Genomic DNA, 288,358 nt, shown 5'->3' with positions numbered 1-288,358 from the left:
GATTCCCCACATGGGCACAACGTTTGAAGCCCAATTCTGGTGTTCCTCGCTGTGATATTGCTGGAATATTGCTAAAGGTGGTGTAAAACCATACCCACTCGCTTACTCTAGTAATAACAGTGATGTAAAGCTACATTCGGTAACTCTTCCAAACTCTGTGCTGTCCTTCCCCACGAGGTCGCAATGTCAAACTGATTTGTTGTCTGCTTGTGAAAGTATGGACCGGTGTTAAAACGTAGGGACCCGTTTCGCAAAGCTATCGTAGCCCTACGACTGTCGTGAGTCTATGTTGCAGTGCGCAATATAGCTGTAATATTGCAGAGTGCGGCGTAAAACTAAACACACTCACTATGTTGCAGTACAGGAGGTACGACAGTCGCAGCGCTTCGATAGCTTTGTGAAACGGGGCCCAGGTCCAATGAGACAACATTAATACCCCACTCAGTAGACTGACTACGAGCCCACCAATCCACTTAATGCCTAGCTCCAGGCAGGGTAACAAAAAATGTTCATCCTTTAACCTCTTTTGGTAGGATGCGGCCGGGGATTGAACCTCCGACCTTTCATTCCCAGGCAGACGATATATCCACTAGATCCTGGAGACGATCTGAGCAGCAAATGCGATTGTTGAAGCTCATCCGCCCCGCCTTGTAACGCATACCTTAAATTTCGAGGTAACGCAACCGCATTTTCCACATGATATATCACAGCTGAGGGTTAGATTTCACACTGTTTACATACGAACATCCACTCAAGGGTCAAGAAAGACATTCGTGTTATTCAGATTCACAGCATCTCTTTGTCCTGTTTGTTGTCGTCTGCGTTTGTCAGGCGCGGCAGACGACATGAAGTACTGGGACAAGAGACAAAGACGTGACAGGTTGATGTAGCAGTATGAATTATACTACGCTTGGAACTTAAACGTAGCTGTCGACGTGAATACACGCAGGCGATAGGCAAAGACGACTGCGCACACGGCTGCGAATACGCCCGCGACTGTGACTACGAGAACGACTGTGACCACGACCTGGTTGTTTTAGCAACTGTCCAACAAACCTTGAGAATCAAGTTCGTGAACACCATAGTATTGTCCCACAGTGAACCGATATTCGTGACAGGTTTTTCTTTGTTACCTGCTAACATCTAAGTCCCGCAAGTTGCTGAGACAGAAAGTTGACCTGGCTCCTGACAGAAAGTTGACCATTTATTCCCTGCTAGCGGATCTGTGAAGGCCATGGTACTTAGAAACAGCCAAAATGGAGTCGCGTGTGTTATGTTTTATCACGTTATTAAATTTCAAATGCCCTGCGTCCTTGGATCCGTCTTCTACGTGATCTTAGAGGAACATCTGTAACGTCGTCACCAAGATCATTTCTGTTTGTATAACCGTAAACAGCATATTGATCTTCAGCCTCTCGAGTATGTCAGGAGGCTACAAAAGGGATCGGGCGGTCAGGCTGAAACATGTCATCGTGCCCCCAAAGGATGGATGGATGCTGTCTCGGGTTTGTCTGGTCCAGACTTGACTATTTACAGATTACCATTACTACAGGTGAGTTACCTGAACAAACTGAATCTGGCGGGTTGTATACTGGCGGGTTGTATACCTGAGTGATGAGTGAGAGAGTGAGTGAGCTCAGTTTTACGCCGCCATTAGCTATATTCCAGCAATACCACGGCAGGGGACACCAGAAAAGGGCTTCACACATTGTACCCATGTAGGGAATCAAACCCGGGTCTTCGGCGTGACGAGCGAACGCTGTAACCACTAGGCTACTCCCCGCCCCTTGTACATTTAGTGAGTTATGAAACTGTGTGGTGTATAAGCATGACAGTTTGATGTCAAGCTGTAGGAACGCGTAAGTCATATTCCACCACTTTGATGAAAGTCGTGACCATGGGTATGGTACAGAGGAACCTAAAACCACATTGTGACAAGGCTAGGAAATCGAACCCGTGTCTTCGGCGTTACGAGCGAACGCTTCAACCACTAGGCTACCCCACCGCCCGAATCTAACGAGCGAACACAGACACGGCTACAATAATCTCTATGTACTCCTAATTTGGTTCATTAAGGTTCATGCCAATGAACCGAAGAAATATTCAGCCAATAAACGGACGTACAAGCTACGCCATCTTCTTATTCATGTTAAAGCAAACAACATAAACTCCAACATCATAACAACAACTTTAATAAACATCAACAGCAATACTCTGAAAGACAAGGGCAACTTCAGTTGATCCTGGGAATCTAGGCACACCATCCGCCATCAATACACACAGTAGCACACTATATAAAATACGGAAGGCGATGGCTGATGCAGCAAATATTCTTAATGAGCTATATTCAGTGAGCGACAGTCGTCGTGGAAAGACATAATGCATGACAATGGAATGAAATCTACAAACTACATCACATACATTTTGAAATAAACCTGGACAGGGAAAAGAAAACCAATACAAGTTTGCCTTGCCCGGCAGAGGCGTAAAACCAGTTTAATCATCCATCCGGGCACTACCTCGGTATAATGGCGGAGCCGGTTCTGTCTGCTAGCATTTCATTCGAGGAGTGAGTGAGTAAGTCTTACGCCGCTTCTAGCAATATTCCAGCAATATCACGGCGGGGAACACCAGAAATGGGCTTCACACATTGCACCCATGGGGGGAATCGAACCCGGGTCTTCGGCGTGACGAACGAACGCTTTAAACCACTAGGCTACCCCGCCGCCCTCATTCGAGGAAGGCGATTTAGAATTTTGTGGAAAAGTAACGGATATACATAATTGACGTTATATTGTGAATTGACACAATAAGACAATCTTTCAATATCTAATAGGACATTCATTTCTATAACTGGAAATCATGTCTAAGAATGCACATAGCTCGACTCTGTTCAGATCGTTTGGAATTAATACATAAAAAAGACATAATATCATGTTATTGTAACACGTCGTCAATACATTGTAGTTTCTAACAATACGTGGTTTCTGTCCATGTGTTAACTGATAAATGAGAGGCAGTCAAGAACCACACCAAGGAATGACAAGCCGACACACACCTTCAATCTCTCCAGCCATCAATAAGTAAAACAAGAATATTCACATACAAAACACACATTAATTGAGCAAGACATACACTCTAAAACAGATATACATTACAGGACTCGCTGTAGATCTAAACAATTGCGAAGTGCATTTGGCATACTAGTATTACACACTGACTCTCCTGCAGCAAAACAAGAATTCAGACAGGATATATCAGTACCTGAAACAGGTGATACACCATTTCAGACAGGATATATCAGTACCTGAAACAGGTGATACACCATTTCAGACAGGATATATCAGTACCTGAAACAGGTGATACACCATTTCAGACAGGATATATCAGGGATATATCAGTACCTGAAACAGGTGATACACCATTTCAGACAGGATATATCAGTACCTGAAACAGGTGATACACCATTTCAACCAGGAATTACCCTGATCTCAAACAGGTAATACAACGATCTCTGACACCCAGGGAGTACCGTGACCTCAGTATTGTGATACCCAAATCTCTGACAGTTGATACCGTGATCTCTGACAGGTGATAGATTGAGACCTACTCTTGCCATCATGATATAAACCTGTACAATCCGTCACCACTGACCGTCACATCTTCCGAAAGGAGGTATATCTTCTGTGCTGACTTCGTTCATCTGGATCCGTCGTTTCCGAGGTCGTTGCAAAAGTCAGTTGACGTTTTCTTGACGTTGTAAGTGGCTCAAGTGTCGTAGCATCACTCGCAAGCATAAGTTTCATTCAGAGCAAATCTTCACATGTTTTGGCAGACTCCTCGAACTCGGATATGAAACCACAGCCCCGTTCTGTCGCACTTCCTAAAGGGGGATAACTGGACGGTCATCTAATGCACTGCTCAGTCGTATAAGGGTATATTAAAATAACTAATCTGAGAAGAGTTGGCTACACTGTCCGTATCAATAGACAGGTCATTCACTGTATGACACTGACCCAAATACCGACTGTCCGTTGTAGTTGGAATGTTGATGTGGCTGGACACGTCAGGTGCGTGGTAAAACTGTACGTGGTGGTGCCCCTTGGCGGGAGATAACACAGTGTCTGTTTGGAAGACAGGGGAGGAGTTACATACCCTGAATGGAACTCTTTGGTGAGAGAGGGTATGAACTGGAGACCCTGGAATACTCATGTCAGGTTCCTGGCCTCCACAGCGAACTGAAATAAATCATACGGGATATTTATTTTGTGTCATCGAATGAGTCGGGTGGAAATGAGTTTACTAAACAAAGAAGTGACAGGAAAAGAAGTCATTCGTAGGGTGTGCTCAGGAATATCCGTATGGGCGGACCGAACAAGTCTGTTACACAGTCCCTAGACCGCATGATCTTCCGTACAGCGTTGTCCTTTCCACAGTGCAAAGACTTAGTCGAAGCAAGTGAATCGAAGTCCTGAATCTCCCATTTGATTCAATTGGAATTATTTGTGTCTATCAACATTATATATATTTAGAGACTAAGCGTTATTTGGGACTATTGTTTTGTATAACATGGACACTGTATTTTCTTTCATCAAAGGGCTGGTAGGGGTAGCCTAGTGTTAGCTCGTCACACCGAAGGCCCGGTTTCGATTCCCCGTATAGGTACAATGTGCGAAGCCCCGTGCCCCCCGCCGTGATATTGCTGGAATATGGCTGAAAGTGACAAGCGAACGCTTTAACCACTGGGCTACCCCACTGCCCCTCAGACCAAATGGATGTCAGGATATCAACTTACAGGTGCCAGAGACCGCTGTCAAATACTCCACAATCTCGAAATGGCCATTAGCCTCGGCCTCGTCCACAGGCCGATGACACTTCCGGTTGCGCGAGTTCAGATTTGCACCCTCCTCAACCAGCACCTGCACAGCATGGCTATTTCCGCGGTAGGCCGCTAGGTGGCAGGGCGTGTCTCCGCTTTGAGTTAACGAGTTCACATCCGCTCCATACTTTACCAGCAACCTGCCGAAAATACAAATTACAAACAGTTAATAAAATACACTTATATTGTTTACCTGACCACAATCAACATGTGGTAGGTTTTTTTGCGTTACATGTCCCTATGGTCTAGTTCTAACTAGTTCTAGTTACAGGCGACTAACGGGATCCCACCACCCCTCCAATTAGCCTTCGCCTCATCACAAAGTCAAGAACATGTTTGAGAAATCAAGTCCGAGATAATTTTGCCCGACAACTGCAAGATCTGGGTTAGAATTGGTCTTCAGCAACCCATGCTTGTCATAAGAGGCGACTAACGGGATCGGGTGGTGAAGCTCGCTGACTTGGCTGACACATGTCATCGTATCCCAGTTGCGAATACGTAGATCCATTATCATGATGTTGATCACTGGATTGTCTGGTCCAGGCTTGATTATTTACAAATTACCGCCATATAGCTGGAATATTGCTGAGTGCGGCGTAAAACAACAAACAAACACTCATTCACTGTCTACATGTGACTGCCAACTCAAGGTGAAGTTAAGTTATTACATGACAATTGTATTTGAAAATATGTTTACACCAGTGAAGAGGAACAGCTGGGGTTATTTCTCAAGTATATTTCGCCCTTGCTTTGGTCATGTGTGTCCCACGCCGTGATGTTGCTGGAATATTGCTAAAAGCGGCGTAAAACCAAACTCAGTCAGTCAGTCATGTGAATTGTCTTCATGTTTCAATGTGCATCAGTAGTGTGTGAAAATCTACTGAACAAAATATATTAGAAAATCAAAATTGTCTCAGAAAGACAGCTCAGTTGCTATAAACAAATACATGCAAACAACATTGTCCTAACTCCTTATTACAACCTGTCTCCGGTGTGGCGTGTGTTTCACAACTACCAAAGGGATGAACATGAATATAGCGAGTGAGTGAATGAGTTGGGTTTTACGCCGCTTTTAGCAATATTCCAGCAATATCACGGCGGGGGGACAGCAGAAATGGGCTTCATACATTGTACCCATGTGGGGAATCGAACCCGAGCCTTCGGCGTGACGAGCGAACGCTTTAACCACTAGGCAACCCCACCGCTCCATCATCTGCAAGAGTATTTTGTATACATATGAATGTGTTTGTGTGTGTGCGTGCGTGTGTGCGTGCGTGTGTGTGTTCGTTTACCTAACTGCTAAAAGTACAGACAGCAATATTACACAGCAATGGATATCATCCGGTAACAGCCACTTTTCTCAAGGTGACATGCGACCGTTTCCTTGACACTATACTTGGCATGTAATATATCACATCTCCCCGGGCTGTATCCTGACATCTGTCAATCAACAGCCTCATGATATAGACATCACATGAAGTCCGTGAGGGGAGACGAGAGCACGTGTGCTTACTGCATGACATGTCGCTATACACCTATATACACGGGTCACAACACACAAGCGTTATGGTCAAATAGAGGACCAAGCGAGCAACTATTTAACACTAGGTCGGATTTTTATTAGGGGCTAAATTTGACTTCTGAAGAAAAGGCACCAAACCATAATTTTGGGAAACCACGCCGGCCTTCAGGCTGACCGGTGAATAAACTTTGGCTACATTATATACATATGGGTATTTACTTGCACAAACAGACGTTATAAAACAAAACACCACCAACAAATTCGAAAATATATTTTATATTCACATGTACACAGTGCTATCCATCTATAAGTGAGGCAGTCTGTAATTTTTTCAATACTAAATCTTGAACGATTTATTTCATCAACAGAAGGATGTCAATGGATGTAAGGTGAGTGTGTGTGTGTGTGTGTGTGTGTGTGTGTGTGTGTGTGTGTGTGTGTGACGCCTCTTTTTAATGTAAACCTACCTTTATCCCTTCCTTTAAAAATATATTATTCCCCATGCTCCCCTGTCAAGTTTTCCAATTCTGAACGCTTTATACTCCTGTGATTTTATTAACCTTGCACTGTCATCTGATCAATAATAATATCAGTTCGTTTGAAATAAAAAATTCGAAACCTACGTGAAAAACAATTAATGGTAAAAACTGGATTGTTAGTTGCACACAATGCCGATATCAACATGGACACTGAAGAATCTGTTCTTATCGACCCCCCGCCTCCGTGGTGTAGTGCTTAGAGCGTCCATCCGGAGAGGTAGTGGTCGCGGGTTCGATCCCCGGTCGCGTCATACCAAAAGACGTTAAAATATGGTACTTGTTGGTCCCTGCTTGCGCTCGGCATTGATGGGTACAACAAGGACTGGTCGGCTCTGAGTCAGTATGATGTATCTGAGTGAGGTATTCCTGCTTCACTGCGGCGTGGTATCTCAGTGGGCTAGCGGTAGCACTATAATACCAGATTAAGTCTGGGCTAGTACGAGCAGCCACACATACACACGCATGCACGTCGTCATATGAACGAAACATTCTTAGGGACCATTCATAATTTTTGGCTAGGGGAGTGATGATGATTTTAAGGGGATGGGGCGGGGGGTCACGCATTTTGTTCTGGGGAGGTAGGAGGGGGGTCATAAATTTTGTACACATGTACTAGAGAGGGTCATCAATTTTGTACGAAAAGATATTTTAAAATTATGCTTAAAATTATGGGAGGGGGGGGGGGTCATTGATTTTGTACATGGCATGCAGAGGGGGTCACTTACTTTGGACATAACTTTTAGGGGGGTCATTCACATTGTACATGCTCTCCATAAAAACCATCATCACCCCCCTAACCATAAATTATGAACAGTCCCTAAGTATGACGTTAACCCCCATTTCACCTCACATCTTATCGATCCACCTGCTCACCTGATCACTTGTACTCGGCCAGCATCAGCAGCAGCGTGGAGGGGAGTCGCGCCGTATCCAGTTGACGCATTCACGCTCGCGTTCCTCGTCAGAAGCAACTCCACCAGTTCTATTACACCTCGACACGCAGCCCAGAATAATGCAGTTCCATCTCTTCGAGATGTTTGGCAATCTAAGCATCCTTGTTTCTGTGAATGTAACAACTTTTTCGCCAGAGCAACATCCCCTGAGCGAATAGCTTCTATGATCGGCCGGGCCATCGCTAGTCTGTTTCCGCGTTGACGACTAAACTACTTATACTAAACCTAAGCTCGCTGATTGGTCCAATTCTAAACCAATCGTGGTGGTGAACAGGGGCTGTAAACAACGGAACGTTTGTAACATGTAACTGCGTTCAATGTGCAATATTTTGGCTATTTAAGTTATGATTCCTCAAGATATCAAGGTAAGTCGATTTCATATTGGTTTGAGTACATGTTATGTATATACACCGTTGACAATGTTACTTCCGCGTCGGTTGATAGTCGGCCTTGTCAATAGCAGCACATGTTGACACGCCACGCTCACAGTGGCGATGTTTAGCCTAGTTTCTGTGATATATATTGAGGTATTTGACGGCGACGATCTGAAATATATTGAGGTATTTGATGGTAACGATTCACAAGTTTACGGTTTTACACAAAACGCAGACTTTAAACCCCAAGTAATACGTTTGTTTAATAACTATACTCCCATTCCTTGAACTAACATCATATGACACATAACACCTGTAGGTGCAGCGATAATACTCTTTATCTCATATCTCATGTGGAACCGCATTTTTGAATTAGGATATGATTTTAACGATAGGTACATGTCATGTTAACATAGTCAGGGGCGGTTCCAGCATTTTTGAGGAGTGGGGGTGCACATAAATTATAAAGACCAAAGGATAGGGGGAAATATGCTTCTCATGGAATGTTTTTCGGGGGAGAGGGGGCGGGGTGCCGCAACCCCCTCCTTTGGATCCGCTCCGATAGTGCATTTTCAAAGTCTCTCTCTCTCTCTCTCTCTCTCTCTCTCTCTCTCTCTCTCTCTCTCTCTCTCTCTCTCTCTCTCTCTCTCTCTCTCCACACCCCACACCCCCCCCCACACACATATATATATATATATATATATATATATATATGATATCGTGATATGAAGGAGTTTTGGCAAGAATAAATATCTGGACTCATCTTTTATATATTTATGGCTTATACACCTGCAGAAATCACTTATTTACACACACACGCACGCACGCACGCACGCACGCACGCACACACACGGCATCTCTATATAATCAATATCCGCGTGTGTGCGTCGAAAACTTAAGTTATGTAGATAAAACTACGTTTATTTTACTAAGGTCTCTCTGTCCTTCACTCTTTCCCCTTCTCTCCCAATCATTCCTTTACTCTTCGGGTCGGGCGAGTAAAATCGCCATTCAAGTTAACCGTTCCCAGGCCCATCGTCCGTGGTATATGAGTCAATAGTCCCTCCACGGTAGTACATGCTTGACTATGCTTTCAGTATACGTATGTCTATAATGTACACACGTATGTGACAATACATTCTAACGTATGTCCATGTTCCGTGTTGTACGGGAGGGCACAGACAACCGGAACGACCATTCCTGAGAAGATTTACGCCGAGTGGGATCCAGCGGTGATGTGTGAGAGCGCACGTCACACAGTATATCATGGGTCGCAATTCTGATACTCTAGCATAACTTAAGATCGCTTTGTGAAAGTGGCCTAGTCAGTCTCACAGTCCCTGAACCACATTATTTTTCCGACAGCCTAGCCCTCCCTGCAATGCTACAGCCCTACATGAAGCAAGTCTAGATTTCCTCAGCTTCTGAATCTCTGGTCTCCCGGGGGCTCCTTTTCAATAAACATGGGTTTGTTTGTTACAATCAAATTATATATATATATATATATATTCAGAGACTAAGCGTTAGTTTACAAGTGGCCCAGTAGGCTAACGCTTAGTCTCTGAATATATATATATAATTTTGATAGAAACAAATAAATCCATTTAAATTGAACAGGAGCCCCAGTCAGATGGGAATCTATACTTGCTTTATTTAGGCTTTAGCATGACAAGAATGGCTAGGTAGTAGGGGAAATAATGTGGTTCAGGGAGTGTGAGACAGACTGGTGACCCAGGTGCGGTTAGGCATAACCAAGTGGTCAAAGCATTCGCTCACATCGCTTGCAAACTTATTTTTTATTCACCCAATTTAATGTATATTGTAAGATTGTTTTTGTGAAAGAACGGATATGACAATTAGGAGAGTGGATGGTGTAATATGACGCTATGTTCCAGTCTTTTCACTTTTGTTGTTCTTACATGCAATATGAAAATATCTCTGCTCTGCGCAAATAATCTCAGTTCAATTTTCCGACCACTATTTAACTAATGACATCACATTTATCAACTTACGTATGGTTCCACAATGCACAATCCCATAGGCCGCCATGTTAAAGTTCACGGCATTGTACACATGTTGATTAATAAACTGTTGCCATTCGATAAGTAAGCAACGGAAAATTAAACAGAAATTATGTGATTGTAGGTAAGATGATTCCTCACAAATGTGCAAAAATTTGACTTGGATCTTACGAAAATTAAATTCATGAAAATTATTTGTGCTACACTAAATTGACATGTAAGTCTATGGAAATTACGTCAAGTGTCCGAATACTTTTTTGCACGACTCTGTGCTCTCTGCCTCATATCATTCATTCACTTGATGAAGGAGTAAGGATATAAACCAACCGTTGTGTTCCTCATAATAAAGAAGTTGACATCATAAAACTCTCTTCCTTATTTTCATTTCCATGTATATTACATTCTCAGATCACTGCATACATTCTCTCTTGTTTACAAAGATTAGCGGAACTCCACTAAGCGAGATTTCAGAGTTGATTCACGAATCTATACATACTTTACAACTGCGTGTAATTAACGAGACATTGTTTGTACCATGAAAAAGGGCGGTGGGGTAGCCTAGTGGTTGAAGCGTTCTCTTGTCTCGCTGAAGGCTCGGGTTCGATTCCCCAAATCGGTATACTGAGTGAAGGCCATTTATGTTGTCCCCCGCCGTGATATTACTGGAATATTACTAAAACAGCCTAAAACTAACTCGCCCACTACCTTGAAAAACGAGGTTATTTTTTTAAAAAGTTTTAATTTCCTCAACAAATTTGAAAGAAAGACATTACATCTGATTTAAGATTCTTTTTGAGGACATTGCTTATAATTATCATATAATTTGCCAGCAAAACACGACAAGACTCGCATATTGTGAGGGTCTCGTTCATTAATTCAGAAATCATGTCCCGTATGCCTTGCTTCCTGGTCATCTGTCAATATCCATATTAATAAATATTGTAACGCGAGTTAAATATCTATGTCCATTATTTGCTTATCCAGACAATTGATAATCTGTACAATATCACTGGAGGCAATGCCAGTGGATAAACGGGGAGTCATTTGATACACGTGTATATATCTTATCAGTTATGGTATGCAATATCTTAAACGATTGGGCAAATTTGCTGACTCATCAAAATATCCGGCCCAGTGCAAATTATGAGGATCACGAGAACCTTAAATTACTACCGCAGAGTTGGTTGGTTGGTTCATTGTTTTACGCCGCACTCAGCAATATTCCAGCTATATGGCGACAGTCCGTAAATAATCGAGTCTGGACCAGACAATCCAGTGATCAACAGCATGAGCATCGATCTGCGCAGTTGGGATAGGATGACATGTGTCAACCAAGTCAGCGAGCATGACCACCCGATCCCGTTAGTCGTCTCTTACTACAAGCATGGGTTGCTGAAGACCAATTCTAACCCGGGTCTTCACTGGTCACTGCCGCACGGTACAACATGACGTTATCAATGTCCAGTACGCACTACCTACCGGGTTTTCGTTGTGTGAGTGTGTTATGTCATGAAGTTCAACCCGCTTGATCATAGATACGCATAATTACGCATGTCTTACGCTTTTTTCCGTGATATGTTATATCGTGGAATTCAACCCGCTTGTTCATAGATACACATAATTCTCCCTGACTTGGGCCTATTTCCGGGATATGAATAAATTATTGAGAAATTCAACATAGATCAAGGTACACACTAACTACTGGCTTTGGTTATATCGTGAAGTTCAACCCGCTTGATCATAGACACGCATAATTCTCCCTGACTTGGGCCTATTTCCGGGATATGAATAAATTATTGTGAAATTCAACATAGATCAAGGTACACACTAACTACTGGCTTTGGTTATATCGTGAAGTTCAACCCGCTTGATCATAGACACGCATAATTCTCCCTGACTTGGGCCTATTTCCGGGATATGAATAAATTATTGTGAAGTTCAACATAGATCAAGGTACACACTAACTACTGGCTTTGGTTATATCGTGAAGTTCAACCCGCTTGATCATAGACACGCATAATTCTCCCTGACTTGGGCCTATTTCCGGGATATGAATAAATTATTGTGAAATTCAACATAGATCAAGGTACACACTAACTACTGGCTTTGGTTATATCGTGAAGTTCAACCCGCTTGATCATAGACACGCATAATTCTCCCTGACTTGGGCCTATTTCCGGGATATGAATAAATTATTGTGAAGTTCAACATAGATCAAGGTACACACTAACTACTGGCTTTGGTTATATCGTGAAGTTCAACCCGCTTGATCATAGACACGCATAATTCTCCCTGACTTGGGCCAGTTTCCGGGATATGAATATTGTGAAATTCAACATAGATCAAGGTACACACTAACTACTGGCTTTGGTTATATCTTGAAGTTCAACCCGCTTGATCATAGACACGCATAATTCTCCCTGACTTGGGCCTATTTCCGGGATATGAATAAATTATTGTGAAGTTCAACATAGATCAAGGTACACACTAACTACTGGCTTTGGTTATATCGTGAAGTTCAACCCGCTTGATCATAGACACGCATAATTCTCTCCCTGACTTGGGCCAGTTTCCGGGATATGAATATTGTGAAATTCAACATAGATCAAGGTACACACTAACTACTGGCTTTGGTTATATCTTGAAGTTCAACCCGCTTGATCATAGACACGCATAATTCTCCCTGACTTGGGCCTATTTCCGGGATATGTATAAATTATTGTGAAATTCAACATAGATCAAGGTACACACTAACTACTGGCTTTGGTTATATCGTGAAGTTCAACCCGCTTGATCATAGACACGCATAATTCTCCCTGACTTGGGCCTATTTCCGGGATATGAATAAATTATTGTGAAGTTCAACATAGATCAAGGTACACACTAACTACTGGCTTTGGTTCTATCGTGAAGTTCAACCCGCTTGATCATAAATACGCATAATTCTCCCTGACTTGGGCCTATTTCCGGGATATGAATATTGTGAAATTCAACATACATCAAGGTACACACTAACTACTGGCTTTGGTTCTATCGTGAAGTTCAACCTGCTTGATCATAGACACGCATAATTATAGCTGTCTGACGCCTGTTTCCGCGATCACTTCCTGGTCTTGTTCCATCGCCTGCAGGTTCATTCCACTGAAGATGATGAAGTGTGATGTATTCGTATCCATGGAGGCCTATAACATGATGCCTTCCTCGTCCGTCTCCCAGCAGCCAATGCAATACCAGGCCCTGTGACGTCAGACACTCATCGATTTCTCACTGATCAATGCCGTGCAAGGAATGTCTTGATATGTACACAAATGTCAGGGTTTGTTTCATGTTGATGAATGCGTGCCAAGATTGACGAACATTGCTTGTGTACTGACGTGTTCTTGTTCTTGAAACGAACATGGTGAAGGCGAGAAAGACGACAAAGGAATACGGAATGTATGTATAGGTTGCTGTACTCATTAATTGGTAATTAATTGCTTTTAGCAATATTCCAGCAATATCACGGGACACCAGAAATGGGCTTCACACATTGTACCCATGTGGGGAGTCGAACCCGGATCTTCGGCGTGACGAGCGAACGTTTTAACCACTAGGCTACCCCACCGCCCCTAATTCGCAATTAATTCATCGTAATTCTTTTGTCAGGTTTATATTAGATTCGTGGTTGTTTTACCTAGGGGTCATTGCTTACGTGGCCTTGGAGTAGTTCAGTAATTAAAGCTTTCACTCTCCGCGATAAAGGTCCGGGGCCGAGTCACCTCAGTGATGCTATGTAAAGCCCATCCCCCTGTGTCCCCGGCCGTGATAATTCTGGCAGAAGTGGCGCAAATTCAGACTCGCTCACTCACAGACACAGTGTACATGGACATTTGAATAGTAAAGGCAAGGCAAGCACTGGGGAGCTACGGGTCAAGTCTGAGCAGAATCCCCACAGGGAGACTAAGATAGGGAGGGGCCTATTCTAGCGATGAATCCCCACATGCAGACAAAGATAGTGAATGGAATCTCTTTTGGCAATGATACTGACACAATAATAGCTTCTGGAATCTCATTTGGACATTAATCCCCACAGGGAGACAAAGATGGCGACTGGGATCTGTTTGGGCCATGAATCCCAAGATGGAGACAAAGATTGCCACTGGGATTTGTTTGAGACATGAATCCCGGCAGGGAGTGAAAGATAGCGACAGGGATCTGTTTGGGCCATGAATCCCGGCAGGGAGACAAAATTAGCGACAGGGATCTGTTTGGGCCATGAATCCCAAGATGGAGACAAAGATAGCGACAGGGATCTGTTTGGGCCATGAATCCCAAGATGGAGAAAAACATAGCGACAGGGATTTGTTTGGGCCATGAATCCCAAAATGGAGACAGAGATAGCGACAGGGATCTGTTTGGGCCATGAATCCCAAGATGGAGACAGAGATAGCGACAGGGGTCTGTTTGGGCCATGAATCCCAAGATGGAGACAAACATAGCGATAGGGATTTGTTTGAGCCATGAATCCCAAAATGGAGTCAGAGATAGCGACAGGGATCTGTTTGGGCCATGAATCCCAAGATGGAGACAGAGATAGCGACAGGGATCTGTTTGGGCCATGAATCCCAAGATGGAGACAGAGATAGCGACAGGGATCTGTTTGGGCCATGAATCCCAAGATGGAGACAAATATAGCAACAGGGATTTGTTTGGGCAATGAATCCCAAAATGGAGACAGAGATAGCGACAGGGATCTGTTTGGGCCATGAATCCCAAGATGGAGATAAACATAGCGACATGATTCCCAAGATGGAGACAAAGATAGCGACAGGGATCTATCTGTTTGGGCCATGAATCCCGGCAGGGAGACAAAGATAGCTACAGGGATCTGTTTGGGCCATGAATCCCAAGATGGAGACAAAGATAGCGACAGGGATCTGTTTTGGCCATGAATCCCAAGATGGAGACAAATATAGCAACAGGGATTTGTTTGGGCAATGAATCCCAAGATGGAGACAGAGATAGCGACAGGGATCTGTTTTGGCCATGAATCCCAAGATGGAGATAAACATAGCGACATGATTCCCAAGATGGAGACAAAGATAGCGACAGGGATCTATCTGTTTGGGCCATGAATCCCGGCAGGGAGACAAAGATAGCTACAGGGATCTGTTTTTGCCATGAATCCCAAGATGGAGACAAAGATAGCGACAGGGATCTGTTTTGGCCATGAATCCCAAGATGGAGACAAATATAGCAACAGGGATTTGTTTGGGCCATGAATCCCAAGATTGAGACAAATATAGCGACAGGGATTTGTTTGGGCCATGAATCCCAAAATGGAGACAGAGATAGCGACAGGGATCTGTTTGGGCCATGAGTCCCAAGATGGAGAAAAAGATAGCGATAGGGATCTGTATGAGGGAGGGAGACATGCTGCGGAAATGAGGGTCGATGCTGACCCCGACCCCGACCCCCCGGATGATTTGTTACTATCAAACTTAAATATATAAGAGACTAAGCATTAGTCTACACATGTCATCGTATCCCAGTTGCATAGGTCGATGCTCTTGCTGTTGAACACTGGATTGTCTGCTCCGGACATATACAGACCGCCGCCATATAGCTGGAATGTTGCTGAGTGCGGCGTAAAACAATGAACCAAACCAAACGTGGTCAAGCCTTGGTATATATACTATTCACACTTTGCTAAGGATCAAATCATTGATTCAACAGAAAAACTATGATGTAGGGTCAGATTTGGTTTGAACATCTTAGCCTATTGTGAGCATGGGTCAAAGTTTTCAGTATGTCATTTCATCGGGTGGATCCCACACCTGCTATTGACAGGTGTTGTGTACTTATCAAAATGGTTGGATTCGAGCCATGAAACCATTTTTATGGTTACTCGTGTATCAAGTGCATAGGGTTAGCTTAAAGTGGCTGTTTCCTAACTACGTGTTACTATTATTTATCCAGTTTTAAATGGATACAATTTCAAATTATATATCTACGTTTAAGTAAAGTTGCGAATTTTTGTGATCCTTAGCAAAGTGTGAGTAGTATATACATGCTACTGTGATACACCTGGAATATATCTGACTCCAACAGTTAATATTTGTTTGCTAATTGCGTAGAACGATGCTCATGATGTTGATCACTGGATTGTCTGGTCCGGACTCGATTATTTACAGACCGCCCCCATATAGCTGGAATATTGTTGACTGCGGCGTAAAACTAAACTCACTCACTCACGTTAGCCTACAGATGTAACTACAGTGGTCATTGTTCCAGGATACAGCACCATCCGTTTCCGCTTCCTATAAATATCCGTTTCCACTTCCAGGAATCGCAGTAGGAAATCAAGGATATGTGCATCAGGTGTATCACCTCACCATCCTCTCATGGGGTGATCTCGACACATGCGCATGTATGCACGCCCACGTGTAATCTAACTATAGCACGGCAGCAGTTAATCTAAGCACATCCGCGTTGTTTTAAGGTACGGGGCATCTTAGTCTGTCCAGAAATTATACACTCTATTATATGGTCTCTGGTCTGTCGCACTGTCCCTGAATCACAGTATTGTCCCTCCTGTCCGGCCCTTTATGCAGTGCCAAAGCCATTCCTAACGACACAAGTCTTGAATTTCCTCAATCTCCTAGTCTGCCTAGTCTGTTTCACAGTCCCTGAACCACATTATTTCCCCTACAGCCTCGCCCTCCCTGCAATGTAGTCTGTCTCACAGTCCCTGAACCACACTATTTTCCCTACAGCCTAGCCCTCCCTGCAATGTAGTCTGTCTCACAGTCCCTGAACCACATTATTTTCCCTACAGCCTAGCCCTCCCTGCAATGTAGTCTGTCTCACAGTCCCTGAACCACACAATTTTCCCTACAGCCTAGCCCTCCCTGCAATGTAGTCTGTCTCACAGTCCCTGAACCACATTATTTTCCCTACAGCCTAGCCCTCCCTGCAATGTAGTCTGTCTCACAGTCCCTGAACCACACTATTTTCCCTACAGCCTAGCCCTCCCTGCAATGTAGTCTGTCTCACAGTCCCTGAACCACACTATTTTCCCTACAGCCTAGCCCTCCCTGCAATGTAGTCTGTCTCACAGTCCCTGAACCACACTATTTTCCCTACAGCCTAGCCCTCCCTGCAATGAAGTCTGTCTCACAGTCCCTGAACCACACTATATCCCCTACAGCCTAGCCCTCCCTGCAATGAAGTCTGTCTCACAGTCCCTGAACCACATTATTTTCCCTACAGCCTAGCCCTCCCTGCAATGTAGTCTGTCTCACAGTCCCTGAACCACACTATTTTCCCTACAACCTAGCCCTCCCTGCAATGTAGTCTGTCTCACAGTCCCTGAAACACACTATTTTCCCTACTGCCTAGCCCTCCCTGCAATGTAGTCTGTCTCACAGTCTCTGAACCACATTATTTCCCCTACAGCCTAGCCCTCCCTGCAATGTAGTCTGTCTCACAGTCCCTGAACCACACTATTTTCCCTACTGCCTAGCCCTCCCTGCAATGTAGTCTGTCTCACAGTCCCTGAACCACACTATTTTCCCTACAGCCTAGCCCTCCCTGCAATGTAGTCTGTCTCACAGTCCCTGAACCACATTATTTCCCCTACAGCCTAGCCCTCCCTACAATGTAATCTGTCTCACAGTCCCTGAACCACACTATTTTCCCTACAGCCTAGCCCTCCCTGCAATGAAGTTTGTCTCACAGTCCCTGAACCACATTATTTCCCCTACAGCCTAGCCCTCCCTGCAATGAAGTCTGTCTCACAGTCCCTGAAACACACTATTTTCCCTACAGCCTAGCCCTCCCTGCAATGAAGTCTGTCTCACAGTCCCTGAAACACACTATTTTCCCTACTGCCTAGCCCTCCCTGCAATGTAGTCTGTCTCACAGTCTCTGAACCACATTATTTCCCCTACAGCCTAGCCCTCCCTGCAATGTAGTCTGTCTCACAGTCCCTGAACCACACTTTTTTCCCTACAGCCTAGCCCTCCCTGCAATGTAGTCTGTCTCACAGTCCCTGAACCACATTATTTTCCCTACAGCCTAGCCCTCCCTGCAATGTAGTCTGTCTCACAGTCCCTGAACCACACTATTTTCCCTACTGCCTAGCCCTCCCTGCAATGTAGTCTGTCTCACAGTCCCTGAACCACATTATTTTCCCTACAGCCTAGCCCTCCCTGCAATGTAGTCTGTCTCACAGTCCCTGAACCACACTATTTTCCCTACAGCCTAGCCCTCCCTGCAATGTAGTCTGTCTCACAGTCCCTGAACCACATTATTGTCCCTACTGCCTAGCCCTCCCTGCAATGTAGTCTGTCTCACAGTCCCTGAACCACATTATTTTCCCTACTGCCTAGCCCTCCCTGCAATGTAGTCTGTCTCACAGTCCCTGAACCACACTATTTTCCCTACAGCCAAGCCCTCCCTGCAAAGCTAAAGCCTTAAATGAATCAAGTCTAGATTTCCTCAGGTTCTGAATCTCTGGTCTCCCTGGGGCTCCTTTTCAATATAAAAAGTGTTTATTTGGTACAATCAAAATTATATATATATTCAGAGACTAAGAGTTAGTCTACTAGTCTGCCATACAGACCCTGAAACAAATATACCTAATTCAGTCCATTGCAAGTCTAGAATGCGTGGCAAATCTAGATTTCCACAGTTTCAGGAAAATGAAGAAAGTCTGTGGGCGCCTTTTTTTTCTTGTATCTTGTTTTATTTTGTTTTCTGTAGAATATGTTCATTTCAGAGACTAGCTGTTAGTCTATCAATCTCCCATCTCACCATGGCTCCTTTTCAGTTGAAATTTGATTATTTGTTACAACCAAAATATATATACCCAGAGACTTTAAGCGTTAGTCTAGGTGCATCTGTACGCTGGGGAGAGACGTATATATAGTAGACTAGATAAATGTTGCATCCAAAGGAGGTTTTCATTACTTCGTTTCCGGGTAGGAAATGTCACAAAAGTGGATCAAATTTAGTGTTTAGTTTTTCTTTTCTTTTTTTCCAGTTCTACAGAACAGAACAGATTTTTATGTCAGTAACAGGCCTCCGGCCCAAAATACATATACATAAATTGATGGTTAATTAGAGCACATGGTATTTCATATAGATTTTTGTTTCTTGTCAACAAAGTATAAAAATAGACATACATCCTTGATGATATTAACATTTGTACTCTGTAATATAGATATAAAATTAATAATTGATGGACATTTACTAAAATATTTTGATATGTACTTATTTCTGATATGAGAATATGCATCGCAGATATAAAACACATGCCATTCATCTTCAACAACGAAGATACCATTTAATTTACAAAACAGGCAATGCCTTTCATTATGTACAACATTAATGTATCTACCAGTTTCAACTGCTAGTTTAAAATTACAACACCGAAATCGGGCATATAGAATTTTTAAATATTGAGGGATATCATTATTTATCAATGAAATGAAGGTAGATGTGTTGTGAGACGATTCGAAATTGGGTTGAAAAAATTGCTTTTTTACAGCGACGCGAGTGGGTTCGTGCCTGTGTATGTACGTAGTGTAGTTATACAAACCTGTAAACAAGATAATTTACCCTCTGAAATGTAGCTGAATTCTGCATCGGCCCTCATATCTATTCCTCATATGACGTCACAGAGACGCCCCGCTGTGATTGGTTGAAATTTCGTTCGCGTGTGAGAATTGTGCACTGTTGTCAAAAAAGGTCGATTTAAGTTGATTAAAGATCGAAGTGAGTAGTTTTAATGACGGGGTTTCATTTATAGCGATGCCAGTTAGTGATTTATGTATTGGTACCCCCCTAGAGTATATGTGATCTTTAATGGAACAGGCAGGGCAACGAGTAGACTAACTCTTAGTCTCTGAATATATATAATTTTGATAGTAACAAGCAAGCCCATTTATATTGAAAAGGAGCCCTAGGTAGACCAGAGATTCCTGAACCTGAGGAAATCTAGACTTGCTTTATTTAGGGCTTTAGCACTGCAGAGAGGGCTTGGCAGTAGGGAAAATAATGTGGTTCAGGGACTGTGAGACAGACTAGGCAACGAGAGGTACCGTCTCTTAACGTGATTTGCTGTGACGTGGCCAGGGATCGGACCGCTCTTGGGGCAAGCACGCTCTTCACTGTCCACTCTGTGTCTTGCTACAGCACGGAGCGGTGCGGTAGCCTCATGGTTACTTCATTAAAATAGGTAGTTTAAACAAATATTAAACTAACTGTGTTTTCCCAACTAGGCCTTTTAGTTTGGTCCTCTGCAGCACTGTTTAGACGAGAAGATGCATTTGCACGTGCGTTGCCATAGCGATTGTGCAACTGACAATCAAAGCTATGAATGAATTCGTAAAATAATAAACTTTCATCAAGGGCAGTCGCATGAAAAATGTACTGAGAGATCTATAAATCAATTATGTTGTATATCAATTAGGATAAAAAATAAAGGATGACTGGTATATGACGTTTTTCATAAAATATATTATGTACGCGAACCTATGGAGAGTACATATCATTTGCATACTATAGCTTGCATCAGAAACGTACATTGTTACTTTGATGAAGTTTCAAGGGGTACAAATGACACGATATGCTTTCCTGTAAACTTATCTATTTCGGATGATTTTACCACAAGTGTTAAAAACAAAAGTTGGGAAAAACGATAGTTATAGAATATTTAACAATAATTAATTAACAACTTTAGTTGTGTTCAAAACTACGAAATAAACGCCCGAAACCATTGTGTTTCTATTTCCAATAAGCTTTATCATTTCTCAATGGAATCTCACTCTGTAATCCAACCCTAAAGTGAGTAAGTTTTCTTGCAAATGATAATAGACCTTGGACCTGAGGAATCTAGACTCGCTTCGTCTAGGGATATAGCAATGCAGAAAAGGTCTGACGGTGGGGAATATAATGTGGAGTCTGTAATAGCTTTGCTCCAAGGCTGTACTGATATGCTAATCCCATGGATGTATAGTACTTCTATCATTTAAAGAAGCAAGTGTAGATAAGCGTACAGTACAGGACGCCAATCTGTTAAAGGAATATTTATATTTTTTAGAAATCATCATTTAAACTATTAATTATTACTTTAGAGACTTATGCAAGTCTAGGACATTGAGACCGACACCGTTCCCACAGATCAAGCGACGTCACCTACAGCCAAGAGGTCAAACACACTCTCAAACCGTGAATGAATATGACGTTTATAGGGCGGGGCTGTATGACCCAATTACATCACTCAATATTTGTTCGAGTGAGAGCTAGTGCGAAGGTCGCGAGGCTGTTACTGTAAGCGTTTGTTACAACGGGAACTGACGGCAGTGTTGTGTGTTACATCAGAGCACTTACGCTGTTGACGGTATTGAAAGTTGTTGACAACGCGCTTAAAGTTCATACACTTGTGGATTGTCGTCACCCTATCGTTAGGCTGTGGAAATGTTGACTGAAAACATCCACATACCCGAAACGTAAAATCTGTATGATTATTAAAACTCAACTCTTCCGCTCAGCATTTCACTAGACTTAGAGCACAGTGTGTCTATAATTATATGCACTGATTTTTAATTTAATTTAAGTTTAATTTTTAACAAAATCAATTTTACCTAATTTTGTTATCATGTATAATAGCTGATTCAGCCAGGCTTGATTCATAATCTCTTAATTTTCCTGTGTTGAAAGAAGATCGCAGATTTTATATATGATAACTAGGTTGAAATAAGTAAGAATATATTGAAAACATCAACATTTATAACAGATCGCAGTTATTCATTGTCAACAGGAAAAGCAAACATATGTATGCTATATATAATAAGTTTGTCGTTTAACGCCGAACTCAGCAATATTGCAGCTATATGGCGTCCGTCAGTAAATAATTGGAGTATGGACCAGACAATCCAATGATCAATAGCAGGAGCATCGATCTACGCAATAGGGATACGATGATATTTGTCAATCAAGTCAGCGCGTCTGATCACCCGATACTGTTAGTCGTCTTTTACGACTTGGGTGGGACATTCTCGTTAACCCAGCAGCATTTGCTCTGGAGCTCCCGCTCAGTTGAGCGAGGTAATCCAAAAGAACAAATGGTGCGCTATTTATTTTGTTCCCTGTGACTGACTGACTGACTGAATTTGGCTTTACGCCGCTTTAAGCAATATTCCAGCTACATCACGGCGGGGGACACCAGAAATGGGCTTCACAAATTGTACCCATGTGGGGATTCGAACCCGGGTCTTCGGCGTGACGAGCCAACGCTTTAACCACTAGGCTACCCCACCGCCCTTGTTCCCTGTGAAATTTGGTCACATGCACTCTTGTCTCAGCGCAAACTGGTCACTGTGTTGTATTGGTTACTGTGTTATTACTGTGTTATTTGGTCTTGTAAGCTTTGGACTTCAAGAAATGACTTGGGTTGCTGAAGACCAATTCTATTCCGGCACTTCCCGGGTCATTATATGATAAGTCATTCACCAGCACAAGTACTGTTGGAACAAGAAAAGCCTGAATGTATCACACCTGCGACTTATATTCACTTTGAAACTCACACATTTCTTTGTCTGTCACGTCCATATACCAACACAGCTGCTTCCAGCACATGCCCAGCATGGAGTGAATTCCTGCTAAACAGTGAGTGAGTGAGTTCAGTTTTACGCCTCACTCAGCACTATTCCAGCTGTTAGACGCCAGTCTGTAAATAATCGAGTCTGGACCAGACAATCCAGTGACCAACATCATGATCATCGATCTACACAATTGGGAACCGATGATATGTGTCAGCCAAGTCAGCGAGCCTGGCCACCCGATCCTGTTAGTCGCCTCTTATGACAATAATGGGTTACAGAAGATCAATTCTAACCCGGATCTTCTCGGGTTCCTGCTAAACGGCTGTCCAGAGTGAAATCACAGTTTCAGTGGATAGGCCACCCATAGTGTAGAGGGAGGTAGCACACTCGTCTGTCTGGTTGCGTGAATACTTGTTCAAAAAGTACAAAACACAAGTCTATACTGCAATGATGCGTGCATGTCATTGTCGTTTATGTCTGTTTTTTTTATGAACAATCATGTGATTATCACTATGAACAATCATGTGATTATCACCATGAACAATCACTTGATTATCACCATGAACGATCATGTCATCATCACCATGAACAATCATTTGATTATCATTGTGAACAATCATGTGATTGTCATATGAACAATCATGTGATCATCATTATGAACAATCATGTGATTATCACCATGGACAATCACTTGATTTTCACCATGAACAATCACTTGATTCTTACCATGAACAATCACTTGATTATCACCATGGACAATCACTTGATTATCACCATGGACAATCATGTGATTATTACCTGAACAATCATGTGATTATCACCATGAACAATCACTTATCACACTGAACAATCACTTAATTATCACCATGGACAATCATGTGATTATCACCATGAACACAATCATATAAATGTAGCATTGAAGCCAAGTTTCATTTTCAATAACAATCTAACCACCACACATGTACGTGATACCGCGACACGCCTTCAATCTTTGGGTTTTATTTCAATTCTATAACTTAATTATCTAAAATATGTGATTAAAATGTTAAAGTCAAATTCATTTCCAATTACAATCTAACTATCACATGTTTCGCAAATCGAAACGACTTTCATCTTTGTTGTTTTTATCAGACCTGTAACTCACTCATGCCAATCATGTGATTAACAGTCAATTTCATCGATAATAGTCAATTTCATTGATAATAGTCAACTTCGTTTTAATAACGATCTAGCAGCACTATATGTGACTAAAGCTAGGAGCCAGTTATCTTTGTTTTCTATCAATCCAGTAACTCCCTCCCTCTGAATATTATAATTATACTATGTCTATTTCATTTTTGTTTCATATATGCAATTTATCATCATTGATTGCTATGCTATTCTATTTCATGTTGTTATGCATGAACATATTATTGTGTATAAAATATAAAAGGTGTTATGCATGATATGAACATATTTTTGGTCTCCATTATACATATCAACGGATTGCACTTTTAACGGTAACAAATACAGATTTATAAAGAATTGGATGTTTATTTTATAGAATATACATGACTTTCGAACAGCCACATCCAAGCATTCCTACATGATATTGCTCTGTTACCTTTTCTAGTCCGTCTCAGAGACGCTTGGGAATAGATTTTAAAATGAGTCTAATTCAAGCTGGGGCAAATCTGGGTTTCCTGAACCTTAATCTGAAATGGCTCCTCATTCATTCATTCATTCATTCATTCATATACGGGTCAGAATATCGGTCTTCAGTAACCCACGCCTCTCGTGAGAGTCGACTTAACGGATCGGGTGGTCAGGCTCGCTGGCTTGGTGGACACATGTCATCGTATCCTAATATGCGTAGGTCGATGTTCGTGCTGTTAATCACTGGATTGTCTGGTCCAGACTCGAGTATTTACAGACTGCCGCCATATAGCTGGAATAGTGTTGAGTGCGGCGTAACACTAAACTCACTCACTCACTCGATTATATACATTTTAGAAGTCTACTTTAGGGACTATTTTAAAGTCAATCTACCTTTACGCAAGTATTGCTAAATAATTAGAACCTGATGAACGATGTAATATATCTCACTGCCCCTGGACTGCATTACTTTCCGACCAGCTCTTTCTGCACTGGAAATCTAGATTTCCTCCCATTTCACTGGGGCTCCTTTTCAATTTAGAATAATGTTTTTGTTTCTCTTAAAATAACATATATTCAGCGTGTGTCTAGTTGCTCCTCATCAATTCCTTTGTTGCACTGATCACGAAGTCGACCTGTTAATGGTTAGTCGCAGTGTGGCTGTCACACCCGCTCTTGTTAATAACACATTTCACAGCAAACACATGTGAGTCACTGTGACACACGGGCCTGTGTACTGTGTGACACGTGGGTAGAGGCACGAATTGTTACACCCTCCCGATCGTCACAACAAAGCATATCTATGTAAGGGTGGAGGCGGTATCGATGTGAATGCTGTTAGTACACACTCGACGTCATGTGTCATGCAACAGAGAATGTGTTTGTTGGACGGGTGTGTTCCACTTTTGATGACAAACGGGGTAGATATTTCGATATAGGGGTGGAAGAAAGGCGTGGCTGAATGGGCTTCGATGAATGCAAATACGCCGCGCTTTTAGCAATATTCCAGCAATATCACGGCGGGGGGACACCAGAAATCGGATTCACACATTGTACCCATGTGGGGAATCGAACCCGGATCTTCGGCGTGACGAGCGAACGCTTTAGCTATTGGGCGATCCCCCATAATGATGATGATGATGATGAGTTTGTGGTGATTTTTATTCGTTGATAGATATTTACTGCTGTGTTTGAACGGTTGCGCCATCACTACCACGCGAATAGGTCTCGATGTGCAACCTTTATACAATTGTCTATTATAATTATATCACAACACCCATTAGTAAATGGTAATTGTATAAACTCTAATATCCTTCATGTATATATTCTCCTTGTCCATATTATTGTGTATCACTTGCTTGATAACGGTGTTAGCATCTACACCAACCGCCGCATCCATTGCAATAAGGAAGTTGTCTATTCATAATTTCTTTTCAAAATACCAGCTTCTAAATGCCAATCAAAGAAACTTTATATCATTGATTTGAAAACATGTACATTTTTGGTATTGATTTTATCTTTACAATCTACATGAATAAACAGCTGTTTTATTTTTATCCGGTACATTGCATCACCCAATATAGACAGATACTCCCCGTACGGGCGTTTACACATTCGGTGTTTATTCTAGCGAGAAGCTTAAATACCACAGTCAACCGACCAGAACCGGAATGTCATGCATAAACACAACTTACAGACTGAACATGCAGCCAATGAAATTGTCCCTAGCGTTCCCTGACCTTAACGTGATTGGCTAATGGAGATGTGACGTCACAACTCAAAAGCTGTGTGTCAGTCAAGGGTCCATCTTAACTGCGTTCCTCTTGTTCAGATTCGGAGAAGTTTTGTGTGTACGTGACAGCGCGGTTCATTTGTGTTCGGGTGTACGTGACATGTGCGACCAGCCTGTGACATTCGTGGCCTCACTACTTCCTCAAACGACGTTGGATTATCCGTTTGATGTGAAACTGCGAGGGTGCAATCTCCACCCTCCAGGCATCCGGCATACCAATTCACTTGTATTGGACTCCAGTTAAAGAACTCCTCGCGAGACATCAGTGTACACAGCTGGTGTAGCTGAATTAGGCTGTCATATTCACACAGAATACGTGACCATGGGCGTATATTAACTGAGAGCTAAATATTTTATGTTTTATATTTTATTAAAATCCCACTCTTGGAAAAAGGACGAAAAATGTTTTTCATCATTGAAACATTGTCATCCACTAACACGAATAACCAGTTTCTCTCTCTCACAGACACACAGACAGACACAGACAGACAGACACACACACACACACACACACACACACACACACTCAGTGAGTATTGTTGAATTCGCCCTGAAACGAACCTGGTGTGTTGACCTCGTTACATTCTTTCCTTTTATATAGTACTAAGACCCCGTTAGTGACAGTATGTACCTTTATGGCAGTTTTTAGCGTTACAAGCCCCTGTGACCTTGCCGTATCTGTTTGTAAATACTGTCATTAAATATAAATACCATGTTTTCATGGCTTATATATATATATATATCCACATTCTTTTGTTATTCATATCTATGAAGATATTTACTAAAAATTCATATAATCGAAAGCAATGTAGTTCTTAGATGTGAGCTCAAAGCACATGCACGATACTGACAAACTAAGAAACACGAACTCAGAGCGAATCTCGGATCCGAACTCACAAGTATAATAAGTAACAAAAGTGGTGATAACATGATTTTACACAATTGCTCAAGTCAAAAATGGACTTAACCTAAAAATGTTGATTTTGATGAGATTTCTTACAAGGATTAAAAAGGCATCACCACAACACAACAGAAATCACCTTCCAGTTGAAATTGTGCAGCAAAGAGCATGCACTGTCTGGCTATAACATTCCAGATTACTTTCGGAAATCGGCATTCGTTTTAAAGGAGTTTCAAGATCAAATCACTACGCCACGTCTTGACGCTGCAACACCGAACATCGCCATTGAAAGGCGCCTGAATGTTATTCTGAGTACGATATCACTGCTTGCAGCTCGTTACAACCAAACAGGTATAACAAATGACCGTCCCCGTACAGGCAGACCTCGAGTCATCACTGCAGCCCAAGATCGGTACATCCGGGTACAACATTTGTGTGATCGTACTGCCATGGGTGAGAGCACAGCAGCCAGGGTGCCTGGATTTCGGAGGATATCCGGTCAAACTGTACGGAACCGGTTGAGAGAAATTGGACTGAGAGCCAGGAGATCGGATGTCGGGCCCGTGCTACGTCGTCACCATCGCGCTCAACGTCTCCGTTATCTAAAATTATCCACTTGGTTGTATAGACAATTCTTGCTTCAAAACTGATGCAAAAATTCATGTACTAAAGTCTATTTGTGGACGAATTATACATGCTTGAAAATACAATATTTTCGCAACAGATTTCTTAGTTATGCGTTTCTTTTTTGGAATAGTATATGTAACTTTTCAAATTCACAGATCAATCAGCGTTTTAAAAGTACGCTGCTAAATACACTGTGTCGAAATCCAACTTTTTAGCAACAATCATGTGTAAGCCCGGGTGTTTTTTTATAATGGTAGCTACGCCCCTACTAGTCTTGCTTCATTTAGGGCTTGAACATTGAAGGGAGGGCTAGGCTGTAGAAAAAATGTAGTTCATGGACTGTGAGACAGACTACATGTATATGTTTAACGCTGCACGGCCAGATAAGCTAGGTTTACTGGGGACAAAATAGTCGTATATATCCGGCCCCGCTGTGTTCAAAGTACGGCTTGCGTTAAGTAATGTATATGTTCTTATTCATGTATACAGTCTACTAAGCCAATAGCACTTTACCTCTGTAAACTATGTCAAGTCAATACGTTATATCAGCCGAACCCACAACTACACTCCGTTCATACGATCAACAGTCTATAGTGTGTTGATATCAATTTGATCTGTGATTGGTCAGTTCCATATCTTGAACGAATGTGCGCGGTTCCTCTTCCTGTTCCAGATTCTAGTGAACCAACCTCCGTCCAGGACCTACGTTGTTATGGAACTAAACGACCGGTTTCAAATTCCTTCTCGTACTTGATGACCCCAAATGGGTGCACCCACGGACGACGGAGTTGAGTTTGCCAACTGCACAGCACGTACAGCATGTCGCGAATCTCGCCATGGCAACGAGATGATAACAGTTGTGCAGCGCTAGGATTGCGCTGACCGAGTTAAGAATAAAGGGACATAACTCGAAAGAAGCACTCACCAATATTCCAGCTATATGACGGCGGTCTGTAAATAATCGAGTCTGGACCAGACAATCCATTGATCAAGGGGAGCGCACTTCACGATTTATGTGTGCGCACGCACTTCACCAAAATCCTGGATCAGCCCCTGGAATATATATCATTTTGATAGAAACAAATAATTCCTTTTAAATTGAAAAGGAGCCCCAGCAAGAAGGACTTGCTTCATTACGGTTTTAGTATTGCTGGGCGAATGGGAAAAAAGCGATCCAGGGAGTCAGACTTATAAATTGGAACAGACACTCTGTTGTTTTAAGTCACCTGTATCGAATTTGAACTTTTGTAGAACCTATCAGTATTTGGTGTCACCTAAGACCAAAGCCGATCGGGTAGTCTGGCTCAGTGAGTGAGTGAGTTTAGTTTTACGCCGCTTTTGGCAATATTCCAGTAATATCACGGGGCTCGCCAGAATCCTGTGTTCTGTTTCTTTTTATTGGCAAGTGAAGAAGCCTCGATTATACATTGACCCGTACCTGATCACGTGGTTAAGGAATCTAGGGTCACGTTGAGATATTAAACGCTATACAAAATACACTAAACGTCAAAAGAAACGTTACCGTCTTCCTTAATGACGGAGGTACCTATCTTCAGCTGGCGTTGTGATGCGTGGACTGGTACTATGTGTGTAGCCCATTTCTGGTATCCTCCGCCGTGATATTGCTGGATTATTGCTAAAAGCGGCGTAAAACCATACTCACTCACTCTTTGTTATTGAATATTAATGATTTAAAAGATTGCTTTGATTAGAATTAGTGATTTCAATCTTGAAATTCCATTCCTGTTCATACCACAATTTGAATGTTTCTATGCGAGATTTAATTTCAGTGTACTGAAAAATATATTCTTAAGAGTTTCGTTTTCGTTTTCTTCTTAGGATGAGTGACCGTGAAGGTCCGGGTTAGAATATTGATCTTCAGTAACCCATGCTTGTCGTAAGGGGCGACTAACGGGATCGGGTGGTCAGGCTCGCTGACAAGGTAGACACATGTCATCGGTTCCCAGTTCGCAGATCGATGCTCATGCTGTTGATCACTGGATTATCTGGTCCAGACTCGATTATTTACAGACCGCCGTCATATAGCTGGAATATTGCTGAGTGCGCCGTAAAACTAAACTCACTCACTATAAGGATGAGTCGTGAGCTTTACACTGTCCCAATTTGATGCTGGAAAGAATTCAGTATAGTAATACGGTGAAATAATGTATTATTGATATTTTCTTGTTGTCCATCGTAGAGTGAAAACATTTTGACAAATACTCCTGATTAAGAACAACATTTAATTGAATTTGTTACATTTTTTTATTTAATTAACCTGTTACATATTTGTTCGAGAGACATCTGCTTTGTTTTACATTGCAAACAATACATAAATGTGCTCTCTTCTCATGTCAAGAGACGAGTTGGTAGCATTTTGCAACTTTCCATTTCCGCATAATAATTACACCCAATTATTTCTCAGTATAGCTTGGCAATTGCTATGCTATTTTAAAGCAGAGCACATATACGTGAGTATGGTTGAAGTCTGTTCTAACAAAAATAAAATCTGTCGCATTTCCTGTTTAATAAATAAATCAATTACGTACTTAAGACCCACATTGTGTCCCATAAGGATTCTGTTACAAGACGTTGAAACAGGTCCCCTAACTAAAGCCCTGTTTCTTGTCTCTGTCTTGACCCTCCCTCACCAGACTGTACCACAACCGTAATTCACCGTCAACATCTTAGAATGTGGAGTGAGTGAATTTTGTTTTACGGCGCCTTTAGCAATATTCCAGCAACATCACGGAGGGGGACACCAGAAATGGGCTTAGAATGTGGAAGCACTCAAATAAAGAAATAAATTTAGTGAGCGAGTGAGTATGGTTTTACGCCGCTTTCAGCACTTTCTAAAGCAATGTCATGGCGAGGGACACCAGAAATTTGCTTCACACATTGTACCCATGTGGGGAATCGAACCCGGGTCTTCGGCGTGACGACCGAACGCTTTAACCACTCGACTACCCCACCGCCCCCACGGAGAAAGTGCACTCATGTAGTTCTTCAAAGACTATAGACCATTATACTGTGCCAATGTCCAACTGTTATCGTGTGCGTGTTCCGTTACTAAGCTCTATGTTATAAATGTGTTTCATCATGCTAATGGTATATGATGTATATATCTGTATCATTCGAGGGATTCTATGAGAATCGCTCCTAGGCCTGTTTAGGTTTGTTTGTTTGATAAACGTTCACTTGCGCACGTCTCTATATAAGGTAATAATTATAGTCTAACTGATAGTTTATAAAAAACTATAAATACAAAGAACATATTGTCCCTCTAACATACTGGCGTCCTTGCAATTCTGTCCGCTTATCTAGACTTGCCTCATTAAAGGATAGTTACTATACATTCATTGGCTTAGCATTCAGTATAGCCTTGGAGCTATTGTTACGTCAACTCCAGAAGCATGAAGTCCGGTAACGTCAAGCTTCAGGTTTATTTACCGGTTTCATTTACCACTATTTATAAGCCCGGTGTTGGAGTGACCTTTTATGGATTACAGGATTAAGGGATATGCGTTGTCTATTCCACAAACGGAAATAAATCGTTTAAACAACATCAAACGTGTTTCATCATTTCTACGAAAAGGACCGGGAATTTCCGTCTGTGCATTTAATTTATGTCCAGGATAATGTCCAGACATAAATCTCTCGACTGACGGATCCGTATCCCGTAGCATCGGATCCCGTGGTGACAGCTGAGTCACTGACATGGGACCTCCATGGCTGTGTTCGGATCGCGCGAATCCGCCCTGAATAAATACACTTTTTTGTTTCTTGTGTAATGCTGCGCTCAGAATTATTCCAGCTATATGGCTGCAGTCTGTAAATACTCGATGTGGATCAAACAAGTCGGTGATTGACATGGACATCGATCTACGCACTTGGGATACGATGACATGTGTCAAAGTCAGCGAGCATGACCACTCGACCCCGTTAGTCGCAGCTTACGACAAGCATATAAAGACTGCTAAAGAACAAATTCTAACCCGGATCTTCACAGGTACTGAATGTATCTATCTGGTAGCAGAATTACTCCCCACAACAATGTAAGCGTGAACACAGAGGGCAATATATACTAGGTCACCTTTATGTTACATTTACTTACATCATCGGTTTGAAAATAAAACAAATTATAAAAGTCGGGGAACTTGTGCTTGAACCTTTTCGCGCATCGGTGTATCTTATCTGTACAAACGTCGCTCAAACGTGAGACAAACTCATGGCTTTGTAGTTATTTCCTATTCCTAAGAAACAGATCTGTTTGTATTTGTGACGTAAATACGTCACTAAGTAACATACAAATAACAGATTCGAAGATACACAAAAGTCAGAAGATGACAAATCCCCTCGATCCACACAAATTCGAAAGAACAGATCATCTGATTTGTCACTGCAAGTCGTACACGAGCGATCTGTTCAGCATGACAAGAGCTTATCTATGTACACACAGGGGGTTGTTCAGTTAGTCTGTCATACAGACCCTGAAACAGACTAACATCTAGTCTTTGAAAGGAACATATTTTACAGAACAAAACTGTTCATACAAAATAATCATAAAATATAATGAAAAGGAGCCTTGAGACTTTCCTCATTTACAGCCTGAAACTGTGGAAATCTAGACTTGCCACATATTCTAGACTTGCATGGTCTTTCTTGGATATATTTGTGTCAGGGTCTGTGCAGACCATGCGAGTCTACAATATGTGGCCGGTCAAGGTTACCATATATTGTTGCAGCTATCAACATGAAGAAAGTCTATGGCCTCCTTTTTATTATATTATGAATATAATTTTAAAACCGTTTTTTTCTGTGTTCATGTCAGATTCTAGATATTAGTAAATTATCAGCTATGAAAATACCATAACTCGGATCATTTTTTTGCTAATATAGTTCATGTCCCACAATATGCTGCAATACACTGTATCCTGTTTGAATTACAATAATAATCATGTAAACGTATACACTTATGCAAAACATATAAAATATAATGATTACACAATTCCATTTATAAAGTGGTCAAATGTAACATATGTTATATTTGGGATTACGCTTTCTTAGTAAAGTACAGATTCTAGTACTTGAAGTCACGGTGGCTGAGCGGGTTAGGCGTCTGACTTTGTGTGCTGGTGATTAGGTGCCTGACTCTGAGGGCCTGGGTTCGAATCCCCAATGGGACTCAACCCCAAAAAAGTACTAGAATCTGTACTTTACTAAGAAAGTGTAATCCCAAATATAACATATGTTACATATAAAATATAGATAACTGATATTCTATGAAGATTATTTTCTACAGTCGTACAAATTGCACGTGCAGTCAGTGTTAACCGACCGCCTCCGTGGTGTAGTGCTTAGAGCGTCCGCCCGGAGAGCGGAAGGTCGCGGGTTCGATCCCCGACCGCGTCATACAAAAAGACGTTCAAATATGGTACTTTTTGGTACGTCGTCATATGAGCGAAATATTCTCAAGCACGACGTTAAACCCAATTTCACCTCACCTCACCTCAGTGTTAGCCCTAAACCCTGAAAAGCTGCAGGCCCTAAAGACCCAGAACTATAAAACGTTGTGGGTCCTGATCAGAATGTGTAGACCCTATATATGCTAGCAACAATGTAAGTAATTCCCAGCAACACAAAATGTGACAACTAAAAAAACTGGCCGCCACCATATATCGATATCAAGTGACCAGTGACAAGTTTATTCTTGGTTAAGGCCTCATGGCCAAAAGCACAAGAAAGAACATTTCAATATTGTACGCATGGCAGCTCACGTTGGTAGATTTCTTTTCAAGTATATGGACTGATTTTTTATGTTCTGGATTGTTAGACGTTAACAGCTGATACAGTTTTTTACCCTTGTAGGACATGTGAAGTAATACAGAGAGATTAGTTGCTCTCTTAGATGCTTATAATATGGACAAACTAATACAAAGTGATGCTCATCTTCTACAACACTCATAGTACAATTAGAGCATAAAAGTTGGTCGGTATCAATATTATTATCGCTCCTTAATTTACAAATCCTTACTTTGTGTGACTGGAATCTAAATTTACAAAATATTCGCAATAAATCTTTATGACTAAACAATTTTCTGACATATCGCTCTGTGTCTAACAAAGATTTATCGATACCGCCTACCATTGTAAATGAACTGAAAGCGATACCTTGTCAGTGTATGGAGTTTGAAATGCATTCGGATAAGTTGTTCAAGGTTAAAAGATCATATCTCAGTAATCTGAATTGCTTCCTCGAAAATGCTTGTTTCACTTACAGACAACAGATGCTGATGGAGATATAAAGCTAGAAATTACTGAATGATATTTTCTGAAAATCAACAACAATACTGTTAGTTATTGGGGATGAATAAGCTGTCGGCCATAAGGACCTGCAGAAAACAAATGCATTTTTCTGAAGGGAAGCTCATGTTGATAATTTCGATTGAGTTTCATTGAGGACACGCTGATTTTCAGTGCCTCTTTCACATAATTTTCACATGTTTTTGCCCTTTACACAAATATATAAATTTGTTTTTGAGGATTGTAAAGAATGGGTATTGTTTTACACTGTCGGTCTATATTCTAACGGGTAGCTCATAATGGTTGGGAAATAATGAGTAATTAAGAAATTATTATTCTGGCATGTTTGTTGTTTAACGCTGCACTCAAATATTCCAGTAACATTTTGTACTTTTTAGCAATATTCCAGCAATGTCCCATCGGGAGGCACCCGAAATAGGCTTCACACATGTGGGGAATCGAACCCGGGTCTTGGGCGTCACGAGCGAACGCCTTAGCCACTATAGTCTGTTTGCAGTGAAAAGTTTGCACAAAAAAGTAAATGAAATAAAGTGAAATTAATATTGCGAATTGAACATTTAAATCTCAGAATTTTATTCAACTAAAGACAGAAGTTATTTAACAAACGATCAGAGTTTGAAAACACTATTATTGGTTTGTTTCACTGCAAACAGAATATAAGCTACCCCACCGCCTCTATCATATGCGGAGTGCAGATTGTTGTGTGAAATGAGACATTTTCCTGTTGTGTGTAATTTGTCAGATCGTCCATGTACTTTTGATGTAATATAGTTTGACTGCACTGCCAATATCACAATCTCCTTAACACACTCACCCCCTGGAACCTCTGTCCTGCAGAGTGCAGTGATAGGGTGACTGTCAGCTTGCGTTTGCAGTGATCGCGTGCTTGTTTTGGCGGTGAGTGTTCGGTGTTAAAGTTCTAGTCACCATTTGTGAAAGACGGAAAATATCGTTTAAATATAACATTACACGAATACAATGGTTGTGATGGTTATTTATAGAAAGTTTCAAGTTGCTAGGTTAAACATGAAGAATGCAATCAGCGATTATCGGCAGAACATATCTTTTCACATAGACAAATACTAAGTTTATTTGAAATATAATTAATTTTTTCTATGAATGACATACAGAGTTAAACATATCACAAGAAGTAACTTCTATTAAAAGGGGAAGTCATTCAGATGAAAATTGAAGGAGGTATTGTACAAAATGTAAAATTGATGTTCAGTGAAGTGATCGTGGGAGTACAGTGATCACAGAATTCAGTGATGGGAAATTTGGAACATGCAGTGATCGGAATTTTCTGTACACCTTTTCTTAAAGTTTATCAGAAATATGAAAATATATTTACGATCAATTTTAGACTAAGCAACATGGATGAGACGGTTAGCTGTGGATTTTCCCTTATATGGATGACTTTTCTGCAATTGTGAATTACTGTGTGCAGAAACACGGAGATTTGAAAATAAAGACAATGACCATAACTTTTAATATTAAAAACAAAGGCAAGAATCAGTATTTACCAAGCGTGTACGTGTAATGCATTGTACCAAGCGAACTTGAGGGTACAAAAAAGACATTACATATCTGCAAAAACACAAAATCTATTGTACCTTCAGACACAGCTACTAGTATAGCCCAGCGGATGAGTGCAGTTTTTTTTAATGAATTGTGCACTTTGTGTTACAAGCATGAAATTTGGTATGATTGTCGCTTATACCCTTCTTATTAAAAAAAGATCGAGAGGCCTCGCAGATTTTTTATATTTTCCATAATCTTGGGGGAAAAAGTGAGAAAAAAACCCCCTTTTTTCTACTATTTTCGTCATAACTTCTTTTAAAATTCTCCAATTCTCATAAGTCATATATCAAATTGTAGGAAATTCATAAGTGATCATTTTCCATCTATACATGTCTTTATCTTTAACGGTTAGGTCTCCGGAAGTCAGTTTATACCATGACTACCCGAAGACTACATCAGTAAAATAAGTATGAGATCATCCTATGATCTAACATATTTCTATCATTTCTTTGCAAATTCAATATGAGAAGCCTCGCAGATTTTGGTCATTTTCCATTTTTGGAGGGAAAAAGTGGGAAAAAATTGAATTAAAAAAAAAAGGGTTATTTTAACTCAGTTTTAAATCCTCGTAAATTATGTATATAGAATATTGTGAGAACAGATGAAAGTTTATTTGAAGGAATATATCATTAGATTTACTTACATGTATAATGTATGAGCTTGGTTGGCTATAGGTCATCTATAAAAAAAGCATATCAAAATCAACGCAAACATATTTCATTTCAACATCAATCTCAAAGTAGCAGTCTCATCAATCTGTGGAAGGTTACTCAATCATGTGAAATTGTATCTAGCTTGACTGAATCAGAAAAGGGCAGTGCACTTAAGCGCTGCTTTTAAGCACTTGGACCAGTTTGAACATTTTTTACACATGCATTTCAACAATTCCTGGCAGCCTTTTCATGCCACCAGAAGAGTTGTCCGTATAGGTCCAAGCTCTCCCCTAGAGAGTTATTGCCAGCCCCCTATCTTGAGGGCTTGGTAACTCCTGTGGTTTCATCAGGGATAGACTAACAACTAGTCTCTGAAATGAACATATTTTACTGAAAAAAACGTTCATAGTAAAAAAATATATATATAATGAAAAGGAGCCCTGAGACTTTCTTCATTTCCTGAAGCTGAGGAAATCTAGACTTGCCACATTTTCTAGACTTGCATGGGCTTTCTTGGATATATTTGCTTCAGGGTCTGTACGAGAGACTACATCAGGGATTGCTCCCAAACATAACTCCCCTGATTTACAACGCTCTTGATATGTTGGATCAAAGCTGATTCTGTTGGGGGGAATATTGTCCAGTGTTCTCCCCTTCGTGGCAAACAAATGCTTTCTTGCTTCATTCACTTTCATGAGGTTGCTTGCTCTGTCATACAGCAGTACAACAAATGTCTCAAGCTGATGAATCAGCATTAGTGATTAGCGATTTAAAGTGGTGGACAGGTGAAGGAAATAGAGGTGCCTGTAAGTTCAGGAAAAGCGTTCCATGCATTGTATGAGGTCTTCTTTTCAATTCTATCAAAGGCTGACATATTGTCACAGCCTGTGAAGCTGTGAAACAGTGGAAGGGATCTACTTTTCTCACGCCCCAGACCTGATGCAAGTTCATGAATTACACTATAGCGGAAGTGTTTTCCGGTACCAAACCCCACCCATACTTCTTCAACATCGAGCATGCTTGTTGCAGCTATGGCCAACACAACCACATCAGTGTCAACAGTACGGATGTAAAACTTCTTCCATCCTTTATGTGAAGCATCAGACAAGTGAAGCAACTTTCTGTTATCTGCCTCTTCATAGTTACAGGGTGCCAATTCCAAAAAGTCTTCTGGTTGATTGGGCACCACATAATCGCCAATTGGGCTGATGATTTGTTTGTTTGTATCAAGGCTATTTTCTGTGCAAGGAAAGCAAAAAGTTATTTCTTGCTGGCATCACACCTTTCCATAAAATGTAGGGATATTTGGAGTTCTAAATGGAATTACACCTCATTAGGGGGGTGGGGATTGGGGTCGGTCATAATAATCACAATTTGCGCTTGAGGTGAGGTGAGGTTAGGTGAATTTGGGTTTAACGTCGTGCTTGAGAATATTTCGCTCATATGACGACGTGCATGCGTGTGTATGTGTATGTGCGGCTGCTTGTACTAGCCAAGACTTAAGCTGGTTTTACAGATACCATTCTGCAGTGAAGCATGAATACCCCACTCAGACACATTATACTGGCTCCGAGCCGACCAGTCCTTGTTGTACCCATTAATCAAGAGCGCCAGGCAGGGTCCAACAAGTACCATATTTTAACGTCTTTTGGTATGACGCGGTCGGGGATCGAACCCGCGACCTTCCGCTCTCCGGGTGGACGCTCTAACCACTACACCACGGAGGCGGTCACAATTTGCGCTTGAAGTGCTTGGTGTGGGGTTAGTTGACTTCAACAGAGCAATAGCTGGGACTTCAAATTCTGATCCTATGGTAATAAAGCCTAGGTCCAAACGATCTATTTCAGTCATCTTCTCCTCTATAGGGCCCATGTTCATGTTTGAAAGAAGAAATACTATCACTGCAAGCATGCACAGTGTGTGTACCGTTATTGCACTCCGATCACTTCACGATTACATTTGGACAGATTAAATGAATATCATGCATTCAACTGAGCAAAGACTCCACATATATGTGGAAAAGGGTATCATTAACAATATCTGCACATAGAAATACTGTAAAATCAAACCATTAGGAAATTAACTTTTGACTACGTGAAAAGATGTTCTGCCGATAATCGCTGATTGCTTTCTTCATGTTTAACCTAGCAACTTAATACTTTCTATAAATAACCATCAGAACTCTCGCATTCGTGTAATGTTAATATATTAGATATAGTTCGTCTTTCACAAATGGTGACTAGATTTGTAACACCGAACACTCACCGCCAAAACAAGCACGCGATCACTGCAAACGCAAGCGGACAGTAACCCTATCACTGCACTCTGCAGGACAGTGGTTCCAGGGGGTGACACTGTTTACGTCATATCTGTAACTACAGCATACTCCTCCTCTTCCTCCGTGACCACTGCCCCATCATAAACGTGACGGAAAGAGGCACATTCGGGATTAACCAAGAGTATCCATGTGGATCCTAAACCAGTTCATTATATCCTTCATTTAACGACCCGTGAAGGTCCGTGTTAGAATTGGTCTTCAGCAACCCATGCTCGTCGTAAGAGGCGACTAAGGGGATCGGGTGGTCAGCCTCGCTGACTTGGTTGACACATGTCATCGGTTCCCAATTGCGTAGACAGATTGATGTTCAATCTGTTGATCACTGGAATGTCTGGTCCAGACTCGATTATTTACAGACTGCCGCCATCTAGCTGGAATATTGCTGAGTGCGGCGTTCAACAACCAACCAACTTTCATTTAACGAGCCGACAATTTGTTTAATACTCCCCCCGAAAATAGTGAAAAGTACTTTAACCCTAAGTTTAATATATATGTAAAGATACTATGATAATAAACTGTTAGTCTGATTGTCAATACCTTACATTTAAAGTAAGAAGTTGGTTCCTATGTCCGAGTGTGTGTTTTAACCGACAACAATTCATCCACAGGTGATTGCTCAGGTTCATTCTGTATCCTTCATAGTACCTATGTTTCATCAGTAGTGTCGTGTTACATTGTATCGGGTCACTCTGCAACCCCAAAAAGTTTGATTCCAGTTATTTTAATATTAAATTTCAAATTTTATCTCCCAACAATTACTGATAATAAAAATATGATAAAACCGTGTCTGAAACTAACACAGTTTTCTAAATACAACATGTATAAGCAGATTTGATCTTGAATTGGACGCAACTGAACCAACTAAAATTTGGATTATATACTGGTGGAAACAAATAAAGGAAAGCACAAGTGTTCCTTAACTTTTTCCAGGTATCGTCGCTAGCTTTGTATTGCACTGGGCGACAATCTGAGAATACATACAGGAACCGTTTAATTACGTGGTGTTACCTTATTTGTTTTTCTCAGTATATTTGTAGATAGATAATTTCTGTGACATCTCATTATTCATCACGGAGGCGTTTGTTTGCATCATGAGTATCTGTTCCACGGTGTTTATCTAGGAAATATATTGTATTTAGCCTTAATTCCTTCGTTGTTGTCCTGTATGCATCAAGCAGTATTATGTTCCCTTTTGAGTTCCGAGTTACACCCTCGGAGCCATGCCAATTAACACTTATCAGAGGGGTACACAAAGTCCGCAGTCTAGACTACCAGTTTTGGGAAGCCGCGGTGGCTGAGCGGTCTAGGCGTCTGAGTTTCTGTGCTGGCGATTAGGTGCCTGACTCTGAGGGTGTGGGTACGAATCCCGGATGGAACTCAACCCAACAAAAGTACTAGAATCTGTATTTACTGAGAAAGTGTAATCCCAAATATAACATATGTTACATTTGACCACTTTCTAAAACAATGGCATTGTGTATTTCATAATAACAATAATTAGCTAGGAATATTTTACTGTCTGATGTAAGAAGTGGTTTGGAGGTTAGTTTATATTTTGTTCTGAAAATCATGTGAAGTCTGGTGCTTTATAGAAAGCTGGAGATTAATTCAGCATGGTATGGGACCTACTAGAAGGCATTAGACTATGTAAGTGGGTAAGCGCATTCCTCTATCATCTCACATTGTATCGTAAAAAATATGTTTTCGGACTGGATATCCAGCCCCGGCCTATTTTGGAAGCTTGACCACTCTTCTTTGCTAGGTGAATATACTTACTTTCCACGACCTGTGCTATTGTATTCTGTAATGCTGTTGATCCCCCCACGTAGATACAGTGTGTGAAGCCGATATCTGGTGTCCCCCGCAGTGATATTGCTGGAATATTGCTGAAAGCGGTGTAAAACTGAACTCACTCACTCACTGTAATGCTGATCCTCCACGTGGATACAGTGTGTGAAGGCGATATCTGGTGTCCCCCGCAGTGATATTGCTGGAATATTGCTGAAAGCGGCGTAAAACTGAACTCACTCACTCATTGTAATGCTGTTGATCCCCCCACGTGGATACAGTGTGTGAAGCCGATATCTGGTGTCCCCCGCAGTGATATTGCTGGAATATTGCTGAAAGCGGCGTAAAACTGAACTCACTCACTCACTGTAATGCTGATCCTCCACGTGGATACAGTGTGTGAAGGCGATATCTCGTCCCCCGCAGTGATATTGCTGGAATATTGCTGAAAGTGGCGTAAAACTGAACTCACTCACTCACTCACTGTAATGCTGTTGATGTGAAGCCGATACACCCCACACCCCATCCCTGACACACACACTCACGTGGATACATTGTGTGGCCCAGATATCTGGTGTTCCCCGCAGTGATATTGCTGGATTATTGCTGAAAGCGGTGTAAAACTGAACTCACTCACTCACTGTAATGCTGTTCCTCCGCGTGGATACAGTATGTGAAGCACTACGGAAAGCGGCGTAAAACTGAACTCACTCACTCACTGTAATGCTATTATGACTGGACTGTGTTTAATATTCTACTGCCAATCAGTTGTGTCGTGACGTTATTTCTTTTCAGTAATATGTATCGATTTCTTCACCTTCAAATGTTTTAAATATAATTGTTAATTGTAAAGCCTTCCATTGTAATTGTTGGTATCTTACTGAATTAGTTTTTTTTATTCTGAGTTAACGTATTCTTTCAATTTTTAGTCGACGCATCACAATAAAAATGTTTACAATTACAGCTGTGATTCAGACTATAGTGAGTGAGTATGGTTTTACGCCGCTTTTAGCAATATTCCAGCAATCTCACAGCAGGGGACACCAGAAACGGTGAGGTGGTGAGGTGAAATTAGGTTTAACGTCGTGCTTGAGAATATTTCGCTCATATGACGACGTGCATGCTTGTGTACCTGTATGTGCGGCTGCTTGTACTAGCCCAGACTTAATATGGTTTTATAGTGCTAGCCCCTAGATACCATGCCGCAGGGGAAGCATGAATACCCCACTCAGACACATTATACTGACTCCGAGCCGACCAGACCTTGTTGTACCCATTAATCACGAGCGCCAGGCAGGGACCAACAAGTACCATATTTTAACGTCTTTTGGTATGACGCGGTCGGGGATCGAACCCGCGACCTTCCGCTCTCCGGGCGGACGCTCTAACCACTACACCACAGAGGCGGTCACCAGAAACGGGCTTCACACATTGTACCCATGCATCGAATCGAACCTGGGTCATCTGGGCTACCCCAACGCCCCTATTCCGACGATAAAGTACCGTAGCTCACAACATGTGACGACAGTAAACCCTGACAGAGCGCGAACACGAAAACACAACACAAATCCGCTTCAGATTTCTCCCAGTCTTTGCCGGGGTCACGGCAGAACAAACAACGCATCAACATGTACTTTCTGAAAAGTGACACATTCTTTTTGACACACTTATTTTAAATGATGGATGAGTTTCGTAAATACTATAATCCTCATCAAGCCCATATATAATGACCCCTTGGGAGAGGGATCGGTTCATATTCTCATCGTGATAAAGTCGTTAAACGGAATTTAGAAGGGATACGTACACATAAACGTGAGAATTTATGGAAGTCAACGTCTATATTTTGAGGAACACCAGTTGGACAGAAGGTCCGAACAAACCCAAACATTCGCACGAACGCACCACTTCAAAAGAGGTGGATAACCCATTCGTAACTATTCGCCGGAATGACACGAGTAGTTACGAATGGTGGATAACCGTGCGTGAACCACGTGCAGAATTGCGCAATAGCTTGCGACAGTGTACATTGTCACTGAACTAAGCAGGAGTTTGTTTTGTATTTCGATAGAGCAGCCACGCTGTCGGCGACTGTCTCTTATAGTGCCAAATCAGGGCATAATTGTAAGAAGTCAAATAAGGACTTCAATTGGACCATATGGTGGTTTCGGTGGTCACATAAGGAGCGTGTCGTGTTATGTCAAATTAGGACATATTGTTGTATATAGTACCGTTGAAATATTTCGTTGGTTAATGTTTCTGTAAGTAAAACTATAATGAATTGTTGAGTTATTTTTAAGTCTTACACTGCTGCGTAACACCAGTATAGTCTTCATCTTTCATCAGGTGAATGAACAAAACCAGGAAGGAGATAGCTATATATGTACGTGTGAAACAACACTTTGATAACAAGGAAGAAGGTAATAAGCGTTGATCAGTGATGTCAGTAGACAGATGGAAGCCAGGCATAAAGATCCAGGCATCAGTGATGAGGTAGTGAGTGAGTTCAGTTTTACGCCGCACTCAGCAATATTCCAGCTATATGGCGACGGTCTGTAAATAATAGAGTCTTGACCAGACAATCCAGTGATCAACAGTATGAGCATCGATCTCTGCATTTGGGAACCGATGACATGTGTCAACCAAGTCAGCGAGCCTGATCACCCGATCCCTTTAGTCGCCTCTTACGACAAGCATGGGTTAAATGAAGACCAATTCTAACCCCGATCCTCACAGGTCAGTGATGAGGTAACCAATGGTAGGACCTAACAAGGGAAGCCAGTGGTTAATGGCACTGATTGGTAATGGTGATAAACAAATGGAAACAAGAATTAATCCAGGCATAAATAGTTCTCAAAATAAAGCGGTTGACATCCATAAAGTCTCGCCTTGATATTGTAATTACTAATAACAGGATCGGAGTATGATATGGTGAGATATTCTGTCATGGACGTGGACCGCCCATATGACGTCATCAACTGTTCAGTCTGACCCGGATGTGGTCCTTTACAGGTCACTGTGACCTTGTGGATATTCCGTCTCCCACAGCCGCTGATTGTTGTTCCAGACCGAAACATGATATACAAGTGATTAGATGTATCAAATAATACTGATTAACATTTATATATCCAGTTGAATGAGCTGGTCTCGAAATTCTGGACTGGTCATTGTACTAAGTTGTGCAACAGGACGGAACCCAGTCAGCAGGAAACTAATATAGATTAATATTTATATATCCAGTTGAATGAGCAGGTCTCGGAATTCTGGACTGGTTATTGTACTTAGTTGCGCAACAGGACGGAACCCAGTCAGCTGGAGACTGTTGTGTAATCAATGTTTTGACTTGTGGCGATTTAATGACCTAGTTGATGGCGTGTGTAACACAAGATGGCGTGGACACTCGTCAGAGATATCGTCAAAATATGACCAGTTAACAGATCAGCCAATTCAGCCATCTGCTGCCGAAGTATGAACCTGATTTCGCAGCCTCCCCTGGTAGCCTCTCCCGGACTCTACGTAAACTGTCTCCCTGCCTCACATAACTGACTGACTGACTGAATTTGGTTTTACGCAGCTTTTAGCAATATTCCAGCAACATCACGGCGGGGGACACCAGAAATGGGTCACATAACTGTACTGCTAGAATAAAAACACCCATTCTACGACACTACGACTCGCGTGAATAGAAGTGAGTGAGCGAGTCAATGAGTATGGTTTTACGCCGCTTCTAGCAATATTCCAGCAATATCACGGCTTGGGACACCAGAAACAGGCTTTACACACTGTACCCATGTGGGGAATCGAACCGGTTGTCTTCGGCACGACGAGCGAGCGCTTTAACCACTAGGCTACCCCACCGCCCGTGATGTTAGAACGGTGCCAGAGGTGTTACTCGTGTCAAATTAGGAATACCGACGATGGCGATCAATGGTTTCTGTGGTCTTGGCTTGACCATTTACCGGCCCCTTTTGTAGCTGAAGACCGAGCAATGATATAGGTGAGCTGTTACTATTTCTGACAATGACGGAAACAAGCTAACAATCATTACCTACCATTACATATCAGTCAGTCGACTGACTGACTGACTTTAGTTTTCGCCGATTTTAGCAATATTCCAGCAACATCACGGCGGGAGACACCAGAAATGGGCTTCACACATTGTACCCATGTGGGGAATAGACCCGGGTCTTCGGCGTGACGAACCAACGCTTTAAACCACTAGGCTACCCCACCGCCCCCAGTCATATCTAAAAGTATAAGTCCCAGTGTGTATCAAGTCTGTAACATTACGCCATGGTGTAGCTGGAATATTACCGACAATGATGGAAAACAGCAAGCAAACAGTCATTGCCTGTCAGAGTCAATCACATCTGTATTCCCCAGTGTAAATCACTGAAATAAACAAACACACAAACACACAGATCATCGTCAATGATATCTATAGGTGAGGTCTTCAACAAGCACTCATTCACCTTGGTATATCACTACTATTGCTGACCCGTGAAGATCCGGGGTAGAATAGGTCTTCAGCAACCCATTCTTGTCATAAAAGGCGACTATGCTTGTCGTAAAAGGCGACTAACGGGATCGGGTGGTGAGGCTCGCTGACTTGGTTGACACATGTCATCGGTTCCCAATAGCGCAGATCGAATCTCATGCTGTTGATCACTGGATTGTCTGGTCCAGACTCGATTATTTACAGACCGTCGCCATATAGCTTGAATATTGCTGAGTGCGGCGTAAAACTAAACTCACTCACTCACTCACTACTATTGCTGACAATCACAGAAAAACCACAGAACAACCATTGATGCAGATCTCCAAGTCCATAATATACTGAGAGACAAAAATAAGGGTTCGCATAAAATTTCAGATTTTAATCACGTCAAACATAACAGACTTGATATATTGTTTTCAGTTTAAATTTTTTTTCAAAAAATGTCAGCATCGAGTATCCCCACGTGCTCTCTCAACTGTCTGGTAACGTCTGGGCATACTGCCAATCAAGTTAAGTTATTTAGATATCATTCTCAAAGATAGATGCGATCTTTCTTTTTTTATTGAGTATATCTGTAGGCGGGTTCCTCAGAGTGCGGTGATCATACAGAACTTACATTCAGTGAGTGAGTTTAGTTTTACGTTGCTTTTAACGATATTCCAACAAGATCACATCGGGAGGCACAATGTAGCCACATGGGGCGTCGAACCTGATCTTCGGCGTGACGAGCGAACGCTTTACACCCATTCTCACTAATGAGGTGCAATTGATGTCGCCAACCATTTGTTCATAATCCAACAAATCTTGTGCCCAGTATTTGCATTATTCACAAAGTCTTATACTCGCCCTAGCCAATAAACACTGTTTCGGGTCTTCTGTCCTTATATTGGCAATGCAGGAAAAGTCAAAGTTGGCAAAACGATACGTACGTTACTGTCGCCATGTCGGAGACGATTCACTTAAGTTAATACTGTCATTTTGATTTTGCAGTTTGGGTTTCAGATTGAATATTTAAAGAACAATGTACTTATTACGCTGCATTCAAATGAGAATAAGAAGGCAAACCATCCAAATCGGAATAGTTATAGAGTGTTGAAATGTTGTCGCCAAACTTTGGATACATACGTTGTGTTTTTCTGGATGACAGCGTAGCAGCGTACCTTTCTGGCTTAAGTGAAGTACAGTATCAATTATTTATACTCAAAACATTTACCAATTCAATTACGACAGGTTTTAAATATAAGTTTAGTTCAGTATTGGAAAAACTACTTTTCAACACCACAAACAAGATGCGTAGAAATCAAGCAATACATACGTTATCATGCCAATAATAACTTCAATTTCTATAACACTTCACGCAAAACATTATACCAACAACACACATTTCTAGCATTGTGAAACAGCTCATATCACGATCAGTTGTGTGTATAAATTTGCAAAAATGAAAATGAAAACCATTGAAAATATACATACGTAACCGTTACATACGTTACTAGAAAGTACGGAATTAAGTGTTCGAAACAATATGATTAGGTTTTGGCTATACCTACTTCATGTGGCGACAGTCATCGAACAGCAGACACATTTTGAGAGAGAAACCACATCAGTTTTATGAGGTAATGTTGTTTAAAATTCAGGTGATACCATGCATACTTAATGACGTCATGTTAAACATGTTACAAAGTGTAATTCTTTCAAATTGTCATTGTGTGTTTTAACTACCATCATAACAAACAGGAAAGCAATGCTAAGGGCATCATTTGGTGGTCCAGTTTTCGATCAAGGCATGCTAAAGTAACTGATACATACGTTATCAACGGTAACGTAGGTAACAACATTTGTTGAAGGTTTCAAACGTAAATGTCATATCATTTGAAGCCAGAAACTTTGGGTTTTTTAAAAACATTCAGACTTAAACTGGCAATCAGTGTTATTTAATGTCCTTTTATTTTCACATAATGAGCTATGTGTTGGGAAAGAGATGGTCACCTCTCTGAATGATATGAATATTGATATGAATATTTGATTGTTTAATGGGATGGAAGGATTGATGTACAAATGAAAGGTACTTTAGTAGTTTATCAGACAGAGTTTATATATGTGTAATAACATTTGGATTAGTCCTGGGTCTTTGTTATGTGAAAGAGCATAAATATAGGGTAACGTATGTATCGAAATGTATTATACATACGTTACTCATTTGTTTCTTATTTCAAGTGGGAAAACGTAGAGCAGAAATTCAGACAGAATATCGGTAAATTCAGAAAGCAAAAGGACCCGCGTTCCTTGAGAAAGAATGATCGAGGATACAGTCTTGTTATGTTCCTTTGCCAAATTTATGATGATTAATATTGATCACCCTGATATTGTCTTTATGTAGTACTAAAAACTGTAATGGAAAAAACGATAGAATCTTGTAATCCTGAAGAAAACGATGCTGATGTGTTTTAATCGATGTTTTAGGTAAGAAAAAGTATTATTCTTCATAATAAAAAGCTTATTTGAAACAATTGAAAGTTGGGCTACATACGTTACTGTTTGTACTGCAAAAAGTGACTGGTAATTTTCATGAGTTTTATGTTGTTGCAACTGGCTATCGATCAAATATTTTGCTACTCATTTTTTGGACTACTACGCCCTCAGATTGTCGGCTAATCTAGTTATCAGGTTTGATTTTAGAATGTTTTTGCAATTTGTTGGTATTTTTGAAAAAACAATCTGAGTAATAATGATTTACAATGTGTATGTCAAAGTACTTCTAAAGTTTTTGAGCAGACGTGTGTTACTAAAACGCCAAACTCATGCGGAATATTTGATAGGTTACTCAAATAATTTATCACATTGTCACTTAATTCTCTAGTCAGAACAACTAGTCACGTACGTATCAGGTGATAATATTTTATAATTCAAGGTGCCACACTTAGATAACAGCTGTATGGTTATTTGTAAAATGGTGTGGCTGAAAAAGTGATATGTAATAGACCATATACCAAACTGTCTAAATAAAATGTTTTTGCAGAGATTTTGTGTAGTTCATTTTTGACTTACGACGCTTACCCATTTGCACCTCATTACTGAGAACGGGCGTTTAACCACTAGGCCACCCAATCGCCCCCGCCTTCATTTCGTGACTCCAGACACCGTCCATGAAGTGGGAGATTGATCATACATGTGTTCTGTCCGGGTCTGCCTACACTTCCTGGTTGATGATTGATGTTCTGTAGCTGATACACATGTACAGTCCGGGCTCCATCAACCACATGTATTGTAATACATCTGTCATTTCTTGCAGGGATATATGTACTTTTTATTTTTATTTTATTTTTACAAAATGCGCTTTTCTATCGTGTCTTGTAGTGTTATTTGTTGAAAATATAGCACATATACATATATGATGTTAATCACTACTCTCGAATTTCGTACAAAACAGATTAAACAAAACAGCGGCGAGAATCATATAAATGTATAAATTTATTTATAAATTTATTTATAAATACGTAAATCTATATCTGAATTTTTTTTCAAATTAACACGGTCGAAGTTCTGTTGGATTACCATAGGGATGGTTATATTAAGTTTTACAATTACAATCTGCTCAGTAAAGTGAAAGTGATCATGATCATGGAGCTTGAGAGACAGGTGGTACTTTTCGTACTTTTCGTCATTGCTTCAACACACGCAACAATTTTCTGTGTAAGGGAGGAGGGTGAGTGCCGTGTTTAAAAAAGACCAGGGGCTCCGTTCACGAAACAAACTTAACTAAGGTTAACCTTAACTCCCATTCTTTAACATTGCACTAAGGTTACCTTAGTGACTTACGATCACGTTAGTGCTTTGTGAAAGGAGGCCCAGGTCCTTCCAGCAATGTTAGCATGCTGTTGATTTAGTGATTGAGTGAGTTTTACGTTTTACGCCGCTTTTAGCAATATTCTCATCTTGTGAAACGAACAGTGGTCTTAGGAGTGACTAGCGAACGCTTCAGGGGCGGATGCAGCTTTTTGAGAAAAGGGGGTGCACACTTCATTTTCACGAGAGTTTCAATGGTCATTTAATAAACATTCAGGCCATAAGGGGGTGGGGGTGCCACCCCTGCTGCCCCCCTCTGGAACCGCCTATTTGACCACTGGGCTACCCCTTCGCTCCCATTCGTCAAGCTACACATATAAGGCGTTCTATGCTGGCACGTCTATTCATTTGAGGTCAGCGTCGCTCCAATGATCTTAATCATTGAATTAGGAGATAAACATCATGTGTTGGCCAATTTCCGGGTGTTATTGAGTATTTGAAGCACGGGAATATTTCATTTGACGCCGTCGGTTCCAAATGAATTCCCGAGCTTCAAATACTCAATAACACCCGGAAATTGGCCAACACATGATGTTTATCGACATTGTAATTATAAACACAAAAGTAAACCAAAAGGTCCACACACATTTTTGTGTCTGCACTCATTGACATCGAGTATGGGTACAGCAGTGAAATGTCATCAGCCGGCCGTTTCGGCTGTCTCCCATGGTACCATCTGGAACTGCTCATTTGTAACGTCATTCCGACTTTACGTCACAATATGATTTGAATGACGTCATCACAGCTGACGACGTAACAATACAATGGTGTGAGCGATGTTTGAATGTATTAATACGCAGCAAATTTCCGGGAATCGAATACCATTTGATCATGTTTTTCAACCAATCAGATTAAAGAACACAGTGACTTTTGGTTTACAATTTGTAATGACAGATTTCAACACAGATTACTCGAGCCTTAAAAAGTCTTTTCAAGTTGAGTAATTGAGTGAGTAATTTGGGTGTAGCGCCGCGTTGAACCGTATTCTACGTTCTGAGTGACACCATGTACAGAAACAGCTGATGTCAATGCACGTTTACAAGTGGCGCTACTGACGTTTCTGACCGAAAATAGCAACAAAAATTAACGAAATCACCGGATCAGAGTCTGGGTTGTGTTCCGTTCATCTGCTTCCTGTTCGCGCGTCCGAAAGCTGTGGCTTCTCACAGACTGTGTAATTAAGTTTGTCACAAACTGTTTTTTATATATCACAATACAATGTACCTGTTTCCCATATTAGTTTTTTGGTCGTGGGTTGATTAAAGCTTTAAACGCCAATACATTTACGTCGCTATTTTGGTCTTAATTGTTTTCTATTTTCCTTCCACAGTTTGGACTTTCCTTCCACGTCTTGTTAAGATGGGGCGAACAGGTTTCAGTCAGAATAGCCGAATAATTCTGTCACTTGTTGAAAGTCAGAAAAGTCGAATATTTCCAAATCACGTTGAAAGTCTGAATAACAGAATATTAATCACGCGCTGACTCACGGAATGTTTCTCAAAATGTTGCTGAAAACATTGACTGCATACTGTATTTGTATTCTGTATAATGCCGATAGGCCCGTAAACATAAATTCAACAAGATTAATTTTACAGTGACAGGTGGGTTTGTTAATTTACACATTGACATTTCACTCCGAAAGCTTCGTACTTGCGCAGATCATTAAGATATTCTTCCTACTACAAATTTATAACAGATCGAATTTAATCACGGCACGTTTATATTATTGTTATGTGGCAGCGATATTCATTGTGTAACAATGTTAAAAATGTAATACATTGTACATGTGATATTCCTTGTGTCACAGTGGTCCAAATGTAATACATTGTACATATGATATTCGTTGTGTAACAATGTTAAAAATGTAATACATTGTACATGTGATATTCCTTGTGTCACAGTGGTCCAAATGTAATACATTGTACATATGATATTCATTGTGTCACAGTGGTCCAAATGTAATACATTGTACATGTGATATTCCTTGTGTCACAGTGTTCCAAATGTAATACATTGTACATGTGATATTCCTTGTGTCACAGTGGTCCAAATGTAATACATTGTACATATGATATTCGTTGTGTCACAGTGTTCCAAATGTAATACATTGTACATGTGATATTCCTTGTGTCACAGTGTTCCAAATGTAATACATTGTACATGTGATATTCGTTGTGTCACAGTGGTCCAAATGTAATACATTGTACATGTGATATTCCTTGTGTCACAGTGTTCCAAATGTAATACATTGTACATGTGATATTCCTTGTGTCACAGTGTTCCAAATGTAATACATTGTACATATGATATTCGTTGTGTCACAGTGGTCCAAATGTAATACATTGTACATATGATATTCGTTGTGTCACAGTGTTCCAAATGTAATACATTGTACATAAGATATTCGTTGTGTCACAGTGGTCCAAATGTAATACATTGTACATATGATATTCCTTGTGTCACAGTGTTCCAAATGTAATACATTGTACATAAGATATTCGTTGTGTCACAGTGGTCCAAATGTAATACATTGTACATGTGATATTCCTTGTGTCACAGTGTTCCAAATGTAATACATTGTACATGTAATATTCGTTGTGTCACAGTGTTCCAAATGTAATACATTGTACATATGATATTCGTTGTGTCACAGTGGTCCAAATGTAATACATTGTACATATGATATTCGTTGTGTCACAGTGGTCCAAATGTAATACATTGTACATATGATATTCGTTGTGTCACAGTGTTCCAAATGTAATACATTGTACATATGATATTCGTTGTGTCACAGTGTTCCAAATGTAATACATTGTACATATGATATTCCTTGTGTCACAGTGTTCCAAATGTAATACATTGTACATGTGATATTCGTTGTGTCACAGTGTTCCAAATGTTATACATTGTACATGTGATATTCGTTGTGTCACAGTGGTCCAAATGTAATACATTGTACATGTGATATTCCTCGTGTCACAGTGTTCCAAATGTAATACATTGTACATGTGATATTCCTTGTGTCACAGTGGTCCAAATGTAATACATTGTACATATGATATTCGTTGTGTCACAGTGGTCCAAATGTAATACATTGTACATATGATATTCGTTGTGTCACAGTGGTCCAAATGTAATACATTGTACATGTGATATTCCTCGTGTCACAGTGTTCCAAATGTAATACATTGTACATGTGATATTCCTTGTGTCACAGTGGTCCAAATGTAATACATTGTACATATGATATTCGTTGTGTCACAGTGGTCCAAATGTAATACATTGTACATATGATATTCGTTGTGTCACAGTGTTCCAAATGTAATACATTGTACATATGATATTCGTTGTGTCACAGTGGTCCAAATGTAATACATTGTACATGTGATATTCCTTGTGTCACAGTGTTCCAAATGTAATACATTGTACATATGATATTCCTTGTGTCACAGTGGTCCAAATGTAATACATTGTACATATGATATTCGTTGTGTCACAGTGTTCCAAATGTTATACATTGTACATATGATATTCGTTGTGTCACAGTGTTCCAAATGTAATACATTGTACATGTGATATTCCTCGTGTCACAGTGGTCCAAATGTAATACATTGTACATGTGAAATTCCTTGTGTCACAGTGTTCCAAATGTAATACATTGTACATGTGATATTCCTTGTGTCACAGTGTCCCAAATGTAATACATTGTACATGTGATATTCCTCGTGTCACAGTGTTCCAAATGTAATACATTGTACATGTGAAATTCCTTATGTCGAAGTGTTCCAAATGTAATACATTGTACATATGATATTCGTTGTGTCACAGTGGTCCAAATGTAATACATTGTACGTGTGATATTCAGTGAGGAGCAGTGGTGTGCTAAATGTATACGGAGTTCTGGAAAGTACCAGAGAGTACTTCAACCAGATGGACTATTCTCATCCAGGGATGTGGAGAATCTTCTGAAGTCTTTTGCTTAGGTATATAAGGGGAGCCAACTCTTGCCTCTCATCTCACATCACATCTCAAGTTACAGTTATACCCCGGATACTCTGCCTAATTGCAAGTTGGATTACGTTAAATTTGCTGAGAGGTTACCATCTGTCTTTGTTTCTGTGACCACTGTTTTGTGGATCAAACAACCTTTTGATTTGTTTTGTCGCTCTATTTTGTACTTTGTTTTGTCACTCTATTTTGTACTGCTGCCTTTACAGTGATTGTATTATTTTTAAACTATTTTATTTTTTAAATACAATTGTTAATTACATCATTTTGCGTTGATATTTCTTTGTTTCTTTTACGTACTGATCCCAATTAACTTAACAGTTTATATGTTATTCTTTAGGCAGTGAAATATAAATCAAAATGATTGTCGTAAGAGGCGACTAACGATATCTGATGGTCAGACTCGTAGACTTGGTTGATGCATGTCATCGTATTCCAGTTGCAAAGATCGATGCTAATGCTGTCAGTCACTGGATTGTCTGGTCCAGACTATTTAAAGACTGCCATATAGTGGAACATTGCTGAGTTCGGCGGTAAACAACAAACGAACATAAACAAACTCTGGCGTTGCTGGAGGACGCCACCCTGAACAACCAGCAGACTGTAAACGCAAAGATTATAGATGCTAGTTAAACACAGATATACTACTGAAAGTTTTCGTTTACATTAGCTGAAGAGGACATGCGCAAACAGTTCATCGGTCGCAACCCGATTCTGATTTGACACATGCTTGTTGGTCGATTTGCTTCGCGAATACACAGCTGAAACGTGCATCTCAAGTGAGTGAAGAAACATATCGCCACTGTTTGATGAGGTCTTGAAAGATTTGCGCAATAACCAGCTCCATAAAACGCCGGGAGGCAGTATAATGTTTATCCTGACTACCTAAACAACCAACCTGTGAAGATCCGGGTAAGAATGTATTTTCAGTGACCCATGCTTGCCAAACCCTCGTGTCCATTGTTACGTGTTTCATAACGCATTCAACAGTATTCCTGCGTTGTTGGTTATTTTTAGCAGTGCGTGTATCACGACAACGTCAATAGCTGTTTAAATACGACATCTACATGATTTTCCCCATTTAAGATCGAGCTGGCGACGCACTCACTCCGAGCACACTGCTATAAATAGCAGCTCGTACTCCCGATTACGGACACAAACTTCGTGATCAAAACTCAATGCTGATGTTTCTCGCAGGAATAAAGAAAAACACCCCATACATTTTCTGTCATTCCTGGAAGTCATTAGGTTTAATAAAGATATTTGATTCTTAGATTAAAGCAATATTACTGTTAGGGACGAGGGGGCAGTTTCAGATTGAACATACTTTGACATAAAATTTTGTAGATGTTCACTGTTTTGATTGTCATGTTTCAAAAGGGGCTTTACTTTATGAATGACTGACTGACTGACTGAGTTGGTTTTACGCCACTTTTAGCAATATTCCAGCAACATCACGGCGGCTTTTGAATGAGCTAGATACTGTTGATTTATGGATTATCACAAGAGATGTCTTTCCTCCTTATCAACCCTAATGACAGATATTCAAAGGAATATATGTCAATCTTTAGATCAATGAAATCGAGCCAAATCGTCTTCTAATGTAGATAGATAATTGTCAAATTACCCGGTTTTCGTCCTTAATGGATCATGCAGAAAATTGTCGATAATAGTTTAGTTGCAAGTACGTATGTACATGTACAGGAATAAACAGATTGTAATCAAAAAGATTGTTTTCTGAACAGAGTACATTGTATGTGTATGGAGAATATTTATATTGTCTACCAGTTAAGTATTATTTAGGTATATGCATTGTTCGTGAATATAGAAAAAAATATTTAGAATTGGGAACTGCCTTCAGTAATAATGTTGGAAGACGTTAGTTAGTATTGCTCGATTTCATTGACTCAAATGTGTATGGGAACAGCTAAGATGAGTATCACTTGATATTGATTTATATTTCATTGCCTAAAGAATAGCATGTAAACTATTACATGTGGAAACTACGAAGTTAACTTGGAATCAGTACGTAAAAGAACTGGATGTGAAACAAAGAAAGGACAAAGCAGCATGATGCAATTAACAATTGTATTTAAAAAATTAAACAGTTATAAAATAATACAATCACTGTAAAGGCAGCAGTACAAAATAGAGTGACAAAACAAAGTACAAAATAGAGCGACAAAACAAATTAAAAGGTTGTTGGATCCACAAAACAGTGGTCATAGCAATAAAGACAGATGGTAACCTCTCAGGAAAAGTAATCTAACTTGCAACGAGGCAGAGTATCCGGGGTATAACTGTAACTTGAGATGTGATGTGAGATGAGAGGCAAGAGTTGGCTCCTCTTATATGCCTAAGCAAAAGACTTCAGAAGATTCTCCACATCCCTGGATGAGAATAATCCATCTGGTTGTAGTACTCTCTGGTACTTTCCAGAACTCTGTATACATATAGCACACCACTGCTCCTCACTGAATATCAGATGTGCAATGTATTACATTTGGAACATTGATACACAATGAATATCACTGCAACATAACAATATCCAGTTTTGGAATACTGTAAACGCACCGTGATAAAGTTCAAGTTGTTATTAACTTGTAATAGACAGACTAATTCAATGATCTGTGTAATGAAGTTTATGAGAGAAGCTGTCGGAATGAAACGTCAATATGTCGCATTGAAATGTCAATATGTCGGATTGAAATGTCAATATGTACATAAATGAACCCACCTGTCACTGTAAAATGAATCTTGTTAAATGTATGTTTATGGGCCTATCTTCATTATACAGAATACATACACAGTATCCAGTCAATGTTTTCAGCAACATTTTGAAAAACATTCTGCTATTCAGCGCGTGACTGTGAAATAGTCCGTTATTGCACCTGCAACGTGTGCCTCGGAATTTCAAACATTCCGATATTCAGAGTTTCAACGTGTGACTGGAAACATTCCGATTGTCACACTTTCAACGTGTGACTGGGAAACATCCTGATTTCCAGACTTTCAACGTGTGACTGGGAAACATTCTGGTAGTCAGACTTTCAACGTGTGACTGGGAAACATTCCGATTTCAAGACTTTCAAGGTGTGACTGGAAAACATTCCGATTGTCACACTTTCAACGTGTGACTGGGAAACATCCTGATTTCCAGACTTTCAACGTGTGACTGGGAAACATTCTGATAGTCAGACTTTCAACGTGTGACTGGGAAACATTCCGACAGTCAGACTTTCAACGTGTGACTGGGAAACATTCTGATAGTCAGACTTTCAACGTGTGACTGGGAAACATTCTGATAGTCAGACTTTCAACGTGTGACTGGGAAACATCCTGATAGTCAGACTTTCAACGTGTGACTGGGAAACATTCCGATTTCCAGACTTTCAACGTGTGACTGGGAAACATCCTGATAGTCAGACTTTCAACGTGTGACTGGGAAACATTCTGATAGTCAGACTTTCAACGTGTGACTGGGAAACATTCTGATAGTCAGACTTTCAACGTGTGACTGGGAAACATTCTGAAAGTCAGACTTTCAACGTGTGACTGGGAAACATCCTGATAGTCAGACTTTCAACGTGTGACTGGGAAACGTTCTGGTAGTCAGACCTTCAACGTGTGACTGGGAAACATTCTGATAGTCAGACTTTCAACGTGTGACTGGGAAACATTCTGATTTCCAGACTTTCAACGTGCGACAGGGAAACATTCTGATAGTCAGACTTTCAACGTGTGACTGGGAAACATTCTGATTGTCACACTTTCAACGTGTGACTGGGAAACATCCTGATTTCCAGACTTTCAACGTGTGACTGGGAAACATTCTGATAGTCAGACTTTCAACGTGTGACTGGGAAACATTCCGACAGTCAGACTTTCAACGTGTGACTGGGAACATTCCTGATAGTCAGACTTTCAACGTGTGACTGGGAAACATTCTGATAGTCAGACTTTCAACGTGTGACTGGGAAACATTCCGATTTCCAGACTTTCAACGTGTGACTGGGAAACATCCTGATAGTCAGACTTTCAACGTGTGACTGGGAAACATTCCGATTTCCAGACTTTCAACGTGTGACTGGGAAACATCCTGTGGTCAGACTTTCAACGTGTGACTGGGAAACATTCTGGTAGTCAGACTTTCAACGTGTGACTGGGAATCATTCTGAAAGTCAGACTTTCAACGTGTGACTGGGAAACATTCTGAAAGTCAGACTTTCAACGTGTGACTGGGAAACATCCTGATAGTCAGACTTTCAACGTGTGAAACGTTCTAGAAAACACTGGGAAACATTCTGATAGTCAGACTTTCAACGTGTGACTGGGAAACATTCTGATTTCCAGACTTTCAACGTGTGACTGGGAAACATTCTGATAGTCAGACTTTCAACGTGTGACTGGGAAACATTCTGATTTCCAGACTTTCAACCTGCGACAGGGAAACATTCTGGTAGTCAGACTTTCAACGTGTGACTGGGAAACATTCTGATTTCCAGACTTTCAACGTGCGACAGGGAATCATTCTGGTAGTCAGACTTTCAACATGTGACTGGGAAACATTCTGATTTCCAGACTTTCAACGTGCGACAGGGAATCATTCTGGTAGTCAGACTTTCAACGTGTGACTGGGAAACATTCCGATAGTCAGACTTTCAACGTGTGACTGGGAAACATTCCGACAGTCAGACTTTCAACGTGTGACTGGGAAACATTCCGACAGTCAGACTTTCAACGTGTGACTGGGAAACATTCCGACAGTCAGACTTTCAACGTGTGACTAGGAAGTATTCGACTTTTCTCGCTTTCAACAAGTGACAGAATTATTCGGCTATTCAGACTGAAACCTGTTCGCTCGGTCTTAACAAGATGTGGAAGGAAAGTCCAAACTGATTTACGTTGTGGACGTTACTGCCATTGTGGAAGTCGAGGACGCTGATATGTTGCCAAACAGGGTGCTGTCGCACAAAGCGATCTTGGCGCTAAGGTGACCGTAACTCCCATACCTTAACATAGACTTAAGGTAATCGTAGCGCTACAGCACCCATGGCGTTATCGTGAATCCGAACCCATGATCACCGTATCCTTCCACGACAAAGGGACGCAATTCTTGCCATCTATTTCCCGTTGCCATTGAATACTGGGTAGTTTGTATTTCTTGAATACATTAACATTGCTGCTCCTTATTATTTTATGTTTTTATTTATTTATTTATATATATCTAAGTTAGAAAATGAGTGAGTGAGTGAGTTTAGTTTTACGCCGCACTCAGCAATATTCTAGCTATATGGCGGTGGTCTGTAAATAATCGAGTCTGGACCAGACAATCCAGTGATCAATTATGAAGAAAATGACCCAAAACAACGTTTTTATTCATCTGATGGAAATTATTGTGGACCCAATACATGTTTCAGTTTCAGTCACTGCGATGATTTCTGCAATGATCGAGACATCTGAAAAATAGAGAAAAACAATTATAACCAAAATAGTGACGAAAGTGTATGGGCGTTTAAAGCTTTAATCCACCCATGACCGAAACACTAAAATGTGAAACAGGTATTCTGATATACAAAAAACAAAACAAAACAATTTATATAAAGCAATCTTAATGACAGTCTATGAGAGGCCACAGTTTTCGGACTCGCGATCTGGAACCGGATGTGTGGAATCACTGATCCGGTGATTTCGTCAGTTTTTGTTGTCATGTTCAGCCAGAAACGTCAGTAGCGCCACGTGTGTACGTGCATTAACGCCAGCTGTTTCTGTACATGGCGTCAATGAAGGTGCATGTTACCAGACCATGACAATGGCGTCAATGAAGGAGGACGAGAAGGACTTGGGCTATGTTCCAGGTATTGTCATGCAATGCCTGGAGGACGAGGAGGACTTGGGCTATGTTCCAGGTATTGTCATGCAATGCCAGGAGGACGAGGAGGACTTGGGCTATGTTCCAGGTATTGTCATGCAATGCTAGGAGAACGATAGGGACTTGGGCTACGTTCCAGGGATTGCCATGCAATACCAGGGGACGAGAAGGACTTGGGCTATGTTCCAGGTATTGTCGCAATGCTAGGATGAGAAAGCTGTTGTTCCAGGTATTGTCATGCAATACCAGGGGACGAGAAGGACTTGGGCTATGTTCCAGGGATTGCCATGCAATGCCTGGAGGACGAGGAGGACTTGGGCTATGTTCCAGGTATTGTCATGCAATGCTAGGAGGACGAGAAGGACTTGGGCTATGTTCCAGGTATTGTCATGCAATACCAGGAGGACGATAAGGACTTGGGCTATGTTCCAGGTATTGCCATGCAATACCAGGAGGACGAAAAGGACTTGGGCTATGTTCCAGGTATTGTCATGCAATGCTAGGAGGACGAGAAGGACTTGGGCTATGTTCCAGGTATTGTCAGGTTTATTTTTCAGATGTCTCGATGAATCGTTGCAGAAACCCTCGCAGTGATAGGCAGTAACTGAACATATTTCGTTCGACAAACAATCCTAAATGTAACATACGTTGCTTTTTGACCCCTTTCTGAATGGCAATGTGTATTCATAGGTTTCGGCATATTTACATTTATTAAAGTGGTACACAAAGCATGTGACCTAGACTACCAGTTGTTAGACTTTGTGTTTTTGTGGAAGCTGCGTTGGCTGAGTGGGTTAGATCGCTGACCTTCTGTGCAGGCCATTAGGTGACTGACTCTGAGAGTGTAGGAGTGAAGAAACTCAACCCTCAAATGCCGAGAAAGTGTAATCCCAAATACATCATATATATATATATATATATAACATACGAACTATTTAATTGGAACTGTGTGTATTGTTTTGAACCCTCTGGTTACGTCATTCACAGAGATGTTAGAACCAATGGCCGTATTTCTTTAAAGTGGTGCGTATAAACATAAACAAGGCCCCATAGGGAATCCGACACTAGCCTGTGAGCTGACCAAAATGTGGATTTGGTGGTTTTATCATGAAACACTGCCGCTGTGTGTATTGAAATGCGACTGATTTCGTCGGAAGACAAAACAACCACGACTATAGGCGACAAACCAATTTCCAAAGATAATAAATCTCTGCTAAAACTCCATTGAACAATTACATGGCACCTTAAAATGATAAATACACAATGTCATTTAGACAGTTGTCAAATGTAACATTTGTTTCTCAGTAAAGTACAGATTCTAGTACTTTTGTTGGATTGAGTCCCATCCGGGATTCGAACCCACACCCTCAGAGACTTCATCACTATCGCTGTCAATAACCGACCCAATAATTCTGGTAATATAAGAGAAGAGAACGTAACTAGGCCAAAGTTCGCTTACTACGATGTTTATACATATAAGGATGTTTACTCGCGTGATATCTTCTACCCGTTTATAGTCCAGTGAGCCTTTTCACAAAGCTCTCGTAAGCTCTCGTCTGGACCAGACAATCCAGTGATCAACAGCATGAGCATCAATCCACGCAATTGGGATACGATGACATGTGTCAACCAAGTCAGCAAGCCAGACCACCCAATCCCGTTAGTCGCCTCCTACGACAAGCATGGGTTGCTGAAGATCAATTCTAACCCAGATCTTCACGGGTTCATTATAAGAATTGATATAGTAGTGAGCGAATTTTGGTTTAGTTAAATGTAATTGAACTGGATTTTAGATTTTTGGTATCTGTGACGACTTTTTAAACACTGAAAGTAGTAAGTGACTCACCTTTTTGTTCGCCTACGTATCCGTTTCTCACAAGAAGATATACCAATTTAAGGCGATCCATATTTTTATGTGTTTCTCATCTTCGACAACAACCAGTCAGACAGCTGGCGGGAGTAAAAAAAAATAAATGTGATAAATAAATAAGTGATTCACGGATCACTGATCTTGTTCACTGAAAATTTGGTCTTCGGACATAGGAAAATGCAGGCATTTAAAATTATGTTTAACTGCGTTCATTTTCCCATGCTAATATATAAAAGCAATAATGTAGTATTTACTCATACTAATACTGAATAGACGGAAATAAACACGTCATGGAAATTGTAAATAACAAGCACAATAGTTATATTTTAATAAAGATAATTGGGAAACCATATTGTTTCCATAGTAACCGGATGTGCTAATTTTAAGGTGCCAAGGCTAAGAGATGGTATACGTATGTGTTAATGGTATAGTCATAACATGGAATTGTACAATGGACTTTTAGCAGATAGTTCTTTATATTTGTTCGCTTATGTTTGTGAGTGAGCGATTTTAGTTTTACGCTGCTTTTAGCAATATTCCAGCAATATTACACCAGAAATAGGGAAAACCCATTGTACTAATTTTGGGAATCGAACCCGGGTCTTCAGCGTATCGAGCGAACGCTTTATCTACTAGGCGACCCGCATATATATATATTTGTGGTTGTTTTGACACGCGACGAAGAGCAATCAATACACACAACGGCAATGTTTCACGATGAAACCACCCAATCCACATTTTGGTCAGCTCATGTGACTGACTGAGTTTTGGCTTTACGCCGCTTTAAGCAATATTCCAGCAACATCACGGCGGGGGACACCAGAAATGGGCTTCACACGTTGTACCCATGTGGGGATTCGAACCCGGGTCTTCGGCGAGCCAACGCTTTAACCACTAGACTACCCCACCGCCCCCAGCTCATGTGACAAGCGTAGGGTAGCTCTTCGGAGTTCTTGCTATGACCGTTGGTTCTAACCTCTGTGTGGATAACTTAACCAGAATATTGAAAACAATGAATGCACAATGCCATTTAATAAGTTGTCTGTTGTACATATTATATATTTGGAATCACACTTTCTCAGATAAGTACTAGATTCCAGTGCATTTTGGGCTTAAGTTCAATCTAGCATTCGAACCCACACTCTGAGGGGTAGACATCTGAAAGTCAGCGATCTAACCCCAGTCATCGCGGCTTCCACAAACATTTCTGACATCTGGTTGTCCAGATCACGGATATTGTGTACCACTTCAGTAAATGTAAAGTTAGGATGACACTTTCTCTCAACCCCCAAAAGTAATCAGAATCTGTGCTTTACTGAGAAAGTGTTATCCCAAATATAACAAATGTTGGATTTAAAACAAGACGTGTACAATTATCTACTAAATGTGAACATTTCTGGCATATACTTGCTGAAATTATATTGGCATTATGTGCACACATACAAGTAAATTTATCTTACCTTCATGTAAAATACTTAAATTTCATTGGTCAATGACGCTTTAACAAGTTTCCGTGTCACCCCTCCCAGGAAGGTGACAACTGTAAAAAAATATCACCCGCTGCCACGGTAACCGCCAAACTCTCCGCCGAGAAGCTGTATCGATAAAATCGTATGACGTCATAATATGACGCATGCAGTGCACGGAGTTCGAAAACTGCTCGATTAGCTTTTTTTGAGTTCACTATGTACACATTTATTTACCGATTTTAACTGCTTTATTTAAAATATCGTATACGTTGCATCGTTTGCACACTTAACTTAAGCATAATTAACAATTTTTATAGCAGTTTTAAGCTTGTCAGAATATGTTTCACTGATTTTAAAAATCCAGTCGAGATCCATTTTGTTTACATGTCATATAGTCGGTAGCGAGCTTATCGATCTTCAAAATGAAATAAAACAATATTTTGTACATTAAACATGGCGGTAAGATAAATACGCTGTAAACTTCTCCCTCGGATAATACGGTCTGATGTACGCCTTATTGAAGCAGTGTTATCTCTCGCTTACCGGATCGGGTGACACTGCTACACAGAGGCGTGCATCACACCTTATTACCCTCGAGAGAAGCATACAACTTACAGTGATACAGCTCTGATTATGTTTATGAATAAACATATTTTGTGTACCAGTTAACCCACGTACCTTGTTATAAGCGTATGGTTTGTATGACGTCATACATGTGTGATAAGTAAGAATGCGTGACAGTGAGTTTGAGTGATATACTGGGGCGGTGGGGTAGCCTAGTGGTTAAAGCGTTCGCTCGTCACGCAGAAGATCGGGTTCCATTCCCTACATGGGTACAATGTGTGAAGCCCATTCTGGTTTCCCCACCGTCATATTGCTAGAATATTTCTAAAAGCGGAGAAAAACTCACTCACTCACTCATTCAGTTATACTACCTCTCGTAAAATATGCCAGTTTGTTGTAAGAGGCGACTAACGGGATCGGGTGGCCATGCTCGATGACTTGGTTGACACATGTCATGGTATCCCAATTGCGTACATCCACTCTCATGTTGTCTGTCACTGGATTGTGTGACTCGACCATTCACAGGCCGCGGACCTATACTAGAATATTCCACTTGAAGCCTTGATACAGAATGAAGAGTACAATATTTTACCGCAGTCGTCAGACCCAATGTCATGGATCATGTAATTATAGAGTCTGGGTCTTCCAAACCAGTGGTTGAAAGCATGAACAACGTTCCATGACATCGAGGCACGATAACGATCAGTTAACAAGCCTGGGCCTAGATTTTCGAAGCTCTAGCGCTAAGATAGTCGTAAGTGCCATGCATTAACATTAACTTACGACTATCTTAGTGCTAAGAGAGCTCCGAATATCTAGGCCCTGGTCCCCTAACCCAAAGGTCGACTCTTACCACAAGCATAAGCAGGTAGGATCCTTCTACTCGGCAGTGGATTAGCCGAGTGCTTAAAACGTTCGCCCGTCAAGATGCAGGTCTGGGTTCGATTCCCCGTATGGGTACAACATGCAAAGCTGTGTTTTTTGGTGCCCTTTGCCATGATACTCCTGTAATATTGCGGCGTTAAATCAGACAGTGGTTGAAAGTGTTTGCCCGGGCCCGTCAAAGCACATGCCTGAGTTCGATTCCCCATATAGGTACAATGTCCTTCCTTAGCTCGTTTTGGTGCCCCCTGCCGTGATATTGTTAAAATAATATACAAGCTACATTAAATCAGACACACTCTCTCTACAACGTGAAGCTCGTGTATTATTAATCAGCTTCATGCATATTTCAGCTGTCACTGTCATAAAACTCATCAGCTGTCACAGGCGTGATTGACTAGGCGTATTGTAGATTTCATCACCCACCCACGTCGTCAATACGATGTTTACAAGTGCATACCGACAGCCTGTGGGCATGTTCCGACCAATCAAATTGAAGCAATAATATTCTCTCGGCCAATCAAGGAATTCTGATAAGAAACAGCCAATTCGTTGTACATTCACGCCATATGAAGGGATAGTCAGCCTTTGAAAGTTATTTTATTAGGGCAACTCGATTGTTGATTTGTGTGTGTGCCATTTCCTGGTATATTAATGCGCCATCCTGTTTGAATGGACTTGCGTCGTTAATCAAAAGTGAAAAGAGGTTCATTATGTTAAACCTTTAAACGTTTTCATGTAACGTCGATAACGATCCTGCCAACGTGGTTGAAGCCACTAACTGCAATGTGGTGTCAGTACGTGACCGATTAACATATCATGATGTGCATGTCGTGACATGTAGACAGATGTCCAATCGAAAAAAATAGAAAAATAATGTGTCAACTATCTTTATATTCTACGAAGACAAAAATGATGACTGTGTGTCTGGGTTGTATTTTAAGCAACATAAACATCAATCTGGCACACTCTGATGTGATACAAGAGCTAGTCTTTGAAATGAACACATTTTACTGATAGAACATTTAATCATAACAAAATAGAATATAATGAAAAGGAGCCGTGAGACTTTCTTCATTTTCATAAGCTGAAACTGTGGAAATCTAGACTTGCCACATATTCTAGATTTGCATGGGCTTTTTAGGATATATTTTGACAGACTACTACAAGAGCTTCAGAGTGGCGTTAAACTCGACTCACCCACTCACTCACTCACTCACACGACCACAAGAGCTTCAATCAGGGTGGCTTAAACTCGACTCACTCACTCACGCGAACTCACTCACTCACACGAACTCCCTTACAACTCAATTCCAACTTCATTGGAAACGGAATGTAAGGAACGGCATGCGCTATATATCACTAAAAAAAGTTAAAAACACACGATTTCTCATATAACAATAGTTTCTCAGTCACGAGATTTTTCAGGGAATTGACAAACAATTTTGTATTGCCCAGCAGAATAAATGTGGCCACATGACCGAATATACGTACTGTAACAACTAGCATTAAAGCGCACTCACTAGATTTTGATTTTTAAAAATGTTCTCGAAAAAAGCGTACAATATCACATATAAAAGTGTTTTCACATCCATGTTGTATAAATGAATGCTATTCAGTCGCCAATAAAGGTAGTTTACAATCAGGAAGTGGGTCCACATTGTGCTTCCGTTGTAGTCTTCACAATACACTGCCTTTCATAGATGCAGCAGCGGTCTTCCGGGTTGTTCATGATTGGTCAACAGCAGGTCTATGGACATGACGCGTGGTCAGATTTCTCGAAAAATGCAACGAAATAAGTGCGGAGAGAATGTGCTTGCGTTTCCGTACTGACTAACAGCAGTTTCGATGTAATGAGCATCAGTCGTGTCTCTAATCATTACTCTGCAAATTGTCCCGTAAACGTCATAAACACAATGACAATTGCAAATATTAATCTTTTCGAACAACTTTACATAAAAGACTTGTTGTTTTTCGAATTTACGATTCAAGTATAACCTACAACCACGTGTTAGCCGCTAATGATATATGGGATTTTTCTTGTTTGTTGACCTTAAATGGCTTCTATCTTCTTAAGAATATATTGAAATGGGCACCCACACCCACACCCACACCAACACCAACACACACACACCCACACACACCCACACCCACACCCACGCCAACACCAACACACACACACACCCCGCACACACCCACACCAACACCCACACACACCCACACCCACACCACCCCACACCAACACCAACATACCCACACACACACACACCACACACACACACACACACACACACACACACACACACACACACACACACACACACACACACCAAGACACCAACACACACACACACACACACACACCAAGACACACAAAAAACACACAACACACACAACACACAACACACCCACCCACACACCAACACACACACACACGCACACTTTCATCGATCGCTGTTGAGTAGAAATCAAAATCGCCATGGACATATTAAGTGATACTGCATGATTTACTGTTATAGTGAGTCCAGTAAGATTGTAATTCGTGCCTTAACGTTACAATGGGTAAAGAAAGATTTGTTTATAGACTGGGTGGCATGAATTCGCAATAACTGCTACTGCGTTACGATGAATAAAGTAAAGTCGCAGTGTTGCAAAGTTTAACATCACATTAAACAAAGTAACCAGCAAGCAAAACAGCGTACGTGTATAAGAGTGTACACATGGATAGGCTATCTACCAGTTTCTCCACGGACAATTGTATTTGGTGTAGACATTCGCTAACCAAGGAATCGTTTACGTGCATAAAGTGATACCCTTTCCAAACAATCATGTTTGTGAAAGACCCATAATTCTGACCCATATAATAATATAGTTAGTATCTTACTGGTTAAAGCTCCTCACCATGCCCCCCGCTACCCATTTAAAGCTTACAAACTGTTATGCAATCTAGATTTAAACGCAAGCGCCGAGCGTAATAGGTTTAATTACACATGTACAACCAGTTCTATCTAGATTTGGACTTGGCTCTGCGTGGATATGGCTGGAAGTTAGAAATAAACAACAATTCTTAAAATTTACTTGTAAGAAGAAGCAAAGATTGCTTTATACAGGACTGGCATGCAAAACTCCAAAATAATCATTGTACATTTACTTATTCCCTTTTTAAAGAAAATTTCATGTGTGAACCATATGTACGTTATATCAATATTAAGAAAGTAAGAATAGCCTTGTCACAGTTTCGTTCCGTTTATTATGATTTAAGTTGTTATAAGGGAAAATTTCATAAGAAATCTACTGTGTGCAGATACTGTAAACTGAATGTCCAGGAAGATGAATACTATGTTCTGCTAATTTGTTATTATTATAGAAACATTAGAAGCAAAATTAATATATACTCAGTTATTTTACGAAACAACCGTCAAAACATAAATTTAGCCAACTATTGTCAATTTCTAACCGTATATCAATTGAAAATATTGCTTTGTTTATCTATATGCTATTTTGAAGAGAAATCTATTCTGCTTTTGAACTTTGTATATACGTGTGGTACGTAAGTCCCAAAACTTTGAAAGTCAATGTAAACTTACCAGGATTTTAAAACGTAGTATTCTTGTTATTTTAATTTTAGCTAACATTTCTTATAATCACCAACGGCTGAAGGGATGGTGTAAATCCACCTAGGGTCCATGCAGGGAGCAAAGGTACTGTAAGTCCCCATGGTCCCTAGTATGGTGATCTACCTTCTGTTGTTGGCGATCTCTAGCCTGTTTTTTATATTGTATTGTCCCAATAGTGCTATTAGTTTTAAACTTTCCACGCTAGTTTTAATTGTAATTGTGATATTCTAGTTGTTTTACTGTCCTTCGTCGGCAGGTTTTTTATAATATACATATATTTCATTTCAATATTAAATGTTCTCGTCACGATATGGCTGAAATATTGCCGATGTGACGTTATATTTTAACTCACTCACTCACTTGTATATACGTGTACTATGGGCCTGTGGACTTCAGTTCTGAATAAAGATTGATTGATGTGGTAATAAACAAAGTGGAATCGTAATAATACTTGAATTAACATAAAAACGAAGAACATGTGAGGTGAGGTGAAATTGGGTTTAACGTCGTGCTTGAGAATATTTCGCTCATATGACGACGTGCATGCGTGTGTATGTGTATGTGCGGATGCTTGTACTAGCCCAGGTAGACTAAGGCTTAGTCTCTGAATATATACAATTTTGATAGTAACAAACAAGCCCATTTATATTGAAAAGGAGCCCTAGGGAGACCAGAGATTCAGAACCTGAACCTGAGGAAATCTAGACTTGCTTTATTTAGGGCTTCAGCACCGCAGAGAGGGCTTGGGAGTAGGGATATTAATGTGGTTCAGGGATTGTGAGGCAGACTATAGCCCAGGCTGAAGCTGGTTTTATAGTGCTAGCCCACTGAGATACCATGCCGCAGTGAAGCATGAATACCCCACTCAGACAAATTATACTGACTCCGGTTTATAAGACATATTCAGGGCTTCAGACTGTGGTCACCGTTGACGGACCAAGAAGTGGATGTCCACGCATCATAAGAGGCGACTAACGGGATTGGGTGGTCAGGCTCGCTGACTTGGTTGACACATGTCACCGTGTCCCAATTGTGTAGATCGATGCTCATGCTGTTGATCACTGGATTCTCTGGTCCAACTTCGATTATTTACAGACTGCCGCCATATTGCTGGAATAATGCTGAGTGCGGCGTAAAACTGAACTCACTCACTCACTTTTTACCAGGAATTCAATCCATGCCGAGCATGGGCTTGTGAGAAGCAGAAGTGTTGGTACATGGACGTGACAGACAAAGAAATGTGTGTGTTTCAAGTGAATACATGACGCAGGGGTGATACATTTAAGCATTTCTTGTTCCAACAGTACTTGTGCTGGTGAATGACTTGTCATATAATGACCCGGGAAGTGCCGGATTAGAATTGGTCTTCAGCAACCCAAGTCCTTTCTTGAAGTCCAAAGCTTACAAGACCAAATAACACAGTAACCAATACAACACAGTGACCAATTTGCTCGGGGACAAGAGTGCATGTGACCAAATTTCACAGGGAACAAAATAAATAACGCACCATTTGTTCTTGTGGATTACCTCGCTCAACTGAGCTGGAGCCCCAGAGCAAAAGCTGCTGGTGAACGAGAATGTCCCACCCAAGTCGTAAGAGTCGACTAACAAGATCGGGTGATCAGACTCGCTGACTTGATTGACAAATATAATCGTATCCCAATTGCGTAGATCGATGCTCCTGCTGTTGATCATTGGATTGCCTGGTCCATACTCCAATGATTTACTGACGGACGCCATACATACGGCGTTAAACAACAAACTTATTATATATAGCATACATATGTTTGCTTATCCTGTTGACTATGAATAACTGCGATCTCTTATAACTGTTGATGTTTTCAATGTACACTAAACGCCAAAAAGAAACGTTACCCTCCTGCCTTAGTGACGGAGGTACCTATCTTCAGCTGGCGTTGTGATGCGTGGACGTCCACTTCATGGTCTGTCTACGGTGACCCCAGTCTGACTGACGCCCTGAATAAGTCTTATAACCGTGATACGGTGGCATCCGAGGGCGTTGGCAACCCCACTGTACGTCGACCCCATCTGCACCATCCAAATGGCTCTTTCTCTCTCTCCAGCTGTTAATCATGGCATATTTCTCGTACTTGTGTATCATATCATGTATTCTAGGCTCTCTTCCTACCCTGTAGAATCATTCCATATGTGAAATGGATGCAAAATTGCTGCGTTTTGGCGATTGATATTGCTATGTGTACACAGAAAATGGAAAATGTTCCTTTGCAAGCAAAGATGTTTACAAAGATAATTTTAGATGTTCCTAAACACTTTTCACAATACCAAAGACACGTTTTACTTGTTTTCACTAATGCAAATCAGCAGAAAATGTTTTAGAAGACTGGAATCATAGGAATGATTATTTTACAATTTTACACACTCTACAACAGTTGTTTCTTGTATTTATTGTTGAAAAATGGTGACTTTAAATGGTTTATCTTTGTCTCAAAGCAGAATTATATTTCAACCTTTCTTTTGGACATCTAAATCACTGTTGTTGGTTATTTCGGCATAGACGAAAATAGGACAATTTAACTCTTCTGAAAAAGAAGCATTTCACCTAAATATGAATGCATGTGAGAATTTGTTTTCGTGAATTGCATAAAGCTTTGTTGTTAAGCTTTCTTGTAAACTAATACCTTCTAACATATCTTTGATAGTTTTTAAGTAATTCATAAAGGTAGGAGGGTAACGTTTCTTTTGGCGTGTAGTGTACATGCTATAACACTGAATGGTATTCTCACAGTGTCGTTAAACACGGGGGCCGAGATCAAAATCGATTATATCAGTTTTTAGATTGACCCCAACACATAATGAGATATTAGACCCCACAGCTGACGCACCTGTTCGTAATGTTATAACTAAGTCTTGAATCACACAATCAGCATGAAAGCAGATCTTAATACTATGTGCATGTAGGGACAGTGACACGTGAATCTCATGAGTACGCCACTTTATGTGTATTTAACTATCCTGAATGAATGTTACACGCGTTGATTTCAACAACAGTCCTGCCATGACACAGTCAGGGACACCAATAATACAATCATAAACTTAACAGTATTCAATTCGCTCAAACACATGCAAAGGCAAGTCAATAGCAACTTTTGCTTCCCTCCGGTACCCGTGAAGATCCGGATTAGAATCGATCTTCAGTAAACCATGTTTGTCGTAAGAGGGGACTAAGATTAACGGGATCGGGTGCTGAGGCACTTCCTTCTCCTACTCACAATCAGCTGGCGCGCTAAAACAAAACTGATACTGAAGATCTGGGTTACAACTGGTCTTCAGCAAACCATACTTGTTGTAAGAGCCGACAAACGGGGCCGGGAGATCACAGTGGCTGACCTGGTTGACACATGTCATCGTATCCCAATTGCGTAGATCGATGCTCATACTGTTGATCACTGGATTGTCTGGTCCAGACTTGATTATTTACAGATCGCCGCCATTCAGCTGGAATATTGCTGAGTGCGGCTTAAAATTAAACTCACTCACTCCTTCCTTGCAGGTCTGAGTCACGTCGCCATAGACGATCATATATCGACCCCCCCACGTCGCTGTTCCTTGAGTCGAAGTTTCCACCTATGAGGTGATTTGACCCACCTCAGAGTTCAGATCGAACGGGCGGGCAATTCACAGAGCCTATCTGACGCCAAGACAGGGTGTTCACAATACAGTGATTTCACTCGCTGCCATGTCGTGAAACGTTAAGACCACAATCTGCTCGACAAAAGGCAATTATATGACCACAACTGAAGCATATGTAGCAGCTGCCACCAGTCAGACGTTGACATGCCACTGCAGCCCCTGTCACTTCCGGGTTGTCACGTGCAAACAGCAGCTGGATCCACGAGGAGACGTGTCACGTGTTGGAGTCTGAAAAATGTTTTTAATTTACCTTGGCATCAATCCGAAATGTCAGGCTGTATTTGCCAGTCTCGGCAGTAGCAGGGAGCTACATTGTAATATGAATATTCGTACTGCATCATCCACGTCTATGTGAGTGAGTGATTGATTGCGCGAGTGAGTGCGTGCGTGCGTGAGTGAGTATGATTTTACGCCGCATTTAGTGGGGGACACCAGAAAAGGGCTTCACAAATTGTACTCATGTGGAAATCCAACCTGGTCTTCATCGTGACGAGCTGGGGCTTGAACCACTAGGCTTCCCCACGGCCAATACTGTTTATCTAAAATATACGGAAAATGGATAAGGTAAAAAAGTTTTCTTTCTATTCAAGTCAGGAGGTTTAACACAATCACCATATTCCTTTACGTTGACGAGTGAATGAGTAAGTTGTGTTTGGACAATATTTGAAGTATATCTATCACGGCGTGATGTGGAGTAGAATGGAGTGGTGGAGCGGAGTGGTGTGGAGCGGAGTGGAGTGGAGTGGAGTGGAGTGGAGTGGAGTGGAGCGGAGTGAGTTTAGTCTTCCCCCGTTTAAGCAGTATCCCAGCAATATCACGGCCGGGGACACCAGAAATGAACTTCATACCTTGTACCCATGTGGAGGGAAGGCTGTGCATGACATCAACGTGAGACGTGTCTCCATGTTTGTTTGTTGCTGAGTCCCAAGTTTCCAGGCCTCGAAATTATGAAACAATATCATCCTCAAATCGAGTTTCGTCCTCAATTTTACAGTCGAACAAACCATTCAGTGTCCACTGTGTAAATACATGTTATAATATACGTTTACTAATCCATGAACGCTATTTAAAATAATAGTTTAGTCTGTTCTCAAAAGGGCTATGATTTACATTATGATCACATGCCTTTCCGTCGAGGGCCGAGGACGAGTGATCAACCAGGGGCTCCTTTCACGAAGCAACCTTTACTAAGGTTAACCTTAACTCCCATTCTTTAACATTGCACTAGGGTTACCTTAGTGACTTACGATCACCTTAGTGTCTTGTGATAGGAAGCCCAGGACCACTGATCACTCCATCAAGAAATCGTCCACGACAGGTATGGGTTGCTGGGGGACATTTTCTGCCCTGGAATCCCCTCATCCAATATTAATCCAAATAGGTATTGTCTAAAAAAGGTTCCCCGGCTTCAAGATAAGGAAGTCCCATTGTTCACAGATTACACCCGCCACAAGAGGATCTTGACGTTAAGCTATATGTAATGCTTTCAGGAAGTTGCGTACAAAAACATTTTCTAGAAGCTGAATGGACAACAAAAGGGTTTTCAAACCATTTCCGTCAAAGGGATCTAATATAAATATCAGACCAAAAAACATTCAAACGTATCAGTTATAATCATATTTCTGGGATATTGGCCTGCAGTAGTCTAGGAGATCACAGATTGGCCAGATTAACCAGCCAATCGTAAACGTCGACATGGAATGCACATTCCAGTTGCGGATGTAGTAGCCGAGAGCCGCGATGCAGTCCTAAGCAGTCAAGACATGCCCGATGCAGGGTCATGTTTTGACTGTATAGAACCGCATCGCGGCTATTGGATAACTTTCGCTGTACTCAATATGGCCTCAGGACAGCTGTTTTTCCGTGTTTATGAAACGTTCAGTATTTTTTTAAACTTTCAGCTGTACATTTCGAGCCAGCTGTTGTATCAGGTGTACAATGACACTGTCAAACTAGTTTCACGGGTACTCGCCGATGACACTCCTCCTTTCGCAAACGATGCTAATAGATGACAGAAACTTATAAATATTCGTCAACACGGTGTATGTGTGCTTATAAACGCAACAGTATGTGCATACGTGGTTCTGGTGAGTGAGTGAGTGAGTTCAGATTGACAGCCACATCGGTAATATTTCAGCATATCGTGACTAAAACAAGCTATAAATTCACGATAAATACATAAAGTTAAGAAAAACTGTCAATGTGGTTATAGACTTTCAAAACAAGAACAAGCGTACAAATAAGTCACACACTTGAACCACTTTTCGTAATATGGTATCGTGTAGCGTTAACACTAACTGTTATAAGCTGTAGTACAATAGTTACACACTGGTGCCAGGTACTATTTTTATCTGTTTCAAATCATTAATCTTGACAAGCATCTGAAAATATTTTATTCTTGTCAAGTGGAGTGGAGTGAGTTTAGTCTTACGCCGCTTTAAGCAGTATCCCAGCAATTACAAGGCGGGGGACACCAGAAATGAACTTCATACCTTGTACCCATGTGGGGAAGCAAAACCCGGATCTTCGGCGTGACGAGCGAACGCCTTGTTCACTACCCCACCGCCCCTGATGTGGAGGGAAGGCTGTGCATGACATCAACGTGAGACGTGTCTCCATGTTTGTTTGTTGCTGAGTCCCAAGTTTCCAGGCCTCGAAATTATGAAACAATATCATCCTCTAATCGAGTTTCGTCCTCAATTTTACAGTCGAACAAACCATTCAGTGTCCACTGTATAAATACATGTTATAATATACGTTTACTAATCCATGAACGCTATTAAAAAAAAAACAGTTTTGTCTGCTCTCAAAAGGGCCATGATTTTCATTACGATCCCATGCCTTTCCGTCGAGGGCCGAGGACGAGTGATCAACCAGGGACTCCTTTCACGAAGCAACCTTTACTAAGGTTAACCTTAACTCCCATTCTTTAACATTGCACTAAGGTTACCTTAGTGACTTACGATCACCTTAGTGCTTTGTGAAAGGAAGCCCAGGACCACTGATCACTCCATCAAGAAATCGCCCACGACAGGTATGAGTTGCTGGGGGGACAATTTCTGCCCTGGAATCCCCTCATCCAATATCAATCCCAATAGGTATTGTCTAAAAAAGGTTCCCAGGCTTCAAGATAAGGAAGTACCATTGTTCACGGGTTACACCCGCCATAAGAGGATCTTGACGTCAAGCTATATGTAATGCATTCAGGAAGTTGCGTCCAAACACATTTTCTAGAAGCTGTGACACCACTTCTTATCCCATACTCTGATTATAAAGCCAGCATTAGAACATACATCCGCGATCTAACGCAAAAGAAGTGGGACACCCAAGTAGGTATTAATAAATTACATGCAATAAAACCCTACATTGGTTACACCTACTTGGGTTGTCAGTCCAGATTTGAGGAGGTCATTATGCGACGATGTCGCATTGGCCATACCAGATATACTCATGAATATTTATTGAAATGCGAAGATCCTCCGTTTTGTATCCCTTGTGATGAAAGGATCACAGTCAAGCATGTCTTGCTTGACTGCATTGAATATTCCATCACAAGGGATATCTATTTCAAATCCAAAACTCTGAAGGATCTTTTTAATAATGTCAGTTCTCATTTAATTATTGCATTTTTAAAGAAATTAGATTTGTTGACTGATTTGTAAATAGTTAAATATTTTATTGTTGGTAGTTTATATTAGTAACTGAGATTGTTAGTGGCTGTACCCTCAAAAGGGGTTGACGTAGCGTAAAATTATTGTCCTCCTGAGGGGGTACGTAAATCCCAAAACTTTCAAAGTCAATTTAAGTGTACCAGGTTTTTAATCGTAGAATATGTGTGCTTTTAATTTATGGCTAGATTTTCTTCTGTCGCCAATGGCTGAAGGGATGGTGTAAACCAACTAGGGTCCATGCAGGTAGCAAAAGTAATGTAAGTCCCCATGGTTCCTAGTATGGTGATCTACCTTCAGTTGTTGGCGATCTATATCCCATTTTTACATTGTATTGTCTTCTTTAATTGGAATATTTTAGCTTTGTTCGCTAGTTTTATATTGATATCTGTGATTGTCTAGTATTTTTACTGTCCTTCGTCGGCAGGTTTTTATAATAACTATATATATTCTATTACAATGTCCAATGTTCTCGTCACGATATGGCTGAAATATTGCCGATGTGACGTTAGATAATAACTCACTCATTCACATTCTAGAAGCTGAATGGACAACAAAAGGGTTTTCAAAACATGTCCGTCAAAGGGATTTAATATAAATATCAGATCATTAAAAAACATTCAAACGGATCAGTTATAATATAGAACAAACTTTATGGCTAACAACTTCTTTTTATTCGTGAGTGCGACGTTTCGATACAGATTCTTGTACCGTTGTCAAGCATAATGGAACATGAAGAAGGGGGAAGTGTATATATACTGGATGTAACAATGTAACAAAGAAAACAACATAATTAACATAATAGGCTGGGCAGAAAGCTGATGAAGCCAGAGAGTAGACAAAGGACAGGCGTGGAAGCCAACGATGTACAAATAATAATGAGATGTTTATACAGCAGAGTTTATACAGTAGATTGGGCTTGGTGGATGAGTGCATCATAAGCGGATGGAATGAAGTATCCTTGGTCTCGGTTGATGGTGGGCTTTTGGCGTTTGATGTGGATGGCTTCGGTGAGCTTGCGTTTAGTAAAGTCCGTTTGTTAGAGAGAATGGTGATGTCAGACCACTCTACATGTATTTGATGATTAGGGCTTGCTTTGATGTGGTCGGAAATGGCTGATTTGCTGTCGTATCAGTTATAATCATATTTCTGGGATATTGGCCTGCAGTAGTCTTGGAGATCACAGATTGGCCAGATTAACCAGCCAATCGTAAACGTCGACATGGAATGCACATTCCAGTTGCGGATGTAGTAGACCTCCTTGAGATATCGCTTGTCAATCAACTGTAACTGCGAGATGTTTGATGCATTTCAGTTTGATTGGTAATCTCTGAGGTCACGTGTACTTATCGCTGAGATGTCTGTGAAAGTATACTTTCGCTTAGCTGAGAGCCGCGATGCGGTCCTATACAGTCAAGCAAGGTCATGTTTTGACTGTATAGGACCACATCGCGGCTCTCGGCTAACTATCGCTGTACTCACCATGGCCTCAGGACAGCTGTTTTTCCGTGTTTATGAAACGTTCAGTATTTTTTAAACTTTCAGCTGTACATTTTGAGCCAGCTGTTGTATCAGGTGTACGATGACACTGTCAAACTAGTTTCACGGGTACTCGCCGATGACACTCCTCCTTTCGCAAACGATGCTAATAGATGACAGAAACTTATAAATATTCGTCAACACGGTGTATGTGTGCTTATAAACGCAACAGTATGTGCATACGTGGTTCTGGTGAGTGAGTGAGTTCAGATTGACAGCCACATCGGCAATATTTCAGCATATCGTGACTAAAACAAGCTATAAATTCACGATAAATACATAAAGTTAAGAAAAACTGTCAATGTGGTTATAGACTTTCAAAACAAGAACAAGCGTACACATAAGTCACACACTTGAACCACTTTTCGTAATATGGTATCGTGTAGCGTTAACACTAACTGTTATAAGTTGTAGTACAATAGTTACACACTGGTGCCAGGTACTATTTTTATCTGCCTCAAACCATTAATCTTGACAAGCATCTGAAAATATTTTATTCTTGTCATAAGTAGGCGCGATTTGGTTATGTGTTTCTGAAGTATTGGGTGGAGATATATAGAGATATGGAAACTGTTTGATTGTTTGACAATAAAGTTTTTATGCGTGAAAGAATTATGTTCCACATGCGTGAGTGAGTAAGTTAAATCATCCGTATCGCCTCATCGGCAGTATTTCAGCCATATCGTGACGAGAAAAATGTATACATCAATGACAAATATATTTCAACATTATAAAATCTTGACATCGGAGGACAGTATAAGAACCAGCTTATCACAAAAAAATTAAAACTAATTTGAGTTCCACATGCAATCATGTAGATGAAGGTGCATAATACTGGCCTCAAGTGTTTAGAATTGCATTCACAGATATCAAGAAGTATAGGTGTAAAATGATTAAATTGCCCACAACTGCTTCGTAAAACAAACCTATGAGCTTTCATTTTGGGATGATTAAATAATTTGAATGGACTTTACAATTTAGAAACGATCTGTCCGAAACCGGATCAGCTACAGTTTAGATCCACACAGTGTAAAATGAAGTATTATCGTTAGATAGGAAATAAATGTATGGTTAAAAACAATATACAGTAACGAGCAGAAAAAATGCGACTTTTCACAGATGTAGTTTCAAAATTTATTGACTGATAAATTCAGTTATATTTTTCATACATCCACTCTGGATACTGAAGTTTACATTTATGCAAGTCAATAGTCTGTTAGTCCACCCTTTCTCTCGATGCACTGCTGAATACGGCGTCCCATGCTGTCAATCAAATTGTCTATGTAGTCCTGGGGTAGGTCCACCCATATTTGACTGATGAGATTAGACCACTCAACGACACTCTTTGGTTCCAACTTTTCTAATTTGTCCTTCATAATCTGCCACACATTTTCAATTGGGTTCAGGTCTGGTGATGCCGCTGGAAATTTCTGTAAGGTCACGTGACTCGTTTCAAACCAGTTACAGGTGTGTCTTGACTTGTGTACAGATGCATTGTCCTGTAAAAGTTTGAAAGGTATTCCACTCTGTCCTATATGGGATTCCACTATGCCTTATTGTATAAGTTGACAGTACTTGCGTGAATCCATCCTTCCTGTAATAGTTAGCAGCGGCGTTACCCCGAGTTTGCCTATACCACCCCAAACCATGACACTGAGTGAGAACTTCGGAACTATTATGCACGTCCACCTCTTGACCACCTCTTTCTTGTGATCCTATAAAACTGAAACTTTGATTCTATAAAAATTTGAAATGTCTGTACCCTGCATTTCCCTGAGCCTTTCGTCCCTGTTGTCATCAATGGAACTTTCTTACACTTTGACATATCCAGATTCTTTAAAGTGATTGTCCATGCATTTAGGGGCTCCTTGACGCCTTCACAGCAAGCTGTTTTGCAGACCAGTTTGGGTACGCCGCCGCGAGACGCGCGATACGTCGTCTGTCCATATGATCCAGCCTGTCGCTCTGTCCCAAACCCTGTGTCAAATTTCTTCAAATTTCGGTAAACAGAGGCCCGATGCAGTCCCGTCAGTTTCACAAGTCTAGTTACGGATGTAATACCTGCTTCATAATATGCCAAGAGTCGATTTCTGTTGTTTTGTAACGTCATGGCAAAGCTTCGGTATCGTCTGCTAGCAACGAGGTCACGTGATCAAGCCATCCCTGAACCCAAGGGAGATAATTCCATACCAACGAGGCAAGCTACTGGCAGCTAGAAACAATGTATTTCGGCTTTTTTGATAGTAGGATCGAGTCTACAGAATAAAGTTTTTTCTCGCATTTTTTCTGCTCGTTACTAAATATAGAAATACAACGTTGTATCGACGTTGACAGGACCTACGTAAATACTTCGAGTTATCCAAGGTTTCGATCAAAACTGTTACCAAATTAGACACAAGCATTGATCAAGCATTTACTTCGAGGCAATAGTAGGAAGATAACAAAGTTCCACACAACGGTGTTTGAATGAACATGATAGCTCCAAATTATGCCGTATGGCTCATTAAAGGCACAATGTCACACATTGTCGACACTATTTTGGCCTATACATGTATTTTATATATTGGGGGGCATATGCACTCATTTTAGCTTCCTATTGATGCAACAAAATTCTTATTATCCCTTTACCCTTGTCGGGAATCGATAATTAAAAGTTCTAGGTGAACAGCTTCCAGACAGATAACACTTGCGATATAGGGAAGGTAAACGATTGCTCCGAACATCGAAAATAGTCGCACGCGTAGTTGTTGGTGTTTGCCAAACTTGTTCCAATCAGAAGTGCGAAGGATATTTGTAAAAAGCGCTCCAAGGACATAACTCAGTGGGGTTTGCTTGAAATAATGTTCGGCCGGTAGAGGGCGCGAGAGTCGATTTTATGTAACGTTGCATTAATTCATTCGAACTTTTTTAATTTAATATTGTAATCTAAATACGTAATTTAAAAAAAAATGAATTATATGGCAACTTCCCCTGAGCGCGGATAAACGAGTGGGCAAAAGAAAGTGAACACCCTTATTAATGATCGATAAAATCAAAGCAAAACACACAATGTTTTTGAGTTATAGTACATTTAATGAAGCCAGCATTTGGGACAATGCACCCACAGTGTCTATGATAAACTCCTCACAGATAAAGAGCCCGTGTCATGTTATGGACAGAGGGGTAGGAATAGCACAGTTCACAGATACAACAAGAGTCAATCATGGAATGTCTCCATCATTTCAAGTCACTGTGTCTGGTCACGCATACACATCCTTAGTAACGAGTGTGACCGCCTCTAGCAGCAATACACGCCCCGACTCGCCGTCTCAGCGATGTCGTCAGCCGCCGAATGACGTCATTCGGAATCCTATTCCACTCGTTCCTGAGAGCGTCTTCAAGTTCTTGACGGTTCTCTGTGGGCCGTGGTCGTCTTCTCACCTGGCGATTCAGGTGATCACACAAGTGCCCTATGGGGTTTAAGTCCGGTGAGCGTGCTGGAAATGGAAGAACTTGGATATTCTGGGCGTTCAATAAGTTCTGGACAATTCGCACTGTGTGGGGCCTGGCGTTGTCGGGCTGCAGAAGTGTTCCGCGTTGTTCCTGGCGAAAAAATGATATTGCCACGGGTTGAAGATAACTTAGATAACTTTGCCAAAACTTCAAAATATAAAGTGTTCACTTTCTTTTGCCCATGAGTTTATTTAGTATTTTTGAGAGAAATGCATTTATGTATTTTTAGAGAAATGTGGTGTGACCTTTAATTTGGATTTGAATCATACGTTCAAATGTTATAAAGTGATGATGATTTGCTATGTAGATGTCAGCAACATACACTAAATGTCTTCAAATTCCAAAGTTAGTAGAACAGAACAAAACAAGTGCGCAAAACAAATTGTCAAAGTTTTGTTTTAGTCATAATGCAAACATATAAGTGCACGGGGTACATTTTATATACACTGCGTTGCTGTTAATAGTTTCAAATTATATTAAAGGGTGAAATTGTATAACACGACTGACTGAGTTTGGTTTTACGCCGCTTTTAGCAATATTCGAGCAACATCACGGCGGGGGACACCAGAAGTGGGCTTCACACAATGTTGCATAACACGAGGAACAGGACGAGGGTATTGTTACGTTATTCCTTCGTCAAGAAGATGAAAGCTAGGAAGCAGATAGCTAATAATGTACACGTACAACACTCCCAAACTTGATAAGAATACAAATGTGGTAAGAATATACTCCGAAACGTCGTGTTCCTCTTATTCCAGAAGTTGACCACCATAAAATTTCCCCTTTATGAATATCACTTTTAAATGCCATTAAAAGACTGGAGTGTCTATTGTTGTTGATTGTAGTACATGATATTGTTGTCAATAATTGTAAACAATACATTGTTGTCACTCGTTGTAGAATTATTTTTTTGTAAAATACATTTTTGTTATTATTGTTGTTAAACATACTATTGTTAATCCTTGTAATGTATACTGTTGTTAATTGTTGTAACACATATTGTTGGTAATAGTTGTAAATGCCATTGTTGTCAATAATTGTAAAGCATACTGTTAATATACTCTCCCAAAAAGGAAACGCATCATGAAAATAGCAATTTCATGTAGCAATGAATTAAACCGTGATTCATTTTACAAAAGGTTTTGCTCTGTTTATGAGTCCTATGGTGTTTATGTTTTGAAACATCACAACAAAACGCACCATCCGTAAAATACCCGTATTTAACAGCATGATTTTCAATTTCGGCGTGTAATGTCACAGAATACACAATTCACATGCAATGCACGTGGAAGTTGGGGATTAGATAGTCTCAATGATGGGTATAAAAGGTTGATCGCTGTCAGTCAATTATTCACTGTATTTGGAATATTGTTGACGAACATAAAATGCCACGTCTAAGTGAAGCCAACCGTCATATCGCCATTGGTTTGCTTGAAGCTGGCCAGTCTCAACGTGCAGTTGCCCGACGCATGAATGTTCACCAAAGCACCATTTCACGGCTCTGGGAGAGATAATGCCGGCAGAATTCGGTAGCAGATGCCCCTCGTAGTGGGCGACCTCGAGCGACCACTGCGGCGCAGGATCGCTACATCCGGGTACATCACCTGCGTCATCGAGCAGCTACGGCGACCAGTACCGCTCGACAAATACCCGGATTGAGGAGGTGAAAAATTATAATTTAAAACTGTACACCAAAGTGCTTGAGAAAACGTTTTTATATACTTCATGACAAGGAAAGCGGGAGACCAACACATTGGTCTTGAGTCGGCTCAAAATAGATTTAAATTGAGAGAAAAATCACAACACTCGGTTTATGTCCGGGATACGATATGTGATATACATCACTGCTGAAGGCGACGTTAACATTCGTGTTGTGGATATAAACGTGGTATACATAAACTACATTGGCAACATTTGAGTTAAGAAAGTAGAACTTGATCTGCAGGTGTGGTCTGATATACGACCGATTTAATTCGTTTTTATTCGGTGACCTTAACCTAAACGATTTGATGAATAAAAATATATTCTTGTGTGTACACAAGTATATAGAAACTACAAACAGATTCACCAGCTAATATAATATTATTGTTTCCAACCTGTTAATCATATACACTTCAATCTATATATAAATATGAAACTGTATAATATTTGCAAATGTGTGAGGTGCACACCTTTCCCTTTCCAGTACATTGTATATATCCTGTAATGAACACTGTACGTATATATACTTATATATATAAATATATATATATACTGTATATCAACATTATATGTTCCCACAATGTCCAGCATCCACTGTAAATGGTGCATTCCTATTCTGTAAGGGACCGTTCATAACTTATGGCTACGGGGTTGATGATGATTTTAAGGAGGGGTCACCCATTTTGTTCTGGGGAGCTAGGGACGTCATCAATTTTGTACACACGCACTACGGGAGGGGGGGGGGAGCAATTTTGTACAAAAAAGTATGTTTAAAATTATGCTTAGAAATTATGGGAAGGGAGGGGGGTCATTTATTTTGTACTTGACTAGCGGGGGCACTTATTAGGTACATAAATTTTAGGGGGCGGGGTCATTCACATTGTACATGCTTCTCCATAAAAATCGTCACCCCGCCCCCTGCCCCTAGCCATAAATTATGAACGGTCCCTACTATTATGTTTAACTGTATTTAGGGAGAAGGCGACGGTAAGTGGTGCACTTGTGCCTAATCCCTTTGTCTTTTGGACAATAAAATATGTTTAATACAAAATTAGTCTGTTTCTTTGTTTGTTGTTGTACACCACGCTGCACAACACGACATTGTCGGCGGCAATTCCTGGGTACAATGACCAACAACTCACTCTGAGGTGAGGTGAAATTGGGTTTATCGTCGTGCTTGAGAATATTTCGCTCATATGACGACGTGCATGCGTGTGTATGTGTATGTGCGGCTGCTTGTACTAGCCCAGACTGAAGCTGGTTTTATAGTGTTAGCCCACTGAGATGCCATGCCGCAGTGAAGAATGAAAACCCCACTCAGACACATTATACTGACTCCGAGCCGACCAGTCCTTGTTGTACCCATTAATGCCGAGCGCCAGGCAGGGACCAACAAGTACCATATTTTAACGTCTTTTGGTATGACGCGATCGGGCATCGAACCCGCGACCTTCCGCTCTAACCACTACACCACGGAGGCGGTTACTCACTCTGAAGGAACATGCGAACTTAACCTCATAGATCACTTGATCTAATTTAACACCTCTTACAATAGGCCATAGATTGCATTTGAAAGAATTTCTTAGGACGTCCCAGTGGCAGTGGTCAGTGCATTATGAAATATGTATCTCGAAGTGGATTGGTTGTCGACCAGGAAAAATGTCGCTGATACCGGTTGCTTTTGGTAGGCTAATCTTGCATTCAACAAACAGGACATTATATTCGCGTTCTGTATGTGATGTACCTCTGTACAAAGGCTGAGGGCCGTCTTCCGCCAACCGATGAGTAAATAGACCTTTTCAATCCGGAGTCCGTCAAACTTGAAAGCCAGCTTTTGAAGGGCAATTGGCCGCCTCCATGTCCTCGTGGATGGTGGCAGTGCGGAGAGGGAAGGTCGGTGGTGCGATTCCCCGCCTCGTCATGCCTTTAAAATGGTACTTTATGTTACCCTGCCTGACGCTCGGCATTAACGGAATAGACGTATGCCACTATGTAAGTGTGTAAATCTTGAACGCGTCAGTATAGCTCATTTCACATCACGTAAGTACGATGACAGATTGAGGTACAGATTCGTCAGCCCCGATAACTATTCAGAGTTGTGTCCCCTGATCCAATTATCGTGGGTTCGAACCCAGTAGTCCAAGAGCCAGGAGGTGATATTTGTACCGAAAGGCCAAAAAGTTTGAGCATGATTTCTGACGTAAAATTGCCTCACGAATCCAAAATTTTCAGACTTACATTATCATTTTTGGCTTTGTGAGGTAATTTTACATCAGAATACATGTTCAAACCTCGTTTCTAAGTTTGTCAGCACAAAACCCGCGGACCAATAACTTTACCACCTGCATCTGATGAAGCTACAAAAAAACAACACCACACCTACACCCACACCCACACCCACACCCACACCCACAACCGCTCCCGAACCCGCAACCATACCCGCACGCACACCGCACCCACACCCATACCCGCACAAACACCCGCACCCACACCCGCACATACACCCGCACCCACACCCATACCTGCACATACACCACTACCGACCACGCACGCACACCGCACAAACACTCATACCCGCCAGCACACCGCACCCGCAACCATACCCGTACCTGCACATACACCCGCTCCCATACCCGCATGTACACCGCACCCACACCCACACCTGCACCCGCACATACACCCACTCCCAAACCCGCACGCACACCGCACAAAAAACCTATACCCGCATGCACACCGCACCCACACCCACACCACACCCACACCCATACCCGCACATACACCCGCTCCCGAACCCGCACGCACACCGCACCCGCACCGATACCCGCACCTGAACATACATCCGCTCCGGAACCCGCACGCACACCGCACCCACACCTGCACCCGCACATACACCTGCTCCCGAACCCGCACGCACACCGCACAAACACCCATACCCGCACGCACACGGCACCCGCAACCATACCAGCACATACACCCGCTCCAGAACCCGCACCCACACCAACACCTGCACCCGCACATACACCCGCTCCCGGACCCGCACGCACACCGCACAAACACCCATACCCGCACGCACACGGCACCCGCAACCATACCCGCACATACACCCGCTCCCGAACCCGCACGCACACCACACAAACACCTATACCCGCATGCACACCACACCTGCACCCACACCCATACCCGCATATACACCCACTCCCGACCCAGCACGCACACCGCACAAACACCCATACCCGCACAAACACCGCACCCGCAACCATACCCGCACCTGCAAATACACCCGCACATACACCCGAACCCGCACAAACACCGCACAAACACCCATACCCGCACGCACACGGCACCCGCAACCATACCCGCACCCGCACATACACACGCTCCCAAACCCGCACGCACACCCACTCCCGCATATACACCCGCACATACGACCGCTCCCGAACCCGCACGCACACCGCACCTACACCCGCACCCGCACATACACCCGCACACCGCACATACACCTGCTCCCAAACCCGCATGCACACCGCACAAACATCCATACCCGCACGCACACCGCACCCACAATCATACCCGCACCCGCTCCGAACCCGCACATACACCCACTCCCGAACCCGCACGCACAACGCACAAACACCCATACCCGCACGCACACCGCACCAACACCCATACCCGCACATACACCCACTCCCGAACCCGCACGCACACCTCACAAACACCCATACCCGCACGCACACTGCACAAACACCCATACCCGCAACCACTGCACCCATACCTGCACATACACCAGCTCCCGAACCCGCACGCACACCCGGACATACACCCACACCCGCACCCAGACCCCGCTCCCGAACCCGCAACCATACCCGCACGCACACCGCACCCATACCCGCACATACACCAGCTCCCAAACCCGCATGCACACCGCACAAACATCCATACCCGCACGCACACCGCACCCACAATCATACCCGCACCCGCTCCGAACCCGCACATACACCCACTCCCGAACCCGCACGCACAACGCACAAACACCCATACCCGCACGCACACCGCACCAACACCCATACCCGCACATACACCCACTCCCGAACCCGCACGCACACCTCACAAACACCCATACCCGCACGCACACTGCACAAACACCCATACCCGCAACCACTGCACCCATACCTGCACATACACCAGCTCCCGAACCCGCACGCACACCCGGACATACACCCACACCCGCACCCAGACCCCGCTCCCGAACCCGCAACCATACCCGCACGCACACCGCACCCATACCCGCACATACACCAGCTCCCGAACCCGCACGCACACCGCACATACACTCATACCCGCACGCACACCGCACATACACCCGCACCCACACCCGCTCCCGAACCCGCAACCATACCCGCACGCACACCGCACCCATCCATACACCCATAGCCACATCCACACCCACACTCATACACCCACATACATACACCCACATACATACACACACATACATACACACACACACACATACATACACCCACACACTCACAGCTGATTAACAAGCATAGCATGTGCTTGTAAATGTCATTTCTGTATAGTATTGGACACACCACACATGGAACAGCCCGGCCAATAGTTTTCGCACTACCTGCACCTCTATATTGTGACATACACATTAAAGTACACAGCCTAGAATTGTTCTAAAACCACTAATCCGATCGCTGTGATCTTCGTGAAGCACCTATACACTGCACATTGCCGACAACATCCTGTTATCGTCCTAGTGTGTTACATGCGAAATGGCACGTAGCTTCCGACTCCCCCGGCAGATGGCCTTACCTCAAACGTTGAATCGATAATGCTGCCATTAATGTTACAGTTAGTTGTTGTTTATTATAGAAATATAACGTGTATGTTGTCTTCCAAAATATGGCCATGCCTCTACCGATGGAGATGGTTGAAAAATTGTAGAACTTCCACCCACAGATGATGTTTGTCCGAAGGGAGTGAGTGAGTGAGTTGGGTTTTACGCCGCTTTTAGCAATATTCTAGCAACATCATTGCGGGGGACACCAGAAATAGGCTTCACACATTGTACCCATGTGGGGAATCGAAAACGGGCCTTCGGGGTGACGAGCGAACGCTTTAACCACTAGGCTAAACTTCGCCCCTGTCCGAAGGGTCTGTACAAAGTAATCGACCCGTGAAGATCTGGGTTAGAATTGGTCTTCAGTAACCCATGCTTGTCGTAAGAGGCGACTAACAGGATCGGGTGGTAAGGCTCGCTGACTTGGTTGGCACATGTCGTCGTATCCCAGTTTCGTATATCGATGCTCATGACGCTGATCACTGGATTGTCTGGTCCAGACTTGATTATTTACAGACCGTAGCTGGAATATTGCGGCGTAAAACATCAATGTGAGCAATTGTTTGTCATCTTTAGAGATTTAAATCTGATATTTTTAAATCTGTTAAGTTTTTAAAAAACCCACATCCACATCCGCACCCATATCCACACCCACTCCCGCACCGCACCGCACCCACACCAGCACCCACACACACACCCGTAGTAGATAGGGACAGTGGGAATCTCGTTAATCCATTCATGCGCGACACTAGTTAGATGACGAGGCATTTGGTTACCTTAGTGAGTGAGTGAGTTTAGTTTTACGCCGCACTCAGCAATAGTCCAGCTATATGGCGCCCATAATTCATGAAGTCCAAAAGTAAGGGGGAAATGCTCCTGAGAGAACTTGTTATCGGGAAGAAGGGGGGTGCCCCACCCCGAGTTTGGGTGAAGTGTTACTTTTCCAGCATTTAAATATCTCACGCTGGCTTTTGTAAAACACAAACAGCTATTGAGGATGTTGTAAATACCAGATTTTCCTCCCTTTGATGCTAAAGAGTAATCACATAAAACGTCCTCAACACATTGACACTGTTCCAGACACACATGTTGCCCTACACTGTGTACGTGACGTCTAGCAGGTGATCATGTGGGTACATACCCACGTGCTCCATTGCCACAAACCCGGACAGCAATTGAAGTAAAACAAACCGAGCAGGTGTGTGAGAGAGCGATAAAAGGAGAGAGAGAGAGAGAGAGAGAGAGAGAGAGAGAGAGAGAGAGAGAGAGAGAGAGAGAGAGAGAGAGAGAGAGAGAGAGAGAGAGAGAGAGAGAGAGAGAGAGAGAGAGAGAGAGAATAAGAGAGCGAGAGAGGAAAAGACAGAGTAAGAGAGAGAGAGAGAGATAGTAAGAGAGAGTAAGAGAAAGAGAGAGTAACAGAGCGAGAGAGAATAAGAGAGATCGAGAGAGTAAAAGACAGCGAGAGTAAGATAGAGAGCGAGAGATAGTAAGAGAGAGATAAAGATACTAGTGGACAGGAGAGAGAAAGCATCTGCTATACCATAAGGGTGTGTTACCATTCCTCTTTTTAATTTGGTGACGGAGGCAACTAGACGTACAGAAATTAAGTGCGTGCCATTTACTTCCTCTCAATTCCTCTAGGTTATATATTGTCAATTTAAGATCAGTAAATATAAGAATTTGAATGAGCTAGGGTTAACGCCACTTTGGATTTAGTTCTTGGAGTCTGAGCTTGATATGGATGGGAAACCGGAAGTGACGCAGGTGATCGTTAGGACGGCATGGTGCAGACGGATCTAATCATTAATCTGATTTCGATTTACGGCGAATCACTGGACCATTGGTAACTCAGTTTTATAGACATTTTGACATCATGAACGCAAATGCCAAATAAGTTAAGTCGTTAGCGTTGCCACACTAACGCGAACAATCCTTCACAATACCAAATACTAGTAGCATCATTTTCGGTTCAACGTGCGCTCGGTCTTCCAGAAACTTTTTTCCATTCTACATCGATTAACAGTCTCAACAAATATCAATTATTTGCAAATAACAATCATTTTGTGCTTCGTGTCTTACATTTTCTTCTACATTTTCTTCAGGTTTTAATGTCAGAGTTGGAAACTTGCCAATAACAACACCGCTAAAAAATCGATAGTGTTTTCTCTTAGGTCACATTGACCAGCATAGACTTCCGCGTCTGGGGATAGGCTATGTTTGTCTCACTGTCGTCTATGAACACAGCTTAGCCGTGCCTCCACGGAACGATCGGGCGTAGTGTATTTACACATTATTGTCTTGATTATAACAAAAGAATACCCGAATAGGGTTACGTCCCAGGAAGTCTGGTCTTTATGTGTTGTTTAAACGGGGGGGTCCCGTTTTGCCGGACGCTTTTGTCCGGAATAAAAAATCACCGATGCGCGATAATCCCTATATCAATAGGGGATTAACTTATAGTCTGTTTCGATCTAACAAACGGTCAAACTCACTATACTTCATCTCGATTTTTTTAATTTCAGGAATTCAATTTGGTATATGCTTCTGGGGTGTAAGCCCCATTCACGAGTCGCACCTTCAGCACTGCAAGACGATCATCCAGGGCTCGATACAGCTTCTTCCTGGGACGTCTGGAACCGCCGTTCTGCAGCTTAGAAATTGCAAGGTGACGAAGGTTTTCATCCGTAGCAAGTATCATGATCTTGTTGTGGTCAGTAGGAAGTCTGCGTTGGTAGCCGTCTTGGTGGAGTTGTCGGGGAGATCGATGTCGTAGCGCCGGCGTGGCAGGTTTGGCATTTCCTTGGCTCGAGATCGGTACAGGCTGGAATGAATACCGTAGAAGGAACTGCTTCGGGAACATCTCTCCGGAGTTCTGGAAACAAAAACATAATATATATAACAAATAAAATAGAATATACAATTATAAATTATTGTAATAATGAGTTCGAACTCATCTACCAAACGCTCATGTCCCCCAAATGAGACTACGGGTGACAAGTACTCATTGAAAACAGACTATAGCCGGCAAGCTACCGGACCGTTACTTTTAATCCGTTATCATCACACCAGCCGTCCGGCAAAGTGGGGTATGACCGTTTAAACAGCTTAAGGAGCGCCGTGGTCGATGTCCACGGTCCTCAAGCCGATGGTCCGGGTTTGAGTGGAGTCTTGGATAAAAATTTATAACGCCCATTTATGTGGCATAAAAATACGATCACCCACTCTCTAAAATTATCATACAATACATGTTCATGTATAATCATTTACAGTTGATATTTTAACTGTAGAACGTATACGGTAACAAAGATTCCATGCAGTTACTTTTAGACCAAAGCATTGTACACCATGCATCAGTTTACATCAGATAACTCGCTGATGTGGCTTTACCACCCTGGTGACATTCGGACATGTTAAATTGTAATGCAACAGTGGTCAAAATGATGCTCTTGCCTGTTGTAATTTCCATTTGCGGGCTGTGGGGTAGCCTGGTGGTTAAAGCGTTCGCTCGTCGCTCTGAAGACCCGGGTTCGATTCCCCACATGGGTACAATGCGTAAAGCCCATTTCTGTTTTCCCCCGCCGTGATATTGCTTGAATATTGCTACAAGCGGCGTAAATCTAAACTACTCACTCACTCTAATGATTACACAAGTCCGTGTTTCTGAAGGAGAAGTGAAAGGTTACAATTTGAAATGTTTCAACGACGTTTCGGAGTATATCAGATGTATTGTTGTATTTCGTCGCATCTTTTCAAGTTATATTACGAGTGCAAACCAAAACAGCATGGTTGATATACGGATATATATGGATTCACAGACATGCTGTCCAAACAAGCCAGGGACTGATAACAGTCCATGTTTCTGAGATTTAAAAGATAGGGAGTAGGTTACAACTTGACATTATTTATGGAACCAAGCGCTGTCTAATCCCGAAGCAAGGGTTACAGTATTGCGCTCTTTTGGGCGTCATAGTATTTTCTACATGTTCTTGTTTTGCGAGAACACATTTAATCAAGTGCAATGGGCAAATTGTGTCATGTGACTTTGGGTAAAGTGTTACTTTAAATTTTGCAACCATCAGATGTATCTCGATGGCTTTTATAAAAGACTGACTGACTGACTGAGTTTTAGTTTTACGCCGCTTTTAGCAATATTCCAGCAATATCACGGCGGGGGACACCAGAAATGGGCTTAACACATTGTGCCCATGTGGGGAATCGAACCCGGGTCTTCGGCGTGATTTATAAAAGACACACATTTATTAAGGATATTTTAAATAACAGAATTTCCTCCCTTTGATGTAAAATGGTAAACACAAGAGGGACATAAATCCTCATATTGTTCCCGACACATGACTGTGTTGACCTGCACTATGTACGTGACGTTTAACAGGTGATAATGCGTATATATATACCCGGGTGTTTCATTGCCACAAACCCGGAAGAGAGAGAGTAAGGGAGAGAGAGGGAGGTATAGTCTGTTTGCAGTGAAAACGTACCTATGGATTTAAATTCACTTTAAACAAAAAATAAAGTGAAATTAAGATTGCGAATCCTCATAATTTTACCTTGCCAACTGAACATTTAAATCTCAGAATTTTATTCATCTTGGGATAAAAGTTGTTTAACAAACGATCATAGTTTCAAATCGCTATTATTGGTTTGTATTACAAGGGGGTAAGCGCAGTAGTTGGAACAGTGAAAGACTTGTTCTGGCATACCCCCTTGTAATAGTAATACAAACCAATAATAGCGATTTGAAACTATGATCGTTTGTTAAACATCTTTTGTCCTAAGTTAATTTCACCTTAGTTGATTTACTTTGTTGTTTAAAGTGAAATTCATCGTTACGTTTTCAACCGTTTGACCCATTTAAGCCTAATCTGTACATTTTGTATTGTACAAAGTCTCAACCGTGCATTTGTCAAAACGACAAAAGTCTTCGTTTTCATTCATGTTCACGTGTAGGATAATATTTCATAATTTTTTGTGAAGATTTTCCTCAGTTTCACTACGAGGGATACCGTGGATATAAAATGTCCTTGTCGTAGAATTGTCCCTCATGGTGTATGGTAAGCTGACTACTGACTACCTCTTGTGCAACCCAGCAAAACCCAACTTTTAAGTCTTTCATTTAATCAAAGACGGGCACAGCGGTATTTAAAAAAATGTAAGAATACATAATGAGAACATGGGGAAGGGGACGTAACTCTGCAACTGAAAAACGCATCAAAGGTAATGTCCGTTTGGCTCAAAATCGGACCGATGAATTGCAATCTAACTCGAAAACTACTAAACATATAATACTCAATGAAACATTGATCTTAATCAAAACATCAGACCAACTCTGTGACTTGTTTGCAGAATTTTTGTCCTAAAAATAAAAAATTGGTTTTACAAACTATCATTACAAGTTTTACACAGTTCACTATTTGTTACGAGGGAGGGGTGCAAAGAGAGGAACGGCCAGGTGGTGCGAGAAAGGATGGAGACGGCACAGCACAGGTTAATGAATCAAAGACTTTGTCTGCACTTGTGCTGGCTGTTCCTCTCTCTTTGCAGTCCTCCCTCGTAACAAATAGTGAACTGTGTCAATATTGTAATGATAGTTTGTTAAACAACTTTTTTATTTTTAGGACATAAATTCTGCAAAAATATCACAGAGTTGGTCTGATGTTTTGATTATGATCAGTGTTTCATTGAGTATTCTATGTTTAGTTGTTTTCGAGTTAGATTGTAATTTATCTGTCCGATTTTGAGCCAAACGGACTATAAAAGGCCTTACCCCATTCAGACATGCTGCCTTCAACACACACTGGAATAGTAGCAGCATTCGTTATATTACGGTTTGTTTGTTTGTTTGTTTGTTTGTTTGTTGTTCAACACTGCACTCAGCCATATTCCAGCTATATGGAGGCGGTCTGCAAATAATCGTGTCTGGACCAGACAATCCAGTGATCAACATCATGTGCACCGATGCACGCAATTATGACCCGGATCTTCACGCGTCTTATACATGTATTACGAAGTTTGAACTAAATATGGAAGGAAAGCCCGGTGTCACTTTCTTCTTCTACTCACAATCAGCTGGCGCGCTAAAACAAAACTGATACTAATTAAAGATCCGGGTTAGAATTGGTCTTCAGCTAAACATACATGTTGTAAGAGCCGACAAACGGGGCCTGGAGATCATGCTCGCTGATTCAGTTGACACATGTCATCGTATCCCAATTGCGTAGATCGATGCTCATGATGTTGATCAATGATCACTTGATTGCCCGGTCCAGACTCGATTTTATTTACAGATCGCCTCCATATAGCTGGGATATTGCTGAGTGCGACATTAAACAACAAAGAGACTAACAAACAAAAAGCATATCCATAGGTAACAGCGTTAAAACAATTGGTCTACATATCGTTTTATTTAATATGGTAATTTACTTGTAACAATACAGATGCAGATTGGAAACATGGGAATTTTTGTTCCGCGTTAAACAACAAAAAACATATACTTTCCTTTTCTATATTTGACTCGTCTAAACATGGCAAGGAGTGGTTGACTTGCATGAATGACTTGCATGAACAAAATTATCATGAAACGCAAAAAAAACAATAATCCCAAAACTATTTTGGTCTGCGTATTTATCTTGTATTTATAATCGTATTACGGTCCGCAGCGCAGTGATACGGTCTCTTTGATGTGTAGAGACTCATTGCCATGCTCCTCACTGTTGTACTGTATTTAATGACTAAGCTGAACAATATGTACATCGTACTGACATACTTGCACTGGGCACTACTATGATTTTAGGATAAGCTCGTTTGTGTATAAACAAGGGAAAAGTCCGGATACACGCACGCGATATTAGCCTATGGCAAGTCGTATTCTGCTGGTTGAGTCCCATTTCGCCTACATCCCATTTCGCCTACAGTAAACATGTAGGCGAATAGGGAATAGAAAATGTTAATCAAATTAAAGGAAAACAGAGGGGGGTTCCATTTATATCTGAAGGGGGTAAACTTATTACTCATGCATGAAATAACAGTCACCAGACCATGAATTGTTTTAAGACTGTAGGCGAAATGGGACGTAGGTGAAATGGGAACATGCCATTCTGCTTGGTCATCACTGCGTCTCCGCGTCGTTGAGACACACTGGAAGCAATAATTCCGGCAAGTGTTGTTTAAATCGAGTTATAATTTGTTCAGACACGTATTTTCAGTATTTCCCCTCTAAACATAAATTGATGAAAAACAAAATTGCGGTCTATTATTTCTTTTTTCAGTTATATTTTACCCTTTGGAAGGTATCCACATACTTGACAATAAACCGACTAGACTGTCTGGTCATATTGATTTGTAAGTGAGTGAGATTTTATGCCGCTCTTGGCAATGTTCCAGAGAGATGACTGTTGGGTCAATAATATAATAATTACTCCGGCATTACTAATTACTAATTTACCCATTTGTGGAATCAAACCCAGGACAATTTAAAAACTTATAACACTAAACGACTCATGATCAATATCATGAGCATCGATCTACACATTTGGGATACGATGACACGTGTCAGCGAGCCTGACCACCCGATCCCATTAGTCGCGTATTGTCTACCCGGCAGCCACCTGTGTGTGTTTGTTGGTTTGTTGTTCAACGCCAAACGGCAATATCCCAGCTATAATGCTTGAAGTCTGTAAATAATCAAGTCTCGACCAGACAATCCAGTGACCAAAATCATGAGCATCGATCTACGTAATTGGGATACGATGACACGTGTCAACCACGTCAGCGAACCTGACCACTCGATCCCGCTAGTCGCCTCTTACGACAAGCGTGGGTTGCTGAAGACCAATTCTAACCCGGATCTTCAGTATTAGTTTTGTATTTGCACGCAAGTCAATTATGGGAGAGAGGGTGGCACATGCCCTAGACATGTTCCTCGTTCGTGAAACTGACAAGCCAGAACGTGGTGCCAACATACCAATGATTATAATGAGGGTGGCTTTGGGATCCGATCGATCAATTAGCGGATACTGAGGAGGGAAGGGGACGTAACTCTACAAAGCGAAATTTGATGTCACAGACGAATGCGCCATGGAATCCTAATGAAGTCATTAATTTTGCTTAGAAACTGTCAAACATCAGACATAGTTAACGACCCTAACTGTCTTTTTATACATAATTAATAGAATAAAAACCAAGTATAAAGAGCAGAAATATTGAAGGCTTATAACGTTCTTCATGACAGGATATAATTACAGGCGGAGGAATTAGGACTGGATCATCTTTTTTTCGACCCTCATAGACATACCTATGTCTCGAATACATGGATAAGTCGAATTTATTACTTGGTCCCCAGCGATTCGGGATTTGACTGTATGTCTAAATCATGTACCATCAATAAAGTAAAACAGCTGAAATATTAAAGAATAACAGATTTCTTTTACCATCTAGTTAGTGCTAAAATTGTAATGTTGAAACGTTAACACAACAACAAGGGAAATCTTTGGCATACGATTGATGTAAAATATCAAAACATAGTAAGTTTCTTTATTACATAAAGTTTCTATACTTTAAATAATCAAGATTTTTTTCCCCAGAAATAGCAAAGGATTATAACTCTCTTCATTCAAGATATATGTCAATGTTGTAACTGTAAAAAAATCTAAAACGATAGCAGCCTAAATATGAAAGGATAATAACTTCCTTTGTGATATGATAAATATCAAAATAGTACATGTTTAAAAATCAAGAAAAAAGCAAACAAACAAAAACCAAAACAGCAGAAATATGAAAGGATAATAACGTTCTTTGTGCAATTACTGTCAGAACTCTAAATGATGGGAAAAGGGGGAAAACAGCAGAAATGTTATAGGATATTAGCTTCCTTTTTACATAATAATACATTTTATAAATTTTTTTTTTTTAAATCAAAAACAAACAAAAGGAAAGTTAATGACACAGACATCAAAGGAAACAATCACCGAATTACGCAGAGACCTTTACAACTGGTCGTTATCAACTCCACGTACAGGGATGTTCTGGGTAACTTTCCATCCTGTACATTGTGGTTGCCATCAGCTGACGGAGCATGGGGCCCCAGCCAAACATAACACCAGATCCTGTTGGGTTTTCTGAAACTGCAAGTCATTGGTATCCGGTATAAAGATAACAGTATCCGCGAGTCTCAAGTACGTGTTAACGCCATAATCCGTTTGTTAAGTAGAGATGGCTGGCTGCTTGTAAATGATCATGCCGTTGAACACTTGTATATACTATTCACACTTTGCTAAGGATCAAATCATTGATTCAACAGAAAACTATGATGTGGGGTCAAATTTGGTTTAAATATCTAAGCCTATTGTAAGCATAGATCCAAGTTTTCAGTTTGTCATTTAATCTGGTGGATCCCATACCTACTATTGACAGGTGTTGTGTACTTGTCAATGACTCGTTCCATGATTTGCATAATGGTTGATTGGTGCCATGAATACCATTTTTATGGTTACTCATGTATCAAGTGCATACGGTTAGCCTAAAGTGGCTGTTTTCCTAAAGATGTGTTACCATGTCATTATTTATCCAGTTTTAAATGGATACAATTTCAAATTATAAATCTACGTTTAAGTAACGTTGCGAATTTTTGTGATCCTTAGGAAAGTGTGAGTAGTATATTACATTTATGTTTAAAGAGGATATGTTCGGCGTTGATTTGTATCTTAAGCGAAGTGGGGTGATATGGGGTTTATCGTTGTGTTCAAGAATGCTCACTTGTATAATACATGCAGGGCCGAAAAGCCCCTATTTCACCCCTCGATGCCCACTACCATGCAAGCAGGAAGTGACGAGAAGGATTATTAATCGCCTTTCAAGTAACCGTAGGCACAGATGACAAGCGAATTTGAAACTGACTATTGATTAAGATTGCAAACTTATGTTTTAAGTGTCGTTTGTTTTGTTTTTTAACGCTGCTGTCAACAATATTACAGCTATATGGCGGCGATCAGTAAATAATCGAGTCTGGACTAGATAATCCAGTGATCAACATCATGAGCATCGATCTTCACAGTTGGGACACGATGGCGATGTTTTAAATGGATTGTCAAGGAATTGTATATTTTCACGATGTCGTGTCCATTCGCAAGACTATTCATTGTAAATAAACAGTTCATTTTGTAGATGAAAAGCTCGACTTGAGACTCAAAGTGAATTGTTAACGCAACAAGTCAAATCACATCATGTGGAATAATGAATACGAGAGAGATCTGGGTTTAATCCCGTCTTAAACAGTATTTCATTTATACCACGAAGTATCAGCTCGACCTGGGAGGAAACCCCGAGGTAATGCAGGGTTAAAGTGAGTGAGTGAGTTGAGTTTTACGCCACACTCAGCAATATTCCAGCGATATGGCGGCGGTCTGTAAATAATCGATTCTGGACCAGACAATCCAGTGATCAACAGCATGAGCATCGATCTGCGCAATTGGGAACCAATGACATGTGTCAGCCAAGTCAGCGAGTCTGACCACCCGATCCCGTTAGTCGCCTTAGCATGGGTTACTGAAGATCAATGTTTTAACCCGGACCTTCACGGGTCAATGCAGGGTTAAAACGTTTACCTGTTTAGTGCGGTATGGAAGATTTTAAGGGACACAATTTGTTTAGATGTTGGTATAAGTATAGATGACGTAGATGTTAACAATGCTTTAGACTGTGGCACTAATAGGCTTCCATTGAGCTGACAAACCAGGACGGATCTGATTTTGTCTCCAGTACTATAGGTGTCATTCCCGCAAACAGACGCACCTCTCGATCTCAACGGTGAATTGCAGCGTCATGGACGACAGGGCCACCGTTAGCCCTGATGGCGTAAACGTCCAGTCGTCATCTGCCTGGTCACGTGACGTCAAGACTGCTAGGTAGGTTGGTTGGTTTGTTGTTTAACGCTGCACTCAGCAATACTCCAGCGGGGTTCTGTAACTATTTGAATCAACCAGACAATCCAGTGATCAACATCAAGAGTATCGACCTACGCATGTAGGATACGAAGACGTGTGTCAACCAAATCAGCGAGCCCTGGTTGTGTGCGTAGCACTTATCAGTAAAGATGTAAGTTTCTGGAATGAATCTGGTACGTTTCAGAGACAGGACCAACACGAAGAAGACAGGCCAGCATACGTAATGATGTAATGAATACACTTTGGTCCTTGGAAATACAGTTATAGAGAGTGAATGAGTTGAGTTTTACGCCGCACTCAGCAATATTCCAGCGATATGGCGGCGGTCTGTAAATAATCGATTCTGGACCAGACAATCCAGTGATCAACAGCATGAGCATCGACCTGCGCTATTGGGAACCGATGACATGTGTCAACCAAGTCAGCGAGCCTGACCACCCGATCCCGTTAGTCGCCTCTTACGACAAGCATGGGTTGCTGAAGGCCAATATTCTAACCCGGACCTTCACGGGTGCACAGTTATAGAGAAGGGCGACGAGGGCGTTGTGATGAAATGGGATACCAATGCGTACACACTAAACTGTAATAAGGTAGAAATGTATCCCTAAGATATCAGAAAATTACAACAAAATCATTAATTGGATTTGCGGTTATTCTCATGATTGCTTCAAGGTCGCGGGTGTTTGTGGAGAGTAATGAAGGTAAAATGTCTCGAGATATTGGAAGAGATGTGTATTTGCTGATTGTTTTGCGTGATCAGTGCCATCTAATTAGATGGTGAGCGCAGAACACTTTCGTCATGAGAGACAGAACAGACCAAGCTAACGTTGAAACTATGACGAGTAGTAGTAAAGGGAAGACTTTCGATCAGTGATGTCCGCTTTATGTCCGATTACGACAAACATGAGTTCATGGTTAGAAAAAGGTTTTAACAAATCAGGACGATGTGTTGGGTCATATGATCAAGATCAGGCCAGACTCGAAGCATTTAAAAAAGATACCTTTAACACGAGTAGACTGATGCGGGCGTTCCAATCGACAGAGGCGAATCGTCATCACTCAGTTTCCCACTATGGGACGAGCCTATCTTGGGTTGAAGTTGAAGTTAGAGAGATGGACTGAGGCAAAGTAGACCTGTGTGAATATAGAACCTGGTGTTGCGTTGATCTTTGTATGAATGTGTGCCCGTGCATGAATGTGATGTGGACAATTAAGAGTCCTGGTCGTCCGTCCCCTAAGCGGACCAGGTGTAGGCGAGTGTAGAATCTGGGCTTACATTTCCCCAGGACAACACGGAACGGCAAAACGTGTAGGTAACTGTTATAGGGTCCACTGACGCCCGAACGCAGTTACGATTCTCTGTCATGTAATGTTTATTGTGATAACACCTGTTAGACCGTGATGGTAAACCTAACATCATATGTCCAATGACACACAGGTATGAGTCAAGATTTCTTGAACATTTGATTGGTTTAAGAAATAGGTTGAGTTCTAATTTATAAGAGCAATCTATCCTACGTCTAAACTTTAAAACACCTATCCTAACGAGCTTAGTAGCAGTTAATCCAGTTACACGGGAGTGATACAGCTAGCAGAACAGCCAGGGAAGGGGCTAGAGGTACTAAACAGGGGGCTAGGGGGACGGGGGCTAGAGGAATGAATGATGCCAACCTAACGCTGTGCTTTAAAAATATGTTAATTACCCACTGATCTTATGCGGGAGGTACTAAATGAGTTCTATATGAACAGATTTGCGTTTCAGTTTGAAAAATAACCTAGAAACACAAATTATTAAGATCTGGGTCAGCTTTGCGACGAAATCTAAAATAATGGAAACACTGCTCCAGGATTTTATTCGAGTCATAACATTTCCAGTAGGGAGGGACTTCCAGTCTTGTACATTGTAACAGAGAAAATCAATGATGGTACATGTTGTGCTGTTTAGTGTAGTCAGCGAACCGCATGATAGGATCCTTGAAAAAGTCGACGAAGTAGTGATCCCCATGATGTCCTTTATACGGCGTGTAGATGTCGCAGTCGTGGACGCCGCAGATGTTCGTCCAGGTGTACATGAAGGCAATGCGCTGAGCAGCTGCCACTTTAGTCGTGTGCTTAGTACCTTTGATAGACGCTAGGACGTAGTCGGCCCACCAGTTCGGGTTCGAATTCAATCGTTCCTTACTGAGTCCGATTTCAGTCAACGCGGGTATTTTGTATCTTTTCTCCGCCTCCTCAACAAGATTACCCAGCCCGTCAACAAACTTCTGTAAGTTCTCCTGCTTCGACAAGTAGAGGTAGTCATCAAGTCCGAGTACGTCGACATAATCGTCACCGGGATAGGCGTCCATGTAGGCGTGGTATTGTCCGCTGGAGTAGAGGTCGTGTGAGTTGTGACTAGCAAAACTGGTCAGGGCTGGATATTGACCTGTGAACTCCTTGACGTCACACAGCTCGTCCTCGTCGTGCTGGTGTACTTGAGTGTTCTGGAAGCAAAATTAATAATGGATACTTTACGTGGGCGAGTATTGTTTTACGTTGTTTCAATAATATCACGACGGCAGACACCAGAAATGGGTTTCATATTATACCCATGTAGAGAATCGAATCCGGTACTTCGGCGTGACTAGCAAACGCGTTTACCACTAAGCTAGAGGAATGCAATGCATGTAACACCACGATCATAAACTGTCGTATCTACATTGTGGCTACTCTGTCTTAACACTTTCCTAAATCTTAACATCCATCAAAAGACACATTTATTGTAATATTCTTGTCTTTGAATGCTACTAAAGAGTCACAGATATCCATTATGCATCTGTATATATATCTTATTGAATATTATATCATATTGAATAAAAAGATGTGCAGACCAGTTATTTTAAAGTTGTTACCTATGGATATGAGTTTTGTTTGCTAGTTTTGCTGTTGCACTCAGCAATATTACAGCTATATGGCGGCGGTCTGTAACTAATCGAGGATGAATAACCCAGTGATCAACAGCATGAGCATACGACGACATGACTGTGTCAACCAAGCCTGGCCACCTGATCCCGTTAGTTGCCTCTTGCGACAAGCATGGGTTACTGAGATAAGGATTGTGTGAAATGCGTCATATAAAGCCTCGACACACCGTGAACTCCCAGGAAGTGAAGGTACCGTGTGTGTGTGTGTGTGTGTGTGTGTGTGGGGGGGGGGTCCTGTAGGGGGCGTGGCCTCCCGAGGCTCCCGACAGGGTTGCTTTGTGTTGCCCAAACATGATACGAGCTGGATCTTTAGCTAGATTTCTCAGGTTGTAGTAAAGAGCAGACGTTTCCGGTGTTGCATGCTGGTCCACAGGAGCAGAGGACACCAGGTAGCCATATGCAATACAAAGCAGCAACCCCTTCGCCTTGTAAGGGAAACGAAAATCAAAATCAGAGTCTAGTTAGACATTAAACTCTACCTGACATGATTGTCTGTTTCAATAACTGACTTCGGGATAGTGAGTGAGTATAGGCCTATATGGTTTTACGCTGCTTTAAACAAAATTCAAGCAATATCGCGTCGGGGGACACCAGAAATGTGTTTCAGGCATTGTAATCATGTAGGGAATCGAACCAAGATCTCCGGTGTGAGGAGCGAACGCTTTAACCACTACACTATCGCACGACTCATAATAAATAGACCTGTTACTGTTTATCTACACAAGATTGATATCCCCACTCGTTTTCCCTCTTTACTTTCGTGGGCCCGGGTGGCCCGGTAGTCATTGCAGTTCGTTGGGAAGATTTGTGTCCCTTTGCGGTTTTAGAATGTGAGCAGGGTTCGAACCCGGGACGATTACAACAAGGCCCAGTTGCACAAAGCAATCTTAGCGCTACCGTTGTCTTTGTGAAAGTATGTGCGTTACCTTAGCCAAACACACCTTTGCGCAGCTGGACCCTGGTCTATGAGAACCATACGCTAGTCTGTTTCACAAATCGGCCCGCGACGTCACACGTGGAACTGAAATCTATGACCCAAACGCTCACGTTATGCCACGCTTATCAAAAGAATTTCTAACATATGAGCAAATAGTTACCCAAACCATTGCGTCCTGGAATTTCGATTTGGACTTTCGGAATACCAGCACATGTCGCGTTGGTTTAAATAGGCGCAGAGACCAGGTCAGAATACAGGCTACAATGTGCATGACATGTGCATACATTCACATGCCTGGATAAAGAGGTTTCGGTACCTACGTCGCGAGAGAAATTGGTTGGCTGGTTGGTTTCTTGGTTGGTTGTTTTACGCCGCACTCAGCAATATTCCAGCGATATGGCGGCGGTCTGTAAATAATCGATCCAGTGATCAACAGCATGAGCATCGATCTACTCAATTGGGATACGATGACATGTGTCAACCAGGTCAATGAGCCTGACCACCCGATCCAGTTAGTCGCCTCCTACGACAAGCATGGGCTGCTGAATACCTATTCTAACACGAATATTCACGAGAGATATAACCTAATTGCACTCTGTTTTACCGTTTTTCAGGGAAAGTCATTACGGAGCTTAGTATTTTTTTACTATTTAGGATCTATTCTGCCCGGAATCTTCATATACATTGTATATGTAAACGTGTGTTATGGTATCTTGGTATCTAAGGCTGGGTCAACATTGCCCCTGGCCTGTAACGGACAAGCTTTGGGTGGTAGGGACGGACTCACAAACAGAAGAAAATAATGAGTGAGTGAGTGAGTTCGGTTTTACGCCGCTTTTACCAATGTTCCAGCAATATTACGGCGGGGAACACCAGAAATGGGCTTCACACATTGTACCCATGTGGGGAATCGAACCCGGGCCTTCGGCGTGACGAGCGAACGCTTTAACCACTAGGCTACCAAAAAAAAAAAACCAAAAACAACAACAAACAAACAAACAAAAAAACCCCCAAAAACAACAACAACAATGAAGCAAAACATATTGAGTTATGTACCTGCCTTACCCAGTCCCAAAAGTCGGTTATCTACATTGCCGTGATACAGGAAAGTGTTAATGGCTTACGTCGCTATATGTCATGGCTGAGGTCAACATGAACTGGTTTCACGCAATGGTGTGAATGAGATGCGGTAGTGTGAACGACTTAATTACAGAGCGCCCTATTTACCTGAACCAGGATCATGGCGTTTCAAGTGGTAACGGCTTACGTTTTGCGTCGAAGAAAAACAGAAGCAGATTAGGATTTAAAAAAACTATAAAAAACAACAACAAAAAAAAGGCCACCAAAACAACGACGACACTAAGCACTGAAGATCACGCCAGTGTTTTGAACTTGTCTTTCTTTCGGAAACACCAAAATAGAGGCTGTTGAGATTTGCAGTGCGAAGTCTGGTTGTTTGTATGAAAGTGAGTGGGTATTCCACCAATTTCACAGCCGACTTACATATAGCGCCTGCGGGGGGAATCGAACCCGGACCTTCTGGCACTTAACGAACTCTAGAACCTCTAGGCTACTCATCTAACATGTGGAATGAAGAAACAAAAGCATTATTGGATTGATCATAACGGCGTTGATAAGGTATGATGAAGGGGGACATAGTAGCACGAATAATAGAAGTAGTAGTAGTAGTAGTAGTAGTAGTAGTAACAGTAGTAGTAGTAATAGTAGTAGTAACAGCATCAGTAGTAGAAGCAGCAGCAGTAGTAGTAGTGGTGCTGGTAGTAGTAGTAGTAGTAGTAGTAAATGCATCAGTAGTAGAAGCAGCAGCAGTAGACGCAGCAGCAGTAGTAGTAGTAGCAGTAGTAGTAGTAGTAGCAGTAGTAGTAGTAGTAGTAGTAGAAGCAGTAGTAGTGGTGCTGGTAGTAGTAGTAGTAGTAGTAGTAGTAGTAATAGTAGTAGTAAAAGCAGCAGCAGTAGTAGTAGTGGTACTGGTAGTAGTAGTAGTAGTAGTAGCAACAGTAGAAGCGTCAGTAGTAGTAGTGGTAGCAGTAATAGCAGCAGTAGTAGTTGTAGTAGTAGTAGTGGTGGTGCTGGTAGTAGTAGTAGAAGCGTCAGTAGTAGTAGAAGTAGCAGCAGTAGTAGTAGTAGTGGTAGCAGTAGTAGTAGCAGCACTACTAGCAGCAGTAGTAGTAGTAGTAGTAGTAGCAGCAGACGCAGTGGAAGCAGTACCAGTAGAGATAGTAGTTGGGGTCAGCTTAACAAAGGCAGTAGCCTCGCTAAGCTCTGAGGAAACCAACATATTCACGTAATATTCAATATGAAGGTCATAAGCACTCCAACGGTATTCCTTATGTCCATTGAACCTACCCTGTTAATGTAACGTCTTTCGAGTTCGAACCTACAACGACGGCAGCTGCCAGCGCAGCATACCCCGGGAATCACCTCCTCCACAGGCCGTTCAAACGAGCTAAAGATCTCAACGGAGGTGTTGAGTGCACTGTTTGTAAATATTGTATGTGCGCTTCAACCACCACGGAAACCAGTCCCTTCTGTCGTAGCGGCTGATTCAGGTCATGGATAGAATGAGCGGGCCACTGTTATAAGGGTAATGCTATTTTAGAGGGCATTATCATTTGCAGAAGCCCGAGGTCTTCTGCAAATGATAATGCCCTCAAAAATAGCATTACCGTTATTATTGCTAAAATACATGGAATTTGTGTTGAAAAGAAAAAGGAAACAATGAAGGAATTTGACTGCGAGTTTACTCAAAACCAACCTCTGACGGGGTTGACTGACCGAATGCAATTGCGTCATCGAACAATTCAAGTGACATCACAACAGAAAGTGACGATATTCGACCTTGGCCTTTGACAAGACCATAGCCTGCAACATGTCAAACTATGTCAGTGTTCGGTTTTGGTCCAACAACAACGTTAATAGTGCAATTGTTAAGGTTAGCACCAGCAAGAAAGCCAATATTACCGCTATTTAAAGCGGGAATTCGGGTTGCTTTTTGACTTGTTTGACCCAGAATATCTGTAAACAGTCGAAAGCCAATTAATGTCGAATTAGGAGATAAACATCACGTGTTTGCCAATTTCCGGGTGTTATTGAGTATTTGAAGCACGGGAATTCATTTGGAACCGACGGCATCAGCCGGAGGTTTCAAATGAAATATTCCCGTGCTTCGACGGGTACAGCAGTGAAATGTCATCAGCCGGACGTTTCGGCTGTCTCCCATGGTAGCATCTGGAACTGCTCATTTGTGACGTCATTCGGACTTTACGTCACAATATGATTAATGACGTCATCACAGCTGACGACGTAACAATACAATGGTGTGAGCGATGTTTGTATGTAATAATACGCAGCGAATTTCCGGGAATCGAATACCATTTGATCACGTTTTTCAACCAATCAGATTAAAGAACACAGTGACTTTTGGTTTACAATAAACCATAAGCCCACGCACCCACTATGACGTCACTTGACAACAGAACTGATAGTGGCCCGTCGTTAAGGTTGAGCGGTCCAATATCATTTGCAGCGGACCGCAAATTTCTGATAATGGGAGGGCCGTTTCATGATAATTCCATGTATTTCAGCTATAAAGCTTGATAATGCCCCCAAATTGCTAGACGACGGGCCATTATCATGCCCGTTGTTAGGTGACGCCATAAGGATCTCAGCTCTTGATATTCAATCACCTACAGCTCGTTTCAACTTGGGTTCAATATTGACGATATTTCTGACTCACATTCGTCACATGCTAAGTCATCGCTGCGCCGGAGTGAGGGTAGTATGGGCAAAGGTCAAGGTCGAATGTCGTCACGCTCTATAGTGACGTCATGTGTTTTGTTCTATGACGTCTCCATATTTGTAAAAAAGTGGGTCAGTGACCCCCGTCGTTTGTTGTTAGCAGCAAATGCTTCAAACCCGATACTGTTGTTTGTTTATATCATATTCAAAATTCTATTATGCCCTGAAAAATAGCGTTACCCTTATAGTAGTAAACGCCCTGAGTTTGAGTTGGAACTCCGCTCACCACATTAACCCACTGGATGCCACAGGGACATATATGTCCTTCCCCTTCAACCCTCAATTTCAAGTCCAATAAAAATAAAAATATATCACGCACACAAATACACTTCACAGTTTCGAATTCTGCGGGAAATTTCCTATTTCATGATACCATCCACTATTATTTTAGACAAAGCTCATTTTTGACACAGTACGAATTCGCGATTCACAGCGTTATTTGCTGTATGTTTTAAAATGTGAAAATCGGAAAATTACTGGGAGTATTGAATTTAAAAAAAACCATATTCATGAACACTGATATCAGTTTTACATGAAATCGCTAATTATAATTCTGAAACGTTGCCGATGAATCTAGAATCTGTTTGGATGTTTTCGAAAATGCACTTACCCGAACGCCGTAGAGCGCTTTCCGCCATATTGGATAGTGTTTACAAAATCACGTTTCGCGAAGGTATTGAGACGCCTATTACATCACGTATATTTCATATTCAGCTTCGAAAAATGCATCACTGAATTCTCCATAGATTTTAGAATCCAATTGCAACTGGTCTGTGTCACCAATACCAACTGTCTAGATAAACTGAGACGAAACATATTGGGTGTGAAAACGAACGCTGTGCTTGAAAGACTGCGCTTGTCTGAAATGTAAACAAAGACAAATTCCGATTTTACACTGCGTAGCATTTTCTGAAAATTTTCAACATTCATCCGTCTATTCCTTGCTTGCAATGGCTCAATTCCTTTGGAATATGCATGGAAAGAGTATCGTAACAAGAAATAGGAAATTATAAATAGATACAATGCAATGATTTGATAATTCATAAGAAATTGTCAAAGTTTCCGTGCAGCGTGACGCCATGACTGATGCAAAATCACGCAGAACGACAACGGTAATTATCTGCATTTCTGGCTTTTTCTCTTACTTCTAGTGAAAACGATAAAAACATATAACAATACACAGATAGTCAGAATCATTCTGATTACTTTCATCTCATATTTATTTACAAACGACCCCTGAATCAATGGAAGGGTCCTCGCAAAATCCTGTGTACCCTTGTCAGCAAAGCCGCCCTTTCGTAGGAAATCGGTCAGCGGTAGTGATGTCATACGTCAACATTGTTCTACATATTAGGCAATTTCTTTGAAGTGAAGGTCGGTTGAACAAGAGTAGACACAATCGCCCAATCCTTCCGATTACACTGTCAGTATTATGGTGTATATTTTGCGTATAGTTCAGATACTTTTTCATGAAACTGACTTCAGTATCTACATTTAGCCTTGTTCAATATCATATCATACGTGCATATAGGCTTTACGGTGGTTTATTCTTTGAAAGTTTTTGATTGTTTGAATCATATTTACATAAGAAATTGACATATTTAGTGCAATACACCATATTCTAAACCTTTACACAAGTGTTTGAAGATCAAACGTAGCCATAACTGCAACTACTTTAGTTCCTATGATGTACAATATTCAATTTATTTGGACTAATAATGCAATTTCATATGAACAGGTTAATGAACGGTGATTTAATTCAACCTTGTATGTAAACCTGAAATATTAATGAAAATGATTTATATATGGTATGAAATATATATGCACACATATTTAAAGGAATTGTCTTGTTCATTGCATAATTTTGTGTCGTTTTATAGACAAAAGAATTATGAATATTGATCGGCCAGGTGCGCGTTTGTTGGAAACGTTTTATGATTCTCTATCATTGTTTTCGATTATATAATCAATTCATATTCGATTAAATAATATTGTGATGACAGGATATCAAACTCTAACTACATTTACAGGAAAATTGTTGAAAAATATATGTACCATCTCATGTGTTAATTCGGACAAATCTTACATCCATATTCTAATATATAGTTCCATATATAAAAAGCTATCTTTTTGAATCTTTCATTGCATACGTATGAAGAGAAATAGCTACATAATCATAAACAAAATTCTTATCCTAAACAAAATATTCGGGTGTTGTGAAATATTATTTTTATTGACGTTAAATTGATGCCAAACAGGTGCGCGTGTTGTTCACAATAAGATACGCTGTCAAACCATCTAATTGTTGATATATTCAGGACACTATTTAAATGGAAAAATCAGTCATTTTATGTTTTGTCTAAAGAGTGTTAAATTCTGACGTAGAAGCCGAGACCTTTTATACAATTAATGGAAATTAGGTGAGATATATACTAATCAGCATACCAATGTCGTCTTTTTCCGACGTCGCAAAATGCATAAAACAAGCAATGACGTCACCTAAAATGTCAGCAATTTCATTACATTTGAAGATATGGCTAGTTTGACGTCATAGAAGAAAATCCATCTTTGACACTTATTCCGAGTCATTTTTAATGTTGAGCGTATAACGTTATGCACAAGCACATAAACCCAATTCATATATTCTTATCTCGGTCAGATATCAGGCTGTATTTTCTTCGCTCACACTTTCCGTAAAGATGCCACATTAAAAAAATCACTATTTGTTACGAGGGAGGAGTGCAGAGGAAGGGACAGCCAGGTGTTAGAGAAGCACGTGCACAAGTGCCGACAAAGTTATTGATTCATTAACCTGTGCTGTGCCGACTCCATCCTTTCTCGCACACCTGGCTGTCCCTTTCTCTGCACTCCTCCCTCGTAACAAATACTGAACTGTGTAAATATTTTAATGATAGTTTGTTAAACAACTTTTTTATTTTTAGGATATAAATTCTGCAAAAAAAACCACAGAGTTGGTCTGACGTTTTGATTATGATCAGTGTTTCATTGAGTATTTTATGTTTATTAGTTTTCGAGTTAGATTGCAATTCATCGGTCCAATTTTGAGCCAAACGGACTATACCCACCAATGACCTCCTACATAAAATGAAATATACGAACGATAATAAATGTGACTTATGCAAAACTAACATTGAATCAATAACACACCTCTTTTACGAATGTACAAAATTTAGCCATATCTGGAGAGAACTAGAAGATTGGATCAAGGAGAAAACAGGAATAAAACTAGATTTTACCAAACAACATATCCTATTTGGCTATTATGAAAAGCGAAATGATGTTGTAAATCTGATAATAAATACAACTAAATTCAACATTTTTAAAAGCAAAATATCGAAACGACCACCACATTTCCAATATATCAAAAGAGATACATGTATAACCAATACATATCATATAGACAGACATATCTCATCCTTAACTTGTGATTACACCAAATTCATGAAATACTGGTCAATATGTCATTGCCTATTTACCTGAGCAATACATCTCCTGTAAAAAGCATAACCGTCAGCTACTGAATTGTCATACCCATTTTGATTAGATACATGTACTATGTGTGTTAAACTGTATCAACTATCCATTTATTGTAAAACATGTACCGATGAAAAGAAATAAAGTTATAAAAATAAAAAACACTTGCTGTGTTAATCATTTCCTCTGTTTAGGTGTATGTATAAAGAACAAATCAACCAGTGTGAAAATCAGTTGTGTCAAGTTTATTTCAGTTGAAATGGAATGTACAATTTATTACAGTTTGGCAAAGAATGAATTATGCTTTACATGTTTCTTTTCATTTCAAGACGTAAATTTGAGTAATCACAAGATAATATTTTAAAGCCTGTTAAAGTAACTGACTTTGGTACAATGCATAATGCTTATAACAGACTGAATATTGATTGATAACTGATCATCACCTCTCCTTTCTCATTCCGAATTGCACATATTTACATCTTCTGAAGCTATTGATTCTAGAAGATTTAAAATGGCGATCAATAAAACTGTACATAAGCTTCTTATTAAACAGCGAAAATTCTCCAAAACACACCTCTCTTTTGCTACATTCCTTGAACACATAACCGTCAAACCACAAACAAAGTCAATTATTATACAATGTGGATTGTTTGACTTAGTCAGCAAAACATGCATATCACAATCAGCACCACAACCATCTCCCATGAGATCAGAACAGGTGGCCCTGTGACCAGGATGCATACATGTATATATCACAGAATGACAGTCAAACCAGCAACCAATCACACCTTTCACCATTTATGACAATGAGGGGGAAATGTAACAGTTTCATCATGTGAAGTTCTCTTCAAGCACCATGCATCATAAACAGATAGGTTGAGGAACGGATGACGAACGGCTATGCATGCACTATGTACAATGCCTTGATGAAGATTGCCACAGATCTAGTACTGGTAAAGCTTTATCTTGGAGACATCCTTGTCAGGACACTCTCTGTCCTTGTTGTAATAGTAGAAGCAGCCATCACGCCGGACCAGTTTCTTCACGAAACCATTGTGTGGCCACCTGTCTACCTGGAAACAAAACAAAAGTTTATAAGGCAAGATATATGTAATCACTGCTTTATATATATCCTAACAGAATGTTTTATTTTAGTTTAAATAAGCTAATGGTGACTTTTCAATTCAAGAATGAGTGACTGAGTGAGTGAGTAAAAACGTAAGTTACACTGACAACATTTCAGCAATATCATGATGAGAAGCTAAAGATAACAAATTAACATACTTTGACTGAATAATAACCTGTATCAATTTCAAATAGTTTGAGGGGCGGTGCCCCGGGTAGCTTAGTGGTAAAAGTGTTCGCTCATCACACCGAAGACCCGGGTTTGATTCTCCACATGGGTACAATGTGTGAAACACTTTTCTGGTACCCCGCTGTGATCCCCATGACATTGATGAAATATTGCTAAAAGCGTAAAACTTAACTCACTCACAGTTATTCACTAAAAGCCAAGAATAATAAGTGCATAATCTGCAAGCACCAAGAAAGTATGGTTTATCTGTCCCAAGTGAATTAAATCTGAGTCTTCTTTCAACATATGTACATGAAGGACCAACAATCAGTAATGTCTTCATTTCTTAGAAAACAGAAAGAGTGGGCTTTCCTGATCTCAAGCTGAGACATCAGCTCTGATACTCTCTTGTTCACATAAAAATATTTGTGACATGAGGCATAATCTGTCTTACAGACCCTGAAACAAATATATCCAAAAAGCCCATGCAAGTCTAGAATATGTGGCTTGTATAGATTTCAACAGTCTGAAAATGAAGAAAGACTCTGAGTTTCTTTTCATTTTATATTCTATGATTATGTTTTATGAACAGTTTTTTTCTTTAGAATATGTTCATTTCAGAGGTTAGATGTTAGTCTACATAAGGCACTACTTGACATAATGACTGCTATGGACAATTTTCCCTTTTCCTGCCCTAAGACTAATACATCACTGCATCTGACTGCCTCTCTGACTGATGTACCAAGAGAATCTAACATTGTTCTAATCCATGACAAACTTTGAACTGTGCCTTCTTCCGATGATCTAGACAGTGAATTGTGTTATGAGCCATTTTAGTGAGTGAGTTTGGTTTTACGCCGCTTTTAGCAACATTCCAGCAATATCACGGCTGGGGACACCAAAAATGGGCTTCACACATTGTACCCATGTGGGGAATCGAACCCCGGGCCTTCGGCGTGACGAGTGAACGCTTTAACCACTAGGCTACCCCACCGCCCCTGTGAGCCATTGTAATCACTGTTACAGTAGCATCATAGTACGTTGGCCTAATGTTGACGATAGTTCTCCAGTCATGCAGGTCAGGGTAAGAGTTCCTCCCGTTCCCCCCATCCCAAATAATATTTATAAATTAATATATACTAAAATTATTAACAAAACCTAACACAACAATTATTAGAAAACTCACAAAAATAACCCAAAACCCAAAACTAATTACAATATATAGGGTCGAACCACATTGCGTTACCTTTGGTAATCTGCGGAAGAAAGAAATGGAACTCTTTCCCAGGTCAGAAACCCACATACACAGTTATGACACTCCTAAACATTCCTAATCAAGCTGAATGGGAAATGAAAACTCTCAACCATGAAATCCTGGTATGGTTAAGGGACAGAACTCTGAAAAGCGTACCTTTGGACCCCTGGCTGTCCCTGGTTGCGGTTGTACAAATTTACTACAAAACAACCTTAGTGTTGAGACTGTTGTATTACTACGTTAAGGAATGAGAGTTACGGTCTCTATAGTGTTAACATTGTTTTTGTATAAGGGCACTCTGGTGGGTAACTCACGACGTCAGTATTGTGGAATGTCTTGTATTCAGCTGCGTCACGATATCCAGCCAGCTGGAATCGGTATGCCTCCTCAACCTCCTCACACCACTTCTTTCCCCGCATCATCGACTTGGGCTGTGGTGCAGTTTCCGTCATTATTACTGATCACAAGGGACAATAAATCTGAAACAATAAACATGGTTGCATGTGTTGATTGATCAACATGGTTGAATAATAGATAGCATGGTTGAATAACTTAAACACATGGCTGAATGGTAACTAATATTACTATTCAATGATAGCTGACATTAGTGATAAACATGGTTGAACGATACCATCAAAACAAAAAGCAATATATTGGTATTAGGGCTGGCTAAAAAGATCAATAATCTGATATATTTTCAATGGGAATCATAACCCAAGGCTAAATGGTGTCCTCTCACTTACCCAGATTCCGTCAAAACAGGTCTCTCACATAGCCAGTGTGGGATTTGGCTGACTATAGGGTTAGTGTTTTGATAACTCTGCGTCCAGATGAGCCACAGTTTGTTTCAACAAAATGCTCAATTAGTGAAATTAGTGGAATGTGTATTAAAGTGAGAAACATGTACATTGATATGGTATTATTTGAATTTTTTGGAGGATTTGAGGAAATGCTCAATTGGTGACATTAGTGACATCTGTATGTAATTGAGATACATTGATATGGTATAATTTGAATTCTCTTGGGAGACTTCAGGAAATGCTCAATTAGTGATATTTGTGAAATGATTTTAACTAGTCCAAGATTATTTATGCAAAAATATTTATTATTCCGAGCACAAACATTTAGGCCTCTGGTTTCAGAGAGACGCAAATTGGACCTCACAGATACATTCTGTACCTCATACAGTTTCACTTACGATACATTATTTAAGGAGTTACAAATACAGATTATCAGGAAAAAAACTATTCATTATGTATAAATCCTTTAGTCTGCCATTATTTGATTATTGTAGCTGCAGATGGGATAATTGTACAATTAGCCAGGCATTAATGCTTGAAAAAATTACAGTTTGGTGCACTTTGAACAATATGTATTGCCCATGCCCACTACCAGACTTCTGTTTCTTAATTTGCAGATAATAAAGTTGGCAGAACTCAAAGACACAGAATATTATGGGATTGTCTATATTCTTAAAACAATCTGTGAAACTATCACTGCAGACCATGTATTTACAAGAGTGAGCGAGTGAGTTTAGTTTTACGCCGCACTCAGGAATATTTCAGCTATATGGCGGCGGTCTGTAAATAATTTAGTCTGGACCAGACAATCCAGTGATCAACAGCATGAGCATCGATCTACGCAGTTGGGATACATGTGTCAACCAAGTCAGCGAGCCTGACCACCCGATCCCGTTAGTCCCCTCTTACGACAAGCATGGGTTACTGAAGATCAATATTCTAACCCGGACCTTCACGGGTCTGTATTTACAAGAACAAAATTCAATATACTGGGTATGCTTGTGTTTGGGGATGACAGTCCATTACTCTCACATATGAGCACACACTTTGTCTCTCCCAGACCCTCAAGAATAAATTATATAGTAGTCCTACTCATGTCCTCAATGATTTGACAACTTTAGATTGCTTCTGCTCCAGAAATGTAGGATTTGTAGAGCACCATTTGGATTTTTGGACTTAAATATATTTTTCCACAATTTTAAATAAGATCACTATTTCTGGGGTTTTCTGTCTGTCTGTCTACATGCTGTTCAGAGATAACAATCAGAATATGTTCAACTGATTAATTCACTGGATTCCACAGTAATACATTCTTATCCTAAGCCTCACTAAATGGAAAGTAGTCAAAATACATCATGCCAGGGGTGGAAATAACTTTAAAATGGCTACTGTACTCCGGTACAGTGGCACATGTAAAATCACTTTCCCTGATATTTTTTCCACTATACCAGCCGTTTTCTTGTTGATTTTTTACATAAACAACATAATTAACGTTGGAAAGTCAACTGGACACCGGTACAGTGTAATATACAAATTTGCTTGCCCAACAGAAAAAAACACTGGTCTCGGACGTCGGGCAATGGGTTATTTCCACCCCTGCATGCACACTTTAGTTTGGAATTTCACAGGAAACCCCTGTTCTGTGACATAATCCTTAGTTATTCAAGGCAAAGCAAAAATACTGTAGATCTCTAAATGACCTGAAAATTAGGTACACCATAAATACTGCATTTTTTAACATTTGACTGAATCGCCATGATTTACTGCATTATTTGGAGTGTGGTTTTAAAATCTAAACATCAGATAGCACATTGGTAACCATGGCTATTGCCAATATGAATGCTTTCTCATGTACGAAACTATGCAAACACAAATACTGATATGAATGACATACTGGATAGAGTTTGGCAAATGCCACTTATGAGATACATATTACCTATGTTTCAAACTTAGCTGTGATATATACATCCCAAAATAACTTCTGTGAGTAATAGTTTAGATAGAATCAAGCAAAATACATCTGTTAACACAAGAAAAAATATAATGACTCAGGAATCATTGACTGCATCTACTTGACTTGAACTGAAAGTTCTGCGAATTAAAGTGCCATAGATGACATGACAATAATTGTAAATAAAAGTGATAGTGATGTTTAAGTGAAGGACAGTCCCTGAAACAAATCCCTGCAGCATCCCAGCTAGGATTAGTGTAAAATGTAAACATGTTTATTTTGAGATTACAAGAATCTAGGCAGATATAGTAATACTATGTTTATAACTGTAAATATTTCTATTTCTATTTACAGTTATAAACATAGTATTACTATATCTGCCTAGATTCTTGTAATCTCAAAATCAACATGTTTACATTTTACACTAATCCTAGCTGGGATGCTGAAGGGATTTGTTTCAGGGACTGTAGTCTGACAATATCAACGAAGTATTGATATTGTAAGACTACAGAATACCGGATACCTTCCGCCATCTTTGAAAGCACGCAAGTTTACTTAGGGTTAGGGTAAGGTTTAGGGTTAGGGTAAGGGTTAGGGTAAGGTTTAGGGTTAGGGTTAGCGTTTGGGTTCGGGTTCGGGTGATGTGACACTAAACATGGCTGGTAGGTATCCGGTATTCTGTAGGTGTACCCATGTGCCTTAATTTATATTCCTACAAATACTTGCCACCTGCAATAACAGAATACCAGTCTTGTTGAGAAAGTGGTATTCTGTCTCTGTACATGACCAATCCAATGGCCCTAGAATCACAATGGAGTATTTCTCGATCTATTTTATATTTAGAGATTCGACCAGAAAATGTAGGACGGTTTAGCCCGTGTTGACGCCTATGAAGCATCACCATGGGAACCAAGGTAAATTCTCTTCGTCGCTACTTTTTCTGATTAATACTTCTGAGTATTTACGAACCGAATATTTGGACGTTCACTTCTGAATATCATACAGTCCAAACTGACAACGTAATTTCCTGTTCACTGTTCAGCAGTCACTGTCATTGTCAAGAATTCCTAAATGAGATGATAGTATATCCGTTACTTGCATGAAACTAGTCAGACATAAAATGTTTACCTACCTGTGTAAACGGCTGTTCTGATTGAATACTCGTTTTCAATAAATAATTTGAGATCGTTTGTTTTCTTTGTTGCCTGGCGATGTGCGTTACACACTGATTCATGATTGGTTAATATCAAGCTCTTCACAGCGATTTAGGATCGCGGAGCCGGCTTTTACGGGATCGTAACGAGGTAACACGCGCTGTTACGGAGCTTCCATGGCCAAAGGCCAGCTACTCTAATCCTTGCATAGTCTGCTTGCGGGACGTGCCGTTAAATATTTTTGCGAGAAGTTATTTTCTTACTGAGCTTCGTTGAATGAACTAGCGAGTGAATATAGACTATAGTTGGTATAATGATACTTGCATAATTACTTGCAGTAAAACAACAACAAAACAAAATTGAAAACGAAAATGGGCACAGTATTCCTTTGTTAGCAGAAATTTACAATTTAAATACACTATTATTAAAAATAAATAATACATATTACGGAAACTAACCCTGGCCACCAAAATATTGTGACAGGAACGATCGGAATTCTTTCCCTAAAAGCATTTTCCTGAGTTTCTTTGACTGTCGAAAACTCTAATAGTTGACAAAAGGTTTTACAACCTGTCGCCTTTCGTGTCTTATGATTGCTTTTAGGAATATTTCGTTGATATTGTCAGATGTAAAATTATTCCATGATTCATCAATGCAGATATACTTGCGTTTCATCTCTCCCGGTCGCCGGGTTGGTGGGGTAGCTTAGTGGTAAAAGCGTTCGCTTGTCACGCTGAAGACACGGGTTCGATTCCCCACATGGACACAATGTGTGAAGCCCATTTCTGGTCTCCCCTGCCGTGATAATGCTGGAATAAACCTATGTAAAACTCAACTCACTCACTCTCTCCTGGCCCCGATAGTTGTCATTGCCATAAGTTATAATACAGTTAACCACTGACTGACTGAGTTTAGTTTTACGCCGCTTTTAGCACTATTCCAGCAATATCACGGCGGGGACACCAGAAATGGGCTTAACACATTGTGCCCATGTGGGGAATCGAACCCGGGTCTTCGGCGTGACGACCCAACGATTTAACCACTGGGCTACCCCACCGCCCCTACAGTTAACCACGGTTACAACCAACTGACAGGGGCCACCATTTTTAGTTCGTAAAAACTGTTGTTCGTTAAACGCATTTAGAATAACATGTACAGAGAGTGGTCGGGACAAAGCGAGTTCGTTATAAGGCAGTCTGCTATATATCTGTTGGAATCATGTTACTTGTTTCCTAGCAGATACAATTGCGTAGATCGATGCTCATGATGTTGATCACTGGATTGTCAAGTCTAGACTCGATTATTTACAGACTTCCGCCATATAGCTGGAATATTGCTACGTGTGGCGTAAAACTAAACTCACTCACTCACTCCAAGCAGGTACACGTCCTCAGTGACACAGTAACAGGCTTAAAGTGAGAGGCGACCGTATCGAGGAGGTCGATAGTTTTGATGACGTAGTTGATTGTACGTCATCTTATATGGACGCATGTTCGGTTGTTTTCAGCATGCTAGTCATTGGATCTTTTGGACCCTTATCTGATTTTACATTTGACCCAGTCTGAGACCTTAAGCAAAACCGTGGATGCCAGAATGCCAGAAGCACTTGCCCGGTGCATATTTTAGTATTGGCGAGACGTGGAGACGTTTATGGCACCTTGCGGCCGTTCTGCTGGTAATGGGAAGGTGAGGGTAGCCTAATGGTTGAAGCGTTTGCTCATCACGCTGAAGACCCGGGTTCGATTACCCATATGGGTACAATGTGTGAAGCCCAATTCGGGCGTCCACCGCCGTGATATTACTGCAATATTGCTAAAAGCGGCATAAAACCACACTCACTCACACCTTTTTTGTATGGTCTTGACTCGGTCATTTACAAGCCACTGATATGTATTTTGAATATGTGTCATTAAGCAACAAACAAAGAAACTTACAAACAACCAGCTGACTTGCTTCACTTTAAGCTTTCCCTCCACGCCGTGAGAATGCAGAAAGACTGTTCAAGTGAGGTATACCAACCTACAGCGGCCAAATGAAAGAACACAGCGCAAGAAACACGGACTTTACATTTTTCACATGGGAAAATATTCCCAGCCATATTGAATCGTCGTAAAATATGAACGTTGCACGTGCAGGATTATAGGTTAACCCCATGCAGTGTTTTGAAATTGACAACCACACGACACTAACGTCACATGGTCACGTTGACTAGCTCGTTGTGAAACCCATACCAAACAGGAACAGGGCCACAGCCCGTTTGACCAGATTTGTGGCTGCATCGAGAATACGTGCTGAGGTTGGGCACGAATACCAAGTACATTGTCATGGAGTCTTCTTTTCTTTCAAATGTGTGCGACAAGCCACAAAGTGGTTACGACAAGCCACAAAGTGGAAACGACAAGCCACAAAATGGTTACGACGCCGTACCATCATGGAAGGCGGTTTTATTTCTCGTATGGTCAACGCTGGAATGTTTCCTGTTCGCTGGATTACCATGTGGGTGGGCGTCATTGGTGTACATCTTCAAAACGGAAGAGATTTACCTCGATCTGTGTGACGTGCAGATTTCTGTAAATGATTCAATTTTAGCGACAGTGGAAAACCAGTCGCAAATTCTGCATGATGGCGGCTTACATGACGTCTATTGTGCCCTTCAGGAGAGGCGCATGGATCTGGTGTTCAACGTCGCCTCCAGCGTGTCTAGTGCGTTCGCTTTAATCAATGGACAAATAACGTTTAATTTCGGAACCAGGGTCGTCAGAATCGTCTCCGTGTAAGTATATCATTTTATCACGTTATGTCAGTGTTACGTTTTCAGTGTTACGTTTGCACGCGTGCATGCATAATTTCCAGCAGTTGATGTCAATGTTGATGGGACGACGCCATATAGCTTGAATATTGCTGAGTGCGGAGTAAAACTAAACTCACTCACTCCCACATGGGTACAATTTGTGAAGCCCATTTCTGGTGTCCCCCGCCATGATATTGCTGGAATATTGCTAAAAACGGCGTAAAACCATACTTAGTCAGTCAGTCACTCACTCACTCAAGGGTGATGGGGTACTTTTTGCTTTAGACAGCTGCGTCCTTCAAGAGGAGTGTATTTTCAAAAAATGAACTATAAATCGACAGATTGGAAAACTAGTAATTTATTCACAGTTGCATATTTCTTTCAACCTTACGCAAAACAATGCCTGGAAGTAATATTATGGGTCGTTGTTTACTGAATCACCGGTACAGTATCGGAGGAAATGTGAAGTATGGCAATAAGATTGTTACGTCTTTATCAATTATAAGATCGGTATTACAGAATGTGATGACTTACATAGATAACGCCTTCTTGCTTGATGAACAGAGCGGCGTAAACCGTTATCAAGCTAAGATGACGGTGCAAGGGTAGGAGTTCCCCCGTAACCCCCGCTTGAAATGTCAAAATGTAAATAGGTGTTGCAGTGAAAAATAAAATTAAAGGAAAAGTAAACTCGACAATAAAGAAACAAATGAAATATCTTCATACAATTTCGAACAATATGAAATTAAAAAAAAACCCAGCTATTCTTAGGCATAGAATGATAAAAATTACTCGGGGTTTACGGGCGGAAATCTTTCCTCATGAAACAAAATGTGTTTGCTTAAAAAAAACACCCAGCTTTCCAAAATAAATGGGAAACATAATTTAGAAGTTGTCACATGATGAGTTTGATCTGGGGACTGCATCATAATTTGCCGTCCCCCAGTTTTATGTATCCTTTTTGCATACCATCTTATACATATAACATATACACAAAGAACTTAGTTAAGCACCCCCTGACATATCTCATGATTGAATGGGCCCCAATCTTAACCCTTTGGGGCATATCTGGGTCTTGAATGATCGTCGTGTGTAACAAAGGGATCCTCCTGTACAGAACCTGTCCCAGATGGAAGCTGCTTTACATGAAGAATGGCATAGACTGCCCTTTCAGAGGATCAGGAGGTTGGCAGGGGGTATGAGGAGGAGAGTGCTGGCTGTCATAAGTCACAAGGAGGTTACACTCGGTATTTACCTTGAATCGTGTAAGACACGCAAAATGACATTTTGAATGTTCACATTCACCAATAAATTCAACATTAAACACTCCAGGTTCATACTTGTACAGACAAGGTTTTGTATGAAAATCAGTGTGTGTTTTAAATCATCATAAAATCAACATGGATTCCAATAATTTTGTCCTTTTATATGAGTCAGAAAAAACTCATGTTTTTCCATCGTGGTCACCAGGAAAATCTATCATTGTAAAAATACAGGGGTACTTAATTAAGTTCTATGAGTATATTTTAGCGAAAGCAAAAACAAAAAACAAACAAAAAAAACTACCAAGTCAGCGAGCCTGACCACCCGATCCCGTTGGTTGCTTTTACGACTAGCATTTCTAACCCGGATTTTCACGAGGTCATCAGATAACCAGAACTTTCACTCGCTGACTAGGCCAGTTATGACATGACCGTATTACCTCACTCGATCCCGTGTCCAATGTAACAAGATAACATCGAAACACTTGTGACAGCAGGGGTAAAGGTTCACTGGGCTATGAGTCAATGACCACGGCAGCCATCAAACGAGCATCATACATGGCAACAGACACCTCCGCAGTCTAGTCTGTCTCACAGTCCCTGAACCACATTATTTCCCCTACTGCCAAGCCCTCTCTGCAATGCTAAATCTCTATAGGAAGCAAGTCTAGATTTCCTCAGGTTCTGAATCTCTGGGCCTAGATTTTCGAAGCTCTCTTAGCGCTAAGATAGTCGTAAGTGCCTTACATTAACATTAACTTACAACTATCTTAGCGCTAAGAGAGCTTCGAAAATCTAGGCCCTGGTCTCCCTGGGGCTCCTTTTTAATTTAAATGGGTTTGTTTGTTACTAACAAAGTTATATATATTCAGAGACTATGCGTTAGTGTACTGCACTGTCCTACAGTGTGCGCAAATGGCATGCATAAAAGCAGGAAAGAAACTTTAAAAATGTTCAGTTTAATAAACCTGATGTAATAGTTAATGTTAGCATTTCGCGATTATTGTATATTGTCGTTTGCGTGAAATTTGCCCCCCAAAAAAGCGTGAATCTATATGTATCAAATTCAAGAGCGGCCTACATATCAAGTTGGCTGTTAGTTTGTTGTTTAACAAATGGAAAAAATAACCTTATTTTTCAAGTATTTCGGACAGGGCAGAGGTCTTTCCTCATCACCACCCCTAAAGGATGATTGAGTGAGTGAGTGAGTTTAGTTTTACGCCGCACTCAGCAATATTCCCACTATATGGCAGCGGTCTGTAAATAATCGAGTCTTGACCAGACAATCCAGGTATCAACAGCATGAACATCGATCTACGCCACTGACATGTGTCAGCCCAGTCAGCGAGCCTGACCACCCTATCCCGTTAGTCGTCTCTTACGACAAGCATGGGTTACTGAAGACCAATCCTGACCCGGATCGTCACGGGTGGGGAAGAGAAAGTAGTGAGGGGTTTCCTGATATAGAACCCGGGAAAATCCGGGTTAGAATTGGTTTTCAGCAACCCATGCTTGTGACTACCTCCCCCTTAAATTGTTCATCACCTCCCCCCTATCCATAAATTATGAACATGGTCATAAAGTTATTTTGCAGAAGATTGAAAATATCCTTTTAATTCAACGTAAACCGTAAGAATAGTAAGTGGAGCCAGACGTGAATGATCAGCAGCCATTACCGTGTGGGGAGATGTGTGGAGTGCGCGCTCTGCATTTTGAGCCAACTGACGTGTAACGGGTTGTCCTGAGCTGATTTCGTAATAATTCTTAAGTATTGCTATTATTGCTTGGGGCGATTTAGTCCAGGCATTCTAGGCCAATTTAGAACTCAACTTGGAACAAATTGTAGCAGAAATGTATTTACTACAGTGTATTTCTATGAGGTCCTTAGAGCACCATACCAGAAGTCCTAAGGAATCGCAGCGTGGGAAATTTGTTAAATTCAATATGGCCGCCAAATATCAATAATTTATGATATATCTGCTCTCAGAAGACACATTTGAATGATTTAAGTTCTGAAACTGGCTTTTTTGGCGGCAAGGATTCACGTAAAATATGTTGTAACATGATTTGCTCAATTCCTTGCAGAAAGTCTAAAATGGCCACCAAAAATTAAAAGATTCCCAACTTTATGGCATTAAAACATGGCATGTACGTCATATAAAGTTCGCACATAGTGTATTTAGACTCTACCACGATTCTAGGGTATATTCCAAAAGAATTGGTGTGAAGTTAATTTCAAAATGCCAAATATGAACTTCAAATTGTTACGAAATTAGACCAAACTTATGCTCCTTAGGCTATATTTTTGAGTTATCGCATTTCCCAACCTTAAATTACACAAACACAATATGTCCGAATATCAGTTTACTGATGTACATACATCCACAGTATGATTGTACATGTATCATGGGATAGAGATCCTTAAATAAATCAGAATATCTTCTGTAACAAACAATTGATGTTGAAATGAATAGTTCTGACTGAAGTGTCAATGTCACAATTCAAACGTTATTTTCATCATTTTCCGATAAATCAGGCAACTGGGCATTTCTGCAACTTGTACCACGACATTCTCTGCACATGGTGGCGCAATGCAGGCCATACTTCCTGCACAGACATCTCTTTGTGTTGCAATCCTTCTTGCAGCTGCAGTAAATGACACCCAGCAGTTCTGGTAGTTCTGGTGGCGGATCGGTTTGTATTGACGGACATCTTCCATCCACAATGTGCCAACCCCAGTTCTCCGGTTTCAGGCTGAGATGTTTTCCCTTCCATGCCCTCCATCACCTGATAGTTAGGGCTGCAACGATTCGGTTCGATTCATCGAAAATCGAATATGACACTTTAGTTTCGATTTTCGATAAACATTATCACTATTTCGATTCGATATTTGAATACCTATTAAAATGATTTCCACACAGCGTAATTGTGACTCGAACTCTAGCAGTTTCGTGCGCTGAAATAAGGAGAAACGTCATTGGTTGACGCGGGGCTAATTATCCAATGAGATTTGTTGTTGGTAGACATCGTCAAGATGACGGTTGATTTCATTCTAGAAAAGCCGACTCGGAGGTTAAATGAAATCTGATGTTTTTACTTGTATGAAGAATCGAATCGAAAGTGATCGAATCGAGGGTCCAATATCGAAAACCGAATCGAATCGAAGTCTGGGTGAATCGTTGCAGCCCTACTGATAGTACGTACACACGTAGACTGTGGTAACCTGTAGCTAAGATATATAGCGTTCACTGACATGAACGCTATGCAGCACCTCCATAGGCCGCAGTGATGGAAATCCTTTGTCGCACTTTCGCGCACTCGTTACGATTTTTGCGCACGAAAAACTTATATGAATTACTTCTTTGTACTTATACCTACACGTGCGCCCTATTTTCGTTATCAAAATATCCAAAAATATATCTTTACAAGCCATCAAACATCTCAGTCGATCGCTCACATATGAGCGGGGCCATTCTGAATCACGTGACCTGTGACGCGAAGGGGATATCCCTCCCAAAAATAGTAACACACGTGTTCCATACCTCGTTGCTTGTTGACAACACATTTTCATACATTTTAGGCAATTAAAACGATTGTATGGAGATTTTCGTTTCCAATCTAGACTGACTGACCACCCCTGCTTTTTCAACAGCTGTTTTCAAAGGAATTGCTGGTGAGTTTTCAATGCTTCATATAATATAAAATTAATTGAATTTAGGACTTAAATAATTAATGAGTTCACGAATTAATTATCTATAAATTTCATGTATACCCAAAAACCTTAAATATTTCTCAGTTTACAACTCTCCTACCTTGAATAATATTTTAAATATTTCCATGTTGTATTAGGTCTCAAGCACCAGCTACAAACCTTGCCAAAATCATCTTTTCATTTCCATATTAGCAACCAAGTGGCCAAAAAGTGTTATTTGTCATCATGAATTATAAACAAATACTAAAATAAGGGGATACATCAATAAATCAATTGTTGAATGAGGGGATCATTCAAATTACAGCACAATGCCAAATATCATACTTAAACTCTTGTGCATACACCATTGGACAGAAGGCTTTTATTTGTTAGGGCAACTGAAGAAAATTCATTTGCAAACATTACAGTACCTCTTATCTTTTGACAGCAAAAATAGCAGGCTTTGCAAATTATCAATGAAGTGTTAGTTTAGAAAGTCTGCTTTTCAAGGTGCAATTAGATGTTTATTGAGAACATTAACAATGATAAGGATATGAAATTGTGCATGAAGTTTATTCTTTTGAAGGTATATGTTTAAACTCATGTTAAATTAAAGTGATAATTAATAATTAACATTGATATGCACTTTATTTACTGGTATTCAAGGTTGAAAGTTGAGAGAAGAAACCATGGATGACACTGTCTGTGCCCATTGCAAGGGCAAGTTCAAGACAAAAACAAAGGGATGGAAGAGATATAGTTGCAGCTTAGTGTTTGACGACAGGTCTATTTTTTGTGAAACTCACTACTATAACTTATCAAAACAAGAGTCATCAAAAGATGACAAATCCCCCCCGGCTCCAGAAATTTGAAAGAACAAATCATCTGACAGTTACTGATAGTCCAACTTGATTTTTTTTTACTTAGTCCAAATTGTTTCCATGGAAATCATGAAAAATATAAATACTTAAACTTTGAAATAACAAAAGGCACCACTTCAAGATCTGTCTCATATATCTGCTACATTTGTTGAAAGATAATGAAAGGTTTTCGATTTTTGCTCCGGAAAAGAAGCCCACCCCTACTTCTTAAGACTAAGTCCAAATCGTTTCCATGGAACCGAGAAAAAGAAAAATGTCAAAAATCTGCAAATAGGCAAGGCACCACTTAAGGTTCTGATTGATATATATACCAATTTGTGGTGAAAAATATTGAACGGTTTTACAGTTCTGCTCCTGAAATGAACACTACCACCAATTTCAGTCAAAGTCGAAATTGTTGCCATGGAAACACACAAAAAAATATTTTATACAGAAATCCCAAACTACCAAAAGGCACCAGTACACCACCAGATCTATCTATGTGCCAAGTTTGGTGAAGAAATAGTGAACGGTTTTGAAGTTCTGCTCCGGAAAAGACGAATGTGCACGGGCGGACGGGCGGAGCGCATTTTAATAATTTGCATTTGGGTGTGTGCTGTAATTTGAATGATCCTTCCCCTTTTAACAATTGCTTTCAAGATGTATCCCCTTGTTTTAGTATTTGTTAATAATTCATGATGAAAAACACTGTCCCTTGATGTAATCAACATCTAATCTCCTATCCAAGGAGGAAATAAATACGATGATCAAGATAGGAGAAATGTGAAATGAGAAATATTTAAGGTTATATGGTACAAATGAAATTAATAGATAATTGATTTGTGAACTCGTTAATTATTTAATTCCTAAATTCTAATAAGTCTTATTAGTAAACTGTGTTTTGTAGGCAAATATTCATGAGTAGTACAGAGACACCCTTGGAACTGTGAAGGTGACAGCAATAATCTAATATTATATGAAGCATTGAAAACTCACCAGCAATTCCTTTAAAAACAGCTGTTGAAAAAGCAGTGGTGGTCAGTACGGAAGCGTCCTAGTGCCACAGTCTGAATTTTTTTTATCACCTAATTAGGAGTTACTATCTCCTAATTAGGTGATACTATCTCCTAATTAGGAGTTACTATCTCCTAATTAGGACTTAGCTATCTCCTAATTAGGTGATACTATCTCCTAATTAGGAGTTACTATCTCCTAATTAGGACTTAGCTATCTCCTAATTAGGTGATACTATCTCCTAATTAGGAGTTACTATCTCCTAATTAGGACTTAGCTATCTCCTAATTAGGACTTAGCTATCTCCTAATTAGGTGATACTATCTCCTAATTAGGAGTTACTATCTCCTAATTAGGACTTACTATCTCCTAATTAGGACTTAGCTATCTCCTAATTAGGAGATACTATCTCCTAATTAGGAGTTACTATCTCCTAATTAGGTGATACTATCTCCTAATTAGGACTTAGCTATCTCCTATTTAGGACTTAGCTATCTCCTAATTAGGACTTAGCTATCTCCTAATTAGGAGATACAATCTCCTAATTAGGAGTTACTATCTCCTAATTAGGTGATACTATCTCCTAATAAGGAGTTACTATCTCCTAATTAGGACTTAGCTATCTCCTAATTAGGTGATACTATCTCCTAATTAGGACTTAACTTGTTACATATGTTTGGGTTTCATTCATTATTGCACAGAAAGGATGGAGGAGCTGGTCGGTTTATATTTTCATCTTGGTTTGTCGAACAAGGAGATATTACAATGCTTGGCACATCAACATCACATTATCATCAGTCTGCGAACTCTGATGCGTGTAATGAAACGTAGAAATTTGTTTCGTCGTAAACATTTTAGCGACATTGTTGACCTAGCATTGTTTCTAGTAGATGAACTGGAAAACTCTGGCAAACGTCTGGGGTACAAACTTATGCATCTAAAATGCAGACAAGAGGGACTTGTTGTCACACAGGACACTGTGCGTATGTTGCTGCATATTTTGGATCCTGTGGGTGTTGCTGTAAGGCGGCGTCATCGGCTACAAAGGAGAGAGTACTTGAACTGTGGACCAAATTTCCTTTGGCACATTGACAGTTACGATAAACTCAAACCTTACGGAATTTGTATCAATGGAGCAATAGACGGATTTTCACGCTATATCGTGTGGTTGGAAGCTCACTGTACAAGCAGTGACCCTAAAGTAGTGGCTGGATACTTTATTCAAGAAGTCCAAATCCGGAAAGGATGTCCCGCGCGTATTCGATCAGATAAAGGAACTGAAAATACGCATGTGAGAGACATGCAAAGGTTCATGAGGCAAAACCACAACGATCAGTATGCAAACATTTCTTTCCTGGTTGGTTCCAGCAATCACAATCAACGCATTGAACAATGGTGGGGAATTCTGCGGCGAATGAACGCACAAAACTGGATGGATACGTTTTCCATGCTGAAAGACGTTGGCTCCTTCAGCGGAGATTTTCTGGATAAATCTTTGATACAGTTCTGTTTTACAGAAATAATTCAGGTAAGACTTCGATTAGTTTTACAAATGCTGACATATTGAAGGGTCCGGGTTCATACATTTTGAAAGTTGAGAGTTGGATAGTTCTTTGTTTACAAAATGAATATCTAAGCAGCAAAATAAACGTCAGTTTGGAATTTTCCTTTGCAGAAACGGATAACTGTATATTCATTTAATGTTTTGACTGTATATTTTTGACAACATCTCCAACTTTACCTGAGCAAAGACATTCCTTCCCATGAAGCGCATATAAGAAGCATATAAGAAGCTGCGATTGATAATCACGAGAAACAAGTAAACCGTGTGCGTAAGCAAAAGATGGGTTTACAAACCACCAGTGAGAGAAAGTTGAGCAGATAAATTAGGCAGTAATAAACGAGTGACCGGAAAGGGCAAATAGTCTTTCAGGACATAGTAATGACACAATTCTTGAGTCTTTAGCGAAAGCATTATGAATCGATAAACAGACTGAAACAAGTGTTGCATACACTCATGTTCTTTTTATTGCAGACAGAGCTTGATCAAGTTGTCAAACTTTGGAACTCTCATCATGTAAGATCATCAAGGACATCAACTTCACCATCTGGTCGACCTTTCATGATGTACAACTGCCCTGGAGTGTATGGAACACACACTTTCTTGTGTGATGTAGCACAAGAAACTGTTGGACTTTGTTCAGAAGAAACCACACCCAAAGGTTTGCCTTGCGACGAGACAGTGTACGAGTTGTGTACGCTCTTGATAGAGGAAAACGGCAAACAGAAAGCAACATCAGCAGAGGAGGCAGTTATTCTGTATCAATTCTTGAGGGAAGAAGTCATCAGAGGGCTAGAATAAGCCTCAAAATGCACTTTGTTGGTCATTATAGTCACAGTACTCGTTCATTTGAAATAAATATATTTCTGATTGTAATGTGTATTAATGAACATCGTGATAAATTACCTGTTCCCATACTTTAACTATCCTGTTGGTTATGTGGCGTTTTTCGTATTTCCTGAGGCGCAGCCGAATGAAATGCGTCACCATTTACAGGGGTCCTACAATCCCGTTTTCAAATGAACTTTGAAACTCTGAAATCAATAGACAAAGCGTTCCACAGAGTAGAAGCATTTTTTCAAGAAACATCTGGGTGTATGAACAAGATTCTGAGTGTCTCATCGGAGAGAACGTGAGATACTCAGAATAACCGTCCTAAAGTTTTGATGAAATGATAAGCGAAAGGCAGACACATATATGACAACTGGCCACTTAACTTCCTCATTTTATTCAGGTCAAGGTAATGTCTCACGTGACCAGATTTCACAGGTCATACGGCTGATGTGACCCGTTAAATTCGCCTACATGGTTCCATATGCTTTGGCTATTGACCCATCAAAATTCCATAAATTTATTAGGGTAATAAAACATGATTTGTGGGCCCTGGTAGGTAATTTACGTTGTCTGTTTCGTCTGCAAACTTCCAGTCCGTTTACAAAACAGTCTGATTTTTCGCAGCGAATTGTGATTCTTCAACACCTCCCCATCGCAGCCTCGGACGACAACTTTTGTCACTATTTCACAGGCTCCATTAATCGGCAAAAACAAACACACACACACACACACACACACACACACACACACACACACACACACACACACACACACACACACACACACACACACACACACACACACACACACACACACACACACACACACACCACACACACACACACACACACACACACACACACACACACACACACACACACACACACACTCCTGTGACTCTTCTGCCGGTTCACAGGACTTATTCTGCGTCCCAGACAGCCGTCCTGCGCACCACAATAGAAACACTAAATCAGAAAATTGTGATCGAATCCCTGGGCTCGGCTCCCACCGATCCGGGCTTTTACTCTTCCATATTCCTTGTGCCATAAAAGGACTTGGACAAGCGCCGGCTAATATTCAATATGAAGGTTTTCAAAGACATGTATCTTCAACAACCTCCTCACTTCAAGATGATTTCAGTGGCACTCCTTCGTACTATCGTCTAGCCGGGCGACTTTATGATCAGCCTAGATCTACAGGATGCCTACCTTCATATTCCAATCCTGCCGGATCATCGCAAGTATCTCCGGTTTGTCTTCGGAGTGGCGTGTCGTCCCGCTTGGCATTTCTTCGTCCCCATGGCTTTTCACACGTGTTACAAAGCTCATCATCGTTCCTTCATCGCAAGGGAATCATCTTCGAGGCATACATCGATGATTGTATTCAGTCACAGAACGATCAACGCCTGTTACTTCGTCATATGTCTTTCATGAATCAGCTTCTTCACTGATTAGGTTGGCTCGTGAATCCGCGGAAATTGCAACAAGTCCTCACACGCCTACAGTTTATCCTCAAGATCGGTTCCGCAAAATTATCATCGTAACTCTCACAAGCCAGGACTCTTCGCCAGTGGCAGGAGCCTCTGGGTCTATTGACGTCAGCTTAGGCCTTGACTCTCAGGGGACAGCTTCAACTTCAGCCTCTCCAGTTGTTTATCTGTCCTCACATCAGGATCGACGATCCTCACGCATTGATTTCACTTCCTCCGGTGTTCCATCCCCATCTCCAGTCGAGGTTGGACGAGTTGAATGTTGGTGGCGGAGTCACTTTAAGGCTGTTTGCTCCAGTACATCACCTGTACATAGACGCCTCTCTACAAGGGTGGTGAGCTCACCTCCTCGATCTTTTTAGGTGACAGGGTTGTGGTCTTCTGCAGACCAAGCATGTCACATCAACGTTTTAGAGCTCAGGGCAGTCATCTTGGCAGTCAACCATTGGCAACATGGTCGGACATTGCTGTAGTTGTGTGTTACATCAATCGCATGGGATCAACGGGGTCTACTCAACTCCTGCATTGGACACAGCAGTTCTTCCACTTGGTGGATTCGCTCAACATCACGGTACGGGCCAACCACATTCCAGGGGCGAAGAACTTTTTTGCCTACTCCCTGTCCTGCTCAGCTCGATCACTGCCGGTGGAGTGGAAACTACATTCGCAAGTCTTTCAGACCCTGTGCCTCCCGATGTCGAGCCCGACAGTGGAGCTCTTTGTGATGCTCTTCAATGCCCAGCTTCCAAAGTTTGTGTCACCAATCCCGTGCCCTCTGGCTTGGACACAGGATGCCCTCTCCGTTCCGTGGGAAGGCCAAAAATGTACCGGTACGTGTTTCCGCCAGTGGTGCTTCTTCTCCGAGTACTTCTCAAGCTATGCATGACCCAGCGGATGACACTGATTTTGGTTGTGGCCTACTCGCTGCCTCAAAGTTGGTTCGAAGATCTGCAAGAAATGGCAGACCCAAACCCTGTACCACTTCCTGACCACGCCGACCTACTGGTTCACCATCACTCGGACCAACTCCCCTGGTCCCTGCTCACGCTGCATCTACACGCTTGCCGCATCTACATATATAGTTGATTGCAAAAGGGTATTCCAAGCATGTGGCTACAGCTATCACCACAGCTCACCGTACTTGCACTCGGTCACTCTATGATGACAAATGGAAGAGCTTCGAAGCATATTGAAGGGTACTACATCTCCTACTACAGCGTCGCCTCAGATGGTTGTTGAGTATCTCCAGCATCTTTGTACTTCGAAGCAGTTGAAGGGCTCAACTTTCGCCACTTATCTACCTGCGCTTAAAACACTTATTGCCACGGCTATATGGGTGTAAAGGTGTTGAGTGTCCCTGAGCTCCAGTCTCTCCTGCGATCCTACAAGGTTGCTGATCAGCCAAGGAAGTTCTGTTCACCAGTTTGGAACCTGGCCGTGCTTCTTAGACATCTCACGTCAGAGGAATATGAACCTCTGGTGGCAAAGGATTACGAGCATGTCATATTTAAGACTTTCTTCCTTCTGGCTCTTGCAACTGCTGCTCGCATCTCCGAGCTTCATGTCCTGGATGTCTCCCGGGTGTGCTTCGACAGGACCAGGCATGCCAAAGTTTTCCTTGGTTTGCTTTTGGATTTTGTCGCCAAAAACCAATTACCTGGGCAGACGGACAGACTGTTCGCCATTCCGCTGCTGTCTACGATTTTGGGCCCTGACGACACCGAGGATCTCTCACTATGTCCTGTCCGGGCTTTACGGGTCTATTTAGCTGCCTCCAATGATCGTCGTCGGTTATGCAAGAGACTGTTTATTCCATGTTAACTGCCTCATCTGCAGAGGTCTCTCGTACCACATTGGCATTCTGGATGCGATCCACCATCCTGCGTGCTTATGCCTATGCTGACCTTCCTCCACCTACTATGATCAACCCTCATGAAACCAGAGCATTGGCATCTACGATGGCGATACAGAGAAACAGTTCCCTTCATGTCATCATGGAGGGTGCTTTTGGAGGTCTTTGCCTCACACTACCGCCGGGATCTGTCTGTCAGTGACATGGAAGGTCTGCACCAACTGGGTCCATTGGTTCTGGCGCAGCAATTGTAGTCGGCTCGCACACGTAGATAAGATGCAGTTCCTGCTTCACGTCGGTCTTGCATAAGGTATTTAATAAAAGATATCGATCTTATCTTTTATCTTGGTCTTGATTTCCTTGGGTTTACCTCACCTAGCTTGACCTGGGCCTGGTAGTACTGTCATACTCATGACTCGATAGACTGTGCGGCCAGTCTTGTACTTATGGCAGAGGTGGTCGACACTCCGCTTGTTGGCCTCTACTCTCGGAGCAATTACCTCAACGAAGTGGTGAGTTTCCGATTACCTATATGGTATTTGAAACGTTCCGCTCCTAAGGCCTTTCTTATCCTTGGTAAGTGGTGGATTGGTACTGAACGTTAAACGAGTTGAGCACCGGGCTGGTCCCTCTTTCACCGCCTTCCAGTGTGTGGCTGTGGGGGGATGGTTTCGAAGCAGGTGCTGGCCAGATTTAGGTCTTCAACTTTAATTCACTGGGGCTTCCTGATACATCATGGGGAGGCGAGGTCTACTTGTCAAACTGCGTCCTTTTGCTTGTCAAAAGTTGCGATTGAAAACCACATTAATTCAGGAACGCCCACTCCCTAGGGTATTTGTGCCGTGTAAGCCAAGGTTTTTATCATATGGAAGAAACCCATCACAAGTTCGGAGTTAAAATATAGGGAGTTGGTGCTTCCTCTCCTTGTGTTATGCGACCTCATAGGATTAAACACAGGGTAATCTGCGGTCCACCATTCAACCGTGGATAATGCATACCGTGAGATAGCATAAGTTTAAAAATTTGGAAATTTTAATTATAAATTGTATATTTATATACTTATGCTATCTCACGCGATGGCTTCCCGTCCCCTAACATGCGCTCGCAATCTAAGAAATGACGTAACAAAGTAATAACGTCATAATGTTGTTTTCACCGTCACAATGACCTCGGGCTAATAGAAGCTAAGGGAGTTAATAATTAACATGTTGACAAATTAGAAGAGTAAATTGACTTGTTAAAACCTGAAACTACCTCCTGCAAAAAGTAGGCCGAGCCTGTAAACCTTAGTTACTGTGGCCAAGCGTGATTAGTATCATTACGAGGGGAGAGCGTGAAACAACTGGTAACGTCATTGAATTTGTTTACGTCATGAAAAAACTATACCTTTATTGTCTGATAAAGTACTTTTTTCCGATTGTACTTACCGCAAAGCATCTTAGAACTCTATTACCTACGAGGGCAGACTTATGGTAACGGGGTAATGGTAACGTGACGTCATGCACAATTCTATGATGTCAAGTTTCTTCTATGACGTTGCGTTCTTTATGCGGCGACGGTGGGAAGCCTTCAGCGCATTTCCGCATATTTTCGTCTTCGGTAATAAGTAGAACATTATACTAGTATTCGTACCCATACAATATTATGTTTACGACATTCGTGCCTAATTTCAGCATATGCCTCACTCTTGCTCTGGAAATACCTATATTCAGGCACTCCTGTCTTAAACATCATATGGCATGGGCACTCATATAATATCCTTTTTTTATCATTGATATTATTATTACACAACATCTAAAACACAGCAGAATAACGTTTGGATTGCATGTTATTGGCATTGCATCAAACCGTATTGTATGCCTTTGATGATATTTAATTCTGTCGTGTAAAACATAACAAAACATGAAGTGATCATAACATATTACATGTATTGGAAAAAAAACCCAGAACATACAATGTAAATCAACTTTGTTTCAGTTCCCCATCAATGTCATTATTCCCACATATATCCATTATCTTATGCTGTCTTTACTGCAAATAAAACCCCTGCATACTGTTACATAACATTGATGAATTATTAATGACTACTGTATAGAAGGAACAAAGGCACATAATGTCTTCATTGTCAAGTGCCTTCATGATGTTTATCAAAACATTCAACTCGTAAACAACAACCAAGTAATGAAACACTAAAGATTGGTTTTGAAATAAAAAATTCTCTTACGTCTTATTGTCACAAGAACCAGTATCAAAATAGAATAACTCTGCCTGCTTTGGCAAATTTGAAAATGTAAAATCTTTCAATGATGTTACGTTCATTAATAAGATAAAGAAACAAAAAGGGAGAAAAGTTATCTCGGGTTACTCGTGAACATTCAAAGAATGACAAAACCTTTGTCCTTCACAACTGTAAACTACAAAACCATATCCTGATCAGTTGTGAGAACACATAACCATCTGGCATATAAAGGAAAGATCATGTTGTCGAGATAACAGTCTGTTCGACACTTACACAATGTCCATTACCCATATGTTGCTGTCCAGTACACTGTCGAATTCAGATCGAAATTCTGCAAATGTGTCATAGTGTTCTCCAATCTGAAGTACACAGCCACAGGTGTGTCCGATAGGTCTTCGCTCAAACGGCTTCATCGGAAGAAGTTCAACTGTTATCTGTTCAACTGTCACCAAGTCAGATCCAGTACAAAACCGCAAAAACATGCCAAGCTTCTTAGCATCCAGCTCTTTCACATATCGTTTTAAGTGTTTCACGGTTGTGTTTTCTTCAGTGGTATTACAAGGAGGGAACTTCATAATCTGTATGACACCCTTGTTGCTTGGTACCAGAGATTTGTAGACGTTTTCCAGTTGGGCGCTTGATGTCGCGCCAACAGTCACTGACGTACATCGGCGTTTGGATCAGCTCTTTGTGTGCTATTTCCAGGATTACAGGAAGAATATTGTCTCTGTTGATAGCTGTTCTACACTCATGTTCTTCCAGGGCTTCAATGATTTCATCAATGTCGGCATCTGCGAAATTCTGGACAGCATTTGTAAATACGTCCTTGTCAACCGATGAAATAAATCCGTAAAAGCTTTCCAGAAGCTTGTCCTGAGGTATGGGTAGCTGAGGGAAGAGGCAGTGGTGAAGGAAGACGTGAGACATCTTCACTGGCCAGTATCCTTGATGCTTCCAACCGTAAACAAGAATGCGACCAACAGCATTCCATTCTTCCTGCCCGTAGTCATGTCGCAGGAACGGAACCTTGACATCACGGCCAACTGTACACTGACTGTAGAACAGTTCCCAGAACTCCGTGAGAGTATCTTTAAAGACACCGCCTGTATCCTGAGCCTTTTCTATATCACCATTAGGAAGGATGCGTACGATGTTTATGATCTTGTTCATAATGGAAGCGTCCTTGAAATAGCTGCACAACTCCGATAGCACGAGTGACCCACGGTGAATTGTCATTTCAACCGATTGAACATCCTTCGTTTCCGTGGGAACACCTCCTCCTGCTAGGGTGAAGTTGAAGTCAAAGTCACCAACATTTATATCTGGCAAGTCGAAGTCATCATCAGGGAATCCCCCAACAGAGGCAGCAGCTTCACCCAGTATGTCAGTAGCATCAATAGTGTACAGTCCCGACTGCTTCCCGTGATATATTTCTGTAGTGTTTGATGCATCCAGTTTGGCAGTGGTACCCTGACCTGCACTTCGAGCACTTGTACTCCGACCCTGACCTACACTGTGACCACTTGGAATCTGATCCTGACCTGCACTTTGACCACTTGAACTCTGACCCTGACCTGCACTTTGACCACTTGAACTCTGACCCTGACCTTTATCAGATGTGTGGAGATAGAAAGTTACAAGTCCTGTTTTGAAAACTTCATAGCACTCGTTAACAGTTGAAGTAGGCGGCAGTGGGGTTTCTTTGAAATCAAGGATATCAAATTCAAATTCCTCTTCCTTTCCTTTCGTGGATAGACCCTCGGGAAAGAAGAGTCCTTTCCCTATGTGAAGCAGCTGGAATTTGGAAGCATTTCTATCAACATCAACTTTCCTACATCCCCCACCAAGACGCTTTCTCACTTGCCGGCCTTTATGGATCCAACCGAACTCAACTTTTCTTGTCATTTTTCTCGCATGTGCATTTGGAGATGATGTGGAAGGTGACGACTTAGTCTTGTCCATGGCGTTCATTTTTGCTTTTAAAATCCCAAATAGACGTGATCTTTTTGTTTCAGTTGTATTTAAGGATTTTGTTTTTGCACAAAAGTTCTTCAAAGCAATACGATCGCCTAATGTAGGAATAAATCGGGCTAAGGTTTGGTCATCGCTCCCAAGCACAGTCTCGGCATCAATCTGCAATGGGAGAAATAAACTGTACTTAAAATAGATCCTTAAAAAGTAATCAACCTCAATATTTAGAATGGCACAATCTTAATATCCATTTGGCCAAAAATAACCGAGGACGTATTTTCAATACGAGCACATGTACACATATCACTTTGTCTTGCAAACATTGTATTTGCGCCAGTTTCTTTATTTCGTGATCTGTGACGCCATGAAACAATTCATCTTGACGTCACTGAAGCGGCTCGTCGCTTGGGAGCCGGGCAGTTTGCTAGGTTTACATGATTCATATTGAATAGAACAGGTAAAAAATATTATTACCTGGTTAAGCGTGTCTTATGACTTATACGAAACTCATGCAGATATATGTATAACCCTTGCTCTCGCTCGGGAAATAACAAAACTTCACACTCGTTTCGTATACGTCATGTGACAAACTATGTGATCGGACTATAGTCTCTATATATTACTACCGCAACAATTCTGAAATTAGGATGACTTCGTTGTGAGAAAAGAGTGAGTGAGTGAGTTTAGTTTTACGCCGCACTCAGCAATATTCCAGCTATATGGCGGCGGTCTGTAAATAATCGAGTCTGGACCAGACAATCCAGTGATCAACAACATGAACATCTTTCTGCGCAACTGGGAACCGATGACATGTGTCAACCAAGCCAGCGAGCCTGACCACCCGATTCCGTTAGTAGCCTCTTACGACAATCATGGGTTACTGCAGGTTCATTCTAACCCGGACCTTCACGGATCAGTGAGAAAAGAGGTGACATATGACGTCACGTTACACCATCAAAATAATTCAATCTTCCATTGGATAATCAGGTGATCTAATGATTGGCGTCTTGTGTACAACATGATATAAAACGCTAAACACTGTAATTTCAATAAACAATGAATCAAGATATAAAGGTGCAACGCTCGTTCCCATCATTGATATTTTAGCATTCCCAATCTCCATTGATTCAAAAAATGTATCTACATCTACAGACTCTCACAAAAAAGCACAATACATACACATCCTCACCTTTTCCTCTTGTATCCTCTCAAGTGCACGATCTGGCAAACTTCGGGATCGCAGGAACTCCAATACGTCATCAACACTCATCCTTATGCTAAAATCTGAAATAAAACTTGTTACTTGAAGTACTAAGTCCTAATTAGGAGATAGTATCACCTAATTAGGAGATAGCTAAGTCCTAATTAGGAGATAGTATCACCTAATTAGGAGATAGTTAAGTCCTAATTAGGAGATAGTATCACCTAATTAGGAGATAACTAAGTCCTAATTAGGAGATAGTATCACCTAATTAGGAGATAGCTAAGTCCTAATTAGGAGATAGTATCTCCTAATTAGGAGATACTAAGTCCTAATTAGGAGATAGTATCACCTAATTAGGAGATAGCTAAGTCCTAATTAGGAGAAAGTATCTCCTAATTAGGAGATAGTAAGTCCTAATTAGGAGATACTATCTCCTAATTAGGAGATAAAAAAATTCAGACTGTGGCACTAGGACGCTTCCGTAGGTCAGTCAGTCTAGATTGGAATTAAAATCTCCATACAATCGTTTTAATTGCCTAAAATGTATGAAAATGTGTTGTCAACAAGCAACGAGGTATGGAACACGTGTGTTACTATTTTTGGGAGGGATATCCCCTTCGCGTCACAGGTCACGTGATTCAAAATGGCCCCGCTCATATGTGAGCGATCGACTGAGATGTTTGATGGCTTGTAAAGATATATTTTTGGATATTTTGATAACGAAAATAGGGCGCACGTGTAGGTATAAGTACAAAGAAGTAATTCATATAAGTTTTTCGTGCGCAAAAATCGTAACGAGTGCGCGAAAGTGCGACAAAGGATTTCCACCACTGCGGCCTATGGAGGTGCTGCATAGCGTTTATGTCAGTGAACGCTATGTATCTTAGCTAGGTAACCTGCAGCTGCTGATGTCGATGGAAGACTCTGTGGTTCTGGGGACCTCAGAAATGCACTGTGGTGAAAACATTTCTGTTACAATGTGTTCCAAGTCAAATGTTACTTTGCCTGGACAAATTGTTATTTGCATGATAAGCGTACGTTTTGGAAGGACTGATAGATATTTTACAGAAAAAGTAAAAACATATAATATAATGAAAAAGAGCCCTGATACACTCTTAAGCTGTGGAAATCTAAACTTGCCGCATTTTCTAGACTTGCGTGGGCTTACTTGGATATATTTGCTTCAGGGTATGTATGATAGACTAGAAGGACTGACTATTGTGGTGTTTGTGAAGCCTGCGCATAGCGCCCCGGCACATCACGTGACGTCATAAGTAAGCCGGAGAATAGGCAGTTGCAAGGCACTGGAACCGGTTATCGCCATGTAGGCTATATAACTCTATTTATATATGTGACGTACGTGTAGATCCATGGTCTATGTATAACCTACATGGCGATAACGGGTTCCTGTGTTGCAAGGGCATCGTTATGTTATTGGATTTCTGCTTATTCCATGAAAACTATTTCTGTCCGGACAAGTGATCTTATCATTGTCACTGACCTTGTGAAAGTGGATTCCAAAATTCCAGAACTTCGTGGACCCTGGAGTACAGAGCAGGGCCCTTATTCTCGAAACATTCGTAGCCCTAAGAATTCTTAACTTGATCGTAGCCAATGTGTTAAGAATGGGCTTAAGAAGTACGTAGGGCTACGAACGTTTCGAGAATAGCTAGCCAGGTCAACCTCTAACTGTCCTCGTCGGACGAATCGACAGGTGGATCAGTGTCACACACCACCTCTGTCTTGTTCACACGTGTGGTGGGGTAGTCTAATGGTTCAGACGTTCGCTCGTCACACCGAAGGCCCGGGTTCGATTCCCCACATGGGTACAATGTGTGAAGCCCATTTCTGGTGTCCCCCGCCGTGATGTTCCTGGAATATTGCTAAAAGCGGCGTAAAAACCAAACTCAGTCAGTCCATATAATAAAATATAAATTACTAGTCCATTGTTCCAATTAACAATAACACATATTTCTCTACAAAATTTCCATTATGAACTATAGTTTCGTCTTTCATCCTGGTTCAGTGTGAGTGAGTTTAGTTTTACGCCGCTTTAAAAAAAAATAAATATTCCAGCAATATCACGGTGGAGGACACCGGGAAATGAGCTTTACAAATTGTACTGGGGAATCGAATCCGGGTTTTCAGCGTGACGAGCGAACGCTTTAACTACTAGGCAACCACACCGCCACTCGCATTAGACAATGGGAAAGATAATCCGTGAGAGCTGAGACGCCAAGGCTCTTGTTCGAGTGGGCTTTCGTTCGTTGTATAGTCATATACTTCAGTCAATATTTTCGGCATTATTTTTCTTACAGTTGCAATCGCTACGGCTTATCTACAAACATTCAAGATAATGCCACTCTAGTGAAAATCCTCGACAACCTTGTATGTAGGTCACTTGATCTAGCTAGTATATCTTGGACCATAGACCTACTTCAAGCAAACAGCTGACCCTCTATTCAGCGACAGGCCCACACAGCAGACAATACGATCTGAATGTTTCAACACACGTCCGGGAAGTATTCTGAGCTATGAGTTTGGCACACCTGATCCTCTGAACCAGATTCCACCACCATGGACACCTGTAGCACCATTGACAGCACAGAGACGTTGCCTCTCTTGAAACCGGAACGACCACAGCTTCTACCGTTATGGAAACGTCTGTTATATCTAACGTGGGTGTTCTTCGAATGCCTGGTGTTTTGTGGTGTCATGTATGGCTGGGCTTCCCTGGTGTATGTTCTGAAATATGAGGAGGTCTATGCTGATTTGTGTGAGACCGATCCCGACAAGACTTCAGGACACGGAGAAGTCAATGATTCCTGGATTTTCCAAGATGGCGGCGGTCAGGACACAGATGTCGTCTGCCACGCTCAGGACGAACATTTTGACCTTGTGTTCACTATCGCCTCCAGTGCTAGTGCGCTCTCGTCACTCTTCACAGGAAATATCAACTTTAAATATGGAACTCGTGTGACCAGGATATTGTCCATGTAAGCCTATATTTCTATATTTACATTTAGGTCACCTTCTCATCGTATTCTCCCATCCAAAATATGTTTTCATATTCAGCTTGTCTTGGTGTGTATTGTTCATGTGACTGCTTCCTATACTAACGCTATTTCTGTCTCCTCCCTAAGTATTTACCATGGTCTGAGGATTATTCATATGGACCCTGCGAGTATAGTACGTATATGTTCATATTGCTTTGTCTACATCGTTTGAGTACATGGTGTATCCTAAAGGTGTTTATATTTATATATAAGCTTGAATACATAATCTGAAAACAAGGGGACGCTTTACCGTAAAACTTAAGTCGAAAAAACGAGAAACTAGGTTTTTACTAACTGAATTTCTTTGGATGACTTAAGTTCCAGAGTGCCTGGTACGTGTAAAAGATGAATACTGGACACTGAAATCAGGTTACAGTTTGTCTTTAGCAATGCTTATCGAAAAGAGACGACTAACGGGATCGGGGGGTTAAGTTTCTTGATGCTTGTCATCGAATGATGCTATCCCAAATCGTTGATCGATGTCAGTCAAACGATTGTCATACAGTACCTATTGTGGCGTCACACAAGAAACAAACTAATACCATTGTACATCAATTTGATTATGATCAACTTAGGATTAGACTCGTTGCGAAAAACCCCGATGAATGGTCATTTCTTTATCGCGTCTGTCAAGCATCAGAATCTTGCATCATTATCAATATGAAAAGAAACATTTTTGCGTTTCTGTCTACATGAATGTGACTGCGGTCATAGTAGCAGCGAAATCAGTGCTCACTATTTTGTCAGCATGATATGATAAATAAGTGCTTATTCAAAAATGAGAGCACGCCTTTTCTGACAACTTAAAAGCGTCATGTCAAATATATATATAAGCAATGTATAATGATCACATAAACGCAGTATGTGCTCAGTTTCATGCTCTGAACGTAATAACAGCAGGTGCCCATAGAAAATATCCATGAACTGGGAAAAATTGTCTCCTTCGCAGACTTTCCATCTTGATTTTTGTTTTGGTAGATTTAGAATCTGTGGCGTTTGTACTGGTGTGTCCTTGACGAGCAAAGCAGGCTCAAAAGCCTTAACCAACTTACAGGCACTCCTTTTTACGATAAAAGAAGATAAAGAGATAAGTGAGTTTGACCTGTAGCACCAGATCTCGTAGCATGTAGTATAGCTCTAAAACTGCAGAAAACCACCGCGTGTCCCCATTATACACTGATGAAGAATGAAAGACTATTCTCACGTGTCGTGATAGAACAGAAATATTTTCTGACTTGCCGTGATTTAACTAAAATACTATTTTCACATGTCGTGAAAGAACAGAAATATTTTCTGACTTGCCGTGATTTAACTAAAATACTGTTCTCACATGCCGTGATAGAACAGAAATATTTTCTGACTTTCTGTGATATAGCTAAAATACTATTCTCACATGTGATAGAACAAAAATATTTTCTGATTTGCCTTGATATAACTGAAATACTATTTTCACGTGTCGTGAAAGAACAGAAATATTTTCTGACTTGCCGTGATTTAACTAAAATACTGTTCTCACATGCCGTGATAGAACAGAAATATTTTCTGACTTGCCGTGATATAACTGAAATACCATTTAAACATTTGAATGGCGTCACTTATGATGTCTTTCCCTTATTGGGACCGTCAATATTTTAATTGAAAAATAATTGTCGGATTTCGAAACTACGTTACGTTCGAATTCGTACCTTTCATAATGTGAAAGTCAAAACGAGGGTATTCAGTTACCACTGTACACATCATGTACAATATGGTACTTCACCACGACAAATTACAGCAGAGCAGATTGTACAGAAAGATCTCAACGATAATGCTGTAACTCCTATATTTTAGCCTTGATCTTAGTCCATCATACGACCCTGAAACAAATGTATCCTGGAAAGCCCATGCAAGTCTAGAATATGTGGCAAGTCTAGATTTCCACTGTAAAAAAGGCTTTGGGCTCCTTTTCATTATATTATATTTTATGATTATGATTTAGGAACTTTTCTTTCTGTCAAATATGTTCATTTCAGAGACAAGATGTTAATGTACCTAGACTTACAAACACGTAGCTCCAACGTGGGATAGGGCTGAAAGTATGAAGAATCCTGAGCGAGTATATCTTCTTATAATGTAAGGGTGATCAGGAAGGTACATTGAAAGTAGCACAACAACATAATTATCTCTTGATATATGTTTATTTGTTTATTTTTAAAAATACGGTACTAGAATTGCAAAATGACAAAATGCACGCCATCTTTACCGAAAAGCTACACCCGCTGATTATACAAGACTGAAGCCTCCCTAAGGTCGCGATCTGCAAGGGGATTCTGCTGAAAGTGTTTGCGTAAAAGTTTACCATGAAACCAGAGCTAACCTCTTATCTGAATCCCAAATCGTATAAATGTTGTGGTACAGACATGTCATAGATCAAGGTCATTCAGCGTATCACGCTGTCATATCTGGCGTACAAATTTACTATTTATGTAGTTTCTACAACCTTCCCCATTATTACTAATATGGAGTATACACATGCATGCAGATGTTCCTGACAGTAGTCCTCCGGAAAGATAGCGTATGAACTAACGGGGTTTATCTGAACAACAGACAGTTATCTCTGAAGTGAGACCCACGCCGTGTACTCATATATTACAGGGGCGGTGGGGTAGCCTAAAGGTAATGAGGTCGCTCGTGACGCCGAAAACCCGGGTTCGATCCCCACATGGGAATATTGCTAAAGGGCGTAAAACTCCGCTCCACCCCACCTCACCTCACCTCACCTCACCTCACCTCACTCACTCACTCACTCACTCACTCACTCACTCACTCACTCACTCACTCACTCACCTCACTCACTCACCCTCACTCACTCACTCACTCACTCACTCACTCACTCACTCACTCACTCACTCACTCACTCACTCACTCACTCACTCACTCACTCACTCACTCACTCACTCACTCACTCACTCACTCACTCACTCACTCACTCACTCACTCTGGGTGAATACATAGCCAGTCATACCGAGGACTCATCAAATCATATGTTAGTTCATGACCAAAACGTTTCCCATTGCTGAATGTTGCATAAAACATTGTCACCTACTGCTGAATATTGCGCAAAAAGCCTCTCATATTAGCATATTGTGTAAATCTGTCACTCTTTGCGGATTGCTGCTTTAAAAATACCCTCATTTTAGAATATTGAGTAAAGCCCCAATTTCAGCCCTTTTCAGAATTTGGTGAAAAACGTTTTAACTCATTGCTGAATGATACCAAAGACATTTGTCACTTATTCCTGTAGGTTGCGTCAAAACCGTTTTTCATTCTTGAATGTTGTTCACTCAATGCCAAATGATGCGTGAAACAGGATGATGCGTTTGCTGAATGTTGCTCCTTACATGTGGCGCTAATCTCGCTGTCTCTCAGACTGACTGACTGAGTTTGGTTTTACGCCGCTTTTAGCAATATTCCAGCAACATCACGGCGGGGGACACCAGAAATGGGCTTCACACATTGTACCCATGTGGGGATTCGAACCCGGGTCTTCGGCGTGACGAGCCAACGCTTTAACCACTAGGCTACCCCACCGCCCCTCTCTCAGTTATGAATTGTGCGACAATTCCTGAACGTTGTGTAATACTTGTCAGTCTATGCCGAACGTTATGTAAAACATTGTCACTCTTTGGCGAATATTGTGAAAGACATTGTCACTCATTGCTGAACCTTTCGTAAAACACTGTACACTCGGGGCGGTGGGTAGCATTGTGGTTAAAGCGTTCGCTCGTCACGCCGAAGACCCGGGTTCGATCCCACATTGCTACAATGTGTGTAGCCCATTTCTGGTGTCGGTTTGCGTCGCTTAGGCGTGCCAGGATCTGCTGATTTGATGTGCGTATCCCGGATTCGTTGTGATTATTATCTTTGGTTTGTACGCGCCTACTCGTAGATCTCCCGATGTGTTTACCTTCGTACTTCTACGTCACTTTCCACCTTCATGTCACATTAAAATGATACACCTTGCTATAACTGGAACACTGTGAACAATGAGCTACGGACACAACCTTGAGTAACAACGTGTGTGAGACAAGGGTAGGTCAACGCGGTTATAAATTACATCCAGATTATCACATATTTGACGTTTCAGGCAAACAGGTCTTTCGGCGATGGCTAGGCAAATATTGAAGTAGCGATCTCGCCTGACAATCACGACAGAGACCACGGTATCTGTTGACCGTGTACTGTACAAAGCATACACGCAGTGAAGTTGTTTGAAGCCAGAGGATCATTTTTCATCGTATGTTAGTTACTCAGTATTGCGTTTAGAAAATACCCTCAAAGTATAGTCTTGGGGAAAATAGAACAATAACTTGAGTCCCAATTGTCTGGTACAGACTCTATTATTTACAGAACACCGCCATTTAGCTGGATTATTGCCGAGTGCGGCGTTAAAACAATCAAACTCAAAGAATGTGATGAATGTGGGAAAACATTTACACAATTGGGTAACCTACAGGCACACATGATGATTCACAGTGGAATCAAGCCATATCAATGCATTGTTTGTGGAAATTTTTTTTACACAATTACTCACTCACTCACTAGTTGTCGTGTACAGACATGGTTATCGTGGATGTTTAGTCGCCCCGAAAAGACATGATCTTTAGACGTATTGTAGACATGTATCTGTATGTTAGAGGTGTTGGTGTACAGTTACGTGGTCTATATACAGACATGTATGTTTATGTAACGATTCATCCACCTTCTGTTTCAGAGCTCTGTTTTTGGCTGGATCCCTCTTGCTGGCATTCGAGAGCAAAGGTAGGCAACTGTTCCGTCAGTTTATCTAATGTGCTGTAACAGCCGATACACTGTTACCTGGCTATTTGCTGTCTAGAGTTGCGTTCACATGATCGCGAGTTCGAATCCCGGCTTGCCCCGATTGTGTGTTTTTTTAGTTTGTTAGCTTCGTATTCATGTTCGTGCGTTTCGCCAATGTGGTACTTGTTCAAGACCCATACCTTCCTACCTCCCTCATCAAGGTGAAAGAAATGGAATATTGTTCAGAATGGCGTTAAACCTAATTCACTCACTCACTCACTTCTGTCAACTGTTTTATAACATGATATACCCTGTGTAACTAGATTTGCTTATAAACTATGTCACACCTACTTTCTATCACTACTATCACTTAATTAAATAGCTTACACAGTATATATGCTAAAATAATAGAAACGCAGCACCCCATTATCATTGATCATGGAATATGCAAAACGAATTTTGAACCCAAACTGTGTAATCATGAAGTAATCTGACTATGACAGATAAACGTGATGCACCCCGAAAAGCACGTGCATCCCTGTGTGATCACGTGACCCACCATTTGCCGAAAATCATCTTTTCACCTAGAAGTCGCATACAAAATGAAAATAGAAACGTGACGGTTTCACAAGACATTGACAGGTCATTCAACTGTGTGCCCAAATCACACCTATCTTTTGAACAGCACTAAACTGCCACGTTTATCAGCTGTTGAGAGAGAAAGAGCTGTTTGATTCCTTGAGACTGGTTGTCTACAGGTCAATTGTCCAGAAGGTTTAATTGTCACAGTTACAAAATCCTGAAGCTAATGACAGAGCCTACGACAAACTGGCACAACACCTTGTCGACCACGGCCAGGGCAAGCACGTGTCACGACCCCGGCACAAGATCATTACATTTCTTAACTCTTGTCATTTAAGGAACGTTTATCATTACATTTCTTAACTCTTGTCATTTAAGGAACGTTTATCATTACATTTCTTAACTCTTGTCATTTAAGGAACGTTTATCGTTACATTTCTTAACTCTGTCATTTAAGGAACGTTTATCATTACATTTCTTAACTCTTTCATTTAAGGAACGTTTATCATTACATTTCTTAACTCTGTCATTTAAGGAAAGTTTATCGTTACATTTCTTAACTCTGTCATTTAAGGAACGTTTATCATTACATTTCTTAACTCTTGTCATTTAAAGAACGTTTATCGTTACATTTCTTAACTCTGTCATTTAAGGAACGTTTATCGTTACATTTCTTAACTCTGTCATTTAAGGAACGTTTATCGTTACATTTCTTAACTCTGTCATTTAAGGAACGTTTATCATTACATTTCTTAACTCTGTCATTTAAGGAACGTTTATCATTACATTTCTTAACTCTGTCATTTAAGGAACAGGTTTAAGCCAGCGTACAGAACAGCCACTACCATTCGTGATGAATGACTACTTTTTCTTTTTCTTGTGTTTCCATCTTGATAGACAGTTTCAATGTCAGTATGGACAAGTTCTTTTCTTCATTTGTCAGGGAGATAAAACGTTTTATCTAGTGGATAAGTTTCTAGTGGATTTCAGTATATGTCACTCGCAAAGTGTTTTATTTGGGTGACGGGGTAGCCTAGTGTTTCAAGCATTCACAGGTCACGACAAAGGAGTGGGTTCGATGTCCCAGATCGGTACACTGTTTGAAGCCCATGTCTATCCTGCCTTCGCCTGGATTACCGGATATGGCTCGGCGTATAATTTAATTCACTCACAGGCTACAGGGTGTAATTCAATAACTGAGTTATATTTGCCCATGCAGTACATGCTACAACAGCTCACAAACAACTATACGGCTGATTTTACACTTTCCGTGCTTTTTTGGTCAGAGTACCCTGGGCCTAGATTTTCGAATTGTTCGTAGCCCTAAGAATTCTTACCTTTGATCGTAGCCAATGTGTTAAGAATGGGCTTAAGAAGTTCGTAGGGTTACGAACGTTTCGAAAATCTAGGCCCAGGTGCCTAATCGTTGATCTTTGTTGAAGGTAAACTATTTTGTAAAATACCTTTTAAGACGTCCAGTGTATATTTTCTTCCCAACACAGTTTCTCTGTGTGTGTTAAAGAGAACAAAAAATGACGAGTTATAATTAAAAGTATTTTCCGGATTGACTTCTTCACTGTCTCACAATTAAGTGAGCGCATTGTTTCAACTGTTTTTCAGAATTGCCGTGGCTGGTCTTCCCAGGGCTAACGCTGCTTGGTATAGGAGGCATACCTCTGTTGGTGACCAGTACACAGGTGAGAGAGTCATCACTGCATGGCAAACCGAAACATGAGTCTCATTAACCTATTCAGACAATGACCTACTTTTCAGCTGATCCGAATTTTACTCGTGTGAAAGTGAAAGGAGACACTCCAAACAACTATGGTTACACTGAATTCCAATTCCTTGTTTCATAAGAAAATGGTATTTACAATGAATTTTTCATTTTAAACGTTAATAACATCGTATTTCTATTTTATATGGCGAGGTGTAGGCAGCATGACCTTAACTAAGACGTTAAAGACGTCCCCAGTTTGATGAACTCGTAAAATGATTCACAATGCATCTGGCTCACTGGTTGCACCGGTGTCCTCCCATTTGTGAGAACTCCCAGTTGTGAGACACATTAATTAATGGTTCAGTGCACATAGGTGGTGTTTCCACATCCCTACAATGAAAGTGGGATCAGCCCAGCCCAGTACCCACAGGAGGCATAGTTCATTGAATATTGTATTTATTCAGAAGAATATGTAATTATGATGACACATTTTTATTGACTATTATGAAGTTTGAAAGTCATTTTGGTTTAAACATATCTTATTAATATTTATGAAAATGAATTGGGATTGGTGAAGTATTACTGCTTATGTTAACACCGCTCCCATGCAACATAAAATATAAAATGAAATGGAGGATGTGATGTCATCGATATTGACTATTGCATGAAAATATTTTTAAGAACATATAAATATATACAGATTACATCAAATACAACTATTCTCTAAGTAGTCATAATTAGAGACTTACAGTTGTGTGTGTCTAACAAGCTATTGTAGGAATATAAATCAATCACGAGAAGGTTGAGTTAATCTCAGTATTTCCCTGTGAAAATTTGAAGGTTGTGTCTTGATGATATAATCGTGGACGGATTCAACTATTTTCTGGTTTACACAAGGAGTAAATTCTTTGTTTCCGTTAAAAAAATTATCCAGGTTATAACGGGTAGTTGATATCCACAAGAGCAACATGCGTTGTCTATTAAATGTCTGTTATACTTATCGGCGTTTGGGTCGCTAGATCCGAGCCTGAGGCAGCAATGAACGTTTTGACAAAAACAAGAGCCATAATTAAGATCAATATAAATCTTGTTTTCGTTTTTTTGTAATTAGGTTTTAAAATTCTTTGGGACTGCATGACTCTTTGGATTTTGGTAGGGCATTCCATAAATTTATTTTGTCGGGTAGAAAGGGTTTGGCATAAGGGGCATTTCGACTGTAAATTTCAGAGTTATTTCTTAAACTATAGCTTGTAGTTTCGGGGACGGAGTAAATCTGAGTAGGTAAATTAATTTCTCTTTGATCACGAAGTTACCTACACAAAGTGTTTAATTATTAAAGACATTTACCTGAGTATGTTAATCAATTTATCTTATAAAATTTCATTAAGTTACCTCCACAAGATTCAGTTACATAGCAAATCAGTAATGAGCTAGGGTGAATCCATTCTATCAGACAGGGGAGTATGGTGTGTTTTCGTTGTTAATTACCTACTCCACTGTCTCATAACTGGGAGTCTCACAACTGGGAGTTCTCACAAATGGGAGTAGACCGTTACACCTGTTACGTATTTTATGCGCTAATTCAGTTCAGTGTAGTTCACGCACAATGTGATTGATATAATATTAAGTCCGTACCAGACCGCCAAACTTTTCTAGCGGCAGAGCCTCGTTTTGAGATTTCCACGATTTCCAGGTTTCTGTTTGTCAGAGCTCGCTGCACGACAGAGCACGCTGCACGACATGTTTGCAAGGATGATAAGGAGCGTAGTGTTGTAATATACAAGTGCTTAGATGTATCAAATAATACTGATTGATATTTATGCATCCAGTTAAATGAATTGGTCTCAAAATTCTGTACTGGTTATTGTACCAAGTTGCGCAATAAGACGGGACCCAGTCAACAGGAAACGAGACTTGTGTAATCAATGTTTTGACTTGGGTATGTAACTCTTGGTGTACAAGTAACGTACAGCGTGGGGCATTGCAGGTAACGTCAGTTACTGGTTTGCTTGGAGAAGAAGATAAAATATCAAAATGAGGAAAAGGGGGGACACTTCGTCTATCCGCGTAGTTTTTGTCAGTACAATTATGGATAGAAGCGTCTACTTTGGGTGGATGTAGGGTTCGATTCCCGACATGGGTACAATGTATGAATTCGAAGCCTATTTTTGGTGTATCCCCCATGATATTGCTGGAATATTGCGTCGTAAAACCATACTCACTCACCCTATGCATCATGTTAATATGTGTTCTGTTAGTGTTTCGTTGTCCTCGTTAGGATGAGGGGCGGTGGGGAAGCCTAGTGGTTAAAGCGTTGGCTCGTCACGCCGAAGACCAGGGTTCGATTCCCCACATGGGCGCAATGTGTTAAGCCCATTTCTGGTGTCCCCCCGCCGTGATATTGCTGGAATATTGCTAAAAGCGGCGTAAAACTAAACTCAGTCAGTCAGTCGTTAGGATGCTGTCGCAACTCTGTTTTCCGTGTCAGATTTCCAACCTGTTTCCGAAGCATACTTCTGCGGTTATTGGTCTTCTCAACGGAGCCTTTGATGCCTCGGCCGGCGTCCTGCTGGTTATCAAGGTATGTTTGTTTGTTTGTTGTTTGTTTGTTCTTTAACGCCGCACTCAGCAATATTCCAGCTTTATGGCAGCGGTCTGTAAATAATCGAGACTGAACCAGACAATCCAGTGATCAACAGCATGAGCATCGATCTGCGCAAATGGGATACGATGACATGTGTCAGCGAACCTGACCACCCGATCCCGTTAGTCACCTCTTACAACAAGCATGGGTTGCTGGAGATCAATTCTAACCCGGACCTTCACGAGTCTTATCAAGGTACAGATTCCATTTGAATTCTTACTCACTCACTCCACGGTGACATATTGTACTTGCCATTGGCGTGACAGTTGTTGTCGTGGATTCGAGTTTTCTTTAATGATCGGGTGGTGGGGTAGCCTAGTGGTTAACTTAACTCACTCACTTCAATGATCCTTGGTGTTGAAGCATCATACGGGTACTGCGTTGTCATAACAACGTTCTACCTACCTGCATACTTGGTATAAAAGTTAAAGACGATCAAGTACTGTGTTCCAGATAGCGTTTGACAATGGCATCTCCCGCAAGAACTCCTTTCTGTTCCTGGCCGGCCTCAACGTCACCGTTCTCGCCAGCACCTTCATCATCTACCCCCGCTGGTTCATCAAGAAACACAAACCCCCGGTGAAAGGCAACCCCGGTAAGTAAGTAAGTGAGTGAGTTTAGTTTTACGCCACGTTTAGCAATATTCCACCAATATCATGGCGGGGGACACCAGAAATGGGCTTCACACATTGTACCCATGTGGGGAACCGAACCCAGGTCTTTGGCGTGACGACTGAACGCTCTAACCACGAGGCTACATACCGCCCCACCCCCGTAAGGGCTTGACCGTCAAATTATTCAGTTTTTGGGATGGGACGCGGCTACGTGGGCGGGGTGTGGCAGTTTGTTGGGGTTGGGGGTCTAGTGTTTGTCAGATAAGCGTTAATTTTAGGTCTGGCGTAAACATATTGTGTCTATAAAGACAGCAAGCAGCGCGCTTCTGAGTACATCAACACTGAATGCGACGTTAAACTCTATTTTACCTAATCGCATTTCACATCACTGTGCCGCACCTCACCTGATACGTTATGATATACGTAAATGTTTATATACAACAGAACAACGTACTACCTTATCCTGAATGAACACAAAATGATAGGAGTTTTCCGTTACCATCATCTTTCAATCTCAAATTATCCGTTACCAGTGTTAAAGACTCTGTGACATTTCTAAAATAATATTTTAGTGAAATTGATGTTGAAATATTGACATTAATGACACAATTTTATGTGGAAAACCTGACATAATTCGTTGTGAATATTTTGGTCTTTGAGGGTTGTTAATCTAGATGTTTTACACATTTTTATTATCAAAATGACTTTCACTGCAAATTATGATAAAAATGATATCTATGCTATTGCTAGATTTATTCAAGTAAATCATCAAGTTGCAAGATGATATTATGCGTTGATTAGGGAAATTATAATCTGTAATACCACAACTAAAGCTATAATTACCATTTAATCTTATTATAACACATATCATTGCAAAGACTCTGTGACAAATCACGAAGACTCTGCCACAAATCATAAAGTTTCTGTCGCAAAAATCACAAAGACTCCACTCTGACTGTAACCAAGTTCCCTACCAGTGGTAACGTATACCCTTGAGATTATCGAGGATGAGTGGTATTGCACGAACATTGCTAAACGTGGCGTAAAGTCATATTTACTCACAACCCACAGTGTTTCATTAGATAACACACTTGCAAAAGCATAATGACTGACTCCCTCACTAACTCACTTCAGACGACGAGGTGAACGCCAACCAGGAGCAGGAGAGGGAGCTGAGTATTGAAGCCTCCCAGAGCCAGACCAGCATCATGCAGTCCATCCTCACCCCCTTCTTCATCTTCCACCTGGTCTGGTTCTGCACCCTCTTCCTCCACTTCACCTACTTCGTCTCGTCACTCAACTCCTGGCTCAACTACGTGCTGGACAGGGACAGAGAGAAAGGTAACACCGTCTAGTTCCTGTTGTTGATACTGTATGTGCTTTAGTGATTCTTTACTGTCTGGCTCAACTACGTGCTGGACAGGGACAGAGAGAAAGGTAACACCGTCTAGTTCCTGTTGTTGATACTGTATGTGCTTTAGTGATTCTTTACTGTCTGGCTCAACTACGTACTGTGCTGGACAGGAACAGAGAGAAAGGTAACGCCGTCTAGTTCCAGTTGTTGATACTGTATGTGCTTTAGTGATTCTTTTCTGTCTGGCTCAACTACGTGCTGGACAGGGACAGAGAGAAAGGTAACGCCGTGTAATTCCAGTTGTTGATACTGTATGTGCTTTAGTGATTCTTTACTGTCTGGCTCAGCAACGTGCTGGACAGGGACAGAGAGAAAGGTAACACCGTCTAGTTCCAGTTGTTGATACTGTATGTGCTTTAGTGATTCTTTACTGTCTGGCTCAACTACGTGCTGGACAGGGACAGAGAGAAAGGTAACACCGTCTAGTTCCAGTTGTTGACACTGTATGTGGTTTAGTGGTCCTTTACTGTCTGGCTCAACTACGTGCTGGACAGGGACAGAGAGAAAGGTAACGCCGTCTAGTTCCTGTTGTTGACACTGTATGTGCTTTAGTGATTCTTTACTGTCTGGCCTCAACTACGTGCTGGACAGGGACAGAGAGAAAGGTAACACCGTCTAGTTCCAGTTGTTGACACTGTATGTGCTTTAGTAATTCTTTACTGTCTGGCTCAACTACGTGCTGGACAGGGACAGAGAAAGGAAACACCGTCTAGTTCCAGTTGTTGACACTGTATGTGGTTTAGTAATTCTTTACAAACACCCTGTAGTTCCAGTTGTTGATACTGTATGTGCTTTAGTGATTCTTTACTGTCTGGCTCAGCAACGTGCTGGACAGGGACAGAGAGAAAGGTAACACCGTCTAGTTCCAGTTGTTGACACTGTATGTGCTTTAGTGATTCTTTACTGTCTGGCTCAACTACGTGCTGGACAGGGACAGAGAGAAAGGTAACACCGTGTAGTTCCAGTTGTTGATACTGTTTGTGCTTTAGTGATTCTTTACTGTCTGGCTCAACTACGTGCTGGACAGGGACAGAGAGAAAGGTAACACCGTCTAGTTCCAGTTGTTGACACTGTATGTGGTTTAGTGATTCTTTACTGTCTGGGTCAACAACGTGCTGGACAGGGACAGAGAGAAAGGAAACACCGTGTAGTTCCAGTTGTTGATACTGTATGTGGTTTAGTGATTCTTTACTGTCTGGCTCAACTACGTGCTGGACAGGGGCAGAGAGAAAGGTAACACCGTGTAGTTCCAATTGTTGATACTGTATGTGCTTTAGTGATTCTTTACTGTCTGGCTCAACTACGTGCTGGACAGGGACAGAGAGAAAGGTAACACCGTCTAGTTCCAGTTGTTGACACTGTATGTGCTTTAGTGATTCTTTACTGTCTGGCTCAACTACGTGCTGGACAGGGACAGAGGGAAAGGTAACATTGTCTAGTTCCAGTTGTTGACACTGTATGTGCTTAAGTGATTCTTTACTGTCTGGCTCAACTACGTACTGTGCTGGACAGGACAGGAACAGAGAGAAAGGTAACGCCGTCTAGTTCCAGTTGTTGATACTGTATGTGCTTTAGTGATTCTTTACTGTCTGGCTCAACTACGTGCTGGACAGGGACAGAGAGAAAGGTAACACCGTCTAGTTCCAGTTGTTGATACTGTATGTGCTTTAGTGGTCCTTTACTGTCTGGCTCAACTACGTGCTGGACAGGGACAGAGAGAAAGGTAACACCGTCTAGTTCCAGTTGTTGATACTGTATGTGGTTTAGTGATTCTTTACTGTCTGGCTCAACTACGTACTGGACAGGGACAGAGAGAAAGGTAACACCGTCTAGTTCCAGTTGTTGATACTGTATGTGCTTTAGTGATTCTTTACTGTCTGGCTCAACTACGTGCTGGACAGGGACAGAGAGAAAGGTAACACCGTCTAGTTCCAGTTGTTGACACTGTATGTGCTTTAGTGATTCTTTACTGTCTGGCTCAACTACGTGCTGGACAGGGAGAGAGGGAAAGGTAACATCGTCTAGTTCCAGTTGTTGACACTGTATGTGCTTAAGTGATTCTTTACTGTCTGGCTCAACTACGTACTGTGCTGGACAGGACAGGAACAGAGAGAAAGGTAACGCCGTCTAGTTCCAGTTGTTGATACTGTATGTGCTTTAGTGATTCTTTACTGTCTGGCTCAACTACGTGCTGGACAGGGACAGAGAGAAAGGTAACACCGTCTAGTTCCAGTTGTTGATACTGTATGTGCTTTAGTGGTCCTTTACTGTCTGGCTCAACTACGTGGTGGACAGGAACAGAGAGAAAGGTAACGCCGTCTAGTTCCAGTTGTTGATACTGTATGTGGTTTAGTGATTCTTTACTGTCTGGCTCAACTACGTACTGGACAGGGACAGAGAGAAAGGTAACACCGTCTAGTTCCAGTTGTTGATACTGTATGTACTTTAGTGATTCTTTACTGTCTGGCTCAACTACGTGCTGGACAGGGACAGAGAGAAAGGTAACACCGTCTAGTTCCAGTTGTTGACACTGTATGTGCTTTAGTGATTCTTTACTGTCTGGCTCAACTACGTACTGTGCCTGACAGGGACAGAGAGAAAGGTAACACCGTCTAGTTCCAGTTGTTGATACTGTATGTGCTTTAGTGATTCTTTACTGTCTGGCTCAACTACGTGCTGGACAGGGACAGAGAGAAAGGTAACGCCGTCTAGTTCCAGTTGTTGACACTGTATGTGCTTTAGTGATTCTTTACTGTCTGGGTCAACTACGTGCTGGACAGGGACAGAGAGAAAGGTAACACCGTCTAGTTCCAGTTGTTGACACTGTATGTGGTTTAGTGGTCCTTTACTGTCTGGCTCAACTACGTGCTGGACAGGGACAGAGAGAAAGGTAACACCGTCTAGTTCCAGTTGTTGACACTGTATGTGGTTTAGTGGTCCTTTACTGTCTGGATCAACTACGTGCTGGACAGGGACAGAGAGAAAGGTAACACCGGCTAGTTCCAGTTGTTGACGCTGTATGTGGTTTAGTAATTCTTTACTGTCTGGCTCAACTACGTACTGGACAGGGACAGAGAGAAAGGAAACACCGTGTAGTTCCAGTTGTTGATACTGTATGTGGTTTAGTGATTCTTTACTGTCTGGCTCAGCAACGTGCTGGACAGGGACAGAGAGAAAGGAAACACCGTGTAGTTCCAGTTGTTGATACTGTATGTGGTTTAGTGATTCTTTACTGTCTGGGTCAACTACGTGCTGGACAGGGACAGTGAGAAAGGTAACACCGTCTAGTTCCAGTTGTTGACACTGTATGTGCTTTAGTGATTCTTTACTGTCTGGCTCAACTACGTGCTGGACAGGGACAGAGAGAAAGGTAACACCGTCTAGTTCCAGTTGTTGACACTGTGTGTGGTTTAGTAATTCTTTACTGTCTGGCTCAACTACGTGCTGGACAGGGACAGAGAGAAAGGTAACACCGTCTAGTTCCAGTTGTTGACACTGTATATGCTTTAATGATCCTTTACTGTCTGGCTCAACTACGTACTGTGCTGGACAGGGAGAGAGAGAAAGGTAACACCGTCTAGTTCCAGCTGTTGACACTGTATGTGCTTTAGTGATTCTTTACTGTCTGGCTCAACTACGTGCTGGACAGGGACAGAGAGAAAGGTAACACCGTCTAGTTCCAGCTGTTGATACTGTATGTGCTTTAGTGATTCTTTACTGTCTGGCTCAACTACGTGCTGGACAGGGACAGAGAGAAAGGTAACACCGTCTAGTTCCAGTTGTTGACACTGTATGTGCTTTAGTGATTCTTTACTGTCTGGCTCAACTATGTACTGTGCCTGACAGGGACAGAGAGAAAGGTAACACCGTCTAGTTCCAGTTGTTGATACTGTATGTGCTTTAGTGATTCTTTACTGTCTGGCTCAACTACGTGCTGGACAGGGACAGAGAGAAAGGTAACGCCGTCTAGTTCCAGTTGTTGACACTGTATGTGCTTTAGTGATTCTTTACTGTCTGGCTCAACTGCGTGCTGGACAGGGACAGAGAGAAAGGTAACACCGTCTAGTTCCAGTTGTTGACACTGTATGTGGTTTAGTGGTCCTTTACTGTCTGGCTCAACTACGTGCTGGACAGGGACAGAGAGAAAGGTAACACCGTCTAGTTCCAGTTGTTGACACTGTATGTGGTTTAGTGGTCCTTTACTGTCTGGCTCAACTACGTGCTGGACAGGGACAGAGAGAAAGGTAACACCGGCTAGTTCCAGTTGTTTACGCTGTATGTGGTTTAGTAATTCTTTACTGTCTGGCTCAACTACGTACTGGACAGGGACAGAGAGAAAGGAAACACCGTGTAGTTCCAGTTGTTGATACTGTATGTGGTTTAGTGATTCTTTACTGTCTGGCTCAGCAACGTGCTGGACAGGGACAGAGAGAAAGGAAACACCGTGTAGTTCCAGTTGTTGACACTGTATGTGGTTTAGTGATTCTTTACTGTCTGGGTCAACTACGTGCTGGACAGGACAGTGAGAAAGGTAACACCGTCTAGTTCCAGTTGTTGACACTGTATGTGCTTTAGTGATTCTTTACTGTCTGGCTCAACTACGTGCTGGACAGGGACAGAGAGAAAGGTAACACCGTCTAGTTCCAGTTGTTGACACTGTGTGTGGTTTAGTAATTCTTTACTGTCTGGCTCAACTACGTGCTGGACAGGGACAGAGAGAAAGGTAACACCGTCTAGTTCCAGTTGTTGACACTGTATATGCTTTAATGATCCTTTACTGTCTGGCTCAACTACGTACTGTGCTGGACAGGGACAGAGAGAAAGGTAACACCGTCTAGTTCCAGCTGTTGACACTGTATGTGCTTTAGTGATTCTTTACTGTCTGGCTCAACTACGTGCTGGACAGGGGCAGAGAGAAAGGTAACACCGTGTAGTTCCAATTGTTGATACTGTATGTGCTTTAGTGATTCTTTACTGTCTGGCTCAACTACGTGCTGGACAGGGACAGAGAGAAAGGTAACACCGTCTAGTTCCAGTTGTTGACACTGTATGTGCTTTAGTGATTCTTTACTGTCTGGCTCAACTACGTGCTGGACAGGGACAGAGGGAAAGGTAACATTGTCTAGTTCCAGTTGTTGACACTGTATGTGCTTAAGTGATTCTTTACTGTCTGGCTCAACTACGTACTGTGCTGGACAGGACAGGAACAGAGAGAAAGGTAACGCCGTCTAGTTCCAGTTGTTGATACTGTATGTGCTTTAGTGATTCTTTACTGTCTGGCTCAACTACGTGCTGGACAGGGACAGAGAGAAAGGTAACACCGTCTAGTTCCAGTTGTTGATACTGTATGTGCTTTAGTGGTCCTTTACTGTCTGGCTCAACTACGTGCTGGACAGGGACAGAGAGAAAGGTAACACCGTCTAGTTCCAGTTGTTGATACTGTATGTGGTTTAGTGATTCTTTACTGTCTGGCTCAACTACGTACTGGACAGGGACAGAGAGAAAGGTAACACCGTCTAGTTCCAGTTGTTGATACTGTATGTGCTTTAGTGATTCTTTACTGTCTGGCTCAACTACGTGCTGGACAGGGACAGAGAGAAAGGTAACACCGTCTAGTTCCAGTTGTTGACACTGTATGTGCTTTAGTGATTCTTTACTGTCTGGCTCAACTACGTGCTGGACAGGGAGAGAGGAAAGGTAACATCGTCTAGTTCCAGTTGTTGACACTGTATGTGCTTAAGTGATTCTTTACTGTCTGGCTCAACTACGTACTGTGCTGGACAGGACAGGAACAGAGAGAAAGGTAACGCCGTCTAGTTCCAGTTGTTGATACTGTATGTGCTTTAGTGATTCTTTACTGTCTGGCTCAACTACGTGCTGGACAGGGACAGAGAGAAAGGTAACACCGTCTAGTTCCAGTTGTTGATACTGTATGTGCTTTAGTGGTCCTTTACTGTCTGGCTCAACTACGTGGTGGACAGGAACAGAGAGAAAGGTAACGCCGTCTAGTTCCAGTTGTTGATACTGTATGTGGTTTAGTGATTCTTTACTGTCTGGCTCAACTACGTACTGGACAGGGACAGAGAGAAAGGTAACACCGTCTAGTTCCAGTTGTTGATACTGTATGTACTTTAGTGATTCTTTACTGTCTGGCTCAACTACGTGCTGGACAGGGACAGAGAGAAAGGTAACACCGTCTAGTTCCAGTTGTTGACACTGTATGTGCTTTAGTGATTCTTTACTGTCTGGCTCAACTACGTACTGTGCCTGACAGGGACAGAGAGAAAGGTAACACCGTCTAGTTCCAGTTGTTGATACTGTATGTGCTTTAGTGATTCTTTACTGTCTGGCTCAACTACGTGCTGGACAGGGACAGAGAGAAAGGTAACGCCGTCTAGTTCCAGTTGTTGACACTGTATGTGCTTTAGTGATTCTTTACTGTCTGGGTCAACTACGTGCTGGACAGGGACAGAGAGAAAGGTAACACCGTCTAGTTCCAGTTGTTGACACTGTATGTGGTTTAGTGGTCCTTTACTGTCTGGCTCAACTACGTGCTGGACAGGGACAGAGAGAAAGGTAACACCGTCTAGTTCCAGTTGTTGACACTGTATGTGGTTTAGTGGTCCTTTACTGTCTGGATCAACTACGTGCTGGACAGGGACAGAGAGAAAGGTAACACCGGCTAGTTCCAGTTGTTGACGCTGTATGTGGTTTAGTAATTCTTTACTGTCTGGCTCAACTACGTACTGGACAGGGACAGAGAGAAAGGAAACACCGTGTAGTTCCAGTTGTTGATACTGTATGTGGTTTAGTGATTCTTTACTGTCTGGCTCAGCAACGTGCTGGACAGGGACAGAGAAAGGAAACACCGTGTAGTTCCAGTTGTTGATACTGTATGTGGTTTAGTGATTCTTTACTGTCTGGGTCAACTACGTGCTGGACAGGGACAGTGAGAAAGGTAACACCGTCTAGTTCCAGTTGTTGACACTGTATGTGCTTTAGTGATTCTTTACTGTCTGGCTCAACTACGTGCTGGACAGGGACAGAGAGAAAGGTAACACCGTCTAGTTCCAGTTGTTGACACTGTGTGTGGTTTAGTAATTCTTTACTGTCTGGCTCAACTACGTGCTGGACAGGGACAGAGAAAGGTAACACCGTCTAGTTCCAGTTGTTGACACTGTATATGCTTTAATGATCCTTTACTGTCTGGCTCAACTACGTACTGTGCTGGACAGGGAGAGAGAGAAAGGTAACACCGTCTAGTTCCAGCTGTTGACACTGTATGTGCTTTAGTGATTCTTTACTGTCTGGCTCAACTACGTGCTGGACAGGGACAGAGAGAAAGGTAACACCGTCTAGTTCCAGCTGTTGATACTGTATGTGCTTTAGTGATTCTTTACTGTCTGGCTCAACTACGTGCTGGACAGGGACAGAGAGAAAGGTAACACCGTCTAGTTCCAGTTGTTGACACTGTATGTGCTTTAGTGATTCTTTACTGTCTGGCTCAACTATGTACTGTGCCTGACAGGGACAGAGAGAAAGGTAACACCGTCTAGTTCCAGTTGTTGATACTGTATGTGCTTTAGTGATTCTTTACTGTCTGGCTCAACTACGTGCTGGACAGGGACAGAGAGAAAGGTAACGCCGTCTAGTTCCAGTTGTTGACACTGTATGTGCTTTAGTGATTCTTTACTGTCTGGCTCAACTGCGTGCTGGACAGGGACAGAGAGAAAGGTAACACCGTCTAGTTCCAGTTGTTGACACTGTATGTGGTTTAGTGGTCCTTTACTGTCTGGCTCAACTACGTGCTGGACAGGGACAGAGAGAAAGGTAACACCGTCTAGTTCCAGTTGTTGACACTGTATGTGGTTTAGTGGTCCTTTACTGTCTGGCTCAACTACGTGCTGGACAGGGACAGAGAGAAAGGTAACACCGGCTAGTTCCAGTTGTTTACGCTGTATGTGGTTTAGTAATTCTTTACTGTCTGGCTCAACTACGTACTGGACAGGGACAGAGAGAAAGGAAACACCGTGTAGTTCCAGTTGTTGATACTGTATGTGGTTTAGTGATTCTTTACTGTCTGGCTCAGCAACGTGCTGGACAGGGACAGAGAGAAAGGAAACACCGTGTAGTTCCAGTTGTTGACACTGTATGTGGTTTAGTGATTCTTTACTGTCTGGGTCAACTACGTGCTGGACAGGGACAGTGAGAAAGGTAACACCGTCTAGTTCCAGTTGTTGACACTGTATGTGCTTTAGTGATTCTTTACTGTCTGGCTCAACTACGTGCTGGACAGGGACAGAGAGAAAGGTAACACCGTCTAGTTCCAGTTGTTGACACTGTGTGTGGTTTAGTAATTCTTTACTGTCTGGCTCAACTACGTGCTGGACAGGGACAGAGAGAAAGGTAACACCGTCTAGTTCCAGTTGTTGACACTGTATATGCTTTAATGATCCTTTACTGTCTGGCTCAACTACGTACTGTGCTGGACAGGGACAGAGAGAAAGGTAACACCGTCTAGTTCCAGCTGTTGACACTGTATGTGCTTTAGTGATTCTTTACTGTCTGGCTCAACTACGTGCTGGACAGGGACAGAGAGAAAGGTAACACCGTCTAGTTCCAGTTGTTGATACTGTATGTGCTTTAGTGGTCCTTTACTGCCTGATCTGTCGTGTAGGTTGAACCTGGTTCAGAATGAACGACAGCAACACTATCGTGACGTTATTCTAATGCTGTCGTTGATGTTGCAGTGAGTTACTACACCAACGTCCACCTCTACTCCCTGATGCCCGCCATCGTCGTGGCCTGGTTAGCGGGACTCGTCTTCGACGGCGCGAAGAGGTTCTACCGAGGTGAGACCTGGGCCTCTAGCCCTTTCCGCAAAAAGCAAGTCTAGATTTCCTCAGGCTCGGATTCTCCCTTCTCACTGGGGCTCATTTTCGATTTGAAAAGAATTATTTGTTTCTATCAAAATTAAGTATATACAAAGCGTTAGTCTAGGGATTTCCCAAATATACGTTTAATGTATATATATGGCATGAGAGAGAGAGATATAAGGGTGAACAGAGAAGCATCTGGGACAAGTGGGAGTCTCGGATGGTTACAAGGGGCGGTGGGGTAGAATACCATGTGTGAAGTCTGGTGTCACGCGTCACGATATTGTTGGAATATTGTTAAAAGCAGAGTAAAATGATATTCCCTAACTCGCAAGTTCACAAAGTCTGTCCTAAACGTTGACTCATCTTATGTCACTACTGGTCATTTCTGCTAGTATTTGGAGAGATCCATTTGAAACTGACGTCTCTATTTTACGAGGCTATTGCATTACATCTTACAACTCAATCGTGACTTTGTTGTAACACGATATTAAACTGTGCACCCAGTTTCTGTTAACTGTTAAGAAGGCCGTGATTATGTTGGAACTGAATGCTGAAGGGTCGGTCGGTATACGACTTGAACTAAAAGATATCGCGGGATGTGAGGCCACTGCATTTACGAAATGTAAATTGCCTACATGTACGGGATGTGAAGTCATTACATTTTGGGGATGTGAGACCGCCTCCGTGGTGTAGTGGTTAGAGCGTCCGCCCGGAGAGCGGAAGGTCGCGGGTTCGATCCCCGACCGCGTCATACCAAAAGACGTTAAAATATGATACTTGTTGGTCCCTGCCTGGCGCTCGGCATTATCGGGTACAACAAGGACTGGTCGGCTCGGAGTCAGTATAATGTGTCTGAGTGGGGTATTCATGCTTCACTGCGGCATGGTATCTCAGTGGGCTAGCACTATAAAACCAGCTTAGGTCTGGGCTAGTACAAGCAGCCGCACATACACATACACACGCATGCACGTCGTCATATGAGCGAAATATTCTCAAGTACGACGTTAAACCCGATTTCACCTCACCTTTGGGGATGTGAAGTCCGTTTCACATTTTCTCGTCACTATTGATACGAGTAACGACAAAATGACATCGGTAAGACCGAGTGATGACGAATCGAGTGTTAAAGAAATAACGTCGATAAGTGAGGAATGGTGGAGAAATATCATCGGTAAGTGGCGAGTAGTGGAGAAATAGCACTGATAAGTGACGAGTGGTAGAAAACATGATATCTGTTAGGGGTGATGACAAATGACATCAGCAGTGATAGAGAAATGACATCGATTATCAATATAAGTGACGAGCGGTAGGGAAGTGATAGCGGTAAGTGACGAGTAACAGAGAAGTGATATCGTAAGTGACAAGTGTTACTTGTTTCAGACGATCTGAGGCCACTTCGAGGAAAGATACGGGCATCGGTAGTACCCCTGACGATGACGTCGCTAAGTGCTGTGCTCGTGTCGGTACTGATGCTGTGTCCAGATGAGAATGTGTTGTATGTGACGTTCCTTGCAGTCATGGTGTTTAGGGCGTTCCTGTACGCCACGGCATCGTCATTCCTCATTGCCGTGTAAGTAGCTCACAAACACATTGGGGCGGTGGGATAGCCTGGTGGTTAAAGTGTTCGCTCATCACGCCGACGACCAGGTTCGATTCCCCACATGGGCCCATTTCTGGTGTCCCTAGTTATTGCTGGAATATTGCTACAAGCGGCGTAAAACAAAACCCACTCACAAATGTATCAGCGTCCATCGGCAGCATATCTATACGTGACGACAGTAGTTCAATTTCGTTGAAAAATCAAAGACATAATATATGAAAAACATGTTTCCGTTGTGGAATATAAACATACCTCGCAACTCGTCTTATCAAAGGTCTTGGTTCGATTCCACACATGGGTAAAACTCGTGAAGCCTATTTCAGGGAAGACTAATATATTGCGATACTGTTTGGTTACTGGAAATTGATTACCACCGCAATGAGTACAACGTTTGGGTCATAAACATAGTTATGCTTCAGACACTAAAGGTATTTTTTCAAGGTTCCAAAAAGATTAGAGCCATTAACTTGAATTTCAGATTTCCACTTGAACAGTTCGGAATCCTGTACAGCGCCTCTCTGATCAGCGCAGGCGCACTGGCCTTCCTTCAGTATGCCTTGTTTATGTGGAGCCAGCACAGTGGCTTCGACACGGTGAGAACAGTGTGTTACCTTGATTACCGAAACGTCAATGACGTCACTAAATGAGACTCCTTTTTCCAACCCCTTTTTTAGTTCAGTTTGTTTTCTCAACTAAATGTAAACGGGGAGAGCACATGTGGCAAATGCAATTCGCTTTGGCGTCCTTAAGGCTTCCCCAATTGGCGTGCGAGTAGGTGAGACCGGGTCTCCAATCTCAGTTCTCACTGATGATTCTGATCGTGTTTCCAGACTTGGTGTCATGCTTGTCTCTGGACCCGCCGCTGGATAATCAGGTCGGGGCGGTGGGGTAGCCTAGTGGTTAAATCGTTTGCCTTGGCCTTGGTTCGATGCCCCACATGGGTACAATGCGTGAAGCCAATGTCTGGTGTCCCCCGCCGTAATATTGCTAGAATATTGCTAAAAGCGGCGTAAAACCACACTCACTCACTCTTTTTCAGGTGAACGAGTTCCTGGCTGGAATGGCGGCGTTTACCTTGGTGCATCCCCTCTATCAATATGTCTCGTGTGCCCGTACCTCACGTTCAAGGAGACACTACGAAAAAGTATGATCTCATTGGATGCATTGAAAAAGATATGATCTCATTGGTTACAATGTATATTATCGTGTAAACCCATCTTCGATTATCCAGGGTTAAATATCCCCAGTCTGTGATGAACAAGCGCGGATGTAGCTGATTCTTTCAGGATGGGGGCTTGATGTCATCACATGTAAACATACAAATGTTGGATAACTCGAGCGTGCGAACATCCTTTCTGGAATCGAGGATGCTAAATACCCCTTATCCTGGCGGGGCGGTGGGGTAGCCCAGTGTTTAAAGGGTTCGCTCGTCACCCCGAAGACCCTGGTTCGATTCCCATTTCTGCTGTCCCAATCTGTGATATTGCTGGAATATTGCTTAAGGCGGCTTAAAACCCAGCTCACTCACTCTGATCCATTCACTACAGCAGGGTTTTTTCTTCTTGAGCCCGATTTAGTCTCATTAACACCAGGGTCATACAGATTTGTCTTCTGTCAAAATCCCTCTTTTTGAGACTAGAGTTTATTAACAAATACCGCTCCAAGGTCCCGTCCTCAATAGTGATCTTTGCGCTAAACTAAATTACTCACATACTTTAACATGGGCTTACAACGGTCATAATGTCTAATACCCTGGACAGTCGAAGATGGGTCAGCCCAGTGAGGAAGCTCTATGTGTACACACACCGGCTCCGTCCGTCATTTTGCTCAACTTAGTTTCATGTACGTGGCACCCGTACAGCTTTCTGGTTCTGATATTTATGATTTTTCAAATGGTTGTTAAATTCATATGTATTCAGTATGAATTATCCTGATTCCAGATATATATTGGGGAAGATATGCTGTGATTCCGTTCCCACAACTTAGAAACTTTTTTATTTTTCTTAATGTAATTTAGCATACACAATAAGCAAGTGTTGATGCAGTGCTTCACACAGGGGCTTGTGACGAACAATAATGACATAAAGGTATATAATGGCACTGACTAGTTTCTCAGCTCTATATAAAATGACTGCTAAGACCCCGTCAGCGACAACATCTACCTTGGTGCCAGGTTTTTTTTCGTGTTTTGAGGGGCGTCACAAGCCCCAACAGTGATTCTTAAATTCGTAATCAAGCCACATTTCAGAAGTTGAACCCCTAACGGGTTTGGTCTTTGCTCTAGAAGGATTTGGGCTTTGCTCTAGAAGGGTTTGGCTGGCCTTTGCTCTTGAAGCTTTGCTCTGGAAAGGGCTGGTCTTTGCTCCAGAAGGGATTTGGTCTCGGGCTTTGCTCCAGAAGGGTTTGGGCTTTGCTTAAGAAGGATTTGGGCTTTGCTCTTGAAGGGTTTGGGCTTTGCTCCAGAAGGGTTTGGCTGGCCTTTGCTCTTGAAGCTTTGCTCTGGAAAGGGCTGGTCTTTGCTCCAGAAGGGATTTGGTCTCGGGCTTTGCTCCAGAAGGGTTTGGGCTTTGCTTTAGAAGGGTTTGGGCTTTCCTCTAGAAGGGTTTGGTCTGGCTATTGTATTAGAAGGGTTTCGGGCTTTGCTTAAGAAGGATTTGGGCTTTGCTCTCGAAGGGTTTGGGCTTTGCTCCAGAAGGGTTTGGCTGGCCTTTGCTCTTGAAGCTTTGCTCTGGAAAGGTCTGGTCTTTGCTCCAGAAGGGATTTGGTCTCGGGCTTTGCTCCAGAAGGGTTTGGGCTTTGCTTTAGAAGGGTTTGGGCTTTCCTCTAGAAGGGTTTAGTCTGGCTATTGTATTAGAAGGGTTTCGGGCTTTGCTTAAGAAGGATTTGGGCTTTGCTCTCGAAGGTTTTGGGCTTTGCTCCAGAAGGGTTTGGCTGGCCTTTGCTCTTGAAGCTTTGCTCTGGAAAGGTCTGGTCTTTGCTCCAGAAGGGATTTGGTCTCGGGCTTTGCTCCAGAAGGGTTTGGGCTTTGCTTTAAAAGGATTTGGGCTTTGCTTTAGAAGGATTTGGGCTTTGCTTAAGAAGGGTTTCGGGCTTTGCTCTCGAAGGGTTTCGGCTTTGCTGTAGAAGGGTTTGGTCTGGCTATTGTATTAGAAGGGTTTCGGGCTTTGCTCTCGAAGGGTTTGGGCTTTGCTGTAGAAGGGTTTGATCTGGCTATTGTATTAGAAGGGTTTCGGGCTTTGCTCTCGAAGGGTTTGGGCTTTGCTGTAGAAGGATTTGGGCTTTGCTGTAGTAGGATTTGGGCTTTGAACAGTTAACACGTCCGTAAGTTCATATTATACATTAGCAGCGTTGCTGAATTATTATATAGATTCCTGGTAGATAAACAACGTTGTGATTAGAAACGTTAGAATTTCATAGATTTAATTCGGTTTGAGATCAGTCACCTCTACTAATTAGTGTTTTAAGCAGATATATTTTCTGCTATCTTTGAGGTGAAATGACATCATAACTGCTAATAACATTACACGACACAATAATCTCCACACGGCAACGTACAGAAACCCTTTGTATCTTTATGCCAGTAAAGATTCGAGATGTTCATGGACAACAATAATGGCCAGTGGGAGGGGTGTATGATGTAATATTTTATGTGCGGTTTATTCATTTAGTTCCCGTTGTCTTTATAGCCTCTTTAACCTTTGTCGTTTGTGGTCTGCGGATCTGTCACCCGAGTGTCGTAAGAGGCGACTAACGGGATCGGGTGGTCAGGCTCGCTGACTTGGTTGACACATCGTATCCCAATTGTGTTAATCGATGCTCATGTTGTTGATCACTGGATTGTCTGGTCCAGATTCAGTGACCGCCGTCATATAGCTGATATAACGGTGAGTGCGGCTTTAAACAACAAATAAACAAACTATGTATTCTGAAACCAAGGACAAGTAATGGAAATGGCTCCATAGTGAATAAGTCAGTGAGGGTGTTTGTGGAAAATCGCGTTATTCGTCTCGATTAGATTAATATGTTAGCATCGATATACATATGGGTGTCATTTCACGCACACGCACTCGCGCGCACGCACGCACACACACACACCACAGTACATCGTGTCCTTTCCAACATATCCTAGCTACGTATCTCCTATATGGGCGTGTCTACATTTGGATTTGCATATATATGCACAGAACCTGATGTGCATACTGTGCTTCATATCAGGGAAGAAGGTGTACGGTATTTTAACGCCCATGAGTGTCCAAAAGTAATTACATTCCATCAACCAGGGCGGAGCTTATCATTATTTCATGACTTTCACCAGAGATACTATTTAACCTGAGTGGTCCATTTTCATCTAAACACTCAAATTAGAGCCATACTTCAACGAGCCTTAGGATATTTCAGTACCCGACATTTAAAGATGCCGTTTTATTGGCGACGTCTCTTGATTTTCCATCCACGTGATTATTGAGGGCCCTCAACGTGGATATGAAAGTCTGTGGAGAATGATCATAATTCATTGCAAGTCATAACATCGTCTCTACTAATACCTCAGTGTGGTTTTACTGTAATACTCAAGAATGATCCCGAATGCTGCAGTTGCCACCTCCTCCTCCATTCATCCTTTAATATCAGTTTGTCTGTGTCAACACCCGTGAAGGTCCGGGTTAGAATTTGTCTTCAGCAACCCATGCTTGTCGTAAAAGGCGACTAACGGGATTGGGTGGTCAGGCTCGCTGAATTGGTTGACACGTGTCATCGTATCCCAATTACGCAGATCGATGCTGATGTCAATCAATTGATTGTCTGGTCCTGGATCCCGTTTCTCAAAGCGATCGTAGCGCTACGACAGTCGTAAGTCTATGTTAAAGTATGGGAGTTACGATCATCTTAGCGCTACGATCGCTTTGAGGAACGGGGCCCAGACTCGGTTATTTACAGACCGCCGTCGTATAGCTGGAATATTGTTGAGTGCAGCGTTAAACAACAAATAATGTTTTTGTCAGTACTGAGGCTACCTACCTGGCCGTTTGGCTGTTAGTCATCAGTAATATTAAATCTGTAAACCAGTCTCCTTACTAATATATTAGCTCCACATACGTATCGTTTATTTCTTTATGGAAAGTTGACTGTTACTAATGATTTTAGAACGATAACGAAAACTAGTTCGGAAAACAAGATGGCGACTAAAACGAAAACAGATTTTGGAAAACAAGATGGCGGCCCCCGACGAAACTACTATACGCTGGCAACCCTTAACACCTGGTAGTGAAATACAGACAAACTGATATTAACCAGTGAACTGATGAGGAAATGTGTTAATCGCAGCTGGGTCAAGAATGTTAGCATTTAGTGTCTCAAAGGTTTAGTAAGAATAGTCTCCACACGTTGTCCTACTGTATTGGCAATGCAAAGCCGGTTTTAGTTACAGAGTAATCTTAGTGGTGGAGGGATGTCGAATGTGAGCGATATATATGATGCATGTGTGTTAAGACAGTTTTGTGTTGTTGTTTCTCAGGAAAATGTTTTATATGCAGAAAAAGTGATCGTATGTTGATCAGTGGTTCTGATGAATGAATGAATTTAGTTTTACTCCGTTTTTTAGCAATATTCCACCAATATCACGACGGGGGACACCAGAAATGTGCTAAACACGTTGTACCTATGTGATGAATAGAACCCGGGTCTTCAGTGTGACGAGCGAACGCTTTAACCACTAGGCTACCCCACCGCCCCATCAACGGTTCTAATTCAGATTGGCTGCAATCATCCGTGGCATGATGGGTTAACTTAAGGTTAGCTTAGTGGTTAAAGCGTTGGCTCGTCACTCCGAAGACCCGGGTTCGAATCCCCACATGGGCACAATGAGTGAAGCCCATTTCTGGTGTCCCCCGCCGTGATATTGCTGGAATATTGCTAAAAGCTGCGTAAAACCAAAACTAAATCAGTTGGGTGTCGGGCGTACGCTCTAACCACATGACTGTCCCGCCCTCCCTATATTTAAAATCACACCATACGCTTCCGACACTTCATGATGATGATGATGATGATGACTGATTGCACGTGGATGTATTTTCAATATCAACCTTAATATATATATTTATTTAACTAATGTCACCGTGTTTATTGTTTTTATCCATTCGGACACACTTGGAATTTATGTATCTGATGTCATATACTCGATTGAGATGTTCCTTTTGACGGAATACTTTCGAATTCAGTCTGCACGATTGGAACAATGCAAGAACGTGCAATTCAACAGAAACATACCTTTCTTACATGGCACTTACATCCAAACGTTCTCGTGTTGTGACGCTAAATTGTAACTCAGTCTCACTCAATCACTTACATTTATGACCGCCTCCGTGGTGTAGTGGTTAGAGCGTCTGCCCGGAGAGCGGAAGGTCGCGGGTTCGATCCCCGACCGCGTCATACAAAAAGACGTTAAAATATGGTACTTGTTGGTCCCTGCCTGGCGCTCGGCATTTATGGGTACAACAAGGACTGGTCGGCTCGGAGTCAGTATAATGTGTCTGAGTGGGGTATTCATGCTTCACTGCGGCATGGTATCTCAGTGGGCTAGCACTATAAAACCAGTTTCAATCTGGGCTAGTTCAAGCAGCCGCACATACACATACACACGCATGCACGTCGTCATATGAGCGAAATATTCTCAAGCACGACGATAAACCCAATTTCCCCTCCCCACACTTACATGTATTTGCATGATGTAAAAACTGCCTGAAGCGCGCGTACAAGTGCTGTTGGGGGTAAGGGGTTCCTGGGGCGCGGCGGAGAGTCGGGGTGACCTTGTAGCAGGTCATTAGATAGGAAGTGTCCTTGTTTTTAGGAAAATGAAATAATTTTTAAACAAGGCATTCTGCTAACCGTTGCATTAAATCTCTGATCAAAAATATCTTTTAGCATTAACATGGGTGGTGCCACGTCTTGGATGCTTGTCGCGTTATGCTGGAGAGTTCCACTTTGTCGGATCAGTAGATGTTGATCATTGGCTATCTGGACCTTATCTACTGTCCCCTGTGGATATGTTCTTCAAGGTGTGTGCTGCTTCAACGCGCTGCAAACAAACGGGTTCTACATTTGACCCTGTCTGAAACCTCAACAGCCAGCTGGAAGCCAGGACTTGCCCCGCGGACACGTTTATGGGCATCCTCGATAATCTCCGGGGTATACGTTACGATCACTCTCCACTAAACCCTGGATGCATCCACGGCTTGGCCCGATGATTATATTACCTCCCTTTGCTGGCTCCGTATTCTCACAGTAGCCAATCAGCGAAGCCTCGGTTACATCCGAGCTTGCCAGTGTCAACAAAGATAGCGGTCGCAGTCACGAAGGTTTGTTCGCAGTGCCACTCAGATTTTGGGGGGAAATAATACAGACAAATTGACAGATCTAAAACTTTAAAAACATATATGAAAGAACCCCTTCTTCCTCTTTCAGAGTACCTGTGCATCAATTGTGTTGCCAAGTTTAAACAGTTAGATAATTTATGAAGCGAAAGTGAGTTGTGATTGGTTCGCTCAACTTCCCAGCGTAGGCACCTGATTGGATAAAAAGCCAGCAAAGGGAGGTAATAAAATAATCGGGCCAAGCCGTGGATGCATCCATGGTATAGTGGAGAGTGGTCGTAACGTATACCCTGGAGATTATCGAGGATGGTTTATGGGATATTGCTGGCGTTCTACTGTTAATGGGGTGGTGGGGTAGCCTAATGCTTAACGCTTTCGCTCGAAGCTCTGAAGACCCGGATTCGATTCCCTACATGGGTACAACGGGTGAAGATCATTTCTGGCGTCTCCGGCTGTGATATTGGTTGAATATTCCTAAAGAGGAGTAAAACGCAACTCACTCACTCACTTGTGCCAGTTGTGGTAATGGCCCGAACCAGGTGCTGTTTCTGGATCGGCTATTTGAGATTGACAATATGATTTTGTAGCAATTAGGCCAGAGCAATTATATTTCTTGTTTTACGGATCTGCCGGTCAAAAAATAAAATGTTAATATTTTTATTGGCCAAAAATGTAAATGTGCAAGAAAATGTTTTTGGATTGTTTTCTGCCCCATATATACTTTATAAATTGCCAAAAGTAAAAATACTTTTAGTATTTAAAAGGAGTATTACTTTGACTGCTGATTTTTATTTCTATTTTTTCCTCCTGCCTTTAGGTTTTCTGAGGACAAAAATCCGTAAAACAAGAAAAGAAATTGGTCTGGCCTCAAGGTGGTTTATCACTCACTAACGGATCAAAGCGGCTGTTGGTTACCATGTACCTGGTCAGTGTTGAGCACTCATGCTGGGAAGATAGTACTTCTGCACTAGGATTGGAGTCAAGTGAAGGATTTGGTACTTGTAATCTGGATTGATGTAAGATGAAAGCAACGCGCTTTTACTGATATTTACAGGATTTTATTCAGAACAGTTGATGAAACAATCCAAAGGAAACAAAGAAACAGAAAATTCCGGTTCCGACTGGAACCCAAACGTTGGACGTGAAACCTCATCTACGTGAACACTCGGCTATAGTCGGATTATTCCCCAACTAAACAACCCTTGGTGTTATATATAAACACAAGATGAGAATGTTTCCATTATATCGCGTGAATGTAGCACTAGGTATGTCCCAAGTTGGAACAATAAGCTTACTGAAAATCAATCGATGTGAAACCGACATTGAACAAGGTAATGTGACATAATTAACAGTTGTATTCTATAAGGCTGGCTGGCGATATAGATTATAGATATCGATCATCGTTAAATGAATATCGACCGAGAAATAACTGAGCAAAAAATGAATAAAAACTCTTAAAGAAATCAGCACGTCACGCCTGTGAATGGTAACATATGTTGGATTACCAACAAAACGTTTTCCTGAAAATACTTTGTTTGGTTCAAAATATCATTTTTAAAGGCACAATGTCAAACTTTTTCGACAATATTATGTAATATATTGATAAAAAAAAAAAAAAGACTTATTATCCCTTACGACTTGCCTGAAATCGATAATTGAAACTTCGAGGCGAACAGCTTCCAAACAGATGACACTTGCCATATGTGGAATGTGAACGATTGCTCCGAACATTGAAAACTGTCGCACGCTGTGTTGTTGGTGTTTGCCGAACTGGCCTAAATCACAAGTTGCATTATAGGATATTCGTAGAGAGCGTTCCAAGGAACATAAGTCTATGTGGTTCGTTTGAAGTAAAGTTCGGTCGCGAAACTCAATTTAATGCAACGTTGCATTAATTCATTCGAACTTTTTAAATTCATATTGTAATCTTAAAACCTATTTTTTAAAATAAATGATATGGTAGCTTCGCTGGGGCTGATAGTTATAATTAATGAGAGAAATGCATTATTGATTTTTAGAGAAGTGTGGCGTGATAGTGTGCCTTTAACTAGCCATTGTCATTTATAATTAGCCACTGATCAGTGACCAATTTCACAGCATCAAATATGATCGGATTTATCTGTTCCTAAATATCGCACCTCAATTCTCCGGAAGTTATTTATTTATGATTCTGCAATTTTATGGAATGCTCTCTCCTCTACAAAAAATGTACAAATTCATTATCATCGTTTAAATCAAAGTTATCTGGAAAAAATGACAAGGTTCCAAAATATTTTCTATTTGGTGAAAGAAAGACAAATATACTACACACGAAGTTAAGACATTCGTGTAGTTCATTACATGCAGATCTGTTTCGTGTTAATCTATCATAGAGTAGTGCTTGCAATTGTGGTGCTCATGTGGAAGATGCTACCAATTTCTTTTTAAAATGTCAAAAATTTGTCAGTTGCCGTTTTGATCTGAAGCAAGACTTTGAACTTATCAAAATGTTCACTTAGACATTAATACATGTACCATTCTTTACGGCAACCTCTGCTCTGCCAAATACTATTAATGAAAATATCTTTAGATAATATGTCTTAATATTATTATGTCCATTCATTACGTCCATTCATTATTGTTCATGTTTCTGATGGGAGCGGGCGGTAATAAGTTACATAACTTGTGCCCAATCCATTTTAACATTGAATAAAATATTTTCAAACAAGCATCACAACGGTCAGATGAAGGGACTTCATGTAGATACAATGTTTGAAACACGGTCTTTGTTTATTTAGTTTGTTGTTTAACGCCGCACTCAGCAATATTCCAGCTATAAGGCGGCGGTCTGGACCAGACAATCCAGTGATCAACAACATGAGCATCGATCTTGAATCTCTTTCAACATCTATTGTAGATATATGTTGTAGACGGTAGTATGTATGTTGACGGGTCATGGTTGTTCAAATGTAAACAAATAACATAAGTTAACGTGTTTTCCAAATCATTCAGCAAACTTCAAAATCGTTTCCTGGAAGATGACTTGTTATGTATTTTCTGTGGTAATGCATTCTCTGTGTTCGGTCAAGACATTCATTGCTGAAATATAATATAATGCATGCTAGAATGCCTAAAGTTGTGTATCTTGTTGGCTATCAAAATGATTTCATCTCTGTCCTGCAATAGCTTAATATCCATTTTCAGTCCGTTTAAGAAATTTATTTAAAATATCCACTCATCTGAACAATATGGATCACGGCACCACAACATTTCCATTACATAAAATACATACGTTTCTGTTTGAAATTACATTAACATTACATAAAATACATACGTTTCTGTTTGAAATTACATTTACATTACATAAAATACATGTTTCTGTTTGAAATTACATTTACATTACATAAAATACATACGTGTCTGTTTGAAATTACATTTACATTACATAAAATACATACGTTTCTGTTTGAAATTACATTTACATTACATAAAATACATACGTGTCTGTTTGAAATTACATTTACATTACATAAAATACATACGTGTCTGTTTGAAATTACATTTACATTACATAAAATACATACGTTTCTGTTTGAAATTACATTTACATTACATAAAATGCATACGTTTCTGTTTGAAATTACATTTACATTACATAAAATACATACGTTTCTGTTTGAAATTACATTTACATTACATAAAATACATACGTTTCTGTTTGAAATTACATTTACATTACATAAAATACATACGTGTCTGTTTGAAATTTCTTCTTAAAATGACGTTTGAAATTACACCTGAACAGTATGAGAATAGTCTGTCGTACAGACCTGAAAAAAATATATATATCCAATGTAGCCCATGCAAATCTAGAATGTGTGGCAAGTCTAGATTACAGCAGATAGAGTCTCTGAAAATGAAGAAAGTCTCAGGGCTCCTTTTTATTACATTTTATATTTATTATTATGAACTGGTTTTTTTTCTGTAAAATATGTTCATTTCCGAGACTAGGGGCCGTAAGTTCGAAGCAGGTTTTTCCGAGACCAGGTTCAGTCCATTGGTCTAACGGTAATATGGAAATGTAGTTTAGATAAACTAGCATTCCGACCAGGTTTAAATGTATTAATTACGTTTCACTGATTTTCCACTCCTGAATTTGTGAAAATCCATGTTTGAGCATGCTCAGTTGGCACTTCCTGTCAAAGCACATGGTAAAGTAGCATGGAACGTCAACATCAGTGAACAGCAGTTGCTTTTACGGTTTGAAGAGTACGTTTTGAACATGGCTACACCCCAAAGGGTGAGAATAAACAACTTTGAAGAGCAGCATAAAGATTTATTGATAGATTTAATTAAAGAAAATGTAATAATTATTGAGGACAAAAAGTGTGTCCTTCAATCATTACATCAAAAGAATTCGGCAAGTTTTAGTTGATGTGTTTTTTGAAGATCAAGGTTTAGCTGATGTTTCAAATCACTTTTGTGGTAGAGTTTGTTTTGGATATGATATTGTAAATTCTGTACCAACTCGAATTTAGTTGTTAGTCTAAGTATGAGACTCCCCGTGTTCCATAAAGTTGACGGAAACTGGTTGCCATGCGCAACTATGGCACAGAGTCAGATTATTGAAATTTTTTGCATTTCACATACTCGCCGCGAATGATGATGCGGCGTTAAGCAATACTCACTCACTCACTCACTCACTCATTTCGCATTTCAATTTTTACTCAGCTCCCCAGCAAAATCTTGATATATTTAGGTGTTTATCACCATCAACTAGTTTTAAATAAGTAACTGATATAACTTACCAAACCGAAACATGAGTCTCATTAACCTATTCAGACAATAACCTACATTTCAGCCGATCCGAATGTTGTCGTGTGAAAGTGAAACTAGACATCACAAACAACTATGGTTACACTGAATTCCAATTTCTTGTTGCATAAGAAAATGGTATTTACAAATGAATTTTAATTTCAAACTTTAATAACATCGTATATCTATAATTTATGGCGAGGTGTAGGCAACATGACCTTAACTAAGACGTGACAGACAGCCCAAGTTTGATGAGGTCGTAAAATGATTCACAAAGCATCTGGCTCACTGGTTACACCTTATGTTCTTTGCGCTTATTCAGTGTAGTTCTGTAACGCACAATGTGATATAATATCAAGTCCGTACCAGACCGCCAAAGGTTTCTAGCGGCAGAGCCTCGTTTTGAGATTTCCAGGTTTCTGTTTGTCAGTGCTCGCTGCACGACAGAGCGCGCTGCACGACATGTTTGCAGCGTTTATATAGAGCGTAGTGTTGCAATGTGCTTAGATGTATCAAATAATACTGATTAATATTTATGTATCCAGTTAAATGAATTGTTCTCAAAATGCTGGACTGGTTATTGTACTAAGTTGCGAAATAGGACGGAACCCAGTCAACAGGAAACGAGACTGTTGTGTAATCAATGTTTTGACTTGGCATATTCTGAACATACTGTCGCTTACATCTTGAAAGACTCGTCTCTATGTCGATCTTCCATTCAATGTCATATTTTTGTCTCTGTACATTCGCGTCGTTTACAGTCAGTATCAACTCGCATTGAAAACAAACACAGAACCTGGTCTTAAACTAAATAAATAATTAAATATACTGAGGGGGAAAATAAGGGAGCATGCGTGCTTTCATGTGATCCCTTATTTTTTTCCCTCAGTATATATATCCTTCTTCGGTATACTTGCATAGTTGTTCTGTATCAGAAAGACTATCACATCTGAGAACTGTGTTAAGATCCAGAAGGGTAAGATCCTTGTATAAGTGAACTCAGCAGAAAATGGGTACCCGGTGGAAAGGTTAATCCTTCTAACGCCTCACAGGCAGCTTGGGTAATAATATCCAGCATGTTGTAGGCGCTTAGAGCATGTTCCCGCGGCGTGGAGTTCAGCGCTATGTAAGTGGCCTCATTTATTACTATAAGTATGCAGTATCTAATCTGAGAGACGAATGAAGATCCTGCGGGAAATGACCTTCCTAACACACCTAGGCCATGGGAAGGTCCCCTGGGGATGTATCCCGGGTAGTCCTCTGTGCAATACAGACTCTCAGCAGGTGTATGAAGTACACCACGCAGTGTAAGATGATAGCAGCAATGGCCGAACCGACGGATACCGCGGCGCTCATGCCCGGGTTCTTGTTCCAGTCTAGGACACCATAGACGAAGGGCTCGCCGACATCGTTGGAGCCACCTGATAGGACGTACACGGCGTTGAAGACGCCGTAGATGATGGCCAAAATAACTGCATGGTAGAAATGGAGCAGCCGCACCGGTACAGCCGTCACCAGGAGGTTGAGCACGACGTAGATGATGTTGGCGCCATGGGTGAAGAAGCTGATGTAGCTGTGGCCTGGAAAACCCTTGAATCTGGAAATAGCAGGGTTGTGTCAGTTATTTAGTGGTGTTGTATATACTGACCAGCAATAAAAACGCAACTCACAATTCATGAAAATTATACTTTTTCAGCATGAGTTTGGATTTGATACTTTAACACAACTGTTTTGATTTCTTGAATTGCGTTTCTTTTGCTGGTCAGTATACATGTATGTTGAAGTGAGTGAGTGAGGTCAGTTTTACGCCGCACTCAGCAATATTCCAGCTATATGGAGGCGGTCTGTAAATAATCGAGTCTGGACCAGACAATCCAGTGATCAACAGCATGAGCATGGATCTACGCAATTGGGATACGATGACATGTGTGAACCAAGTCAGCGAGCCTTACCACCTGATCTTGCCTCTTACGACCAACATGGATTTTCACAGATGTTGTGTTGAAAGATGCAGTAATACCATCTTCGTGTATCCAGGGTGTTTATCATTACAATAAATACCCCGATCACCTCGCCACTTGAACAGAACAGGATTCTATTCTCATAAATCATACAAAACGATATAGAGAACATACATATATTTTAATTCAATACAAAGTGTCATTATGGCTTACATACATATAAATACATCATAAATGAATAATTAAAACAGGATAATATGATTTTCGTTAAACTGGGCAGTTTCTGTGCCAAAGGAGGATAGACGCCATAGCTTATTGTCTCCGAAGTAGCGGGAAAACCAAGACTACAAACATTTCACAGGATTGTACACTCTATAATTATTCAGTCCTACAGACCCGGAAGCTAATATATCCAAGAAAGCCCACGTAAGTCTAGAAAATGTGGCAAGTCTAGATTTCTACAGCGTCAGGAAATGAAGAAAGTCTCATGGCTCCTTTTCATTATATATTCTTTTATTTTATTGTGAACTTTTTGTCTGAAAAATATGTTCATTTCAGAGACCAGCTGTTAGTCAAACTCTGTAATCTATTTGGACATCTATACAATACAAATCAGGCTTAGAACGAAGCTCTCAAGTCGATGGGTCCAGAGCATGTATAATAGTGATGATTATTAATGATATATTATCACGATACAACACAACACACGATCGAAGAAAACCAACAATTGTATGTATACTCAACTATTTAATGGTCGCTGTGCCATATGGGACCGAAAACTAATTTCTATCAACAATGAAGCAATATTGACTGATGTGGTATTTATTGTCAGTTTGTCATTTTTTGTCAACAGTTATGACAAAAGAAAAGAACCGGCTGGTGAAAAGGTTCAGTGCGTAAATTCCAGCATCATGGTGACAAAAACGGCGTGACGAGCGAATGCATTCGTGACCCACTCGTGTTATTCCGGGACAAGCCGAATAGCGAGAATCTTCTCGGAGCATTCGTAACTTCTCGCTTATTTCCGTGACCTACAAGAAGTCTCGTACCCCAATCGTACGCCATTATTGCCAAGAATCGTGGCAAACCAATCAAATCGCGCGTAGTAAATCGCATTTCGAAGCATGAAAATGGCGGCACCGTTGAAACTTCGCTAAACTATGCAAAGCACAATTTAAACATAAACTGAGCTAAAGGATCAGAAACTTTAAACACTGAAACATATTTACAAAGGGAATGACTATTGCTGTTTTGCCCACGGGATATAAGATATTCTAGGAGCCATGTTTTGAAATTCAGAGTTATCATTCCTTGGTAATAGTTCGAGACTATTTTCATCTCCATGCCCGTTTGCGCTTAGGCAGGGCCTAGTCGTAAAGATGGCCACGACAGGGGTACGAGACGCCATCCGGAATGACGCGAGTAGTTAAGAATGTTCTTGGAGGTTACGGAAAGGGGCGAATGCTTTAACCACTAGGCTCAGTAGAGCAATCTCTGTAACTACAATTAATTGTGTTCCTTCATATATACACGACATGATCTATATCTGTGTTCCTTCATATATACATGACATGATCTGTATACGGGCTGAGTGATAATACCGTAACATTGATTTTATGAAATATTGACAGTTCCGAAAATCTCCGCTCTATTGACAAGGCCATTTATCGTGCGAAACACTGACGTTGGCTGCTAAATGACCGACAGCTGGCTTAGCCTTGTTTATCTGGGTCACCCGCGGCTGTCAACATAACTATAAGCGTGACTCTCCCATATTTACGTTGAGTATGGTTAAGATTTCTATAAATGATGGGGCCCGGCATGAGTACGCGTGACCTTACGTGTCCAGTCGTGTGTGGCATGACATTAACAAGGTTTTATATACGGAGCACCCTGGTTACAACGTCAACGCCAGAATTTGCCAGAACGGATTTCCACCTACTGAAATTCCCTGGACATAACACCAAGCTATCTAGAACGCCTAATTTTTTTTAGAATAATTGTTTCTTTACCCTCCCTGGTTGTAATGCCAAGATTTATGCCAATCGGTCGGCTTAGCAAAACAGCTGCATTGATCAGCTAAATATTTAATGTGTGTACATAGTTTAGTGAGGCTTTTTATCATTGGTTGATAATTTTTATTATTTTTTAATATTATCATTATTTGTTGTATATTTTAATTATTTCTTAAATTATTTTTTCAATTGATTTATTTATTTTAGTATTATCATTTAAAAAATTATTTATTTTTATTTTATTTTTTTATTTTTTTATTATTTTTTTAATTATTTTTATATTTTTGTTTTAAAAAATTGGGGGGGGGGGGGTTATCTGATTGGACTCAAAATATTTAGTGAAACTAGTAAAAGTACTAGTCTACTACTAAAAGGTAAAAGAGAGTGTCTAGCAATAGATGTGAACCAGGAGAGAGATATTAAACATGCAGCCGTCCATCCTCATTTCAGTCATCAGTTAGGTGCCCACTTGTCCACAGTATGGAATGTCCTATCAAAGGGGGAACGTTTAGTGACACCGTAAGCAATAAGGACAAGGTCACTGAAGAGCACAATAATCCTGTTAATACGAGGCTGAGACAAACATACCGACCTAGAAACACTACATCTGGTTCTCTGATGCTCGGTCACAAAATATTTACGATAACTGATGACAACCTTGACGAGAGTATCCAAGACGATGACATGCCTCTGGCAAGTCTAGTCAGCCGTGTCAAATCAGCCATCGATAAAGTTAACTGGATGACCGGGGAATACATGGTTCACACTGACCGCTCAACCAAGACGTGCAATGCTCTCTCTGATCGTGGTTTCTGTGAAAGAGTGTGATGAAGGTTCCCAAGATGTGACCGCCCTGAGTGACAGTGACCATGCCGGCCTGCCCGGGCCACCTTGATTCAGTGATTGTTTGTTTGTTTGTTGTTTGTTTGTTTGTTTGTTTAACGCTGCACTCAGAAATATCCGAGCTACATGGCGGTGGTCTTTAAATAATCGATCAGATAATCCAGTGATCAACAACATGAGCATCGATCTACGCAGTTGGGATACGATGAGATGTGTCAACCAAGTTAGCGAACCTGACCACCTGATCCCGTTAGTCGCCTCTGACGTCAAGTATAGGTTGCTGAAGACAAATCCGAACTCGGATCTTCACGGGTCCCCAATTCAGTGAGGCTAGAAAGCTCACGAATACTGTCATGAGACTTTCGAGTCTTTGTCAGGCGATGATCCCGGCAACAGGAACATATGTTCTGATTTAATGGACAAACTCCCATCTATCTCACTACGCAGCAAGCAATCTACGATGAGGGACGTTTTCAAACAAACTTCTTTGCAAACACCTAACTACTTTGGACATTGTTTATTATATTTTAGGGTACTAATGTTTGATCGACAGATTTGGCTTCTCTGCTTATAATGCCACCCTGGTTAATACACCATACGTCTTTCTGGACAAATGGTGACGTTATAGCCAGGGGAGACTGTATACAAATTGGAACTTCTTTGACTGCTCCCCTTTGTGCTTGCAATCGCAACTAGTGTACTTCAACCTACTTACTTATCATCATCCCATTGTACGTCAAACTCATCAATTTATAAACTCAACTCTAATCACAATCAATCACTCTGTACTTCAACCTCCTCTGCTCAAATCACTTATCAAATATCCAATGTACATCAACCTTGTTAATTGTATATACTCACTATGCAGCTATGTATATATTCTCCTTGCTTTAAATTGTTGTATCACTTGCTTGATAACGGTGTTAGTACCTACACCGAAACGTCGCACTCATTGCAATAAAGAAGTTGACTATCCATAGAACTTAGTTTTACTTCATCTTCACAACTTCTAAAATGCCTCTCAAAGAACTTCTTTGACTGCCTTTGATCACTATGCAACATTGTATATTAACTATAGAAATTTGAAAGAAACAATGTTTTATATGTTTTCTGATTAGAGCACTGGAATATTCAGTTTAAGGTATTGAAGTGAGAGACCCAAATCCTGTCGACCCATTGTAATTTTTAGTCCCTTACAACAACATAACTGACACAATTTTTTTACAGTATTGATGTGAAATCTCCAACTCTAGTCTACACATTTGTATATGTCCTTTGTGTGACATACAACTAACTACCCACTGGAAATACTCGAACAATGCTTTTATGGCTTTATTTAATTAATACGATAAGAAAAGCTGTGAAAATATCATTTATCAAAATAACACAGACCCACCCTTCATCTAGCCTTTCGTAACTGATACAATGATCAGCCTGAATTTAACAGGTAAGACGATGACAAACCTTGAAAATATGCGTGTGTAGTCATGCATATATGAAACGGTCCATCGCCTAAGATAACTACCTGACACCTGAGGTGATAACCTCACCCGTCCGTGCATTCTCACAGGTGTGCAAATGTCACTTGAGATGGAGGTGGTCTCATTATATTGCTGCTATTTTACTTTATTGAGGTAGGCGTTGACGTAGGTGGCGATTAAGATTTGCTTGGGAAAATTGAGGAATAGTTACAAGCTATGAAACGGGATGAGAATTGGGACGTTTGAGGTTTTGAATCAAGAACTATTTGGGTTTGGGTTTTTTTAAATTGATATCTTCAGAGGTATAAGAGCCTGTATTATCACTCTACCCGTGAAGGTCCGGGTTAGAATAGTGACCTTCAGTAACCCATGTTTGTCGTAAGAGGCGACTAACAGGATCGGGTGGTCAGGTTCGCTGACTTGGCTGACACATGTCATCAGTTCCCACTTGCGCAGATCGATGCTCATGCTGTTGATCACTGGATTGTCTGGTCCTGACTCGATTATTTACAGACCGCCGCCATATAGCTGGACTATTGCTGAGTGCGGTGTAAAACAATAAACAGAACACCGGGGTCGTATGACTTGAGTGAGAGTGAGTGAGTGAATTTACTTTTACGCCGCTCTAAGCAATATTCCAGCTATATGGCGGTGGTCTGTAAATAATCAAGTCTGGACCAGACAATCCAGTGTTCACAGCATGAGCATAGATCTCCGTAATTAGGATACGATGACATGTGTCAACCCAGTCAACGAGCCTTACCACCCGATCCCGTTAGTGGCCTCTTACGACAAGCATGGGTTACTGAAGATCAATTCTAACGCGGATTTTCACTGGTCACTTGAGTGTGACAGCGTGGAGGTCAGTTATACTTACAGTCATGTATCAGCGCCCAGTACAGCAGGCTGACCACGAACGCTGCTGTATTGGTCAGGTTGGACAATACCCACAAAACTTTGTTGTACCACGCGTTGACTCCTTCCTGTCCTGCGCAATAAATACATAGGAACTGTAAGATAAGATAGGGTAGAATCGGTCGTAAAATGGGTTGATAAATGTGATAGAGAAAAGAGGTGGGGCGAGATGAAATGGGTCTACATGAATATTGCATACACACTAACATCGTTTGATGCGTAGATCTTAAGGCTGTAAAAGCTTGGCCCATTTGAATTAAATTAAATTTTCATTCTTTATTCATATGGTTTTCGGTTGTGTCGAACATCGGATAGCTCGTAATATTTACTAGGTCCCTTCAAAGTCGACACAATGGTTTTCGACTGTATATCGACTCTATGGCACGTGTGTATGTGTGTGTGCGTGCGTGCGTGCGTGCGTGCGTACCGAGCGCTAAGAAGGTTGTTGTTCTTCCTGTTGTAAAAGCTTAGCCCCTTTGAATTTTATTCTCTATTCATACCGGTTTCGGTTGTGTCGAACATTAGATAACTCGTAGTATGTACTAGGTCCCTTCGAAGTCGACATAACTGTTTTCAACTGTATATGAATTTAAGGTACGCCTGTGTGTGTGAGTTTAGTTTTACGTCGCTTTTAGCAATATTCCAGCAATATCGCGGCGGGGGACACCAGAAAAGAGTTTCATACATTAAACATATGTGGGTTTCGGCCCACTAGGCCACCCCACCGTTTCTCAAGTTATATGAAACTCGTACAATACACAAAAAAATATGTATTTCATGAAATGGCAGTTAAGGTCATAGAAACTACAACAAGAATCTCTAGTTGGAATGGAAGTTTTTTATGTTGTGTTTTCAAGAAGGTGACAAATGTATTTAAATACACTTGATGCTGATGCACCACGTGGACACTTTTGGAATCTGTGACTCGAGATGAAAAATTGTTAGAGAGGAAAAAACCCTGAAATATAGGGTAATAATAGTTTGGGGAAGGAACATTTAAGATTGTCAGACAAACCAGGTTGTCTAAATACCTCGGAGTTCCTTCTTGCGTTCGATGTAGTAGTACACAGAGATGATGAAGTCCACGGTGTTGGTGATGACGAGGAGTATGTAGGCCCACGTGGTCAAGAAGATGAGAAACTTTGGCTCGTTCTCCACGCTGCTGGACAGAAACCGGGTCAGGTAGGCTCTCAGACCGAATATAGAGACGTGGTAGAGGAACCATATGGCTCTCCAGACCAGGTAGATCACACAGGGGCCCGTCTTCCACTGAAAGTAATCAGTGAGTGAGCGAGTGAGTGAGTGAATGCGTAAGTGTGTGAGCGGGTGGGTTGGTGAGTGAGTGAGTGAGTTTAGTTTTACGCCACACTCAGCAATATTCGAGCTATATGGCTGCGGTCTGTAAAAAGTCGAGTCTGGACCAGACAATCCGGTGATCAACAGCATGAGCATCGATCTGCGCAATTGGGAACCGATGACATGTGTCAACCAAGTCAGCGAGATCCCGTTAGTCGCCTCTTAGGAGTGAGTGAGTGAGTTTGATTGTTTTAATGCCGGACTCAGCAATATTCCAGCTATATGGCGGTGGTCTGTAAATAATCGAGTCTGCACCAGACAATCCAGTGATCAACAGCATGGGCATCGATTTACACAATTGGGATACGGTGACATGTTTCAACAAAGTCAGAAAGCCTGACCACCTGATCCCGTTAGTCGCCTCTTACAACAAGCATGGGTTGCTGAAGATCAATTCTAACCCGGATCTTCACGGGTCCGGTTGTAATGGAGGAAGTGTGACCTGGCAAGATAGGCCAGGAGCATTAGACACAAACAATAGGTAACATTGGAAAAAATAGTAGAAAGCTGAATTTTTCAGGAAAGCTTCAGAACATCATTGCCATGTACAAGATACAAAGTTCTGCAAATTCTACCTTGTGGCATTTTAAAAATGGCCGCCAATTTCAAGATGGCCGCCAAAATCATTAAAATGATTATGCAAACATACAGTTTGTAAATAATTATGCCATGTCATATATCAAATCAAAGCCCATCTCACAGGGATTCAAAATATATTGATATATATTTCAAAATGGCCGCCAATTTCAAAATGGCCACAATTGTCCTTAAAATAATCAAAATAATCTCACGAAAATATTTCTTTTAATTAACCATACCTTGTGATATATTAAAAGAAAGCCCTTCTCACAAGGAATCTAAATATATTACTTTTAACACCGCACAAACATAAGACAATTAGTTATGGCATGATAACCACACATTTTATGTTTGTGCTTTTGGTACCAGACATCAAATATATATCCCCTTACATTAACCGCAAGTAAGAAAGCAGAGAATAGGTTGATATCCTGAGAAGCATTTCCTTTGCTGATGAATAAAGAGAGGTCCAACGCTTGTATTACGCACTTCTTTCAGGCAACAAATTTTTGGATATTGAGGGTGAGCTTGTCAATTTCATATTTGACAATGCTGATATCAATGTTAGCACTACCATTGGCTTTGGTATGTGGCATGTTTTAGGTGGAATTGCATGTGTGAAGCCAGTCAGGAAAGAGCCCATTCAGATATCTATACCTCGCTCCACTCAAATCATGACATCAACTGACGTAGCAGCTGAGGGCACAAAGATCCCTGTCAAGGTATACCACAAACCTTCTACATCGGGCCTACAGTCTGTCAAGATTGGACCAATTGAACTACCCAAACCAAATGTGCCAGTTCTTCGGTTGACGAAACCTTTGGACAATCTATGGCTATCAAGTTTTTCACTTGATATTCCACTCTCACAACGTCCATCATGGAGCAGATTTATGCAGTCAACTGTAACTGGAGACAACAACGAAAGAAGCAAAATTCAGATTTTGCCATTTGTCAACCAGGACCCATGAAGGCCCAACACCATCTACTCTGCTCTAGCGTTTGTACAGTTGTTGGCAGAAAACCAACATCTTGGGAATTGTCCAGTAACATTTGACCAGCCCCTCTACATTAAAGCAGCAGAAATTGTGGAATCGGCACATCCACAGCTCAACAGGGTTGTCCTTTAATTAGGATGGTTTCATTTACATGAATACATGTCATATATGGGTTCAATTATATATGTGATGGGTGGAAGCGGCTTGGAAGATCTTTGGGCAACTGTTTATGCACCTAATTCTGTAATCCACATGCAGACAGGCCATGCTTATGCCCGTGCACTTCGAAGTCATCTGCTGTCATCTGCGGCTATCATGTCCATCCTACTGCAATCAACAGATGTTCTTGATTCTTTGAATGTGGAAAAGCTTTGTACCGTACATGGCAGTTTGTTAGGTGGCGAATGCGATATTGGCTCCCTTGACTCTCAAAACCAGGACAATAGCATACGGCTAGCTGAAACCGTTGATGATTTGAAGACTAACATCAAAGTCTCATAAAAAAGCAGGACAGGTACACTTTGGATAGACTATTAGGAACAAGTGTCATTGATTCAGCAGTTCATTCGCGCAGAGCGCACAGGAGACTGAAATCTACATCTGCGTCTGTCAGCAAGAGGATTCCCTTATTACATGTTGCTGGTCATCTTGCCAAATCTGCACGTCTGTATTTGGAAGAAATGAAAAACCTGAAGGACATTATGTCACCAGATCAGTTCAAGGCCTACACAGAACAAGGGCACTTCACCATCCGTAGAACTGCCAAATTCTGGAGAGGCAACTTCACTGACCAAGTGATCGAGCAAGATCTGATGCGACTGCTGAAGATCTGTGGTGGCATGGCTCGTGGTCGTGGTATAACTGACAGTATATCTCGACAAATGGGTCCATGCAATGCCTCAGTGCATACCAATATGTGATGCTTTAGAGAGGTTCACAGGAGTGCACGGCCAAACATCTGAGCAACATGTTGACTCATTTATGCATCATCATGAGAGACAACACGGACTATGGAACATTCTTTCATTGGCTGAAAAATCTTTCTCCTTTCTCCTATGAAGAGCATGAGTCGCTCATCTGCATAGGAAATCAGTTTCTATAGGAATGAAGGCAGCTTCAGCAATGACAGGTCAGATGTTTGCTGACATAAAGTTGAAGCGCAAAGATAAGGTGATAAGTATCAGTGAGGAAAAGAATCAAATCAAAATCAGAGGAGAGCCAGTCCAAGTAAACTCTGAGCTGCTATTCATGTGAGTCACCTGTGTGATAGAGGATAAGTCAGAGATGAAGTTGTACCTACTTCATGAATTTGCCAAGCAACCACCTGCCTTGTTTGATTAAAGATGATTCGAAAGAATGAAGAGAGTTCTGGCTAATCAACTGAAATCACAAGTCCAAGTCCACAATGACCATCCAAAGGGAGCGCATTATGTCATTGACGGTGGCCACCTGCTACAAAGTTTGCCTTGGCCCACGGATGCTAGATGCAGCCAGATATGTGACAGCCATGTGTCATTTGTGCTTCAACATTACGGTTCAGCATCTTCAGTGGTGTGTGATGGATACGGCAGTGCGTGTTCCACAAAATCTGCTCAGCCGAACATATCATGTCCAATCATTTTTTGAGCCAGACATGAAAGTAACAACTTCATCAAAACCTTTTCTGAGCAACAAGAAGAACAAAGGTCGCATTATTGAAGGGAAGACTTACCAGAGAAGATTTAGCTGTGCAACAGAGCCCTGCTGATGCTGACTGCTTGATTGCTTAAACTGCAATTAACAAGGCCAGAGACAACCAATCACCTGTTGTTGTTGTGGGGAACGACACGGACCTGTTGGTAATGTTGATTGCACAAGCCACAAATGACATGGATCTTTACAGAAAACCATGCCCAATATATGATAGCATCTGATGTTTGTTCATGCAATAACAGGCTGTGATACAGCATCAGCCATCTACAATCAGGGAAAAAGAAAGCTCTTGCTCTATTCCAGGAGGGGTCCAATTGGGATTGCTTGGATGTTTTCCTTCAATTTGGTAGTTCAAATGATGGCATTGCACACGTTGGAAAGATGTTCATGCTTAAACTCTATAGAGCTGTGGACTCAACATCACTGGACGAACAACATGTACTTCAAGTCCATTCATCGAGCCTCTGTGTCCTCTTCAGGTTTCAAACTGGAATCACTTCCCCAAACTTTAGCAGCCGCTAAATTCCACAGCTACCGTGTGTACCATACGGTTCAGCAGTGGCAAGGGAATGAGCTTTCACCAACAGAGTGGGGATGGCAATTCAAGGATGGGGTCCTTGTTCCTATTGAGACAGATAGAGCAATTGCTCCAGAGAAAGTCTTGAAGATGATATCTTGTGGATGCAAGTTTTGAGTGCAGGAGACCATGCAGTTGTCGAAGAGCAGGAATTGAGGGCACATTGCTTTGCACTAATTTACTAACTAAAAATGATGACATTGATAATTGTACAAGTGATTTGCCATACATTTGGTGACCACAGCTGTTTTGATTAACCAACCATGAGTAGCCATTTTGACGTCTGGTACCAAAACACAAGCATAAAATGTGTGGTTATCATGCCAAATTTTATTGTCTTGTGTATGTGCGGTGTTAAAAGTAATATATTTATATTCCTTGTGAGAAGGGCTTTCTTTTAATATATCACAAGGTATGGTTAATTAAAAAGAATATTTTCGTGAGATTATTTTGATTATTTTAAGGACAATGGTGGCCATTTTGAAATTGGCGGCTATTTTGAAATATATATCAATATATTTTGAATCCCTGTGAGATGGGCTTTGATTTGATATATGACATGGCATAATTATTTACAAACTGTATGTTTGCATAATCATTTTAATGATTTTGGCGGCCATTTTGAAATTGGCGGCCATTTTGAAAATGCCACAAGGCATGATATCAATATATTTTGAATCCCTGTGAGATGGGCTTTGATTTGATATATCACATGGCATAATTATTTACAAAATGTCTGTTTGCATACTTATTTTAATGATTTTGGCGGCCATCTTGAAATTGGCGGCCATTTTTAAAATGCCAAAAGGTAGAATTTGCAGAACTTTGTATCTTGTACATGGCAATGATGTTCTGAAGCTTTCCTGAAAAATTCAGCTTTCTACTATTTTTTTCCAATGTCATGTCTAATGTTCCTGGCCTAAAGAGGGTAGCCGCAAGGCAAGACCGGAGAGAGATTTCCGAGATCCTACTTCCCTCGTGATAGAGGAGGAGAGTTTTATAACACTTATATACCGTCACTTTACAAAGTTCAGTTATTTTGTCATCGCAACTCGTATTTCATTGTACGGCAATTAGTAGTATATCGAACAAGTGTCATATTCAGTCACGTGACCAAGTCGCAAGAAACTCGTCGCATGATTGCACGAGAACTGCGTGGCCTAGTAAAACAGTGCAGACACGTTTGTACAGTAAATACAAGCATCTGTGGTACGTTCAACCTCAAAACGTCTTGAGAATATTTCGCAACTGTGAAAATAAAGATGTGGAAAACTAGCGTCTTCTTGATTTACTCGTCTACTGTTCATTGCCAGAAACTCAGTAGGCCTAACAGGCCTAATTCATTGGGGGCGGTGAGGTGACCTAATAGTTAAAACATCCGCTCGTCACGACGAAGACCCGGGTTCGATTCGCCACATGGGCACACTGTGTAAAGCCCATTTCTGGTGTCCCCCTCAGTGATATTGCTGCAATATTGCTAAAAGTGGCGTAAAACTATACTCACTCACTTACTTTAAATATTGGCACACATTGGTATGACAGTAACACCCCTGGCACAGCAGCGTTTGGACCATTATGCCAAATATCCTATTTCCTTTGAATGTTATCATGGTTTTACGTAAAATCGATCGAAGATGAACGCCATCTGTTATTAATTCGTCCAAACTATCCCCAACAAAGAGCTGACTGTTTTCCAAATCATCTCCAATCATCCGACAACGGAAACCTTCACCAAACTGATGTCATGGGTCAATATCCATATTATAAAATCACTGAGTAAATATCTTTCATAAGTTCGCCGTGTAAGGAATGAGCAAATATAACATTAACTAAAGCTAAACTATAACTGTACTCAACATCCATTCTTATTTATAGGGCTGAAACGATGCATCGAACTATCGATGGATTGCAGTTGTTGAGTCTCCGATAGCAAATAATCGATGGTAGAAACAAAAAACTATCGATAGTTTAGTAACTGATGGTTATTTGTTTATATATTAACTATTAAAACTATTTGTTATTTTTTATTGTTTAGGTGCAGACTTGCAGCTTCATTATATATATTTTTGAACTGTTTACCTGATCTGGGTTTCAAGTTTCTTGTCAGTTATTAAAAGAGACTGAAACTACTAGTCTTTATTTCATATAAACTATACATTCATCTGGGAAATTACTTCAGATGAGACAATTCAAGGAGAAAAAAGACTATTGCAATAATATTGCAATAGTTGGTCGCAATAGACCATCGATAATGCAATAGTATGTTGCAATAGACTATCGCCATCACAATAGTTTTTTTCCCCCTCAACAGTCAGCCCTATTTATCTATTTTTGCAAAATGTGGATATTATGAATCTGCGGCCTAAATTACCGAATAATTCTGTCTGCTCGTAAATTCGATACCGGTGAGCAGACCACATCTATCCTAATGCATGTTTCTAAAATGTTGAAATTATAGAATTACGGTGTATGTGATATTTGAGCAGTTGTAAATATGTTGCTAAAGGAACTCACCTCTGACCTCGCGAACGCACCCGGGTACTCATAGCCCAGTAGAAAGTTCTTAGCTTGAAACTCGTCCTTGACCCTCTGACAACAGGAAGCCGTCATTGTGCTGGTTAGGAATGGAACCAAGCAGGTTCTGGCGGAGGTAGATCACGTCCGCTGGAATGTATAAATGTACATGTCAAGCAATGCATGACGAATGGGAAATACACAAGGAAAGGTGGGTTCTACCGTTATTTTAAGACAGGGGGTGGCCTAAAGGTTAACGCTTTCGCTCCATACAATGTGTACATGTAACGCCCATTTCTGGTGTCCCCAGATGTGATCACGCTGGAATCACTTTGTAAAACGACCTAATATGTACTCGTTCACTCACTATACCCGTGAAGATCCAAAACTGAATTGGTCTTCAGCAACCCATGCTTGTCGTAGGCGACTAACAGGACCGGGGGGCCAGTCTCGCTGACTTGGTTGCCACATGTCATTAAACCCCAATTGCGTAGATCGATGCTTATTTATTGCTCACTGGATTGTCTGGTCCAGACTCGATGATGTACAGACTGTCGCCACATAGCTGGAATATTTCTGAGTGCGGCGTTAAACAACAAAACAACCAACCAACACTCACTATAAAATTGTCCGTTTGGCTCAAAAGCGGACCGATGAATTGCAATCTAACTCGACACTGGTCTTCTCGAACACCTGGCTGTCCCTTTCTCTGCACTCCTCCCTCGTAACAAATAGTGAACTGTGTCAATATTTTAATGATAGTTTGTTAAACAACTTTATTATTTTTAGGACAAAAATTCTGCAAAAAACTCACAGAGTTGGTATGATGTTTTGATAATGATCAGCGTTTCATTGAGTATTTTATGTTTATTAGTTTTCGAGTTAGATTGCAATTCATCGGTTCAATTTTGAGCCAAACGGACTATATATACCACGGTAATCTGAGAGAATGAGTAAGGTGTTACGCGGCTCCTCTCCGCAACATTCCAGCAACATGAAGAAGGGACACCAGAACTGAACGTCACACATTGTACCCACGTGAGGGATAATTGGAATAATACTTACCTCGTAAATTTCAAATTTCAGTTAAAACTGAAACTCGGAGTGGCGAATCTAAATATCCCTTTAGAGATCAACCAGTTACACAGGTACAGTGACGGTCGCCACATCAATTACAACACCAGGTATATTGTAGTCTCATACTGGTCGAACATCAGGTGTGACCCAATTACGGGCTGAACTTTCTAACTCCACAATACTCTATTGTTGCCTAACACAAGATCACTAGTACATAGCCTACCCGAACCCCCCGTGTTTCAGTCCAGTGTGATGTGTGGAGGTGTTGCTATGGTGTATCACGCGACAGATACAGGACAATATAGTCAATCAATAATCGTGATGAGGCTATAACCTGCGCCCTTACCTACCCGTTGCCATGGGAGTAGTCGTTTGCCTTAGTAGGTCATGCCTCGCGTCAATAGATCAATCAATAGATTGACCGAATAGTCTGTTCAAGCAAGCATAGCATACCGTCGCAAAAACGTGCCAGTTTCACGTGTCATTTCAGCATGCAAGTATATTGATGACAATAAGGGTACTGCTGATGAGGATGAGGATGGTGATGATGATGACGTCGGAAGCCATGATGATGATAGTAATGATGATGATGATGATGTAATGACACAATGATGATGATAATGATGGCAATGATGATGACGGCAACCATGATGATGTTGATGTAATGACGATGATGATGGCAATAACGGTCAGGCAATGATGATGGCGATGAGGATGATGACGACGGCAACCATGATAATAAGTCGACGGCAATGATGATGATGATGATGATGATGATGATGGTGGTAGTAAAGATGATGATGATGATGATGATAATGATGATGATTTTTATGATGATGATGATAAGGGGGAGAAGGATGAGCATTTGTAGCATTTACAAGTAAAAAATCCACCCATTATGATGAATCACTCATGTTATTTTTGCCGTTTCAAATGGATCGCGGCTGGGCGTGAAGACGTCCATCCATTAGCCTCCTCCTAAATTGTTTTCTTGAAAGGTAACAGGTCATGTGACATCTTTATCATGAGATCCCGTAAATCTGACAGCCTGCCACGGTCCATTTAGTGGACAACGTGCGTCTCGACACTGTGTACTCGCCGTGAGGCTTCACCGGAGCGAGAACACCGGTGTGTAGCCAGTAGATGAAGGTGAACATAGGGCAGAGTAATTTGACCACGCCCGTCAAGTGTTAATGTGTACTGGTTCACAAGGGACGTAAAAACGGTTTCCCCGTATTCATTAAAACAATAAGAAAATATAAGAAAATATTTTGCTGGCTTGTCAATTGCGAAAGAAAACACTGGACAATGTGCAGGAAATACACCAATTACTCGGTTGTTACTTTCAATTAATAAAGGCTCCAAAGCCTATTACTATATATCCTTTGTTCTTCAAATAGGACACCAAGAGCACAGTTAAAGTGGCAAGAGGATTTTCAGTGTGGTCTTGACTGGAACTGTATTTTCCTAAAATCGTTTAAATCAACACAAGACAACAAATTGAGATGGTTCCAATACAGGGTAGAATTTTAACTACCGATACATTTCTTTAAAAAAGTTAAAATAAACGATTCTGACTTATGTTCATTCTGTAATGAAGAAACGGAATCTATTTGTCACTTGTTATGGGAATGTGAATTTGTGCAAACCTTTTGGTCAAAATTTTTATCATGGTTAACAGAAGGTTGTGACCACATCCATGATCTCAATCTCACTATGGAACTGATAATTTTTGGTTGTAAGAAAAATGTTTTTACTGACTCTTTTTGACTTGTTCATATTATTGGGAAAATATTACTTGTACAAATGCAAGCTCAATTCTGTTTTACCAAATATTGCTCAGTTCAGAAGTGAGATATAGTATTGAAAAATGTATTTTTTTTAACAAAAGCTGTAACGCCGAATTTTATTCGAAATGGCTCTTACATCATGGCTTATTCAAAGACGACTGAATTAATTATATTATTAATATGTTTGATAATTAAAAATAATCTTGTACTTGTGTGAATGGTGAGTGAATGAATTGTCTCGTTTCGTAAATGTTTCCACCTGTATCCCATTAAATTACTGTATATCTTCAGACTGAGCTGTCCCCTGGCTGCTTAGTTTTGACTGTAACGGGGATTCAGAAATAAAATTTAAATTACAAAAAAAACCAACATATATTAGGGATGACTTTTTTTTTCATTCTGCAAAAGGACCACACCAGTCTTTACTGTAGTCTGTATCCAGGTCCCTGAACCACATAACATTCCCCCATCCCTCCCCCTCCCTCCCTGCAATGCTAAAGCCCTAAATGAAGTAAATCTTGATTTCCTCACGTTCTGAATTTCCCATCTCTCACTGGGCCTAGTGGTTAAAGCGTTCGCCCGTCACGCTGAAGATCAGGGTTTGAGTCCACACATGGGTAGATGTGTCTCGAACCATTGTTATATCGACCAAGGGATTAGAGTTATCCAGAAAACTATTATCACAAAAGACTATCTTGCTTCAGTCCTTATCGTTTAGTGAGTGAGTGAGTTGGCTTTTACATCGCTATTAGCAATATTCCACCACGGCAGGGGACACCAGAAATGGGCTTCACACGATGTACCCTTGTGGGGAATCGAACCCGGGCCTTCGGTCTGACGAACGAACGTTTTAACCACTATACTACACCACGCCAAAGACCCGGGTTCGATTCCCAACATGGGTACATCGTGTGAAGCCCATCTTGGTGTCCCCCGCCGTGATGTTGCCAGAATATTGCTAAAAGTTTTACACATTGTACCTCTATCATGTGGGGAATCGAACCCGGGTCTTCGGCTTGACGAGTGAACGCTTTAACCACTAGGCTACCCCACCGCCCCTGTTCAGCAAGTGCATCATAATTAGATTACTTTAAAAAGTTCATAACACCATGCACATAAAGGAACGCATGGACCCGTTTAAAGTTCTTTTAGTTTCACGTCATGTTCAATGACTGCATTATACTCATGACCAATCTTTATTATGTTAAAACCGATAGCTATTCAGTGTAATGCAGTTTGGATTCACAAATAATCACTACTGCACTATTTCAGTGGTGAGTGTAGTGACGTTGATGTTAGTCTGCCATAAAAACCCTGAAGCAAATATATCCAATGCAGCCCTTGCAAGTCTTGAATATGTGGCAAGTCCAGATTACCATGGTTTCTGGAGAATGAAGAATGTGTTTGGCTCCTTTTGGGTATATTTTATAAACATAATATTTAAACCTTTTTTATGTTCATTTCAGAGACTACATGTTAGTCTAGGTTGATTTCAGCTCCATGTGTCAGTAATTACCCCACTGATCACCGACATGTATTACAGCTTACATTAGTATTAGCTTGTATGACAACGCATTCGCATTCGAAGACTTCGAGAACGATTCAAATTCCTGATTTCCTCCAATGTCCTCGTGGTTGGATCAAGCCAAGGCGTAGCAGATGAAAGGTAAACACAGACTTCCCACAGCAACTGGGTCCGACCACGATGACATTGGAGGGAATCAGGAATTTGAATCGTTCTCGAAGATCAGAAATACTTGGTAAATGAGGCAGCGACGAGTGGACTTACGGCGGCTGCGGCGGCGGCGGCCCCAGCGGGTGGGCTTGTAACGGCGGAGAGGACTCTTAAACAAACTCAGAACTTACACAATGTTCAAACACAGCTACACAACGGAACCTTATATCAGATGTCCTATACCCAGAGCTCATAGAAGTGCGATGTCTAAGTTTAGATGTGGTGTAGAGCCGCTGAGAGTGGAAACAGGACGGAACATATTCCCCTACATGAGAAACTCTGCTTCCACTGTAAAGACTGTAAAAGTACGAGATACATGTGCTTTTAATCTGCCCGCTTTACAACGAAGAACGGTAGGATCTCGTTAGACTAAGGCTTAGTCTCTGAATATATATAATTTTGATAGTAACAAACAAGCCCATTTATATTGAAAAGGAGCCCTAGGGAGACCAGAGATTCAGAACCTGGGGAAATCTAGACTTGCTTTATTTAGGGCTTTAGCACTGCAGAGAGGGCTTGGCAGTAGGGAAATTAATGTGGTTCAGGGACTGTGAGACAGACTAGGATCTCGTCAATGCTAGCAAGTAAAATAGCCAGACCTAGATTACCTGTCAACCAGACAGTTTTTTAGTAATATTTAAAAAAATATAATCTTTCACGCCTCCAGAACCTGCCATAAGATACTTTTTTAAACGGAGTATTTTATATACCTAAACTGTTATTCTTATCGGTACCCCTTTATTATGTGTATATTTTAAAGTCGTATCTCCTGTTTGTCTTTTTAGATACGTTTATTCATATTCTTATAAAGTTTGGGCGATTGGTAGTATTTTAGTACTTTTATGTCATATTCTTATAAAGTTTGGGCGATTGGTTGTGTATTTGTATAACTTTGTACATATTGTATTAACTGTAACATGAACACAAGTTAGACGATAATAAAACATTGATTGATGGACTTAAAGCAGGGACCCCCCAAGAGTGAAATCGTTAACAAAATGTCGATTCATCCGACAGGAAATAGCCTACTAGCTAGTGTCTCTCTGACAAAGCAGGCAGATTTTGGATGTGCGAGTGTATTTGTGGATGACACATCAATTTCATCACATCATTTCTGAACTGATGTTGGTTTTAGGAATGAGTGAGTGAGTGAGTTAAGTTTTACGCCGCACTCAGCAATATTCCAGCTATATGGCGGCGGTCTGTAAATAATCGAGTCTGGACCAGACAATGTGATCAACAGCATGAGCATCGATCTACGCAATTGGGAACCGATGACATGTGTCAACCAAGTCAGCGAGCCTGACCACCCGATCCCGTTAGTCGCCTTTTACGACAAGCATAGTCGCCTTTTGTGGCAAGCATGGGTTGCTGAAGACCTATTCTACCCCGGATCTTCACGGGTCTTTTAGGAATGAACTATGCGACATTTACAGTACCGAATAGAATTCAGTGTATTGTACACTTAAAATAAATCATTTGCATCACAGATTTGGTTGCAATAAAATAGATTACAGCTCATGCATGTTTGTTTATTTTCTGTCACTAAAGGCTTATCCGCTTGTAAAACGCCGGCTCATAAGATTATGTTGACCCAGACAGCAGGTCATGTGGATGAGTTCATTTTCATTTATCGCAGAGGGTACGGAGTAGTGGTGGCATACACGGGGAACGGCCAAAAGCCCCTCAGGACAAAAGCCCCTTGGTACAAAAGCCCATCGAGTCATGTATTTCATTATGAAACACTTGTTTTAAATATTTCATTATAATACTTGACAAACAAACATTTCTCATAGCCAATATCAGGCTTTCCCAAGGAGGAAATGGGTACTAGTATATGGTGTATCATGTCAGGTTTAGCTCCAGAATTATTTTGTCATGTCATTTATAATTCTTGTTGATTTGTTTTCATTTGTTTGATGATATATTTTTCTTATTCTCTAAACATATTTGCTAATTACATATTAATTTATATAGTATTTAGGGTCATTATATCAACATGAAATAAAGTCTGTCATGTTAATCATTTCTTGTCTTTAATCTTATTTTCCCATTGATACGTAAAGTGTGGCGCTTTTGGTCATTTTTCGAGGGGCTTTTGTCCTGAGGGGCTTTTGGTCGAGGGGCTTTTGTCCTGTGGGGCTTTTTTTTTACCTAGAACCGACATACACAAGTCAGCCATAAGGAGTGTACACACAGCTGACCTACTGAGTCAACAAATAGTCAAAATAGGCGAAATCGTCTTGTCTATTCAATGGGATATTTTACCTAAAATACAGTTTAAGTACGACCCTGATTATACATATTGGCTGCTCAAATAGTTAAACTGTATACAAAAAGGTGTGAATATCTCAGTGAATAATCTATGATAACAGACGTGTTCTGGCTCTTGCCTTCATAGCCTTTCCTATGTACACTGCGACACAACATTGATGGCATTCGATGCTGTACACTCTCAGCATTCAGTCTGACACGAATACGAAGGCAAAATGTCGGTATTGTCAAAATATCACATTTTCATCGGTCGCACAGAGACAGACCTGTGGTGGAGGTAAATCTAATGTAAGTACAGCGATAGGTTGTAGGTTTATGGTATTCAGATGCTAGAGGTACACACTTGCTGGTAGACTGACACTTAGACTCCCTAAAAGATGAGTTTGAATGTATTTATTCATAACAATATGATTGACCATTTAATTCACGACTGGAAAGGAGCCCCAAAGACACTCGGTTGAAATCTAGACTGGCTTTTCAGGAATTAATAGGATGAAGTGAAATCAGGCTATAAGGGTGCTCACGGCTAGCGGCGATAGGAGGATGGGTGGTCAGTCAGGCCTGACCTATAGAGAAGAAGAAGAAGAAAATATTTTTATTTTTGTGTCACATGTTATATATAAAACATACATAAACTTTAAAACATTCAATAAAATATAACATCCGGACATATGGCCTATGAGACACAAGGCACTATATTATATCTAAAACAGATAGTAGTAAATAGAATATCACAGCTTTGTAAGCAACAATGGAATGTGGTATATATATTTGATTACATGACTACAAACTGCGTTTACAAATGGTTACCGAGAAGAAAGAGTGTTATAATTTGTGTTTAACATGTTGTACCTTAAGACCCTTAATATAACATCTTGCCTGTGAGACACAAGCCACTACATTCTACCTAAAACAGAATAGAATCTCACAATTCTCTAAGCAACAGTGAAGTGTGGTATATTTAATTACATGACTACAAAGTGCGTTTACGTCTATTAAACAATTTAGTAACTAATGCAGCTAAGGGTTTTATTAATTTAACATTACCTAGCATATATTTGGCCTGGTCGGAAGGTGGCAAGAGAGAAAAAAAAGGGTTAATATTTCGTACATTTTCCCACAAATCATATCGTAAATCCGAATATAGTGGACAGCTGACCAAAAAGTGAACTTCGTCCTCAATCGTATTGCCATCACAACATTTACAAATTCTATCGTCTAAAGGTGTTAAAGGTCTATAGAGCTGTCTTTTGAATGTGTCCTCCCATAAGAACTACAGCTGAAAACAACACATGTTATGGTCCAGTGCATAGATTAACTACATGCTGTCACCTACGTCTACTTGATGGATTTGCCCAACAGAAAACAAATAAGAAATATATAACATTTTTGCTGTGGCAGTTCATGTTGGTTTTGATAGTAAATAGTTTGCCTTCACAAAATGTAAATTTGCAGTCTTCAGTTATGATTGAACAAGTTCCGCATCGAGGTGTTTCACATTTTGTTACACTGACTGATAAACCTTTTTTCATGGTATCACTTTTATACAAAATTGGAAGATTTGCTCTTATAATTGGCATAATTGTACAGTTATTAGGATTGTAGGTACAAACAAATGGAAGAATGTCAATCTCTGTATTTGTTTCTTTTGAACCGTTGACCGGCGAAAGATCTTGTGCAGATAAAGTCTGGAGTTTAATATATAGATGTATAGATAGTTCATCTATAGATAGGCTTATATATTTAGTGTGGTAATTTCGTGTCACTTTCATCCTCAGTGTTCAATCTGATCCATGTAGAACTAGTTTAGCCCAGCTTCAATAAGTAGCCAACTGCATCGAGGTCCTGGGTTGCAGTCTATAACAATACTATTTTAACTTAAAAACTCATTCGTGTATATTTCACCTTTACTCCAATATACCTTTACCTTTACTTTACTTTACCTTTTACTCTAATATACCTTTACCTTTACTCTAATATACCTTTACCTTTACTCCAATATACCTTTACCTTTACTCAATATACCTTTACCTTTACTCCAATATACCTTTACCTTTACTCCAATATACCTTTACCTTTACTCTAATATACCTTTACCTTCACTCCAATATACCTTTACCTTTACTCCAATATACCTTTACCTTTACTCCAATATACCTTTACCTTTACTCAATATACCTTTACCTTTACTCTAATATACCTTTACCTTTACTCCAATATACCTTTACCTTTACTCTAATATACCTTTACCTTTACTCCAATATACCTTTACCTTTACTCTAATATACCTTTACCTTCACTCCAATATACCTTTACCTTTACTCCAATATACCTTTACCTTTACTCCAATATACCTTTACCTTTACTCTAATATACCTTTACCTTTACTCCAATATACCTTTACCTTTACTCCAATATACCTTTACCTTTACTCTAATATACCTTTACCTTTACTCCAATATACCTTTACCTTTACTCTAATATACCTTTACCTTTACTCCAATATACCTTTACCTTTACTCTAATATACCTTTACCTTCACTCCAATATACCTTTACCTTTACTCCAATATACCTTTACCTTTACTCCAATATACCTTTACCTTTACTCTAATATACCTTTACCTTTACTCCAATATACCTTTACCTTTACTCCAATATACCTTTACCTTTACTCTAATATACCTTTACCTTTACTCCAATATACCTTTACCTTTACTCTAATATACCTTTACCTTTACTCTAATATACCTTTACCTTTACTCCAATATACCTTTACCTTTACTCCAATATACCTTTACCTTTACTCTAATATACCTTTACCTTTACTCCAATATACCTTTACCTTTACTCTAATATACTAAGCTTGGCTTGTTTGTTATTTTTCTATTATATGAATACAAGAACATTCACTAACTACAGCATACCCTTCTCCCTTGTCCTTTACTTTCTAGTTATTAGATTACCTTTACAACAACATAATTACTGGTCAATAGGATTTTAAGCATGTGGTTCTTCTGGGAGAGCTGATGGGCTGTGCTCATTACATGCCATGGGGGTGCCTCTACTCAGATAATTAATCCCTAATTTATTCCTGTAGTTAATTTGGGATGTAGTTCTTATGGGAGTAATCCCTTTTGAATGGGGTATTTTCCTGTGTACCTTTTGAGTTTAGGTCGGAAGGCAGGCTGGGAGTGAGTGAGGGAGGGAGGAGAGGAGTGAGGGAGTTAGTGAGTGAATCCAGTACCATTCCTGGGGTTACAACGGCTAACGCGTCAGTCTGTTCCGCTATATCTCTCAAACCTCAATGATGTGTTGTCTATATCAATCTTATGTATATCAGTCTAATATAATGCGTGACAAAGTATTTTCCATCGCCAGTCAGTTATGCCTGAGTACCCCTCTACAGAACATTCTTATATCCCAAAACTTCCACATCCCAATACTACCACACACTGTTAAAACAACAACTCCTCATCACCCCATTTAAGTGCAGTGAACTGAAACAACATATATATAATGATACATCGCCTGACTTAGCAGGGTAGAGATTTTAGTAGAGAAGAGAGCAGTTAGTTAATAATCTGAAATATATATAACATAAATTCGTGCATATTTCAAGTAGGCAATTGTAAATTTAGTTTTCTTGTTTTACCTTGAAATATTGTTGATTACGTTCATAGCATTCTGAATATTCAAAACATAAATTATGCAAGCTTAACGTACATTTAATGTACATGTATATTAAAATATGTAGTTTGTACATATGAAATTTGTCAGTCAGATATTTCAGAATGTTTAAAGAATATGTAATAGGCAAAAGATTTACTAATGGATGTCCCTGTCATGTAAAAACAGGCAAACACTGCATGTTACGGCAGTGACACTATGACGGTATATAATGTCACCACCGTAACGACCCTATCACAGCTGTGTTCTTTTACGCCAGACTCCTCTCTGTATTCATTACTGATTAATGGATTAAACCATTACAGACTGAGGTAATCAGTATGCAAAAGAGTGTGCAGTCAACCAGAAATGTTGTTGTTATAAGCTGTGGAAGTTTTGGGATGTGGAAGTTTTTGGAGGATAGGGGAGACCGGGGTCAATTGTAACACGGGTCAATTGTAACAAGGGCGATTACTCTAACAGTTTTCGCTCAAGCAAAGTGTAGGTGAGTAGAGTTATTTCCCTTTGCTCTCCTGCGGTACACATACAGGCGTTTTCAGCTGCTCGCTCATGGCGAGATACAGTTGACGAAAAATCGTTTTTCACATAGGAAAGTAATTTTTTCACAAAACGTAATAAAACGTTCTTGCTGCAGTAAATGTTGCTTGGAATGAAATTAACTTTTCGAGCGTAAAATTGAGGTATTACGACATATTTTGAAGTAGAAATATTTGAGAAGCCCAAGTTTTTAACATGTGACGTGGCATGAAACATGGCTACTACCATCGGGGGCAATTGTAACACTGTGTTACAGTTGCCCCCATTTAATTTTCCCTTGTGTTATGATGATGAAGCAAATGATGATGTCGGCTTTATGTTAGTTCTTTACTAGTTTCATGATAGTAGGACATGTTCAGTCTTGTGTTGATAGTATCAGCCCTCGGGTGAAAGTGTTTGGTGTTTGTCTTTGTATCATATTTTGGGCATACGAAAACAAGAATTTTAAACATGTAAAATGTCGGTGGTTACAAAGGTTTAATGTTAATCCATTTCCACCTCAATTAATCAAGATAACATCTTTCCACATTTTATTTTGATTTTATTTGGAAAATAAGCAGATTGTTACATTTGAACCTTCTTTGTTACAATTGCCCCATCAACCTATTACAATTGCCCCGTGCTAGGGGTCAATAGTAACACTTGCAGTAATTGCAATTGATACGTAATAACTGTAACGACATTATAGTGAATTTTAAATGACACCGAAGTCTGACTGAGTTTAGTTTTACGCCGCTTTTAGCAATATTCCAGCAATATCACGGCGGGGGACACCAGAAATGGGCTTAACACATTGTGCCCATGTGGGGAATCGAACCCGGGTCTTCGGCGTGACGAGCCAACGCTTTAACCACTAGGCTACCCAACCGCCCCTTAAAGCCAAGATGCTAAATGCCAATGTACTAGATAGTACCGATACACTTTGTGAGCGGTTGACTAGTATCAAATTAAAAGAAGTTAAGTAAAAAGTGTTACAATTGACCCCGGTCTCCTGTACCCTTGAGGTTTCTCAAGCCTTAGCTAGGAGAGAGAGAGAGTAGGTCGGTCGGTCAGGTGAGCGCGAGTTATTTCGAAAGCAGAGCACGAAAACACGTTCCTCGCCTCTAATACTTATCTATTTCTTCTGTCACTTCCCAACAGACCTTGGTTCATGGTTTTAAACTCGTACAGGATATTGTTCTGTATAAAAACCAGAGACCATATGATATTATATGGTCTCTGATAAAACAGATTCAATGGCTGACGACTGAGCTATATACAAGTTACGTGTAGTACATTTCTACATTCCATCTCTCAGAACAGAACCAGTCACTGTTGTGGTGTGACGTACTTTCAATGGTTTCAACATACACCCTCCATTGACATTTCGAACAGAAAGTTCCCTTTGGAGAAGTAGGTCGCACGCTCTGCCGAGCGCGGGCTATTTGAAATCCGGCTGCATTCAGCCTTATAGACAATTCAGGGTGACATGACGACCTCGCCATTGCGCGCATCATTTGAATTACACTGACAGCTGACTGCAACATGTTATATTTGGGATTACACTTTCTCAGTAAAGTACAAGTTCTATTACTTTTTTGGGTTGAGTCCCATCCGGGATTCCAACCCACACCCTCAGAGTCAGGCACCTAATCGCCAGCACACAAAGTCAGCCGCCTAACCCGCTCAGCCATCGCGACTTCCACGAAAATGAAAGTCGGACAACTGGTAGTCTAAAATGCGGACTTTGTGTACCCCACTGATAAGTGTTAATTGGCACGGCTCCCACGGCCGAAAGCTATGATTACACAATGCCATTTTAGAAAGTGGTCAAATGCAACATATGTTGCTCAGTAAAGTACAACTTCTAGTACTTTTTGGGTTGAGTCCCATCCGGGATTCGAACCCACACCCTCAGAGTCAGGCACCAAATCGCCAGCACACAAAGTCAGCTGTAGGGAATCGAACCCGGGTCTTCGGCGTGACAAGCGAACGCTTTAACCACTAGGCTACCCCAGCGCCCCAGATTCTATAAGGAAATCTAGACTATGTATGTAATAATAACACGTGTGTATGCCAAACCTAACAATGCATTAATTAGTTGAAGCTTAGATGCAGCCCAAAAAAAAGAAACATAATTAAAACATAATTAGCACTTATTCATGACATGTAATATACATTGCTGATTAAGAAAAAAACTAAATAAACAAAATTATAAGCGTACAATCGCAAATCAAAAGTGCAATATTTTGTACTTGGGTTTACTTCCCTCGAAACGAAGCACCCGGGATACCGAACCCAGTGAGAACGGGTGGGCGTGCACTTAAGTGTAACAAAGACATTAACTGGGTCATTTGCCGATACACTCAGGACTCTTTGTGTGTGTAGAGAGATCTTGGGTTTTGTAAATACATGCTCATTTCTTGTGTATAACATTTTGCAATCAACAGACATCACAACATGTCATGTGTACAAGTATCACACCTGCCTGTCTGTGTAATTACATAATGTGACAGAGACAGAACTCGGGTGCACGAGCCATAAATCAATGCGTTTTGTTTATGGTGTATAGCCTGATAGGTGTTAAGTTCAAATTGCATGTAGTCAGTGATCGAATTTGTTCATTGCATATTGATATATGATATATATTTATTCAGTATTTCGGCCTCATAGCCTAGAATACAATTGTATTTGATAGAATACATGTCACGTGGTGAACAATACAGCAATATTTCTATTTCCATTTACATCTCAAAAGAAATACATATTTAAGGAAATGGCGAGTGCTCGTAAATTATCCTCATTATTTGTATTTAATATATTACTAAAGAGTTTCACTGAATAGTGCTTAACATTAGATAGGCTTGGGGGATATTTTAATCTCAGATCATGATACTTTTTACAAATAAACAGGACGTGGAACTCGTCCTCCATAACGTTAAGATGGCATTGCAAACAGAGTGATTTATATACATGTTCATTTTTGCTTCTACAGGCTGCAACAAAGTCTTAATGCTACTATAATTACTTAACAGGTGCGAAGATGATATAAAACTATGCCAATTTTGGCAATCAATATCTTTCAACCGTTGTTTGAATATAGTTGTATACAATATAGAATCACACACACTTTGTGATAACCAAACGTGGGTAAAACCTGTGTAAAATAGCAAATTTCTGAGATTTGACACCCAGTTTTGCTTTCCAGCATCATCGATTTTTTTAACATTATATAGCATTGGTATGGATATCTAGAACAATTCATATGAAGTATTTTTATCTAGTATTTTATAACCCTTATCTGTGTTGAAACAAACATCGTGTGGCGCCCTGTTTCGGCAAGTATAGCCTTATTGGATGCGAATTTGCCAACCTGTAAGAAACGTTTTCGATACTGTCTGTGAACTTTTTCTATAACTTCAAAGTATATTGTCCCCCATATTTCAGACCCATACAGTAAAATTGGTGAAACTTTGCTATCAAATATTTTACAAGCCGCTAGAAAGGATATGCAACTATTTTTTCGAAATAATGTGAATAGAGGCATCATTGCACGTGAAGCTTGAGCTGCTAGCGTTTGGCATGCTTTTGCCCAATTTAACGTTGATGAAAATAGAATACCTAGATACTTATAATATGGTATAACTGTTAGATTTATGTTGTTTAGAACCCAGCTTTCACGTTTAGCAACAATGCCTCCATTTCTGAATACAATGACATTGGTTTTATCTAAATTGACTTGATTTAAACATATTTTTATTCATGAAGATGAATTGGGATTGGTGAACAAGCATTACTGCTTATATTTACACCGCTCCCATGCAACATATAATACAACATGAAAATGGAGGATTTGACGTAATCGATACTGACCATTGCATAAATATAATATTTTTAGAATGTATAAATATATACAGATTACATGAAATACAACTATTCTCTAAGTAGTCATAAGTTAGAGAGTTACAGTTGTGTGTGTCTCACAAGCCATTGTAGAACTATAAATCAATCATGAGAAGGTTGTTGAGTAAATTTAATTATTTTCCTGAGAAAATTTAAAGCGTTGTGTCTTGGTTATATAATCGTGGACGGATTCAACTATTTTCTGGTTTACACAGGGAGTAAGTTCTTTGTTTCCCTTAAGAATGGTATCCAGGTTATAACCGGTAGTGTAAAAATACATGTTAAGTCGTATCCGAGTATAGTTACGGCAAGTGAGGAAATAGTGTAGGGCGTTTTCACTCTGATGTCCACAAGAACAACAAGGGCTGTCTATTAAATGTCTGTTATATTAAATTGACTTGAAATCCCCATCTTTCACAGAAAGATTGGAGCACATTTAATTGCTTTTGCAACCCAGAAACAGTATAAGAGAACACTGTAACATCATCGGCAAACAAAAGTAGCATTATATCATAAATATGTTGTGTAACAAATACACCGTGATCACATTTATCATACATTTCAGTCACAAGCTCATTTATGAAAAAGGTGAAAAGTATAGGACTAAGAACACATCCTTGTCGAACACCTGCTGATGTGGTAAAGTTACTTGTTCTTTTTGAGTTTGGTCTCACACATGATTTAACTGATGAATACATATTCTTAAGTATATTAAACATATTCCCATGACAACCCTTTAGTGCTAATTTAAATAATAACTTGTTTCTGTCTACATAGTCAAAGGCCTTCTTAAAGTCAATAAATACCCAGTAAAACCTACCACGTGGTTTGCATAAATATTTAGAGATCAGTGCTTGTAGAGTGAATATATTGTCAGTGGTAGAGTAACTAGACCTAAGGCCAGCTTGGGCTTCGGATATTAAGTCGTTCAGTTCTATCCAAGCCCTCAAACGTTTTTCTAAGACTGTTGTAAATATTTTCCCCATAACGTTCAATATAGAAATCCCCCGGTAATTGTTAGGGTCTGTCTTATCTCCTGACTTATGGAGTGTAACAATCATACCTATATTCCAAGCTGTAGGAAAGTTTCCAGATTCAAATATTTTATTAAATAAAACATGAAGATAATATATGAGCACGTCACTGGAACACTTCAGGTAGTACATCTTCTCCTGGAGCTTTTCCGCTCTTTAGGTAATTTATAGCATCATTTATTTCTGCAATCGTAATTTCCCCTGAAATAAGCTCTTCTGTTACAGGAAAATCTAAACAGGTGTCACATGTATGAGACTTAATAAAGTCTTTCACTGTCTTTCCAATATTGCATATTGTCATTAGCAGACAGGCAGGCAGACACATAGGTGTCAATAAAACAGACATTGAGTTTTGTCTGTGACAACGACATATCTATATCACAGTTAGAAATTCTGGCAATGCTAAATAATGACGTTGATGTTAAGTATTGAACTCAGAAAAGTCACTGGTAAGAAGAACGTGTGTTTTGCGTTGCATGTAAGCTTTAACTAATTACCTAAAACCGAAAGTTGGAAATTGTTACAAAAGACCAATATATTCAAAAATGGACATCTAAGATAGACCACTCATCTGTTGGGACAATGCTTTAGATAGCCGAGGTTACTATTGAAAATGACTTTCACTTACCAACTTGGACCAATACATGTATTTTCACGCATTCAAATCTGACATTGAGACCACCGATTTCCAGTTGGACTTTGTCAGAGACGCTAGGATTCATAACTCAACATATTTCTATTATTAACTAACACGTCACAATTCAATTCCGGAAGCCTAAAATTCCACAAACCTTATGCACTGTGGCCAGTTTCTGACAAATATTTTGACAAACCTAAATAAACATGCATGTATGCTAAGGATGAATATACAAAACGTTTTTTGCGAAAACTCAAAACTTAAAACTTCCTCGCCCATGGGCCGGCCAATCTGTTTTGATTGTTGTGAATGAATGAAAGTCAGCCTGGTTTCCTGGGTCTGTTGCGCCTGCGCTAACGTTCCGACACTGACCCAGGCAACCACTGCCGAATGGCGACCTTCACTGCAGGGAGACGCGCCATACATTAGAATTTTTCACAGCATTTTTTTTCGATACTGCGGCAAAGTATACGTCACCAGAACAACAGCCATCGTTACTTTTAGTGTACGAAAACGTTATTTAAGCAGTTTCGAGACACGAAAATCGTCGTTACATGGGCGATATGTAAACAATGACACACCTCCTATTTTCATCACCGGTATGTGCTTTGATATTTCGTGTCAGCTCGCTATTGCCACGAAATCGTACACATAAAACATGGATCTGAACGACCACACTGATTGAATATAGTTAGCATCTTTATTTTAGCAAATTTGATGACGAAAATATATGTCCCGTGTCTTCCATCGTTTCAGCGTAGGTTTAGCGGATATATTTTTCGATCGCCTTGTGAAATTACAAGGTAAAGTGTTTAGATCATATGGATGATGTTAATGACAGGGTTTGTCATTCTGATATTTAGCCTCTACTAAACATTATGAAACAGGTAGCATACATACCAATATCCTTCAGAAATGTTTATGATAATGATAAACATGGTGAATCAAATAATCTATATACAAAAATACACACAAATATACATCTCAAAACACTGAATTTGATACTTTATATTACTAAACTGAATATATAAAAATACATGGATGATGGTGTGATCAGTATGGTAATACATTGGTATAACAGATGTGTGAAGTAGTATCTTTCAGACAGATGAACATTCCACTATTTGTGAAATGTTAAATTAAGGCCCTGGGTGATTTTTACCAATGAAACCTGTCATGAGAACTGTAGTTTTATGGCTTGAAGCCAGTATGAGAGTATACATTTGCTGTACATAGATTATTTTGAGCATGATAACCCTGGTGTTATTAGAATAGATCTGATACAAATCATCTGATATCAGTTAACTAGTTTGGTTAAATGCTGCTATGGACTCTTTGCTTTACTTTATTATACTTTACAGCAGTGCATGCATACATAATTCAACATACCATCAGTGATTTTGCTGTTGAACTTTGGGTAATTTGCTCTGTACTTGTTGACAAGTTCACTATTGTGATTTTATTAATTTTCTTTTTAAATATTTTTAAAAAATCAAAATTGTATGGTGTGTATCTTGAAACTGTGTCTTTTTATAGATATTTGGGTATTGTGTTAACACCTAAAATTATTTATACTAAACACTAACTACTCTTGGTGCACAGAGTATAAAGGCTATAATGACATTGTACAGATGTCAAAAGAAAGTTGAAAATCAATCTTGTCAAGGGGAAGATATGTTGTTGAAGATGAGTTTCATATGCATGTATTGCTTGTATGTGAGCATTACTCAGCCATAAGAATTATGTATCCCGCACTGTAACATTTTTGATCGGATCAGTGCTTATGCTGTTGATCTCTGGATTGCCTGGTCCAGACTCGATCATTTACAGACGGCCGCCATATAGCTGGAATACAGCCGAGTGCAGAGTTAAACAACAAACAAACAAACATCTTTTATCGAAATTCTTTCATCTGAAAATTTTGACAGACAGACAAGACAACTTTGATGCTGTATATAACTAATCTCATTTATTGCTTAACACTCAATGCGTTTATTGAAATCATTCACACTTACTTTCAGTTCATTCTTCCCGCTCTTTTATGTTTGCTTACGTCACTTCCAGTTATGTTAATTCCAATGACGTCATGTGTCTACTTCTGATGACGTCATCTGTTGTTCATCCATTGATTTTTTTTATAGATTCACACAGTTAGTCTATCCTCTTTGTATCCTGCATTAAGTTATATTTTCGCTTCCCTCCCACCCTTCCCTTGCTAGCCATCTCTTTCTTTCTTTCTGTTTCCAGATAGTACATTATTGGCAAAGGGCTTGTAATGTCTATGTATATATGCCTGTGTCAATAAATGTTAGGGGTGGCCTGGATCTTGTGGGCTGCAATCATTTATACTTAGGCAATATTCAAAATTATGGCAGGACGGCTCTTCAGCCGGAATCTGTTGAACCCTTCTGCTTCTCAGCGGATAGGAATCTTTTGGCTTTGCCTTATTATTGTCTGCTTTTCAGCAGAAATGCGATTGCTCTATTTGCTGCTGGCAACATTGTTGCCCATTGCTGCTGCTGGCAACATTGTTTATTAGGGCAGCCCACAGATCAGCCTCACCTCTGACCTTGAACCCAATATTATCTTCTTGTTATCTTTTAATGCTTTCCTTCTCAAGGCATATATAAGTATCTTCTTGCCAAAGGATGTGTTTCAATAATGTCTATATTTATATTAAACAGCTAAGGGAATTGTAATAGATTGCTTCGCCGGCAAGCGTGTTTCATGCAATCAAAAATTGTCTGTATTAACCCATTCAACACCGCAGGCCGCTTAAGCGGCCACAACGTTATAAGTCCCCAGACACCGGAGGCCGATTAAGCGGCCAGGCAGTAGTCACGTCAAAATGAGACATAATTTTAGGAACCTACCTGACTTATGATTCATATATTAAATCTATCACATTTCACAAAGTCTGAAAACATTTATTAAATTTCAATTTATCATATATTATCAGCAGAATTAAAATTATAAACTATTTTTCGCAATGTTATTGAAAACAACGATTCTCGGACACATGCTTCGGCAGCGGGTCCATAATAACATTGTCAAAGAGCAAAGTAACGATGTTTCGAGGAATTTATTAAATAAATTGAATAAACTAATGAATAAAATCAACAACAACATTCATAAAAGTTGTCAAACGTACATGTAATATCTTTTTGTGCGATCACGTAATGTAAGTCAAGTCACTGACAAGTGACATCTCGGCTCTCGCCGCCTCAATCTTCACGCTCGGACACGATGTTCAATGCGAAAATATATACATAAAGCATTTTTGTCACAGGTCATAACCTAGCACGATACGTCCAATAAGTTCCATAATTTACGTATAGGTAGCGATTTCTTGCTTAATATGTTCAGAATAGCATTATTTTACCCAAAACTTTTGTCTAAATCTAAAAGTTTTCGTTTACGAGGACGGTATCCATTGCCATAATATGATTGGCTGCCTTAGGTCACGTGTCTGATTTTGACCAATCACGACCCTTATAGCAGACTGTGGCGAAAAAGCGTCATTAGAAACCAATCTTTATCAAATAAAATCGCTTCTTACAACTGTGAAAATACTCTTGGCAAGGGTACAGTGAACACTCCGGCACAGCGATGACTTAACATAACATCACTGCCACAGGCTAATTTGCATATCACGTGACCGGACTTTTCTCTTGTTTGTAATCAAACGCGCTTATTCATAATAAGAAGAGATTGGACTCATGAAAGCTTTTCGGCGCTCTCTTCATAATGTTTCACATTGTTCCATATATATTCTTCCACAACTGCGACAGTAAGGTCTATGACTGTATTTAGATATCAAACTGGCTGCATCGTTTGCTCTCCATCAGCTTCGATGACAGCACGTGGAGCCGTACAACCTATGTAAACAAAGGATCGCTACGCAAATCGAAATAGTGTTACATGTTTTAGGATATTTTCTCAATGAAACTAAACCATTCTATCAAAGATGTTTAATTAGTTGTGTAGACTCGTCAAAAATAAAAGAGTTGAGAAATATGTAAATTATATTGAATGGACGGTGCAAGATGTGACGAATCGTCACATTTTTCTGGCCTGTGGCAGAGATACTATGCTGGCTTGCCGCATGGAACTCTGGGTAGGAGAGGTGGGTACAGTGATATTGTTGATGTTCAGAGCTTTCGAACGATACCCTACATCAAACGATTCGCCTCGCATGTTATTCATACGAAGCTTCGAAAACCGAGGTATTTTCCGTTGTTATGTCATGTTACCGAGCGGAAAGCCACAGATATCGGAAAATAGGCGACCATACATATTATTTAAGAAATCTTTTTATAATAATTTTCTGATGACGTAAAAATGAAAATATAAAAGAAAAAGGCACGGGCATGTTATGACATGTCACAAATGGAAAAAAATCGCCATAGTTTTTGCTTCTTTCGTGGTTTATCTGGACGTTATAAATGTAAGCTTGCATTTTCATTCAAACATACATTTATTTGTAGTTGCATTATTTGAATAATATTATAAAAATAAACTTCATATTTATCAACAGTAGGATTAGATCTTTTAAATGGTGTATGGGATGTAGTAGCAATAACGTTTTACAAGCTTATAATTTCCTTCATAAACATAGGCTTCATCTGTGACCTTAGAGTCTCTGGGAACTCGGTGTCATGGCAGTAAATGCCTCTGGTTGCCTGGTGTTGAAAGAGTTAAACTGTCTGTTTATTGTGATTGTAATACCAACAGGTTTCAAAACTGAATGTACCCCATTCCTCACCCCTCTCCAACTCCAGATATAGCTACAGTTGTTTATGTAAAAGGAAAACGGGCACATTATGAAATATCAATAGCTGTTTTTTACTAAACATGTCTTTAACAAACATGAATCCCACCTGGGAGTGTTGTGCATGTGCGTGTTTCAGACAAGGCGCACTTGCCTTTTTATGAGTGGGCTCTTTCAAAACAAGCTAAAACACACACAGTTATGAATATTTCATAATGTGTCCGTTTTCCTATTATATAAACCACTGTAGCTATATATGGGGTGGAGAATGGGGGTACATTCAATTTTATATATAATGATCCGATGCAAAATGGAAGAACAGATATGGATGTTATATTGAAATGATATATGCCAAATGAATACAAATAATATATAGGCCAACACACAACAGGAGAAAATGGGGCCAAATCATCGCATTACACGTTATGAAATTTGCTAAAATAAAGATGCTAACTATATTCAATCAGTGTGGTCGTTCAGATCCATGTTTTATGTGTACGATTTCGTGGCAATAGCGAGCTGACACGAAATATCAAAGCACATACCGGTGATGAAAATAGGAGGTGTGTCATCGTTTACTTATCGCCCATGTAACGACGATTTTCGTGTCTCGAAACTGCTTAAATAACGTTTTCGTACACTAAAAGTAAGGATGGCTGTTGTTCTGGTGACGTATACTTTGCCATAGTATTGATGAAAATGCTATGAAAAAATTCTAACCACCCGTTTTTCTATATATAGTAAATGTATGGCGCGTCTCCCTGCAGTGAAGGCCGCCATTCGGCAGTGGTTGCCTGGGTCAGTGTCGGAGCGTTAGCGCAGGCGCAACAGACCCAGGGAACCAGGCTGGAATGAAAGTATGTTAGTTTAACTCATTTTAAAATAATTCGGCTAATTTAGAGATTTATTAAAAGGGCGAGAAAAAATTGTGTTTACAGTATGTGTTCCAGGAACAGGTTTCATCAATACAACAATATCAGCCATAATAGCCCTTTCAAAAATAGGAGCCTTTTCTATTGGATTTAGGCCAGGGCTATAGCTTGGCCAATCTAATAATGTCATATTTTGGGTCCGAAACCAGGCCTGTGAATGCTTTGAACGATGTTTTGGGTCGTTGTCCTGCTGGAAAATCCAAGTAAATGTCCTTCGAGAATATTTGTGTACCGCTCACTGTTCATATTCCCTTCAAATACACAGAGGGGCGTTGTCCCTAACACATATATGCCACCCCACACGTTAAATTTCAAACTGTACTTTGGGCGCTGATACAAAGGTTTTTCAGTTTGTTTGGTCCAGAATTTCAGTGTATTAGGAAACAGCCACACAGAACTTTCTTCTGAGAAATCACATTGTCCCAGGTAAAATTTCTATGCTGTAAGCACCAGTTCAACCTTCGCTCCTTTGTTCAGGTTTTATGATTAGTGATGAAATTCCTCGACTTTTCTGCTAACCCATTGCATGCAGCTCAGTTCTAATTGTCTCCTTACAGACAGCCACAGTTCCTCTGTCAATCATATCCGTCTTAAGTTTTCTAAACTACTTCGTTTGTTTTTAGAAACAAGAATACCAAGCCGCCTCCTGTCACCGACACTCAATTTTCTGGGCCTACCTGCGCCTCCCTGGTGCTCGATGCTATATCCATTTGCAATATTTTTCAAAACACGATAAACAGTGGACAAAGGGATGCCTGTTCTACTTCAAATCACTTTAGCTGATCTGATGTCCTTGTTATAATACTCTAAAATCAACTTCCTCTTCTCTAAATCATCCATACTGAGGATCACTGAAAATGTCGTCTGCTAGCAAGTAAACAAAGTGGGATAACTCTTGACAAACTAATGAAAAAGGATTAACGGAGTTGTCTCTCTTGAATGAAACCAAGCACTTGATAGCTGGTCAAGGTTGTTTATACTAGAAATCCAATTAACCATATTCCTAACATTCTCAATAATTTCTGGTCATACTATATGTCCTAAAAGTTAAAGGTATTATTTAAAATACAAATCCCTTAAAACCGCTTTTAAGCGTACAAGGGTTATGTCCCTTTGAATATGGTTACATAATGTTCGTCATAGGACAACAATCAAGGCGAGACACGACAGATATAGAAGACAAACGTTTCGCGATCGAGTCTTTCTACCTCGTATTCAACCATACTATTGGCAAATGGCCGTGTAACTAATAATCTAGTGTTCCGTTGACGTGTATCGATTGTGTAAAGGCATACCAATCGATATTTCTGTTTATCATCCAAAACTGTGTTCAACAGGAGCCACACCTATGACATGTACTCACGATCCACACCCATGACATGTACTCACGGACCACACCTATAACATGTACTCACGAGCCACACCTGACATGTACTCACGGGTCACACCTATGACATGTACTCACGGACCACACCTATGACATGTACTGACGGGTTACACCTGACATGTACTCACGGACCACACCTATATCATGTACTCACGGGTCACACCTATGACATGTACTCACGGACCACACCTATAACATGTACTCACGAGCCACACCTATGACATGTACTCACGGACCACACCTATGACATGTACTCACGAGCCACACCTATGACATGTACTCACGGACCACACCTATGACATGTACTCACGGGTTACACCTATGACATGTACTCACGGGTCACACCTATGACATGTACTCACGGACCACACCTATGACATGTACTCACGGACCACACCTATGACATGTACTCACGGACCACACCTATGACATGTACTCACGGACCACACCTATGACATGTACTCACGGGTCACACCTATGACATGTACTCACGGGTCACACCTATGACATGTACTCACGGGTCACACCTATGACATGTACTCACGGGTTACACCTATGACATGTACTCACGGGCCACACCTATGACATGTACTCACGGGCCACACCTATGACATGTACTCACGGGTCACACCTATGACATGTACTCACGGGTCACACCTATGACATGTACTCACGGACCACACCTATGACATGTACTGACGGACCACACCTATGACATGTACTCACGGACCACACCTATGACATGTACTCACGAGCCACGCCTATGACATGTACTCACGGACCACACCTATGACATGTACTCACGAGCCACACCTATGACATGTACTCACGGACCACACCTATGACATGTACTGACGGACCACACCTATGACATGTACACACAACCCACACCTATGACATGTACTCACGAGCCACACCTATGACATGTACTCACGGGTCACACCTATGACATGTACTCACGGACCACACCTATGACATGTACTGACGGACCACACCTATGACATGTACTCACGGACCACACCTATGACATGTACTCACGAGCCACGCCTATGACATGTACTCACGAGCCACACCTATGACATGTACTCACGGACCACACCTATGACATGTACTCACGAGCCACACCTATGACATGTACTCACGGGTCACACCTATGACATGTACTCACGAGCCACACCTATGACATGTACTCACGGGTCACACCTATGACATGTACTCACGGGTCACACCTATGACATGTACTCACGAGCCACGCCTATGACATGTACTCACGGACCACACCTATGACATGTACTCACGGACCACACCTATGACATGTACTCACGAGTCACACCTATGACACCTATGACATGTACTCACGAGCCACACCTATGACATGTACTCACGGACCACACCTATGACATGTACTCACGAGCCACACCTATGACATGTACTCACGAGTCACACCTATGACATGTACTCACGAGCCACACCTATGACATGTACTCACGGGTCACACCTATGACATGTACTCACGAGTCACACCTATGACATGTACTCACGAGCCACACCTATGACATGTACTTACGAGTCACACCTATGACATGTACTTACGAGTCACACCTATGACATGTACTCACGAGCCACACCTATGACATGTACTCACGAGTCACACCTATGACATGTACTGACGGGTTACACCTATGACATGTACTCATGAGCCACACCTATGACATGTACTCACGAGCCACACCTATGACATGTACTCACGGGTTACACCTATGACATGTACTTACGAGTCACACCTATGACATGTACTCACGAGTCACGCCTATGACATGTACTGACGGGTTACACCTATGACATGTACTTACGAGTTACACCTATGACATGTACTGACGGGTTACACCTATGACATGTACTCACGAGCCACACCTATGACATGTACTCACGGGTTACACCTATGACATGTACTTACGAGTTACACCTATGACATGTACTCACGGGTTACACCTATGACATGTACTCACGAGCCACACCTATGACATGTACTCACGGGTTACACCTATGACATGTACTCACGAGTTACACCTATGACATGTACTCACGAGTCACACCTATGACATGTACTGACGGGTTACACCTATGACATGTACTCACGGGTTACACCTATGACATGTACTCACGGGTTACACCTATGACATGTACTCACGAGTTACACCTATGACATGTACTCACGAGTCACACCTATGACATGTACTGACGGGTTACACCTATGACATGTACTCACGGGTTACACCTATGACATGTACTGACGGGTTACACCTATGACATGTACTCACGGGTTACACCTATGACATGTACTCACGGGTCACACCTATGACATGTACTCACGAGTCACACCTATGACATGTACTCACGAGCCACACCTATGACATGTACTCACGAGCCACACCTATGACATGTACTCACGAGCCACACCTATGACATGTACTCACGAGCCACACCTATGACATGTACTCACGGACCACACCTATGACATGTACTCACGAGCCACACCTATGACATGTACTCACGGGTCACACCTATGACATGTACTCACGAGCCACACCTATGACATGTACTCACGAGTCACACCTATAACATGTACTCACGAGCCACACCTATGACATGTACTCACGAGTCACACCTATGACATGTACTCACGGGTCACACCTATGACATGTACTCACGAGCCACGCCTATGACATGTACTCACGAGTCACACCTATGACATGTACTCACGAGCCACACCTATGACATGTACTCACGGACCACACCTATGACATGTACTCACGAGCCACACCTATGACATGTACTCACGGGTCACACCTATGACATGTACTGACGGGTTACACCTATGACATGTACTCATGAGCCACACCTATGACATGTACTCACGAGCCACACCTATGACATGTACTCACGAGTTACACCTATGACATGTACTCACGAGTTACACCTATGACATGTACTCACGAGCCACACCTATGACATGTACTCACGAGCCACACCTATGACATGTACTCACGGACCACACCTATGACATGTACTCACGAGCCACACCTATGACATGTACTCACGAGCCACACCTATGACATGTACTCACGGACCACACCTATGACATGTACTCACGGACCACACCTATGACATGTACTCACGGGTCACCCCTATGACATGTACTCACGAGCCACACCTATGACATGTACTCACGAGTCACACCTATGACATGTACTCACGAGACCACACCTATGACATGTACTCACGGACCACACCTATGACATGTACTCACGAGCCACACACCTATGACATGTACTCACGAGCCACACCTATGACATGTACTCACGAGCCACACCTATGACATGTACTCACGGGTCACACCTATGACATGTACTCACGGGTCACACCTATGACATGTACTCACGGACCACACCTATGACATGTACTCACGAGCCACACCTATGACATGTACTCACGGACCACACCTATGACATGTACTCACGGGTCACACCTATGACATGTACTCACGGACCACACCTATGACATGTACTCACGGACCACACCTATGACATGTACTCACGGGTCACACCTATGACATGTACTCACGGGTCACACCTATGACATGTACTCACGGACCACACCTATGACATGTACTCACGAGCCACACCTATGACATGTACTCACGGACCACACCTATGACATGTACTCACGGACCACACCTATGACATGTACTCACGAGCCACACCTATGACATGTACTCACGGACCACACCTATGACATGTACTCACGGGTCACACCTATGACATGTACTCACGGACCACACCTATGACATGTACTCATGAGTCACACCTATGACATGTACTCACGGACCACACCTATGACATGTACTCACGGGTCACACCTATGACATGTACTCACGAGTCACACCTATGACATGTACTCACGAGCCACAGCTATGACATGTACTCACGGACCACACCTATGACATGTACTCACGGGTTACACCTATGACATGTACTCACGGGTCACACCTATGACATGTACTGACGGGTTACACCTATGACATGTACTGACGGACCACACCTATGACATGTACTCACGGGTCACACCTATGACATGTACTCACGGGTCACACCTATGACATGTACTGACGGGTTACACCTATGACATGTACTCACGAGTCACACCTATGACATGTACTCACGGGTCACACCTATGACATGTACTCACGGGTCACACCTATGACATGTACTCACGGACCACACCTATGACATGTACTCACGGGTCACACCTATGACATGTACTCACGGGTTACACCTATGACATGTACTCACGGGTCACACCTATGACATGTACTCACGGGTCACACCTATGACATGTACTCACGGGTCACACCTATGACATGTACTCACGGGCCACACCTATGACATGTACTCACGGGTCACACCTATGACATGTACTCACGGGTCACACCTATGACATGTACTCACGGGTCACACCTATGACATGTACTCACGGGTCACACCTATGACATGTACTCACGGGTCACACCTATGACATGTACTCACGGGTCACACCTATGACATGTACTCACGGGTCACACCTATGACATGTACTCACGGGTTACACCTATGACATGTACTCACGAGCCACACCTATGACATGTACTCACGAGTCACACCTATGACATGTACTCATGAGCCACACCTATGACATGTACTCACGAGCCACGCCTATAGCATGTACTCACGAGCCACACCTATGACATGTACTCACGAGCCACGCCTATGACATGTACTCACGGGTCACACCTATGACATGTACTCACGGGTTACACCTATGACATGTACTCACGGACCACACCTATGACATGTACTCATGAGCCACACCTATGACATGTACTCACGGACCACACCTATGACATGTACTCACGGGTCACACCTATGACATGTACTCACGGACCACACCTATGACATGTACTCATGAGCCACACCTATGACATGTACTCACGGGTCACACCTATGACATGTACTCACGGACCACACCTATGACATGTACTCACGGGTCACACCTATGACATGTACTCACGGACCACACCTATGACATGTACTCACGGGTCACACCTATGACATGTACTCACGGACCACACCTATGACATGTACTCATGAGCCACACCTATAACATGTACTCACGGGTCACACCTATGACATGTACTCATGAGCCACACCTATGACATGTACTCACGGGTCACACCTATGACATGTACTCACGGACCACACCTATGACATGTACTCATGAGCCACACCTATAACATGTACTCACGGACCACACCTATGACATGTACTCACGAGCCACACCTATGACATGTACTCACGGGTCACACCTATGACATGTACTCATGAGCCACACCTATGACATGTACTCATGAGCCACACCTATGACATGTACTCACGGGTCACACCTATGACATGTACTCACGGGTCACACCTATGACATGTACTCACGGGTCACACCTATGACATGTACTCACGAGCCACACCTATGACATGTACTCACGGACCACACCTATGACATGTACTCACGGGTCACACCTATGACATGTACTCACGGGTCACACTATGACATGACATGTCACACTCACGGACCACTCACGGACCACCTATGACATGTACTCATGAGCCACACCTATAACATGTACTCACGGACCACACCTATGACATGTACTCACGAGCCACACCTATGACATGTACTCACGGGCCACACCTATGACATGTACTCACGGACCACACCTATGACATGTACTGACGGGTTACACCTATGACATGTACTCATGAGCCACACCTATGACATGTACTCACGAGCCACGCCTATAGCATGTACTCACGAGCCACACCTATGACATGTACTCACGGGTCACACCTATGACATGTACTCACGGACCACACCTATGACATGTACTCACGAGCCACGCCTATGACATGTACTCACGGACCACACCTATGACATGTACTCACGGACCACACCTATGACATGTACTCACGGACCACACCTATGACATGTACTGACGGGTTACACCTATGACATGTACTCATGAGCCACACCTATGACATGTACTCACGAGCCACGCCTATAGCATGTACTCACGAGCCACACCTATGACATGTACTCACGGGTCACACCTATGACATGTACTCACGGACCACACCTATGACATGTACTCACGAGCCACACCTATGACATGTACTCACGAGCCACACCTATGACATGTACTGACGGGTTACACCTATGACATGTACTGACGGGTTACACCTATGACATGTACTCATGAGCCACACCCATGACATGTACTCACGGACCACACCTATGACATGTACTCACGGGTCACACCTATGACATGTACTGACGGGTTACACCTATGACATGTACTCATGAGCCACACCTATGACATGTACTCACGAGCCACACCTATGACATGTACTCACGGGTCACACCTATGACATCTACTCACGAGTTACACCTATGACATGTACTCACGGGTCACACCTATGACATCTACTCACGAGTTACACCTATGACATGTACTCACGGGTCACACCTATGACATCTACTCACGAGTTACACCTATGACATGTACTCACGGGTCACACCTATGACATCTACTCACGAGTTACACCTATGACATGTACTCACGGGTCACACCTATGACATGTACTCACGGACCACACCTATGACATGTACTCACGAGCCACACCTATGACATGTACTCACGAGCCACACCTATGACATGTACTCACGGGTCACACCTATGACATGTACTCACGGGTCACACCTATGACATGTACTCACGAGCCACACCTATGACATGTACTCATGAGCCACATCCCTGATATGTACTCACGGACCACACCTATGACATGTAGTAACGAGACACACCTATGACATGTACTCCCGGACCACACCTATGACATGTACTCACGAGTCACACCTATGACATGTACTCACGAGCCACACCTATGACATGTACTCACGAGTCACACCTATGACATGTACTCACGGGTCACACCTATGACATGTACTCACGAGTCACACCTGACATGTACTCACGGACCACACCTGACATGTACTCACGGACCACACCTATGACATGTAGTAACGAGACACACCTATGACATGTACTCACGGACCACACCTATGACATGTACTCACGGGTCACACCTATGACATGTACTCACGGACCACACCTATGACATGTACTCACGAGTCACACCTATGACATGTACTCACGGACCACACCTATGACATGTACTCACGGACCACACCTATGACATGTACTCACGAGCCACACCTATGACATGTACTCACGAGCCACACCTATGACATGTACTCACGAGCCACACCTATGACATGTACTCACGGACCACACCTATGACATGTACTCACGGACCACACCTATGACATGTACTCACGAGCCACACCTATGACATGTACTCACGAGCAACACCTATGACATGTACTCACGATCACACCTATGACATGTACTCACGAGCAACACCTATGACATGTACTCACGAGCCACACCTATGACATCTATTCACGAACCACACCTATGACATGTATTCACGGGTCACACCTGACATGTACTCACGGACCACACCTATGACATGTACTCACGGGTCACACCTGACATGTACTCACGAGCCACACCTATGGCATGTACTCACGAGCCACAGCTATGACATGTACTCACGAGCCACACCTGACATGTACTCACGGACCACACCTGACATGTACTCACGGACCACACCTATGACATGTACTCACGAGCCACACCTGACATGTACTCACGGACCACACCTGACATGTACTCACGGACCACACCTATGACATGTACTCACGAGCCACACCTATGACATGTACTCACGAGCAACACCTATGACATGTACTCACGAGCCACACCTATGACATGTACTCACGAGCAACACCTATGACATGTACTCACGAGCCACACCTATGACATCTATTCACGAACCACACCTATGACATGTATTCACGGGTCACACCTGACATGTACTCACGGACCACACCTATGACATGTACTCACGGGTCACACCTGACATGTACTCACGAGCCACACCTATGGCATGTACTCACGAGCCACAGCTATAACATGTACTCATGAGCCACACTTATGACATGTACTCACGAGCCACACCTATGACATCTATTCACGAGCCACACCTATGACATGTACTCACGAGCCACACCTATGACATCTATTCACGAGTCACACCTATGACATGTACTCACGAGCCACACCTATGACATGTACTCGCGAGCCACACCTATGACATGTACTCACGAGCCACACCTATGACATGTACTCACGAGCCACATCCCTGATATGTACTCACGGACCACACCTATGACATGTACTAACGAGACACACCTATGACATGTACTCCCGGTCCACACCTATGACATCTACTCACGAGTCACACCTATGACATGTACTCACGGACCACACCTATGACATGTACTCACGGATCACACCTGACATGTACTCACGAGCCACACCTATGGCATGTACTCACGAGCCACAGCTATAACATGTACTCATGAGCCACACTTATGACATGTACTCACGAGCCACACCTATGACATCTATTCACGAGCCACACCTATGACATGTACTCACGGGTCACACCTATAATATGTACTCATGAGCCACACCTATGACATCTATTCACGAGCCACACCTATGACATGTACTCGCGAGCCACACCTATGACATGTACTCGCGAGCCACACCTATGACATGTACTCACGAGCCACACCTATGACATGTACTCACGAGCCACACCTATGACATGTACTCACGAGCCACATCCCTGATATGTACTCACGGACCACACCTATGACATGTACTCACGGACCACACCTATGACATGTACTCCCGGACCACACCTATGACATGTACTCATGAGTCACACCTATGACATGTACTCACGGACCACACCTATGACATGTACTCACGAGCCACGCTATAGCATGTGTTCACGAGCCACACCTATGACATGTACTCCCGGACCACACCTATGACATCTACTCACGAGTCACACCTATGACATGTACTCACGAGCCACACCTATGACATGTACTCACGAGTCACACCTATGACATGTACTCACGAGCCACACCTATGACATGTACTCACGAGTCACACCTATGACATGTACTCACGAGCCACACCTATGACATGTACTCACGAGCCACACCTATAACATGTACTCACGAGTCACACCTATAACATGTACTCACGAGTCACACCTATGACATGTACTCACGAGTCACACCTATGACATGTACTCACGAGCCACACCTATAACATGTACTCACGAGTCACACCTATGTGACATGTACTCACGAGCCACACCTATGACATGTACTCACGAGCCACACCTATGACATGTACTCACGAGCCACACCTATAACATGTACTCACGAGTCACACCTATGACATGTACTCACGAGCCACACCTATGACATGTACTCACGAGCCACACCTATGACATGTACTCACGAGTCACACCTATGACATGTACTCACGAGTCACACCTATGACATGTACTCACGAGCCACACCTATAACATGTACTCACGAGCCACACCTAGCCACACCACATAACATGTACTCACGAGTCACACCTATGACATGTACTCACGAGTCACACCTATGACATGTACTCACGAGTCACACCTATAACATGTACTCACGAGCCACACCTATAACATGTACTCACGAGTCACACCTATGACATGTACTCACGAGTCACACCTATGACATGTACTCACGAGTCACACACCTATAACATGTACTCACGAGCCACACCTATGACATGTACTCACGAGTCACACCTATGACATGTACTCACGAGCCACACCTATGACATGTACTCACGAGTCACACCTATAACATGTACTCACGAGTCACACCTATGACATGTACTCACGAGTCACACCTATGACATGTACTCACGAGCCACACCTATAACATGTACTCACGAGCCACACCTATAACATGTACTCATGAGCCACACCTATGACATGTACTCACGGACCACACCTATGACATGTACTCACGAGTCACACCTGACATGTACTCACGAGCCACACCTATGACATGTACTCACGAGCCACGCCTATAGGATGTGTTCACGAGCCACACCTATGACATGTACTCACGAGTCACACCTATGACATGTACTCACGAGTCACACCTATGACATGTACTCACGAGCCACACCTATGACATGTACTTACGAGTCACACCTATGACATGTACTCACGAGTCACACCTATGACATGTACTCACGAGTCACACCTATGACATGTACTCACGAGTCACACCTATGACATGTACTCACGAGTCACCCCTATGACATGTACTCACGAGTCACACCTATGACATGTACTCACGAGTCACACCTGACATGTACTCACGAGCCACACCTATGACATGTACTCACGAGCCACGCCTATGACATCTACCCACGGGTCACACCTATGACATGTACTCACGAGTCACACCTATGACATGTACTCACGAGTCACACCTATGACATGTACTCACTGGTCACACCTATGACATGTACTCACGAGTCACACCTATGACATGTACTCACGAGTCACACCTATGACATATATTCACTGGTCACACCTATGACATGTACTCACGGGTCACACCTATGACATGTACTCACGGGTCACACCTATGACATGTACTCACGAGTCACACCTATGACATGTACTCACGGACCACACCTATGACATGTACTCACGAGTCACACCTATGACATGTACTCACGAGCCACGCCTATGACATCTACCCACGGGTCACACCTATGACATGTACTCACGAGTCACACCTATGACATGTACTCACGAGTCACACCTATGACATGTACTCACGGGTCACACCTATGACATGTATTCACGAGTCACCCCTATGACATGTACTCACGAGTCACACCTATGACATGTACTCACGAGCCACGCCTATGACATCTACCCACGGGTCACACCTATGACATGTACTCACGAGTCACACCTATGACATGTACTCACGAGTCACACCTATGACATGTACTCACGGGTCACACCTATGACATGTACTCACGAGCCACACCTATGACATGTACTCACGGGTCACACCTATGACATGTACTCACGAGTCACACCTATGACATGTACTCACGGGTCACACCTATGACATGTACTCACGGGTCACACCTATGACATGTACTCACGAGTCACACCTATGACATGTACTCACGGGTCACACCTATGACATGTACTCACGAGTCACACCATGACTATGACATGTACTCACGGGTCACACCTATGACATGTACTCACGGGTCACACCTATGACATGTACTCACGGGTCACACCTATGACATGTACTCACGGACCACACCTATGACATGTACTCACGGGTCACACCTATGACATGTACTCACGGGTCACACATATGACATGTACTCACGGGTCACACATATGACATGTACTCACGAGCCACGCCTATGACATGTACTCACGAGTCACACCTATGACATGTACTCACGGGTCACACATATGACATGTACTCACGAGCCACGCCTATGACATGTACTCACGGGTTACACCTATGACATGTACTCACGAGTCACACCTATGACATCTACCCACGGGTCACACCTATGACATGTACTCACGGGTCACACCTATGACATGTACTCACGAGCCACACCTATGACATGTACTCACGAGTCACACCTATGACATGTACTCACGGGTCACACCTATGACATGTACTCACGAGCCACACCTATGACATGTACTCACGAGTCACACCTATGACATGTACTCACGGGTCACACCTATGACATGTACTCACGGACCACACCTATGACATGTACTCACGGGTTACACCTATGACATGTACTCACGAGTCACACCTATGACATCTACCCACGGGTCACACCTATGACATGTACTCACGAGTCACACCTATGACATGTACTCACGGGTCACACATATGACATGTACTCACGAGCCACGCCTATGACATCTACCCACGGGTCACACCTATGACATGTACTCACGAGTCACACCTATGACATGTACTCACGAGTCACACCTATGACATGTACTCACGAGTCACACCTATGACATGTACTCACGGGTCACACATATGACATGTACTCACGAGTCACACCTATGACATGTACTCACGAGTCACACCTATGACATGTACTCACGGACCACACCTATGACATGTACTCACGAGCCACACCTGACATGTACTCACGGACCACACCTATGACATGTACTCACGAGCCACACCTATGACATGTACTCACGAGTCACACATATGACATGTACTCACTGGTCACCCCTATAACATGTACTTACGAGTCACACCTATGACATGTACTCACGAGCCACACCTATGACATGTACTCACGAGTCACACCTATGACATGTACTCACGAGTCACACCTATAAAGGTTTTCATATTGAACCCTCACAACATTGAAATCAACAAGTCGTTATTTCAAGCCCGGGATAGTTTCACCTCATACCATATCTAGTTAATAGCTAACTATATGAAACATTAATAACGAACTCTTTGAAACATTAATAACTAACTATATTATACATTAATAACGAACTATATTATACATTAATAACTAACTATATGAAACATTAATAACTAATTATGTGAAATATTCATAGCTCATTACTCACTCAGTTAAAGTGCAAGCAAGTTATTTCCAATGTGACATAAGAGTATGAATAGAGACAAGTCTCGTCGGTAACTATATTTAGCTTTTAACCACCAGCTGTGGCGTCCTTGTTGCCTTGATCATGTGGAGCAATGAAGCATAAATTCAATTCTATTCTTTATTCCCATAGTGTAGGCCACCGGCAAAAACAACTATATGCATAGAAGTGTATGAACATGTCATAGGCATGTGTTATAATTGTATGTGTATGTGCAGCTGCTTGTACTTTAGCCCAGACTTAAGCTGGTTTTATAGTGCTAGCCCACTGAGATACCATGTTGCAGTGAAGCATGAATACCCCACTCAGACACATTATACTGACTCATTGTACCCATTAATGCCGAGCGCCAGGCAGGGACCAACAAGTTCCATATTTTAACGTCTTTTGGTATGACGCGGTCGGGGATCGAACCCGCGACCTTCCGCTCTAGTGGCGGACGCTCTAACCACCACACCACGGAGGCGGTCAGTTAGTGATGTACGGACAGACGCTGCATGGTAAATATACATTGCAAGATTCTTAATTAGGGACTGTTCATAATATATGGCTTTGGGGGTGGGTAGATGGGGGTGATGATTTTAAGGAAGGGTCACTCATTTTGTCCCGGGAGGTAGGGGAAGGCGGTCATCGCCTGGGGTGGGTGGGTCATTGATTTTGTACATGACAAGTAGGTGGGGGTGTTATATATTTTGTGCATAAAATTTTTGAGGGGAGGGGGGGATTCACGAACCTACCTCGAATTGGTAGAAGAATGTGACTCGGTGACGTTGAAAGGTTTTAAATGCCTCCCACTCTCATACATTAACACATTTTATGTACGTTTGGAATAGATTTCCGCCCGTAACCCCCGGTTTTTTAATCATTCTATGCCTTGGATTTATAGTAAGAATAGATGGTTTTCTAACCCTAACCCAAACATAATGCTAAATGTAAACCCTAAAGCTAAACCCCAACCCCTTGAAATAATCATAATAAATAGAAGCCATTCCAAGCGGGGTTTACGGGCAGAACTCTTACCAAGAATGATACACCAGTAGTGAGTGAGTTGAGTTTTACGCCCCTTATAGCAATATCCCAGCACGATCACGGCGGGGGACACCACAAATGCGCGTCACACATTGTAGACACATGAGGACTTGGGTGATCGGAAAAAAGTCACAGGAATATAAGTCACGGAAAAAAATGTCATTCTCAGGATTTACTTTGTTAATGTTGGTGCTCAGGCTTCTTCTGCGTGACATACTGGACCTCTTTGTACATTGCAAATGTGAGAGGACATGGCTAAAACATATCAGAAACAGAAGCTGTTATAACAATTGAGACATTTTACAACCTACTAGTATATATTATATTAATAGTATATATATTATTGTTTTGTGCCTTTTTTTCCTGTGACTTTTTATCCGTGACTTTTCTTCCTGTGGCTTTCCTGGTGATCGGACAAAATCCACCTGGACAAAATCCACCTGGACAAAATCCACCCCAAAATTGCCACCCCGGACAAAATCCACCTCTTCTTAACAAAAAAATGGACAAAATCCACCCTTCTCAAATTCTCGGCTTTCCTTCCTACATTCGGGGACTTGAACTCGGATCTTATATTAGGCCTGACGATCAGTACATGATACATGATGTTCTGTAGCTTATGAAATAAATTCAATTTTTTGTTCCGAGTCGTATATGATGTCATTACAACCTGACTCTATTGTGGCACAATGTACTTTCAACATACACACCCTGTATTCAGCTTTCAACAGAAAATTCTCTGTATTCATCAAAACAGGTCACATACTCACGCGAGCGCGGGCAGGTAAAGCGGGTAAGACAGGGTCACGTGACTTGCCAAGCGCGCTCAATTCAAACTGGGCTGATAGCTCGATAGGGTCATGACTACACGCTATACACAAGTCTATCCACAACACTTTGCTTTTGTTTTTTACTTCTGATAAAGGGTTTTCTGTAAGATTGCATAAACGCATTTAAACACCAACCTTTCATTAACCTTTCCTGATTATTCCGACGATTTTTGTACCAAACATAACTCGTAAACCAATGCTCCGAATCACTTACAAAAAATCACACAGCCAATATCTCAAGAACTAATTGTTCCAACACTTCAAAATGTCTTGTACAGATGCACAATCGAATTCCCAACAATTTTGCCTGGACGGGTCAAGTCGCTAAAACGTGCCGTTTGGCAGTTATTTTGTTTTCAGTTTTTGGCCATGTTTTTCAGCACTTTTCTGAGTAGTTTGCTCCCAAAATGTGCATCCAGTATGGTAGATGATGTCCTGGTGATTCCAGAACACTAATTGTTTTGAACGTAGACCCAAGAACAACTGAGATACAGCCTTTTAAAGAAGGAATTATTTCTTCTCTGGAACTTCTTGAAAGGTACATGACCCCCGTGACCCCGGCTGTATTTGGAAGATCCGCTCGCCTGTCAAAACATGTGTTCTGGCTCCGTTTTGGACCATGATATCTAGCCCTCAGATACAATAGATAGAAAGTAAAGCCAAGGAGACCTCATCGTTGCCTGCAACTATATTTAGGATCTAGATCTACTCAGACATTTCAAGACGGAAAACCTTCGCTGGCGGTGATTACTCGGTGAAGGCTTTGATGTGATCTATTTTTCTAATGTTTTGTTGATATTTCACAGGCGCGAGCTTTTTATATGTTATGACAGTAGATTACTGATTTAACGGTTTATATAATTTCATTTGTCTATTTCACCACACGTTCTTCTTACCGAGTCACTTTCTCAGTTCGATACTTAAAGGGCCACTGATCCAGAGGGTGTATTCCCATATTGCCTACAGTTCCAAACGGCCTACAGGTTAAAACAACATGATAAGGTCCAGTGATCAGGAAGTGAAGTTAATGGGAATACACCGATCTGACCTGTTCTACCCCTGCTAAAATGAACTTGAACAGTTACTTGGTTAATGAACTGATATATATACAAGTGTTGGTTGGTTTATTCATTCTGAGAATTCTCCGTCTTTACATGGAGACATGGATATATCATGAAAAATTGATAAGTTTTACAGTCTTTTACTGGTTTTACAGTCTTTTACTGGTTTCACAATTACACACAACTGACAAGGACGTCCATTTCGTTGCCATTGACTCCGACATGTGACGGGACCCAGATAAAATGTATTTGATTATTTTTGTTTTGGTGCTATAGTATTCTTCTGTATATGAAGATACTGGAGTTTGCCGGGAGATTTTAGGATTGTTTAAGGCTTTTTTGGGGTATGTAGATACCAAAACCCGTAGTACTCTTCTGATTTCAAACACATTCTAACAAATCCCAAATTAATTAAACCACTCACTAAATATCTCATTCATACAAAATTATACCAAACAATCTAGCAACAAAAACAATAATACCACATTTTACCATTTAATTTTTTTTTTTATAGATATGTATACATGCTTTTTTAACTTTTTAAATCAGTTCTCTCTTTTTATCTAGTTCATTTTTTAACCTTTTATATATTTGTCATTGTTCACTTATTAAATATGTTTTTAAACATGGGTTGGTTAAAAAATACAATAACAATAACCATTTACTACACCACATCTATATTAAATTCAAAATCTCTGATACTCTTCACCTATTTCATTTTTTTTTTACCTTTTTAATTTGGCATCCCATTCAAGATTTCTATTTTTTGTTCCCCTCATTTCTTAATAAGTGTACTACCCCGTCGCCGAAATACCTTAGTTGTGCGTGCGACATTAAATAAAGCAAATAACTACTACTACCTTACTCCAAACGACACACCCCTTCTTCATTGATAATTGGGCTGTTCCATTATTCTACAGGGCAAAATAATCATTTCCCACGCTGCCTACAATATTTTTGTTGGCAGTTTGGGATGTAGGCAGTTTGGAACTGTAGGCAGTATCATGGGACCTAACCATCCAGAGCGATTAATGTTTCTCGCCAACAGTCTAATTACGAAACCAAGCTGCAGGTTAGTCGGTACCTGCTCACTCGACCGTGACGGGCACGGGGACTGAGCTACTGTCCACCTTGGCAGAATTTCTTCAACCTCAGCCTTGGACATTAGGAAGGGTGGATGCCCGTTATTTGAAAATATCCCCGGTAGTTCTTGTCTGACTGTAATAGAATCCCAGCAGTGTAAACATTTTCAGATTTTCTAATATGCCTCGATGGTATAATGACTGATCTAATTCTGTGCTTTTTACCTCGATATTCAATCATGTCATGTAAATATATGATGTTTATTACCTATGCTATGATATTAAAAACACACATTTGATCTATTTGAATCCGTACACTAAACAACCCCACTTTGCCATTGCTAGAAAAAACTGAACATTTACTTAGGTAAATAGGTATATACAGCAAATGCGTATATGTATTTCTTACGCAACAATGCTGGTCCGTTCCTTTCCTCAAAACTGTGTCGGCCCATAAGTTTTTGTCAGGCAATCAAAATTGCATGCAATACAGCGATTACTACACTATTGAGAAAGGGAGGGTGCACACTTCATTTTCACCCGAGTTTCAATGGAACCACTTGCTGTAACCCGTGTTAGGTGGTATAAACCTACACGTTATTTGTCGTCATACACTTGATGTTCAGTTAAAGAATTTATAACAAGTATAATTAGTGGTAACACCACTCAGATTACCCGACAAAGGTTCCCACATAGTATTTCTCGTTTCTGGAGTAAATACTCAACATTATAAATTAAGGTCTGATGTGGCAAATGTGGATTGCACAGTGGATTTGTCAAAAGGTGGGTGTTTATGTATGTGGATTCATTCATCTATACTGAATACACCCTGTCGCAAAGTGTCTGTGTAAAAACAACGTCCTTCTTTCAAAGGAATAACCACCAATACAGTGATTGATTGCTCATTATTGGCTAACTAAATCACTTTGTTAAAGAATGGCGGACATCATGCAATTAGTTGCCAGTTGTGCTATCTTGGGTCACCAATGAGACTCTACACCAATGTGAAAAACCTTACATGGTGTATCACTTTTTCGCACATTAGACTGTTACAAGACACATGACATGGAACAGGATTCTTTGTCAGCTGAAGGTGAATGGCGTGTCGTTCCTTTATGTGGATATTGATGGATACATTCCTCGAACAATGTAGGATAGCCTGACATTGTTGCTGTAACTTTAGTCGGTTTTCATTTTAATATTTGCATTTGGTTTTTATACATTTGTTGTAACATTATACGGAATCATTTTTTTCGCCGTGAAGTGTAATGATACAGACGACATACACTAGGTTCCACTTAGGGCGTGTGTCTGATATAATACATAATCGACGTTGGCAATCTGTAAAATGTCTATATATTACAGTCATGCTGTAAATTCACAATAAGTATAAGCAGATCGTGTGCATTTTATAAGGTTTTAAAATGCATACAAATATGATAATAAACTAATGAGGATTATAAGACAAAATATAAAGACGTACATTATTGACTTCGTTATTTTTCCATTTCTGGTGTCCCCCGCCGTGATGTTGCTGGAATATTGCTAAAAGCCGCGTAAAACCCAAACTCAGTCAGTCAGTCGTTATTTTGCAGTCCTAACATTTTTCACCACTGGCAGATGGTTAAATTTCAAAATGTTTTCATTTGTTATCAATTTAATGAAAATGGAAATATTATCGAGAAAAACAGATTTCCTTTTTGTTGATCAATCTATACTTATATACTATCAATTGCGCATGCGGGTAGCGCAGCAGAGGTCACGAACCAGTCAAGAATTATGGGATATCACCCGGGTACACACGGGAGAAAAACAATAACAAAAGCAACAACCAGTCCACGGAAATTGCTCTGGATCAGTGGCCTTTTAAAAGCAATGTCATTATTTAGGGTTGACAGAATTTCTAACTGTCATATAGATATGTCGTTGTCACAGACAAAACTCAATGTCTTGTTTTATTGACACCTATGTGTCTGCCTGCCTGTCTGCTAATGACAATATTCAATACACAACTGCGATCACTGACCACATGCAATTTGAACTTAACACCTATCAGGCTATACACCATAAACAAAACGCATTGATTTATGACCCGAATTCGGTCTCTGTCACATTATGTAATTACACAGACAGGCAGGTGTGATACTTGAACACATGACATGTTATGATGTCTGTTGATTGCCAAATGTTATACACAAAAAATGAGTGTGTATTTACAAAACCACACACACACACACACACACACACACTCTCTCTCTCTCTCTCTCTCTCTCTCTCTCTCTCTCTCTCTCTCTCTCTCTCTCTCTCTCTCTCTCTCTCTCTGAGCCGTGAGGGCATCGGCAAATGAACCAGCCAATGAAATCCTCGTTACATTTGAGTACACACCCACCCGCTCTGACTGGGTTCGGTATCCCGGGTGCTTCGTTTCGAGGGAAGTAAACCCAAGTACAAAATATTGTTTATATGTTTTTTTCATAATCAGCAGTGTGTATTATATGTCATGAATAAGTGATAATTGTGTTTTAATTATGTTTGATTTTTTGGTTGCATTGGACCTTTAAGCTCCATACAAGCTCTCATAAATTACTCAACAACAAAAAGACAAGATCTTATAAATGACATATACAGAAGAATACTATATCACCAAAATCAAAAATAATCAAATACATTTTATCTGGGTCTATGGCAACGAAATGGCAGACCAAGCTGCTAAACTAGGACTGCACACAAAAAAACAAAATACAAATACCTTACTCCAAAACATACCTGACAAATAAAGTTAACAATATAATAATAAATAAATTCAATTATAACTGGCAAATAATAGGAAAACATTATTCACTCTACCAAGTTCAACAAACACTAAATACAAAATGTAAAAATGATCACCAAACACGCCGAATTGCTGTTGCCTTAACCAGATTAAGATTAGCAAGTTGCAATCTTTATCATTATCTACACAAAATCAACCTTCATCCAAACGACAAATGTATCACTTGCCAAATTCCTGAAACAATAGCCCACACTATCTTTTACTGCTCAAAATATAATAAACAAAGAACCCCATTTACCAATGCTTTAAAACAGTACCTCAACAATGCTAACTCTTCTGATCTCAAGCACCTTCTGACAAACCCCAACTTAATTAAACCACTCACTAAATATCTCATTCATACGAACTTTTACCAAATAATCTAGAAACAAAAACAATAATACAATAATTTCACTTTTTACCATTTTAAAAATAGTTATAAGTATGTATATATGTTCTTTTAACTTTTCAAATCAGTTCTCTCTTTTTATCAATTTCATTTTTTAACTTTTTATTTGTTTATCATTTTTCACCTAATAAATATGTTTTTAAACATGGGTTGGTTCACAAAACCAAAACCAATAACAATAACAATAACCATTTATTACACTACATCTATATGTAATTCCAAATCTCTATTACTCTTTACCTATTTCAGATTTTTTACCATTTTACCTCGGCCTCCCATTCCAATTTCCCTTAATACTCAGTTGTTTTTTGGTCGTTTTATTAAATTATTATATATATAATTACCTGAAAGCGAAAGTTGGAAATTGTTACAAAAGACCAATATATTGAAAATGGACATCTGAGATAGACCACTCATCTGTTGGGACAATGCTTTAGATAGCCGAGGTTACTATTGAAACAATAATTTCTCTTACCAAATTGGACCAATAAATGTATTTTCACGCATTCAAATCTGACATTGAAACCACCGATTTCCAGTTGGGCCTCGTCAGAGGTGCCAAGATTTATTATTCAACACATGTACATTTCTAGTATTAACTAACACGTCACAGTTCAATTCTGGAAACCTCCAATTCCACAAACTTTTCCTCACTGTGGCCAGTTTCTGACAAACATTTTGACAAATTCGGCATGCATTTATCATGAATATATGCTAAGGATGAAAAAATATACAAAAAGTGTTTTCGAAAACTCAAAATTTAAACTATCACGCCCATGGGCCGGCCCATCTATTTTTAATGTTGTGAATGAATGAAAGTATGTTTATAAGAATCATAACACAAAATATTACTCATTTTAACTTGAATCGACAAATTTAGAGATTTATTGGAATGGGCGAAAAATTTTGATGTAGCCCTCAGCGATTGTCCAGCGACATCACTGATCGTGCCTGGACCAGACAATCCATAGCATTGACCTTCGCAGTTTGCATACGGTGACCTGCATCTACCAAGTCAGTGAGCATGACCACGTAATCACCTTAGTTGCCCCTTGTGACGAGTATTCAAAAAATATAATATAAATTTGAAGATAAGTAAGGACAACATAGGTCGAGACAATATTCGTGTTTACTGCATGTGTTGCAGGAACAGTTTTCATAAATGCAACAATATCAGCCATAATAGCCCTTTAGAACATTATGAGCCGTTTGATTGGCTAACAGTAAATGCACATGGAGCCGTACCCAAAGATTTCACGGGTATTATGAACCCATCTTACTCTGTTCCAGCGGTGACCCGTGAATATCCGGGGTATAAAAAGGTCTTCAGCAACCCATGCTTGCTCACAAAAGGCGACTATGCTTGTCGTAAGAGGCGACTAACGGGATCGGGTGGTCAGGCTCGCTGACTTGGTTGACACATGTCATCGGTTCCCAATTGCGCAGATCAATGCTCATGCTGTTGATCACTGGATTGTCTGGCCCAGACTCGATCATTTACAGACCGCCGCCGTATGGCTGGAATATTGCTGAGTGCGGCGTAAAACTAAACTCACTCACTCACTCACTGTTCCAGCGGTAGTATGAACGACCTTGACAGTTTGCGAACTTTGACATTGGAATCAAAATCGCTTGGACAATCCATCCAATATTATCACAAAAAGTTCTTTTTGTCCAAATTATTTAGAATAATATTATATTTTTATCTATCAAATGGAAACAGATTGGTCCTAAATATATATCCTAAACGGAGGTAATATTTGAAATAACAAATCCCTAAAACGGTTTTTAAGCCTACAAGGGTTATGTCCCTTTGAATATCGTTAGACAATGTTCGTCTGCAACAACAATCATGGCGGGAGACGACAGAAATCGAAGAGAAACGTTTCCCGAACACACCGGCCTTTGCCCCGGGATTCAACCAGACTACACCATACCGTACTACCTGGCAAATGGCCCCGAAACTAATACTAGTACCCTTTTGTTTGTGACGTGTATGTCTTATGTTTAGGCATAGCAATGGCTATTTCTGAGTAATATAAATGAAAGCAAAGAGATAACCTTCAGGTAATACAAAATATGTCACGGCAACTGAGCAATTCATCACAATAGTGACTCTATAATGAGTGAGTGAGTTTAGTTTTACGCCGCTTTTAGCAATATTCCAGCAATATCACCGCGGGGGGCACCAGAAATGGGCTTCACACATTGTACCCATATGTGAAATCGAACCCGGGGCTTCGGCGTGATGAAGACATAAGACTACCCCACCTCCCTAATCATGACAACAAAACAGCTGACAATATCTGAAGTGCAAACACACATTAAAATAATCTTCTAGCCACTTTCAGAGGTATCACCATTGGGACAGTCTGTTGTATCGGGAACAGATCTCTCCATCATCATCATCACCATCATCGTCACTGGTTGCATCCACTGAGCTGCTGTGCCTACCAGCCGCTATGGCAGGCGTGGGTTCAGGTATGTGTGGACGAGTGACCTAAATAGTTCATGCCCTTGACACTATGCAAGCATTGGGTTTCATACATTCGCAAAACACAAAACAGGAGTTTTCAGCAAGAGTATATATTCTCGCTAGTTGGCGATTTTTTTTTCGCCGATTGGAGAGATATTTTAATAACGCTAGAAATTAACCGAATAAATTCACACTAAGTTCAGTTATCAGCCATGACACTCATAGACACACTTGAATTCATCTACAACCACCAAGACAGGTGTTTTGAGCAAGTGTATAAATGCAAGTGTATCCATAGGTCTACCTGAGGGCTTAACAAAACAACGCCTGATATGGATTTACAACTTCTTTAATATACTACCCATCAAAAGTTTAGACTCACTTAATGCACTCACTATATGTTATGTGTGTCTGTGTGTGGATATAGATACATGTATATATATATATATATATATATATGGTTACGTCGAAGATGAACTTCTCCACTAAATTGGGGGGAACCGATTGCAAAGCTTATGTAGATGAATTGCACGAGGATCATGCATCAAATTACTGAAAAGCATGTGCAAATATCGTGCATGTGAAGTTTTGGTAAGAATTCGCCAATTTTCTCTGAGTTTCATCATTTATTGAACTCATGGCAATAATCTTTTCAACGTTACGATTTTGTTTTACAACACATCAGGTCATGTGTAAACAGTACCTTTAAACAGAATGGAATATTTTGCAAAATCTAGTTTAGAACAGCTGACTGAAGGAAGAGGCTACATTTACACTTTGATGGGTGGTATATTTACAACACGTCGTTTCTGGGCTACTTCTTGCCCCTTCATCAGGTGAATGACACAATATGGTTACGATCAAAATATATATGTACAGGAAGCCAGTGAGACGTACGCCTGTGGGCTGCTGTTCGCTCATGTGCGAAGTATTGTAAATTTATATAGTAACTTCCCTTTGCTTTCATTGTGCATCTCATTAACTTTGTTCAACTGTTCATACCTATGTGAATGTAAGTACTATGCTGGATTAAAAAATATAATTTTTTTGTGTAAATTTTGCTTTTTCGAAAACAGATTTTCATTCAATTGTCCATGGTAAAAGCGTGTTGTATTTTGCAAGTCCTTTGTCAGAAATTGGCCGCAATGCGGAAAGTCCATTGTCAATCGGGCTTCCAAGATAGAATTGTGACGTGTGATTACTATTTGGATGAAGTGGAGGTATTTGTTACCGTGTAGGCACATTGGCGAGTTGTTTCCTGTCCCTAATTCAAGGCATATAGTTTATGTTTAAGCTTAAACCTGGGGATATTATTCCCTGGAAATATCCCCGCCCTATTATATTTTTAAAAATACCCCCGACCCCCAATATGATAACATTTACTCACGGGCCACACTAGACTAAAGCTTAGTCTCTGAATATATATTATTTTGATAGTAACAAACAAGCCCATTTAAATTGAAAAGGAGTCCAGGGAGACCAGAGATTCTGAGGTAATCTTGACTTGCTTTATTTAGGGCTTTAGCACTGCAGATATGGCTTGGCAGTAGAGAAAATAATGTGGTTCAGGGACTGAGAGACAGACTAGGGCCACACCTTTGACATGTATTCACGGGCCACACCTATGACATGTACTCACTGGTCACCCCTATGACATGTACTCACTGGTCACCCCTATGACATGTACTCACTGGTCACCCCTATGACATATATTCACTGGTCACCCCTATGACATGTACTCACTGGTCACCCCTATGACATGTACTCACTGGTCACCCCTATGACATGTACTCACTGGTCACCCCTATGACATATATTCACTGGTCACCCCTATGACATGTACTCACTGGTCACCCCTATGACATATATTCACTGGTCACCCTATGACATGTACTCACTGGTCACCCTATGACATGTACTCACTGGTCACCCCTATGACATGTACTCACTGGTCACCCCTATGACATGTACTCACTGGTCACCCCTATGACATGTACTCACTGGTCACCCCTATACAACTTTTCATCTGGAATCCTCGCGGCATTAAAATATAGAAGTCGTTATTTCAAGCCCGGGAGAGTCTCACGTCATATTACATCAAGTCATTAACTAACTATATGAAACATTAGTCACTAATTATATGAAACATTAATGAATAATTACTTACTCACTTTACACAGTCCAAGTAACCGACTTCCAATGTGACCTATGAGACTGAATGGAGACAAGATTTACGTAGTCCCGTCGGTAACTAATAAATGTACCTTGTAACCACCAACTGTGGCCGACACACTGACCTAGATCACGTGGAGTTATTGGAGCATAAATTCAATTCAATTCTTTATTCCTTTAGTGTAGGTAATGGGTGTGAAGCCCATTTTTGGTGTCCTCTACCGTGATATTGCTGGAATATTGCTATAAGCAGCGTAAAACTAAACTCACTCACTCCGCTGTACGGACTCACGTTGTACGGTAAATATACATTGCAAGATTCTTAATTAGGGTGAAATCGTTGGTTGACATTAGGATATTAAACTTAGATTTAGAATTATATTAGTGATACTTTGTGGGTATAGAATTTTCACGTAACTGACTATAAGAAGGGCACATTAAGAAAAAGTGATACTCATCTTCTACATATTCTTTGAGGCATACACAACCCAGTTTTGTTTTTTTATTTATTTCAGTATTGATATACCCTCCGGACGTGAGAAACATCGAAATTGGGCGACCGAATCTTTTTATAGTTACATAACAAAGGTACAGCTCTGTACCAAATGAGACTTTAAAAAAGGAGCTGGTTAAAGTTGTGTTGCCGTTTTTAAGTAGACTGTGCCAGTCTTGTTCATAAATCAATTTCAGACGAGATAAAAATTCACATATGAAACATTTAGGATGGCATACATTCTTCTGTTCCCAGATACACGTACCATGTGTTCGCGAAAAGGTGAGCATATACCGCTCTAGACTAACAGCTAGTCTCTGAAATGAACATAATTTACAGAAAATAAAAGTTTTTAAATTGTAAATTCAATCAACAACTTTCTTCATTTCCTGAAACTGCGACCCGTGAAGGTCCGGGTTAGAATGAACCTTCAGCAACCCGTGCTTGTCGTAAGAGGCAACTAACGGGATCGAGTGGTCAGGCTCGCTGATTTGGTTGACACATGTCATCGGTTCCCAATTGCGCATGATCGATGCTCATGCTGTTCACTGGACTGTCTGGTCCAGACTGGATTATTTACAGACCGCTGCCATATAGCTGGAATATTGCTGAGTGCGGCGTAAAACTAAACTCACTCACTCCTGAAACTGCGGTAATCTAGACTTGCCACGCATTCTAGACTTGCATGGGCAGCATTGGGACAGACTAATACTTCTTCACCGGTGGCACATTACCAAACTCATACGAATATAGCAGATATCTTATATTTGATGCCCATGTTTTGTAACCATGATTATCTGGATTGAACATGTTGTAAGAGTTTTTCTGTAGACGATGTTCATGCATTCTCAGTATTTTGAACTAATAGAAGATGAGAATGTATCTTCCACATTCCCCATACACCATATAGTTTGGTGTTTCAATTTAATATTTAGGAACCTCATACATGCCAATAATGAAAAAGTACTCCAAGATATTTTAATTATATTAAACTATTAACTATTTGCATTGAAATGTCATTATAAGACCACAGTTCGTGATTGGCGAGATGTCCACCCCTTCTAAATACAACAATCCTTGGCTTCTCAAGGTTAAACTGACATATACTCATGCCAATAATGGTTGTCACCCCCTTCATTTTTTTTATTGGAGAGGGTGGGTGTGTGGGGTTGGGGTGGGGAGGGGTGACAACCATTATTGGCATGAGTATATAATCTCCATTCATTCGAGCAGTTCTCCAAAATGTCCAATTGCCTCTGTCGCATTCCTTTCTACACGGGAAGCAGACCCCATCAAACCTCCGCATTTCGGCCATTCTAAACCCCCACATGTATATAACCCCACATTTAACTTCCACATTTCGAGGGCGGTAGAGTAGCCTAGTGGTTTAAGCGTTGGCTCGTCACGCCGATGACCCGGAATAATCCAAGCTCTTTCAATGAATGAATCCTCAATATGAACCCGGGATATTATTTCCAAACCTATATCGCCACCTGTATCTAAACCCACTGAACCGGTTATACGTCTATAGTTTCGGGTAAACTCCCAATGCCTGTATGGAATAGACGGAATTCCGCTTAATCCCTGGATTACTATAATTGTCTGCATTGACTATTGGTTCTGCAATAGACCCGTCTTTCTCAACTGCACCTCCAATGTACAGCTGAGTCACAGGGTTCAATGTATGTACGAACAATGGCGTACGGGATGGGCCCCTATGGGTTTCTATATATTGAGACTATCCAGTCTGCGGATCTTCCAGTCGTAGGTTTTTGTATCTCCAACCATGATATTGCTGGAATATTGCTAAAAGCGGCGTAAAACTCACTCACTCACTCACTCCAGTCGTGGGGTATGTGTACAATAGAAAATCAAATTACAATACATGTACACTAAAAAAGAGAAAAAAATGCATCCCAGTTTGCGATTAGGAATTCTATGTATGTGTTTGTTCCAAGTGATTTATGTTCTTCCGATAACATTTTTAGAATGATCAGACAATGACCGGAACTGTTGTACCCCCTCGCACCTACGCAATACAACGTTGGAGGGTAGAGCTACCATTTCCGATAACGAGTGTGACAGCGAGGATCGTATTGTCTTAATATCGTGGGGTTGGTGGGGTAGCCTAATGGTTAAAGCGTTCGCTCGTCACACCGAAGACCCGGGTTCGATTCCCCACATAGGCACAATGTGTGAAGCCCATTTCTGGTGTCCCCCGTCGTGATAATGCTGGAATATTGCTAAAAGCGGCGTAAAACTAAACCCACTCACTCAGTGGAAACTACTGCGAACAAGCACAGCTAGGTGTTATTTATAGACCGAAACGGTATCACCAGGGCAACTATAGTCTTGTGAACGGGCAACCTTACGTTTCCAATGCTTCCTCAGACAATGGCATCTTTGGCTTGTTAAATAAATTAATAACTTAATTAATTAATGAATTTTATTGCGCGTGATTATTTTCACAAATGGTTTACTAGTTCAATTCACATTTCGGTTTTGCACCGGATTCCGACTTTTTAAACTTCAAACTGGAATGACTCATGGGCAAGATTTCATATGTTAAATTGAATGTTTAAAATGGATGTTTTGCCTTCAAGCGCAGTAAAACATAAAATTATCTTCTCAGCCCAATCAGCAATAATTAGTCGTGAGAACTGGGGTAGAACTGTCACAGCAAAAATAACTTAGTATCGCAATGCGGAAACCTGATGGAAAATGGACTGAAACTTAAGTTTCCACCTAGAATCCAGTGAGTTTCCGTTCTTTTACATTGAGTTTCCGCAGTAACGGAAACTTACAATTACCCACTTTATAAGGGTTTCCGCTACCCACACTCCAACATGTAAACTGACGAACAAAAGAAACTTTACACCCGTAATTTCGAAAATATTTTGAAAACCCATAACGTAAACTTGAAATCTGTGGTCAGTATGATATACCAAACACACAATATGCTGACCGTCCCCGGAGTGGGAGACCAAGGGTCACAACGCCCCAAGAAGACCGCCACATCCGGTTACTCCAATGACGACAACGGCACTCGGACACCACATCCACAGGAACACCGCCATGAGACGATTGCGTGCTGCAGGAGTCAGGGCCTATCGACCCTTTCGTGGGATGTCCTTGACACGACAACATCGACTAAACCGTCTACGCTGGGCAAGAACTGTGCGACGTTGGCCATGACGGAATTGGCTGCGGGTGCTCTTCAGTGATTACAATACAAGGAAATCTGACAGCTCAGGCATACCGAGATAAAGTGCTCGCTCCGGTAGCGCTGCCATTCCTGCGACAACAGGCACAGGGGACCATGTTTCAGCAAGACAACGCTACACCCCATGCAGCCAGATTGACCAGAGACTTCCTTGCTCAGAATAACGTGCACGTTTTGCCACGCTCCCTGGATTTATCGCCCATTGAACATCTTTGGGATCATCTTGGATGACAGTTGAGACGTCGACAGCAACAGCCACAGACCAGACAGCAACTGGAACAGGCACTTCATGAGGAGTGAAGACTGATTCCCGCTGACGTCATCCGACGCCTTCTCCGTGAGACGTCGTGTTATGGCCTGTATCAACGCCAATGGAGGTCACACAAGAGATTGCTTTGAATGTCAATGTATGTCCATTGACAAACATTCTTTATGGACATCATTAAAGGACATCATTAAAGCACATGGTCTTTACACTGTTAACTGTAACAAATGATTTTCATACCCCTTGCGTCTTTCGGTGACTCAAACTCTGTGTGTTTCAAACAACCAGTCATGATTGTTTGCCGTATCATGCAGTACTGATCATTACATACTATCCCGGTATCATCATATGAATTGGTTTTGTTGTTTTTCCTGTATGACTAAAACGAATGGGTGTAAAGTTTCTTTCGTACGTCAGTTTATATCCCCAGGAACAAATGCTTAGTGAACGAGGATTTTGAATGGATATGGTGGTCAGTGTTTGCTTGTTTGTTGCTTATCGCAGCACGTAGCAATATTCCAGCTATATAGCGGCGGTCTGTCAATAATCGAGTCCAATGGACCAGACAATCCAGTGATCAACAGCATGAGCATCGATCTACGCAAGTGAGATACGGTGACGTGAGTCGCCTCTTACAACATGCTGAAGACCAATTCTAACCCGGAACTTCACGGGTTGGGGTCAGTGACTCGGTTGATTGCATGCCACTGCTTCCCTGTTCGGTGCTCATGATGTCAACCACAGGGTTGCTAACTAAGACCCGTATACGCTACTATTAGTGGTCCGATTAATTGAAATAATCGAAGATTGGTCGCAGTGCCTAAACGACCAAGCAATCGATTGTGTTTTCTCATAATCGAACACAACCAATTTTGGAACACTTGTTTGCATCAACAATATTATACACAAGGTTGGTTTTGTCTGTGTCATTAAATATACATTTCATAAGCACTACAAGCTCGTTCCAAGTCATGATTGAATTTATCTTAAAGAATCCAGGAAATCTGTGTTACTTACATACTAATCATCCTTTAAATATGCGAAATTTGCCAATGGATTTTGTGCAATTTGCAAAAGACCCAAATTACTACATGTTTTTTGTTTATTTTTGGTGTGTGCATTGACAAAGATAACAGGAACATTTGATAAATGACGCAAACCAATTATTTTCTATGAATGATCGGTTGTAATGAACCAATCATCAATAATGAGATTTTATCCAATTCCCAATACTATACGTTACAGATTGCCATTATATTGCCTGGAGTATTGCCCGGTGCTGTTTGCCACACAAATAAACTGAGGCCGCCAGAAACACACAGTTTCTTTTCACTGGCCTAATAACCAGGTTTACAGTCCCATCCATGAATGTTGGCATCAACATATACAGCAAGAACTTCGACACGCAAAATGGCATTTTGGATGTTCACATTCACCAATAGATTAAACAATTCGGGGCCATACTTGTACAGACATGGTTTTGTATGAAAATCAGTGTTAAAATGAGCATTTATCAGTATATGAATCAACATGGATTCCAATCATTTTTATGAGTCAAAGGATCATACGGGTCAGATAAAGTCATGTTTTTCCATGTACGAGAAGTTTTATGTACGTGTTGAAAACCTATCATTGCAAAAATACAGGGGTGCTTAACTAGGCTATTTGTGTATATGTGCTAAGTCATCTCCTTGGCTTGAGTATAGTTATTCCGATAAAAGAGAAGACCATTTCACGCAACAGTAGTTTTTGTGATACAGCTGCCGTATGAATAGATTCAGTGGTGCTTACAAAGGCGTGACCTTGAACAACGTTTCACGGTGGCTTGTTCCGTGGATTTCGTTGCATATCTTTGGAGGAAAAGAAGCCATTGCTAAAATGTGTCACTTTAACTCCCAAATCATGTTATCGGCGGTGGGGTAGCCTAGTGGTTAAAGCGTTGGCTCGTCACGCCGAAGACCCGGGTTCGAATCCCCACATGGGTACAATTTGTGAAGCCCATTTCTGGTGTCCCCCGCCGTGATGTTGCTGGAATATTGCTTAAAGCGGCGTAAAACCAAATTCAGTCAGTCAGTCAGTTATCGGCGGAAGTGTCATAAAATGACCTACACTAAAGAGGACTTACATAACCAGAGCTCGCTGATTTGGTTGACACGCGTTATCGCATCCCAATTGCGTAGATCGATGCTCTTGATGTTGATCACTGGATTGTCTGGTCAAGACTATTTACGGACCGCCGCCATAGCTGGAATATTGCTGGGTAGGGCTTTAAACACCAAGCCAACCAACCAACCAACCAACATTATATGACTCCCATTTAATGATACTACTCTGTCGGACGTAAATAGTACACGCCAATGTTTAGCAGTGGCTAAAAACTAAACACGAAATGTATATTCATACGGATACGGATATCACGTGTATCTTAGACCATGTGTCTTCAGTGTTTCGGGAACTTTTTTCAGCCTCGTAACGTTTTCATAATGTTTGTAATGTTTAAGCCACGCCAAATTTTGTAATGTGTACTTTGGACTGCCCCGCAGTTTACATCGTCGTTTCCTTGAGCAGAATCAGAAAACGCGATCAGCCGATTTTAAGAGCGCTTCCTTCAATTGACAAAGGTCTTGCCATAACTAGTGAGTGAGTGAGTTTAGTTTTACGCCACACTCAGCAATATTCTAGATATATGGCGGCGGTCTGTAAATAATCGAGTCTGGACCAGACAATCCAGTGACCAACAGCAAGAGCATCGATCTACGCAACTGGGATACGATGACATGTGTCAACCAAGTCAGCGAGCCTGGCCACCCGATCCCGTTAGTCGCCTCTTACGACAAGCATGGGTTACTGAAGGTTCATTCTAACCCGGACCTTCACGGGTCTTGTCATAACGAAAAACTCTCAGCAAACAATGAGTGAGTGTGTTTAGTTTTACGCCGCACTCAGTAGTATTCCAGATATATGGAGGAGGTCTGTAAATAATCGAGTCTGGACCAGACAATCCAGTGATCAACAGCAAGAGCATCGATCTACGCAACTGGGATACGATGACATGTGTCAACCAAGTCAGCGAGCCTGGCCACCCGATCCCGTTAGTCGCCCATTATGACAAGCATGGGTTACTGAAGACCAATTCTATCCCGATGTTTCACGGGTGGTAAGCCAACAATTGCCGATGAGGTATATGCGTTGAGGTAAAATTTACTGTCACTGTCGTTGACGTCAGTGTACTGACCGGATCTAAAGATTATCCGGAAAAAAACTCAGAGTCTATGTCAAATTACATAAAAAATGTTTTATTTAAATCATTTTGATAAACAAAAATCGTCATAGATTCATGATGAAGACATACACAGTCATTGAACCAATGCACAAAGAAATGATTCATTCAAGATGAACGGGGACAAAATATACCCCTAGTATATATACTGTTCATCCAAACTGAAAAAACTGTTACAGGAATCGAGGGTATAGACTAACCTTAGTCTCGGAAATAATATGATACAAGATTATTTAAGACTTTCTGTGTAATACTGGAAATGAGCCGAAAGAATATCTCTGTTTTAAGAACTGAACAATTTCACATGCTCATTCTCTCAACCCCTCGTTTGTCACCACAGATGCTTACACAATGGTGTTATATTTCATACAACATATTCATTCTCAAACACAACGGTTCTATTTCCAGTTATGAACAGAAATAGACAAGTATTTTCCCAGAGGCCTGACTAATGGGAGACTGTTCCTACACATATACACGTCTAATGTTAAAGGCTGCCTCACATTGAGAGTCTCATGCCGCATTGAGCCAAAGATGTTATTTCTAAAAGAAATATCCCCTGACATGTTTCCATAAAGTCAAATACTCATATCCTCAACTGATGTTCAGGTCCCTTATTGGGCATCCTGCAGTGAGTGAGTGATATTTTAGCAGTATTCCAGCAATATCATGGTGGAGGGCACCAGAAATGGGCTTCACACATTGTACCCATGTCGGGAATCAAGCCCTTGGCCTCCTTTCACAAAGCACTAAGGTGATCGTAAGTCACTAAGGTAACCTTAGTGCAATGTTAAAGAATGGGAGTGAAGATTAACCTTAGTAAAGGTTGCTTCGTGAAAGGAGCCCCTGGTCTTCGGCGTGAGGAGCGGACGCTTTAACCACTAGGCTACCCACCGCCCCGTAGTTTAGGAGAGTTTTGGGAGTATCCTAGATTATGATCAATGTATTTGTCCTAGACTAACGCTTAGTCTCTGAATATCATTTAAATTTAAAAGGAGACCCAGGGAGACCAGAGATTCAGAACCTGGAGAAATCTAGACTTGCTTCATTTAGGGCTTTAGCATTACAGGGAAGGCTGGGCTGTAGAGAAAAAATATGGTTCAGGGACTGGGTGACAGACTATATTTGTCCATGCTCGCATCCATAGACTTCTTTTCGGAAGTGACGTCACCAGCTACACAATTGCCACAAATCTCTCGCGCATGTATTCTATAGGCATTGAACAGATATTTTAGCACTGTCATGGCAGCGAACAGTCACGTTGTAAGGCTTCCACATTTTCCGAAAACAATAAATCATGAGATGCTCTTTCTACAAAACACCGGATGGGTTAAAATGAAGAACGCGATAAACACATATCACCAATATTAACACTAGTATACATAAATATATATACATCTTTCAGTTTTATATAATGTCATGGAAATTGGTCCCTCAAATATATCCCGTGTCTTCATGTGCCTACATATGCTATAATCCTATCCCGTGTGAATCACGTGACACAGTCACGTGTCATGCACGTGTCACAGTCCAATGCACGTGTCATGGGTCGCAGTCACGTGTCATGGGTATGTGATAATGCCTTCGTTACTGTTTGGTCCACTGTTTAAATATGATTTATATATTTGTATCAATAGTTCAATACATATTGATTTAATTTGATCAATAAACAAACCCTTCCGTAATGTTACAACACTAACCAGAAAAGTGTTAAAAAGTCATTCAACATGTATATCTTGACTGACTGAGTTTAGTTTTACGCCGCTTTTAGCAATATTCCAGCAATATCACGGCGGGGGACACCAGAAATGGGCTTCACACATTGTGCCCATGTGGGGAATCGAACCCGGGTCTTCGGCGTGACGAGCCAACGCTTTAACCACTAGGCTACCCCATCGCCCCTGTATATCTTGAGAAACATAATAAATAAAATAAGAACGGAGAAAAAAAATAAAAAATTCTCCATTTTAGACCTAGAGCTAAGGAAACCTAGACTTAACCAATCATTCTAGTCTTAAGTTGGACTCCTTTCAAATCAAGGATCTGCATGGTGTGACTGTAATCAACCAACTAAGAGGAATTGTTCTGAAGGAATGTAGTATATAACTTGCCCTGATAAGACACACCAGATTGTGCCGGTATTGACTTATAATAAAGCCTCCTAATGTTTTGTTTTTATTTATAATCATGTTTTTTCAAATGTTTGAGCAAGTCTGTCACCGGTGTTAGTTTCTATTGTTTTCTGCAGTTCATAAAACCACGTCACGCAGGTTGATCTAGCAGGACAATTTCAATGATAACTTTGAAAAAATTAAACAAACTTAAATGGCTATTTAAGAAATAAATGAAGGAAAATAGTGCTCCTTTGGTTAAACACGTTGACTGGTTATCACGAGTATACATGTACTCGTGTTATCAATGTAAACAGAATTTGCCACTACGAGTTATTTCTCAGCTACATCAGTGGTATTTTAAAACACTTTCACATGTTGGCAAAATTGCCACAAGAAGCAAACCTTTTGTGTTTCTTTGCTACCGCCAAGAGACGATTGCTTCTTGTAGCTATTTTGCCAACATGTGAAACTTGTTTTAAAATACCACTGATGTAGCTACGAAATAACTCGTAGTTGCAAATTCTGTTACATTGATAACACGAGTACATGTATACTCGTGATAATCAGTCAACGTGTTAAAAGAAACAACGAAACGGTTGTTGACCTATTTGTACCAATGATCAAAACATGAATAAGAGAGGAACCATTTTTTCAGTATAAATTGCTTCTGAAAAACAGCCGCGTTATCGCGCTGGAACGTAATCTTGTGGAAATGGATCTTGAATATTTCTCTGAAATAAAAACAACTTTGAAATCATTTCGTTTGACTTCCAACACTATCACTGACAAGTAACTGAACGAAATAACACCTCCAAAAGCTTCATGTGAGAACCTGACTTGATTATCTGCCCTAATGTCCACCAGAACATGAAACAGAAAATCTTCTTCGGATAACAAGGATCGCTCAAATTTGTCGTGTGACGGTGATGTAAAACTGTAATCGATATCACATCAAATAAATTCAGGAGTAATCGAATCAGCGATAATTTCTGTGTCAGTTTGATTTTGATTGAACTTTATGAAGACGTTTCCGTGGTAACAACGTCAATCGTTTTGATATTAGCAACGGCCTTTACTTACGGATCTTGTGGTTAAAGTGTGTTTTCGTAAGGAGTATCGGCTTACTGAAGACACCAACACTACAGAGATGGGTATAAAATAACATGCCCGTAGATTTTGTCACAAGTGGGGGTAAGTTGAAGTCACATTTTTAACACATATCTGTTATAACACGCATGAAGCAGCAGTGTTATCTAAACATTAAAACAATTTAAAAGGATATTGTGTCCAGCTGTAACGAGATATATTCTAGTACTACAGTTACAAAAGCTATTTTCAGAATTCATATGTTCTTTGATGGGCATTTTTAGAAGCTGGGGTGATGAAGAATGATGATAATTTTATGCATATACAACTTCTATATTCTGTGAAAGCGACGTTTCGACATAGATTCTAATGTCGTTGTCAAGCAAGTGTCACTTATCATCATTATTCTTACTTTTTTTTTATTCTGAAGACTTAATCAAGCTAGAATAAATAAACTTGAAAAAATACTGTTTGAATTTATATTTGTACGTGAGCAAATGTCGCCTAGCGTCATTACACTTACCAAATGATCACGTAGACAATTACTACCTCCGTCGGAGATGTCACGTGACTACTTCCTATCACTAGGCATACATCCGAATTCTTGACCATCTTGTCACCAGTAAAAACAACATCATCAATTAGCACTTATTAACAACTTGAAGCTATCTACAAAACAAATAAATACAAACAGGTATAAATGTAGACGTATTTCAGACCATAACTTCACCATCTGACCTTGAACATCTGAACATGAAAATTCGCAAAAGATGAATTAAATAGATAACAACATGCACAAACATGGCTCCAACAACGGCTCCACTTGTTAGTATTGCTGCAAACGTCGCCGAGTTGTTCCAGTCGAGGATGGAGTAGATGTAGGGCTCGTCGAGGTCGTTACTGCCACCGCAGACGGTGTAAACAACGCTGAAGAGGACGTACACGATTCCGAAAACGGCTGGCTGGTAGAAATGTAGAAGTCGTACCGGCATTGCCGTCACCATGAGGTTGAGGAGGATGTAGATGACGTTCATCCCATGGGTGAGGAAGGGTAGGATGCGGTAGCCGTTGAAGCTATTGCTGACTGAAATGAAATTAGTTTTGTTTCAAATTTAAAAATACGTCACTATGGCGTACACGGTACATTTTCTTCAAACACCCAAGGCGGTGGAGTAGCCTAGTGGTTAAAGCGTTCGTTCGTCTCGCCGAAGACCCGGGTTCGATTCCCCACATGGGTACACCATTTCTGCAATCCAATTCTTTGACGTGACTGTAAAAGTGATGACAACACAGTTACTATGGGAATGGAGGGTGGGGGTAGCCTGGTGGTTAAAGCGTCGGTTCGTCACGCTGAAGACCCAGGTTCGAATCCCCACATGGATACAATGTGTTAAGCCCAATTCTGGTGTCCTCCGCCGTGATATTGCTGGAATATTGCTAAAAACGTCGTAAAACTAAACTCACTCACTACCATGGGAATCTACGTATTGGTGTACTTACGGAAGCGTACTAGCGCCACAACTAAGACGTATTCGAAACATAACATTACATAGAACATACAAGTATCTTTCATCTACGCAGAAAATACTTTCATCTACGTTGATTTTACTTAAATATACGTATACGATATTACTATCTACTTAGGAAAGGTATCAATTTATGTGGAATTATCGACTTGGTAACCATATACGAGGGACAGTCAAAAAGTAGTGAGCCTGACCTAGTAAATGATACAAATGCAGCTGTTTTTATGTTTTATTTTTCTACATATTATCTGTCAACCTCAAGCAAATTGGTTTTGCTACGTTCCAGCCTTACGATCCCCATTTTGTTTGAAATTTTATCTTGGTACCCCCCAAAAAAGTGAAAAATCTGCAATAAATGCACCACAAACTTCAGGTAACAAAATATGCAAGAAACATTTTGTGTGTTTGAGATAGGTAGACGTCCGCTAGAATCAAACTTAGATATTAAAGTGGATAAAAAAGCAATTTGAAAGTACAATCGCTTGTTAAAGTGATTCCCCTTTCATGTTTACTGAAACAGCTTGTTTTGGAGACACTACCCACCCCCGTTCAGACGACGAATTCATAAGGACATAACTTATTCTAATGTTTTCACTTTTTCACACATGATGCTTAAGGTTCAAAGTAAATACTGAATGGTCACACAAGTGTCAACTCTCAGTATATTGTAAACAGGGCCATCTTGAATATCTGGACACAATGTTTTTGAAAGACTAAAATGGGTGTATCCTTAAAAAAACAGCCCTGTCTAAACATAAATCAAGCAATCCAAATCTTTGAATGTTGATTATGACGGGAAGTCATCCAATACTATACTAACATATTTTATATGACATTATCTGAGGGCATACCATTATCCAAGAGGTACTAAATGACGGATCGTTTTTCATTTTCTGCATTTTTTCTAGAAATATTATACCCCAATGTGTTGTGATGACTAATATCTCGTTAATCACATTACCCACATATGTGAATTTTTTTATACGACTTTGCTAATGATTCCTACAAACTAAAATGGAAGCTTTTCAAACATTGGACATCGAGAATATAGTTAGGCCGACTACTTTTTGACCGACCCTCGTATTCTGGAGTATTCGACAAACGCTCAGGGACTGTTTTATGTAACCTCTAGCTTAATTAATAAACACTTTGTTTGACTTTCAACCTAAATTTGTCCTCATTGAGGTACACCAGAACGTTCAATAAAGTAACTCTTCAAAACGTGTTGAAGTTTGGTTAAATGTGTTTATTTGAATTTTTGGCAACATGTTATATATTTTTGTTTAGCCCTTTCTGTATTTCCACAACCTGCTGAAATCATTGTAGTATTAGAGAATAACCCACGAGGTACGAGTGATTACGGGAAATATGTCCCGAGTGAAATTAATGTTCATTGTCCCGAGCTTTAGGATTAACGTCGAGAATCACTAAATTGCACACTGTGCAAATATCAAAAAGATATTACACGGGATCTCCTCACCCGTATGGGTAATAATGTACTATATCCAACGTTTGTTATACGAATATGACGGATGTGATTCGTAACTTCATAACACAATAGCACGGTCTTAGTAACGACAGGAGCGATTATAACATGGAGATGGAAGTATCTTCTACGTAGATGAAAGCACCTTCTACGTTGGCAAAAACAATTTTGACGTAGACGATAATTTATTTTAGAATGTGCACTAATACGCTTCCTTACGTGTACCAAACGTATTCGCCAAATACATTCCATGAAGAATAGTTTTTATCATTGGCGTAGGGTCAAGGTCGTACACCTGCTATACTGGGTCACGTTTACTTTATGAGCTGCAAAGACATGTGTGAGAATTTTATAACTTTTATATTTGCTGCTGTCCTTAATTGTGAACCAGTACTAAATATTATACGCGCTGTAAACAGGTCTCAATAAACAAAATCTTTTAATGAACGCACTTATGCCTGACATGTCTTCCTACGCAGGTTGTTTCTGTCGACGGTGGTCATGTAATCTTCATTACGTTGGATTCAGATGAGATCAAACGGTCTATTACTAAGTTGCTCGGCTCTATATTATTTTCAGTGTTTACAAGAAAGTACAGCGACCTGTTCATACTTACAGTCGTGGAGTAAGAGCCAGTACACCAGGCTTATCTCGATCCCGATAGCGTTGCTGATGGTGGCTTGTACCCATAATACCTTGCAGTACCACGGCATCGGCGCTTCCGCCCCTGAAGCAAGTCAAAGGTGTAGATTAATATTGGTCGTGGGGTCGAATCCCAGGTTCGGCCCGAATATTATTCTTTGTTTGTCAATACCATATTCGTGTGTCACTGTTGGATTATAATCATTTCAATATCGACTTGGCCTCCGTCGGCTCTTTGGTATATATTCTGTTTAGTTGTAACAGTGGTAGTGAGTGAGTGAGTTAAGTTTTACGCCGCACTCAGCAATATTCCAGCTATATGGCGGTGGTCTGTAAATAATCGAGTCTGGACCAGACAACCCAGTGATCAACAGCATGAGCATCCATCTGCGCAATTGGGATACGATGACACGTGTCAACCAAGTCAGCGAGCCTGACAACCCGATCCCGTTAGTCGCCTCTTACGACAAGCATGGGTTACTGAAGATCGATATTCTAACCCGGACCTTCACGGATCTGTAACAGTGGTAGTAGTAGTAGTAGTAGTAGTAGTAGTAGTAGTAGTAGTAGTAGTAGTAGTAGTAGCAGCAGCAACAGCGGCGGGGCGGTGGTGGTAGACTTGCACTAGTCTCTTAGTGAATAAATAATAGTTTAAATGATATTTCTAAAACATATTTAAAAAAACGTTGTCCCTCTAACAGATCGGCGTCCTTCTATTGTCCGCTTATCCGGAGTTGCCTCTTTAAAGGATTATAGAATTACTATACATCCATGGGCTTCATTCAGTACAGCCTTGGAACAAGGCAATAGCAGCAGTAGCAGCAGCAGCAGCAGCAGCAGCAGCAGCAGTAGCAGCAGTAGTAGTAGTAGTAGTAGTAGTAGTAGTAGTAGTTATTCGCTTCAACTTGGTATCACATTCACTCACCTTTAAGGAAGCTCTGCTTGTTGACGTAGAAATGTACTGAGACAATGAGATCCAAGATGGCGGAGCACGTGAGGATTAGGTAACACCAATTTGTCAGAAAGATAAACCATTTAATTCTGTTTTCTTCCCGAGTGGCGTAAAATTGCGTGAGAAACCCCGATATTGAGATGGCGGACACGTGATATACAGCCCAGATCAGTCTCCAGATGAGGTAGATGACGGACGGACCACACTGGAAACAATCAGAGAAACATGATGGAGCCTTCTTACCTCGTATGTAAGTCATATAGCATTACAACAACACATCCAGGAGGCCACTTTCCCGAGCTGCTCCGAATGGACACAGTATAGCCTTGTATGAGCGTATCGTGTGTTCCCGGTGTGTTTAGCCAACAGCTGTACAAGAGGTAAATGGGGAAGGATTAACGCCGGTTTAAACAGTATTTCAGTTACATCACGGCGTTTCACGAAGGGATCGTAGCGCTAAGGTGATCGTAACTCCCATACTTTAACATAGCCTTACGTCAGTCGTAGCGCTACGATCGCTTTGTGAAACGTCGTGAGACCGAAAAGGTTTCTTTTCACAACACGTTTGCTTTTCATGACACCCATGACATCAATTTCTCATATTATATTGCCCTAAGAAACAAATGTTTTATTTCATTTTTAATAGATCACTATATTTTTATCAAATAAGATGTCACACTTGGCCTTAAAATAGCCGTGTGTTTACGCGGTCTGAAGCTACCCCTGGGCCGTCCGGGGCAGCTTAGATCCGTAATACCTCATACTGACCGCTTAAGGTGGCTAAAATCGTCATTGGATGTTTAGTGAATGAGTGAGTGAGTTACGTTTGACGACACTTTAAACGTTTATTCAGTCACAATATGAGATTCTGGCTTTATGACTTTGCCTGTGAGAATCACTCATCCACCCACTCACTCACTCACTCACTCGCACACTATCAACTCCCTTCTGATTCTTCTGTTACATCGTTTGAATGTTATTTTAAGTTGTATACCCGTGAAGGTCCGGGTTAGAAAATTGATCTTTAGTAACCCATGCTTGTCGTAAGAGGCGATTAACGGGATCGGGTGGTCAGGCTCGCTGACTTGGTTGACACGTCATCGTATCCCAGTTGCGTAGATCGATGCTCATGCTGTTGATCACTGGATTGTCTCGTCCAGACTCGATTATTTACAGATCACCGCCATATAGCTGGAATATTGCTGAGTGCGGCGTAAAAATAAACTCACTCACTCACTATTTTAAGTTGTGAGAAACATAACGAAGTCATGTGACCCATTTTCAACCATTGATTTTGATGTTCAAAGTTCACTCACTCACTAGTTAAATCCCATCATTTACAAGTCAAACCCTCCATCAATCCCTCACTCACGCTTTAATCTCCACATCGCCAGTCAAAGCCCCCAAAATATAAGTTATAATGAATCCAGTTGCGAAAAGCCTGAAATCCTTTAATAGGTTACATTGGATCTTAAGACAGTATAGAGCGCTCACTCACTCACTGGGCGGTGGGGTAGCCTAGTGGTTAAAGCGTTAGCTCGTCACGCCGAAGGCCCGGGTTCGATTCCCCACATGTGTACAATGTGTGAAGCCCATTTCTGGTGCCCCCCGCCGTGATATTGCTGGAATATTGCTTAAAAACGGCGTAAAACCATACTCACTCACTCGCTCGCTACCTATCAATTTAAATGCATTTCCATCTCACCTGGGCCCGTCCAAACAATCCTGGGTTGTCATGGCCAAGGAAGAAGCTCCGGACCCGAAACTGCTCCCTTATTCTCTGCCCACAGGTCAAGGTCGCCGCATCGATCTGCCGCCATGACGGTTCTTCCTTCTCGCTTGACGCTGAAACAGCAGGCTTCGTGTCACCCATGTCGTTTGAAATAACGCACTCATTAAGATATTGGACGTTCATTGCGAGCCGGAGTTTCACCAGAATCTGTTGGGGTTGAACCAGGACGAAATGCCTCGGGTCTCGATACCGACAAAGACTGTCTGTGTGGTATAGAACATGTTCCAAAAACAATACGAGAATCGGACGCGGAGACTGTTTTGTTTAGCCCTGTCACGATGCATCACCACCTAAACTTTGATACAGACTGTATTTTGCTATCCATGAGATTCAACCCGCCGCTCTTTGGATACACTGCCTTGTTGTTTTTGTTGCTGATTTTTTTAATTTAAAAAATTTGAATTTTCATTTGAGTGTAGTTAAAAAAGTGAAGTTAAAACGTTTAATTCATTTACCAGGATAACGAATGACAAAAAAATAATTTGAACAAAAAACAAACAAATGAAAAGCTCCGCATCAGCAATATTTCCTCGCGGTTTCCGGCGAGCTGATTTTGTTTAAGTTCTTTGTACATATGAGCAGGTCCTTCTGAGTATAGTGCCGTCGTGGTTTGAATGTTGCGTATTTTTTCACCCGTGGTTAAACATCTGAATGATATTAAAGTAGGGAAGGGAGGGGCTGATTCGGGGTTTGTGAATCGGGCCTTGTGTCGGAGTCACGGCTTTCTGATACAACAACAACGGAACAGTGGACGGTCTGTTTCAGGACTAAAACCTTGAAATCTATCAGGTGTTGGACAATAAATGTCTAAGAAGCATTTCTCTGAATCCCCTCCAAGCAATCACGTTAAAGTCACGTTTATGTGTCATGTGACCAGAATGAATGCCAAAGACGTTTCAAACTGAGCATATTCTCAATTTAAGTCGAAAACATGATAAAACATTTATCAAATTAGTTCTCGTTGCTTACAATGTAGCGTTCATAATTTCAGTTATGGGAATTTGTTTTCATGAATCCTTTCAAAATAATCTGCTCATAATCACATGGATGATATAATATTATCAAATAATTGTTACACAATGATAGGCGTTTTAGTACTGTATACTTCAGTCTTTCCTGAAATATATTTGAACCATTCTTCGCGTATGCAATATATGTATATGCTTAATAACATTTTAAGTAATGAGAAAAGAAAACACTTAAAAACTACAATCTCAATTGCATAAAGAAAATCTTTATGCAAGTATTATTTCTTATGTGAACTTTGAGTTCAAGTTGACACATGTAAGTATATTGAAACTGGGGAAAACGTGTTTCCGAGCCGTTTGGGGCGCCGATTTACTTGCACTGAGTTGTGTCCCCTTGGTGTGCCAGGAACCTATGACCGTTTGTTCGAGTTCGAGACTGTCCCTGATTATGCCTCATGGCAATACCGTATGACAGGCATGACAATACCGTACCTGTTCAATGTGTTTCTCCAAAGTGATGCGGTCGAAAATCTATATAATTTCGAGCTTTCTTCCAATGCCGATTTGACACCTTGAAATAACTCAAATACTCCTTACAGGGTCGTCAAACCAAACTCCTAAACTAACGCTTAGTCCCTGAATATGTATAATTTTGATAGTAACAAATATAACCATTTAAATTGAAAAGGATCCCCAGCGAAGATTTAACTTGAACCTTGGGAAATCTAGATTTTATTATTTAGGGCTTTAGCGTTGCAAGGAGGACTAGACAGTAGGCACAATAATGTGGTTCAGGGACTGTCAGACTACAAAACTCTACATCGAGATGGTGGAAACGGTGTGAAGTTGGAGCTGTGATAATGTTATGAGCTCTGTGACAAAGGCATATAGCCACTTAAATAAATTATGACAAATTTTCTAAAATATATTTTGGCAGCTGTTTAATTCATCTAACTTGTTTTTTAGGGGAACACATTTCCACAACAGCTGCAGGTTGATGGGACACAGTTAGCTGGGAGATATTGTTTTATCATACACGACACGACTTTAACACCCAACATCGGAACCAGATGCTGTGACTTTGCGCCCTTCATCGTATGAGAATCTGACACTCTGTGTACATCTGTCACCTCCCTGGCACCATGTGACCTGATCACGTGACCTGATCACCAGACGTTGATGCACACGGGTGCACACAGCTGCATGCCACAACTACCACCTTCCGGTTGCACATGCGCACAAACATCAAAAGGAAAGGACCGTGTCCTGTTCCTCTCATTAAACTAATGCATGTGCACCACAGATACGTGCCAGTCACTACCACCGATCCTAACAGGTTATCAAATTAATATTCGGTTACGATATTTTGGGTATCAGTTCACAACGCACTTGAAAAGGATATCGCATAATCGCACTTAAAGTAAACACAGAAAATTATTAGCCTTGATGTTAATAAATCGACTCGGTGCTGTTGCAGTCACGCTTCGCTGCTAGGGGGCGCTGAGGTCAGAAGTATGTACTAGCGCTTGACATGTTTGACACAGATGGGCAAGAGCATCATGGTATATAAGTATTTGTCAGAGGTCACGGAGTTCACGAGGAATGTGGGGAAATGCAATCATACGCAGTGTTTGTTGTTAATCTAGATGGCGAGAAAACAGCGTGACCTATCTGTTAAAAGGTCGAGGGAAAGACGATAGCGGTTGACAGACGTGTCATAAATACGTCGGATGTAAAGGGGGGGAGAAGGTCATCGACGGCAGATCAAGTGGTGCTACCGCGTCAAAGTAATGGCGGATGTCGACACTGAAGTCTCTAGACTAAAGCTTAGTGTCTGAATATATGTAATTTTGATAGTAACAAACAAACCCATTTTAATTCAAAAGGAGCCCCAGTGAGATGGGAGATTCTGAGGAAATCTAGACTTGCTTCATTTAGGGCATTGCAGAAAGGGCTGGACGGAAGGGAAAATTATGTGGTTCAGGAACTGTGAGACGGACTATGAAATCTCCTGAAATCTGAAGGTCCGGGTTAGAATGAGCCTTCAGTAACCCATGATTGTCCCGACGAACGGGATCGGGTGGTCAGGCTCGCTTGCTTGGTTGACACATGTCATCGGTTCCCAATTGCGCAGTTCGATGCTCATGCTGTTGATCACTGGATTGTCGGGTCCAAACTCGATTATTTACAGACCGCCACCATATAGCTGGAATATTGCTGAGTGCGGCGTAAAACGAAACTCACTCACTCCTGAAATCCAACATCTAACTACTCGCCAAATATGGAATTGATTGTTAACACAATTTGAAGGAATATTTACGAAAGGCCAGAATTAACACGCACTTTACCATTTCAGAATGAAAATGCTTTGGTTAAAAAAACAGCATGTGCTTGCACTTGTTTTATAGCTAGAGTGTGCATGAATTGGTAAAAAAGTTACAGCGTGCATTCACTCGAATTCGTTACATAGCCTCAGTTCCCCGGCCGCGTCATACCAAAAGACGTTAAAATATGGTACTTGTTGGTCCCTGCCTGGCGCTCGGCATTAATGGGTACAACAAGGACTGGTCGGCTCGGAGTCAGTATAATGTGTCTGAGTGGGGTATTCATGCTTCACTGCGGCATGGTATCCCAGTGGGCTAGCACTATAAAACCAGCTTCAGTCTTGGCTAGTACAAGCAGCCGCACATACACATACACACGCATGCACGTCGTCATATGAGCGAAATATTCTCAAGCACGACGTTAAACCCAATTTCACCTCACCTCACCTACATAGCCTCAGGCTTGATTCCCTCAGAATTTGAATATCCCATCTCACCAGGGTTTCATTTTATAAGGCATTGTTGTTTTATCAAAAGTATATGTATTCAGAGACTAAAGATTAGTCTACATTTATCTGACTGACCGCTCGACGACTGCCTTTAATGTAGGCAACGAGTAAAGTAGCCATTGTTATTTCGAATTGACTCCAGATCAGGATAGATGAAATACTCTGGCACGAAAGGTTCAACCTAAACTCGCACAATTAAGTCTCTAAGGTAATAATTAACAGTTTAAATGAAAATCTCTAAAAAAAATCATAAATAACAGACTGGGGTCCTTATCTTGACTTGCCCCTTTAAAGGATAAAATTACTATTCATGCATCGGCTTAGCACTCAGTACAGCCTTGGAGCAAGGCTAGGCTTAATCCAAAGTCTGAAGAAAACCAGTGTAGATGTCATTCCCGTCAACAACTCATCATTTACGCTGCATATTCTCCCCAGACACAACTCAACCGAATTACGCCAGGCAGCACAACACACAACCAACAAAACACGAAGTCAAATACCCTGATACGCAGGGTTCTCACACTCCCAGGATTCCTCCGACATCGCACTTGGACTCACGGGTAACGGAACAGCTTACGCAACAGCTCGAGCACGAAGGTCGAGCCTCGTCCTGGTGGCCTAAAGAACATGAATGGCTGCAGAAGAAGAAATAAATTCAGTCGGAAGTTTACCATCTGCTGAAGATTAATGTTGGATTAGTTCTACGCGTTCTTTAGTCCCGGGAATGATTGTAACGTGACATTGTTTTTAAAACTTTTAACTGGAAACGCAGCATTGAATTTCTTGATTTTTTTGAGTTGCTGCATCTGTCCAGACAAGGCACTCCTGCGCTCCGTTATCGCGAAATGATTTATTATTCAAAACTGTGCTCTGTGGGCAACACGCATACGTGCAAAGAACAAATGACACACTTCCTGCATGTAGGTTTTAAGAAGTAATTGCGCATGTTCGCACTACGAATATCTTCGTTTCCGGTCACATGATACGAAAGGCGCGGTGGTTTCTTAGCTGGTTCTCGGCTCGCTATGCTCATAACCAACTGGAGATATGAAGAGACGGGGCCCAGTTTACATTGTTGCAGGGAGTTAATGTTACAGGGTTGCTGAGATCATTTGAAGACAGTCCCTTTCTCCCTGCGCATTTTGCTAAGGGCGGCACACTATTTTACAAGCAACCGCTCAACACGGATACATTAGTTTTGTCAAACCATCTCTGCTTTTATTGCGTCTGAGAAATACACAATGCCATTTAGAAAGTGGTCAAATGTAACATATTTTATATTTGGGATGACACTTTCTTAGTACTAGAAAAGTACTAGAATCTGTACTTTACTAAGAAAGTGTCATCCCAAATATAAATATGTTTATTGTGTCTGTCTTGCATAAACTTGATATTTGGAGAGAAAAGTTGTCATATATTTAATATTTGCATAAATACATGACACTTTAATAATGATAATAGTATCACAACTTATATTATTCTTTGCCACTGTTACCCTGAATTGAAGAAGTAGTTATCAGTAACAAGAGTGTCATCTGCATCCTACTGAAGTTCTTCCAACATTTGAATACTTTTCAAAGTCTTAATATATGCACAGTCTTCAATAATGTTCAGTATTGTGTTGACATAATTCTGACAACAACTTAAGTGGAAGGAGCCAACCGTACAATTTTATATAATTTTGTATGTACATGTATACATGTTCCATTGTATTATTATTACCCTTTTCTATACATGTTTGCCTGTATCATGAAATATAGAAAATTAAAAAAAATAATTGTGTTTGTATTAATTTATAATTCTTAATCTCACCTCATATTTTGCTAACAAGTGACTTTTGTTGGAGTTCTTGGTGTATTTTTCCGCCGGTGAAAGTCCATGGCAACCGTTTACACAATAACACATAAACACGTATACACAACGTGTGCTTTATTGTTATGTTTGTACGTTTTTCGGTATGTGCTCTTACTTTATATTTTTTGAAGTTATTTTTGTTATTTGTTTATTTTGTTTTTGTTTTATTTGTTGTCGAATTTTGTTTGTTTTCTTGTTTTGTTATTTTATATTTTTTGCGTGTTTTTTGTTTTGTTTGTTGTGTGGTTGTTGTTTGTTTGTTTTTGTTTTGTTTTTTGGGGTTGTTGCTGTAGCTTGTAATTGTTCAGCAGTACTTGTGTTATGCAAATGCCGGTGAATCTGATTTGCATAACTTATTTCATGTCCACGTTTCACATGATGCCTTATGTTCTGCATTGCACAACGATATGCATTTTGTCAGCTGGTATATATGGTTCAGGGAGCTTCTATTAACGACAGCCATATCTTAATTATAGCGACAGAGCAGCGAATCATAGACTAAAGAAACAGTCAAATGGGAGTTGAGACATACTGGAGAGGGAGGGAAGTGATACGCCAGTTAAACCCCTAAACACTCAAATGGCTGTAGCCACGTCGATGAATACGCCCAATACGCTGTGAGACCACGCTGGTATGGAGCCCCTGAGGGTCTAACCACTAGAAGGCGTAACATGCCCCGAAAACTGAAACCGACCTTGTGTCAGACTTACCATTATACACTACATTAATGTTTTAGTGGGAAAGCCCAAGAGGATTCCGGTAAGTGGAAATCTGTTTTGTTTAAGGCGGATGGACTTGAATGATAAACCAGTGACCACGTATCTATCTAAGTCGAAGATCTTCTTCCATCTGCTATCGCACAATATACACCCAGTCTGTTTGGACGAAAATTGGGAGAAAACAAACATGGCCCAAACGCAAAACACATTAACTTGACGTGGCGATTTTTTAAGCCAGTGCAGCCGAAATCTACTCACGTTTGGTCCAACCAGCTACAGAAAAAAAGATCTTAAGAACATTAATTAAAAAACTGTCAAGCTTTCTAGGTCAAGCGTTGTATGCGTGTGGTTTCAAGGTCGTCCAATTCCACAGACCAAGGAACATAACAGTAACACATACTTCGGTATATATCTCCCCATAAACTTCAGAACTGCCGTTTGCGATTGCGGCGTTAGATCTTACACAGGAAGATTTAAACGATATTGGAGTTTTACAATCATTTGTAGGACAGATAAATAACAAGGGTTTTTTTATCAAGTTACGCATGTGTTTTGGGGGGTTAGTTTACAAAACCTTTGGAATTGTGAAGTTGGATAACATTGAAAGCGAGACGGTAGTCAACGACGGTCTGATAAACTACAGTAAACATTTCATGGATGGAGGCTTCAGTTCCACTATATCACGATGCGGCTAAGATTAGGGGAGGGGAAGGGTAGGGGTAAGGGGCAAGGGCTTTGATTACACGCGACATTGCAGATACAAGCGATAAAATTCTCATATGTGCGATAAGCTTGGTAGTGAATTAAGATATGTTAGAGAGGTCATGTGTGTAAGCTGCGGGAGAAAATGGTGCGCCTATGCTCAATTTAATTTACAGATATCATGTGTGTTAAAATGTTTAAAATAAGTTGTAGAATTTTTTTTTTCTACGTTATAAATACGTAGATTTGGTAATATGAATATTCGGGTTGTTATCATTGAATAATTCTGTCGTGTGTGTGGTGAGGAGCGGAGTCTAGATGGCGGCGGTGTGGCGAGATAGAAAGAAAGGGGGGGCAGAGAAGGGATGAGTGAGAGAAAGAAAGATATAGAAAGGGAGGGGAAATTATATGATGATGGTAGGAAGAAAAATAATGAGAGAGACATAAAAGGACACACAATGATGCAATATTTGGTACATTCGGACGGTGAGTGAATGAATATGTTTTTTCACTGACGGGGGACAACGAAAATAAGCGGAAAGTGAATAGAGAGGGAGTGAGTTTAGTTTTACGCCGCACTCAGCAATATTCCAGCTATATGGCGGCGGTCTGTAAATAATCCAGTGTGGACAAGACAAATAGTCTCTGAAATGAACATATTTCACAGAAAAAAAAACAGTTCATAATAAAACAATATATATAATGAAAAGGAGGCCTGTGACTTTCTGTGGAAATCTGGACTTGCCACATATTCTAGACATACATGGGATTTCTTAGATATATTTGTTTCAGGGTCTGTATGACACACGAAGCGAGGGGGCTGAACACTTCGTTTTGGTCTGAACTACTTAAGTTCATGTTAAGCATCAATGTTGGGATTCAAACCCAGACCGAGTCGACATGTTTAATCAACAGCCCCGTTATAAACTGATGTTGGTAAATTTATAACTGTTAGGAATGATTAACAATCAGATCTATTGGACATATACATTGAAAACGTATTCAGTCTCTGTTCAAAATATCAAAGTATTGTTAGGCCACAGTCTGTAAACCACAATATTTTCCTGTCCGTCAAGCCCTCCCGGCAATGCTAAAGTCCGAAATGAAGCAAGTCTAAATTTCTTTAGGTTCTGAATCTCCAATCCCATTGGGGCTCCTTTTCAGTTTAATAGGAATTTCTAGTTTCTACCAAAAGCATAAATATTCAGAGACTAAGCGTTAGTCTAGTATTGTTTGAATGAAACGCGGATATTAACGCTTAGCTCAATGGTGTTGAATCAAAGTACTTAATGATGTGTATAGCTCTTGATTTACAGGCCTGGCTATTCTGAAGTAGTCTAGGTTTCCGCTGGTTGTGGATCTCCCATCTCGCTTAGGCTCCTTTTCAATTTTAATGGAATTATTTGGGGTTTTTTTTATCAAATTTACATATATTCTTAACCTAAATGTTGTAGTGACGAGTCAGCTGAACACTGATTGTTTTAACATCGATCTATTTTCTAATATATCAAACTGTCATACTTTATTTAGTGCGTTACTGTCCTTTATCGACGGGTATCTAAAATTAATTAACTTGTTCCCACCACGAGATAACTTCAATATTGCCCATGTAAAATTTCAACTCATTCACACAAAATAGCAACTCTTTGGGATAAAATTGAGCTTTCGCGAGAGATTAAAACAAGTTCTATTTTTTTCGGTTATATAGAAACATATAGTTTCCATTTTTGACATCTTTAACAAATTCAACCTCTTCACACCACAGTACCTTTTTATTTATAGAAATGTATTTATATTCATGCCTAAGCCTCGAATGGTGCTATGCCACATGAATATTCATAAGTTTCAATAAAAGGTTTTGAAGGTCAGAAAACTACAGACCTACTTCTATTTTTATTCTAAAATTGTACTATAAGTATTTTTTGTATGAAGCTGAATGGTGCCTTAGTTGGTTGGTTGTTTAGATATAAACATTCCAGCTGTATGGAGGCGGTTTATAAATAACCGAGTCTGGATCAGACAATCCAGTGATCAACAGCATGAGCATCGACCTACGCAAATGGGATTCGATGAAATGTGTCAACCAAGTCAGCGAGCCTGACTACCCGGTCCCGTTCGTTGCCGGGTTACTGAAGACCGATTCTAACCCGGAACTCCACGGGTCGGATGATGCCTTGACGTCGTATAAAAACATGCAGAATCAGTCGTCATCACGAACTCGTCCGCCATGACGACCAGGGTTAGAATTCGGCTTCAGCAACCTATGTGTTTCGCAAAACCTACGAGATAGAGAGGTCAAGGTCGCTGAACTGATTGTTGCATGTCAATCCCAATTTTAAATTAGGTTGATGCTCAGCTCACGATTGTATGGAATACTGTAAGGGACATTTTCGCGATCTCGCATTCTCGCACTTTTGGCATTTTTAGCTTGTTTCCAAAGGTCGAGATCGCGAGAATGCGAGATCGCGAGAATGTCCCTTACAGTATTCCATACGATTGTCTAGCCCAAACTCGATCACATACAGACCACTGTATTGAATATTGCCGGATGAGGTGTTAGCTAGAAAAACCAAAAAGAAACGTATCATACTTGGCTCCCTTATAATTTCTGTGATGGAAATGTTTATGTTTTAGTCGTTATTCTAATATTTGGCAGTTCAAAACAAAAGGAGCAAAATTCATGGGAACAATTTAAACGAATATTTTGGCGTCATTATCCGGAAGACAACGTGTTTTATTAATATTACTTTTGTTGTATACTTTATCATGATGATGTGCGGACCTTTGTTACGCTCCAATCTTGAAAATTAAACTGATGTACAAAAGTAAGTACACACCTGGTGTTTTGAGAATTTTATTTTTTAAAAAAGCAAAGAAAATATTGTGAAAAGAACATGTTGCTGAAACATCACGGTTGGGATGGGTGTGGGTGGCTAGCCTATTTAAGATAGCAGCTAATCGAAACCAAGAGTGTTGACTGTCTCTATGAACCATACCCATAAGTCACGTGATTGAGACACGGTTCACTTCAGCTTATCTCCCCTTGAAGCGACGCTACCTTACAACGTAACTTCACACCAATCTAGAACCGAGAATGTTTGGCATTTTCATTTAAGCACGTAAAAAACAACAGCCTTGCAAACCAACTGAACAATTACTGTTATTATCACGTTGAAACCGTTATAAACGCTTCTTAATACTTTCAGCAATGCGATATATCTATAACGGTATTTTTCATTTTCGCACGAATATGACGTAGATTTTTTTTATCAGCGGACCATTTAGGGGTAGGAGGTCGATTGAGCCGCTTGATCATGGCCATGTGTCACCAGCGGGAGACGGTGTGTCGTTCTACAGACGGGTCACTACCGAGTCGGCAGGCACGGGTTTGAGGAAGACGGACGACCGTAATCACTGCATCCTGGAAGTGTTCAGTCAGCACACGCCAATCAAGCACTATGCGGTCTTTAACCCATTTGACCTCGTTCGCGTTTGTTACAGCAATTGAAATCTGAATCATACACTTGTACGTATCGTTTGAATGAAAGGCGGATATTAACGCTTAGCTCAACAGTGTTGAATTAAAGTACTTAATGTAGTGTATAGCTCTTGACCTACAGACCTGGTGATTCTCATGTATTCTTTAGATTATGTGGGTCGTAATATTGCGGGGTATTCCTTGAAGCCCGACGATAAATAGGAAATTCCGAGTCAGGCTTGGTCCCTGGCAACGCATGTTGGTCTTCAAGGCGACTTGAAGGATCCGGTGATAATTCTTGGTGACTTTGATCTTTTGTTGCTTAACGCCGTATTCAGCAGTATTCCAGCTATATGACGGCGGTCTGTAAATAATCGAGTCTGGACCAGACAATCCCGTGATTTACATCACGAGCATCGATCTACACATCAGTGACATGTGTCAACCAAGTCAGCGAGCCTGACCACCTGATTTCGTAGTCACCTCTTACGACAACATGGGCTGCTGAGGACCCGTTCCCGGATCTTCGCGGGTGACTATGCGTCAAAGTACCCCCCTAGTGTGAACTGTTGTTCATGATATCAATCACTAGATTGTCAGACCCAGGCTAGATTATTTACAGGCTGTCGCCATAGGTGTTGAGCGAGACGTTGAAGAACCAACACACACAAACAGACACTAGTGTTATAAACAACCTTCGTGTTACGAACTCCTCTTAAAACAGTCCGTTATATCGCATGCGCTTTACTATGAAGAAGATGTAATGTTAAATATCACTGCGGATGTCACAGAGAATTCGGTTTAACCTTATCCGCACATTCAAGATAATGAAAACCACATATAAATTTACAGAATCAGAAAAAATTAACAACACAGTATATTATGGGATAGTTATGCAAGCAATCCTCTTGACTTAGATTGTTGATTTTGAGTACAGTGGCCGCAGACAGGTGGACATTATCCAGTACCTACACTATCTCCGCAGAATCGTTGATCTAACTGTAATTTGCTTTGGGCCTGACGGTCGGGCAGGCGCGGTGGAATTTAATGCGTTTACAGCTTTTTGTTTCTTGCTTTGGTTTTGTTTGCTAGATTTCCAACTTGTGTATTTGTTCTTCAAAAACATTCAAATAAGATCATCTTTAATTGAAGTTTTTTTAATGTATTCATTTGATTTTTCTTGTTTTTAAAATATCATTTATTTATTTCATTCATTTCATTTTATGTTTTTTTTAAAAATTATTATAATATTTTTGCATGTATTCTTGTGTATATGATGCATTGTGCCTATGAGAAGAGGGCCGAGCGGGTTCACCATGTGGGGCAAAGGACAACTGAACGTCTCTACGGTAACAGTCTTGTCAGAAATGGGATTTATGATTTATCTCAATAGCTTGTGAATTTTAAATTCACTGTACATGTTAAAATGCAAACAAGTAAAACTTTTAATTAAAGCGAACCCCTTTTTTAACACTCGAGAGTTGATGTGACGTGAACGACTGAACTTAGCATGATACACAAAAATAATGCTGAGCAGCGAAAAGCGTGATGATGATGATGATGATGATGATGATGATGATGATGATGATGATGATAGGAGGTACTAGTGTCTTAAACTGAAAATGCCTAGCTGAAGCTCGGGACTATGTATTTATAGTTAAAACGGTTTACCAACTGCCGTAAAATACTGAATCCCACAAACAATGAGTGCTAATTTCACGCACATGAAAACTTGCCCTTAACTTCATACAGCTCTACCCTTCCCTAATGCTATGGCGTGTACCCTACTTTGACGCCCAAACTATCAACAATAGGCCTCGGGGAAAACTACATTTATTTTTTCAGCTAATATGTAATAAGGAACTCTTGATCATGTAAGAGCAAATAAGTTGAAACTAACCCAGTTGTGATAAAAAAACCGCTGTTTTGTCAGTGTGCATGCCCCATGTAGAATCTTGTCGCGCATGTGCAAACAATCACATTTGTGGTATTTCGCCCAGCAGGAGGCGCAGTATATTTATGTTGTCTCTACTTCCCACGGGCATCCAGGATTAAAGTTTATTTGTAAGGCGAGCCACGCGGTTGTTGTCTTGTATTCAACATGTCGGAAACAGTTTATCTTGAGAGCTTTGAAGCACATCAAGTATTGTACAAAAGGAATCACTGTTATGTAATCTTGGCCCCAGACAAATGTGCGCCAGCCATTGGATATCTCACCGTCGTCAAGGAAACCATCTTTTTATGAATTTAGCAAACAGATGATATAATATTCTTATATTTAAGCTATAATAAGGGCTTTAATTTGAAGAGATTAAAACGTCGTTTGGTGAAAACGTTGTTAATTGGAAGTTACTTTATATATTTTGGCTGTAAAACTTTAGTTTCATCACTTCTGAGTTTAGTTTTCGTGTGGTCGTTAATCACTAATTAAGCATGAAATACGTCATGACTCTTGAACATATATGTTACTACAAAGATACATAGGAACTCATGATCAAAGAAAATTCTGAATATAGCTGTCAGTATAAACCATGGCCTTTTCGACTATGCATATATAATATAAAGGGTTATTGGCATTTTGTATTTTTTAAGATACGTGATGTGAAACAAATTTCTCGTGAGAATATATTAAAGACAGATGGAGGGACATGTCATATGTATTGTGAAATACTCTGATGTAATGTGGTAAAACTGATATATTGAAAAAGTTTATTTGTTTAAAAAAATGATTCAAGGGGAACGCGTCTTTGCCAGGTCTATAATAAACAAAATACATCTGAGAAAGCACGAACATTTGGGATTAAACGTGTACTGTTCACAATCGGAAATCCGTGTCGAAAGTGCATTACATAACCATATGCTATCGTGGCATATGGACGACAGTTGGACGGGGGGTGCCTCAATATAGACTGTGAACAGACGACAGTTGGATGGAGGATACCTCAAGATTGGTTGGGAACAGACGACAACTGGACGGAGGTTACCTCAAGATAGACAGGGAAATGACTACAGTTGATTGGAGGCTAGATCAAGATTGGACAATTGGACGGAGGTTACCTCAAAATCGACTGTGAACAGACGACAGTTGAACAGAAGATACTTTAGGATTGACCGCCATATAGGTGGAATATTGCTGAGTGCGGAGTTAAACAAGAAACAAACAAACTGATGGGAACAGACGACAATTGGCGGGGGATATCTCCAGATAGACGGGGAACAGACGACAATTGGCGGAGGATATCTCCAGATAGACGGGGAACAGACGACGATTGGCGGAGGATATCTCCAGATAGACGGGGAACAGACGACAATTGGCAGAGGATATCTCAGATAGACTGGGAACAGACGACGATTGGCGGAGGATATCTCCAGATAGACGGGGAACAGACGACAATTGGCAGAGGATATCTCAGATAGACGGGGAACATTAGGACGGAAGGTACAGACAGACAGGACGACAGACATGCATTTGTCATACTCACAGTTAGAGTTAATTCTCCCATAGGACGCATGCGCCATCGTGCGATGAGGTTGCTATTGCGACGTCGCCACCGATGGAGCGGTAGTCACTGCTATAGTATGTGTAGATGTCGTTATCACCTCCGAGAACACTGTCTTCTACTGTCGCAGGTAATGCAACTACCTTGTCCTGGTATTTTTATGTTGCCGCTGCCGTCGCCGAATCACTGACACTTATTGCTGTCTCTAGCGTTTGTCCGGCTATTTGTAGCGTTGTCGTAGAAGACGCTGACGCTGTAGTAGGTTATCGCGCCTCCGTCAGAGCAAAGTGGGCGTGTCGGTTGTTGAGGAGCCTGGACGCCGATGGTTCTGACAGTGACGTTGTCGTGTATACAAACGTTGTGAATTACGTCGTTGCATGCATTAGCACATCAGAATTGTCATCACACAACGGCGCTTTGCTTGATTGATAATCGATGTGGATGAATCTGAAATTACAAAAACAAACATTTGAAGATCGGTTTTTCAACTTGTTGCTTTTCACAATTTACACAACCGTTGCCGATGTTGCTCACAAATCTGATTTCCGGCGTCGTTTTCCTTTTGACCCACAGAACACTGTCACAGTCGTTACGCTTAATTAAATCTGTAATAAAAAATGAAAATAGACATAAAACCTGTCGTCTCCACTAACAGTTGTGCAAACGTCGTTCAACACCTTGACCCTCCTGCACGATTCCGCCGGCCGTTCCAGACGCTGCCCTTCCAAGTCTGTCTGTCACCACAGCCCTCGTAGTAATGACTCTGCGTTATCAGAGCGACGCTTGGCGAGACCCGAGTCATACGTCTTGAAGAAATCAGCTGCTGGAGTTTACTTGCCGTGATATGACGATGAAACCCGACCCACTGTTTAGGAAAGGCTCTTTCTGGGTCAGTGTTGCAGGCGCCAGGCGGAGCTATGACCAGGATTCGCTACCAACCCCCCTTCTTCAAACGCCACTCTATGCTCCACTGAAGAGTACGTCAAAAACGCACATGTTCAAATCGACAAATACTATGTTCGCGAAATCAAAAAGCAAATTGAATTTCAAAAGCAGCTGTCCTGAGTGTCTCCGATCCCGACTTTCTCATGATCTCTCTTGACATAAATTAGCCAGGAGGGCGGATTTCTACTTCTCATATATTTTTCCTTCAAGGATTGTGTGTGTTTACATACTCGTATTTTCAAAATAAATGGCGCTGATATTCCTTTCTTCTCCTTTGAAAATAATATCATTGACCTCCAGGTCTTCCATGTTGGTCAGAACAAAGGTTCATTATCTTGCCCTGGGACCATGTGACTCTCGTGAGGTCACGTGTCTTTATCACAACATAACGTTGGAAGACGAGACGAGGACTCACTGCGGCAATTAGACTGGGGGGAATTTGGGGTGTTTGGGTAATATTGGGAGCCCAATTAGGTAGGTAGATCAGGTTTCTGTATATAATTACAAAGAAATAGATAGTCGAGGGAAGAGAGGTCAAAGGTAACCGTGATTAAACCAAGAAAGTCTTTACTACATCTCAGACTGAAGCCAAACGTTGCAACCTCTGTAACTCTGCAGGCGAATTGGGAAGCCCTGTTCGTTTAATTGTATGGAAACATGTGTATGTAAGATTGTGTTCGACATCTTCTGTCCTGCTTGCGGATGAGCTTGGGAGTAGATCGCTTAGCATCTTATTCTATAATACCCAACCTCTTTTTGTTTGTATATATATCTGTGATAATCTAGTTATTTTACTGTCTTTCGTTGGCAGAATTTTACAATTTCACTTAAATTGTTGATATATTTATAACTTGCTTTAGTCACGATATGGCTGAAATATTGCCGATGTGACTTAAAATCTTAACTCACTCACTCACTCTTTTTGTTTGTGCTTGGTATTCTTTTCTTTTGGGGCTGGGGGTGGTAGCTTTTCTTGTGCTTTTTGTTTTGATTTGTATTGGGTTTTTATATAAATAGTATATTTTTACTGAGACGGGGTTTGAGGGGGCGTATATGAAAATACCAAGCTATACAAACAATGGTATAACCACCCTTGGCGAGAAACTCCATTCACACAGGATTGAAATGAACAGTGGTAATCATACTGTTTACATGCTTTCGTCATTGTTTGTAGCAGATAGATATACAAAATACAGATATTAAATATCAAAGTGATCACTAATCTGATGTCATTTTCAAAACAACAGTATCCTAATTTCCTTATCTTTTTGGTTTATGAAAACATTTGTATATCAGTTAAAAGGTTTTATTACAAAATACTTTTTTAATAGTTTTGCTTACAGGTAAGAAAAAAATTGCTACCGCATAGTCTGTACACAGAAGCTGAACCCTAAACCAGAACATCTGGGCGATATCTGTTCCGTTCGTCTATGAAAACAGCTCTTTGTTTTTGCTTAAAGGGACAATTTAGGCTACTTATTACACTCGTTTATCTGGACAATCATATTGCTAACAGCAGTGTCTGGAGTAACAGGGTTTCAATATATTTACACACACACTACACGTGTGTGTAAAGTATGCTGTATGCAAAAGAAGTACATCAAACGCCACCTTAGGACATTTTGTGGGTCACAAAAGTGAAATATGGTAAATTTTAGTTTCCCTAATACATCAGGCATTGTTTTGGTAGTGTGACAAATAAGTTAATTAGAGGACGCGATTTTCTGAATAACTCGTCAGATTCCACATTTTTTCAAGTGTACTTCTTTTAAATTTATTGCCACCGGTTCTCCCCAACAGCCAGTTATACGTATGGAACGTTCGGTCTGAAGGAATGTTTCGTTAAATGAATAATTTGCGAAGGGAGGAAAGAAATACGTAAGCGACTCTCAATGACGTTATCTGAAGAATTTTGGAATTCAACTTTCGTTCAGCGTTAACCATGTTGGCTTGGGCCATAACCAAGACCATCTGCCCCGGAGATCGTGATCTTCGACACGAGATTGGGTCTGTGATACGGAGGCTGGTATGTGCGTGTTTGGGATGGAGAACTACTCGTTCAGCACCTGGGTCGGTTTGGATAACAACAGTTCTGTTAATCGTGATTAAATACAAAGTCGAGGCGGCACTAGACTGGGGTCGGTCTCTGTTTGTAATAAAAAATAATATGTGAAAACTCCAAGATACATTTTATGTGTATGTTACCGGTGTATTGTGAATGCGCTGAGTCCTTCTAATTCTTTTGCTGCATTGTATTTTGTGTTGTTTTAAGGCGTTAGAAACATGCAACAATGAAGTCATGTGACCCAATTTCTGAAAGAGGTGACAGAACAGAACTTTTATTACTCTCAGGCCGGGATATTCGGCATAAGAGGAACACATATATACAGTTAAAAGAGTACATAGGATGGCGGGATGGTTTACATGGAAGACTGGACAGAGTCCATGGTGGTATTAATGAATGTACATAGTTGTTCTGTTCAGTGATTTAACAAATGTGATAAACGGGTAACCTGACTCCCCCGGGATGTAAAGTTCGTATCTCACTCGCTCACGAACGAACGAACGAACGAACGAACGCACGCTCTCGCTCGCTCGCTCACTCACTCACTCACTCACTCACTCACCGTCTTCCCTAAACGTGCCAAGTGTTTGCCGTCAAGTAGTGTTCATTGTGAAGTGACTCACTTAAATCAAATCCTACCACTCACTCACTCACTCACAAAGTGACTAATGTTCAAAGTGAAATTTCACCCTCACTCACTGACGCTCACTCTCCACATGGCCGGTCAAAGTCCCCCTAATATAATCTAAACACTCAGATGAATCCAGTGGCACCACACCTGGAACCCTTTAAGACGTTACACGGGGTCTTTACACGAGCACAGACCGGGCGTTTCTCTACTCAATGTAGCGTATTCGCCGTCGTTCAGCCATACGAGGAACTAATCTCCCATTTCCAGTTTCAAAGAATCATTCTTATTTCTCAAAAGTCATGTTATCACAGCTTGGTCGGCTTCAGGTCGACCGACAGCTAGTTGGCGAGATAGTGGTACCTTTCAGCTCCGTCTCATTCCACAACACTTAGTTCGTGTTAAGAATGCTTGAAACACTTGTAAACTTAAGATAACTATCACCTGTCCAAATTTTCTTCTCACCCAAACTGGTATTCCATTACTGCTACTTGATTGTTTCGTGCCCATACTGACGTAAACGTGTTTGTAGTTATCCAGACAGCACAATACAAGGGCAAAATTAACAAGGACATATAACAAGTCTCTTAAGTAAACATTAATATTTTAAATGATAATTTCTTAACAAAATAACCCGTGAAGATCTGGGGTAGAATAGGTCTTCAGCAACCCATGTGCTTGCCATAAAAGGCGACTATGCTTGTCGTAAGAGGCGACTAACGGGATCGGGTGGTCAGTTTCGCTGACTTGGTTGACACATGTCAACGTATCCCAATTGCGCAGATCGATGTTCATGCTGTTGATCCCTGGATTGTCTGGTCCAGACTCGATTATTTACAGACCGTCGCCATATAGCTGGGATATTGCTGAGTGCGGCGTAAAACTAAATCACTCACTCACTCACTTAACAAAATAACAAATAACAGACTGGAGTCCTTAGTCCGCTTATCTAGACTTGCCTCTTTAAAGGGAAGAGATACTTTACATCCATGGGCTCAGCATTCAGTACAGCCTTGGAGCAAGGCTATGTTCCGTTCAACACAACACAACACAACACAACATGGGCAGATAACACAATATGTACTCAATGTGATATTTGAATTACTTGCACTGTAAAATGAGAACATGTGAAATATATTGAAAAATAACATACCGCTCTCCAGTTTCAAAATGATTTCCATATTTCTGGAATATGTTTATTTGTATATGTCAAAAAAGTAAACGCATTACTGGGTCCTGATGGCCTGACGTGTGAGAGCTAAGTCGTCTGTGGTGCATGTCGTGAAACAACGACATGGCCAAACAATACACGTTACGCAACCTTCAACACCCTCTTGGTTGCGGTTAAAGGTATTTGCATTTTTATTTGTTTAAACGAAAAGTCAACAGTTAATTTTGTTGACAATATAGCTCGGCCAACACGTTGAGATCCGCCAAGCGTTTGAACATCTAGACTGAACGACTGTTAATTTCCAGCCAGCATTTTTCAAATGGAACATTTACCTTTCTAATATAGCTTCATATATGTTAGCATGTGCAGTAGGATGTCCTTTGTTTCAGATCGCAGAATATATACATGAAATAAAACAATGGCCTATTTGAATTCTCAACCTTCAGAGCTGCAGGCAACCGTACGCCTTCCCTGTACAACTCGTCACGGCGAATTTGGTCTTACCGCTATCTATTCTCCGAATAGATCTTAGCGCTCCAACTGTCGGGAGTTTGTGTTAAAGTATGGGACTTGGTCAAAGCTATCTTAGCGCTACAACTGTTGGGAGTTTGTGTTAAAGTATGGGACTTGGTCAAAGCGATCTTAGCGCTACAACTGTTGGGAGTTTGTGTTAAAGTATGGGACTTGGTCAAAGCGATCTTAGCGCTACAACTGTTGGGAGTTTGTGTTAAAGTATGGGACTTGGTCAAAGCGATCTTAGCGCTCCAACTGTTGGGAGTTTGTGTTAAAGTATGGGACTTGGTCAAAGCGATCTTAGCGCTACAACTGTTGGGAGTTTGTGTTAAAGTATGGGACTTGGTCAAAGCGATCTTAGCGCTCCAACTGTTGGGAGTTTGTGTTAAAGTATGGGACTTGGTCAAAACGATCTTAGCGCTCCAACTGTTGGGAGTTTGTGTTAAAGTATGGGACTTGGTCAAAGCGATCTTAGCGCTCCAACTGTTGGGAGTTTGTGTTAAAGTATGGGACTTGGTCAAAGCGATCTTAGCGCTACAACTGTCGGGAGTTTGTGTTAAAGTATGGGACTTGGTCAAAGCTATCTTAGCGCTACAACTGTTGGGAGTTTGTGTTAAAGTATGGGACTTGGTCAAAGCGATCTTAGCGCTACAACTGTTGGGAGTTTGTGTTAAAGTATGGGACTTGGTCAAAGCGATCTTAGCGCTACAACTGTTGGGAGTTTGTGTTAAAGTATGGGACTTGGTCAAAGCGATCTTTAGCGCTACAACTGTTGGGAGTTTGTGTTAAAGTATGGGACTTGGTCAAAGCAATCTTAGCGCTCCAACTGTTGGGAGTTTGTGTTAAAGTATGGGACTTGGTCAAAGCTATCTTAGCGCTACAACTGTTGGGAGTTTGTGTTAAAGTATGGGACTTGGTCAAAGCGATCTTAGCGCTCCAACTGTTGGGAGTTTGTGTTAAAGTATGGGACTTGGTCAAAACGATCTTAGCGCTCCAACTGTTGGGAGTTTGTGTTAAAGTATGGGACTTGGCCAAAGCGATCTTAGCGCTCCAACTGTTGGGAGTTTTGTCTTAAAGTATGGGACTTGGTCAAAGCTATCTTAGCGCTACAACTGTTGGGAGTTTGTGTTAAAGTATGGGACTTGGCCAAAGCTATCTTAGCGCTCCAACTGTTGGGAGTTTGTGTTAAAGTATGGGACTTGGTCAAAGCGATCTTAGCGCTACAACTGTTGGGAGTTTGTGTTAAAGTATGGGACTTGGTCAAAGCGATCTTAGCGCTCCAACTGTTGGGAGTTTGTGTTAAAGTATGGGACTTGGTCAAAGCGATCTTAGCGCTACAACTGTTGGGAGTTTGTGTTAAAGTATGGGACTTGGTCAAAGCGATCTTAGCGCTACAACTGTTGGGAGTTTGTGTTAAAGTATGGGACTTGGTCAAAGCGATCTTAGCGCTACAACTGTTGGGAGTTTGTGTTAAAGTATGGGACTTGGTCAAAGCGATCTTACGCTACAACTGTTGGGAGTTTGTGTTAAAGTATGGGACTTGGTCAAAGCAATCTTAGCGCTACAACTGTTGGGAGTTTGTGTTAAAGTATGGGACTTGGTCAAAGCGATCTTAGCGCTACAACTGTTGGGAGTTTGTGTTAAAGTATGGGACTTGGTCAAAGCAATCTTAGCGCTACAACTGTTGGGAGTTTGTGTTAAAGTATGGGACTTGGTCAAAACGATCTTAGCGCTACAACTGTTGGGAGTTTTGTGTTAAAGTATGGGACTTGGCCAAAGCTATCTTAGCGCTCCAACTGTTGGGAGTTTGTGTTAAAGTATGGGACTTGGTCAAAGCAATCTTAGCGCTACAACTGTTGGGAGTTTGTGTTAAAGTATGGGACTTGGTCAAAGCAATCTTAGCGCTACAACTGTTGGGAGTTTGTGTTAAAGTATGGGACTTGGTCAAAGCGATCTTAGCGCTCCAACTGTTGGGAGTTTGTGTTAAAGTATGGGACTTGGCCAAAGCTATCTTAGCGCTCCAACTGTTGGGAGTTTGTCTTAAAGTATGGGACTTGGTCAAAGCGATCTTAGCGCTACAACTGTTGGGAGTTTGTGTTAAAGTATGGGACTTGGTCAAAGCGATCTTAGCGCTACAACTGTTGGGAGTTTGTGTTAAAGTATGGGACTTGGTCAAAGCAATCTTAGCGCTCCAACTGTTGGGAGTTTGTGTTAAAGTATGGGACTTGGTCAAAGCAATCTTAGCGCTCCAACTGTTGGGAGTTTGTGTTAAAGTATGGGACTTGGTCAAAGCGATCTTAGCGCTACAACTGTTGGGAGTTTGTGTTAAAGTATGGGACTTGGTCAAAGCAATCTTAGCGCTACAACTGTTGGGAGTTTGTGTTAAAGTATGGGACTTGGTCAAAGCGATCTTAGCGCTACAACTGTTGGGAGTTTGTGTTAAAGTATGGGACTTGGTCAAAGCAATCTTAGCGCTCCAACTGTTGGGAGTTTGTGTTAAAGTATGGGACTTGGTCAAAAAGCGATCTTAGCGCTCCAACTGTTGGGAGTTTGTGTTAAAGTATGGGACTTGGTCAAAACGATCTTAGCGCTCCAACTGTTGGGAGTTTGTGTTAAAGTATGGGACTTGGTCAAAGCAATCTTAGCGCTACAACTGTTGGGAGTTTGTGTTAAAGTATGGGACTTGGTCAAAGCGATCTTAGCGCTACAACTGTTGGGAGTTTGTGTTAAAGTATGGGACTTGGTCAAAGCGATCTTAGCGCTACAACTGTTGGGAGTTTTGTGTTAAAGTATGGGACTTGGTCAAAACGATCTTAGCGCTCCAACTGTTGGGAGTTTGTGTTAAAGTATGGGACTTGGCCAAAGCGATCTTAGCGCTCCAACTGTTGGGAGTTTGTGTTAAAGTATGGGACTTGGTCAAAGCGATCTTAGCGCTACAACTGTTGGGAGTTTGTGTTAAAGTATGGGACTTGGTCAAAGCTATCTTAGCGCTACAACTGTTGGGAGTTTGTGTTAAAGTATGGGACTTGGTCAAAGCGATCTTAGCGCTACAACTGTTGGGAGTTTGTGTTAAAGTATGGGACTTGGTCAAAGCGATCTTAGCGCTCCAACTGTTGGGAGTTTGTGTTAAAGTATGGGACTTGGTCAAAGCGATCTTAGCGCTCCAACTGTTGGGAGTTTGTGTTAAAGTATGGGACTTGGTCAAAGCGATCTTTGCGCTACAACTGTTGGGAGTTTGTGTTAAAGTATGGGACTTGGTCAAAGCGATCTTAGCGCTCCAACTGTTGGGAGTTTGTGTTAAAGTATGGGACTTGGTCAAAGCGATCTTAGCGCTACAACTGTTGGGAGTTTGTGTTAAAGTATGGGACTTGGTCAAAGCGATCTTAGCGCTACAACTGTTGGGAGTTTGTGTTAAAGTATGGGACTTGGTCAAAGCGATCTTAGCGCTACAACTGTTGGGAGTTTTGTGTTAAAGTAAGGGACTTGGTCAAAACGATCTTAGCGCTCCAACTGTTGGGAGTTTGTGTTAAAGTATGGGACTTGGCCAAAGCGATCTTAGCGCTACAACTGTTGGGAGTTTGTGTTAAAGTATGGGACTTGGTCAAAGCGATCTTAGCGCTACAACTGTCGGGAGTTTGTGTTTAAAAGTATGGGACTTGGTCAAAGCGATCTTAGCGCTCCAACTGTTGGGAGTTTGTGTTAAAGTATGGGACTTGGTCAAAGCGATCTTAGCGCTACAACTGTTGGGAGTTTGTGTTAAAGTATGGGACTTGGTCAAAGCGATCTTAGCGCTCCAACTGTTGGGAGTTTGTGTTAAAGTATGGGACTTGGCCAAAGCTATCTTAGCGCTCCAACTGTTGGGAGTTTGTGTTAAAGTATGGGACTTGGTCAAAGCGATCTTAGCGCTACAACTGTTGGGAGTTTGTGTTAAAGTATGGGACTTGGTCAAAGCGATCTTAGCGCTCCAACTGTTGGGAGTTTGTGTTAAAGTATGGGACTTGGTCAAAGCGATCTTAGCGCTACAACTGTCGGGAGTTTGTGTTAAAGTATGGGACTTGGTCAAAGCGATCTTAGCGCTACAACTGTTGGGAGTTTGTGTTAAAGTATGGGACTTGGTCAAAAGCGATCTTAGCGCTACAACTGTTGGGAGTTTGTGTTAAAGTATGGGACTTGGTCAAAGCGATCTTAGCGCTACAACTGTTGGGAGTTTGTGTTAAAGTATGGGACTTGGTCAAAGCGATCTTAGCGCTCCAACTGTTGGGAGTTTGTGTTAAAGTATGGGACTTGGTCAAAGCGATCTTAGCGCTACAACTGTCGGGAGTTTGTGTTAAAGTATGGGACTTGGTCAAAGCGATCTTAGCGCTACAACTGTTGGGAGTTTGTGTTAAAGTATGGGACTTGGTCAAAGCGATCTTAGCGCTACAACTGTTGGGAGTTTGTGTTAAAGTATGGGACTTGGTCAAAGCTATCTTAGCGCTACAACTGTTGGGAGTTTGTGTTAAAGTATGGGACTTGGTCAAAGCGATCTTAGCGCTACAACTGTTGGGAGTTTGTGTTAAAGTATGGGACTTGGTCAAAGCGATCTTAGCGCTACAACTGTTGGGAGTTTGTGTTAAAGTATGGGACTTGGTCAAAGCGATCTTAGCGCTACAACTGTTGGGAGTTTGTGTTAAAGTATGGGACTTGGTCAAAGCGATCTTAGCGCTCCAACTGTTGGGAGTTTGTGTTAAAGTATGGGACTTGGTCAAAGCGATCTTAGCGCTACAACTGTCGAAAGTCAGTGTTAAGTATCGGCCAGTCACCACCCCTGAAATGTTTGACCCATGTTTGATCAAGACTGCGATCACTTTGACACTGTGACGAACAAATGCCACAACTACGGACACATGCGCAATGCCCTGTTTCACAAAGCGATCTTAGCGCCACTACTTCTATACGTTTACACAACAGTCGTAGCGGTACGGTGGCGTTGTAAATCAGGCCCCTATAGATCTACTTGCACAAAGCAATCTTATCTATACGACTATCGTAACCCTATTATTTAACACGGACTTACGATAGTCGTACGTATGGTCGCGTTGTCGTAAGACAGTCGTAGTGGTATGGTCGCGTTGTCGTAAGATAGTCGTAGTGGTATGGTCGCGATGTCGTAAGACAGTCGTAGTGGTATGGTCGCATTGTCGTAAGACAGTCGTAGCGGTATGGTCGCGTTGTCGTAAGACAGTCGTAGTGGTATGGTCGCATTGTCGTAAGACAGTCGTAGCGGTATGGTCGCGTTGTCGTAAGACAGTCGTAGTGGTATGGTTGCGTTGTCGTAAGACAGTCGTAGTGGTACGGTCGCATTGTTGTAAGACAGTCGTAGTGGTATGGGTGCGTTGTCGTAAGACAGTCGTAGTGGTATGGTCGCGTTGTCGTAGTGGTACGGTCGCGTAGTCGTAAGACAGTCGTAGTGGTATGGTCGCATTGTCGTAAGACAGTCGTAGTGTTATGGTCGCGTTGTCGTAAGACAGTCGTAGTGGTATGGTTGCGTTGTCGTAAGACAGTCGTAGTGTTATGGTCGCGTTGTCGTAAGACAGTCGTAGTGGTACGGTCGCATTGTTGTAAGACAGTCGTAGTGGTATGGGTGTGTTGTCGTAAGACAGTCGTAGTGGTATGGTCGCGTTGTCGTAGTGGTACGGTCGCGTAGTCGTAAGACAGTCGTAGTGTTATGGTCGCATTGTCGTAAGACAGTTGTAGTGGTATGGTCGCATTGTCGTAAGACAGTCGTAGTGGTATGGTCGCATTGTCGTAAGACAGTCGTAGTGGTATGGTCGCGTTGTCGTAAGACAGTCGTAGTGGTATGGTCGCGTTGTCGTAAGACAGTCGTAATGGTACGGTCGCATTATAAAACAAATCCCGGACAGGATCTAATTCAACACTTAAATGAATGGGCGACTGTAGGTTGTCTTACACTAGGCAGAAAGTAAGCATTGTTGGACTCCATTTGGAGTTTACATATTATATATATATATATATATATATATATATTTTTACAAGAAGATAACCGTATATCTGTGACTTAATGTTAGCCTACTGTTGGTTAAGTTCAATTAAACACGGAGATATAGTAAATTATTGAATTCAAGCTGACATCCCGATGGAAGTAGTTTATCTCTGAGATTGCCGCAAGCTCCTCAATCAGGTGGTGTTCGTACCTAGCTGTCTCAGAACCTGACAGATTTATCAGGACATGGGTTTAATAATACCAATTAGGCTCTGACTGCTGCAGTATTATAGAGGCGAGGTCCATAATCAGGGGCAGAGGTGTGGTTAGCATTTCAACAAAGGCAGATTCCTCTCACCGATCAACTAAACTGAGGTGCAAAAGAAAGTACACACCTAGGGCCTGTTTCGCAAAGCGATCGTAGCGCTATGTTAGCCGTAAGTCCATGTTAAAGTATGGGAGTTACAGTCACCTTAGCGTTACGATTGCTTTGTGAAACGGGGCCCTGGTGTTTAGGGATTATTGCGCAACACGTACACATTTTGTGATGCCACGATCAGAACACCTTTCAAAATATTTACGCTGCTTTTTGGAAAAAGATCATGAAACAGGTGTATACTTTCTTTTTTACGTCAGTTTATGATAGATGTCTGGACCTGTCTTTTTGCGGTAAAAGGATACCGAGATACTGAAAATCATGTTAGATGAGGCCCCTAGCCTGTCTCACAGGATATCCGGTCAAACTGTACGGAACCGGTTGAGAGAGATTGGACCGAGAGACAGAAGACCGACGTCGGGACCGTGCTCCGTCGTCACCATGGCGCTCAACGTCTCCGTTATCTAAAATTATCCACTTGGTTGTATAGACATTACCTTCTTCTAAACTGATGTAAAAAATCATTTCTTAAAGTCTATTTTCATGTTTGAAAATACAACATTTTCGCAACAGATTTCGGGGGTATGCGTTTCTTTTTTGGAATAGTATATTATACGTGAATTAATATTATACTCTTCCCTCATGTAGCAGGGGTGATGGTGTTTTCTCTGGGAATAAACTGAAAATGATTTGTGTCACAAACCCCTGTCCCCCTTGCACCAAGGTTGTACTTAATTCTAAGCCCATGGATGTATAGTAATTCTATTCTTTAAAGAGGAAAGTCTAGATGAGCGGTTAGTAAGGACACCAGTCTTTCAGAGGGACAACGTGTTCGTTTATTTATATTTTATATTTCCCCTACAGCCTAGTCTTCCCTGCAATGTAGTCTGTCTCACAGTCCCTGAACCACATTATTACCCCTACGCCTAGCCCTCCCTGCAGTGTAGCCTGTCTCTCAGTCCCTGAACCACATTATTGCCCCTACAGCCTAGCCCTCCCTGCAATGTAGTCTGTCTCTCAGTACCTGAATCACATTATTTCCCCTACAGCCTAGCTCTCCCTGCAGTGTAGTCCGTCTCCCAGTCCCGGAACCACATTATTTCCCCTACAGCCTGGCTCTCCCTGCAGTGTAGTCTGTCTCTCAGTCCCTGAACCACATTATTTCCCCTACAGCCTAGTCCTCCCTGCAGTGTAGTCAGTCTCACAGTCCCTGAACCACATTATTTCCCCTACAGCCTAGCCCTCCCTGCAGTGTAGTCTGTCTCTCAGTCCCTGAATCACATTATTTCCCCTACAGCCTAGCCCTCCCTGCAATGTAGTCTGTCTCAGTACCTGAACCACATTATTTCCCCTACAGCCTAGTCCTCCCTGCAATGTAGTCTGTCTCTCAGTCCCTGAACCACATTATTACCCCTACAGCCTAGCCCTCCCTGCAGTGTAGTCTGTCTCTCAGTCCCTGAACCACATTATTTCCCCTACAGCCTAGCCCTCCCTGCAATGTAGTCTGTCTCTCAGTCCCTGAACCACATTATTACCCCTACAGCCTAGTCTTCCCTGCAATGTAGTCTGTCTCACAGTCCCTGAACCACATTATTACCCCTACAGCCTAGCCCTCCCTGCAATGTAGTCTGTCTTTCAGTCCCTGAACCACATTATTTCCCCTACAGCCTAGCCCTCCCTGCAATGTAGTCTGTCTCTCAGTCCCTGAACCACATTATTTCCCCTACAGCCTAGCCCTCCCTGCAATGTAGTCTGTCTCTCAGTACCTGAACCACATTATTTCCCCTACAGCCTAGCTCTCCCTGCAGTGTAGTCCGTCTCCCAATCCCTGAACCACATTATTTTCCCTGCTGCCTAGTCCTCCCTGCAATGTAGTCTGTCTCTCAGTCCCTGAAACACATTATTTCCCCTACAGCCTAGTCTTCCCTGCAATGTAGTCTGTCTCACAGTCCCTGAACCACATTATTACCCCTACAGCCTAGCCCTCCCTGCAGTGTAGTCTGTCTCTCAGTCCCTGAACCACATTATTTCCCCTACAGCCTAGCCCTCCCTGCAATGTAGTCTGTCTCTCAGTCCCTGAACCACATTATTACCCCTACAACCTAGTCTTCCCTGCAATGTAGTCTGTCTCTCAGTCCCTGAACCACATTATTGCCCCTACAGCCTACTCTTCCCTGCAGTGTAGTCTGTCTCACAGTCCCTGAACCACATTATTACCCCTACGCCTAGCCCTCCCTGCAGTGTAGCCTGTCTCTCAGTACCTGAACCACATTATTTCCCCTACAGCCTAGCTCTCCCTGCAGTGTAGTCCGTCTCCCAGTCCCGGAACCACATTATTTCCCCTACAGCCTGGCTCTCCCTGCAGTGTAGTCTGTCTCTCAGTCCCTGAACCACATTATTTCCCCTACAGCCTAGTCCTCCCTGCAGTGTAGTCAGTCTCACAGTCCCTGAACCACATTATTTCCCCTACAGCCTAGCCCTCCCTGCAGTGTAGTCTGTCTCTCAGTCCCTAAATCACATTATTTCCCTACAGCCTAGCCCTCCCTGCAATGTAGTCTGTCTCAGTACCTGAACCACATTATTTCCCCTACAGCCTAGTCCTCCCTGCAATGTAGTCTGTCTCTCAGTCCCTGAAACACATTATTTCCCCTACAGCCTAGTCTTCCCTGCAATGTAATCTGTCTCACAGTCCCTGAACCACATTATTACCCCTACAGCCTAGCCCTCCCTGCAGTGTAGTCTGTCTCTCAGTCCCTGAACCACATTATTTCCCCTACAGCCTAGCCCTCCCTGCAATGTAGTCTGTCTCTCAGTCCCTGAACCACATTATTTCCCCTACAGCCTAGTCTTCCCTGCAATGTAGTCTGTCTCACAGTCCCTGAACCACATTATTACCCCTACAGCCTAGCCCTCCCTGCAGTGTAGTCTGTCTCTCAGTCCCTGAACCACATTATTTCCCCTACAGCCTAGCCCTCCCTGCAATGTAGTCTGTCTCTCAGTCCCTGAACCACATTATTACCCCTACAGCCTAGCCCTCCCTGCAGTGTAGTCTGTCTCTCAGTCCCTGAACCACATTATTTCTCCTACAGCCTAGTCCTCCCCGCAGTGTAGTCTGTCTCACAGTCCCTGAACCACATTATTTCCCCTACAGCCTAGTCTTCCCTGCAGTGTAGTCTGTCTCACAGTCCCTGAACCACATTATTTCCCCTACAGCCTAGCCCTCCCTGCAGTGTAGTCTGTCTCACAGTCCCTGAACCACATTATTTCCCCTACAGCCTAGCCCTCCCTGCAATGTAGTCTGTCTCTCAGTCCCTGAACCACATTATTTCCCCTACAGCCTAGTCCTCCCTGCAATGTAGTCTGTCTCTCAGTCCCTGAACCACATTATTTCCCCTACAGCCTAGCCCTCCCTGCAATGTAGTCTGTCTCACAGTCCCTGAACCACATTATTTCCCCTACAGCCTAGCCCTCCCTGCAATGTAGTCTGTCTCTCAGTCCCTGAACCACATTATTTCCCCTACAGCCTAGCCCTCCCTGCAATGTAGTCTGTCTCTCAGTCCCTGAACCACATTATTTCCCCTACAGCCTAGCCCTCCCTGCAGTGTAGTCTGTCTCCCAGTCCCTAAACCACATTATTTCCCCTGCTGCCAAGCCCTCCCTGCAATGTAGTCTGTCTCCCAGTCCCTGAACCACATTATTCCCCTACAGCCTAGCTCTCCCTGCAGTGTAGTTTGTCTCCCAATCCCTGAACCACATTATTTTCCCTGCTGCCAAGCCCTCCCTGCAGTGTAGTCTGTCTCCCAGTCCCTGAACCACATTATTCCCCTACAGCCTAGCCCTCCCTGCAGTGTAGTCTGTCTCCCAGTCCCTAAACCACATTATTTTCCCTGCTGCCAAGCCCTCCCTGCAATGTAGTCTGTCTCCCAGTCCCTGAACCACATTATTCCCCTACAGCCTAGCCCTCCCTGCAGTGTAGTCTGTCTCTCAGTCCCTAAACCACATTATTTTCCCTGCTGCCAAGCCCTCCCTGCAATGCTAAAGCCCTAAATGAAGCAAGTCTAGATTTCCTCAGGTTCGGAATCTCTGGTCTCCCTGGGACTCCTTTTCAATTTAAATGTGTTTATTTGTTACAATCAAAATTATATATAATTTTTTATTCAGAGACTAAGCGTTAGTCTATTACAATGCATGCGACGTTTTATTGTATATTCTTACACCACTCACTTCACAACGGCGTTAGCATCGACACCGAAACGTCGCAGATATTGTTGTAAAGAACTTGTATAGCCAGAGAACTACCAAACTTGATCATTGAACAAGGAATTACATTTTTAATTTAATCTTACAAGTATTGTACAGAGTACTGTGCACAAAAGGGAACGTTTTGCTCAATGTGAGCTGAAAGAAAAGTTGTTGTGTGAAGTCCAGAGCCTGGGAATCGACTGGACTTAACACTGATGTTGCATGTTTTCTCGACAATATCTCTTATCCAAAATGTGACACATGTAGCATTCGCCTCGGCGCCTCGTGATCGGATATATAGATATAGTTTGATAAATGTTTTCCAGACAAAACTTGCTTTTAGTTGAATTTTCTTAACACTGTGAGCGTCTGTATGTTTTTGTGTTAACACTCATAACACGCATCATAAGACTTACATCTAGTCTCGGGATCTCAGCGCTATATATGTGGCCTTATTGTTATTAAAGAATATTCATAGAAAATAGTTTTTAAAAAGCTGGGGCTGTGGGGTAGCCTAGTGGTTAAAGCGTTCGCTCGCCACGCCGAAGACCCGGGTTCGATTCCCCTCATGGGTACAATGTGTGAAGCCCATTTCTGGTGTCCCCCGCCGTGATATTGCTGGAATATTGCTAAAAGCGGCGTAAAACTGAACTCACTCACTTTATAAAAAGCTAAGAAACTTACTTCCTTTGCAGACACTGCAGTAATCTTGACCTGCCATGCATTGTAGACTTGCAAGGGTAGTGATATATTAATATTTTTCAGGAAAAAACGAAAGAAAGTCTCTGGGCTTCTTTTTATTATTATTTTAAATATAATCTAGGAACCGTTCTTCAAATTATGTCAATTTGAGAGACTAGACATTAGTCATATATAGCGTCTGAATGAGCCATACCACATTAACTCAATAGGTTAAATAGTGATTCATATTGACCTAAATAAGGACATACTTCCGATAACGGTTTAATAATTTAAACCCGGCTGTGCATGTAATCACGTATTTATGTTAGCGGAAGCACGTCGGGCCATCTTAATTTACTTCTTCAGGTAAACACTTCCTCGGGCCTGTAACGTAAGTAGAAAACGTCATTTGCCTGACGTGAGATGGTGCACGAATTCAACTCGAAACGAGAGCCGGTCAGACGTTCCTGGTTTAGTGATAACCGCTTAACAAGTGAAGATAAATGAATGCAGATAGCATCCGTACATGTATAGTATACATACTCAACGTACGCTGTGGCGGAGGCCTGCTGAGTTAGCGCAAATGAGATAAACCTGGAGTGAAGTGGAGTGGTGGTTGGAATAAGACTTGACGAAAGGCTCGATTTGGTTTTCAGTGTGTGCTGTAACCAATGATATGGCTGGGATTCGTATGGAGCCATTTAGCCTCTATGGGTTTTTGGTCACTGGGACATGTTAAAGGTTAATCATTTTGGATTAAGTCATATGCCTGGTCAGCAATGTCACTACATGTAGTTTCTCGGTATCGGCTGTACACATATTGACAACTGTTGGGCTACACTCTCCTATTTAACGCTACACCATGCTGTCTGATTGTGATATTATGTTTCTGGTCTCTCCGGGTAGTAATAAAACCTACCTAGTGATGACAACACTACGCCAATAATTGATCTCTGATTGTCATGTTGTGCCCTATGCTCCCTGCTGTTTTAACATTGTGATTTCTGGTGGTGATCACTGTACCCAGCGTGGCGGCAGCCCCGGTAAGATCGCTAGGCGATGATTTCCCTCGAATTAGCAGTCTCCCACGTGTATACAATCAAAAATATTTAGCCCACTGATAAACTTTGATGGTGTAAATACCTTTAACGCATTGAATTTGCTTATTAATGTCTATTTGTTGAAGAATAAGCATTTATAACATCGCGCGAGGATGTCGGTAACGCACTGCTGTCTGCAGTGATGATGCTCTATGAGCTCCGATGATCACATCGCTCCTAACGTTGCCTGAGGGTGACATTATGGTCGATGTTGTCTGATGGTGACATTATAGCCGATGTTGTCTGAGGGTGACATTATAGCCGATGTTGTCTGATGGTGACATCTTAGCCGATGTTGTCTGATGGTGTTTTTATAGCCGATGTTGTCTGATGGTGACATTATAGCCGATGTTGTCTGAGGGTGACATTATAGCCGATGTTGTCTGATGGTGACATTATAGCCGATGTTGTCTGATGGTGACATTATAGCCGATGTTGTCTGATGGTGTCTTTATAGCCGATGTTGTCTGATGGTGACATTATAGCCGATGTTGTCTGATGGTGTCATTATAGCCGATGTTGTCTGATGGTGACATTATAGCCGATGTTGTCTGATGGTGACATTATAGCCGATGTTGTCTGATGGTGACATTATAGCCGATGTTGTCTGATGGTGACATTAAGCGGAGGATTTTCCTTTGATAGCACAAGTATACCATTGCCTTTGAACTTACTAGTATACTTTCATCACTGAAGGAACTAGTAGGACACTATTTTTGGCGATACTAGTATACCATTGGTTTTGATGACACTAATTTGCCATGGCCTTTGAAGGTACTAGTATGCTATGCATTTGAGGGTATGAGCATGTTGACTTTGATATCATCTTAGAAACATGTATATATCTGTGACGGTGCATCTATTCCATGTTCCTTGATGTTCAGAGTATGTTTTATCTTTTTAACAGGGAAGATGTGTTTAAGAGGAATTAAGCTCTCTCCGAAGCTCAGTTATCACCCACGCATTTAACATGGCTGCGAGATTTCTTAGAAGTGAGATACATGTGTTACAAGACAAATAATTATATTTGAGACACAAGAACTCTTCTTTTCTTCTGTTTTGCTCTGATTCTGGCGTGATCACATAGTCAAGTACGACCATCACAACCCAAACTGTCACTCCTGTTCAACTCCATCTTGGACAACGTTCAACCATCCCAGAGAGACTGGATTGGACGTTTATCAGTGACAGCTTTCAAGATGTTGTATTTTATTCCGTTAAATCACCCAAAATTGGGTTTATCTAGCTGTGCTACACTGATTAAATTCCATTTTCAACTCAAACGCTTAATACACCCTTATCCATCATTCGTAATAAGCGCTATCTAAAAAGAAAAAGAGCCTTATAAAGGTATGTTCTCACAGCTAGCACACATACCAAAGTCGTGATAATGAAATAGACGATTCTTACTGCGCAATGTGATTACTTGAGGAATTTCACGAAGCAAAAAGTTCCATGTTTCTTTTAAATGATTCACTCTCAAATTTACAGATTTTTTTTCAAAATTTAAAACTGCGTTTTACGTTAATTCAAAGGCTCATAAAAACAGCGGAAACTCATTCACTTCCTGAAAAAACGGCTCCTGAATTACCGACAGAATTAAATAAACAAGAAGCCTATTTTTCTATATTTTACAAATATTGCATCCGCTGTGGGTAGGCAGTTTTATGTCCGTACACTGTGCTACTTGAAATTTAAGTCGGTGTCACAGTGGCCTAGATTTCTTGGCACTGGAAGAGATTAGTGAAGTGGGCACACTGGTTAAGTATCCCACGGAGAAAGATAGGAAATTAGATGGCGAGGGGGAAATTGTGCAAGTGAAGAAAGAAGAAATGAGATTTGACAATCTGGATATTTTCCTTCCGAAATCACGCTGCGGATCTGGAATAAGTTAATGTACATTTCCGCCGTTGTTCCGCTTGTCTTCACGCTTGTTCATAGTCGAGTGTTTCAACATTTAAACCTCAGCCTTGAAACGTAGTCTGTCTCACAGTCCCTGAACCACATTATTTTCCCTACTGCCCACCCATCCGTGCAATGCTGAAGCCCTAAATGAAGCAAGTCTAGATTTCCCCAGGTCCTGTATCTCCCAACTCACTGGGCCTCCTTTTCAATTTAAATCGGTTCATTTGTTGGAATCAAAATGATATATATTCAGAGACTAGGCGTTAGTCTACCCTGAATGGTTGTGGGATTTTAAATCAGATGTGTTTTAAGTGCAGCTATTGTGGCTGCTGTATTGGAGTGGAGCCTTTAGTGGAGCCGTGGTGGGGAGCCTTGGAGTGGAGCCTAGACTAACATGTAGATTCTTACATGAACATATTTTACTGAAAACAAGTTCATAAAATATAATGAAGAGGTTAAGGAGCCCAGAGACTTTCTTCTTTCTCACATTCTAGACTTGCCACATATTCTAGACTTGCATGGGCTTTCTTGGATATATTTGTTTCAGGTTCTGTACGAGAGACTAAGTGGATCGTTGTAGCCGAGCCTTGTAGCCGAGCCATGTAGCCGAGCCTTATAGCCGAGCCTTGTAGCCGAGCCTTATAGCCGAGCCATGTAGCCGAGCCTTATAGCCGAGCCTTGGTATGGAGAAATAGAATATAGCCTTGATTAATCTTGGAAGGGAACATTGGAGCGAAGCCTTAGAATGGAGCCTTGCTGGATGATTATGAATTATGTATGTCCAATGTTTGAGTGCGTGCGTGCGTGCGTGTGTGCGAGGAATTACTTCATAACAACTGTGATACTACTATGATGAAGTTTCTGCTTTATGGGAACAGATAATATTTTACGTCATCAACTCAAATAATTTCACGATTGTACACAATTAGAGACAATTAAGAGACACACAGTTCGTTTTCTCTTTACAGAATCCAGAATCCACAGATTTATGCAGAGGCGGCAGATCTTTCTGAGATCCCTGGAAAATCTCGAAATCATCTTGTTATCAACTCGGGTGGTGAAAACACTCTTGTATGAAATCTATGTGTTATCGTAGGAGAAATTAAACATAAATAAACAGATTTTTCTTAGATCCCACGAATACGCAGCTCTGCAAAAATACGAATGCGAAAAAAGTCTGTTGACTCATGTATCCGGCGAAACCAAGTAAAGCGTTCCTGGGTTAGCTGGATTGTATTTCTAATTAAGCTGCCTTCATTTGCAGACCTTGACTTCCAAGGGATACCACTGTAGGCATATGTTCCCAGAAACCAGATAGCTGGAGTGAGTGAGTTAGATTAGCAATATTCCATCATGGTGAGGGACAACAGAAATGGGCTTCACACATTCACACATTGTACCCATGTGGGGGAATCTGATCCTTCCCCGAACGCTTTTACCACAAGGCTACCCCACCGTCCCCGGTCGTATGTGTGGACCAAGTGAATAAGGTTGTAAGGCTGAGTGACTTTGTTGATAGCGTGGT

At 41.3% G+C, this 288,358-nt stretch overlaps 6 protein-coding genes across 12 annotated transcripts; 2 read left to right on the top strand and 4 right to left on the bottom strand.

Annotated features, from left to right (window-relative positions):
* Positions 1 to 2,176: 2,176 nt before the first annotated feature.
* LOC124277878 (26S proteasome non-ATPase regulatory subunit 10-like) lies at positions 2,177 to 8,096 on the bottom strand. The gene is made up of 4 exons (XM_046713604.1): positions 7,814 to 8,096; positions 4,796 to 5,019; positions 3,405 to 4,238; positions 2,177 to 3,350 (listed from the first exon to the last, which is right to left on the bottom strand). Exons 1-3 carry the CDS (start codon positions 8,071 to 8,073, stop codon positions 3,922 to 3,924), a joined length of 801 nt encoding a protein of 266 aa, XP_046569560.1. The 5' UTR covers positions 8,074 to 8,096; the 3' UTR covers positions 2,177 to 3,350; positions 3,405 to 3,921.
* Positions 8,097 to 108,461: 100,365 nt separating this feature from the next.
* On the bottom strand, positions 108,462 to 116,724 carry LOC124277877 (meiosis expressed gene 1 protein homolog). Of its 3 annotated transcripts, none has more exons than XM_046713601.1 (3): positions 116,619 to 116,724; positions 111,094 to 111,258; positions 108,462 to 109,303 (listed from the first exon to the last, which is right to left on the bottom strand). In XM_046713601.1, exons 2-3 carry the CDS (start codon positions 111,229 to 111,231, stop codon positions 109,175 to 109,177), a joined length of 267 nt encoding a protein of 88 aa, XP_046569557.1. In that variant the 5' UTR covers positions 111,232 to 111,258; positions 116,619 to 116,724; the 3' UTR covers positions 108,462 to 109,174. The 3 variants fall into 3 exon arrangements, with proteins under 3 accessions (XP_046569557.1, XP_046569556.1, XP_046569559.1); XM_046713600.1 differs by lacking the exon at positions 116,619 to 116,724 and adding an exon at positions 114,663 to 114,768; XM_046713603.1 differs by lacking the exon at positions 116,619 to 116,724 and adding an exon at positions 114,500 to 114,556.
* An 8,283-nt stretch (positions 116,725 to 125,007) lies between these two features.
* Positions 125,008 to 126,735, top strand: LOC124277874. The gene is made up of 2 exons (XM_046713595.1): positions 125,008 to 125,830; positions 126,338 to 126,735. Exons 1-2 carry the CDS (start codon positions 125,009 to 125,011, stop codon positions 126,662 to 126,664), a joined length of 1,149 nt encoding a protein of 382 aa, XP_046569551.1. The 5' UTR covers position 125,008; the 3' UTR covers positions 126,665 to 126,735.
* An 11,093-nt stretch (positions 126,736 to 137,828) lies between these two features.
* LOC124277873 (solute carrier family 43 member 3-like) lies at positions 137,829 to 168,975 on the top strand. The gene is made up of 11 exons (XM_046713594.1): positions 137,829 to 138,448; positions 143,262 to 143,308; positions 145,511 to 145,587; positions 148,099 to 148,191; positions 148,708 to 148,849; positions 150,003 to 150,209; positions 159,033 to 159,134; positions 160,542 to 160,731; positions 161,240 to 161,354; positions 161,801 to 161,905; positions 168,946 to 168,975. Exons 1-11 carry the CDS (start codon positions 138,030 to 138,032, stop codon positions 168,952 to 168,954), a joined length of 1,506 nt encoding a protein of 501 aa, XP_046569550.1. The 5' UTR covers positions 137,829 to 138,029; the 3' UTR covers positions 168,955 to 168,975.
* Positions 168,976 to 174,109: 5,134 nt separating this feature from the next.
* Positions 174,110 to 236,414, bottom strand: LOC124277875. Of its 4 annotated transcripts, none has more exons than XM_046713596.1 (5): positions 236,307 to 236,414; positions 187,854 to 188,003; positions 181,169 to 181,406; positions 180,100 to 180,210; positions 174,110 to 174,519 (listed from the first exon to the last, which is right to left on the bottom strand). In XM_046713596.1, exons 2-5 carry the CDS (start codon positions 187,947 to 187,949, stop codon positions 174,434 to 174,436), a joined length of 531 nt encoding a protein of 176 aa, XP_046569552.1. In that variant the 5' UTR covers positions 187,950 to 188,003; positions 236,307 to 236,414; the 3' UTR covers positions 174,110 to 174,433. The 4 variants fall into 4 exon arrangements, with proteins under 4 accessions (XP_046569552.1, XP_046569553.1, XP_046569555.1 ...); XM_046713597.1 differs by having other exon boundaries at positions 236,311 to 236,414; XM_046713599.1 differs by lacking the exon at positions 236,307 to 236,414 and adding an exon at positions 224,405 to 224,435.
* A 10,704-nt stretch (positions 236,415 to 247,118) lies between these two features.
* Positions 247,119 to 268,151, bottom strand: LOC124277872 (protein rolling stone-like). 2 transcript variants are annotated; one of them, XM_046713593.1, is made up of 6 exons: positions 267,861 to 268,151; positions 267,207 to 267,671; positions 253,084 to 253,223; positions 251,352 to 251,583; positions 250,401 to 250,511; positions 247,119 to 247,856 (listed from the first exon to the last, which is right to left on the bottom strand). In XM_046713593.1, the coding sequence occupies exons 2-6, from the start codon at positions 267,241 to 267,243 to the stop codon at positions 247,486 to 247,488; spliced, it is 891 nt and encodes a 296-aa protein (XP_046569549.1). In that variant the 5' UTR covers positions 267,244 to 267,671; positions 267,861 to 268,151; the 3' UTR covers positions 247,119 to 247,485. The 2 variants fall into 2 exon arrangements, with proteins under 2 accessions (XP_046569549.1, XP_046569548.1); XM_046713592.1 differs by having other exon boundaries at positions 267,878 to 268,151.
* Between the last annotated feature and the right edge of the window lie 20,207 nt (positions 268,152 to 288,358).

The sequence above is a fragment of the Haliotis rubra genome, unplaced genomic scaffold (genome assembly GCF_003918875.1).
Source record: "Haliotis rubra isolate DU_JTF1 unplaced genomic scaffold, ASM391887v1 Scf229, whole genome shotgun sequence".
NCBI lineage: Eukaryota > Metazoa > Mollusca > Gastropoda > Lepetellida > Haliotidae > Haliotis > Haliotis rubra.
This window is presented reverse-complemented; position numbering and strand designations above follow the sequence as displayed.

Coding starts and splice junctions, on each gene's coding strand:
- LOC124277878 (XM_046713604.1), bottom strand. CDS start 8,073: ATGGCCCGGCCGATCATAGAAGCTATTCGCTCAGGGGATGTTGCTCTG. Junction 5,020..7,813: donor GGCCGAGTACAAGTGATCAG/GTGAGCAGGTGG, acceptor TATTTTCGGCAG/GTTGCTGGTAAAGTATGGAG. Junction 4,239..4,795: donor GACAGCGGTCTCTGGCACCT/GTAAGTTGATAT, acceptor GATTTATTTCAG/TTCGCTGTGGAGGCCAGGAA.
- LOC124277877 (XM_046713601.1), bottom strand. CDS start 111,231: ATGACGGAAACTGCACCACAGCCCAAGTCGATGATGCGGGGAAAGAAG. Junction 109,304..111,093: donor CATTCCACAATACTGACGTC/GTGAGTTACCCA, acceptor TTTTGTTTCCAG/GTAGACAGGTGGCCACACAA.
- LOC124277874 (XM_046713595.1), top strand. CDS start 125,009: ATGGAGGAGCTGGTCGGTTTATATTTTCATCTTGGTTTGTCGAACAAG. Junction 125,831..126,337: donor GTTTTACAGAAATAATTCAG/GTAAGACTTCGA, acceptor TTTTTATTGCAG/ACAGAGCTTGATCAAGTTGT.
- LOC124277873 (XM_046713594.1), top strand. CDS start 138,030: ATGGACACCTGTAGCACCATTGACAGCACAGAGACGTTGCCTCTCTTG. Junction 138,449..143,261: donor GTGACCAGGATATTGTCCAT/GTAAGCCTATAT, acceptor CTTCTGTTTCAG/AGCTCTGTTTTTGGCTGGAT. Junction 159,135..160,541: donor CGCGAAGAGGTTCTACCGAG/GTGAGACCTGGG, acceptor TACTTGTTTCAG/ACGATCTGAGGCCACTTCGA.
- LOC124277875 (XM_046713596.1), bottom strand. CDS start 187,949: ATGACGGCTTCCTGTTGTCAGAGGGTCAAGGACGAGTTTCAAGCTAAG. Junction 181,407..187,853: donor GTGCGTTCGCGAGGTCAGAG/GTGAGTTCCTTT, acceptor GATTACTTTCAG/TGGAAGACGGGCCCCTGTGT. Junction 174,520..180,099: donor CTGGGCGCTGATACATGACT/GTAAGTATAACT, acceptor TGCTATTTCCAG/ATTCAAGGGTTTTCCAGGCC.
- LOC124277872 (XM_046713593.1), bottom strand. CDS start 267,243: ATGGCGCATGCGTCCTATGGGAGAATTAACTCTAACT. Junction 253,224..267,206: donor TGGGAGAATTAACTCTAACT/GTGAGTATGACA, acceptor CTGCTGTTTCAG/CGTCAAGCGAGAAGGAAGAA. Junction 247,857..250,400: donor CTGGCTCTTACTCCACGACT/GTAAGTATGAAC, acceptor ATTTCATTTCAG/TCAGCAATAGCTTCAACGGC.